Source organism: Salvelinus fontinalis, unplaced genomic scaffold (genome assembly GCF_029448725.1).
Source record: "Salvelinus fontinalis isolate EN_2023a unplaced genomic scaffold, ASM2944872v1 scaffold_0257, whole genome shotgun sequence".
Lineage (NCBI taxonomy): Eukaryota > Metazoa > Chordata > Actinopteri > Salmoniformes > Salmonidae > Salvelinus > Salvelinus fontinalis.
In genome coordinates this window covers 759-247,437 of record NW_026600466.1, presented here as the reverse complement: position 1 = coordinate 247,437, position 246,679 = coordinate 759, and the positions used below count along the sequence as shown (strand labels likewise).

General features: G+C 45.9%; 2 protein-coding genes across 2 annotated transcripts; one reads left to right on the top strand and one right to left on the bottom strand.

Annotated features, from left to right (window-relative positions):
* Window positions 1–3,215: 3,215 nt before the first annotated feature.
* LOC129845255 (MICOS complex subunit Mic25-like) lies at window positions 3,216–80,423 on the bottom strand. Its single transcript, XM_055913129.1, has 7 exons — window positions 80,202–80,423; window positions 78,352–78,696; window positions 77,640–77,754; window positions 68,154–68,247; window positions 44,342–44,522; window positions 20,832–20,915; window positions 3,216–3,290 (listed from the first exon to the last, which is right to left on the bottom strand). Exons 1-7 carry the CDS (start codon window positions 80,280–80,282, stop codon window positions 3,216–3,218), a joined length of 975 nt encoding a protein of 324 aa, XP_055769104.1. The 5' UTR covers window positions 80,283–80,423.
* An 8,257-nt stretch (window positions 80,424–88,680) lies between these two features.
* LOC129845257 (exocyst complex component 4-like) lies at window positions 88,681–193,176 on the top strand. The gene is made up of 10 exons (XM_055913130.1): window positions 88,681–88,810; window positions 93,086–93,275; window positions 96,174–96,368; window positions 108,364–108,557; window positions 110,943–111,052; window positions 117,417–117,663; window positions 128,133–128,307; window positions 149,144–149,289; window positions 150,364–150,452; window positions 193,056–193,176. The coding sequence occupies exons 1-10, from the start codon at window positions 88,731–88,733 to the stop codon at window positions 193,154–193,156; spliced, it is 1,527 nt and encodes a 508-aa protein (XP_055769105.1). The 5' UTR covers window positions 88,681–88,730; the 3' UTR covers window positions 193,157–193,176.
* The last annotated feature ends 53,503 nt before the right edge of the window (window positions 193,177–246,679 follow it).

Genomic DNA, 246,679 nt, shown 5'->3' with positions numbered 1-246,679 from the left:
ATCTCAACCTGTAGATAGCAATACCCTAAAGTGTGTCATCTCAACCTGTAGATAGCAATACCCTAAAGTGTGTCATCTCAACCTGTAGATAGCAATACCCTAAAGTGTGTCATCTCAACCTGTAGATAGCAATACCCTAAAGGGTGTCATCTCAACCTGTAGATAGCAATACCCTAGTGTGTGTCATCTCAACCTGTAGATAGCAATACCCTAAAGTGTGTCATCTCAACCTGTAGATAGCAATACCCTAAAGTGTGTCATCTCAACCTGTAGATAGCAATACCCTAAAGTGTGTCATCTCAACCTGTAGATAGCAATACCCTAAAGTGTGTCATCTCAACCTGTAGATAGCAATACCCTAAAGTGTGTCATCTCAACCTGTAGATAGCAATACCCTAAAGGGTGTCATCTCAACCTGTAGATAGCAATACCCTAAAGTGTGTCATCTCAACCTGAAGATAGCAATACCCTAAAAGGGTGGTGTCTCTTCTCAACCTCTAACGGCTGTCTCAACCTCTGAATGCTAGGCTATGAAAAGCCATCTGACATTTACTCCTGAGGTACTGACCTGTTGCACCCTCTACAACCACTGTGATTATTATTTGACCCTGCTGGTAATCTATGAACGTTTGAACATCTTGAAGAACAATCTGGACTTAATGGCCATGTACTCTTATAATCTCCACCCCGCACAGCCAGATGAGGACTGGCCACCCCTCAGAGCCTGGTTCCTCTCTAGGTTTCTTCCTAGGTTCCTTCCTTTCTAGGGAGTTTTTCCTAGCCACCGTGCTTCTACATCTGCATTGCTTGCAGTTTGGGGTTTTAGGCTAGGTCTCTGTATAAGCACTTTGTGACATCTACTGATGTAAAAAAGGGATTTATAAATACATTTGATTAGATTTTTGATTCGTATGATACTTTCGCTTTCATGCAGGAGGCAACAGTGCTAGGCTATCAGTACAGTATCTACAGGGAAATATATTACTACAGTATTAGCAGGATATCAAACTACTGTTGACCAGAGCCTCAAATGTTATCAAACATTCTATTAATAAAGTCTGTGGGACCAGCGGGGAAATTAAGACGTTGGGCAGAAAGACATTTCTAACTTCATAAGCCCGATTATCATATCAAACCCATGTTAATTCAATCAATTATGTATATTCCTACTCTTTCCCATTTATCTCCAGGGCAGTTTCAACTTTCAGGAAATCAAAAGGCTCTGAGACTAAACATCTTGCCTTATTATTCCACTGAACGCCAGATACCATCTTATCTCTCTCGTTCATGCACTCTCTGTCGTATCGCAATAACGTCCATAGGGACAACTCATAGAGACCTCTGTACGCTGCGCAATACTAAACAAGGTCTTTTCACACTAATACAGATCATGTACACACACACACACACACACACACACACACACACACACACACACACACACACACACACACACACACACGTGCGCGATGGCACCAAACACACCCAATGAAACCTGATTAGTGTCTACTAGCAGTAACCCTGTCCTCTCTCCCTGTCCTCCTGTAACACCAGACCCTCCCGCCATTTCATTAACCCACACACGCTCTCACATTCTCCCTCCCCAGCCCCTCTAATCCAATCACAGCCCTAGTAATGCACCTCCCGTAATCCAATCAACCAATCAGGGCGCTTGCCACTGAGACTCCACCATCACGTGACTTCGCTAGACATGTGTTAGCAGTTAGCGCGTTGTGTCGCTCTAATGATATTCCAGCAATGCATTTCCTTAATGCGATTTGGGAAGCCTCAACCCCAGCTCTACCCTAAGCTAAAGCTAACCCCAGCGGATGGCTAATCAGTTTCTAGCATTTTGCAGGGAGACAATGATCCTGGCGTTAGCGCCGGCTAATGACAGGCTAACACGATTAGCGCCCCCTTCCCAGACAGAGCCATGGGCTCTGGGCCCCGTTCACCCCACCTCCTGTGGACTCCTCATCCAATTTGTTACATTACTATGGAGCCTAATGGTCCCTTATTAGGAGTTATGGAACAGCGATGGACTGGAAATGAGATGTTCTTTAGTTACATGTACGTGATGGTTAATAGGGTCTCTGTGAATCTCACGGACAACCTAACATAAAGGAATGGCAAATTACAAAAAGCACTGATGGACAAAGTTGTCTGACACATACAAAGGCATGTTTGTTGAAATATTTTAAAGGATTAGATGCTAGCAAAAAGCATAAGCTGACGCACACCCAAAATATGTTGTAGAGGTGCTGACTAACAAACTATAAGAAGACAGTCGCACACTAATTATACTCCCAAACATTTAATAGGTATAGCAACCAACGTTTCAGCATGCAGCGCCTTCCTCAGGGTGCTGAAAGCACCTTTGTTGTTGGAATGACTGTAAGCTGGTTATAGTCTGATAAAGCAGGTAAACTACAAATGATTGGTTCACAGGGACAACACATACTCTGTAACAGACACATGCGCACACACAGACACACACCATGGCAATCACTGCAGCCATTACACATCAGTGTACACCAGAGAGGGCTCCATTTGACCTGTAGCTATCAGTGAGCCACATCATCAACATGAGCTAATAGGGTAGGCTAATCTGGAGCTGATTGAAAGACATGGGTTAGTTAGCATGTGGCTAATGGCAGTACTCTCAGTGGACTGACGGGGCTTTTAAATGGTCACTAACAACACTGAAGGGTCGTGTACGCACCAAACGGAGAAAAAAACAAAAACAAGGAGGGACAACCTGGACTTATCCAATTGGAACGGCTCATTGTAATTTTCTGATGCAAAATGTTCCGTTACGGTATGCTCTAATGAACAGGCCCCTAATATCCAAACCGGACACAAAGACGACCAACATCCTCTGGACACATCACAAATACAATTCTTAGAATTCTGTGGTGTTCTTTGGACCCCTTTGGAAGTTGGTTAGATGTGCTTGCAGTGTGGCCTACTTTTAGACTGACAGAGTAACCTTGGAGATCTTGGAAGAAAAGCGGTACACTGTTTAAACCTTAATAGTCAACATCAGGTATTGAGCTCTTCATTGCCAACATTGGCCTTGAGGAGGAAGCATTTGAGATGAAAGCCTGTTCATTCTGCAGTGAATGGAGATATTGTCGATGGGGGGTCTACATTCATTTATCCAGGATAACTTGATACACTTCTGGTAATTAAACACAATGACATGTGATTTTAACTTACTTGAACTTTGCGTTGATTCCGTCCGCAGCCTTGTGGTAGTTCTCTGTGGTCATCTTGTAGAACTGAGCACTCTGGAGGTGGGGAGAAAGATAGAAAGAGAAACGTGAGGAAGAAAGAATGAGAGAGAGAAATAAATGCCAAGTTAGAATCAGATTGGGCCTCTTACATAAAACAGTTTATTCCCATCATCCCTGGGCCTTTATTTGGCAAAAGGAAACACTCCAACTGAGACAAGCCGTTTCCCCCTCACACACGCTTCCCAAATGGCACCCTATTCCACATATAGTGCCCCCGATACGCCCTGGTAAAATTTAGCGCACTATATAGGAAATAGGGTGGTATTTGTGACACACATTTGATAGGCATGTACCCTCCACTACTACACTAGCCCATTAAAACTTGATGGATGGGGATATTGAGGGAGCAACACCATTAAGTAGTTGTGCAGGGGTTTATTTTTATAATCTGGCTGTATTGTTGAGGGAGTGAACTGTGTGATCGTTCAGTTTGACGTGTGTGTTCAAGAGTGTGTCTGTACAGTACCAGTCAAAAGTTGACACATCTACTCATTTGAGAGTTTCTTTATTTTTTACTATTTTCTACATTGTAAAATGTGTTAAACAAATCCAAATATTTTTTTATTTGAGATTCTTCAAAAGTAGCCACCCTTTGCCTTGATGACAGCTTTGCACATTCTTGGCATTCTCTCAACCAGCTTCATGAGGTAGTCACCTAAAATGCATTTTAATTAACAGGTATGCCTTGTTACAAGTTAATTTGTGGAATTTCTGTCTTAATGCGTTATAGCCAATCAGTTGTGTTGTGACAAGGTGGGGTTGGTATACAGAAGATAGCCCTATTTGATAAAAGACCAAGTCCATATTATGGCAAGAACAGCTCAAATAAGCAAAGAGAAATGTCCATCATTACTTTAAGACATGAAGGTCAGTCAATACGGAACATTTTAAGAATTTTGAAAGTTTCTTCAAGTGTAGTCGCAAAAACCATCAAGCGCTATGATGAAACTGGCTCTCATGAGGACCGCCACAGGAAAGGAAGACCCAGAGTTATCTTTGCTGCAGAGGATAAGTTCATTATTTACCAGCCTCAGAAACTGCAGCCCAAATAAACGCTTCAGAGTTCAAGTAACAGACATCTCAACAACAACTGTTCAGAGGAAACCTACATGGTCGAATTTCGGCAAAGAAACCATTACTAAAGGAAACCAATAAGAGAAGAGACATGCTTGGTCCAAGAAACACAAGCAATGGATATTAGACTAGTGGAAACCACCGTGTCTTTGTGAGACGCAGAGTAGGTGAACGGATGATCTCTGCATGTGGGGTTCCAACCGTGAAGCATGGAGATGGTGTTTTGCTGGTGACACTGTCAGTAATTTATTTAGAATTTAAGGCACACTTAACTAGCATGGCTACCACAGCATTCTGCAGCAATACGCCATCCCATCTGGTTTGCGCTTAGTGGGACTATCATTAATTTTTCAACAGGACAATGACACAACACACCTCCAGGCTGTATAAGGGCTATTTGACCAAGAAGGAGAGTGATGGAGTGCTGCATCAGATCACCCAACCTCATCCCAATTGAGATGGTTTGGGATGAGTTGGACCGCAGAGTGAAGGAAAAGCAGCCAACAAGTGCTCAGCATATGTGGGAAGTCCTTCAAAACAGTTAGAAAAGCATTTCTGGCTGAAGCTGGTTGAGAGAATACCAAGAGTGCGTAAAGCTGTCATCAAGGCAAAGGGTGGCTACTTTGAAGAATCTAAAATATATATTTTGAATTGTTAAACCCATATTTTTGGTTACTACATAATTCCCAATATTGTTATTTCATAGTTTTGATGTGTTCACTATTATTCTACAATAGTAAACACAAAGAAAACCCTTGAATTAGGTGTGTGCAAACTTTTGACTGGTACTGTATGTGTAAAGTGCTCTCCACTAATATTGGCAAACTTGGTAAATATGAGCAAAACTGCTGTGAAAAAATGTATTTGTTTATTCTCTTGGTCTTTTATTCGAAATATTCACAAAAATATAACCTTTAATTAAAGTAAAATAAATGAAAGAAAAAATGTATTCTTATCATAAAACAAATATTTTTCTCAAATAAACACTACCGTTCAAAAGTTTGGGGCCACTTAGAGTTGTCCTTGTTTTCCATGAAAACATACATGAAATGAGTTGCAAAATGAATAGGAAATATAGTCAAGACGTTGATAAGGATATAAATAATGATTTTTAATTGATTTTTAATTGAAATAATAATTGTGTCCTTCAAATTTTGCTTCCAGCAATTACAGCCTTGCAGACCTTTGGCATGCTAGTTGTCAATTTGTTGAAGTAATCTGAAGAGATTTCACCCCATGCTTCCTGAAGCACCTCCCAAAGGTTGATAAGCTCTTCTTACGTACCATATTTTTTACTTAACAAGGCAAGTCAGTTAAGAACAAATTCTTATTTACAATGATGGCTTTGGAACAGTGGGTTAACTGCCTTGTTCAGGGGCAGAACGACAGATTTTTTACTTTGTAAGCTTGGGGATTCGATCTAGAAATCTTTCGGTTACTGGCCCAACACTAACCACTAGGCCACCTGCCGCCCCATATGGTCAAGCTGCTCCCACAACAGCTCAATAGGGTTGAGATCCGGTGACTGTGCTGGCCACTCCATTATAGACAGAATACCAGCTGACTGCTTCTTCCCTAAATAGTTCTTGCATAGTTTGGAGCTGTGCTTTGGGTCATTGTCTTGTTGTAGGAGGAAATTGGCTCCAATTAAGCGCCGTCCACAGGGTATGGCATGGCGTTGCAAAATGGAGTGATAGCCTTCCTTCTTCAAAATCCCTTTTACTCTGTACAAATCTCCTACTTTACCACCACCAAAGCACTCCCAGACCACCACATTGCATCCACCATGCTTGAGATGGCATCAAGCACTCCTCCAGCATCTTTTCACTTTTTCTGTGTCCCATGAATGTTATTCTTTGCGATCAGAACACCTCAAACTTAGATTAGTCTGTCCATAACACTTTTTTTCCCAATCTTCCTCTGTCCAGTGTCTGTTCTTTTGCCCATTTTAATCTTTTATTTTTATTGGCCAGTCAGAGATATGTCTCTTTCTTTGAAACTCTGCCTAGAAGGCCAGCATCCCAGAGTCGCCTCTTCACTGTTGAAGTTGAGACTGGTGTTTTGCGGATACTATTTAATGAAGCTGCCAGTTGAGGACATGTGAGGCATCTGTTTCTCAAACTAGACACGTCCAACCACCTCTCCATTTACTGACGCCCCGTCCAATCACCTTTCCCTTTACTGACGCCCCGTCCAACCACCTCTCCCTTTACTGACGCCCCGTCCAACCACCTCTCCCTTTACTGACGCCCCGTCCAACCACCTCTCCCTTTACTGACGCCCCGTCCAATCACCTTTCCCTTTACTGACGCCCCGTCCAACCACCTCTCCCTTTACTGACGCCCCGTCCAACCACCTCTCGCTTTACTGACGCCCCGTCCAACCACCTCTCCCTTTACTGACGCCCCGTCCAACCACCTCTCCCTTTAATGACGCCCCGTCCAACCACCTCTCCCTTTAATGACGCCCCGTCCAACCACCTCTCCCTTTACTGACGCCCCGTCCAACCACCTCTCGCTTTACTGACGCCCCGTCCAACCACCTCTCCCTTTACTGACGCCCCGTCCAACCACCTCTCCCTTTACTGACGCCCCGTCCAACCACCTCTCCCTTTAATGACGCCCCGTCCAACCACCTCTCCCTTTAATGACGCCCCGTCCAACCACCTCTCCCTTTAATGACGCCCCGTCCAACCACCTCTCCCTTTAATGACGCCCCGTCCAATCACCTTTCCCTTTACTGACGCCCCGTCCAACCACCTCTCCCTTTACTGAAGCCCCGTCCAATCACCTCTCACCAATAATCTCTCACTTTACTAGCAAATCTTCCAATTAAAAGTAACCAACTGAGTTGTGTCAGACCGGCTAAGAGTTCTACGTGAATGGCATGACTAGAACTTTACCAGTATGTTTGAGATTTAACCAACGTTAGTGCAGACTATCCAGTCAGGGAACCATCAGTGGCAGTATCCTCAATGTCACTGACATTAAGACTAGGATTTAACCAGTGTGTTTGTCTGTGTGTGTGTGTAACAGCGGTTGCTAGAATGTGGTGCTGGTCTCTGTGTTGAATACTAAGTGACTAATAATAATAATAATAATACCTGGATAAATCGCAGCGCTGCCACTAATCAGAACCCTAATCCATCAGGAAGCACAAACAGCCAGTGATTGCAGGGCCAGCGGGTGCACACACACACACACACACACACACACACACACACACACACACACACACACACACACACACACACACACACACACACACAGAAAGACAGAAAAAAAGCAGACACAAACGCCTACAGCCTGTGCAGGGAGGCAGAGTGGGAGACAGAGTAGCAGACAGTGTAATTTGTGAGGCTGTTGTGTGTGATTAACGAGTGGGGCTCAAATTGTGATTTCCTGCTGTCCTCCTAACTGATTTAGAGTGCAGCAGAGGCCCTCAATCAGTAGGAACGATAGGACCTGACCACCCTCGGGTTGATTTGGGTGTAACACTTCACCAACCCCAAAATCTACTATGTTGGGAGAAAAATACCTCTATTATGATTCAGGACCAATTGGGCTTGATTGGTGTAACACTAAACAGAAATAAGCAGTCTATTTTAGAATAGCCTGCTTCTCGTGGTTTCTAAGCTATAATTCAGTCCTTTTTGGCCTGCAAAACAGACTTCCTGGACTGTTCACAGAGCACCCTCATCCTTTTGATTTCTATTTACATGCACGGGAGAGCTTTACCTTGTCTGGTGGTAAATAATGCCGGTGGGGGTGTCATAGACAAATGAAGTCATTATGGCTAATGCACTCAGGTGATACAGAGAGGAGAGAGAAGAGTAAGGAACAGAACCGGTGTGTCCAATTAAAAAGCCCTCTCCACCATTTTTAATGAGCAAAACAAAAGAGCTTCGTTAATGGTTATCGGGTCCCTGGAGGGAGGCAAGGGGAGGACCCCGCTGCGTTGGACGGCCCAGCGGCTTGTTACTAACGGAATGACTAGAGGGAGCGCCACCATATAAAACTCTGAGACTGGCAAACATGGGGACTGACATGGGGAAGCAGGGGGATGGCGGCCTGTTGAGTCCATCCCTCTAACATCCTAGGGACGGCGGGAGGCACCGCGGAGACATGATAGACGGCTAGCTCTGCTATGGTGAATTAAGGACTCAGAGAGAATACTTCACGAGTTGATGAGCTTGTTACACCGTCAGCCGCTGTAACACCGGCAGCCGCTGTAACACCGTCAGCCGCTGGAACTTTTCTTAGCCACGTGCTTCTACATCTGCATTGCTTGCTGTTTGGAGTTTTGCCTGGGTTTTTGTATAAGCACTTTATTACATCGGCTGATATAAAAAGGGCTTTATAAATACGTTTGATTGATTGACTTATTGTTACACTGTCAGCCATTGTTACACTGTGTCATGACGTTGCCTGCTTGGGTATAGCAAACCCCATCCCCCTCTCCCTGTCTCTCCCTTTCCTCCTTCAACCCATGCTGTGATCACAGAGACGTCGTAAATTCCTGAGAATCTCCTCATGGCCAAACAGTTTTAGAAGAGAGGGTAAACTTTCAGGACAAATGAATTTTCTTCCACCTCACAGAATTTGAGGTATGAACATATTTCATGTTCCTGCAAAAGTATAAAAGCTCGGTGAAGATCCCAGCTATTAACATGTCGTTTCTCCCCATGTGGGAAACTCATGAGAGACTGTGGGATTACATTACCATACCGCTGTTTATATAATAACCTCATATATGAGGTTTACATCTGTTTGTTGTATAAAATGAATGAGTGAGTATGATACTGTTTGTATAATTGTGTAATATGATTTTGGACTGTTTAATGAAGAAAAATACAAATCCCTTTTGTATTTGAACTAAATCCAAGGACCGCCCCTGAGCCCAGTTAGGGTCAGACATCCAAGGACAGCCCCTTCCTGCTATCTGAATAAAAGCCAACTCTGAGAAATTATCATTAGACCATGTTTTTCTCCATATGGGGAGAACGAAGGTTAAGTACCATTGCTGAATCTTTAACCATACCACGTGGTTAAACTCTTAGACGAATAAGAACAAGTCTTTGATGTTGACTACTAGTCTGCAGCTAAGAATTCGGTATCATTGAACGCGAAGAAAGACAACCGCCGAAACATCCATTCTATAACGAATGTCACTCTGAACTATCCACAATAACCGAGACAGAAGGAACTCCAACCAAAACTAACTTCTCTCCAACGATCAAGACGACACACAATGAGCGTAAATATATATATATTGATTGCAATTGTTCCCGAATGAGTGAGCGTTCATGTGTAAAGGATTAGCATGTCAATTGTTATAATTATGAACTCTGTAGTGACTTCTTGGTCGAACGCCAATTTTTCTTTGTCTAACAAGCCGCCATGCCGGTTCAGCCCACTAGGGCATATTTCTCCCATCATTTCATGTAACCATTTTTAAGTTTGTTTGTTTGTTTATGCATTTCTGTGAATTAATTAGTAATAAATAAATGATTTAAGACAATTGATGTATGGATGACTCATAGTGAAGAATGGGTTCGTGCAGATAACCAACAATTTACGACGTTTGGAATGAGACTAACGTGAGGTAAAATAAATAAATCATTAATCAGAAGACTATTGATCAGATATGAAAATATCTGAAAGTTTATATTGGGAAATTATAACTTTGTAATCTGACTACTTTCTCTGGTGCTCCCAAATTCATAGTTAATTAGTTATGTTACAACTCAGTTGATCACGTAATCCCTAATTACAGGAATCTTTGATAAAAACTATAAGTCTTCAATTTAATGATAGCAAAGACACGACAACTGTTAGCCATTTCACATCAAAAGGGATACATCAGGGACATGTGTATGGAAGTTGGCTCCTAGGTTGATCTGAATGCAGAACTTCTCTTTATGTCAGGTTAAGCCCTATGCATGTGTGTGTAGGCATGCATGTGTTAGACTACAGTACTTGTATCTCTCACAGTCTTTGAGGGTCAGTGTGTGTGTGTGTGTGTGTGTGTGTGTGTGTGTGTGTGTGTGTGTGTGTGTGTGTGTGTGGACAGCTCCTGCTGCATCGTCCTATCTGCTGATAATGCTACAGTAATTAAATGAGAAAGGAGAGAGCGAGAGAGAGAAACACACACACGCCTGGCTCCCGCTGCTACACACCGTGACTGAAGGACCTGACTGATAATGTCCCCACTATACTTCTACTGCAGAGTCCTAATAATGTCACTTCACTCACTGTGACTTATGGCTGCCAACAACCCATCAACTGGAGCTGGCCTACTGAGTGATCTTGTTGACTCGACCGGTTAAGGGAACGTCCTGGCCTACTGAGTGATCTTGTTGACTTGACCGGTTAAGGGAACGTCCTGGCCTACTGAATGATCTTGTTGACTTGACCGGTTAAGGGAACGTCCTGGCCTACTGTGTGATCTTGTTGACTCGACCGGTTAAGGGAACGTCCTGGCCCACTGTGTGATCTTGTTGACTCGACCGGTTAAGGGAACGTCCTGGCCCACTGTGTGATCTTGTTGACTCGACCGGTTAAGGGAACGTCCTGGCCCACTGTGTGATCTTGTTGACTTGACCGGTTAAGGGAACGTCCTGGCCTACTGAGTGATCTTGTTGACTTGACCGGTTAAGGGAACGTCCTGGCCTACTGAGTGATCTTGTTGACTTGACCGGTTAAGGGAACGTCCTGGCCTACTGAGTGATCTTGTTGACTTGACCGGTTAAGGGAACGTCCTGGCCTACTGAGTGATCTTGTTGACTTGACCGGTTAAGGGAACGTCCTGGCCTACTGTGTGATCTTGTTGACTTGACCGGTTAAGGGAACGTCCTGGCCTACTGAGTGATCTTGTTGACTTGACCGGTTAAGGGAACGTCCTGGCCTACTGAGTGATCTTGTTGACTTGACCGGTTAAGGGAACGTCCTGGCCTACTGAGTGATCTTGTTGACTTGACCGGTTAAGGGAACGTCCTGGCCTACTGAGTGATCTTGTTGACTTGACCGGTTAAGGGAACGTCCTGGCCTACTGAGTGATCTTGTTGACTTGACCGGTTAAGGGAACGTCCTGGCCCACTGTGTGATCTTGTTGACTTGACCGGTTAAGGGAACGTCCTGGCCCACTGTGTGATCTTGTTGACTTGACCTGGTTAAGGGAACGTCCTGGCCTACTGAGTGATCTTGTTGACTTGACCGGTTAAGGGAACGTCCTGGCCTACTGTGTGATCTTGTTGACTTGACCGGTTAAGGGAACGTCCTGGCCTACTGTGTGATCTTGTTGACTCGACCGGTTAAGGGAACGTCCTGGCCTACTGTGTGATCTTGTTGACTCGACCGGTTAAGGGAACGTCCTGGCCTACTGAGTGATCTTGTTGACTTGACCGGTTAAGGGAACGTCCTGGCCTACTGAGTGATCTTGTTGACTTGACCGGTTAAGGGAACGTCCTGGCCTACTGAGTGATCTTGTTGACTTGACCGGTTAAGGGAACGTCCTGGCCTACTGTGTGATCTTGTTGACTTGGCCGGTTAAGGGAACGTCCTGGCCTACTGTGTGATCTTGTTGACTTACATTTACATTTACATTTAAGTCATTTAGCAGACGCTCTTATCCAGAGCGACTTGACCGGTTAAGGGAACGTCCTGGCCTACTGTGTGATCTTGTTGACTTGACCGGTTAAGTGAACTGGGATTGATACAAACTTGTTTTGAAGAAGTTCCTATTATGTGATGTTTTAGACAAGTTATTCAGATCCACTTGTGTTTTGGATCAGAGTGGCTGCTATTTAACTAATATGCAATGTGTTCACATCTAAAATGGTTTAGTTAGGGGAGTGGAGGGTAAAAAGTAACTAGAGCTCCTGTTGCTGAGAAGGACCAGCCAACGGACCAGACCAGGCAATGTTTAAGACCACACCACCGATTCCAGCAGGTAACACACCTTGTTTCTCTGTTGTCATTTGTTCCACATACATTTTAAAAGTCCTTTAAATCCTTTGGTCTAGTCTCTACACTGCCTGAGTCTCAGTATGATGCAGACTCAAAGAAGGCTGCGCGTCAGTGAAAAGTAAAGACACATTGTCATGCCACGACTACAGATACTTCTGCTCCCAGAAAAAGTATTGATCAGGCGGTGAATAGGAGCCATTACTGAGACTAAACACCACATCTCTGTATCTCTTTCATACAGGAGTTTTACTTTACTTGAAGGACTGTGAGGTGGCAATTGTAACGGTGATTGTCCCCCCAACGCGGGGCGAGAGGAAAATCCAATTCCATCAATAGAGATGGACTAGAGCGAGCAAAAGAGATGAACATGAAGAAGAAAAACGTGAGAAGAGAGAGAGACAAAGAAAAACGAATGAGAGGCTCATTCTCAACACGGGGAACAAAACTGAAAAACAGGGAAAGAAAAAGAAAAGAAAAAACATGAAGTGCAGATTGTTAAATATGAGATTGTTTTACAGCAGATATTGAGTGAAAATGTAATCTATATATATATTGTTTTCAGAGTCAATTTGGCCGCTGTGGCCAATGAGCACAGCCATGGTGCGCTGAGCTGTCCAGGCCCTGGTGATGGCCTGTCACTAGGAACCCTCTGATGAATGGCTGTGTTGAATTGAAAGAGACATGTAATATATATCAGACTTTTATTCTCTCTGTGTGTGTTTGGTTCGGAGGGTGTGTGTGTGTGTGTGTGTGTGTGTGTGTGTGTGTGTGTGTGTGTGTGTGTGTGTGTGTGTGTGTGTGTGTGTGTGTGTGTGTGTGTGTGTGTGTGTACGGGAGAGAGAAAGAGAGATGCTGTGAGCAGCCAGGAGAGAGAGAAAGAGAGAAAGAAAGAGAGAGCGAGAGAGAGAGAGAGAAGGGTATAGTGAGAGAGGGCTAAAGGTTATGACAGAAGAATATGAGCGAGTGACAGAGACAGCAGGAGAGAGGGAGATGAAAGAGGTAGGAGACCAAGACAGAGAAAAGGACCGAGCTGGACAGAGGTGGGAAAGGAAGAATAGAGAGGCTGTTTAGAAGATTCTAACCAACAGCAACTCCAGCAGTTTCCCTGAGCGATTCACAGCAAGACAACATGCAATACACTTGCATTGATCCACAAGTCACACACAGAATAACACAAACTCTCATAACAACACACACAAACACACACACAGAATAACAAACTCTCATAACGGCACACACAAATACACACACAGATAATACACTCCTTTGTTTTTCTGACAGTTCTAGTCTAATGTGCCACCATTTCAATGACCTTGAAATAAAAAGACCCCCAATGAAGCTATCCAATAAATGAACCACAACCAGCATGTATGCTGCTTGTGCAGTGCCTTCAGGAAGTATTCACACCCCTCGACCTCTCCCACATTCTGTTGTGTTACTGCCAGAATTTTAAATTGATTCAATTGAGATTTTTTCCTCACAGTACCCTATAATGTCAAAGCAGAAATATGCTTTTTGATTTTTTTTAATAAATTAATAAATAAGGTCTTGAGTCAATAAGTATTCAACTCCTTTGTTATGGCAAACCTAAATAAGCTCAGGAGTAAAAATTTACTTAACAAGTCACATAATAAGTTGCATGGAATCACTCTGTGTGTAAAAATAGTTTAACAATTTTTGAATGACTTCCTCATCTTTATACCCCACACATACAATTATCTGTAAGGTCCCTCAGTTGAACTATGAATTTCAAACACAGATTCAACCACAACACCAGGGAGGTTTTCCAATGCCTCGCAAATAAGGGCACTTATTGGTAGATGGGTAAAATAAAATCTAATAATAATCAGACATGGAATATCCCTTTAAGAATGGTGAAGTTATTAATTACACTTTGGATGGTGTATCAATACACCCTTCCGGAAAGGAAGGAAACCGCTCAGGGATTTCACCATGAGGCTAATGGTGACTTTAAAACAGTTACAGAATTTAAAGACTGTGATAGGAGAAAACTATGGATGGATCAACAACATTGTAGTTACTCCACAATACTAACCAAATGACAGAGTGAAAAGAAAGCCTGTACAGATTTTTTTTAAATCACTGAGTAACACTTCATATTTTCAAGCATGGTGGTGACGGCATCATATTATGGGTGTGCTCGTCATCGACAAGGACTAGGGAGTTTCAAATTCACCTTTCAGCAAGACAATAACCTAAAACACAAGGCCAAATATGCACTGGAGTTGATTACGAAGATGACATTGAATGTTCCTGAATGGCCTAGTTACAGTTTTAGCTTAAATCAGCTTGAAAATGTCTCAGCTGGTAGAGCATGGCACTTCCAACGCCAGGTGTGGGTTTGATTCCCACGGGGCACCAGTATGAACAAGGAAGGACATGTCTGCCCTCACTACCGTCTCTCTGGGACAGACTGTCTGCTACAATGACTCAAATCAACAACCAACTTGACAGAGCTTCAACAATCTGTAAATATGGTACAATCCAGGTGTGCAAAGCTCCTCGACATACCCAGCAAGACACAGCTGTAATCACTGCCAAAGGTGATTCTAACATGCATTGATTCAGTGGGTTGAATACTGATCTAATGAAGATGGGGTTTAATTTATCATAAATGTTTTACAAATGTTAGAATTATTCTTCCTTGGACAATGCAGAGTATTTTTTGTAAAATGTTGAATAGAAAATGACATTTAAATCCCAATTTGTAACAACAAAACATAGTAAAAGTCAAGGGGTGTGAATACTTTCTGAAGGCTCTGTTTGTGACAGGTACGTTAAATGGAAGCACGCATTTGGGGCCGGTGGCATTGATCATATCTATCACATTAATACTGTTCTATAAATGTATAGGACCGAAGCTAGGTGGTGTTCAGCACATGCACTCCCCTGTCCCCTCTTCTCACACCAGCCCCCTTTCACTCCCTATCCATCCCTCCCTCTCGCTCAACCCTCTATCCACCCTCTCCCTACCTCTCTTTTACCCTCTCTCCCCCTCCTCCCTCTCCCCGTCTCCCTCTCCTCATGACGTGTAAAGGTGATTTGTTGTCACAGTGTGGGGATATTGAGCTGGGACCATATAGCTGATGGATGACCACCTGTCAGGTCAATAAGAGCTTACGTTAGTAGTAGCACTAGTCTCAGATCAGTTCTATGATCACAGCTCCCACTGGATCCTACACACAGCAGCATGGCACCAACTGTTCTCCAGTCAACTGGATTTCTCATGACTTTCATCAACTCATCTCTGCTCATGTCTTCGTGCCATCAGCATTGCAGTCTTTACTGTGTGATAGTCTTACAGTAATCTAACAACCAATCTAACCAAACATTATTCCAATGTTTTCAATCAAACATTGTACCAGATAAGGAGTCCACAATCGCCTTAAAATAAAGCTAAAACCATTTCTTCTGTCGTCACTGTGAAAATGTCTTCCTCCCAAACAGGTTAATTCTGTTTTCTCCTATTCCTACATCACATGGACATGGGCCTATAGTATATCTAACTACAGGTTTATTATGTTGTTGCTATAGTATATCTAACTACAGGTTTATTATGTTGTTGCTATAGTATATCTAACTACAGGTTTATTATGTTGTTGCTATAGTATATCTAACTACAGGTTGATTATGTTGTTGCTATAGTATATCTAACTGCAGGTTTATTATGTTGTTGCTATAGTATATCTAACTACAGGTTTATTATGTTGTTGCTATAGTATTTCTAACTACAGGTTTATTATGTTGTTACTATAGTATATCTAACTGCAGGTTTATTATGTTGTTGCTATAGTATATCTAACTACAGGTTTATTATGTTGTTGCTATAGTATATCTAACTGCAGGTTTATTATGTTGTTGCTATAGTATATCTAACTACAGGTTTATTATGTTGTTGCTATAGTATTTCTAACTACAGGTTTATTATGTTGTTACTATAGTATTTGTAACTAGTGGTTTATTATGTTGTTGCTATAGTATTTCTAACTACAGGTTTATTATGTTGTTGCTATAGTATTTCTATAGTGGTTTATTATGTTGTTGCTATAGTATATCTAACTACAGGTTTATTATGTTGTTGCTATAGTATATCTAACTACAGGTTTATTATGTTGTTGCTATAGTATATCTAACTGCAGGTTTATTATGTTGTTGCTATAGTATATCTAACTACAGGTTTATTATGTTGTTGCTATAGTATTTCTAACTACAGGTTTATTATGTTGTTACTATAGTATTTGTAACTAGTGGTTTATTATGTTGTTGCTATAGTATTTCTAACTACAGGTTTATTATGTTGTTGCTATAGTATTTCTATAGTGGTTTATTATGTTGTTGCTATAGTATATCTAACTACAGGTTTATTATGTTGTTACTATAGTATTTCTATAGTGGTTTATTATGTTGTTGCTATAGTATATCTAACTACAGGTTTATTATGTTGTTGCTATAGTATATCTAACTACAGGTTTATTATGTTGTTGCTATAGTATATCTAACTACAGGTTTATTATGTTGTTGCTATAGTATATCTAACTACAGGTTTATTATGTTGTTACTATAGTATTTCTATAGTGGTTTATTATGTTGTTGCTATAGTATATCTAACTACAGGTTTATTATGTTGTTGCTATAGTATATCTAACTACAGGTTTATTATGTTGTTGCTATAGTATATCTAACTACAGGTTTATTATGTTGTTGCTATAGTATATCTAACTACAGGTTTATTATGTTGTTGCTATAGTATTTCTAACTACAGGTTTATTATGTTGTTGCTATAGTATATCTAACTACAGGTTTATTATGTTGTTGCTATAGTATATCTAACTACAGGTTTATTATGTTGTTGCTATAGTATATCTAACTACAGGTTTATTATGTTGTTGCTATAGTGTATCTATAGTGGTTTATTATGTTGTTACTATAGTATTTGTAACTACTGGTTTATTATGTTGTTGCTATAGTATATCTAACTACAGGTTTATTATGTTGTTGCTATAGTATTTCTATAGTGGTTTATTATGTTGTTGCTATAGTATATCTAACTATAGGTTTATTATGTTGTTGCTATAGTATTTGTAACTACTGGTTTATTATGTTGTTGCTATAGTATTTCTAACTACATGTGTATTATGTTGTTACTATAGTATTTGTAACTAGTGGTTTATTATGTTGTTGCTATAGTATATCTAACTACAGGTTTATTATGTTGTTGCTATAGTATATCTAACTAGTGGTTTATTATGTTGTTGCTATAGTATTTCTAACTACATGTGTATTATGTTGTTGCTATAGTATTTCTATAGTGGTTTATTATGTTGTTACTATAGTATTTGTAACTACTGGTTTATTATGTTGTTGCTATAGTATATCTAACTACAGGTTTATTATGTTGTTGCTATAGTATTTCTAACTACATGTGTATTATGTTGTTACTATAGTATTTGTAACTACTGGTTTATTATGTTGTTGCTATAGTATATCTAACTAGTGGTTTATTATGTTGTTGCTATAGTATTTCTAACTAGTGGTTTATTATGTTGTTGCTATAGTATTTCTAACTAGTGGTTTATTATGTTGTTGCTATAGTATTTCTATAGTGGTTTATTATGTTGTTACTATAGTATTTGTAACTACTGGTTTATTATGTTGTTGCTATAGTATTTCTAACTACAGGTTTAATATTCTGTTACTATAGTATATCTAACTACAGGTTTATTATGTTGTTACTATAGTATTTCTAACTACAGGTTTAATATTCTGTTACTATAGTATATCTAACTACAGGTTTATTATGTTGTTACTATAGTATTTCTAACTACAGGTTTAATATTCTGTTACTATAGTATATCTAACTACAGGTTTATTATGTTGTTGCTATAGTATATCTAACTACAGGTTTATTATGTTGTTGCTATAGTATATCTAACTACAGGTTTATTATGTTGTTGCTATAGTATTTCTAACTAGTGGTTTATTATGTTGTTGCTACAGTGTTTCCAAGGGTTGTTGATATTGATCTGCTATTCTTTGTTAATGATTTATTGATGGCCAGACTTGTCAAGCATCATTAAATAAGACCTCCTCTCCACTCTACTACTTCACAGAGATACTCCAAGTAACTGTCAACTGTCCCAACTCTCCATAGGACCAGGACTTTTCATATGTACGTGATCTGCCCAGGAACAACACCTGGCCCTAGCATTTGGTAAACAAATAGTTTGACCACCAACTCCTTTAGGGTTGTCTTTGGGTGCTGTGAGGGTGTTGGTACATTCAAATTGTTGCTCTATTCTTTCCCAGCTTGAAGAGATGTCTTATGGAGTTGAGTGAGCTTGTCGGTAGGGAGGCAAATCTTTTAGCAGACAAAGTGTTTGACCCCTGTCCCCACCACTACGATGCGGATTGTGTGTGTGCGTGCATGTGTGGGCTTTCTTATTCATTAGAGTGCATATCTGACTTAAATCAGTATGACATTGTACATAAGGAGACAAACCGTTTGGACCCCTATTCCCTTCATTAGGACACTAACCCAACTGGGAACAGCATGAAGACTAATAGATTTTAGGGGACAAACTTATACAAAGCAAAGTATTAGACCTCTCGTCCCTATCTAGAGGGGACAACACATTGGAAAACAGCTTGGGGGTGTCAGTTTAAGTGGACAAAACAAGGTATTTGACCCCTCATACCCTCCCTAAAGGACATATCTGACTGAGAACAGCAGCATGGTCTGTCTGTACGGGCCACATCTCACACTGTGTGTAAGGTGTGTCTCTCTCTCTGTGTGTGATTTGACCTCTCATCTTTAGCTGGAGGGGGAGAAAAGAGGGAGAGATCACACTGGCAGCAGCGTGAGGTTTCCACTTTGAGGACGGACACCAAGGCCAGTTGGACAGCAGCGGCAGAGCAAAAGGGAGAGAAAGTGTTAAGATGTTTCCCCTCATCTTTAGTCTGATAACACCGTAGAGGCTTATGGTGTAGAGCGAGAGGAGGGAGGGAGGGAGGGAGGGAGGGAGGGAGGGAGGACGCAGAGCTGCAGAGAAAACTGTTTCTCTATCAAACATTCCCTCAGGCAGCAGAGATGGTGTGAGGTGTGATGCAGACTCGGTATGGTGTAGTGTGTTACAGTGTAATGCTGAGTGGAGTGAAACAAGCTGTTTTAAGTAGGGTGTATGCTGATGAGATATAATGTGCTGTATAGAGCACTACTGGATAACGTGCTGTGTAGTGGGCTGTATAGAGCACTACTGGATAACGTGCTGTGTAGTGGGCTGTATAGAGCACTACTGTATAACGTGCTGTGTAGTGGGCTGTAAGTCGCTCTGGATAAGAGCGTCTGCTAAATGACTTAAATGTAAATGTAATGTGCTGTGTAGTGGGCTGTATAGAGCACTACTGGATAACGTGCTGTGTAGTGGGCTGTATAAAGCACTACTGGATAACGTGCTGTGTAGTGGGCTGTATAAAGCACTACTGGATAACGTGCTGTGTAGTGGGCTGTATAAAGCACTACTGGATAACGTGCTGTGTAGTGGGCTGTATAAAGCACTACTGGATAACGTGCTGTGTAGTGGGCTGTATAGAGCACTACTGGATAACGTGCTGCGTAGTGGGCTGTATAGAGCACTACTGGATAACGTGCTGTGTAGTGGGCTGTATAGAGCACTACTGGATAACGTGCTGTGTAGTGGGCTGTATAAAGCACTACTGTATAACGTGCTGTGTAGTGGGCTGTATAGAGCACTACTGGATAACGTGCTGTGTAGTGGGCTGTATAGAGCACTACTGTATAACGTGCTGTGTAGTGGGCTGTATAGAGCACTACTGGATAACGTGCTGTGTAGTGGGCTGTATAGAGCACTACTGGATAACGTGCTGTGTAGTGGGCTGTATAAAGCACTACTGGATAATGTGCTGTGTAATGGGCTGTATAGAGCACTACTGGATAACGTGCTGTGTAGTGGGCTGTATAAAGCACTACTGGATAACGTGCTGCGTAGTGGGCTGTATAAAGCACTACTGTATAACGTGCTGTGTAGTGGGCTGTATAAAGCACTACTGTATAACGTGCTGTGTAGTGGGCTGTATAAAGCACTACTGTATAACGTGCTGTGTAGTGGGCTGTATAGAGCACTACTGGATAACGTGCTGTGTAGTGGGCTGTATAGAGCACTACTGTATAACGTGCTGCATAGTGGGCTGTATAGAGCACTACTGTATAACGTGCTGTGTAGTGGGCTGTATAGAGCACTACTGGATAATGTGCTGTGTAGTGGGCTGTATAAAGCACTACTGGAAAACGTGCTGTGTAGTGGGCTGTATAGAGCACTACTGGATAACGTGCTGTGTAGTGGGCTGTATAGAGCACTACTGTATAACGTGCTGCGTAGTGGGCTGTATAGAACACTACTGTATAATGCGCTGTGTAGTGTACTAAGTAGTATGCTGGGTGATAGTATTCGCTTACCCTGTCCTCCAGCCTGGCAACCTGTTCCCTGTAGAAGGCATCCTGTTTCTTCAGTTCCTGGTCTCTGAGCTCCAGCTGCTTGGCCTACACACACGAAAGAGAGAGGAGAGAAGAGAGAGGAGAGAGGAGAGAGATGGGAGAGAAGAGAGATCAGAGGAGAGAGAGAAGAGGAGAGAGGGGACAGGAGAGAGATCAGAGGAGAGAGGAGGAGAGAAAAGAGAGAGAGGGGAGAGAAGAGAGATCAGAGGAGAGAGGAGAGATCAGAGAGAGGAGATCAGAGAGAGGAGATCAGAGGAGAGAGGAGATCAGAGGAGAGAGGAGAGAGGGGAGAGAGGGGGAGAGAAAGGAGAGAGAGGGGAGAGAAGAGAGATCAGAGGAGAGAAGAGAGATCAGAGAGAGGAGATCAGAGGAGAGAGGAGATCAGAGGAGAGAGGAGAGAGGGGAGAGAGAAGAGGAGAGAGGAGGAGAGAGGAGACATTACAAGAGCATTCAGTCAACCATGGACACAGAAGAGACACAGGACACACTCGGGATAACTCAGTCAACAGCAGTTACAGGGGATACAGAACAGAAAAAATGGACAACACACTTTCCATTACCAGAGCCATGAGTGGATGTGGACGTGGGTTATTGGGGCATGGGTTATTGGGAAGTGATGGGGGATGCCAAGAGACAGCCTTCTCACTCATTGCCTTCTGCTACTTTCAAGGACACCGGTGTGTGTGTGTGTGTGTGTGTGTGTGTGTGTGTGTGTGTGTGTGTGTGTGTAGCCACACTGCAGTCTGACAGGGGAGATAGCATCAGACCAGGACAATGGAAGGCCTGCTCTCTTTATTTATGACCCTGTGATACCAGTACTGCTCTTTTCTACAGTGACCTTCAATAAACACCCATCTGACTCCAGCTGATCTCCCCTATGATACAAGACTGTCAGCTCTGAGGAAATCAACCTCAAAGCCTACACAAGACCCTATACAGAGGGAGAGAGAGAGAAAGATGGGGTGCGAGAGAGAGAGAGAGAGAGAAAGATGGGGTGCGAGCGAGAGAGAGAACGAGATGGCGAGCGAGAGAGAGAGCGAGATGGCGAGCGAGATGGCGAGCGAGATGGCGAGCGAGAGAGAGAGCGAGATGGCGAGCGAGAGAGAGAGCGAGATGGCGAGCGAGAGAGAGAGCGAGATGGGGAGCGAGAGAGAGAGCGAGATGGGGAGCGAGAGAGAGAGCGAGATGGGGAGCGAGAGAGAGAGCGAGATGGGGAGCGAGAGAGAGAGCGAGATGGGGAGCGAGAGAGAGAGCGAGATGGGGAGCGAGAGAGAGAGCGAGATGGGGAGCGAGAGAGAGAGCGAGATGGGGAGCGAGAGAGAGAGCGAGATGGGGAGCGAGAGAGAGAGCGAGATGGGGAACGAGAGAGAGAGCGAGATGGGGAACGAGAGAGAGAGCGAGATGGGGAGCGAGAGAGAGAGAGAGATGGGGAGCGAGAGAGAGAGAGATGGGGAGCGAGAGAGAGCGAGATGGGGAGCGAGAGAGAGAGCGAGATGGGGAGCGAGAGAGAGAGCGAGATGGGGAGCGAGAGAGAGAGCGAGATGGGGAGCGAGAGAGAGAGCGAGATGGGGAGCGAGAGAGAGAGCGAGATGGGGAGCGAGAGAGCGATATGGGGAGCGAGAGAGAGAGCGAGATGGGGAGCGAGAGAGAGAGCGAGATGGGAGGCGAGAGAGAGAGTGAGAGAGAGCGAGAGATGGGGAGCTCCGAGCTCCAGTCTTACCTTCCGTGTAATCTCCTGAAGACAGGAAGCATTTAAAGAGAACGAGAGGAAGAAAGGCAGAGAGCAGAGTGCTGATAAAACGTTGAACATCTTCAAAATGAAATTTCAACTTATTTAGTATTCAAAAACTGGGAGTGACTGACCGCCACAACGCTTTATGCTTGAGCAAACACAAACTCATGTTTACTCACTTGCTCTCCATCTTTCACACATAGATGTAGGATCTTAATTTGATCTATAGTCTCAGCTAAAATAATCCTTATGAACGTTTAGTCCATAATGTTGCTTGATTGGTGGTTAGGCTATTAGCTGGACAAAAGTAGGCTCCATGAAAAGTGCAATACTGTTAATATAACTGTGTGTTAGTGTGGGTTTTCAGTTAAAGCTGCAATAAGTAACTTTTCCTGTCTACACCAGGGTATTCAACACTTACCCTATGAGGGTTGGAGCCTGCTGCTTTTCTATTCTATCTGGTCATTCATTCCACACTACTGGTATCCCAGCTCTAAAATCAGTCCCTGATTAGAGGGAAACAATTAAAAGATGCAATGGAACTGACTTCTAAAGTTGAGTTTGAGAGCTCTACACTATACTTGCTCGTTTTGTCACAAACTGAACTTAGGCTTACTATGACAATTTTGGCAACCAGGAAATGGCGGAGCAATTTCTGCATAGAGCACCTTTAATTTATGGAAATCACGAAACTCATCTGCATTTCCTGCAAATTCTCAGCAACAAAAGAGTGATTCAATTAAGATCCTACATCTATATACACATTCAAATCCACATTGAACACACACACACACACACACACACACATTCCTCCTTCACAATTCTCCACTGTAACCATCACCAGCCCTGAGGTCAAGTCAAAGCCATTATAACCACTGTACCTATTGAGTCCTGTTGTAAAGGCGACAGCCACTATTCTACTGAGGGCCGTTGTAAAGGCGACAGCTACTATTCTACTGAGGGCCGTTGTGAAGGCGACAGCTACTATTCTACTGAGGGCCGTTGTGAAGGCGACAGCTACTATTCTACTGAGGGCCGTTGTAAAGGCGACAGCCACTATTCTACTGAGGGCCGTTGTGAAGGCGACAGCTACTATTCTACTACGGGCCGTTGTAAAGGCGACAGCTACTATTCTACTGAGGGCCGTTGTGAAGGCGACAGCTACTATTCTACTGAGGGCCGTTGTGAAGGCGACAGCTACTATTCTACTGAGGGCCGTTGTGAAGGCGACAGCTACTATTCTACTGAGGGCCGTTGTGAAGGCAACAGCTACTATTCTACTGAGGGCCGTTGTGAAGGCGACAGCTACTATTCTACTGAGGGCCGTTGTGAAGGCGACAGCTACTATTCTACTGAGGGCCGTTGTGAAGGCGACAAATACTATTCTACTGAGGGCCGTTGTGAAGGCGACAGCTACTATTCTACTGAGGGCCGTTGTAAAGGCGACAGCCACTATTCTACTGAGGGCCGTTGTGAAGGCGACAGCTACTATTCTACTGAGGGCCGTTGTGAAGGCGACAGCTACTACTCTACTGAGGGCCGTTGTAAAGGCGACAGCTACTATTCTACTGAGGGCCGTTGTGAAGGCGACAGCTACTATTCTACTGAGGGCCGTTGTGAAGGCGACAGCTACTATTCTACTGAGGGCCGTTGTGAAGGCGACAGCTACTATTCTACTGAGGGCCGTTGTGAAGGCGACAGCTACTATTCTACTGAGGGCCGTTGTGAAGGCGACAGCTACTATTCTACTGAGGGCCGTTGTAAAGGCGACAGCTACTATTCTACTGAGGGCCGTTGTGAAGGCGACAGCTACTATCCTACTGAGGGCCGTTGTGAAGGCGACAGCTACTATTCTACTGAGGGCCGTTGTGAAGGCGACAGCTACTATTCTACTGAGGGCCGTTGTAAAGGCGACAGCTACTATTCTACTGAGGGCCGTTGTGAAGGCGACAGCTACTATTCTACTGAGGGCCGTTGTGAAGGCGACAGCTACTATTCTACTGAGGGCCGTTGTGAAGGCGACAGCTACTATTCTACTACGGGCCGTTGTAAAGGCGACAGCTACTATTCTACTGAGGGCCGTTGTGAAGGCGACAGCTACTATTCTACTGAGGGCCGTTGTGAAGGCGACAGCTACTATTCTACTGAGGGCCGTTGTAAAGGCGACAGCTACTATTCTACTGAGGGCCGTTGTAAAGGCGACAGCTACTATTCTACTGAGGGCCGTTGTGAAGGCGACAGCTACTATTCTACTGAGGGCCGTTGTGAAGGCGACAAATACTATTCTACTGAGGGCCGTTGTGAAGGCGACAGCTACTATTCTACTGAGGGCCGTTGTGAAGGCGACAGCTACTATTCTACTGAGGGCCGTTGTGAAGGCGACAGCTACTATTCTACTGAGGGCCGTTGTGAGGCTCAGGGTCAGTCAGAATTCCATTGCATATTATTATTATTTTTTTTTTTTAATTTAACCTTTATTTAACCAGGTAGGCAAGTTGAGAACACATTCTCATTTACAATTACGACCTGGCCAAGATAAAGCAAAGCAGTTCGACACATACAACAACACAGAGTTACACGAAGTAAAACAAACATACAGTCAATAATACAGTAGAAAAATAAGTCTACACGCAAGTGAGGTGAGATAAGGGAGGTAAAGGCAAAAAAAGGCCATGGTGGCGAAGTAAATACAATATAGCAAGTAAAACACTGGAATGGTTGATTTGCAGTGGAAGAATGTGCAAAGTAGAAATAATGGGGTGCAAAGGAGCAAAATAAATAAATACAGTAGGGAAAGAGGTAGTTGTTTGGGCTAAATTATAGATGGGCTATGTACAGGTGCAGTAATCTATGAGCTGCTCTGACAGCTGGTGCTTAAAGCTAGTGAGGGAGATAAGTGTTTCCAGTTTCAGAGATTTTTGTAGTTCGTTCCAGTCATTGGCAGCAGAGAACTGGAAGGAGAGGCGGCCAAAGGATGAATTGGTTTTGGGGGTGACCAGAGATATACCTGCTGAGGCGCGTGTTGGGTACAGGTGGGTGCTGCTATGGTGACCAGCGAGCTGAGATAAGGGGGGACTTTACCTAGCAGGGTCTTGTAGATGACCTGGAGCCAGTGGGTTTGGCGACGAGTATGAAGCGAGGGCAGTGGTGGGTAGATATTAGATATTATTATAGTGAAGCCACAGTCTCAATAGCCTATATGGGACCTATTCTGACTGACTAAAATACAGAGTGACTTTACTGACTAACGGACTTGACTGACAGACTAGCAGACACGACTGACTAACTGACTTGAAAGACATACAGACTAACTGAACTAAATTGACTGACAGAAAGACTGACCTAAGTTGACTGACAGAAAGATTGAACTAAATTGACTGACTGACTGAGCTGTGCAATGCGTGACTGTCAGAAGACGTGCTCCATGAAATGTAATAGCGTACTGGGCAGCCCAAACCTGTGTGCCAAAACACTGTCTCCCTTCCACAGCTCAATCAAGCTTGAGACATCTGAGAGGGGCGGGTAGGACTTTGTATCACCATGATTACAGATGGAGAAAGACAAAAGAAACACACACGCCCAGACACAAACATGGCTCAGACACGTCAACACACAAACTGATCCCAAACACACACACAGCACACACCCAGCAGAGCAGCTGTGCTCACAGAGTGGGTAGAGAGAAATGCGTAGTAAAAGGGACATTAAAAAAGGGAAGCAGTGACAGAAATGTGTCCAGGGACTTTGTTTTTCTTCTCTGTGTGTGTGATCGTGTAGCAGGTGTTAAGAGTGTCTCTTTGGACTACAGTAGTTCATATGGCCTAATTCAGACGACACACACAGTCAGGATTACTTCCCACTGATTAACCCCATTCAGTGGCCCTAAAGATAATCTAATCATACTAAAGCCCAAACAATGGGACAGACTTCCATGACCACCGATCCCCTTTTGTTCCTCTAATGAAAAGGCTGTAGGGGGGAGAGAGAAGGGGGTGAAGTGGAGAAAGAAAGAAAATGGAAGCAAACTTGAAAAAGGGAAGAGTGAGGGAGAATGAAAAGGTTGGATAAAAGGTGATTTATCATAGTGAGCCGTCAGGCTGGCCACCGCTCCTCTGACATGTGGCCCTCATAGTGAGCTGTCAGGCTGGCCACCGCTCCTCTGACATGTGGCCCGGCCCTCATAGTGAGCTGTCAGGCTGGCCACCGCTCCTCTGACATATGGCCCTCATAGTGAGCCGTCAGGCTGGCCACCGCTCCTCTGACATGTGGCCCTCATAGTGAGCTGTCAGGCTGGCCACCGCTCCTCAGACATGTGGCCCTCATAGTGAGCTGTCAGGCTGGCCACCGGTCCTCTGACATGTGGCGCGGCCCTCATAGTGAGCAATCAGGCTGGCCACCGCTCCTCTGACATGTGGCCCTCATAGTGAGCCATCAGGCTGGCCACCGTTCCTCTGACATGTGGCCCTCATAGTGAGCCGTCAGGCTGGCCACCGCTCCTCTGACATGTGGCCCTCATAGTGAGCCGTCAGGCTGGCCACCGCTCCTCTGACATGTGGCCCTCATAGTGAGCCGTCAGGCTGGCCACCGCTCCTCTGACATGTGGCCCTCATAGTGAGCCGTCAGGCTGGCCACCGCTCCTCTGACATGTGGCCCTCCAATTGAGCCGTCAGGCTGGCCACCGCTCCTCTGACATGTGGCCCTCATAGTGAGCCGTCAGGCTGGCCACCGCTCCTCTGACATGTGGCCCGGCCCTCATAGTGAGCCGTCAGGCTGGCCACCGTTCCTCTGACATGTGGCACTCAGGAGGGACAGAGAAAGAGAGGAAGTTGTGAGAACCAAGAGAGCAAGAGAGAGAAAGAAATAAAGAGAGAGAAAAGTAAAGACCAAGAGGAACTAAAATAGACATATCCTCTCATGTTGTTTGGGACCATGTCCAGGGTTGATTTCCCAAAAGCATCGTAGCACTAAGATCCTCTTAATTACTAAACTAAATGGATGAAACGTGATCTAGGTGCTACAATGCGTTTGGGAAACCATCCCTGGACATGACACCAAAGTGAAGGTACAGTAGTTACACAAACTGTTCTCATACTGTATCCATACTGTCTGCATCTGGCTGACAGAGCAGGCCTTAGAGACCCTATGGTCAGATTAAACATCGTTTAGGGGGCTCAACGTCTCGCTGAATATCAATTAGCTGCCGGCGAATAAATAAGAGGCAGCCATGTTTTTTAATTAGCAGAGTGCTGCAGTTTGGCTGCTGTGTGAAGGGGGCAAAAATGCAAACAGTGTGTGTGTGTGTGTGTGTGTGTGTGTGTGTGTGTGTGTGTGTGTGTGTGTGTGTGTGTGTGTGTGTGTGTGTGTGTGTGTGTCACAAGCACAATGTGCTGTGTCAGGAGCCGACTTTCATTCCAACTCCCTCACTCTTTAAAGACTTCTAAAGGAAGGTAAAGAGCGGAAATAAAAATAACTGCCGCATTGAGAGCTGAGAGCGTTAGGGAACGTGATGGAGACCTGCATTACCTCATAAGCATGTACACACCATTTCTAGTCAGTATTCATACGCTCTCCCAACTTTTGCACACGCTGAAAGATAACTCCCTCGGTTTAGCTACAATTACAGAACTAATTAACATAACGCTTTGATGACAGCCTTGTATATGATGGCATTGCAAACAAAGCACACTAAATTGGAACCACTTCTTCCACAACCTTCTCTCAGTCTTTGACCACTGCTGAGTCTGTCTATGACTGGCCCCATCCCTCACTACATCATAATCAATGCTCTCTCACTCAGGCAGCCCATCTAAATGACCGGTACAACACACAGGTCAGAGTTGCACGGTGGGGCCCATACATCACGGAGCTGCTTGACAGGGCCCGGTGACAAACTAATTCTGATGCAGTGCCCTGTCCACTCCAGCAGGCAAAGGGGCAGGGGTCAGGCCAATGTGACCGCTGGCTGGTGTCAATCGGCTGAGGAACAGAGGTGGTGTGAGGGAAGTGAGAGATGAAGGGAGGAGAGGGACAGAGAGAGATTGAGAGAGAGAGAGAGGGGGAGAGAAAAAGAGGGTGTCCAGTGCAGGTCAATGAATATGGATGAACATGGCAGAAAGAGAGGTGAATTTGGGTTGTCAAATTTGGACGAGGTGAATATTTGAAGACTAGTCAATCAATAACAAACGAGCAGTGCCGACAAACAACTTCACTACCACACACACACTTCATTCACCATGCACAGATATGCACACACACACACACTTCATTCACCATGCACAGATATGCGCACACACACACACACACTTCATTCACCATGCACAGATATGCACACAAACACTTTCCCACACTCCATTCACTAGACATCCACCCACCCACCCACCCACACACACACACAAACCACCTCCTAAACCCAATACACCACATCACCCACCACCACCTTTAATGGCATCATCCACAGATCAAATCAACATGATGGCAGAGGATACGATGTCTCTCTTACTGGCAGCATTACAGCAACATATTACACTGAGTGGCTCTTAAACATCAGGAGAGAGCAGCCCTTCTGTTAGGAGTCCATTGACTCTCCCCACTAAAGTCATTCTACCACCTTGCTAATTAGACTTAAGAGGCAGAGTTCTACAGAGGAGCGGTGAAGTTCATCACCAGCTATTACTCTCTCTAGGACAGGTTATATAGGACACCTATAATGATGGCAGATATACGATGGCCAGTAATCAACGGAAACTCCCTTTGCCCCTCACACACAAAGGAGAGTTACATTTAATTCATTCAACTTTCCCGACATATGCAAGCACGCCACGGATGCCGCACACACACACACACACGAACGTCATCGAGGTGTGGCTGAGACCCACAGGCCTAAGTGTCTGTCCCACCGTGTGTGTCAGTCTGGAGCAGTGAGTAATGGATAAGGATGCCTCTGGAGGTCAAAGGGCAGACCTGGGCAGGACAGAGGGCGTGTGTGCTTTGTGTGTGTGCTTGTTTAAGGACAGTGAATAAAAATGAACTTTCGCTCCTCAGTCACTAGCTCAATGGCTGTGAGTAGAGCTCACATTAGGCCTGGTCTACAGCAGCTGTCCTTAAATCACTGATGGGGGCTGATAGAAAGATGTTACCCCCCGGCCCTGCCCCCTGGTGTCTCACCTAGACCCTGCTGCCCCTAGTGTCTCACTATGTGACATTAAGATCAATACAGACCACAGGAGGCTGCGGAGGGGAGAACGGCTCATAATAAAAGATAGCAAAGCACATTCAAGCACATTGAAATGGAATGTGTTTCATATACAGTACCAGTCAAAAGTTTGGACACGCCTACTCTTTCAAGGGTTTTTCTTTATTTTTACTGTTTTCTACATTGGAGAATATTAGTGAAGACAAAGCTGTCAAGGCAAAGGGTGGCTACTTTGAAGTAGTAAAATATATTTGGATTTGTTTAACACTTTTTTTGGTTACTACATGATTCTAAGTGTTATTTGATAGTGTTGATGTCTTCACTATTATTCTATAATGCAGAAAATAGTAAGAATAAAGACATTTTTAAAGAGAAATATGTGCCTTGGTATTGATAGAGGACTACTTTAGGGTGCTTTTCAGCAAGATGCCATGTTCCTAATGAACACCATAACTAAAACGTCTAGGCTAGTTAGGAACATAACTCAATTAATTTCCATCCATTTGGAACACTTTAAGGAATATCACTGAACTGCTCATGCTTGGTAAAATGATCAATATTACATTGAGTCATTAGCTGATCAGCCACTCGTGTTGTAAACCGACTGATTGATAATCCTGACTGATAATCCTGACTGATAATCCTGACTGATAATCCTGCGTTTGAGTTGCCTTCATCTCCGTCTCGGCTCCCCAGGGGCTTGTGGAAAGGGGGGGACTTCAGGAGGATCCCACCAATCTGTCACTTTCAACAGGCGCTAGTGTCTGAGGAGGCCCTGGTTGTTCATTACCTCCGTGGTCCTGATGTGTGGACAACAACCACACAAAGACCAAACTAGGGCCAGGGCTATAAGGAGCCATCCACAACAATGGGGAGAAAAAGACACTAGGGATACAGAGTGGTGGGGAGGCAGAGAACTCCCCGGTTGTGTCTCAAATGGCAGCTCATCCATGAAAAAGTACACTACTTTGGACCTGAGCTCTAGTGCAAAATGTAGGGAATAGGGTGCCATTTGGGACGCAGGCCTTGACCTGAGTGTAGAGGACACACTGTATGACGTGAAGGAACAGGTTTACTGCCTTCAGGAGGAGAGATTCCCCAGGGGGACTGGGAACAACAGAAAGAAAGAGGGGGGAAACAATCTGCAGAGGGTCAAAGTGATGCAGTGAGGGAAGACAATGGAGGGGTTGACAGAGAAAGAAAAAAAAGAGAGAGAGAAAAACAAATGGATGCCCTCAGGATGTGCTGGTGACATTGGGACCTCACGCTGGTGCTGCCGACGCAGCGGCTGGCTGACCGCTACAATAGACCTCCGCTGGCTGACCGCTACAATAGATCTCCGCTGGCTGGCTGACCGCTACAATAGACCTCCGCTGGCTGACCGCTACAATAGACCTCCGCTGGCTGACTGACCACTACAATAGACCTCCGCTGGCTGGCTGACCGCTACAATAGACCTCCGCTGGCTGGCTGACCGCTACAATAGACCTCCGCTGGCTGACTGACTGGACGCTACAATAGACCTCCGCTGGCTGACTGACTGGACGCTACAATAGACCTCCGCTGGCTGGCTGGCTGACCGCTACAATAGACCTCCGCTGGCTGACCGCTACAATAGACTTCCGCTGGCTGACTGGACGCTACAATAGACCTCCGCTGGCTGACTGGACGCTACAATAGACCTCCGCTGGCTGGCTGACTGGACGCTACAATAGACCTCCGCTGGCTGACTGGACGCTACAATAGACCTCCGCTGGCTGGCTGACCGCTACAATAGACCTCCGCTGGCTGGCTGACCGCTACAATAGACCTCCGCTGGCTGGCTGACTGGACGCTACAATAGACCTCCGCTGGCTGGCTGACTGGACGCTACAATAGACCTCCGCTGGCTGACTGGACGCTACAATAGACCTCCGCTGGCTGACTGACTGGACGCTACAATAGACCTCCGCTGGCTGACTGACTGGACGCTACAATAGACCTCCGCTGGCTGACTGACTGGACGCTACAATAGACCTCCGCTGGCTGACTGACTGGACGCTACAATAGACCTCCGCTGGCTGACTGACTGGACGCTACAATAGACCTCCGCTGGCTGACTGACTGGATGCTACAATAGACCTCCGCTGGCTGGCTGACTGGACGCTACAATAGACCTCCGCTGGCTGGCTGACTGGACGCTACAATAGACCTCCGCTGGCTGGCTGACTGGACGCTACAATAGACCTCCGCTGGCTGACTGACTGGACGCTACAATAGACCTCCGCTGGCTGACTGACTGGACGCTACAATAGACCTCCGCTGGCTGGCTGACTGGACACTACAATAGACCTCCGCTGGCTGGCTGACTGGACGCTACAATAGACCTCCGCTGACTGGACGCTACAATAGACCTCCGCTGGCTGGCTGACTGGACGCTACAATAGACCTCCGCTGGCTGACTGGCCGCTACAATAGACGTCCGCTGGCTGGCTGACTGGACGCTACAATAGACCTCTGTTGGCTGGCTGACTGCTACAATAGACCTCCGCTGGCTGGCTGACTGGACGCTACAATAGACCTCCGCTGCCCGGCCGTTACAATAGACCTCCGCTGGCTGGCTGGCTGGCAGGCCGCTACAATAGATCTCCGCTGGCTGGCTGCCCGGCCGTTACAATAGACCTCCCCTGGCTGACTGGGCGCTACAATAGACCTCCGCTGGCTGACTGCTACAATAGACCTCCGCTGGCTGGCTGGCAGGCCGCTACAATAGACCTCCGCTGGCTGGCTGACTGGACGCTACAATAGACCTCCGCTGCCCGGCCGTTACAATAGACCTCCGCTGGCTGGCTGGCAGGCCGCTACAATAGACCTACGCTGGCTGGCTGGCCGCTTCAATAGCCCTCCACTGGCTGCTTCAATAGACCTCCACTGCCTGATGTCGTAGAAATATTGGTCCAATAATATTTCTCAGATACTGGAACTTGTGAATTCAAGGTAGACTTTATTACAAAGTAACAAGCCGAGCTGGTCCATGGATCAACTGTCTTCCCAGCCTCGGCACACTCCTTTTATACAGTTTCCATCCTTACAACACATACAGTTACTCCTCCTTATGTTAATGATCAATTATATTTGGCTTCGCGCCACTATTGTTTTCACACCCGTAGTTCTTCTTTGAGGCAGGCTTTTTCCCCGCCTCTATAAATCACTGAACCGATTATATTTGTGGCGCAACTGACAGTTTGGTTAAAAAAATTATAGGGGCCTCTACCAGGCTGCAGTCACAAGTAAATTCATTATATAGATTATATCAGCACCCACCAGGCTATAGTCATAAGTACATTAATTTTTATGACATTTGTTATCCAGGCATGCATCTGGATTACAATGTGTGTCTATTTCTTTTGTATATTGGCTTTTGTTATGCTATACAGGTGTGGTTACAGGTTCCTTTAAAGCTTTTAATGATTCTGTTTCATTACATTATTACTTCACAATATGCTACTGAAAAATCACCATACTGACCGCTTCTATAGACCTCCACTGTCTGGCTGACTGCTTCAATAGACCTCCACTGGCTGGCTGACTGCTTCAATAGACCTCCACTGGCTGGCTGACTGCTTCAATAGACCTCCACTGGGTAGCTGACTGACCGCTACAATAGACCTCCACTGGGTGGCTGACTGCTTCAATACACCTCCACTGGCTGGCTGACTGCTTCAATAGACCTCCACTGGCTGGCTGACTGCTTCTATAGACCTCCACTGACTGGCTAACTGCTTCTATAGACCTCCACTGGCTGGCTAACTGCTTCTATAGACCTCCACTGGCTGGTTGACTGCTTCAATAGACCTCCACTGGCTGGTTGACTGCTTCAATAGACCTCCACTGGCTGGCTAACTGCTTCTATAGACCTCCACTGGCTGGCTAACTGCTTCTATAGACCTCCACTGACTGGCTGACTGCTTCTATAGACCTCCACTGACTGGCTGACTGCTTCTATAGACCTCCACTGGCTGGTTGACTGCTTCAATAGACCTCCACTGGCTGGCTGACTGCTTCAATAGACCTCCACTGGCTGGCTGACTGCTTCAATAGACCTCCACTTTCACTTTCTTACTCGCTTGCTGTGTGTTCATCCACGTTACTTATTCACCTCTGGTTTCCCTCCCTTCTACATCTGTCCATTCTTCTCCCATCCATCACTCAATACCTCAGCACTTCCTCACCCTCTCCATATGGTTCCAATACCTCTGGTGTACACCCTGCAACCTCCACATAACTCTCTCCCCTTAAAAAGATCTAGTGTCATTAGCTAGGCCAACTGTTCACTTCCAAACAGACTCATTAATATGATTTATCCTGCAGTTAAACCATGAGGGAGAAGCGAGAAGGAAAAAACAAGCTAACAAACAAGCCCGGAGAGTGCGGAGCGAACGCTGGTCGCCTGGGTGTACGAGGGAGTTCACTGCGCAACACACACACTTAACACTAACAGAACAGTGACCCATCTGGCCCACTAGACTTCTCACTCCTGCTCGCTTCCCTAACGTTCGGACACTCAACAGCTAGACAATTAAGGAGCGGCGGGCAATGTCTCATGGGGCTTGCAGCAATTATCAGAGCAGTTTAATAACCACGCTGTTACTCTGTGCCATTAATCTGCCAAGAGAATTTTAGATTCTTCTAATGTAAAACGCCAAAAAAGACAACGCATAACAAAACAAAAAGGTGAGGAAAAATATTCATACACCATCTGTTTCCAGATCCCTCTTGAGCAAGGCTGATTCTGATTCCATCTCAGCTTCAGACACTTCTACAATAACTAGCGTTTCAAAAATACTTCAACATCACCCGCACTGCAGCCGCCCGTTGCTTCCGAGGCTGTAAATTGACTTTACAAGCGCTCTGTCAGAAAGCAGCTTTCCTGACACCTGCATTCATCCATCAATCCCAGCCAGCCATAGATCAGCTGCCCGCTTTCTGGCAGCCAGCCATGCCAATTAGCTGCTGGGGTGAGGCAGCCGCAGCCGCCACTGCCCGTGCCAGCCACAGGTCCTGCCAATTAGGTCTGACCTCTGTCTGACCAAATACTGGCGCTGACACATTGGCACCGCGTGTGGGCATCACAGTCTGGATGTCTGGATGGACCAGGGCACAGTGGGCAGTAAGTCATGGCTAGTCAACAGGCACTCCCAGAGAGAAAATGTGGCATACGCACGCACGCACACACACACACACACACAGCAGGGATTCATATCCTTTGATTGGATGTCAGGTGCCTAATAGCGCTGACACACACACACACACACACTTTTGGACTCCAACACATAAAGCCCTTGTGAGTCCCCCAGATAAAGAGAGGCAGGTTAGCAGAAAGAGCAGCACCTCCAGTGGCAGAGGAATGAGACAGACTGACTGGCTTCTGAAGGACACACTGCTAACATGACTGACCGCTAAAACCAAGGACACACTGCTAACATGACTGACAGCTAAAACCAAGGACACACTGCTAACATGACTGACAGCTAAAACCAAGGACACACTGCTAACATGACTGACAGCTAAAACCAAGGACACACTGCTAACATGACTGACCGCTAAAACCAAGGACACACTGCTAACATGACTGACAGCTAAAACCAAGGACACACTGCTAACATGACTGACAGCTAAAACCAGGGACACACTGCTAACATGACTGACCGCTAAAACCAAGGACACACTGCTAACATGACTGACAGCTAAAACCAAGGACACACTGATAACATGACTGACAGCTAAAACCAAGGACACACTGCTAACATGACTGACTAAACCTAACTCCAGATGTTACATATGCGCAACCATAGCGCACAAGGTTAAGGAATATACAGTTGAAGAGGTTTCTGAAAGAGACATATATTCTCATCTGGGAACGCAGAACTAACTAGCATAGAACCAAATCTAGCATACCCCTTTCCATTATTGTGACAGTCTGTCTGTCACAAGACAGACTATATTCTATTGGATGCAAGCGGAGCAGATTTGCCTCTCGTATTAAACCATGTAGTAGTAGTCTTCTTCCCCTGTTTATCTGACTCCAAACTAAAGACCTGGAGCTGGATTCTTCCCCTGTTTATCTGACTCCAAACTAAAGACATGGAGCTGGATTCTTCCCCTGTTTATCTGACTCCAAACTAAAGACCTGGAGCTGGATTCTTCCCCTGTTCATCTGACTCCAAACTAAAGACATGGAGCTGGATTCTTCCCCTGTTTATCTGACTCCAAACTAAAGACATGGAGCTGGATTCTTCCTGTTTATCTGACTCCAAACTAAAGACATGGAGCTGGATTCTTCCTGTTTATCTGACTCCAAACTAAAGACATGGAGCTGGATTCTTCCCCTGTTTATCTGACTCCAAACTAAAGACATGGAGCTGGATTCTTCCCCTGTTTATCTGACTCCAAACTAAAGACATGGAGCTGGATTCTTCCCCTGTTTATCTGACTCCAAACTAAAGACATGGAGCTGGATTCTCCCCCTGTTTATCTGACTCCAAACTAAAGACATGGAGCGGGATTCTTCCCCTGTTTATCTGACTCCAAACTAAAGACATGGAGCTGGATTCTTCCCCTGTTTATCTGACTCCAAACTAAAGACCTGGAGCTGGATTCTTCCCCTGTTTATCTGACTCCAAACTAAAGACCTGGAGCTGGATTCTTCCTGTTTATCTGACTCCAAACTAAAGACCTGGAGCTGGATTCTTCCTGTTTATCTGACTCCAAACTAAAGACATGGAGCTGGATTCTTCCCCTGTTTATCTGACTCCAAACTAAAGACATGGAGCTGGATTCTTCCCCTGTTTATCTGACTCCAAACTAAAGACATGGAGCTGGATTCTTCCCCTGTTTATCTGACTCCAAACTAAAGACATGGAGCTGGATTCTTCCTGTTTATCTGACTCCAAACTAAAGACATGGAGCTGGATTCTTCCCCTGTTTATCTGACTCCAAACTAAAGACATGGAGCTGGATTCTTCCCCTGTTTATCTGACTCCAAACTAAAGACATGGAGCTGGATTCTTCCCCTGTTTATCTGACTCCAAACTAAAGACATGGAGCTGGATTCTTCCTGTTTATCTGACTCCAAACTAAAGACCTGGAGCTGGATTCTTCCCCTGTTCATCTGACTCCAAACTAAAGACATGGAGCTGGATTCTTCCCCTGTTTATCTGACTCCAAACTAAAGACATGGAGCTGGATTCTTCCCCTGTTTATCTGACTCCAAACTAAAGACATGGAGCTGGATTCTTCCCCTCTTTATCTGACTCCAAACTAAAGACATGGAACTGGATTTGCTCCATGGATTTCTCTTGCTCCCTGGTGGGAACGCTGTTTTTCAAATGCCACCTACAAGTCCATCCAATTCAAAACCCAGCAAGTCTCCTCTAATACCTGGGAAATTAAATGGTGGTCCATTATCAGCAGGGCCCAGTAGGCTGTATGTAAAACGCAACAGCATTTGAAGTACACGTTTTTGCAAAAGGGGACATTTGCTGGAGACGGCACTTTTATTAAGGAAGAGAGGGAAGGAGAGAAAGAGAAAGGGGAAGAGAGAAGAGTGGGAGAGGGGTGGTGGTTGTGTAAGCTTAACAGAAGTCATTTTCAGGCCAGCCGAGCATCAAATGAAGACAGTTTAACTGGAGCATAGGTAGATTTTACGCTGGCAGGGAGAGAAGATGGGCTTGAGGGAGACCGAGGGAGAGCAGTCGTCACGCGTTACATTAAACCCCACTGTTAGCTAGAGAAGAAAGGACTTCATGCCAACTCACATTAAAGCCTGGTTATATTGATAGGGCAGACAAAGACAGAGATATAACCTGGCTAGCGCTTCAGACTGCCATTATATCACCAGACTGCCATCATCAAGATAATAAGATACTGACAACTATGACAACAGTAATCGTGATCCATTCAGTTATAGTGGGAGGATAAACAACAGGAGTGTATAATTGGATGCAACATATGAGATGGGATAACAATCCACAGGCTTGGAGGTCCATTCTATATTTCTGTTCAGAGGAGCCTTCAAATAACTGTCTCGAAATCAACCACCGTTTGTTCTTCACGTCACATAAAAGCAATGCGACTGGTGACGGCGTTATGAAAAAAGCAAACACCTGCTGCTATTCCACCGACTTCTTAACGGAAGTGAAGAAAGGGCGGCCATTTTACACTTTCTTAAGCGTATATTTTAAAAGGAGGGCTTTTTTGAGGGGGACTCTTTGACAAATCACAAATGTGTGGACCCGTGGAGCTCAAGATGGATGACTCTGGGTTTGATTGAAATGTCTGCCTTAGGGTTGAGCCTGTGTCTGGACTGGAATGGTGTGGCTCGTGATTGATTGGCTGTTCTGAGAGTTTTCGACTCCGGAGGGCAAGAATCGTTGAAAAGCAAAAAGGGATGGCGAAGTCTGAGATTTCATTGAGGAGCAGACACATGGACGGACATGCAGACTGTGAACCTGTTTTGTCTGGTGGCGTATGTCATATGTCAATGTCCTTTTCTCTTCCTCATTGGTTACCATTCACAGCATGATTAGACTACACTGAAGTGGATTAGCCTAATATTCATACTGCTACTGGTCAAGTACTGTGCTGGTTTGCTTAAAACTTACACAGGCATCACACATATTCATATCAGCAAGATTAATAATTATGTGTTTTTTGTGTGGAACTTAACCCATCATTCCTTCAGGACTGAGATACTAACCATCAAATGGCTGCAAAATACTCCACTTGAATAACATACTGTTTACTCATCAACAACAACAAACGGGACTGTTTGACGTGCTTTTGTTATGAAATATTCATTTCTACGAGAGTGAAAACTCCCATCAAAAAACGCACGTCCTTTCAACCACTCCATGGCATCCGGTTATAGAAGACTGTACTACAGTTGAAGACTTTTTTCTATAATGAAACCCATTCTATCCATGTTGCCTCCAACTTTAACACACACATCCGCCTGAGTGGCAGAACACACGTGAGCCTTCACACAGTGGCATGTTCCCCAGCTATAGGCTGCTGCCTGCTGAGAGAACAATAAACAATGCCTGGCGCTTCCTAGTTTAAAATTACCGTGGCGGCAGTACACCTTAGGGCAGGGGTGTCAAACTCCTTCCATGGGGGAGTATCTGCTGCTTTTAGTTTTTTCCTTTAAATTTGTGTCCAATTAAAGACTTAGACAACCAGGCGAGAGGGCTTCCTAACTAATCAGTGACCTTAACAGATCAATCAAAGACAAGAGAGGAGTAAAAACCTGCAGACACTCGGCTCTCCGTGGAATGAGTTTGACGCCTGTGCCTTAGGGGAATACAGTTACACAAGGGAAGCAGAGAGAAGTGGGAAGTCAGGGGGAAACGTCTTATTAATGTCTAGGAGCAGGGGGAATGGGTTTTATTAACGTCGCAGGGGGAATGGGTTTTATTAACGTCGCAGGGGGAATGGGTTTTATTAACGTCGCAGGGGGAATGGGTTTTATTAACGTCGCAGGGGGAATGGGTTTTATTAACGTCGCAGGGGGAATGGGTTTTATTAACGTCGCGGGGGGAATGGGTTTTATTAACGTCATAGGAGCGGGGGGGTGGTAATTGAAATGTTCTGAAGAGACTAGTGGGACTAGTATAGGTGTGTGAGAATGAGCTGGCGCAGATCCTCAAGTCTGTGTACTGGACTACGTAGAGATACTGTGGGTTGAACACATGATACAGGCAGCACAAAGGTCTAAAGAAAAACACAACACATGCTTTGAGTTTGGAAGTCAACCTCCAGTCAACCTCCAAATCACAGAACTCTATAGTCAGAAATTATTCTTAGTCACAAGGCATATGGCTATCAATGTTAGAAATAAAACAGGAACCTCCAGGCTACTAGCCTATACAGCCTTGTGTGTGTGTGTGTGTGTGTGTGTCCACTCAGGCTTAAATGGCCATCGAGGCAATTCTCCTGGAAGGCCGCATAATTGGTGGCTAATGGCATGGCGGTGTGGCCATTACAGGATGGCGTGGGGAGCATTCGAGCACAGTACACCTCTACCGCTGTGTGTGATATACCGGGGGCTCTATAGGGCCCTGCTGCCGTGGCGACGTGACATGCATCCTGATGAGAAGACCAATCAATACCTCGTAAGATCAGGAGACTGAGGAGAGAAAACACAACTAGCGCCTTCCTCTACCGCTCCAGCCTGATTTATGTAGAGCTTATGTAGGCTAGCCTCTATACCCTGTCTTTACTTCTTCACCTGCACTCCTCTTCCTCCACTCTGTTTCTCTTCATCCTCTATATTATTCACCTGCTCTCCTCTTCCTCCACTCTGTTTCTCTTCATCCTCTATATTATTCACCTGCACTCCTCTTCCTCCACTCTGTTTCTCTTCATCCTCTATATTATTCACCTGCACTCCTCTTCCTCCACTCTGTTTCTCTTCATCCTCTATCTTATTCACCTGCACTCCTCTTCCTCCACTCTGTTTCTCTTCATCCTCTATCTTATTCACCTGCACTCCTCTTCCTCCACTCTGTTTCTCTTCATCCTCTATCTTATTCACCTGCACTCCTCTTCCTCCACTCTGTTTCTCTTCATCCTCTATCTTCTTCACCTGCTCTCCTCTTCCTCCACTCTGTTTCTCTTCATCCTCTATATTATTCACCTGCTCTCCTCTTCCCATCCCCTCTTCATCCTCTATCACCTAGTATTCCAATCACTCCCCTTACAACCAGTTTCACTGACATTCCTCCATGGAATACATCCAGCCTCTCTCTCTGGTTATATGCTGTAACAGTGTAGCACAGTATTTTCTTCCCAAGATTTAACAATAAAACCAAGGTGCTTCTTTATAATTGGGGAAAAAATACACTTGCTATAATAGCAAAGCAGCACTTTTTGTAGATCCAGAGACAGGCTTGCTAAGAACCAAATCCCACAATAGCGTAAGGGTTGCGTCCTTGCAGTGGTGTGGGCTTATAGAGAAGACATTTAAAGCTTCGCTAACTGGTAATGTAGCACAGTTTCCTCTAGCTCAGTGGTTCCCAACCTTTTCCTTTCTAGGAACCACCAAATCACCATCAAAAGCTTGAGGACCACCATTCACATAGTGTCAAAATTGTTTTACATTAAATATCTTAGCGGTCAAATTTAGACTTCATGTTATCAGTGAATGTAGCAGATTAAATATATTACAGATGGATGTTTGTTTAAATAATTTGTATTATAAACAGTTTTACATTACTTTTCACAACAAGTTGAAAACCACTGCTCTAGCTGAATGTAAAATGTTGGTTCCATAGGAACACCATTAATGATCAAGCTGGGCTTTATCAATGACCAGAGAGCATTGATTTGATAAATGTGCTCTGCTAAGTGCAGGGCGGTGGTACGCAAATTATTTCACAAATCATCTCTGAAAGCACCATCTAGGCCATAACGTGTGCTTAGTACAGCAACCATGCTGCTCCCAAGGGCCCGTTTTCAAATAATTTGCGACAATTTTACATTTCCCATTACATACGCGTTATGTTGTGTCCGTGTCGTGCGATGTAAAGGTAACACACTGATTGACCCATGTTGGAACGGTACATATACACAGTTAGGGGTCATCACCAAAGCATTTCACATGCGCCATGTTATCTATACCAACATCATATTTAAAAAGTCTACAGGGAAATACATTATTCAGAGTGTCTGTACATTATTCTGAATATCAATCATGAAGTCAGAGTGAACATACTTCTGTAATGAAACTGCTTATTTTTTCCCCATTTTAAAGCACTGTGCTACTTCAAAGACAGTTGGGGAAGAGTCTTGGCGGCTGAAGAGAGACTGGTAGAATCCCAAATGACACCCTATTCCCTTTATACTGCACTACTTGTGACAAAAGCAGTGCACTAGAAAGGGAATATGGTGCCAATTGGGACGTGCCACTGAGGAGAGAGAGACAGCCGTCCCAGAGTTAACACCGAAAAATGACAATGAGGGAAGAAGGCGGGCGACTAGGCTGTCTTTTAAAGGGAAAAGTCCATTTCCAGCTGAAAAGAACAGCGGGCATATGAGAGGACTGACAGCCTTGACAATTACGTGAGTAAAATAGGCGCAGACTCGGTGATAACCCCTCGGATTCTATTAAACTCCAGAACTCTAAATGAATTCTCAAACAGGGAAATAATCACACACACTTTCTGCTAAAAGAACAGACTTTCTCTCCTCTTCTGCTCTTTACTCCAGTGTGAGAGAGACAGAAACAGAAGTGTAAAAAAGAATGTTGTCTGTGTGCAAATATCTGTGAGAGAGTGTGTGTGCTCAATTTGCACGTACCCACTCATTTTAACACCCAGCTCCAGTCTCTTGGGACACCCAGCTCCAGGCACACCCAGCTCCAGGCTCTTGGGACACCCAGCTCCAGTCTCTTGGGGAGGGCGTGTTAAAAGATGGTAAAGGCCCAGGGTTAACCTCTCTATTACTGCCGCTGCTGTGACCTGTACTACAACGACTGCCGAAGCTGTGACCTGTACAACAACGACTGCCGCTGCTGGGACCTGTACAACAACGACTGCCGCTGCTGTGACCTGTACTACGAGGACTACCGAAGCTGTGACCTGTACTACGAGGACTGCCGAAGCTGTGACCTGTACAACAACGACTGCCGCTGCTGTGACCTGTACTACAAGGACTGCCGAAGCTGTGACCTGTACTACGAGGACTGCCGAAGCTGTGACCTGTACTACGAGGACTGCCGAAGCTGTGACCTGTACTACAACGACTGCCGAAGCTGTGACCTGTACTACGAGGACTGCCGAAGCTGTGAACTGTACTACAAGGACTGCCGAAGCTGTGAACTGTACTACAAGGACTGCCGAAGCTGTGACCTGTACTACGAGGACTGCCGAAGCTGTGACCTGTACTACAGTACAGTAATATTACTGCTGTATACTGATAGTTCTCTCTGGTGGACAGAAGCATGTAACAGTACTGGTAACTTAACGTCTGTCAGACGTGATGTCTCACCTTGAACCTTATCCCAGAGCGCAGGTTCTTCCTCACTGATCATCTGGACAAATCACCATTTCACAGGTGTTCACATCTTGCGAATTTCAGAAGGGGAGGGGACATTTGGCCCACAGACTTGCTCAGAACTCTCAAAGAGAGGGAGGTGGAGCTACCGCCCTGCTTCCGTTCCCCATTGTAGTATCTTTTGGAACACGATGGCCCACAGAACTGGAGCCCTGACAACTTGTTGTTGTAAACACATACCAACTTGTTGTTGGCAGGACTACAGTCCATATGACTGAACTGAGCTATCCGGACATTATTTTAACAGCACCAAGAGAGGACAGAGACTCACATGGAGATACATGGCTGGTCCTTTCCCTCGCTCCCTCCCCCAAAAAATCATTAAATTAAAGATGACAAAGAAGAAAACAGCTCTCTTCACAGATGCTGAAGGCGTATAGAGTCCCCGCTCTTCCTCCCCACCTCCCTCACTTTTTTAATGTTCGATTGGATCGTCGTTCCGAGCGAGGGATCCCTGATACACTCATCCCGCGGCGTGGTGGAATCGTGGCACGCCATGGCGTCTCGGCCCCCAAAATGATTCATTTTTCTATTACGGCGATGAGCGTGTGAAATGAGCTATATAATCAATAGCGTAGGTTTGTAAACAGGGTCCGTTCTCCGGGGAGCGTGATGTTCTTGTGTGTGTGTGTGTGTGTGTGTGTGTGTGTGTGTGTGTGTGTGTGTGTGTGTGTGTGTGTGTGTGTGTGTGTGTGTGTGTGCCTGTTGTGAGAGAATCTGTTGGCTGTCAAGGCAATGCAGGGATGACGTTGGTCTTGCTATATGTTTACAAGGGCTATTTACAGCAAATAAAAGCCATAACTCTCTAAAATGAGGGTGGCTTTCTCAGACACAACATCATAAGGGAAATAAGGGGACAGTGAAATACAAGAGGGCCCTGCAGGAAGATCAATTTCAGTTTAACCTAATAATATAGTGGTAATCATCACAATGATATGGTAGAAGTGAAACCCTTCATTTCTCAGGTCTCTGAGGGGCTAGCGCGTGTGTGTATGTTCATTCGTGTGTGTGTGTGTGTGTGTAAGAATAATCAATAATTTGGTGGGTGCTTATATTTGTCCTGTTACACATTTGTATTAGTGTGTAATGCAAATGCTTTTATTGCTTGTGTGTGTGTGTGTAAGGGATCACACAGGTCAGACGGCTCTATAGACTTCAGTTCACGGCTATGCTCACACACCCGACATGTGTCACCGCTCCAGTCGTGACCTGTCAATTACCACATATGGCTGTGTGTGTGTGTGTGTGTGTGTGTGTGTGTGTGTGTGTGTGTGTGTGTTTAACCAACGATGGAAGGGAGCAATATTTAATATGAAATAAGTGTCATTTCTATGCATTCAAGCTAGAATACAAAAACACATGACTGGTTCCTGCTGAACTGCACTAATAACAGTGCAGCCATTTAATTCTAACCTCCTGGGGTTGAGAAACGGTTGGAGGGGGTTAGGGACTTACATAAAGCTGGGTGCGTAGCCTCTCGTCCTCAGCGCTGACCTTCTCCCTCATGACAGCCTGCGTCAGGGTATTATGGGTCGTGGCTCTCTCCAGCTCCAGGATACGACCCACCTCATCCTTCACACTGGCCTGGGCCTCAGCCTCAGCAAAGGATGCAGCATGGACCTTCTCCTCCTCCAGCCTGACAGAGACAGAGAGTTAACATTTACAATACTAGACGGACAAAGGACACACAAGCAGACACGCACACAGACACACATGATGTACACAAACATACACAGCTCAAGTTTATGAAATCTGAAAAGTAGTGTGTGTAATTATTAATTATAATTTTGGTGAGTTTGATAGTCACATTGTTTCTTGTAAGTGAATATCTCAGGAATAGTTAAATGAGTTGTCAGGCCTATAAACATTTTTATCACATTAAATAAGAGCTTATCAAGAAATGTCCTCTGTAGTGGTCACCCGGATGCCATAACTATGTTTTTCACCTACTGTACCCATTGACAGTAATGTACATGTTTTCATATGTAAATCCTAACGACCATTACAGATGACAATTTTGCACATACAAAAAAAAAAAAAAAAAAAAAAGTTTTCCCCCCACCCCAAACAATGAGCAACACTGCAGCTGTTGATTGCACCGGTCATCAGTCATCAAGTATGCTATACATAATCAATACGTGACATTCAAGGAGTAGGGTATTTGATGCAAACATAGGCTTTATTTTATAACATTTGTCTACATTATCTTGCTGACTGGAGGAAGGCAATTTGGCATTGGCTTGCAAATGAAAGCCGATGCATCATCTTTCAAATGATTGTCACTATTCTACCGATTAAAAAAAAAAAACGTACTAATGTAGGCTAATAATACAATGTAATAATTGCATATTTGATCTAGCTCAATGAAAACTCGGACAGTGAGCATAAATCGCATTTCGATAGATGCATGCGTCAGTACCTAGGCTATCTAGTAACGGAAATTAATTTACAAGGATGTGTGTACTGGCTACTATAGGAAAGTTACAAATCTAAATTAAACATTAGTTCCATAAATGAGCCTTTAAGTCCATACATGTCATCCTATGACTTGGACGTTATGGTGAACACTCACTAGTCTTTCCCTCTCATTTTAGTAGCTGTACTTTGCCGTAATGATCTGATCACACCATGCAACGAGGGATGTAGCCTACAGTCAGAGAAGGGAGATGGACAGTGTTGATAGGCAGGTGAACTGTCCAAAAGGGTTTCAAGGTAAAAGTGGGAGGCGGGATTAGGTTGTCTCCTGTCCTCCTTGCTTGGCAGAGATATCAGAAAAAAGGGCAACTTCATAACATAAAATGTACCATATATGGCATATCAAATAATCGATTGGACTTCCCGAATTTAGTATTTCCGCTGTGACAGAACGTAATTTATTTTGTAGATATGCGTTATTCCACAAAGTTCTATCTAGCGCTGCAGTGAGTGGGAGGGGGCTGTATAACCATGTGACGTAGCTTTACCTCACTCTCCCTGAGTGAAAGAGGTGAGCACTTTGACAGACAGTCCAACGAGTCAGAGGGGTTTAGGAACAGACACATTTTGCTGTTATTCCCCTTTAAATCCACAGGCTGGTCTTGTGGTTCGCCAGAGGGCAACATTGAGGGCAACATTGAAGACTTTACAGTTGAAAATGACAAAGGAAGATCATTTGAAGTTTGAAAGCTATGACACAGTTGGTTTTTCTAGTTAAAACAGATAAACCAAGTCTGGCTTTGCTTTGAAATGCCTCAAAGCCCTAAGTTTGGAGATTCATTTAGACATGACACTTTCCTGCGAAAACCCCTCCAGAAATAATTACATAGTAAGAGTGCAGTGTTATTTTGAGCTGGTAAACTTGCACACTTCCCACCAGGCAGTTCGAACGATGCAACTTTTTGAAGCGTCACTAGGCATTAGATTCGTATAGTTGCCTAGCAACACGTTCATCGCTACACTGCGCTGGTGTGATTGGTGAAGTAAAGGAAGATCCCTGAACAGTGAGATCCAAACTGTTCCTCTGTTTAGAATCAAACACACCAGCCTAATATACAGTGCATTCATAAAGTATTCATACCACTTGACTTTTCCCGCAATTTGTTATGTAACAGCCTTATTCTAAAATTGATTACATAGATGTTTCCCCCTCATCAATCTACACACAATACCCCATAATGACAAAGTAAAACCTTTTGGGGGGACATTTATACAAATGTATTCAAAAATAAACTATTTACACAAGTATTCAGACCCTTTACTCAGTACTTTGTTGAAGCACCTTTGGAAGCAATTACAGCATCGAGTCTTCTTGGGTATGACGCTACAAACCTGTATTTGGGGAGTTTCTCCCCAGTTTCTCTACAGATCCTCTCAAGCTCTGTCAGGCTGGATGGGGTGCGTTGCTGCACAGCTATTTTCAGGTCGCTCCAGAGATGTTCGATCGTGTTCAAGTCCGGTCTTTGGCTGGAACAGTCAAGAATATTCAGAGACTTGTCCTGAAGCCACTCCTGAGTTGTATTGGCTGTGTGCTTAAGGTCATTGTCCGGTTGGAAGGTGAACCTTTGCCCAAGTCTAAGGTCTTGAGCGCTCTGGAGCGGGCTGTCATGTGACTTTTACTGAGGAGTGGCTTTACGTCTGGCAACTCTACCATAAAGGCCCAATTGATGGAGTGCTGCAGAGATGGTTGTCTTTCTGGAAGGTTCTGCCATCTCCACAGAGGAACTCTAGAGCTCTGTCAGAGTGACCATTGGGTTGTTGGTCTCCTCCAAGGCCCTTATCCCCTGATTGCTCAGTTTGGCCGGGCGGCCAGCTCTAGGACAAGTCTAGGTTGTTACAAACTTCTTCCGTTTAAGAATGATTGAGGCCACTGTGTTCTTGGCGACCTTCAATAATGCAGAAATGTTTTGGTACCCTGCACCAGATCTGTGCCTTGACACAATCCTGTCTCGTAGCTCTACGGACAATTCCTTTGACCTCATGGATTGGTTTTTGCTCTGACATGCACTATCAACTGTGGGACCTTATATAGACAGGTGTGTGCCTTTCCAAATCATGTCAAATCAAGTTAATTTACCACAGGTGGACTCCAATCAAGTTGTAGAAACATCAAGGATGCACTTGAGCTCAATTTTAAGTCTCATAGCAAAGGGTCTGAATACTTATGTAAATAAGGTGTTTCAATACATTTGCAAACATTTTTTAAGACTGTTTTCACTTTGTCATTGTAGGGTATTGTATGTAGATTGGTTACATAATTTCTCTCATCAATTTTAGAATAAGGCTGTAACGTAACAAAATGTGGAACAAGTCGGGGGCCTCCCGGGTGGCGCATTGGTCTAGGGCACTGCATCGCAGCGCTAGCTGTGCCACCAGAGTCTCTGGGTTTGCGCCCAGGCTCTGTCGCAGCCGGCCGCGACCGGGAGGTCCGTGGGGCGACGCACAATTGGCCTAGCATCGTCCGGGTTAGGGAGGGTTCGGCCGGTAGGGATATCCTTGTCTCATCGCGCTCCTGCGACTCCTGTGGCGGGAGGTCCGTGGGGCGACGCACAATTGGCCTAGCGTCGTCCGGGTTAGGGAGGGTTTGGCCGGTAGGGATATCCGGTGTTTCCTCCGACACATTGGTGCGGCTGGCTTCCGGGTTGGAGGCGCGCTGTGTTAAGAAGCAGTGCGGCTTGGATGGGTTGTGCTTCGGGGGACGCATGGCTTTCGACCTGTCTCTCCCGAGCCCGTACGGGAGTTGTAGCGATGAGACAAGATAGTAATTACTAGCGATTGGATACCACAAAAATTGGGGAGAAAAGGGGTAAAAAAAAAAATTGTGGAACAAGTCAAGGGGTCTGAATACTTTCCGAAGGCACTGGAATGGAAGTAAAGACACACTGAACCACTGAGGAGAAATTTGGGTGTAATTTGCCTACAATACTGAATGAGGAAATAAATCAAATCAACAACGTTGACCTACACTCTAAAATATAACTTAAATTATTCTATGGCTGAAACAGTAACAGGAAGGCTAGAAATCACAGATAGATGGGTTGTCCGATAGTGATCAAACAAAGTTAAAATAACATTCCTATGACCACCAGCCCACAACAACCCACCATTAAACTAATAGACGAATCAAACAGTCAATCATCCAGCACAAAGACTTTCTATAGGTTGACTGGCCCTGGGTGAAATGGTCCAATATACAGCTGATGTTTGGTCTGCTACCTCTGATGTCAGAGAGGAGGTGACGTGCAATTTTTTTGAGGAGGAAGAGGGGGAAGGAGAGAGAGTCTAGCCATGTCCAGTCTCGCAGTCCACTGAGCTGCACATGTCAGCACTCTCCATCCGTCATGGGCTCACACACACACAGCAGAATAACATTCCTTTTCAAAAGACAAAACCATTCTGTTATCCATCTCTCCAGTGTAATAGTGAGTGAGCTTGCGGATCTTCTGTGTGTGTTTACATGCCTGCCTGCCCGCGTGTTAATGTCAGGTGTGTGTGTGCTCTGAGATCATCTTTAATGGCTCCTTCCCTCCACCAGGTCCTACAGACCTTTAAAGACACTGAAGGAGCCCAGGGAGTCAGAGGAGATCGGGTTGAAGGCAGCTAAAGGAGCGGCCATTAGCCCTGGCCAACAACAGAGCAACTCAGACAATAGACGAAAAGTCAACACCGCAACAATGAGAAGTAATGGGAGTGCCTTGCTGATAAACAACAGCAAAGCAGAACCTGTAAAACCCATACACACCCTTAACAAGTGCAAACCCAAGCAAAACGGCTATCGGAGGGCAAGGTGCTATCTATCCACCTACCTCACCTCTATTGCTTTCTGATCATTATTGCCCGTCTAGGGATATTGGACACATTTCTCATTCGCTGTGGAAGACTGGCAAGATAGAAAGTGTGTGTGCGTGTGTGTGTGTGTACCTACCAGGGGGAAGGAATCATCTTCCTGGGAATAGGTGGATGCTTTCCCCCCTCCACATGTGGAGATAGAGACTATAATCTTTGGTTAAAGAACTGGGAGATTGGCTGTTTGGGGCTGGGTGTTTTTAGATGGCTCAGTGGTTTGAGACTTGAAAATAGGGCGAGGGTGTGTAAAAGAAGGTTTTTGAGGGGTATCATCACTTTGGAGAGGACTGCATGTGCTCCTCTCCCCAGCCACTCCAGAGCGGCACCCAAAACACAACACTCTGCTTTCATCACGTTGAAAGTGACCTTGAACAAGTAGCACTTGAAAGTGCTTCACTTTTGGTGACACAGAGTGAAATGTAGGAAAAATAAACTGCTGTGTCACAAATGTTATGACGAGTCCTTAACGAGGCCTTAAAAAAACAATTGACTGGGATGTTCAGTCAGTCTCAAGGTTGAGGGCATGTACATACAGTAGGTGTTGAGGTTAAGGCCAGGCAAACAGTGATCCTGTTAGGTCAACTTGTACTAAGGTCACCACTATGTGGTAAGGTCAATTAACACGCTCTAATTTTGTAGACGTTCCAACCCGTTCTCTACTGCCTCTTGCTTCTCCAACTACCAAAATACGCTGACAGATCTTTAATGAGCAGGTTTAAACACACTTATGGACTTGGCACCGATTTACCTTCCATTCATTATTATGTGTTATGTTGTGTCTCATGTGTAACTATGAATGCTGCCAGCTTGGTCAGAGCTCACTGGAAAAACAATGTCCACACACACACACCTCTATCAAATAGGATCTGGATCAACAAACTGTTGAATTCCAAAATACTGTACCTCAGATCTACTCAAAAGACCCCTCCTCCTCCTCTCCTACACCCCTCCCCCTTAAAATCTCAAAGTCTCAGATATGGATTGTGGCAGTCTTGTGTAACGGTGCTGAGGTGTGCCCAGGGCCCGAATCAAACACCTCTGAACAAAGAGGTTTAACGGCACCATGCAATTTTAATGTGGGAATAATGTTGTTGAATGCTGGGGATGAATCATTGATGGGTTAGCCCCCTCCAAGCCCCCCAACCCGACTCCTAGGGGGGGGGGGGTAGAAGAGGCTGGTATAACCAGAGGATGGAGGGTGGCTCCAGATACATTTCAGTCACTCAGTGAAGTAGTACCACCTTTCTATAGGAGTTGAGCCCTTCTCACACCTGGCCAATGAGGACGCCTGGTATGACCTGTAATAAAGCTAATCTGCTTCTCTCACTATGGAGACAGAAAAAGCAAATGTGAATTCTAATTATTATTATAGCTTTGTTTTCCACTAAAGAATCAAACGCAAGATCAGGTTGTGGAGAACATCATTTATGGCAGAAAATGCTATTAATGGACTGCGTTAGCAGGAAGAGGACATCTTAACTAATTTATTTTGTTGTTTACAGAAATGACAATTAACTAGAGGGGAAAAACACACTCCTCCCCAGAGGCAGGCAGACAACATGAGGAAATGTATCAGGTGTGAAATGATCTCCAGTGCTGGAGCCTGAGGGAATATAGGACCTGTGCTGCGTCATCCTAATGGTGAGCTGCTCTAGAGATTATGTGTAGGCAAAGAATTATAGTTACTAGAATGGACACACCCATTCAAAGTCAACATTCTGTGATGAGTGGATTCCATTTCTATGGTGACAGAAGGGAGGGACACACTCCATAAGTGCAACACATTCAATCACACAACCAGCCATGTGTTAAGTCATCTACATGTTGATAAGGCTACTAAGTTAATGGTGTGAATGCATCTCACCTCTGATAAAAGGGTAGTAGTATTGAAAAAAAAGGAGAGAAGAGGCCTAGACAGCTGCCAGTGGGTGATACATCTTCACTTTCGTCTAGGCGTAATGTACCCAGCCGGTAAAACACTGGTATCCCTCTGGGACCGGTTCGTACATAAAACATCCTCCATTCAGGCTGCAAAGACATCCGTTTCCTCCTTAAGTAGTTTTAATAGCGTGCTGCTGGATTTTTTTTTTGGGGGGGGGGGATATGCGTACTGTCTTCTGCCTTAATAAAACTAGATTTTCCACAACCGTTTTCAGATATATTCCGGAAGATGCACACTGCAGCAGGCTGTTGTTTACCCCTGGCTGAGCACGAGCACAACATCAGGAAGTAGCAGTAACCACTCTAGCATGGTGGTGGAAAATTAGGTTTATTTTCCCATTTTTGGGGGAGGGAGCAAAAATGTATAGAAGGAGGTGTGAGAGTGAGTGAGCGAGAGGCTCAGTTGGTAGAACATGGCGTTTGCCATGCCAGGGTTGTGGGTTCGATTCCCACAGGGGAACAGTATGAAAAATGTAGTCGCTCTGGATAAGAGCGTAAGCTAAATGACTAAAATGTAAATGGAGAGAGAGAGGAGTAAGCGAACAAAACAGATATGACCTCAATCATTAAGAGTGATCTAAAATAGAGAAAGAAGTCCAAATGTCAGGCAGAGGAGAGACAGATGCTGGGAGAAGGTTAATGCTATCACTATATTATCAAGCAACAGTGGGAATATAAACCTCTGCCTTAGCAACACGTACCAATTACTAGCCAAACAAGGAGAGGGAGCCTAGCCAACAGGGTCATGGTACAATAATTATTTGTATTTATTATGGATCCCCATTAGCTGCTGCCAGCAGCTACTCTTCCTGGAGTCCAGCAAAATTAATGCAGTTTATACAATTTGAAAACAATACATTCACAGATTTCAGGCCTCTCAGGCCGCTTCACCACTACCACATATCTACAGTACAAAACGTGTACATAGTGCGGCAGGTAGCCTAGCGGTTGGAGTGCTGAACCTTTCGGTTCCTGGATCGAATCCCCGAGCTGACAAGGTAAAAATCTGTCAATCTGCCCCAAGGCAGTTAACCCACTGTTCCCCGGTAGGCCGTCATTGTAAATAATAATTTGCTCTTAACTGACTTGCCTCATTAAATAAAGGTTAAATCTATATTTTTTTATGTTATTGTGTGTGTGTGTGTCTGTGTGTGTATACGCATGCATGTGTCTGTGCCTATGTTTGTGTTGCTTCACAGTCTCCGCTGTTCCATAAGGTGTGTTTTTATTTGAAGGGAAATTCTGCTTTCTGAAGTTCCTCATCTCTAGTTGGAACTTTGAAGTGCCATTGTGGGACAAATGTGACGTCTGTGATAGTACATACATTCTTCACTTAACACACTTCACTTAACACTGGAACCGCTGGGCCTCCAAGGACCCCTCTTCAAGCTAGTGAGTAGTCATTCTGACTGCAACATTCTAACACTGTAATTAATACATTTCATATAGGCGATTACAAAAATGTTCATTTGGTTGTGTTTATGATGGTCTCAGGTAACATGAAAACAATAGCATTTTCATTAGTTTATGTTAATGTAAAACATGTTAATAATAAAACAAAACAATTATGAATCAAGTTTTCAATCAACTGTATTTTTGGAGGCTGTGTTACAACTATTAAACAGAAAGCATGTGTGCTGGACAGGGTTGCACATTTTGGGGAATATTCAGAGGTGGAAACTTTCCGTGGGAATTAATGTGAATATATGCTAATTAATATCATTCAAATTTAGATGTTTTTTGCATTGTATATATTTGAAATTCCAAGATGGCTTAGCAGTTCAGACGTCATTTTTGTCCTCGTACTGTCTTGTCCTGTATATATATATTTACACCTTCTTCGCATATCTTTTATATTTTTTTATTATCCAAGAACTCAACTACAAAAGCTTTCCTGCAACCCGCCTCACCAATTACAACAAAAAAGTATTATTTACCTCAAATCTGAAAATCCACAGTGAAGCTAACCAGGGGCTAATCAGAAGTTAGCCAGAAAGCTAACCAGAAGTTAGCCGAAAGCTAGCCGAAAGCTAATTTGAAGCTGCCCAGAAGTTAGCCGGCTTGCTGGCTAGCGTTGGTGTTTCAGCTGCCCACGTTTTGTGGTCATCAGCTATTCCTTTAGCTCGATAATCTACCGGCACTTTTGTGCAACGCGACTCGGACCGGAGCATACCGGGCCTTTTTTTTCTCTCAGTTTCCCCGGATTTCAGCCGCAGGCTCTGGACATTTGCACCTTGATTTCGCAGCTAGCTAGCTGCAAACCGTGTGACTATTGGCTTACGTCGATCCCGGAGCAAACTTAAATTATTCCGGAGCTAGCCAGCTGAGGAGTTCCATCAGCCATTCCTGGGCTACAGTCACCTATCCGGACCCGGGTTTTTTTTTTGCTGCAGATACGGAGCCCCACCGGGCCTTCACGATTGACTGCCGACGTTATCTGCCCGAGGGAGTTATCCAACTGGCACCTCCGTCGCAACGTTACCTGAACGCTCACCTGGGGCCCGCTAATCGTTAGCTGTCTTATCGGCTGCTATCTTAATAAGTATTTCGGACAATTTTTTTTTTCTTTTTTTTTCTTGGGTCACTATATCTATTTTGCCAATTGGATTGATCCCCTCTACAAGACACGGAACCCCACTAATCTACCGACGGAAACGCACGAGGTGTCTAAAAATAGACCTCCATCCTATGCTATCTTGCTACCGATAGCCATCTACCCGGCCAGCTGTCTGGATCGCCGTGACCCCAACCAACCTCTACTCACTGGACCCTTATTGATCACTTAATTAAGCATGCCTCTCCTTAATGTAAATATGCCTTGTCCACTGCTGTTCTGGTTAGTGTTTATTGTCTTATTTCACTGTAGGGCCTCTAGCCCTGCTCACTATACCATATCCAACCTTTCATTTCCACCACCCACATATGCGATGACATCACCTGGTTTCAATGATGTTTCTAGAGACAATATCTCTCTCATCATCACTAAATACCTAGGTTTACCTCCACTGTATTCACATCCTACCATACCTTTGTCTGTACATTATTTCTTGAAGCTATTTTATCGCCCCCAGAAACGTCCTTTTACTCTCTGTTCTAGATGCTCTAGACGACCAATTCTCATAGCTTTTAGCCGTACCCTTATCCTACTTCTCCTCTGTTCCTCTGGTGATGTAGAGGTGAATCCAGGCCCTGCAGTACCTGGCTCCACTCCTATTCCCCAGGCGCTCTCTTTTGATGACTTCTGTAACCGTAATAGCCTTGGTTTCATGCATGTTATCATTAGAAGCCTCCTCCCTAAGTCTGTTTTGTTCACTGCTTTAGCTCACTCTGCCAACCCGGATGTTTTAGCCGTGTCTGAATCCTGGCTTAGAAAGACCACCAAAAATTCTGACATTTTCATCCCCAACTACAAGATTTTCAGACAAGATAGAACGGCCAAAGGGGGCGGTGTTGCAATCTACTGCAAAGATTGCCTGCAGAGTTCTGTTTTACTATCCAGGTCTGTTCCCAAACAATTTGAACTTCTACTTTTAAAAATCCACCTCTCTAAAAACAAGTCTCTCACCGTTGCCGCCTGCTATAGACCACCCTCTGCCCCCAGCTGTGCTCTGGACACCATATGTGAACTGATTGCCCCCCATCTATCTTCAGAGCTCGTGCTGCTAGGCGACCTAAATTGGAACATGCTTAACACCCCAGCCATCCTACAATCTAAGCTTGATGCCCTCAATCTCACAAAAATTAGCAATGAACCTACCAGGTACCACCCCAATTCCGTAAACACGGGCACCCTCATTGATATCATCCTAACCAACTTGCCCTCCAAATACACCTCTGCTGTTTTCAACCAAGATCTCAGCGATCACTGCCTCATTGCCTGCATCCGTAATGGGTCAGCGGTCAAACGACCTCCACTCATCACTATCAAACGCTCCCTGAAACACTTCAGCGAGCAGGCCTTTCTGATCGACCTGGCCGATGTATCCTGGAAGGATATTGATCTCATCCCGTCAGTAGAGGATGCCTGGATATTTTTAAAAAAATGCCTTCCTCACCATCTTGAATAAGCATGCCCCATTCAAGAAATTTAGAACCAGGAACAGATATAGCCCTTGGTTCTCTCCTGACCTAACTGCCCTTAACCAACAGAAAAACATCCTATGGCGTTCTGCATTAGCATCGAACAGCCCCCGTGATATGCAACTTTTCAGGGAAGCTAGAAACCAATATACACAGGCAGTTAGAAAAGCCAAGGCTAGCTTTTTCAAGCAGAAATTTGCTTCCTGCAACACAAATTCAAAAAAGTTCTGGGACACTGTAAAGTCCATGGAGAATAAGAACACCTCCTCCCAGCTTCCAACTGCACTTAAGATAGGAAATACTGTCACCACCGACAAATCCACTATAATTGAGAATTTCAATAAGCATTTTTCTACGGCTGGCCATGCTTTCCACCTGGCTGCCCCTACCCCGGTCAACAGCACTGCCCTCCCCTCTGCTACTCGCCCAAGCCTTCCCCATTTCTCTTTCTCCCAAATACAGTCAGCTGATGTTCTGAAAGAGCTGCAAAATCTGGACCCTTACAAATCAGCCGGGCTAGATAATCTGGACCCTTTCTTTCTAAAACTATCTGCTGAAATTGTTGCCACCCCTATTACTAGCCTTTTCAACCTCTCTTTCGTGTCGTCTGAGATTCCCAAAGATTGGAAAGCAGCTGCGGTTATCCCCCTCTTCAAAGGGGGGGACACTCTTGACCCTAACAGCTACAGACCTATATCTCCTACACTGCCTTTCTAAGGTCTTCGAAAGCCAAGTCAACAAACAGATTACCGACCATTTCGAATCCCACCATACCTTCTCCACTATGCAATCTGGTTTCAGAGCTGGCCATGGGTGCACCTCAGCCACGCTCAAGGTCATAAACGATATCTTAACCGCCATCGATAGGAAACAATACTGTGCAGCCGTATTCATTGACCTGGCCAAGGCTTTTGACTCTGTCAATCACCACATCCTCATCGGCAGACTCGACAGCCTTGGTTTCTCTAATGATTGCCTCGCAGGGTTCAATTCTTGGACCGACTCTCTTCTCTGTATACATCAATGATGTCGCTCTTGCTGCTGGTGATTCTCTGATCCATCTCTACGCAGACGACACTATTCTGTATACTTCTGGCCCTTCTTTTGACACTGTGTTAACAACCCTCCAGGCGAGCTTCAATGCCATACAACTCTCCTTCCGTGGCCTCCATTTGCTCTTAAATACAAGTAAAACTAAATGCATGCTCTTCAACCGATCGCTGCCTGCACCTGCCCGCCTGTCCAACATCACTACTCTGGACGGCTCTGACTTAGAATATGTGGACAACTACAAATACCTAGGTGTCTGGTTAGACTGTAAACTCTCCTTCCAGACTCACATCAAACATCTCCAATCCAAAGTTAAATCTAGAATTGGCTTCCTATTCCGCAACAAAGCATCCTTCACTCATGCTGCCAAACATACCCTTGTAAAACTGACCATCCTACCAATCCTCGACTTCGGTGATGTCATTTACAAAATAGCCTCCAAAACCCTACTCAATAAATTGGATGCAGTCTATCACAGTGCCATCCGTTTTGTCACCAAAGCCCCATATACTACCCACCACTGCGACTTGTACACTCTCGTTGGCTGGCCCTCGCTTCATACTCGTCGTCAAACCCACTGGCTCCAGGTCATCTACAAGACCCTGCTAGGTAAAGTCCCCCCTTATCTCAGCTCGCTGGTCACCATAGCAGCACCTACCTGTAGCACGCGCTCCAGCAGGTATATCTCTCTGGTCACCCCCAAAACCAATTCTTCCTTTGGCCGCCTCTCCTTCCAGTTCTCTGCTGCCAATGACTGGAACGAACTACAAAAATCTCTGAAACTGGAAACACCTATCTCCCTCACTAGCTTTAAGCACCAGCTGTCAGAGCAGCTCATAGATTACTGCACCTGTACATAGCCCATCTATAATTTAGCCCAAACAACTACCTCTTTACCTACTGTATTTATTTATTTTGCTCCTTTGCACCCCATTATTTCTATCTCTACTTTTTTCTCTCTACTATCTCTACTTTTTTTACTTGCTATATTGTATTTACTTCGCCACCATGGCCTTTTTATATTTTTATTTATTTATATATATATTTTGTTTGCCCTCACCTCCCTTATCTCACCTCACTTGCTCATATTGTATATAGACTTATTTTCACTGTATTATTGACTGTATGTTTGTTTTACTCCATGTGTAACTATGTGTTGTTGTATGTGTCGAACTGCTTTGCTTTATCTTGGCCAGGTCGCAATTGTAAATGAGAACGTGTTCTCAATTTGCCTACCTGGTTAAATAAAGGTGAAATAAAAAAAAGAATTTTTTTTACCATATCATATGGAGACAGAAAGCCCTTGCTTGGAAGTGTACTTCGACAGACTGCCAAGAACCTTGCCCTCGTCGAGACACAGTAGTGACAATTCCATAGGGCTTGTTGATCTCCGCACCAGACAGGATGGGGGCGTCCAACATGTATGCTGCAACGTGTATGGGCTTCAGGCAGAAGTCTTCACGCTTTTTGAAGCATTTCAGAACTGCAGTTTCCTCTGCTTGGAGCAACATTGAAGTGGGCAGGGCAGTACGGATTTATTCTCTTACATCTGCAAGCAGAGTCTGAACATCAGACAGGATGGCATTGTCTCCCTCAATCAGTGCAATGGCTACTGCAATAGGTTTCAGGCTGCTTACCACTCTCTCCCAAAATACATTATCTAGGAATATCCTCTTGATGGGGCTGTCCATATCGGCAGACTGTGATATGGCCATTTCTTGAAGAGACGCCTTCCCCTCCAGGAGACTGTCCAACATGATGACAACACCACCCCAACGGGTGTTGCTGGGCAGCTTCAATGTGGTGCTCTTATTCTTCTCACTTTGCTTGGTGAGGTAGATTACTGCTATAACTTGATGACCATTCACATACCTAACCATTTCCTTGGCTCTCTTGCAGAATGCATCCATTGTTTTCAGTGCCATGATGTCCTTGAGGAGCAGATTCAATGCATGAGCAGCACAAGCAATGGATGAAGGCCTCCTCCGCTTTAGACCAAGCAGCCTTCATGTTCATAGCGTTGTCTATCACCAGTGCAAATACCTTCTGTTGTCCAAGGTCATTGCCTGTGAACATCAGAGGTGAACCAGTTGCATTCACAGCTCGAGCAAGACATTCATCAGCATTTCTCTGACTACGTTCCTCCATTGAGTCAAAAAAACATCTGATTCCAGGAGGACCATGAGCTGTTGCTATCGATAAGGTGTCTGGGTCATAATTTTCACCTCGAATAGAAGTAGAGGGACTTTTGTCAGAGGTTGCTTATTGTGAGCGCTGAGGGAACTTTATGCACTTGGCCAGATGATTCTGCATCTTTGTTGCATTCTTCACATATGATTTGGCACAGTACTTGCAAATGTACACAGCTTTTCCTTCTACATTAGCTGCAGTGAAATGTCTCCACACATCAGATAGTGCCCGGGGCTTACCAGAAAGCATGTAGTCATTGGCTCAGACAGTGTAGTAGTGTGGGCTCAATAGCATCTCATTAGTGTGCAAGTTCTTGAGAAACAGCTGTACATGTGATGGAAGAGTGCACTGTGCATGCAGAGGGTTTCAATTCCATTGAATTGGGGATAATTTAACCAAAATATGCCACAATACCTCGAATTGCCTTGTGTATCCCACAAAAAAAGTTCACTGTTTTAAGCTAACTCTTTTGATGAATTTAAGCAAAATTCCAAAATTCCCGGGCTGAACTTCCCATGGAAAATGTTCGGAAAAATTCCAGAAATTTACCGGAAAGTTTCCGACCCTTTGCAACCCTAGTGCTGGAACACCCTAACATATCATTTTTACAAGGGCAAAATTAAAATACCAACTACCAAGATGCACAGTCAACAAGACCAACGGTCAAATTATGAAAACATCAGTAGCCACATTATAAAGCACAAAGTGGCCTTGATAAATAGTGAAAATCTGCACAAATTCAACAATGGTATTACAATGAACAGAAATGTCGATTTGACAGCAGTCAAAAATAGTAAATTATTGTCAGCTTGTGCTTACATGGTGTGCATCTTCACGTAACGGCATCAGTTGGAGCGTGTCCATGTCACAAACAAGGAAAGCCGGTGAGTGTGCGTTGCTGAGATGTAGGGCCTGCTCTCTCAGTGATGACATTTTGTGCTGCTAATCGGCCCGTAGCATTGTCACCAGCTTGTTCTATCATTTCCTCTCTCCTGTCTCAGCGTTTCACTTGGTGGAGGCGCAGGCACCTGCTCAGTGCGTACCGTTACGGCTGAGGATCAGAACAATCAGCAGAGATGCCAGGACATGCATTTCTTCCCCAACATCCGAGTCATTTTCATTCAGATCTCGTAGCAGAGCTAACGCAGCATGTACATCCCATTCGTCTTGGTCTTCTTGCCATTGTAAATTACGGACGCTCACACTGTGTATTACAAGTAGACCAGAGTAGACTGATAAAACTGCTTGGATTCAGTGGACTGATAGAGTACATACCATATAGAGATTCTAATTAGAATAGATCAATAGAATAGAATGACCCGCCCTGTTCTTCATTCACAACTGGTGATGACCTAGGCCTAATTACGCATCCTCTTCCCCTCACTCATCAACTCATCCTTTCTCCCTCATCATACTTTTACTTCATTTCATTCATCTGTTGTTGTATCTGTGAAATTAGTGTCGGTATAGTTTAACCGGTTCAGTTTCGTGGAAATTATCAGCGTGATTATCAACAGACCACGGCACCTTCAATTCAACTGTCGGGAGGGGCAACGGAGGAAAACCTTTAAAAAAGACATTCCCTCCTAAAACTGATTAATATTAAGATTCTAAGAATGACAGTGTGTGATAGACTTATTTAGGAAAAGTCAAGACGGGGGGGGGGGGTCAGGACATTAAAAATGGCAGAGTAATAAACTCAGCAAAAAAAGAAACGTCCTCTCACGGTCAACTGCATTTATTTCCAGCAAACTTAACATGTGTAAATATTTGTATGAACATAAGATTCAACAACTGAGACATAAACTGAACAAGTTCCACAGACATGTGACTAACAGAAGTGGAATAATGTGTCCCTGAACAAAGGGGGGGGGTTCAACATCAAAAGTAACAGTCAGTATCTGGTGTGGCCACCAGCTGCATCAAGTACTGCAGTGCCTTTCCTCCTCATGGACTGCACCAGATTTGCCCATTATTGTTGTGAAATGTTACCCCACTCTTCCACCAAGGCACCTGCAAGTTCTAGCCCTCACCCTCCAATCCAACAGGTCCCAGACATGCTCTGAGATCCGAGCTCTTCGCTGGCCATTGCAGAACACTGACATTCCTGTCTTGCAGGAAAACACGCACAGAACGAGCAGTATGGCTGGTGCCATTGTCATACTGGAAGGTCATGTCAGGATGAGCCTCCAGGAAGGGTACCACATGAGGGAGGAGGATGTCTTCCCTGTAACGCACAGGGTTGATTTCCTGCAATGACAACAAGCTCAGTCCGATGATGCTGTGACACACCGCCCCAGACCATGACGGACCCTCCACCTCCAAAATCGATCCTGCTCCAGAGTACAGGCCTTGGTGTAACGCTCATTCCTTCAACGATAAACGCAAATCCGACCATCACCCCTGGTGAGACAAAACCGCAACTCGTCAGTGAAGAGCACTTTTTGCCAGTCCTGTCTGGTCCAGTGACGGTAGGTTTGTGCCCATAGGTGACGTTGTTGCCGGTGATGTCTGGTGAGGACCTGCCTTACAACAGGCCTACAAGCTCACAGTCCAGCCTCTCTCAGCCTATTGCGGACAGTCTGAGCACTGATGGAGGGGTTGTGCGTTCCTGGTGTAACTCGGGCAGTTGTTGTTGCCATCCTGTACCCGTCCCACAGGTGTGATGTTTGGATGTACCGATCCTGTGCAGGTTTTGTTACAGCTGCCCGTCCTGTCTCCCGGTAGTGCGGTCTTAGGTGTCTCACAGTACGGACATTGCAATTTATTGCCCTGGACACATCTGCAGTCCTCATGCCTCCTTGCAGCATGCCTAAGGCACATTCACGCAGATGAGCAGGGACCCTGGGCATCTTTCTTTTGGTGTTTTTCAGAGTCAGTAGAAAGGCCTCTTTGTGTCCTAAGTTTTCATAACTGTGACCTTAATTGCCTACAGTCTGTAAGCTGTTAGTGTCTTAAGGACTGTTCCACAGCTGCATGTTCATTAATTGTTTATGGTTCATTGAACAAGCATGGGAAACAATGTTTAAACCCTTTACAATGAAGATCTGTGAAGTTTTGGATTTTCACGAATTATCTTTGAAAGACAGGGTCCTGAAAAACGGACGTTTCTTTTATTGCTGATCATACATCTCAAGCAAAAAACACCTGTAACCCACTCACCAGCTTTCATTGTTTATGTGACATGGACATGCCCCAACTGATGCCAATGCCTGAAGACTCATACCATGTAAGCACGGGCTGACAAAAATTGACTATTTGATTGCTGCCATATCGACACTTATATTCACTATAATGCCATTGTTTAAGCAGTCCAAATGACTGCTCTAGTGGTTCTGGTGTTAAACACAGTGGCACTCAGAGACACCTACTGCCACATTCACCACAGTGACACCTGGACTCACCACTGTGTCCCACTTAATTCAACGTAGCCATGCCCGGTGGTGACAAGAACAACCTGAGAAGTGAGACCTGTGTCTGTCTGTCCCTGTCTGAGTATCAGTCTGAGTGGCATCCTCACTGAGCCTCTTTTTTCTCCCACAGCGCTTAGGGGCCACCACAGGTCAACCCCAATCAGAGGGCACAGCAGTGAGTGCTGACAAAGCAGAGGAGAAGAGGGACAGAGAGGAGAAAGAGATAAGAGCTGTGTGGTATTTGAGAGGAAGAGGAGAGTAGAGGTAAATATAGAGGCTAGGAGGTCGAGAGAGAGAAGTGGTAAATAGAGGATAGAGGTCGAGAAGAGGTAAATATAGAGGAGAGGTCAAGAGAGAGAATAGAAGAGGTAAATATAGAGGATAGAAGTCAGAGCGATAGAGAGAATATGAGGTTGAGAGCGAGAAGAGTACTGCATATTTCTTTCACTCTGCAGCCTTTCTGCTCTGACGCCTCTCAGAGGAGTCTTCAGAAAATCTGCTCCCTGCAGCCACCCCGCCTTAAATGAGATAGGGCCGCCCGCAAATGAACACTCCACACATATTCTGTGTGTGAATGAGAGAGGGACTGAAAGTGTGTGTATGAGATATTCCTGAAGCCCATTTTGGGAGTTCTTCTGTATTGGTTGTGTGTTCTAACAGAGGTAGTAAGCAGTAGTAGCAGTTTCACTGCAGATATCTACATTTAATGAAGCATGGCACCATCTGGCCAGCTCAGTGGTGACACCAAACACACACACACTAGGTTGGGCGATATACCGTATAGTGGTATTCTTTTCGAAATAATGACGGCATGATCTTCAATACAGTATAGTTTTTTATTTATTGAGGCAACTCACAGGGGCTGTGGGGGTGCGTGCTACGCCACTGCTTATTTAAATAAAGAATGAACTAGACAAGTCAGTTAAGAACAACTTCTTATGACGGCCTACCCCGGCCAAACCCAAACAACGCTGGGCCAATTGTGCGCCGCCCTATGGGACTCCCAATCACTGACTGATGTAATACAGCCTGGACTCGAACCAGGGACTGTAGTGACGCCTCTTGCACTGAGCCGCAGTGCCTTATACTTAACTTATAGTGGTGCAGCGGTCTAACTATAAGAAATCTTAGAGGTGTCAAAAACATGTTGTCCGGCTCAGGACTCCAGCTATGGATTTAGTTTGCTAACTTGCTAGCTAAGTGGCTAGATGTCAACATCAAGCTTATGGTTACAGCAGAGACATTCAATCCCCTTCTGGATCAAGATCCCTGTTGCCTAAATAGTTTTGTGCCCTTCCGGTAATACTGTATACCCTGGTATGGTATGAACATCTGGATACAACACACACACAACAGGAATGATAGAGGAGGGAATGAGTGAACTACTGCAAAGATGAGACCCAGGTAAGTTCACAGGTCACTAATTGCCTGTGACAGCTTCACACTATGGGTTTGACCAACGGTCAATTCATTCATAACTCCACACCTTGACACAGTCAGTTTTTACTACAGTCAACACTACCAGTTAAGTTTAAAACAATCCAATCTTAGGCTAGCTGGTCATGACACCTCTATTCCAGCACAGGTTCCTGATCACAAGTAGTCTGCTAAACACCATCGCAGTTCAATTACCTTTGATGGAGAAGCTGTGAAAGAGCCTTCTGTGCCAACATCTCTTTCAATTAAAAGATAATGGTGGACCTTTTCCCCAATAAATTCAAATGAATAGAAAACTCAAAGTTAGAAGATTCTTTTTTTTAAAAACAGACATGACATAATAAGGATGACAAATTAGCAGAGAAGGAAGATTTGATATCCTGGAGAGGAGAGAAGGCCAATGCCTCAGAGTAGAGAGTCAGCCTACTGTACCATTCACCTTCCAACTCAAAGACCTTACAGAGTAGAGTTAGCCTACCATTCACCTACCAACTTAAAGACCTTAAATGCAGACCAAACCAGCTCTGCACGTGCGGATTCTTCTATGGTGGTTGACAACCAACTTTAAGGTGCATTACCACCGCCACAAGGACTGAGTGTGGACCTCCATCTTTCAAATCACCCACGTGTGTATATGCTCCTAAAAACCAATGAGGAGATGGGAGAGGCGGGACTTGCAGCGTGTCACACGTCCAAAATAGAACCAAGTTCTATTTTAGTGCCTGGCTAAGCAGACGCTCGTTGGCGCTCGCGTGCAATTAGGAAGAAATTATTGAATAACGTGTAAATGTATTTTGCAACGCAGGCGGTGTGGTCAGCATGTTTGGCCCTTCTGTTAACAGCTACAGTTGCTGAAAATCCACATCCAACATCCTGGAGACTCTGTTCCAAACTGTATGCTGGCCATTTGCATCAACCACCTCTTCCCCCTTCACCATTTCGAAAAGTGAACATTCACACAATGTCTTCAGGCCTAAACATGAGTGAGTCACACAGCAAAGGGAATTAAACATCTTATAGGTCGAAAGTAGTGCGCTATATAGGGAATAGGGTGCCAATGGGACTCAGCCCTGGGAGATGCGACAGGCCTAAACATGAATGAGTCACACAGCAAAGGGAGTTAAACATCTTATAGTGCATTATCTTCTCCAAGTCTCACTCCCAAGACTTGTTGGCTCTACTAAAGCCAAATGAAAACACAAACATCATAAAAAAAGTCAGAGAGGAGAGAACTTGGTGGGGACACGACATTAAGGGAAATATTGATTCTGTCCATCCAAGCAGCACAGCATCATGGTCAATAAAGCCCCGTACTTTCCTTTAATGGTGCTGCTTCCCCAATGGCACCCTATTCCCTATATAGTGCACTAAATGTTACCAGAACCCTATGGGCCCTGGTCAAAAGTAGTGCGCTATATAAGGAATAGGGTGCCATTTGGGACTCAGCCCTGGGAGATGCGACAGGCACTACCTCTTCCCATCCCTGTTGCTTCAGCCAACAATGCCATATAAACCAAGACAGATGCTCGTTCTAAATTCTATTTTATTATGGCTGACAGGAAATACATTTCTTTATCAATAGCAATTTGTCCAGGTTAGTGCCTGGGCCCGACTGGAAAGACCAGCCAGATCAACAAAGATGACCCATAAAGCTGTTTTACTAATGTTTACTCCATGGTATTAAGAGGGACACACACGCACACACACACACACACACACATCGTTGGAGGGCATGCGTGCTGGCAAACAGGTTACAGATGATTGCTTTTAAATTTTGAATGACCGTTGTTCATAAAAAGTAACAAAAGCACCTAAAACAGTGAAGAGGTAAACCAAATAAGTCGAGGACAGTCTGAGCGAGCACACAGCGACATCACCATCATAATGAACAGAATTAATTGCAGGCCACAATTTACACTCAAATTGGTACAGTACGTTTACTTCTCTGAATAGAGGTCCATACACAACACACATTTACGTCAATAAAAGACAAAACAACTCAACAACTAAACAATGATCTTTGTTCCTGTGAATAGCCCCCCCTTAAACACACCTCAAAAAACCTTAATAGCCATAGCCTAATGCTAGCGCCTCCCATTCACTCTATAGGGGCATTTCCCATCCATACTGTAATAGCAGCTACATTAAGCGCTAGGCTAAACGACTTAGTCATTCACTGGTAAGTCTTTGGAGCCCATCCAGTACCATTAGAGGGGAAGGATGTGTTTATCAGACTTGATGGGACATGCACCTGCTCTATTGTGGCGAAGAGGGGAGGAAAAGGGAGTTTTGCAACCCAAATGGCACCCTATTTCCAACATAGCACACTACTTTTGACCAGAGTGCAATGGCTACACCTATGGGCCCTGGTCAAAAGTAGTGCACTATATAGTGAATAGGGAGCCATTTGGGATGCAGCTGAGAAGTGGGGAAGGCGCTGGGAAGGAAGCCACGATGCCTCATCAAGGCTGGCTAATAGATCACCCACTCAGCGCCCAGGAAATTACATCTCGATGGCGCCCTCTCGCAGGCATGATTAATTGAGCCCCAAAAATAGTATAGGAGGTAAGGGGGACGAAATAAACGCTGATGTGCTTCGGAAGATAAATAGATTGAACACATGTGGGAGAAGGGATGAATCTGACCTTTTTTACTATTAATGGAACACAGAATTGGCAGGGGGTTTCTGCAAAAGTGTGCTTTCTCTCCCTTTCTTTTGGAATCAGGAAACTATACAGTACATTCAGAAAGTATTCACACCCAATGACTTGTTCCAGTTTGTTGTGTTCCAAAGTGAGATTAAAATGGATTTAATTGCCATTTGTCATCTATGATCTAGACCAAATACTCTAAAGTCAAAGAAAAATTCTCACATTTGTAAATAATAATAATTATATGAAAAGTAAAACACTAATATACTGCATCTTTATTATACAAGAACTCAACCATGTTAGAATCACCTTTGGCAGCAATTACAGCTGTGAGTCTTTCTGGGTAAGTTAAGAGCTTTGCACACATGGAATGTGCATAATTTTCCCATTACCATTTTCAAAATTCTTCAAGCTCTGTCAAATTGGTCAAAAAAAGTTAAAACTAACTCAGCCAATCAGGAACATTCACTGTCTTCTTGGTAAGCAACGTCAGCGCAGATTTGGCCTTGTGTTTCAAGTTATTGTTCTGCTGAAAGGTGAATTAATCTCCCAGTGTCTGGTGGAAAACAGACTGAACTATGTTATGTTTCTTTTTTATCCTGAAAAACTCTCCAGTCCAAAAAGATTTAAAGAATACCCATAGCATGATGCAGCCACCACTATGCTTGAAAATATGGAGAGTGGTACTCAGTAATGTGTTATATTAGATTTGCCTCAAACATAACACTTTGTATTCAGGAAAACAATTGAATTGCTTTGCCACATTTTTTGCAGTATTACTTCAGATGCATGTTTTGGAATATTTTTATTCTGTACAAGTTTCCTTCTTTTCACTCTGTCAATAAGGTTAGTCTTGTGGAGTAACTACAATGTTGTTGATCCAACCCCAGTTTTTAATCACAGCCATTAAACTATGCAAATGTTTTAAAGTCACCATTGGCGTCATGGTGAAATCCCGGAGCGGTTTCCTTTCCGAGTTAGGAAGGAGTCTGTATCTTTTTAGTGACTGGGTGTATTGATACACCATCCAAAGTGTAATTAATAACTTCACCATGCTCAAAGGGATATTCAATGTCTAATTTGCTTATTTTTACCCATCGACCAACAGGTGCCCTTCTTTGCAAGTCATTGGAAAACCTCCCTGGTCTTTGTGACTGAATGTGTGTTTGAAATTCACTGCTCGACTGAAGGACCTTACAGATAATTGTATGTGTGTGGTACAGAGATGAGTCATTCAAAAATCATGTTAAACAATATTATTACACACAGAGTGAGTCCATGCAACTTATTAGGTGAATAGTTAAGCAAATGTTTGCTACTGAACGTATTCAGGCCTGCCATAACAAAGGTGTTGAACACTTATTGACTCAAGACATGTCAGCTTTTCATTTCTTATTAAATTTGTAAAATTCTCAAAAAACATAATTCCAATTTGAAATGGGGTACTGTGTGAAGGCCAGTGACAACAAATCTCAATTTAATCCATTTTAAATTCAGGCTGTAACAACAAAATGTGGAAAAAGTCAAGGGGTGTGAATACTTTCTGAAGACTCTGTACATACAGCATGAAATGCATTATTTTACTAAGTCAATAATATGTATTTATTGACAATGTTTTGCCGTCAAACTGGTGGCAGTTGTGAAAAACGTCAATAGTTGGAAGAGTTGCAGTTGTAATTTAAAATAATGTCATTGGGGGTTAGATGCTTTTTTCATTAATTAGGCTATTTTCTCATGAACCATACTGGGAAAACACTGGTTTAATCAACGCTGTTTCCACATAGAAATTCATGGACAATAGACAAAAAAATGAATACATTTTTTAAATATTCAAGTATAAATTACCAAAAAGACGATGCGATTGCCATAGATTTTCTGTTAATGACCAAAATTACTGAAGATTCCAGTAACTTTGGTAAATTACCATTGGCTTCACAACCCTTCAAAGAACGAAACAAACCAAAGGACCAATCAGAGAAGTAGAGGGTGTGGCTCAGTCCCATAGAGGTTAATGGAAGGGCTAAGGTCAGGGGTGGGGCTTAGACAGGATACATTCTAACACCTACTGCATTGCTTTGTATGAGGCTGTTCGAGGACAGTTACTGTACTACAGTGGACAGGTAAGGCTGATGTGGTGGTGTTTAACCATGGTGGTTCATAGGGATATGTGTGTGTGTGTCTCACCATGCTTGCAGCTCCTGCTCAGCCTTCGCCCTCTCCTTCAACAGGCCTTTCTGCAGATCCTCTGTGATCTTCTTCCTCAGCTCCTCTTCATCAACTATAGGAGAGAGACAGACAGATAGGCCAGGGTGAGGCACTGTGGACCAGTGTGTGTGTGTGTGTGAAATGTACTGTATGATGTGCCTGTTTACCATGCGTATGTTGACTAGCTGTGGGCAATAAAACATGGTGTGTGTACTGTGAGGGTAGTGAGGTGGGACTGGCCTCTAGCCTCTCTAGCCTTATGAGCTATACAGCCAGAAGAGAGGAGGGCTATACAGCCAGAAGAGAGGAGGGCTATACAGCCAGGAGAGGAGGTCTATACAGCCAGAAGAGAGGAGGGTTAGATCTGCCACGCACCACCAATCACCTCCGCTATTAAAACCTCATCACATTCTCACACACAACCTCCCCACACATTATTTTTTATAGCTTTACTTTCCCCCCAATCTCCCAAACTCCTTGTATTTATGTTACTGGCGTCATGACGTGTTTGACCGTGTGTCTTCTTGGTCCTATCTTGGCAGGTAATTAAGCATGAAAGTAAGACGTGGGGCGAGCTAAGAGGCCAAGACGTGCTCTGAAGGCAGAAGTGCCATGCGGTGTGTTGGTGCAGCAGCAACACTGCAGTGCTGGGAGAGAGAGAGAGGGGTGTGTGCTTACAGATGACTCAAGTGAGACTGGCGCATTACAGAGAGATGGGATAATCGCCATTGTCAGAGAGCCTGTTATTACCAGGTAGACCCGGTCGCAGTGTAACGGTGAAGGACACACACACACCGAAATTGGCTGTCTGGCTAACTCTCATTTGCTGAACAAGTGGAACACCTATAATCTCTAACACACTGTAGAGCAGAGCAGGAAATCCCTTGGAGACTGTTTGTGACTGGAGCTTGTTACAGCCCAGCTTCTAGTCTGCTGGGTACCCCCCCTTTGGTCCTGAGAAGGATAGGACCTAAAATAAAAATCCCCTCTAATGGAGGGATAGAGGAAAGAGAGAGGGAGGGGAACAGACAGGGATAGAGGGATGAGTGAAGGAGGGAGGAAAATGAGGCATGAAGCCTCTCTCTTCAATTCCCTGGATCTGTGGTTAAGTCAGCTTCACTTGAGAGATGTCCTTGGCATGGCGCTTCCGTGTGTGTGTGTGTGCGCGCGAGCATGCGGAGCACCCCCCTAGGAGTGCAGTAGTCTCAGTCTCTACTGAGTTAATTAAACTCAGGCTAACAGAGCCCAGGCACAAGCAGGTGTCCTTCCCTGTGTTAGCTAAATAGTGCATAATAGTCAACCTGACTCATTACTAAGACCACTCCTTGCTTCAGGTGAGTCATTATCTCAGACCGGATTGACACATTAAAATAGACGAGCATGCTATTGCAGCTCTGTTACAATAATTCTAAATGGGGCCTTAAGTCAATGGGAACTTATGTTCCCTTTGAGTATCAACGAAGGTGTCTACAGCCTCCCCTCTTGTCTTTCCTGTGCCCTCTACTGACTGTCACATAAATAAAAAGAGAGGCTAGAATCCTTCCAAAAGTAAGTGTCAAAAGGAGGGTCTAAGTACCTTATACTGCCACTTCTCATCAAGGCCAAGAATAGATAGCTTCTTGTTACCGTGACGATGCCCGGCTCAATACCATATTTCTCTGCGGGCAAGGCATTAATCAAACAGTGGGTTGAGGGTAATGGATGCCGGGGTTAGGAGCCCCTCCATGTATCATCTCTCCGGGACGCTGATATTTGATAAGTGAATTAAAGATACGGTTCTTAAAACAGAAAAGAGCTCCACAGGTAGTCCTCTGGAGTCCCCGCCTGCTGCAAGTAAGGTCAATCCTGTTTCTCCCGCTCTCTCATTTTCTCCTTCTCTCTGTCTAACCACCTGACTCTCTTTGTCTCTCCTTCCATCTCTTTTCCTTCCTCTCCCTCCTGTTCTCCCCCTCTCTCCAACCTAATTTCAGAGAACAGAATGAGAGTGTAAAGGCAGGTGGACAGAGCCGTCTGTAGAAACTTGGAGAGAGAATGCAAAGGGAATGTTGTCATGTTGTGCAAAAAACATGCGGCAAATAGTGTATTCCTCCGCGTACACATCACTGACCATCTGAAATGGTGTATTCCTCAGCGTACACATCACTGACCATCTGAAATAGTGTATTCCTCCGCGTACACATCACTGACCATCTGAAATGGTGTATTCCTCAGCGTACACATCACTGACCATCTGAAATAGTGTATTCCTCCGCGTACACATCACTGACCATCTGAAATAGTGTATTCCTCAGCGTACACATCACTGACCATCTGAAATAGTGTATTCCTCCGCGTACACATCACTGACCATCTGAAATAGTGTATTCCTCCGCGTACACATCACTGACCATCTGAAATGGTGTATTCCTCAGCGTACACATCACTGACCATCTGAAATAGTGTATTCCTCAGCGTACACATCACTGACCATCTGAAATAGTGTATTCCTCAGCGTACACATCACTGACCATCTGAAATAGTGTATTCCTCCACGTACACATCACTGACCATCTGAAATGGTGTATTCCTCAGCGTACACATCACTGACCATCTGAAATAGTGTATTCCTCAGCGTACACATCACTGACCATCTGAAATAGTGTATTCCTCAGCGTACACATCACTGACCATCTGAAATAGTGTATTCCTCCACGTACACATCACTGACCATCTGAAATAGTGTATTCCTCCGCGTACACATCACTGACCATCTGAAATAGTGTATTCCTCCGCGTACACATCACTGACCATCTGAAATAGTGTATTCCTCCGCGTACACATCACTGACCATCTGAAATAGTGTATTCCTCCGCGTACACATCACTGACCATCTGAAATAGTGTATTCCTCCGCGTACAGATCACTGACCATCTGAAATAGTGTATTCCTCCGCGTACACATCACTGACCATCTGAAATAGTGTATTCCTCCGCGTACACATCACTGACCATCTGAAATAGTGTATTCCTCCGCGTACACATCACTGACCATCTGAAATAGTGTATTCCTCCGCGTACACATCACTGACCATCTGAAATAGTGTATTCCTCCGCGTACACATCACTGACCATCTGAAATTGTTTATTCCTCAGCGTACACATCACTGACCATCTGAAATAGTGTATTCCTCAGCGTACACATCACTGACCATCTGAAATAGTGTATTCCTCCGCGTACACATCACTGACCATCTGAAATAGTGTATTCCTCAGCGTACACATCACTGACCATCTGAAATTGTTTATTCCTCAGCGTACACATCACTGACCATCTGAAATAGTGTATTCCTCAGCGTACACATCACTGACCATCTGAAATAGTGTATTCCTCCGCGTACACATCACTGACCATCTGAAATAGTGTATTCCTCCGCGTACACATCACTGACCATCTGAAATAGTGTATTCCTCAGCGTACACATCACTGACCATCTGAAATAGTGTATTCCTCCACGTACACATCACTGACCATCTGAAATTGTTTATTCCTCCGCGTACACATCACTGACCATCTGAAATAGTGTATTCCTCAGCGTACACGTCACTGACCATCTGAAATAGTGTATTCCTCAGCGTACACATCACTGACCATCTGAAATAGTGTATTCCTCCGCGTACAGATCACTGACCATCTGAAATAGTGTATTCCTCAGCGTACACATCACTGACCATCTGAAATAGTGTATTCCTCCGCGTACACATCACTGACCATCTGAAATAGTGTATTCCTCCGCGTACACATCACTGACCATCTGAAATAGTGTATTCCTCCGCGTACACATCACTGACCATCTGAAATAGTGTATTCCTCCGCGTACACATCACTGACCATCTGAAATAGTGTATTCCTCCGCGTACACATCACTGACCATCTGAAATAGTGTATTCCTCAGCGTACACATCACTGACCATCTGAAATAGTGTATTCCTCAGCGTACACATCACTGACCATCTGAAATAGTGTATTCCTCAGCGTACACATCACTGACCATCTGAAATAGTGTATTCCTCCGCGTACACATCACTGACCATCTGAAATAGTGTATTCCTCAGCGTACACATCACTGACCATCTGAAATAGTGTATTCCTCCGCGTACACATCACTGACCATCTGAAATAGTGGTCTTCCCAACACATCACCGGGGGCAAACTACCTGCCCTCCAGGACACCTACAGCACCCAATGTCACAGGAAGGCAAAAAAAATCATCAAGGACATCAAATCACCCGAGCCAGGGCCTCACCTCATCCAGAAGGCGAGGTCAGTACAGGTGCATCAAAGTTGGGACTGGGAGACAGAAGCTGTTTTTCTATCTCAAGGCAATCAGACTGTTACTCAACCCTGCACCTTAGAGGCTACTGCCCTATATAGATAGAATCACTGGTCACTTAATAAATGGAACAATAGTCTCTTGTTTACATACTGTTTTAATCATCTCATATGTATATACTCTATTCTTTTCTACTGTATGTAAGTCAATGCCACTCCGACATTTCGCAATCTGATATTCATATATTTCTTAATTCCATTCTATCATATGTGTGTATTGTTAGGTAATACTGCATTGTTGTAGCTTGGAACACAAGCATTTCACTAGACCAGCAATAACATCTGCTAAATATGTTATTGACCAATAAAATATAATTTGATTGTGATGACGCTAATCAGTCGAGAAAGTTTGAAAACATGGTAAACAAATGACTGCAATCACTTCAATTGATCCTGAAAGAGAGTCGGCCCAGCACAACTGTCACCCAGAATCCATCAGAAACACTACCTGTAGAGCAAACTGCTGACAGCAAACACATTATCTGAAGCAGGCTGAGAGAGTGTTGGAAGACTACAGAGAAATAAACCTGTGTAAATCGGCCTTGACTGGAATCCATTTTACAGCCTCTCCAGACTACACTTACATTATCATTGGATGTTATGTAGCGTTTGGCCTGACTCAACAATTCTGGTGGTCTTACAACATTCTGTGAAGACTATGGACCAAACTGCGTAGGTCTGCAATTACAGCCCTCCTCATCATCATCATCATCATTATACTCCATGTTCTCCCCACACTTCCCTACTCTAAGGAAAAGGGAGTCAGCCGTAGAATGGGTTCTGATAGGATAAACATGTCAAGGGTCCTTTGGGCACTCCATCGGCTAGGCAGGGGTCATAAACAATTCCAGATCAACAGAGCCCCCGTGTCAATCCTGAGTAGAACATGGAAATGTTAAAGAGATTAAAAACTCATCTTTGAGATTTTTCTTCCCCCTCACCCCCTAAACCCCAGTGAGAAAAAACATCTAGAAAGGAGCTCTTTCTTGACAGAGGGAGATAGACGGGAGGCAAATTGCATTTCTCATCAGACATTTCATTAACCCCGTGACCCGCATAGAGGGCATAATCTGCAACATTACCACTTCTGCACGCCTCACACTCACCACCACGCTGCAGACGCACTGTTTCCAACACCTTCAAAAAAAGAAAAACTACCCTCGTAGCCGCTGTCTCGTGCAAAAACGTCCATCTTTTCATTTCACCGATTCGCTCCCCCACCTTAGTCTGTAATTTAATCACAAGAATAACTGATCACTTCCCATTTGATGATGAAGACCAGGGAAGCCATTTTAGAGGGATAATTATGCGTTGGCAGGTGTTTTATACCGCTCCACTCATCTTACACCTCTCTCTCCCTAGTCATCTTTAAGCAGGCTATTAAGCCGGGCTAGCCAGTGTGTGGGCGCAGGAGTATGAATATTTATAGCCTGCATAGAGCGGTGTAGGAGGCTCAACCTTGACCATACTGTAATCAGCACACACGCGTGTGTATTGTGGTATTGGGCTCGAGCCTTGGTGACTGTTTAATTAACAAGACTTGCAGAATTGCAAGACAGCAGAGGTTTTCCAAGAAGATAAGACGCGATCGATACAACTTTTTCCTGTTGAGTGCATTTAAACAGTGTATAAAACATTCGGAACACCTCTTTCCATGACAGACCAGTTGAAAGCTATGATACCTTATTGATGTCACCTGTTAAATCCACTTCAATCAGTGTAGATGAAGGGGAGGAGACAAGTTAAAGAACATGGATTGTGTGCCATTCAGAGGGTGAATGGTCAAGACCAGAGATTTAAGTGGTCTTGGAACGGGGTATGGTAGTAGGTGCCAGGCGCACTGGTTTGAATGTGTCAACAACCGCAACGCAGCTGGGTTCGTCATGGCCAACAGTTTCCCTTGTGTATCAAGAATGGCCCACCACCCAAAGGACATCCAGACAATCTCACACAACTGTAGGAAGCATTGGAGTCAAGATGGGCCAGCATCCCTGTGGAACGCTTTCGACACCTTGTAGTCTATGCCCGACAAATTGAGGTTGTTCTGAGGGCAAATGGGGGTGGAACTCAATATTAGGAAGGTGTTCCTAGTGTTTTGTGCACTAAGTGTATAATGAACATGGGACAACCTTGAAAACATGTAGCCTTTCTTCCAATGTCGACTTACATCACTGTGCTTATAGGCCACCCATGTTGAGAGAATAATTTGAAGCCGTCACAAGAACACAACGAATGAAGGTTATAGCACTAGAAAAGCTCCACCTGTGTACTGCAGTCATCTAGTAACCAAACCACCATGCACCTGACGAACCGCTGACGTAAAAAAGATATAGTACTTTCTACCACACATACTGAGGGAAGGAAGAGGAGAGAGAAAAATCTTTATCCTCCAACTCAAAGCTCATTAGTCAGATGTGAGTATTATTACTGTCTGGTGACGTGGGCAGGAACGAACACAAAAAGACACGTGGTCCAACCATGACCCGTATCGAAAGATGTGGAGCTCAATCAACGGTTAAAAACAAAACTACACTGCCAAAAACACTAGCTGCAATTAGGCTAGCTTCGCTAGAGCTCCCTGGTGACCTTTGCCTCATCTCAACTGTCAAGTCTGGACATACTGTATACATACTGTACTGGGGCGGCAGGTAGTCTAGTGGTTAGGGTGGCGAGCCAGCAACCAAAAGTTTGAAAGTTAGAATCCCGGGTCCAACTGGAAAAATCTGTCGGGAACTGAGCTGGCAACCAGAGGGTTGATGGTATCAAATTCTACATGCAATTTCCTGCCATTGTGCAGGACCCCCCATAACAACCCCCCATAACAAGAGCTCCCTGCGTGTCCAGGGTGGAATCCTACCGCACCTCTCCAAAACCTGTATTGGTATGTATGCATATGTGTGTCTTAAAAAGCAGAAGTCAGACCTTGGACCTTCTGTGCAATTAACCAATAAAGTGATCTTAATATGATGATGAATAGGTGGAAAATGACACGCAAGGCATAATAGATCTCTCATCTATTAGTACTATAAACAAGGGTCCTTTACTGAACGAAAAGGAGCAAAAATTTAAATTGAAAAAATACGAGTATTACCTTTTGCAAAGACACTAAAGAAAATTCTTAAAAAGTAGCTTTTTAAGTGGAACTAGCTGACACTTTTTTTTCAATAATACACAATCCCCCAAAAAACAGTTCATACAAATCCCTGATAAAAAATGTAGTGAGACATTGCCGTGTTTATCTTTTAATCTGCAAAGCAATTAACGTGGACAAGAGGGAGAAATTTTTGACAGACAGAAAACGGAGAGCGATTGCGTGAATAGCCAGGCGCTAATGAAAACAGATTTATACAAAAGTGTTTTTGTTAAGAACGTGTGAATAGCATGCCGTTACAAGACCAATTGTATTAACAATGTCTTCAAGTAGACAGCCCAAACAGCATATTAAGAAAGACCTGATAGCGTTAACTTACAGTACAGCATGACTGACAGTTGATAAGTGGCTTGGGAGTTTTTCTAGGGAGATTTCTATTCCAGATGAACACTTAAGCAGCGAACGCACACCCACAGCCTTTTCATAATGATGCCCGGCTGGATTGTTGTGTGAAACTGAGGAGGTGTCGTTTTAATCACCAGAGGCAGTGCAGCGTGCCTTTAAGATGGCCACTTTTTAATTATCACACCCATTGTGTGCCGTCAAGGATGGGGAAACCTCTTCGCCCACCGTTGTCATCATCTGTAATGGAACCGCCCACGTCCCTATCGTTTCCTGCCTTACCTTCAACAGTCCTTTCCCTATGGCGAAGACCTGATACACTCCGATACCAGAGTAAGGTGACCCTTAACACGCAAGATGCAAAGCAGCCCTAAGCAAATGGGCTAGTGGAGGGAAAGAATGCATCACATTTAACAGTGGAAAACAGTAAAAAAAGATTCAACGATTTCCACAAAACAGAGGAGGAAAAAGGGGCAATGGTTTCAGCTGCCTAGTGGGCTAAAATATAGGAAATGGGCTTAAGTGCGGCATCAATTCATTAACTTTATTACAAGTAAGAATTATTCGTTTCATTAGCGCTTTGGCGATGCCAATGAATCATAATACCAGAGGCCACTGTGAGAGGAATCCTGAGAACGAAGACTAATTACAATCAGAGGGGAGAGAACATTTGTGCTGTATGCGTGGGCTGACTTAAAAGTAAGGTCAAGATTCCCAAATGATCACTGAGTACAGATCCCAAAAGCTGGACTTCTAACCCACTGAACAGTGTGATGCCTGGGGTCATGACTGTGACCTGCTGTGTGAACATGTCAATTTAAGCCAAATTGCTTTAGCTCATTTCAGAGGAAGAGGAGGCAGCAGTACGATTGACCACCTCTGAATTAGTTACGAGGTGGTCAAATACCAGCACACAGTGCAGTAATCCAACTGAACCAGTAAATTAACTGACAGTCTCATTGACAGTTTGAGTGGTGTGAATGAATGCATGCATGTCATGTAAGCATGGTGCCACCGAGACCCTTATGGCTGTACACTATAGACCCTTTTTCAGTACACGACACACTGACGTCACGCAAAGATACGCGCAACTCTTGGCAGCAGTAAGAAAGCCATCGACATCTGCGCACATTCAACATAGCCTAGATTTACATTTTAATTACTTCTAAACCAAAAAAAATTGAAAAGATGTTTTGATTATTGCTTGAACTGTCACTAAGATTATATTTGGTTGTGATCTTTACAAAATAATTATTTTGGATGCAGCAGTTGTTAGCTAGAATGTTAACACTTATTGATATAGGATGTAGCAAAAGCTAGCCAAATAGCCATTTTACTGGTTGAAGTTGAAGTGTTTTTTAAGTATAATGCAGTTGATTTGCGATGATGACAAACATAGTAAGCAGGACATTCATACAAGCCTTAAAATCCAATTATAATCCAAAAGTAGTGTGAAATGCACTCAAGCAATATGTAAAGAGTTATTTTGCAGCCGTTCTATAACAACTTGTTCTGCCACCAACTTGCGCGCGTCGCCCTTGTGCGGCAATGTTTGTAAACACATTAAGGAGACCCTTATGTCTGTACGCTATAGTAGAACTCACCTGCATGTGCTGCTGCAGCCACTGGTTCTGGCTCTAGGGTGGGAGGAGGAAGAGGGGGGCCAACAACTTCCACTGGTTCTGGGGCAGGAGGAGGAGCAAAAGCTTCCACTGGGGGCTGAGGAGGAGGGGCAATAGGTTCACAAGGGGGAGGAGCAATGAATTCAGCTGGGGGAGGAGGCGGAGCGATGGGTTTGACTGCAGGCTGCAGGGAGAAAGCTTCCATTGGAAGAGCAGCAGACTCAACAGCAGGGGAGGAAGAAATGGATGCCAATGAAGAGGAAAGGGGAGGTGGAGCAATGGGCTCAATTACGGGAGGGGGAGGAGGTGCAATAAGCTCAATTACGGAAGGGGGAGGAGGTGCAATAAGCTCACTTACGGGAGGAGCAGGAGCAGCAGGTTTGATTACAGAAGGATCAGCAATGGGTTCGATTACAGGAGAACAAGCAACAGGTTCGACTACAGGAGGAGAAGCAAAAGGTTCGATTACAGGAGGAGAAGCAAAAGGTTTGATTACGGGAGGAGAAGCAAAAGGTTCGATTACAGGAGGAGAAGCAACAGGTTTGATTATAGGAGAAGCTACAGGTTTGATTACAGGAGGATCAGCAACGGGTTCGATTACAAGAGGAGGTGCAGGGATGGTATTGAGTTCCACAGCAACAGGAGCAGGAACAGGGAGGGGAGCCAGGGGTTCAACCTGCGGTGGGAGGGTTACCTGCTCAACAGATGCAGGTGGTTGAGGGGACGCCACAGGCTTTAAAGCAGCTAGGGTAGGAGGCGGGATCACCATGTCAATGATGGTCGGAGCTGTTACCTGTTCCGTGGGGGGTGGAAGTGGAGGAGGGGCCACTACTTCAGTGACAGGTGCAGGAGGTTGAGGTGGTAGTGCGATGGGTTCTATGGGTGGAAGCGAGGTGATGGGATCGAAGGGGGGTCTGAGGGGAGGCACTGGAATGAGGAGAGGGGAGGGAGCAGCAACAGGGGGTGGGACCTGTGGAAGGGAGGGGGGAAGAAGGGGAGCTATGGGCTCCCTCATTCTGTTGATGACATTCTCAGAGAGCTGCAGAAGAGAGAAGAGCAATATGTAAGAGAAAACCAACAGGAGAGAAAAAAGCACAACTAACAAGGATACCAGATCTGAGCAACACTAAACACTTCAACTGCACCACACACCAAAGTCTAAAAGGCGAGTTCTCACAATTTACTTGCCAAGCCAACTTAATCACACAAGAGTACAACTCTAGGTGCACTAGCTCTATTACAACAGCCTGAGCAGTGTTATCCCAAATTGCATTTAACAGTGGCACACACCGCTGCTAAAATGTGTCCACCCCCCCAATTAGTTAGGCCTAGGCTAGCCTTGATCATGACCCCGTTCCATTACATAACACATGAGTGATTGGACGAAGGCATCGGTGTGAACATTAACAGGCGTTGCTTGCGGTATGGTTTTGGAAGAATAAAGACCTTGTCTTTCATATCAGCGAGAAATCATTTCAAAAAACAAAAAAAGGTTAAATAGATACACACCTTGATAGGGTTAGTGTTCCCACATGGCCATATCTCCATGTTACAGCACTTGTTTACGGAAGACTAGAGGTAACCGACGACCTGTGTTAATTAGCTATCTAGCAACTCTGGAAGTGTAGTGTAGTTTAGTCGAATGGCGGCACCCATAGCTGTATGGATCTGTGCAAACCTGCTACAGTAAGTGTATATTTTACATTTAAAGGACACTTCCTTGCTGATAAAAGGGCCATGTGTTTCAAAAGCCGTATGACAAGCAATGATTATTGACATTTCTAAATGTTAAAACACAGAGTCTTGATTGTGGTTGGCTGAAAACTTTAGAACGAAGGCAGAATGATGCCATTGTATAACACTGGTTGTGATATGTGGGTGTACAATCTACAACCGTAAGGTATATTTTGTTTATTTTTGTGTACAAGCACGCGTGGCAAGAATGCAGAAGGAAAACACCCCCACACACCAGCAGGTTATTCCATGTAAACAATAAACATTGTCTTGAGTCTTCTAGCAACAAGGTGCTTCACATTAGGCATTTTCGTGCCAACTAGTCTTAACTTGAAACTAAAGCCTCTCAACCTATATTTAACTTCAATAGGCACGCAGGGTCCATTGCAACAGTTAAACACTTATCAGCTTACACGTCAGACAGAAAGTACACGACACGTGTTTTGCATGACATGGATTTAATGGTGCAACATGGACTAAACTAATGTTAATAACAAGGTCATAAAATAAAAGTAGTATCTATTATAAACTAAAATGTCGTCATTACTAAGAACTTGGCCTAGCTGTATCCAGTCATTCATAATTTAGACAACGCGAGGCCATTGCATAAACCCCAGTGTCAAACTGACAGCAAGTTAGCTAGCCTAGCTACCATAACAAACGTTACTCTGGCATAACAGTGCCTATTTGTTTGCTAATAAGGATACAATAATGCAGTCAGTCGTTCCTATCGTTTTTAACGCGCTTCAATACTTCCGAGCAGCATTTGGTTATGCAGTAATTCATTGTTGTTATCCTTTCAGCACTCACCCTTATGCCCTTCACAACTGTGATGTTGTCATTTTCATCCGACTCAAAGGAGACGCGGCGCGTGCTATTGTTCGCTCCCATCTCTGACTACAATCAGCGAAAGTGATACCTAACTGCACGCAATGGAAATTGTTGTCATCCACCTGTTTTTAGCTAAAATGTTCAAGTCGTACACCGGGGACAGGGATCTATAGGGCCGCACACACGGACACACTTCCGTAGCATGCCAGCTGTCCAATAAAGGCTGCGTTTATTGGAGGTGCGAATACGTCTTCTGCAACAGAGATGTCCATTGGTTGGGGAATATTTTAAGAGCCAAAAGGTAAATACAGTGCACTTTCAATTGTGTGTGCATACACATTAACCAACAAATACATAGATAATTGGTGGGGAGAAGAAGACATGATGTTACCCACTCAAAATAAATACAACACGTTATAGTTAGCTATATATAAATATATATTAGGTCTTTAAAACCATACAATTGTTAATCTGTTTGGATTATACCTTCAAAAGACAGAGGAGTTTGGACTATCTGTCATATTCACTGCTGTTCAATGGTCAAAAGACAGAGGAGTTTGGACTATCTGTCATATTCACTGCTGTTCAATGGTCAAAAGACAGAGGAGTTTGGACTATCTGTCATATTCACTGCTGTTCAATGGTCAAAAGACAGAGGAGTTTGGACTATCTGTCATATTCACTGCTGTTCAATGGTCAAAAGACAGAGGAGTTTGGACTATCTGTCATATTCACTGCTGTTCAATGGTCAAAAGACAGAGGAGTTTGGACTATCTGTCATATTCACTGCTGTTCAATGGTCAAAAGACAGAGGAGTTTGGACTATCTGTCATATTCACTGCTGTTCAATGGTCATTTCAATTGGCCTAATGATTTTGGGAAAAATAAACGCATAAATAGCTTTATCAGCTAAAACTCCCTCAAACCCAAGCTAAGGTTATTTTATTAAATTGTCTATGTTTTTGTGGTCATTTGAATCTTTGTAAACAAACAATGTACAAATTCAAAATATGTTGAAATCTGTCAATGATGCATGGACAATCAGTCATTGCCCCTATAATCTAGGTCCAACTTTGAATTTGACAGTGGTAACATTTCACCAGCCCCAAACCCCATCCCTCAGCTTTATAGCAAAACACAGAGGTGAATTCCATATGGACTACTAGGCCTACGCATATAACTTTCAATGAGAGCGCAGCAAGGCAATCGGTGCATATGTGGGTTCGTAGTAATGTTTTTACAATATTTGGAGCATATGGTTTTGTCGGGTATTAAACCAGGGATAATGAAAAAATAGGGGATAACATTTTCGCAGACCTTTTTGTTTACTAAATCGTTTTTTACTTTTGTTAAGCAGACAGCAGCAAAGCACAACCTTTCACAGCTGTGTGATCTAGAGGCAGACACACACACACACACATTTGTTTTACTGTCCCTGTGGGGACCAAACAATTGATTCCCATTCAAAATCCTATTTTCCCTAACCCCTAACCCTAACCCTTCACACCTAACCCTAAACCTAACCCCTAACTCTGATTCTAAACCAAACCCATCACCCCTAACTCTAAACCTAACCCCTAACCCCTAACTGCCGCGGGCAGGTAGCCTAGTGGTTAGAGTGTTGGACGAGTAACCGAAAGATTGCAAGATCGAATCCCCGAGCTGACAAGGTACAAATCTGTCGTTCTGCCCCTGAACAAGGCAGTTTAACCCAGTGTTCCTAGGCCGTCATTGAAAATAAGAATTTGTTCTTAACTTGACTTGCCTAGTTAAATAAAGGTAAAATATATATATTTTTTAAACTAAACCTAACGCCTAACTCTAATTCTAACCCTAACCCTAATTGGAAGCCTACCCCCTAAAATAGTATTTTTCCTTGTGGGGACCAGCAAAATATCCCCACTTGTCTGAATTTCCCTTGTTTTTACTATCCTTGTGAGGAGTTCTGGTCCCCACAAAGATAGTAAAACTAAACACACACATACACACACAGACAATCCCCATGTGTTTCTATTTCTCTGGATAATAGGTTTTTAAATGTTTTAAATGAAGCCAACAGTGAGAGAAACATTTCCCCTGTTGATATTATCTTATCTCCAGACAGTGGCTTTGTGTGAACATATTACATAATAAACATTTACCCTGGGCAGCAATGCCCTCGGGAGCACATGGTTAGACATCCAAGAGACATATTGTATACATATTGGATTGAACAACTGACTGCAACCATGATCCGATAGGTAGCCTTGTGAGAACGTCATTATAAAGAGGCTGAACAGTATAGTTATCTGTATTGCTGATGCTATGATATACATGGTTGGGTTACTTACAGTCCTTGTGGTGAAAGTGGGGGTTTTCTTCTGGAATGTTGTACAGTTGGGGGGTTGGTGCACAGCAAATTCTCCAGTGTTAAATTAACACTCTTCTTAGTGTAAAGCCGTATTTGCATATTTCCCAGTGTGCCTTGCCTTTCGAGTGAATTGTAGAGTTACCACCCAAGACGGAATTTGTAAGTGACAGAGACATGGTTGTGGCATTCATTCATTTTCAGTCCTATGGCATTTACCAAGTGAGATCCTAAGCGAATATGTTATCATTGAAATAAAATTGTTAAAGACAATACAATATGCTTTATTTTGAGGGCCTAGTTTTACCCGAATACAGTGGCCTGAAACTCATGGTTTTACAGGCCACATCAGGCCTGCAAGTGTAACGGCTGTCGTCCTCCTCTTCTGACAAGGAGAAGCGAGAAGGATCGGAGGACCAATATGCAGCGTGGTAAGTGTCCATAATGTTTATTTAAAGACATAAACTGAACACTACAAAATACAAAAACAATAAACGTGAAACGAACGAAACCAAAACAGTACCGTGTGGCGACAAACACTAACACGGAAAACAAACACCCACCAACCAAAAGTGAAACCCAGGCTACCTAAGTATGATTCTCAATCAGGGACAACGATTGACAGCTGCCTCTGATTGAGAACCATACCAGGCCGAACTCAAAACCCCAACATAGAAAACACACATAGACTGCCCACCCCAACTCACGCCCTGACCATACTAAATAAAAACAAAACAAAGGAAATAAAGGTCAGAACGTGACAGTACCCTCCCCCAAAGGTGCGGACTCCGGCCGAAAAACCTGAACCTATAGGGGAGGGTCTGGGTGGGCGTCTGTCCGCGGTGGCGGCTCTGGCGCGGGACGTGGACTCCACTTCACCACAGTTTTTGTCTGCCTCCTTAACTGCCCCCGTGGCCTCTTACGAGCGGCGATCCTCGCCGCCGACCTTGGCCTGGGAACCCCAATAAATGGGCTCACAGGACTGAGGGACACCTCTGGACTGAGGGGCAGCTCCAGACTGAGGGGCAGCCCCGGACCGAGGGGCAGCCCCGGACCGAGGGGCAACTCAGGACCGAGGGGCAGCTCCGGACCGAAGGGCAGCTCTTGACCGAAGGGCAGCTCCGGACCGAAGGGCAGCTGGCAGCTCCTGACTGGCGGGCGGCTCTGGCGGCTCCTGACTGGCGGACGGCTCTGGCGGCTCCTGATTGACAGACAGCTCTGGCGGCTCAGGACAGACGGGCAGCCCAGGCGGCGCTGGACAGACGGGCAGCTCTGGCGGCTCAGGACAGACGGGCAGCCCAGGCAGCGCTGGACAGACGGGCAGCTCAGGCGGCGCTGGACAGACGGGCAGCTCAGGCGGCGCTGGACAGACGGGCAGCTCAGGCGGCGCTGGACAGACGGGCAGCTCAGGCGGCGCTGGACAGACGGGCAGCTCAGGCGGCGCTGGACAGACGGGCAGCTCTGGCGGCTCAGGACAGACGGGAGATTCTGGCGGCTCAGGACAGACGGGAGATTCTGGCAGCTCAGGGCAGACGGGAGACTCTGACAGCGCTGGAGAGAAGGAAGGCACTGGCAGCATTGGACAGGTGGAAGCACCTGTAGGGAGAAGACGGAGAGACAGCCTGGTGCGGGGGGCTGCCACCGGAGGGCTGGTGCGGGGAGGTGGTACCGGACAGACCGGACCATGGAGGCGCACTGCAGGTCTTGAGCACCGAACCTGTCCAACCCTACCTGGCTGAATGCTCCCCGTAGCCAAGCCAGTGCGGCGAGATGGAATAGGCCGCACTGGGCTGTGTTGGCGAACCGGGGACACCATACGTAGGGCTGGTGCCATGTACCCCGGCTCGAGGAGACGCACTGGAGACCAGATGCGTTGAGCCGGCTTCATGGCACCTCGCTCGATGCCCACTCTAGCCCGGTCGATACGAGGCGCTGCTATGTACCGCATCGGGCTATGCCTGCTCACCGGGGACACCGTGCGCCTCACGGCATAACATGGTGCCTGCCCGGTCCCTCTCTCTCCAAGGTAAGCACGGGGAGTTGGCTCAGTCACATTTTGCTGGCTTGCAAAGTGATGTGTAATTCCTATTGGAATCCTGCCAGAGTTTGCGATATCCAACCATTTTTATTCACCCGCAACTTGCATTTAGATTGACTGCCAGGGTTTGGAAGACTAAAATATAAGACTACCTAAAGCATTGAAACTGGAACAACCATTTCAAAAACTGATGCAATAAGTCCAAGTAACAGATTGGATTAGTTTAGAAAAACACATGTCAATCAATGTACATGCAAAAACATAAATATTGAAACAAACAATTATAAAAATCAACCTGCAATAGAGTATGCTGGGAAATATTACATTGATGGGCGTGGTTTTGGTTCAACTCAAGTCCACGTTCAGTTTCCAAACATTGTTGAACGTTGCAGATAGAAATGCCTTGAATAGAGCTGACGTGATTCCCTATCCTTCATGTCAAGAGAGGCATGTTTGTTCTACATAGCATATTTCTATCTAAAAGTTCTAAAATTTTGCATCCTGTTGAACGTGCTAGCGGTTATTAACACCAATAATAGTGTTCTTTATTTACACCAATGAGTGTTAATTGAACACTTACAGAGCTAATTTAACTCCTGAATCAACACTAGAAATGGTACACTGAAAAATCTACACTACTGTAGGTATCACTGGCCAATTGCTGTGTGTGTGGAGGATTAAACCTAATTTAAAAAAATTACATTACCAGGTTTACATTGAAATGATGTGACAGAAAGAAAAAAAGTCACATTGTCTATTCTACAGTAGGCTATGTAATACACACACATATGTCGTTACCTTGGAAACAACATTTTACTCCTCTATACAAACAGATACAGATGTAGGATCTTCATTTGAGCCAGTTTGCTACAGCAGGAAAATAATCCTGCAGGAACAGGAAATGTGAATTATTATGTGGATTATAATTAATGAAAAACAAAAGGAGACCACACACTCTTGGAGTTCAGATGCAATAATTTAATACTAACGTTTTGACAGCCAAGCTGTCTTCATCAGTGTATAGACTATACTCCGCTAGCCAGCACCTCGCCTAACCAGATTATAATTAACTGACATTTTCCATTAGGGAAAATCAAGACAGAAATTTCAAAGTGGAAATTAGAAACTTCAGAAGCCTTTTAAATACAGTACAAGTTATCCTGCAACAGGGTGATCCTACACCTGTATCACATCTCACATATTGTCTCCAGATGTGAGATTTGTAGATGGTGTGGGAAAACATTGAATTTAGATATTACAACAACAACAAAAATCACGCCTTTCTCCTGTTTCACCTGTACTGTATTAGTGAGTTTAAATAGAAGTTGCAGCTACTGTGCTTCCTCCTTAATCTGAAATAATGGTCTCAGACCTAAAAACTGGTTTAAAATATTAAATGCAATATCACACAAAATTATCATTCTTAAACCCTGGTGTGAACTGTCCAAAAATGCTCCAGTTTTAACAGCAGTGAGACGTTAATATACAGAAATGACAGGAGCCAGGCTGACTGCTGTTGTCCTTTACACCTACAGATGTCAGTCACACAGCAATCATTTAGTGTACATCTACAGAATCTGCTGACAAATGACCTTGGTGCCATGTCATTGGAGAGAGAGCAGTAGATTAGCCCGAGACACGTAAAATGGGACATTGGCTGCAGGGAGGGGAGGGTGATAAGAACTTGAAATTGAACTTGGCCCAAGGAAGTTAGAAGCACGCGCCCATCAAAGAGAAAGTGTCCCTGCATGACACAGTGATTGTTTCTATTTTGGAGGGAACGCAAAGATCTCCCACAATGTTATCTCTGCTGTCCACACGCACATCAATCAGCACTGGGCCTGTTGGATCGACCCCTTCCCCACCAAAATCAATGCCTTCTCCCATTCGGTTTGTTTCGAGATTGTCAGAGATACAGAGGAGCAGTTCCGGAAAACGTGGAGCTATATGTCCTAAAAACAGAATGCCATTAACACACACTCACACACTCTCTCTCTCACATGCTCATGCATGCATGCGCACACTATCTCTCTTTTCCTTTTTCGTTCCCCCTGGCTCTCTTTTCCACTGTAGCCTACCGTGAGGGCTAGACTGTAAATCAAAGGGTGTGCATCAGTACTTTTACTGTAATTGCGTTTAGATTTTCTTCAATACATTTTGCAAGATATCAGTAGTGTTCTTGCTGAAGCAAGCACAATAAGAAGCATGCAATACAACATAAGAGTTCTTGTGGGATATCAGAAGTGTTCTTGCAGAAACAAGCACACCAATGAAAGACATTTGCAATAGATCAGTAGTATGATAAATGCCCCTTGGGTGCTGCCATAGAGTTACATTAGAAGTGTCCATCCAAGAAGCCTCAAGGTCATTGGCCACAGATAAAATTAAGTCAAATCACATTATATCTACCGTAGCTTTGATTGGACTGATCATGTCAACATCATAACTTTCAAAATCTTAGCTAGAAAGCTAGACAAGCAGTCATCATGAATCACGTTGACAATGAACTGGCAAATCCTTTTTAATCCTTGTCATATGAAGAGAAATGACAGATAAAATGTATCGGTGATCCTCGGCCATTGGACATAAACATTACACAACAAGTTGGAAATCAATAATTCGACAATGAGTGATTTGGAAGGAATCAGTGACTAACTGCAAGTGTTGCGAAGCCATAACTAACCTGCTATTGAGTGGAGTGGGTATGTGGTCCAAGTCTGGGTTTAAGGGTCTCTTTTCCAAGCTTTTCCAAGCTTAAAAGGATTAACATTCAACACCATGGGCCAGAAAAGGTTGACTACATTGGCCATGCTGTCAATCCAGCATGTCTTCTGCCACGTTCAAAACAACTGGTAACTCGGAACTGGGAAATCTCAGACTTCAGTGATATCAAGACAACTGGGAACTGGGAAGAAAACGATCTCCGACTGGGAAAATACGATTTGAACAATCATCAAACTCAGAATTCCATGTCGGGAACTCGGCCTCTTTCTAGATCTCCAACCTGAAGATCACTCACGTCATGATTCGACCTTGTTCCCAGTTGTCTTGAAAGCACCAAAAAATCCAGAGAATGCCATACTTTGATGACAAAGCTTGATGACAAGCTTTGACAAGAAAGACCACCGCACCACCTTCCTGTTCAAGTGAGTACAGCGGAACAAGGTGAGTCCAAAAATGTATTGTATGTTGCTGCATAAATGATGTAATATGCCAGGGAGATATGTATACTGTAGCTAAGAAAGTAAGCTCATTTGCCTCACCCTAATAATTTGGTCCCTTTGCCCCTCATAACTGAGCCTACTGTTCTGACTTGCTGGTGCACATGCAGCCTATAGCCTGTTTTAGAGAAAAATAATCACTGAATATTGTAAGAGCCTTCATTGTCTGCTAATATGCCCTGTTTATTTATCCCACGGTTTTGTCTTGGTGTACAGGGAGAACACTGTAAGAAAGGCCCATGTTCTGGATTCTGTCACTGTACATTTCAATTTCAAAAGTGCTAAACAAATTGTTATATTGACTACATCCATCCTAGCTCTCTCATTAATGTCTTAATCAAAATGACGGATTGTCTCTTATCCGCTTGTCATCCCCTTATGCCATAGTTTGTACATCTCAATTGTCATTAGAAACCACATTTGTTTAAGCAAGTCAGCCATATCAGCAACGTTTTTTTAAAGGCAGTAAATGAGGCTGAATTCATTTTTTCGCTGCCAGACAAGGCTCCGCTGATAGCCAGCTGTATCAGTGGTCAGGATTCACTCCATGGTGCTGAAAAGAACGCTCTGCCGTTGGGACAGCTTTATGTAGGCCCTAACAGTTTGTCACAGTTATAGTGCAATTAATGCAGTGTTGTGTTGTAATGTGGCTTCGATGGCATGCATCGAACATTTTTGTTTTTTGTTTGCCCCACCAAGATTTACATGCTAAAATCGCCAATGGGCGTTTTGTAAGGACAGGGGATTTGTATAAAAAAAACTACAAAGAACAACATCAACAAATCTAGACAGATTTTGGACTACAACTCCCAGCTTTCTCAGCCACACTACCAAAGTTGGAACAATTTTCCTCGTCTCTCATTGGTAGGTTGGCATTCTGTTTGGGTGCAGTAGCTGGAAAAATGGCAGCTGATACAGGAAGATACCGGAGTGCTGTTAGCAAAAGCAAAGATCCTTCAGGCTTACTTATCTCCGTTATAAGGTAAGCTCACTCAAATTGACGGTTGAATTATCCTGTCGACATAAGACACCAGTGGGCACTACTGTTTTCATTAACTAGGCCTGTCATTTCAGGCCGTGGACAAGGAGAAACATCCTGTTGTTAGCTTCCTATCTGTTAGCTAGCTAGTTTTATGTCAAGTGAGTTTTGAGGAAATGTTAGTCAGCTACGCTAGCTAATGTTTGTCATCGCGACCTGTTCGCATAATTTAGCAGTGTTTATCATCATTGTGAGTCAAATAACACTCTTCTTCAATAGTCACAAGGAAGGCGTGAGGAATAAGCCACTTGCTAGCTAACGTTAGCTGACTCTTAGCTAGCTAACTGTCACGCTTTTGACAGCTGACCTCCCCTGCTCATACAACAAGCTCGCGACTTGGTTCAGACACTGAGTTATGAACAGAGACAAGATAACGTATTAGCTAGCTAAGACCAAATATGCAATGCGTACTTGTTATTCAGCATCAGCACCCATTTATAGCCTGCTTTGCTGCCCTTCGCTGACAGGGTGCCATGATCATCATGGGTTGGTCTTGGCTTGAACAGTGTTGTTTATGTCATGACATGCCGTTTACTGTGTGTTTCCACGCAATTCCACGGCTAGTGTAAATCTAGTGTTTGAATTAGTCAAGGGTGATGGTGCATGTCAGAGCTAAGAAGTCAGGATCGCTAAGTTTAGATGAGGTTATATGAAGTATGTTAACTAGTTAGGTTGGACATGACGGCATGGTAAATAACTAGTTATAGTACATTAACAGAGAATGGACGAGAACTTGCTTTGTGTTTCAGCTCTGACTTGTGTCAAGTAGGCATCTCAAGCCACTCTAGGGGGAGGCCGTTGAGAATCTTCTCCCCCTTCCGGCTTTCAGCTGTGTGTGAAGAGCGAGGAGGCTTTAATGAGCTCTTGAGGGAGATTTTTACCTCTCCCCTTATTTTATGTGTGGTTTGGAGTTTGATGAAATACAGGGCTAAAACAAAGTGTTGTCAAGTCTGTTACTCAACATTGTCCCATCCCCTGGGTCTATGACATACAAGACTGGCATGGTTTTCAGGATATAAAACCTGGCACTTTTATGTTACGCCAATTTTGTTTGATTATTCTTTACTGTAGGACAGGGCTATTCAACTGGTCGCCTGTCAGCCAGATCCAGCCCGTTTATTATTTAAGACTGGACCTTTCATCAATTCCTAAACATTAATCAAATATCTGCAACAAAATCTCTGCCAAAATCCAACATTCAGAGCCAAAATGACCAACACTATTGTGGTTGTCTAGTGTGGTTTCTAGAGCCTGTTTGGCATGTTGATTTTATTACATTTGTTTCTTCATATGAATTTGACTCCAGCGTTTGAGTGGTTTAAGCTACAAAATATTATGAACCCATTGCTGAAAGCTACGACTCTCAGGAACACGTACGCTACGACTCAGGAACACGTACGCTACGACTCAGGAACACGTACGCTACGACTCTCAGGAACACGTACGCTACTACTCTCAGGAACACGTACGCTACTACTCTCAGGAACGCGTACGCTACTACTCTCAGGAACACGTACGCTACGACTCTCAGGAACACGTACGCTACGACTCTCAGGAACACGTACGCTACGACTCTCAGGAACACGTACGCTACTACTCTCAGGAACACGTACGCTACTACTCTCAGGAACACGTACGCTACGACTCTCAGGAACGCGTACGCTACGACTCTCAGGAACGCGTACGCTACGACTCTCAGGAACACGTACGCTACGACTCTCAGGAACACGTACGCTACGACTCTCAGGAACACGTACGCTACTACTCTCAGGAACACGTACGCTACGACTCTCAGGAACACGTACGCTACGACTCTCAGGAACGCGTACGCTACGACTCTCAGGAACACGTACGCTACGACTCTCAGGAACACGTACGCTACTACTCTCAGGAACACGTACGCTACGACTCTCAGGAACACGTACGCTACGACTCTCAGGAACACGTACGCTACGACTCTCAGGAACACGTACGCTACGACTCTCAGGAACACGTACGCTACGACTCTCAGGAACACGTACGCTACTACTCTCAGGAACACGTACGCTACTACTCTCAGGAACACGTACGCTACGACTCTCAGGAACACGTACGCTACGACTCTCAGGAACGCGTACGCTACGACTCTCAGGAACCCATACGCTACGACTCTCAGGAACGCGTACGCTACGACTCTCAGGAACGCGTACGCTACGACTCTCAGGAACACGTACGCTACGACTCTCAGGAACACGTACGCTACGACTCTCAGGAACACGTACGCTACGACTCTCAGGAACGCGTACGCTACGACTCTCAGGAACGCGTACGCTACGACTCTCAGGAACGCGTACGCTACGACTCTCAGGAACGCGTACGCTACTTATCTCAGGAACGCGTACGCTACTACTCCCAGGAACACGTACGCTACGACTCTCAGGAACACATACACCTTTCCCTTTCTGATGCTCACAATGACTCGTTACATGTAATCATTGAATATTGTAAGAGAGCTTTCATTGTCTGCTAATATGCCCTGTTTATTTATCCTACGGGTTTGTCTTGGTGTACAGGGAGAACACTGTAAGAAAGGCCCATGTTCTGGATTCTGTCACTGTACATTTCAATTTCAAAGTGCTAAACAAATTGTTATATTGACTACATCCGTCCTAGCTCTCTCATTAATGTCTTAATCGAAATTACGGATTGCCTCTTATCCGCTTGTCATCCCCTTATGCCGTAGTTTGTACATCTCAATTGACATTAGAAACCACATTTGTTTAAGCAAGTCAGCCATATCAGCAACATTTTTTTAAAGGCAGTAAATGAGGCTGAATGAATTTTTTCGCTGCCAGACAAGGCTCCGCTGATAGCCAGCTGTATCAGTGGTAAGGATTCACTCCATGGTGCTGAAAAGAAAGCTCTGCTGTTGGGACAGCTTTATGTAGGCCCTAACAGTTTGTCACAGTTATGGTGCAATTAATGCAGTGTTGTGTTGTAATGTGGCTTTGATGGCATGCATCTAACATTTTTGTTTTTTGTTTGCCCAACCAAGATTTACATGCTAAAATCGCCAATGGGCGTTTTGTAAGCACAGAGGATTTGTATAAAAAAAACTACTAAGAACAAGGCAGTGTGACAAAAAAAACAACTAATTACTGAGGGAAATGTATTCACAGCATACTTCCTACAGACTGGAATTTGGCATTACTTGATTTGACATATCTTTGTGTTGCTTAGTTTTCAGATTCTAAAATACCCGAGTTACTTCTAAGAACCTTTTATTAGGTGAGCGAGTGTTGTGCCTTTTTTCCTTTTCAATAATTATATGTTTTTTGGGTTGCACCTTGATTCACATTGGTTGAGCACCATCCACTTCTTTTCTAATTACTTTTAGCAACATTTAATTTGAAGAGAAGTGATTTATTCGTGTGTGTGCATTGCTTTTTTATACAGTTCTTCTGAAGAATAATCGCATGTGGAAAATGTCCGGTACCCCTGTAATTAACAGTTTATTTTTATTTTTACATCTGGCCCCTGTAAGAATATAGTTGAATAGCCTGCAGTAGGGTAATGACTGACTTCTGGAAGATCGCAACATATTGTAAAACGGATGCTTATATTTACTAGAGGTGCCTGGGTCAAATGTGTTTGAAGTATTTGAAGTGCACACTTGATTTAGGTCAGAGTTTGCTCTTCTAGGACTACTCCATCGGTTGCATTTTGTACCAGAAAAATGAAATCAAGCTCAGCCCAATTAGGCCCCTAACTGGAAATATTTGACATAGCCTATGTAATAGTAATAATTTGGTGGGTGCTTATATTTGTCCTATTTCACACATGTACAATTGTGTATTAATACTCATGTGCGAATTGGAAATGTTTTTTTGGGTTGTATTTCCCAACTCCCCAAGACATCCTCGGAGAGTGGGGACACGGCCATGGTCTGTCATTATCAACGGAGACCCTGGAGCAATTAGGATTAAGTGCTTTGCTCAAGGGCACATCAACATATTTTTCATCTTGTCAACTCAGGAATTTGAACTAGTGACCTCTCGCTTACTGGCCCAACACTCTAACCACTAGGCTACTTGCTGCCTGTATTTTACCCAGATCTAGTGACGAGAAAAAATGGTTAACTAGAAGTTAGGCCAACACAAGATTACGAAAAGGACCACAAGGTAACACCTTGACAGACAATTGATGGGCCTTGGCCTGCTGCCCCCTGTGTCTGTGTAGGACCCTGTCCAGCAGCGATGACAAGCAGGACAGAGAGACGGAGAAGGGCCGCCTGGAGGAGGCGTTTGAGAAGTGTGACCGGGACCTGGATGAGCAGATCGTCCAACACTACGCTGAGCTGACCACCGCCATCCGCACCTACCAGAGCATCACCGAGAGAATCACCAGCTCCCGTAACAAGATCAAAGGGGTGAGAGGGAACGCACACACAATGTTTCAAATCTAATTTAATTTGTCACATGATGTGCCAAATACATCAAGTGTAGACTTTACTGTGAAATGCTTACTTACGAGCCCTTTCCCACAATGCAGAGTTAAAAAGTAAAAACATTTGCAATAAAACATTCAGAACATGTGCATGGCCAGTGAATAACAGTGTGAAGGCAAAGTGATGGTCCCAGGGAGTTGTACATCAAGGACATTAGCAGCAGGCAGTGTGAGGGCTTGGCTGATTTCTTTAGAGTTCTTCTGTGTGTGGCTCTGACACCTGCGTCACTGTTAGAGCCTCTGGGATAGCCCGCCAGTGTTCCACAACAGCGTGATGTCATTCCCATCTCTCCAGTCTGTGTCTCTGGATGTACAGTTGAAGTCGGAAGTTCTTATTTTTAATTTCACCTTTATTTAACCAGGTAGGCTAGTTGAGAACAAGGTCTCATTTACAACTGCGACCTGGCCAAGATAAAGCAAAGCAGCGTGACACAAACAACGAGTTACACATGGAATTAACAAGCGTACAGTCAATAACACAATATAAAAAAATAAAGTCTATATACATTGTGTTCAAATGGCGTGAGGAGGTAAGGCAATAAATGGGCCATAGTAGCGAAGTAATTACAGTTTAGCAAATTAACACTGGTGATAGATGAGCAGATGATGATGTGCAAGTAGAGATACTGGTGTGCAAAAGAGCAGAAAAGTAAATAAAAACAATATGGGAATGAGGTAGGTAGATTGGGTGGACTATTTACGGATGGAATATGTACAGCTGCAGCGTTCGGTTAGCTGCTCAGATAGCTGATGTTTAAAGTTAGTGATGGAAATATAAGTCTCCAGCTTCAGCGATTTTTGTAATTCGTTCCAGTCATTGGCAGCAGAGAACTGTAAGGAAAGGCGGCTAACGCAGGTGTTGGCTTTGGGGACGACCAGTGAGATATACCTGCTGGAGCGCGTGCTACGGGTGGGTGTTGCTATTGTGACCAGTGAGCTGAGATAAGGCCTTGTAGATGACCTGGAGCCAGTGAGTCTGGCGACGAATATGTAGCGAGGGCCAGCCGACTAGAACATACAGGTCGCAGTGGTGGCTGGTATAAGGGGCTTTGGTGACAAAACGGATGGCACTGTGATAGACTGCATCCAGTTTTCTGAGTAGAGTGTTGGAGGCTATTTTGTAAATGACATCGCCGAAGTCAAGGATCAGTAGGATAGTCAGTTTTACGAGGGTATGTTTGGCAGCATGAGTGAAGGATACTTTGTTGCGAAATAGGAAGCCGATTCTAGATTTAATTTTGGATTGGAGATGCTTAATATGAGTCTGGAAGGAGAGTTTACAGTCTAGCCAGACACCTAGGTATTTGTAGTTGTCCACATATTCTAAGTCAGAATCGTCCAGTAGTGATGCTAGTCGGGCGGGCGGGTGCGGGCAGCGAACGGTTGAAAAGCATGCATTTTTGTTTTTACAAGCGTTTAAGAGCAGTTGGAGGCCACGGAAGGAGTGTTGTATGGCATTGCAGCTCGTTTGGAGGTTAGTTAACACAGTGTCCAAAGAAAGGCCAGATGTATACAGAATGGTGTCATCTGCGTAGAACACCATCCCAACCGTGAAGCACGGGGGTGGCAGCATCATGTTGTGGGGGGTGCTTTGCTGCAGGAGGGATTGGTGCACTTCACAAAATAGATGGCATCATGAGGCTGGAAAATTATGTGGATATATTGAGGCAACATCTCAAGACATCAGTCAGGAAGTTAAAGCTTGGTCGCAAATGGGTCTTCCAAATGGACAATGACCCCAAGCATACTTCCAAAGTTGTGGCACAATGGCTTAAGGACAACAACGTCAAGGTATTAGAGTGGCCATCACAAAGCCCTGACCTCAATCCTATAGACAATTTGTGGGCGGAACTGAAAATACCTGACTTAGTTACACCTGCTCTGTCAGGAGGAATGGGCCAAAATTCACCCAACTTGTTGTGGAAGGCCTCCAAAAACGTTTGACCCAAGTTAAACAATTTAAAGGCAATGCTACCAAATACTAATTGAGTGTATGTAAAGTTCTGACCCACTGGGAATGTGATGAAAGAAATAGAAGCTGAAAAAATAATTTTCTCTACTATTATTCTGACATTTCACATTCTTAAAATAAAGTGGTGATCTTAACTGACCTAAGGCACGGATTTTTGACTAGGATTAAATGTCAGGAATTGTGAAAAACTGAGTTTTTAAATGTATTTGGCTAAGCTGTATGTAAACTTCTGACTTCAACTGTATGTGATACTGTTACAAAGAGAACCTAGAAAGGTTTCTTAAGACTTGTGTGTAATGGTGCTTTTGTGCCACATTAAGTGCCCAATGATTCAGGCAGGATACTGAGCTTTGAAACTGAAAAGAGAGTGTTCATGTGTCCCTGAAACTATTCAGAACGTTCCAGATAGAAATGTCATGAATAGAGCTGACATAACTCCCTATTCTACCTGACAAATTATCACGTCTGTTCTGCGCAGTACATTTCTATCTGAACATTAAAAAAGCTTGCCTCTCTTGTCTCTGAACGAACCCATGGGTCGTATTCATTAGGGCACACAACAGAAAACGTTTAAAAACTCTTTGCAGCAGAGATGAAACAGAGTGTTTCTTATTGAATACTAGTCCCTCCCTGCTTCAGTCAACTTTATTTAGTTTGGTGCCTAATGAACACAACCCTGGTGCCTCACCTGTCTGACCCTGGGAGTGGGGTTGATTCATTAGCGCACACCGAAGCAAAACGTTTTACAACAGTCCAAGTACACTGTCCCTGTTTCAGTCCATTTTTTTCAGTGTTTCGCCTGATGAACACCCTGGTGTCTGACCTGTGTGATGGCCCATTGTATCCCAGGTGAAGGAGAACCTGCTGTCCTGTAAGATGCTGCTCCACTGCAAGAGGGATGAACTGAGGAAGCTGTGGATCGAAGGCATCGAGCACAAACACGTCCTCAACCTGCTGGACGAGATTGAGAGTATCAAGCAGGTCCCACAGAGACTGGAGGCCTGCATGGCCAGCAAGCACTACTTGCATGCCACCGACATGCTGGTAAGAGTGAGTGAGTACGTATGCATGTGGAGGTGGGGTGGGGTGGTAGGTGAGGATGTGGTAAGGTTTGTATGAAAGTGTGTTAAGTTTGATGTTTGGGGCCATGGTGGGGCGTGCGTGCGAGAGAATGGGATTCGTATGATTAACACCGGGATATGGCAATCCAGACATCCAGCTAGATTTTGAATTCCCGACGTTGACCTGACACTTGACTATCATATTACATGATTGCTGTCCTCCTTGGCTACAGAAATGGACTGGCATTTCAGCTAATTGGCTGGACTCTCAGTTTTCTTCCATTTGGTGCCTAATGAACACGACCCAATTGTTCATCTCCCTTCCAGCCGGTAAGCTTCATCAAAGCGGCCCAGGGGCCACCACAGGCGTGTGGGTTGACTTTGATGTGTGTTTTGTGGCGCGCTCTGCGGGGGCCAAAGCACTAAATGGCTGGTACAACTCTGTGGTCTCTCCTTTCCCTTCTTCCTCCGCTCACTCCTACACTCTTCTTTCAAAGTCAGGTAATTAAGGCCTAGTCAGTTCATCTCTACTCCAGAACGGGCAGATTTGAGAGGGAGGACGAGGGATGTCTGGCCCCCTGAGGCCCCTGAAGACCTTCTGTCTCTTTGTCTCCCAGTTTCGGTCCTTTGTGGGGGCCGCAAACCTAAAATCTACATTAAAGCACTTTTTACATGGTGTGGTGAAGTTGGTGACACTATTTAGGAAAATCACTCACATCTGAGCTAAATATATGAACTGTTATGTATGTAGTGGTTCTTCCTTTAAACGTTCTGATCTTTATGCCACGACCGTTTGTGCTAGATGGTGGCAGATTGTGGTAAACTGCGTCATTCTGTCATTGCACCACACTATCACAAGAGTTAGAACGCTGATCTATCGCTCGTCTAAACTGTGGCACAAATTGACTGTCTTTTCCTAAATTAATGGAGGTGTGAATGTTTCAGTCCGAGAGGTTCTGGCTCTAGAGTCCTGCATCAGGCGGGTGGTCCTGGAGTTGAGAGAGAACTTGGGTAAATACAATGGCGCAATCACACTTGACATGTAGACTGACGATTTAAAAAAAATTGGCACAGTGGGCTTTTGGTTTCTTTCCCTCTAAAAACAGAAATAAATCATTCTAAATAACAAATGGTCTTTTACCACAGTGTGAAAGAGTGATAGTCCCTCTATAGAATGTGAGTTTGTGAAACACGGAGTCCGTCTTTGCTAATGTGAAGAAGAAACTGAATGAAAGAGAGTCCAGCGAAGATTTGTATTTTTTATTTTTTTATTTATCTGTTATTTTACCAGGTAAGTTGACTGAGGACATGTTCTCATTTACAGCAACGAACTGGGGAATAGTTACAAGGGAGAGGAGTGGGATGAAATAGGGAGTTGCCCATATTTTCAAGACCTGAGCTACTTCATTTATTTATGAAATATACTTGTTTATTTAGGCAATTGAATATATTAGTTTAGACTTGGCCTATTTAGTAGGATTTCTTCAAATTGCTGTGCAGGAAAAAGATGTCACCCACCGTGCCTGGTCGCAGGCTAACAGCTGGCTTCTCTCTGAAACCACACATCCATCTGAAGGTGACACTGTATCCATCTGAAGGTGACACTGTATCCACCGTGCCTGGTCTCAGGCTAACAGCTGGCTTCTCTCTGAAACCACACATCCATCTGAAGGTGACACTGTATCCACCGTGCCTGGTCTCAGGCTAACAGCTGGCTTCTCTCTGAAACCACACGTCCATCTGAAGGTGACACTGTATCCACCGTGCCTGGTCGCAGGCTAACAGCTGGCTTCTCTCTGAAACCACACGTCCATCTGAAGGTGACACTGTATCCACCGTGCCTGGTCGCAGGCTAACAGCTGGCTTCTCTCTGAAACCACACATCCATCTGAAGGTGACACTGTATCCATCTGAAGGTGACACTGTATCCACCGTGCCTGGTCTCAGGCTAACAGCTGGCTTCTCTCTGAAACCACACGTCCATCTGAAGGTGACACTGTATCCGCCGTGCCTGGTCGCAGGCTAACAGCTGGCTTCTCTCTGAAACCACACGTCCATCTGAAGGTGACACTGTATCCACCGTGCCTGGTCGCTGGCTAACAGCTGGCTTCTCTCTGAAACCACACGTCCATCTGAAGGTGACACTGTATCCACCGTGCCTGGTCGCAGGCTAACAGCTGGCTTCTCTCTGAAACCACACGTCCATCTGAAGGTGACACTGTATCCACCGTGCCTGGTCGCAGGCTAACAGCTGGCTTCTCTCTGAAACCACACATCCATCTGAAGGTGACACTGTATCCATCTGAAGGTGACACTGTATCCACCGTGCCTGGTCTCAGGCTAACAGCTGGCTTCTCTCTGAAACCACACATCCATCTGAAGGTGACACTGTATCCACCGTGCCTGGTCGCAGGCTAACAGCTGGCTTCTCTCTGAAACCAGACATCCATCTGAAGGTGACACCGTATCCACCGTGCCTGGTCGCAGGCTAACAGCTGGCTTCTCTCTGAAACCACACATCCATCTGAAGGTGACACTGTATCCACCGTGCCTGGTCGCAGGCTAACAGCTGGCTTCTCTCTGAAACCACACGTCCATCTGAAGGTGACACTGTATCCACCGTGCCTGGTCGCAGGCTAACAGCTGGCTTCTCTCTGAAACCACACATCCATCTGAAGGTGACACTGTATCCACCGTGCCTGGTCGCAGGCTAACAGCTGGCTTCTCTCTGAAACCACACATCCATCTGAAGGTGACACTGTATCCACCGTGCCAGGTCGCAGGATAACAGCTGGCTTCTCTCTGAAACCACACGTCCATCTGAAGGTGACGCTTTATCCTTTGGAACCACACAATTACCAGGTGGACAGTAGGCCTCTTGAAGCGATAGAAGAAATCAACAAGATCCGCAAGTATTCTTTCACAATAGCTGCCAGCTGATTTTTGTTTTTGTTGCCTGATGCAGGACTCTAGTCCCGGAGAGAGACTGACTGAAACATTCACACCTTCATTCATTTACAAAAGGATAGTCTAATTGCTCGGCTATGTGTGAAAAATCCCCCAATTTGTGCCACAGTTTTAATTACTGATAGTTGCTGTAGTCATTCAGAGTTGAGTCCTATTGTAAAGTGTAGCCTAATGGCCAAAAAGGGGCAAACTTGCAATGTATTCCATGTTTAAGTACTCTTAAGTTTTACATTTCTAACGCCATTTCAAAGAATAAGAAATAATGTGTCTTATAATATAACTTATTTTGAACGAAAGCCAGGAATGAGTGAGTCACTCAGCCCAATGCTGTTCCTGCTTCTGTTGCCTATTTGAGTATTTATTTAATATCCTACGGATTCTGTGAACACCAAACCTCATGCAACCGCAAAATGCCGGATAAAACAATTTCACAAATCTTTGCTGTGGGAGTGACAAAATGTATTACAATTGCATTTAAATGAACTGAATGATGAGGATGAAGAAGAAGAGAGTGATTGAATTTAAAACAATAGTGTAAGAATTGCTCTTCCTCTGTCTCGTGCGCACACTAAAAAAAGACGCCATTTTGTTTCTAGTTTGTTAGAAGAAGACCATGTAACACGCACATAGACACATATTATTTGTTCATCAACATCTTTATTATGCTTTTGTGAATAAAATAATGATAAAAAGACTCTTTCAAAATACAGATGTTTATTTCAACTACATCTCAGCTACATTTTAGTTGCACTTCCCCCCAGCTCCATAACCATGGGTAAACCTTGCTGAGAAGATCAATGTATTGTTGTATCGTCAGTTTCTTAACAAAAAAAGGTTTAACATATTTTGAATGAATTCCTGAATTCAATTGCTTTAGCCGACATTTTGCAGTTTATTTATTGTTTAATTATTCAAGTCTCTTTTTTTGTTGGAATAGAAACACACTTCTCTGTGCTGGAGATCTTTTTAAGAATACAAAAGAAGCCAGCCACCCTTGATGGGCTATCAGACAGGACAATAGACTCTTGCCGAGTTTAGAGACTTTAAATGTTTGCGAGGCATGTCACTACTCCCATCTCTTTGCATAGCCCACCAAATGCACTGTTTTCTAACCACTTCTGGATGGACCCATAACGAATTACTATGAGAATAAGTATCACTGAATTACATAAATATTAGAATAAAGTAGGCTAATGAAGGTGACAAATTGTTGCTTACTGAAACACCCAAAGTCATCCAATTGTTATAATAGTATTTGAAGCAATTGCCTACCTGCGTGTGGTCAACTATTTCAGCAAGTATGGGGACTGGTCTTGATAAATCAATCAGATTTTTATTTTCACTTAATCTCCGTTTGGATATTGGTCAGCCTACAATTAGGGTGTGGAAATGTTAGAATTATTTTGCTCTCAACTCGCAATCACTTAGTAGCCTAGGCCTACTCCCGACCTGTCACGTTGTACAGCGCCATATTTTCCTAACAGAAACGTTAGAACCTAAGGCCTACATAGGCTACTAATAATACATTTTTAATACAATTTCTAAAAGTATAAACTGCACAATAAGTACTATAATTTAAAATTAAATTATAGTACTTATTGTGCAGTTTATACTTTTAGAAGTTTTATAAAAAATTTATTATTAGTAGCCTATCAATCCCATATAGTCTGTTCTAACAAAAAAAACGTTAAAGTCTCTAGTACAGCTATATTAAAAACAGTCAGATGCATAGGGGCAGCAGGTGGTTAGAGCGTTGGACCGGTAACCGAAAGGAGCTGACGAGGTAAAAATCTGTCATTCTGCCTCTGAGCAAGGCAGTTAACCCACTGTTCCCCGGGTGCCGAAGACGTTGTTTGAGTATGGCAGCCCCCCACACGTTTCTGATTCTGAGGGGTTGGGTTAAATGCAGAAGACACATTTCAGTTGAATACATTCAATTGGACAACTGACTAGGTATCCCCCTTTCCCATTCGTGAATTCAATCACATTAGCCGACATGTTGCGGTTTATTCATTGTTTCATTATTCAAGGCACCCTTTATTTCGTTTTATATCTAAAATGCTTGACTGTATTTAAAGACATGGACGACTTGAATGATTGATTGATATACTGTATCCTTTATGCCAAAAAGTAAGTTACGCTAAACCAGCTACAGTAAACAGGACTATTAGGCCTACAGCGCCATGTCATTTCAATAACTTACCTTCTCAAAGACGCCCTCTGGTGGTCAAACTAGTGTTATTGGCAACAAAATAACATTATGTCATGCACTCTAATGTGCCATACAATTACGCAGCACACTGCAAGCTGTGCTGCAGTATGATGCAACTTTTAAAGGAAGAACCACTGCAGTGGGAGGCTTGGCGGTATACTCGGGTATTTGGAAAAAGCCACAGGTGGTTTTTCAATACCGTCAAAACAAGTTTTTTAAAAGTTTATTCTTTTACATTATGAAGCTTACCGTAGTTCCCCAGAACAGTTGAGCCAGTCTCTTGTTTGTAACAGCACAACAGGAGAAAACAGGAGCTGGTCAGTCCATAGCAGCACATCAGGAGCTGGTCAGTCCATAGCAGCACATCAGGAGCTGGTCAGTCCATAGCAGCACAACAGGAGCTGTCCCTGTGCTTCAGACTAGTGTTTTTTGCTCTCCCCTCTGCTCCGTGTTCACATGCTGCTCTCCCCTCTGCTCCGTGTTCACATGCTGCTCTTCCCTCTGCTCCATGTTCACATGCTGCTCTCCCCTCTGCTCCGTGTTCACATGCTGCTCTCCCCTCTGCTCCGTGTTCACATGCTGCTCTTCCCTCTGCTCCGTGTTCACATGCTGCTCTCCCCTCTGCTCCGTGTTCACATGCTGCTCTCCCCTCTGCTCCGTGTTCACATGCTGCTCTCCCCTCTGCTCCGTGTTCACATGCTGCTCTCCCCTCTGCTCCGTGTTCACATGCTGCTCTCCCCTCTGCTCCGTGTTCACATGCTGCTCTCCCCTCTGCTCCGTGTTCACATGCTGCTCTCCCCTCTGCTCCGTGTTCACATGCTGCTCTCCCCTCTGCTCCGTGTTCACATGCTGCTCTTCCCTCTGCTCCGTGTTCACATGCTGCTCTCCCCTCTGCTCCGTGTTCACATGCTGCTCTTCCCTCTGCTCCGTGTTCACATGCTGCTCTTCCCTCTGCTCCGTGTTCACATGCTGCTCTTCCCTCTGCTCCGTGTTCACATGCTGCTCTTCCCTCTGCTCCGTGTTCACATGCTGCTCTTCCCTCTGCTCCGTGTTCACATGCTGCTCTCCCCTCTGCTCCGTGTTCACATGCTGCTCTTCCCTCTGCTCCGTGTTCACATGCTGCTCTTCCCTCTGCTCCGTATTCACATGCTGCTCTCCCCTCTGAAAAACATGCATCACTACTTTGTTTATTTGCACTTGCTCTCATTCACTTTCGCCTGTAAATGTCCACACTCACTGAAAGGACATTCGGTAGCAACTAGCTATGCTTGTATAACTTCATGCGCTGGATTTGCCTGTCTGCAATTAGTTTATGTACATTTTCGCTTGTTAGCATTTAGCTAACATCTTCTATACGAGTTCGCTATTACTTGTGCAATTTTTATTTGTATTCTGGGAAAGCAATGTTTTTGTGTGTTTTTAGCGCCCCCTTGTGTGCTATTCCAGTTTCCCCCGGAAATCCCTGCATGAACAAATAGGCTGGTGGGTGGAGCTATAGAAGGACAGGCTCATTGTAATGGCTAGAATGGAATAAAAATGGAACGTATCAAACATATGGAAACCACATGTTTGACTCCATTCTAGCCATTACAATGAGCCGGCCTTCTACAGCTCCTCCCACCAGCCTCCACTGGCCCAAGCCTCTGTAATGGTGTGGAGTCCTTGCTCTCACATATCCAACTGTGTTAGATCAGTGACCTCCAGGAAAGAAGGATGGATTTATAACAGTATTGGAACTGGGCCACTGTACTCTATGCAAGAAGGATCCTATCTTGTTTGATAGGTGCTAGACTAGAGCTGATGTTGACCCTAACTCAAGTTGAAGCTGTCCCTGGAACAGTCTGGAGGCTAATCTAAGGAAACTCAGTGAGTCAGGTCTGTGCCTCATTACATTGCTTTCACAGAAGACTGTCAGTGTCCATTTCAAGCTAGGTGTTTCAATTTGCCTCTCAGTAGGAGAGAGGCTGCAACAGTTATCTCTCTGTCTGTCTCTCTCCTTTTTATTGGTTAACTCTTTGTTTTGCTCTCCCTTTCCACCGTCTCAGATCTCCCTCTCTTCCTATCACTCCCCCCTCTCTCAGCTCTCTCCTCTCTCTGTCAGCTCTCTCAGCTCTCTCCTCTCTCTCTCTCAGCTCTCTCCCCCCTCTCTCAGCTCTCTCCCCCCTCTCTCAGCTCTCTCCTCTCTCTCTCAGCTCTCTCCTCTCTCTGTCAGCTCTCTCAGCTCTCTCCTCTCTCTCTCTCAGCTCTCTCCCCCCTCTCTCAGCTCTCTCCCCCCTCTCTCAGCTCTCTCCTCTCTCTCTCAGCTCTCTCCTCTCTCTCTCAGCTCTCTCAGCTCTCTCCTCTCTCTCTCTCTCAGCTCTCTCCTCTCTCTCTCTCAGCTCTCCCCCCTCTCTCAGCTCTCCCCCCTTTCTCAGCTCTCTCCCCCCCCTCTCAGCTCTCTCCCCCCCTCTCTCAGCTCTCTCCCCCCTCTCTCAGCTCTCTCCCCCCTCTCTCAGCTCCCCCCCCCCTCTCTCAGCTCTCTCCCCCCTCTCTCAGCTCTCCCCCCCTCTCAGCTCTCTCCCCCCTCTCTCAGCTCTCTCCTCTCACTCTCAGCTCTCTCAGCTCTCTCCTCTCTCTCAGCTCTCCTCTCACTCTCCTCTCTCTCTCAGCTCTCTCCTCTCTCTCTCAGCTCTCTCCTCTCACTCTCCTCTCACTCTCAGCTCTCTCAGCTCTCTCCTCTCTCTCTCAGCTCTCTCCTCTCACTCTCCTCTCTCTCTCAGCTCTCTCCTCGCTCTCTCCTCGCTCTCTCAGCTCTCTCTCAGCTCTCTCCTCTCTCGTCTCTCTCAGCTCTCCTCTCTCTCTCAGCTCTCTCCTCTCTCTCCGGTCTGTTGTAAATCCATCCTTTCTCTGTCAATCCTGTGAGACTCCCTGATGTGTTCATTCCAGACATGCTGTCACTCATTACCCTGCTCATCTGTCAGATTAGCGTCTCCCTCACTTTCACACTCTCCTTCCATCCCCTCCTCCTCTAGCCCTCCCTCAGCTCTCTCTCTGTCTTCTCTCTCTCTCTCTGCTTGACTATTAGTATTCCCACTGCTCTCTTTCTGCCTCAGCTGAATGGCAGTGTTACAAGACCCCATGGGGTTAGTGAGGGACAGGACTGGTTCACTTTCCAAAAAAAGTCTCTCTTCTCCACTCCTGTCCTACACACACACACACACACACACACACACACACACACACACCGTCTGAGCCCAGTGTGCACCAGAGAGGCCAGTGACGGGCTGTCACATGTTCCCCATCTATCCACCCCCTCCTGTGTGTCCCCCTCTTCTCCCTCTTCCCTCTCTCCCCATCCTGCTAACTCTCAGGAAGCCTCGTATAGTTGATTAGCTTGACAGCCCGGGCTCCCTAACGATGTTAACCAGCCTTCTTCTGTCATCCCGGCCCACTGGTAATGAGTCACACACACGCACACTCAAGGACACACACACAAGGCATACACACATGCACGCACTTGTGGACTGTTGACACACACGTACTTATAGACATACACTCAGACGCATACACATTGGTCACACCCACTCAGTTAGTTACAGTATATGCACACACACACACACACGCACACACACACGTACACCTACACCACACAGTGAGGAACACAGAGGCATGCAGCGTTATTCTATTAAGCTGACGGGGGCTGATCATGCACAGCATTAGCACATCTTTTGGCTAATGCTGCACTGATTTGCATCAACACATACTTGACCTATGTCCCTCCCTTCCTTTCCTCCTGTCCGTCCCGCCCGGTGATACACACACAGTCTGTGATGGCTCTCTGGAGCGCTATCATCCAGCCATTAACCCACTCTAATAAAAAACACTCATTTACCACCATGAAGATTTATTAAATATAAACACGCCATAACCACAATGCTAATGAAAACTGAGACGGGAGGAGGGAGGGAGAGATCGAGAGAGGGACAGACGGACAGAGAGAGAGAGGGACGGACGGACGGACAGAGAGAGAGAGAGGGACGGACGGACAGAGAGAGGGACGGACGGACGGACAGAGAGAGGGACGGACGGACAGAGAGAGGGACGGACGGACGGACGGACAGAGAGAGGGACGGACGGACGGACGGACAGAGAGAGGGACGGACGGACGGACGGACAGAGAGAGGGACGGACGGACAGAGAGAGGGACGGACGGACGGACGGACAGAGAGAGGGACGGACGGACGGACGGACAGAGAGAGGGACGGACGGACAGAGAGAGGGACGGACGGACGGACAGAGAGAGGGAGGGACGGACGGACGGACAGAGAGAGGGACGGACGGACGGACAGAGAGAGGGACGGACGGACGGACAGAGAGAGGGACGGACGGACGGACAGAGAGAGAGAGGGACGGACGGACAGAGAGAGAGAGGGACGGACGGACGGACAGAGAGAGGGACGGACGGACGGACAGAGAGAGGGACGGACGGACGGACGGACAGAGAGAGGGACGGACGGACAGAGAGAGGGACGGACGGACGGACGGACAGAGAGAGGGACGGCCGGACAGAGAGAGGGACGGACGGCCGGACAGAGAGAGGGATGGACGGCCGGACAGAGAGAGGGACGGACAGAGAGAGGGACGGACAGAGAGAGGGACGGACAGAGAGAGGGACGGACAGAGAGAGGGACGGACAGAGAGAGGGACGGACAGAGAGAGGGACGGACAGAGAGAGGGACGGACAGAGAGAGGGACGGACAGAGAGAGGGACGGACAGAGAGAGGGACGGACAGAGAGAGGGACGGACAGAGAGAGGGACGGACAGAGAGAGGGACGGACAGAGAGAGGGACGGATAAAGAGAGGGACGGACGGACGGACGGACAGAGAGAGAGAGGGACGGACGGACGGACGGACAGAGAGAGAGAGGGACGGACGGACGGACAGAGAGAGAGAGAGAGAGAGAGGGACGGACGGACGGACAGAGAGAGAGAGGGACGGACGGACGGACGGACAGAGAGAGGGACGGACGGACGGACGGACAGAGAGAGGGACGGACGGACGGACGGACAGAGAGAGGGACGGACGGACGGACGGACAGAGAGAGGGACGGACGGACAGAGAGAGGGACGGACGGACAGAGAGAGGGACGGACGGACAGAGAGAGGGACGGACGGACAGAGAGAGGGACGGACGGACAGAGAGAGGGACGGACGGACAGAGAGAGGGACGGACGGACAGAGAGAGGGACGGACGGACAGAGAGAGGGACGGACGGACAGAGAGAGGGACGGACGGACAGAGAGAGGGACGGACGGACAGAGAGAGGGACGGACGGACAGAGAGAGGGACGGACGGACAGAGAGAGGGACGGACGGACAGAGAGAGGGACGGACGGACAGAGAGAGGGACGGACGGACAGAGAGAGGGACGGACAGAGAGAGACGGACGGAGGGACGGACAGAGAGAGGGACGGACGGACGGAGGGACGGACGGAGAGAGGGACGGACGGACGGAGGGACGGACGGAGAGAGGGACGGACGGAGGGACGGACGGAGAGAGGGACGGACGGACGGACGGACGGAGAGAGGGACGGACGGACGGACGGAGAGAGGGACGGACGGACGGACGGAGAGAGGGACGGACGGACGGACGGAGAGAGGGACGGACGGACGGACGGAGAGAGGGACGGACGGACGGACGGAGAGAGGGACGGACGGACGGACGGAGGGACGGACGGACGGCCGGACGGAGAGAGGGACGGACGGACGGCCGGACGGAGAGAGGGACGGACGGACGGCCGGACGGAGAGAGGGACGGACGGACGGCCGGACGGAGAGAGGGACGGACGGACGGCCGGACGGAGAGAGGGACGGACGGACGGCCGGACGGAGAGAGGGACGGACGGACGGCCGGACGGAGAGAGGGACGGACGGACGGCCGGACGGAGAGAGGGACGGACGGACGGCCGGACGGAGAGAGGGACGGACGGACGGACGGAGAGAGGGACGGACGGACGGAGAGAGGGACGGACGGACGGACGGAGAGAGGGACGGACGGACGGCCGGAGAGAGGGACGGACGGACGGCCGGACGGAGAGAGGGACGGACGGCCGGACGGAGAGAGGGACGGACGGACGGCCGGACGGAGAGAGGGACGGACGGACGGCCGGACGGAGAGAGGGACGGACGGACGGCCGGACGGAGAGAGGGACGGACGGACGGCCGGACGGAGAGAAGGACGGACAGAGGGATGGACGGACGGAGAGAGAGGGACGGACGGAGAGAGGGAGGGAGGGAGAGAAAGCCAAATGACTACAATGTAAAACATGTAGAACGTTCTACATACAGCAGCAGTGTTAACACAGAGGATTCACTGTAGTTACATTGGTGGTGTTGGTGGTGTATTATTTGTCTGTCTAGTAACCGGTCTAACAACCCGTCTGACAACCTGTGAGGTGTAATGTGTGAACAGACATGGTTCAGATTTACAGTTCAAATAAACTTTCTCTAAATACTCCATTATTAAGTCCATTAGGTGCCAATTAAACTAGCCAATTATATCCACATCTTGTTTATAACTGTGAAGATTTAGATTCATTATTGATTACGTTTGAAACAGTTTTCCATGGCGTGCCCTAATAAACATGTCCCTGTGGTCCTCATCAAAGTACTGTATTCTGAAGTGTTGCCAGGTGTATTCAGATACACAGTGAGTACTAGTGGATAATATACCAGGTACCTGGAGCTGTGTTCAGGTCTCCCCTACATTCCAAGGTGTATAGATCTATTCAGGTGTGTCTCCTGTGGTCCCCCTCGTGCAGGTGTCAGCGGTGGAGTCTCTGGAGGGCCCCCTGCTGCAGGTGGAGGGTCTGGGGGACCTGCGTCTGGAGCTCCACAGTAAGAAGCTCAACATCCACGTGGTCCTCATCGACGAGCTGCACCGGCACCTCTACATCAAGTCTACCAGCCGCCTGGGGACCAAGAACAAGGACAAGAACCAGGGACGCCATGGCGGGTGAGTGGCCTGGGGGCGGGGAGAGAGGGTGGGAGGGGGGCGGAGGTGTGAGTTGTTAGGAACACGCTGTGAGGTCAGGGAGATCAGAGTGGGGGTCAATCCCACTTCAAGTGCAGTCAACAGAGGGAATGTCATGTTCATCATTTGCAGTATTCTAGAATAGTAGGGCAAGAACTCAAACACCAGATCTCAGTAGAGATTGGAAGTAGTCTTTCACTTCAAAATAAAAGCTTTGGGAGTCTGAAGTGTGTGGGTGTTCACTCTGCGTTGGAAGTAAATGTATAATTGGGGGAAAACTAGTTGAAATCATTAAATGAAATACCATAACATGAGACAAGTCAGTGTTGAACCTCCACTCCTCTAATCCCACACAGCACAGTTCCACGCTACACATGTTGTCTCTCAGTGTTTACATTAGCTAGTCTAAACTTCTAGTGACACCGTCCCCGTCTCACCACTTAGTGCAAACACATCTGATTCATTCATGAGGGACCAGAGATGACGCGCTGTAGAATGATAATGTGGGTTTTGGTTTGTCGACGACCGCGTCATAACCCACATTAGCATCGGGAGGATTATCATACCAACACCACCGGGGTGTCCCAAATGGCACCCTATTCCCTACTTAGTGCACTACTTTAAAAAGTAATACACTGTGTAGTGCACTATGCAGGTGCCATTTGGGACATGTTAGAACGCTGTGTGGAGAGACGGCTGCCACCTGCATGCTGATTCTAAACCAAGATGCAGCATCACAACACATTAGGCTGATGCAGGTCACCCACCTCTCCAGCAATGAAGCCTGTTGTTTTGATGGTTGTTAATTCATGCTAGGTGTGTGTGTGTGTGTGTGTGTGTGTGTGTGTGTAGTGTCTTTATTGGCGTGTGTGTGATTGGTGTCTTTTTCTCTGTGTGTGTGATTGTTGTGTGTACAGCAGTGTGGTGTCTGTGCTGTGACGTACTGTAGAGTGATGTATTAGTTGGGGTTTTAGAGTGACAGGTTAAAGCTCCTGTATAATGGAGGTTTGGTAAGAACAACCCACCTCCACTCAACACTCACTAAGCAGGGCTCCACTCAACACTGTGTGGAGGTACAGGTCAGGGCTCCACTCAACACTGTGTGGAGGTACAGGTCAGGGCTCCACTCAACACTGTGTGAAGGTACAGGTCAGGGCTCCACTCAACACTGTGTGGAGGTACAGGTCAGGGCTACACTCAACACTGTGTGGAGGTACAGGTCAGGGCTCCACTCAACACTGTGTGAAGGTAGAGGTCAGGGCTACACTCAACACTGTGTGGAGGTAGAGGTCAGGGCTACACTCAACACTGTGTGGAGGTAGAGGTCAGGGCTACACTCAACACTGTGTGGAGGTACAGGTCAGGGCTACACTCAACACTATGTGGAGGTAGAGGTCAGGGCTACACTCAACACTGTGTGGAGGTACAGGTCAGGGCTCCACTCAACACTGTGTGGAGGTACAGGTCAGGGCTACACTCAACACTGTGTGGAGGTACAGGTCAGGGCTCCACTCAACACTGTGTGGAGGTACAGGTCAGGGCTCCACTCAACACTGTGTGGAGGTACAGGTCAGGGCTACACTCAACACTGTGTGGGGGTACAGGGCTCCACTCAACACTGTGTGGAGGTACAGGGCTACACTCAACACTGTGTGGAGGTACAGGTCAGGGCTCCACTCAACACTATGTGGAGGTAGAGGTCAGGGCTCCACTCAACACTGTGTGGAGGTACAGGTCAGGGCTCCACTCAACACTGTGTGGAGGTAGAGGTCAGGGCTCCACTCAACACTGTGTGGAGGTACAGGTCAGGGCTCCACTCAACACTGTGTGGAGGTACAGGTCAGGGCTCCACTCAACACTGTGTGGAGGTAAAGGGCTCCACTCAACACTGTGTGGAGGTACAGGTCAGGGCTACACTCAACACTGTGTGGAGGTACAGGTCAGGGCTCCACTCAACACTGTGTGGAGGTACAGGTCAGGGCTCCACTCAACACTGTGTGGAGGTACAGGTCAGGGCTCCACTCAACACTGTGTGGAGGTACAGGTCAGGGCTCCACTCAACACTGTGTGGAGGTAGGTACATGTCTGACTCTGTTCATCCAGGTTGTTAACAGGTTCATTATAAAGTTCTGCTTGTCTCTCAGGTGAATATAGTCATTGTGGGTAGCAGGGTTGGGCTCAGTTTAAATTGAAGCCAGACAATTCAGGAAGTGATTTTAATTTAACATTTTGAAATAAGTAGCTTTTACTTTTCAGTTTAGTGAGAAGTCATTGAAAATAAATGCAATTTTTTTTTGATTTATTGAATTTGTAACGAGGATGATGGTGATGACGGTGACTGATGATGCTCTTCTCAACTCTCCCCAGCTCTACAACCAAAGACACGTCCCCTCTGCCCCAGCTGGACGTCAGCAGCCTGTCCACCCCTCGCAAGCTGATGGACTCCTCCCAGTTCAGCACCCCAGGGACCACCAGCAGTAAGTAGCCTTGGTAGTCCAACACACATCCATTATGCACGGCTGCTTGGCTGAATACAGCAGTACTAAATGAGGGTATGCACACTATACCAACCTAATAAAGGAATGTTTTGGTGCAATTGATTGTGCTGGCCTTACTTCATTACCACCAGTAGAATGGCTTTAGGAATACTACTGGATGAGAGAGGAAGAGGGGGGTCATGGAGGGGGTGGGAGACGAGGAAGAGACGGGGACAGAGAGAGGAAGGGACGGGGACAGAGAGAGGAAGGGATGGGGACAGAGAGAGGAAGGGACGGGGACAGAGAGAGGAAGGGACGGGGACAGCGAGAGGAAGGGACGGGGACAGCGAGAGGAAGGGACGGGGACAGCGAGAGGAAGGGACGGGGACAGAGAGAGGAAGGGACGGGGACAGCGAGAGGAAGGGACGGGGACAGAGAGAGGAAGGGACGGGGACAGAGAGAGGAAGGGACGGGGACAGAGAGAGGAAGGGACGGGGACAGCGAGAGGAAGGGACGGGGACAGCGAGAGGAAGGGACGGGGACAGAGAGAGGAAGGGACGGGGACAGAGAGAGGAAGGGACGGGGACAGCGAGAGGAAGGGACGGGGACAGCGAGAGGAAGGGACGGGGACAGCGAGAGGAAGGGACGGGGACAGCGAGAGGAAGGGACGGGGGCAGCGAGAGGAAGGGACGGGGACAGCGAGAGGAAGGGACGGGGACAGCGAGAGGAAGGGACGGGGACAGCGAGAGGAAGGGACGGGGACAGCGAGAGGAAGGGACGGGGACAGCGAGAGGAAGGGACGGGGACAGCGAGAGGAAGGGACGGGGACAGCGAGAGGAAGGGACGGGGACAGCGAGAGGAAGGGACGGGGACAGCGAGAGGAAGGGACGGGGACAGCGAGAGGAAGGGACGGGGACAGCGAGAGGAAGGGACGGGGACAGCGAGAGGAAGGGACGGGGACAGCGAGAGGAAGGGACGGGGACAGCGAGAGGAAGGGACGGGGACAGCGAGAGAAAGGGACGGGGACAGCGAGAGAAAGGGACGGGGACAGCGAGAGAAAGGGACAGCGAGAGAAAGGGACGGGGACAGCGAGAGAAAGGGACGGGGACAGCGAGAGAAAGGGACGGGGACAGCGAGAGAGGAAGGGACGGGGACAGCGAGAGAGGAAGGGACGGGGACAGCGAGAGAGGAAGGGACGGGGACAGCGAGAGAGGAAGGGACGGGGACAGCGAGAGAGGAAGGGACGGGGACAGCGAGAGAGGAAGGGACGGGGACAGCGAGAGAGGAAGGGACGGGGACAGCGAGAGAGGAAGGGACGGGGACAGCGAGAGAGGAAGGGACGGGGACAGCGAGAGAGGAAGGGACGGGGACAGCGAGAGAGGAAGGGACGGGGACAGAGAGAGGAAGGGACGGGGACAGAGAGAGGAAGGGACGGGGACAGAGAGAGGAAGGGACGGGGACAGAGAGAGGAAGGGACGGGGACAGAGAGAGGAAGGGACGGGGACAGCGAGAGGTGGGAAAGGATAGAGAGCCAGTGAGATAATGTGGGGAAGAAACTGGAGAGAACTGGATATTGAGTGGAAAAGAGAAAGGGAGAGGAGATGGATAGATAGAAAAGAGAACATGGTGTAGATGGAGAGAGAGACTGTGGAGACTTGATGAGAACTATTGGAACATAGTTGTCTCCTGGATAGCACAGTGGTAGAGTTGTCAGGTTAGTGTTCTACCGTAGTTCCACTGCCGATGCTCCTAGTGATAATGAAATCATTAGCAGGGATCTGTACTGCTGCAGTTACTACATCCATTAGCATGTCATTAGGGGTGTGTACCAGAGAACGCTACAGGCGCAACACACCTCAAACATAACACTGTCTCTGACACACACTCCACTGATGGCATTTACATGCCAGCGAGCACTTGCACACACACACACAGAAGCACTAAAGCACGCACGCTGACACACACACACCTTCTCCCTGCTTCCATCTATGCCTCGTATTTCCTCCCCCTTGCAGCACAGTACATACATCACGGGATTATTAGGCCATTATCATAATAGTACATACTGTACATCACAACATTATTAGTCCATTATCATAATAGTACATACATCACAACATTAGAGCATTATCATACTAGTGCATACATCACAACATTATTAGGGCATTATCAAACTAGTACGTGCACCACAGCATTATCAGGGCCTTATCATACTAGTATGTGCATCACAGCATTATCAGGGTATTATCATACTAGTACGTGCACCACAGCATTATCGGGGTATTATCATACTCTTGCATATATCACAGCATTATCGGGGTATTATCATACTCTTGCATATATCACAGCATTATCAGTCCATACTGGTGCATACGTCACAGCGTTATTAGGGCATTATCATAACAGTACATGAATCACATCATTATTAGGGCATTATCATACTCGTTCATACGTTTTCATAACATCATAATCAGCTGCCACCCCATATCTCCCATTAGTCACCATGTATTCCTGTCAGCACAGTGGGGTGGATAACATTCATTATGCTCATAAGCCACAGAGGAACAGTTACCTCTGGTAATACAGCGTCTACAAGGGAGTTTGTTATAGTGTGTTGATGACATTCCCTGGTTGTGGAGTTTGTTATAGTGTGTTGATAACATTCCCTGGTTGTGGAGTTTGTTATAGTGTGTTGATGACATTCCCTGGTTGTGGAGTTTGTTATAGTGTGTTGATGACATTCCCAGGTTGTGGAGTTTGTTATAGTGTGTTGATGACATTCCCTGGTTGTGGAGTTTGTTATAGTGTGTTGATAACATTCCCTGGTTGTGGAGTTTGTTATAGTGTGTTGATAACATTCCCTGGTTGTGGAGTTTGTTATAGTGTGTTGATAACATTCCCTGGTTGTGGAGTTTGTTATAGTGTGTTGATAACATTCCCTGGTTGTGGAGTTTGTTATAGTGTGTTGATGACATTCCCTGGTTGTGGAGTTTGTTATAGTGTGTTGATAACATTCCCTGGTTGTGGAGTTTGTTATAGTGTGTTGATGACATTCCCTGGTTGTGGAGTTTGTTATAGTGTGTTGATGACATTCCCTGGTTGTGGAGTTTGTTATAGTGTGTTGATGACATTCCCTGGTTGTGGAGTTTGTTATAGTGTGTTGATGACATTCCCTGGTTGTGGAGTTTGTTATAGTGTGTTGATCTAGGTAATCTAGGTAATCTAGGTAATCTAGGTAATCTCTCTCTCTCTTTCTCTCTCTCTCTCTAACTTTCTCCCACTTTCTCCCAGCCCTACCCTACCTACCCACTCAACCCATCCTAACACGTTTGTTTGAATGCAAGCCTGAACCCTCCTTCCCTGTCAGGTCAGGTGTGCCCCGGTACCTGGTCAGTTAGACACCCTACTGCTAGCTACAGGTGTACTGTGTCTGTTACAGCTCCATAGCCCCTCCTCCGTACCTATGCCATTACCAGACCCCCACTCTTCCTCGCCCCTCTAACCTCTGTCCCTATGCCATTACCAGTCCCCCACTCTTCCTCTCCCCACTAACCTCTGTCCCTATGCCATTACCAGACCCCCACTCTTCCTCGCCCCTCTAACCTCTGTCCCTATGCCATTACCAGACCCCCACTCTTCCTCTCCCCACTAACCTCTATCCCTATGCCATTACCATGCCATTACCAGACCCCCACTCTTCCTCACCCCACTAACCTCTGTCCCTATGCCAATTACCAGACCCCCACTCTTCTTTGCCCCGCTAACCTCTGTCCCTATGCCATTACCAGACCCCCACTCTTCCTCGCCCCGCTAACCTCTGTCCCTATGCCATTACCAGACCCCCACTCTTCTTCGCCCCGCTAACCTCTGTCCCTATGCCATTAGCAGACCCCCACTCTTCTTCGCCCCACTAACCTCTATCCTTTTCCAGCCACACCCCCAATACAGTCGCAATGCCAGCCTTAGAAACGCCTAACCCCTCCCCATACCCCTGTCCTTCTGCCAATCTTCCCTCTACCAACCCCCTCTCTCTTCCTCTGAGCCTACCATCCCACTGATGACTCTCTCCCCTATAATTGCTGCTGTTTGTTCATGGAGTCAGTTGACTAACTCAGGTAGAGAGAGAAGCCGCTTAATTCACACCCAGGGCCTAAGTCATTTCCCTGCGCTAACTGCACTTTCCTCTCGCATTATTACGGCAAAACGCAAGCAATTAGCCGCCGCCGTGTGCTAAGTGCCATGTGCCGTGATGACGACAGCATAACTCTCCAGCTTTTGTCGACAACGCTGCTTCGTCTAATGGCCTCAGCGCACATCATTTAGTAGCTGGTAATTGTAGTGATTATGACGTGAAAAAACTACAGTCGCTGGCAGGAGAAATAAAGTCTATTAACGTCACATAAACATTAACTCTCTTAACGTACCCCACTTACAACGCTTTGAAGGGAAAACGGAGGCTGTATCATCAGACTAGAATTAAAATGTAGCCGTGCTGTTACTCTCAATTTAGCAAGCTAATGCAGCGAGGTCTGAGGGAGGGAGGGAGGGAGGGGGGGGTTGAGGTGCTGAACAGGGAGGTAAAGGTGAAGAAGTGTTGTGGGAAGGTTTTCATTTGATCCAAACACTCATAAGTTTGTGATGACGAGGAAGAGCTGAAAGCCTAGTGGTGAGATGTACGGGGTTGTTATGGTGATGATAATACTACTGTACAGTCGTGGACAAACGTTTTGAGAATGACACAAATATTAATTTCCACAAAGTTTGCTGCTTCAGTGTCTTTAGATATTTTTGTCAGATGTTACTATGGAATACTGAAGTATAATTACAAGCATTTGACAAGTGTCAAAGGCTTTTATTTACAATTACATTAAATTCTTTTTCAAGACCTCTGCAATCCACCCTGGCATGCTGTCAATTAACTTCTGGGCCACATCCTGACTAATGGCAGCCCATTCTTGCATAATCAATGCTTGAAGTTTGTCAGAATTTGTGTTTGTCCACCCGCCTCTTGAGGATTGACCACAGGTTCTCAATGGGATTAAGGTCTGGGGAGTTTCCTGGCCATGGACCCAAAATATCGATGTTTTGTTCCCCGAGCCACTTAGTTATCACTTTTGCCTGATGGCAAGGTGCTCCATCATGCTGGAAAAGGCATTGTTCGTCACCAAACTGTTCCTGGATGGTTGGGAGAAGTTGCTCTCGGAGGATGTGTTGGTACCATTCTTTATTCATGGCTGTGGTCTTAGGCAAAATTGTGAGCGAGCTCACTCCCTTGGCTGAGAAGCAACCCCACACATGAATGTTCTCAGGATGCTTTACTGTTGCCATGACACAGGACTGATGGTAGCGCTCACCTTGTCTTCTCCGGACAAGCTTTTTTCCGTATGCCCCAAACAATCGGAAATGTGATTCATCAGAGAAAATCTTGTCTCTATCTTGTCTCATCGCTACAACTCCCGTATGGGCTCGGGAGAGACTAAGGTCGAAAGCCATGCGTCCTCCGAAACACAACCCAACCAAGCCGCACTGCTTCTTAACACAGTGTGCATCCAACCCAGAAGCCAGCCGCAACTATGTGTCGGAGGAAACACCGTGCGTGCACTGCGCCCGGCCCGCCACAGGAATCGCTGGTGCGCGATGAGACAAGGATATCCCTACCGGCCAAACCCTCCCTAACCCGGACGACGCTAGGCCAATTGTGCGTCGCCCCACGGACCTCCCGGTCGCGGCCGGCTGCGACAGAGCCTGGGCGCGAACCCAGAGTCTCTGGTGGCACAGCTAGCACTGCGATGCAGTGCCCTAGACCACTGCGCCACCCGGGAGGCCCTCTCCAGTCTGTTATTCGAACTCAATAAGCATGACAGGGTGATCTCCAGCCTTGTCCTCGTCAACACTCACACCTGTGTTAATGAGAGAATCACTGACATGATGTCAGCTGGTCCTTTTGTGGCAGGGCTGAAATGCAGTGGAAATATTTTTGGGGGATTCAGTTCATTTGCATGGCAAAGAGGGACTTTGCAATTCTTCTGATCACTCTTCATAACATTCTGGAGTATATGCAAATTGACATCATACAAACTGAGGCAGCAGACTTTGAACATTTTATATTTGTGTCATTCTCAAAACTTGTGGCCACGACTGTATAGCATTGAGAGGAAAGAGATGACAGTGGGGACTAGGATGATGTTGGTTACAACTATAACAACTCATTCTTTCATGTTTCATGAGTATGATGGCTTTCAAATAGTACCACATCCTGTAGCTCTACTATCTCTCTCTCCCTCTGTCACTTCCCATGTTTTCTATCTATCCATCTCTACTTCTCTCTCACTTCTCTCTCACTCCGTGTCACTCCCTCTTTCAGTGCGTGAGCTTCAGGCGCACCACGAGGCCCGCGAGGACCCTGACGTGCACCCGGAGGAGAACACCCAAGAGTTCATGGGCGTCCTCATCAAAGGCCTGGCCAAGCTCAAGAAGATCCCGGAGGCTATCAAGGCCATCATGGAGCGCCTGGAGCCTGAGCTGAAGCAGATACTGAAGAGATCCACTACCCAGATAGCTGATCACGCCTACCAGAGAGGAGAGAACCTAGCCACAGAGAGCCAGCCCAGGTAGGGAGGGCTGGAGGGAAGGCTGGAAGGTGGGATGGAGGGGTGCAGGTAGGGGTGGAGGGGGAGGGAAGGCGGGGTGCAGGTAGGGGTGGAGGTAGGGATAGAGGTAGGGGTGGGGGTGGAGGGAAGACGGGATGCAGGTAGGGGTGGAGGTGGAGGTAGGGATGGGGGTGGAGGGAAGGCGGGATGCAGGTAGGGGTGGAGGTAGGGATAGAGGTAGGGATGGGGGTGGAGGGAAGGCGGGATGCAGGTAGGGGTGGAGGTGTAGGGGTGGATGATGGGATAGCAGACCATGCCTACCAGAGAGGAGAGCCTGGCCACAGAGTGACAGCTCAGGTGAGGAAAGAGGGAGGGGGGGAAATGGGTTTGGTTATTCAGTGAGAAAAGGTGTAGGTGGAGCAGAAGAAATGATAAGGGGACGGGGTTTGGGGACATTGGCTCTGTTTGAAAATGTGAAAATGAAATGCATCTTTCCTTCCTTGAAGTGACCACTAATCTCACATGACTGGATAGGTGAGAGCTATGACGTGAAACCATAGATTTTTACCCATCCAATCATGTGGAATTTGTGATTTCTTCAAGGAGGGAAGGAAGGATATATTGTGGGTTTTCAAACAGGGCCTTTGGGTGTATAGTTTTGTCCAACTCACTGGCTAAGGTGAGGTAGGAACAGTGGAGGAGAGGTAAGAACAGTGGAGGAGAGTTACTGTATGTGTCTGAGGTGAGGTAGGCATGGGTTAGGTGAGGTACTGTATGTGTCTGAGGTGAGGTAGGAACAGGGGAGGTGTGGTACTGTATGTGTCTGAGGTAAGGTAGGAACAGGGGAGGTGAGGTACTGTATGTGTCTGAGGTGAGGTAGGAACAGTGGAGGTGAGGTACTGTATGTGTCTGAGGTGAGGTAGGAACAGTGGAGGTGAGGTACTGTATGTGTCTGAGGTGAGGTAGGAACAGGGGAGGTGAGGTACTGTATGTGTCTGAGGTGAGGTAGGAACAGTGGAGGAGAGGTACTGTATGTGTCTGAGGTGAGGTAAGAACAGTGGAGGTGAGGTACTGTATGTGTCTGAGGTGAGGTAGGAACAGTGGAGGAGAGGTACTGTATGTCTCTGAGGTAAGGTAGGAACAGGGGAGGAGAGGTACTGTATGTGTCTGAGGTGAGGTAGGAACAGTGGAGGAGAGGTACTGTATGTGTCTGAGGTGAGGTAGGAACAGTGGAGGAGAGGTACTGTATGTGTCTGAGGTGAGGTAGGAACAGTGGAGGAGAGGTACTGTATGTGTCTGAGGTGAGGTAGGAACAGGGGAGGTGAGGTACTGTATGTGTCTGAGGTGAGGTAAGAACAGGGGAGGTGAGGTACTGTATGTGTCTGAGGTGAGGTAGGAACAGTGGAGGAGAGGTACTGTATGTGTCTGAGGTGAGGTAGGAACAGTGGAGGTGAGGTACTGTATGTGTCTGAGGTGAGGTAGGAACAGTGGAGGAGAGGTACTGTATGTGTCTGAGGTGAGGTAGGAACATTGGAGGAGAGGTACTGTATGTGTCTGAGGTGAGGTAGGAACAGGGGAGGTGAGGTACTGTATGTGTCTGAGGTGAGGTAAGAACAGGGGAGGTGAGGTACTGTATGTGTCTGAGGTGAGGTAGGAACAGTGGAGGAGAGGTACTGTATGTGTCTGAGGTGAGGTAGGAACAGTGGAGGTGAGGTACTGTATGTGTCTGAGGTGAGGTAGGAACAGTGGAGGTGAGGTACTGTATGTGTCTGAGGTGAGGTAGGAACAGGGGAGGTGAGGTACTGTATGTGTCTGAGGTGAGGTAGGAACAGTGGAGGTGAGGTACTGTATGTCTGAGGTGAGGTAGGAACAGGGGAGGTGAGGTACTGTATGTCTCTGAGGTGAGGTAGGAACAGTGGAGGTGAGGTACTGTATGTGTCTGAGGTGAGGTAGGAACAGTGGAGGAGAGGTACTGTATGTGTCTGAGGTGAGGTAGGAACAGGGGAGGTGAGGTACTGTATGTGTCTGAGGTGAGGTAGGAACAGTGGAGGAGAGGTACTGTATGTGTCTGAGGTGAGGTAAGAACAGTGGAGGTGAGGTACTGTATGTGTCTGAGGTGAGGTAGGAACAGTGGAGGAGAGGTACTGTATGTCTCTGAGGTAAGGTAGGAACAGGGGAGGAGAGGTACTGTATGTGACTGAGGTGAGGTAGGAACAGGGGAGGTGAGGTACTGTATGTCTCTGAGGTGAGGTAGGAACAGGGGAGGTGAGGTACTGTATGTGTCTGAGGTGAGGTAGGAACAGGGGAGGTGAGGTACTGTATGTGTCTGAGGTGAGGTAAGAACAGGGGAGGTGAGGTACATCTCCTCAGCCTCCTCTCTTCTCCATCTCCTCAGCCTCCTCTGTTCTCCATCTCCTCAGCCTCCTCTGTTCTCCATCTCCTCAGCCTCTTCTGTTCTCCCTCTCCTCAGCCTCCTCTGTTCTCCCTCTCCTCAGTCTCCTCTGTTCTCCCTCTCCTCAGCCTCCTCTGTTCTCCCTCTCCTCAGCCTCCTCTGTTCTCCCTCTCCTCAGCCTCCTCTGTTCTCCCTCTCCTCAGCCTCCTCTGTTCTCCCTCTCCTCAGTCTCCTCTGTTCTCCCTCTCCTCAGTCTCCTCTGTTCTCCCTCTCTTCAGCCTCCTCTGTTCTCCCTCTCCTCAGTCTCCTCTGTTCTCAGCCTCCTCTGTTCTCCATCTCCTCAGCCTCCTCTGTTCTTCCTCTCCTCTCTTCTCCCTCTCCTCAGTCTCCTCAGCCTCCGCTGTTCTCCCTCTCCTCAGCCTCCTCTGTTCTCCCTCTCCTCAGTCTCTTCTGTTCTCCCTCTCCTCAGTCTCTTCTGTTCTCCCTCTCCTCAGTCTCTTCTGTTCTCCCTCTCCTCAGCCTCCTCTGTTCTCCCTCTCCTCAGTCTCTTCTGTTCTCCCTCTCCTCAGTCTCTTCTATTCTCCATCTCCTCAGTCTCTTCTGTTCTCCATCTCCTCAGTCTCTTCTGTTCTCCATCTCCTCAGTCTCTTCTGTTCTCCATCTCCTCAGTCTCTTCTGTTCTCTATCTCCTCAGTCTCTTCTGTTCTCCATCTCCTCAGTCTCTTCTGTTCTCCATCTCCTCAGTCTCTTCTGTTCTCCATCTCCTCAGTCTCTTCTGTTCTCCATCTCCTCAGTCTCTTCTGTTCTCCATCTCCTCAGCCTCCTCTGTTTTCCCTCTCCTCAGTCTCTTCTGTTCTCCATCTCCTCAGCCTCCTCTGTTCTCCATCTCCTCAGCCTCCTCTGTTCTCCATCTCCTCAGCCTCTTCTGTTCTCCCTCTCCTCAGCCTCCTCTGTTCTCCCTCTCCTCAGTCTCCTCTGTTCTCCATCTCCTCAGCCTCCTCTGTTCTCCCTCTCCTCAGCCTCCTCTGTTCTCAGTCTCCTCTGTTCTCCCTCTCTTCAGCCTCCTCTGTTCTCCCTCTCCTCAGTCTCCTCTGTTCTCAGCCTCCTCTGTTCTCCATCTCCTCAGCCTCCTCTGTTCTTCCTCTCCTCTCTTCTTCCGCTCCTCAGTCTCCTCAGCCTCCTCTGTTCTCCATCTCCTCAGCCTCCGCTGTTCTCCCTCTCCTCAGCCTCCTCTGTTCTCCCTCTCCTCAGCCTCCTCTGTTCTCCCTCTCCTCAGTCTCTTCTGTTCTCCCTCTCCTCAGCCTCCTCTGTTCTCCCTCTCCTCAGTCTCTTCTGTTCTCCCTCTCCTCAGTCTCTTCTGTTCTCCATCTCCTCAGTCTCTTCTGTTCTCCATCTCCTCAGTCTCTTCTGTTCTCCATCTCCTCAGTCTCTTCTGTTCTCCATCTCCTCAGTCTCTTCTGTTCTCCATCTCCTCAGTCTCTTCTGTTCTCCATCTCCTCAGTCTCTTCTGTTCTCCATCTCCTCAGTCTCTTCTGTTCTCCATCTCCTCAGCCTCTTCTGTTCTCCATCTCCTCAGCCTCATCTGTTCTCCATCTCCTCAGCCTCCTCTGTTCTCCATCTCCTCAGCCTCCGCTGTTCTCCCTCTCCTCAGCCTCCTCTGTTCTCCCTCTCCTCAGCCTCCTCTGTTCTCCCTCTCCTCAGCCTCCTCTGTTCTCCCTCTCCTCAGTCTCTTCTGTTCTCCCTCTCCTCAGCCTCCTCTGTTCTCCCTCTCCTCATTCTCTTCTGTTCTCCATCTCCTCAGTCTCTTCTGTTCTCCATCTCCTCAGTCTCTTCTGTTCTCCATCTCCTCAGCCTCTTCTGTTCTCCATCTCCTCAGCCTCTTCTGTTCTCCATCTCCTCAGCCTCTTCTGTTCTCCATCTCCTCAGCCTCTTCTGTTCTCCCTCTCCTCAGTCTCTTCTGTTCTCCCTCTCCTCAGCCTCCTCTGTTCTCCCTCTCCTCATTCTCTTCTGTTCTCCATCTCCTCAGTCTCTTCTGTTCTCCATCTCCTCAGTCTCTTCTGTTCTCCATCTCCTCAGCCTCTTCTGTTCTCCATCTCCTCAGCCTCTTCTGTTCTCCATCTCCTCAGCCTCCTCTGTTCTCCATCTCCTCAGCCTCCGCTGTTCTCCCTCTCCTCAGCCTCCTCTGTTCTCCCTCTCCTCAGCCTCCTCTGTTCTCCCTCTCCTCAGCCTCTTCTGTTCTCCATCTCCTCAGCCTCTTCTGTTCTCCATCTCCTCAGCCTCCTCTGTTCTCCATCTCCTCAGCCTCCTCTGTTCTCCATCTCCTCAGCCTCCTCTGTTCTCCATCTCCTCAGCCTCCTCTGTTCTCCATCTCCCAGTCCGTTCATTGCAAGCTGTTTCACTGTTTTCTCCTCCACTTCTATTGTACCCCATTGGATCAATTCCAGCTGTTTCCCCGCACGTTATTCATAACTCCCTCATTTAAGGAAATGGAGTAATCCAAAAAGCCAAGACCCAGCCTCTGCTTTTTCCCTCAGCATTCATTCACTCCGCAGAAAATAAACAGGAAAGCAAAAGATACTGGAAGAGAAGGGATATAATGACGGCACTTAAGAAAGCACTTACCTTCAGCTGAGATGAACACTTGGTTTTTTTGGCCCCCATTTCTCTAGTTTTCTCTCCGTCTGTTTTCACAGTGTCTGTGTGTGTAACTTGTGCCCTCTAAACCTAGCCGTTCTCCACGTTTCAAGAGGTGGTCGTTGTTTGCATTGTGGCTACTGGGTTTAGGTTAGTGCTGAGGCCTTGGCTGCGTTTCATTCCAGAATGGTTATCTCCCTCTCCTCTTTCCTAGTTGTTTACTCCCCTTCACGGATCTGACACGACTGGATAGGGGAAGGCAATATGGAGGAAACTAGGTAGAGTTTTAACACCTACCCAGTTAGTCAATATGGAGGAAACTAGGTAGAGTTTTAACACCTACCCAGTTAGTCAATATGGAGGAAACTAGGTAGAGTTTTAACACCTACCCAGTTAGTCAATATGGAGGAAACTAGGTAGAGTTTTAACACCTACCCAGTTAGTCAATATGGAGGAAACTAGGTAGAGTTTTAACAACTACCCAGTTAGTCAATATGGAGGAAACTAGGTAGAGTTTTAACACCTACCCAGTTAGTCAATATGGAGGAAACTAGGTAGAGTTTTAACACCTACCCAGTTAGTCAATATGGAGGAAACTAGGTAGAGTTTTAGCTAGCACCTACCCAGTTAGTCAATATGGAGGAAACTAGGTAGAGTTTTAACTAGCACTTACCCAGTTAGTCAATATGGAGGAAACTAGGTAGAGTTTTAACTAGCACCTACCCAGGTAGTCAATATGGAGGAAACTAGGTAGTTTTAACACCTACCCAGTTAGTCAATATGGAGGAAACTAGGTAGAGTTTTAACACCTACCCAGTTAGTCAATATGGAGGAAACTAGGTAGAGTTTTAACACCTACCCAGTTAGTCAATATGGAGGAAACTAGGTAGAGTTTTAACACCTACCCAGTTAGTCAATATGGAGGAAACTAGGTAGAGTTTTAACTAGCACCTACCCAGTTAGTCAATATGGAGGAAACTAGGTAGAGTTTTAACTAGCACCTACCCAGTTAGTCAATATGGAGGAAACTAGGTAGAGTTTTAACTAGCACCTACCCAGTTAGTCAATATGGAGGAAACTAGGTAGAGTTTTAACTAGCACCTACCCAGTTAGTCAATATGGAGGAAACTAGGTAGAGTTTTAACTAGCACCTACCCAGTTAGTCAATATGGAGGAAACTAGGTAGAGTTTTAACTGACACCTACCCAGTTAGTCAATATGGAGGATACTAGGTAGAGTTTTAACTAGCACCTACCCAGTTAGTCAATATGGAGGAAACTAGGTAGAGTTTTAACTGACACCTACCCAGTTAGTCAATATGGAGGAAACTAGGTAGAGTTTTAACACCTACCCAGTTAGTCAATATGGAGGAAACTAGGTAGAGTTTTAACACCTACCCAGTTAGTCTCTGATCTGTTAAGGGGAGTGAACAAGGGCAAAAGGGAGTGGACACATTTTTGGGACGCTATGCAACACCAGGGATAGTCAGACAGCCAATCAGGTGTTAAACACAGAGGCAGGACATTTGGGACAACACCTGCCATAGACCATGAAAAAACAGACACACTGCTGCTTTAAACATAAACATGCCAAGATGCTTGCGTAGGCACACACACAGACACACACACAGACACACACACAGACACAGACACAGACACAGACACAGACACAGACACAGACATACACAGACATACACAGACATACACAGACATACACAGACACACGTGTCAGGCCTTGGCTCCCATTGTGTGCTGAATCTCATCTGACTCCAGTATAGGACAACGCAGAGCAGCTTGTTTTCAACCCCACCTTCTCCATATCCTTTTTACTTTAGTGTGTGTATGTACGTGTGTTTGTGCACAGACGCAAGTTCAAGCCGTGGCCCGTTGCTATGGAAACCCCTATAGAAGTAGTGTAGCAAGGTGTTCTTTCTTGCATAATGAGCAACACATAGATGGTGCTGTTCAGTAGACAATGCCCAGCGTATTGCACAGCATCTCTAAAGAGTTCCTGTAAAACATCCTCAGTGTGCAGTCCTGTGATTTGAATACAGAATACAGATCTCCTGTGCTTTGTCTCTTCTTCTAATCTAATAGTAGAGGAATTTGGTTGGCATGGTGATATGGCGACAGTAAGATAGCTACCCAGATGATGTCACAGACATATTGGATTGTCATATTGAAGATCTGTTGGTGTTTATCCTGGTTAGACTTTCAACATTCTGATAACTTTCCCCAAATCCCAGGTTGTCTAGACATCCGGGTTGGAAGCCTGGGAATGTTGCTACCCTGGTACATACCATGATGATGCAACTAGCCATGTTTTGGACTTTGGCTGATCATATAGCCAGTTTATTTCATATAGCCAGTGTTGTGTGTGTGTGATGACCTGGCACAGTCACTTATCGTAATGGTTCCCGTGAAGACACTACAGGCGACAATAAATAACATTCTCCTGGGTGAGTTAGGGTCCCAGCTAGCCCACCTCACACTGCATGCTAAACACACACACACACACATGCACGCGCGCACACACACACACACACACACACACACACACACACACACACACACACACACACACACACACACACACACACACACACACACACACACACACACACACACACACACACACACACACATTCTCTTTCACTCAACACACACATATGTATTAACACACAGACTCATTCACACTTAAACACATACACACACACACCCTGAATGACCGCTTGACCGCAGTGCGTGATCCCTCCTCGCTCCGGAGCCCCTCTCTCTGCCGTCCATCACCTGGGTGTCCGTGTGTTCCATCCTTCTGGGAATTAAGGAGCAGGATTTCAGGGAATTGAGAAGATCTATCTGAATGGCCTGCTGTGTGAGATAATGAGGGGAATGGGGCTCTCTCTCTCTCCTTCTCTGCTCTGTAAAACAGGGGGGGTGCGTGTGCGTGTGCGTGTGCGTGTGCGTGTGTGTGTGTGTGTGTAAGAGATCTCATTGTATTTCCTCACCACGTAAGATGGACATGCTCACTGAGGTATGTCTCATTGTGATTTGTACCTGTCCCTAACCATTCATAACATACACCCTCCCTGTCTGCTTGTCCCTAATCATTCGTAGCATACACCCTCCCTGTCTGCCTGTCCCTAACCATTCATAACATACACTCTCCCTGTCTGCCTGTCCCTAACCATTCATAACATACACCCACCCTGTCTGCCTGTCCCTAACCATTCATAACATACACCCACCCTGTCTGCCTGTCCCTAACCATTCATAACATACACCCACCCTGTCTGTCTGTCTCTAACCATTCATAACATACACCCTCCCTGTCTGCCTGTCCCTAACCATTCATAACATACACCCTCCCTGTCTGCCTGTCCCTAACCATTCATAACATACACTCTCCCTGTCTGCCTGTCCCTAACCATTCATAACATACACCCTCCCTGTCTGCCTGTCCCTAACCATTCATAACATACACCCTCCCTGTCTGCCTGTCCCTGACCATTCATAACATACACCCTCCCTGTCTGTCTGTCCCTAACCATTCATAACATACACCCTCCCTGTCTGCCTGTCCCTAACCATTCATAACATACTCCCTCCCTCCCTGTCTGTCCCTAACATACTCCCTCCCTCCCTGTCTGTCCCTAACATACTCCCTCCCTCCCTGTCTGCCTGTCCCTAACATACTCCCTTCCTGTCTGCCTGTCCCTAACCATTCATAACATACACCCACCCACCCACCCACCCACCCACCCTGTCTGTCTGTCTGTCTGTCTGTCTGTCTGTCTGTCTGTCTGTCTGTCTGTCTGTCTGTCTGTCTGTCTGTCTGTCTGTCTGTCTCTGTCTGTCTGTCTCTGTCTGTCTGTCTGTCTGTCTGTCTGTCTGTCTGTCTGTCTGTCTGTCTGTCTGTCTGTCTGTCTGTCTCTAAACGTTCATAACATCCTCCCTCCCTGTCTACCAGTCTAGTGATGGACTACCAACCAAACACCCTCCATCCATCTCTCTTTCTCACATCCTTCATTTCCCCCACCCAATATTTTTTTATTTAACATTTGTCTAAAGTTTGAAAAGGTAGGCGAAGATCCCATGTCTCTCCCGAACTCACTCAGTTATTCACTCACTCTTCATTCCACACAGTACCTCCTCTGGTGTATACGTACCGTTCAGATCCGGCACGGGGTTTAACCCAACCTTCCTCAGTAAATAAAGTCAGAAGTGTCCCCACATCCCTGAAAACAAAAGACCACCAGATGTGTGTGAGTCCTAGTGGAACCAGAGACTTTGACAGATGCTGCTAATTGTAGTCAGAGCCAGCTGCCTCTGTGCGACTGGGGAAGCACTCTGCCAGTACCTCCACTGTTCTTTTCAACCGCTCAGCCCAAACCAGCTACCCGGATGAGGCTCCTTTTGCCTGCCGATTGAAGTAGATTTATGAATGTTTATTAAGGTAATGAATTCTAATTGTTGCTGAGGCAGGTTGGTTAACGCCACATGTACAAAGCCTTATCTGGCCTGAGGAGACTCTAAACTGAAAGCTAATGCCTGGCTCGGTGGGCTGACGGCTTCACTTCAGGACCTGTTGGGTCACTTTTCCTCTCTAGGCTCTAGTGTTGTATACTTCAGGTCAGAATACAGTATGCTCAGAGAGAATGCTTACATTGTTAAATACTTCTCGTCAGATATGTAGGACCTTACTACAATGAACTGCTTCACTCCTGTTCCAACAGATATATGCACTTAACCAACCACAATTAAAAGAACACTTATTGAATTTTCCCTCTTTACATTGAAAGATTGGTCCTTGTGTGGACTGGTGGAGGCTGAAGTACTCTACTAACGAGCAGGTTTGAATCAGAAATATAAACTCATAATTTAGCTTTAGCATTGAGCTGAGGTCAGAATGGTTTTGACTACTATGCATTAGCTTGTCCGTTAGTAGTCAATTATTGAATGCGAGTCAATGAGAGTAGAGAGGAGCTTTTAGACCTGGAGGGTGACAGGAGTGGTGCTGCCTTGGAGAGACCTCCTGATGGTCCACCATCAGTGGTCCAAGATCAGTTGTCTGTTCTAACTCTAAACCTGTGTGAACCTCACAATACAACTGACATGGGATGAACGGATAAGAACAGTTTGAATTGCTGTTCCAATATCAACCGTCTTCCATTCCTTAACATAATCACTCTAACACTGAGGTCAAACCCTAGGAAGGAAGAAAGGATGCATTTGAAAGGAATTCAAACTGGGCCTTAGTACCTGCTGCATCTTAGGGCCCTGTTCCAATACTCTTCAAATGTATCATTCCTTTCCTCCCTTGAAGTAATTTCAGAAGGAAGGAAGGAAGGAGGCATTATGAGTATTCTAACGGGGCCAATGTATGGGCTGTGTATCACAGCTTCTTCACCTGTTGTCCCACCAGCCGTCCTCACCACATCCTCTATCTCTGCTGCCCTCTGCAGGCTGCTGCTGGAACTGCTGGAGCTGCTGTTTGACAAGTTCAACGCGGTGGCTGCGGCCCACAGTGTGGTGCTGGCCCACCTGCAGCAGATCGTGGTGTCCCCCAACGGAGCCCAGGAGGGCATCAAGCTCTATGAGCAAGCCGACGTCTCTGCTAAGATCCAGACCGTGCTCCAGGTCAGTTCAAGTTTAAAATGTAAAGTTTTGAATTCATCACAGTCCCGAATCCCTGCACCACACACACACACACACACACACACACACACACACACACACACACACACACACACACACACACACACACACACACACACACACACACACACACACACACACAAATAAAAAATAGCAACAAAGATCCATCTGCCGTTCTGTGTATCCATAAAATTCACGGATGATTTGGCAGCAGATGATTTGCACACATGTGGTTAAACCTTTAGACTGTGAAAGCATAGATTAGGCTTCCATGAGCAAGAATGATCACACATGATGCTAACTAGGAGAGACAAGACTCACTGTTCTGACATCAACTACAATGACAAGAACAGATACAGCTTTACCTTTAGTGAGAAATCTTTACTAATGCAGATTGACTATTTACTGTACACGTTCATTGTAGAAATCAATCTGGTTCTTCATATGCGGGCCGGGGGGTGTGTGACTGTGAAAGCATGTCGTATCCATAGCAGGAGGGATGTAGGCTAATTCCTTGAGAGAATGCTGTACACTCTGTGTGTGTTGTGCATCCATCTATGAATCCTGGCAGTGTTTCACCCTACACTCGTTTGTGCAGCCAGTCAATGTCTATACACAAACGTGTGCACGGACCACGCCGACACGCGCAAGTACACACAGTACATTGAAACACACATACACACACAAATATTCAAACACACACAAGCACACACAAAAACTATCTCCCATAGTCTAGTCAGTGAGTGCTGGGGGTGCCTGACTTACATGGGCATTCCTCAGGGATCTGTCATAGGTTACTTCCAAACAGCTGCTCATCTCCTCAGCCAATCAGACGGGAGCAGAGAGCAAACACAGTGCAGTCGACACGCACCAATTAAAGGACTGCAATTAAACCAGGCAATCAGGGGAAGTGTCTGTTCCTGTGTGTGTCACAACTAAAATCAACCCCACTGTATTATTAGTCTGTCTTTCTATTCCTAATCTGACACGATGATGAAATCCATAGCGCTGGATTTCTTCCGTCGCGTTCTAAGACATAAGCCTGTGTGTAGGTGGACACATTTCACAGTGTAGTGAAGTATTGAAAAGAGGGGAAGGATGAGAACGGAACACAGGTCTGATGATGAAACGGAGGAGCCAGAGGGTACGTTGGCTTGGGAACAGCCAGTTACGCTGGGGAAGCGTTCCAGTAACGTGTAGCTAGCTATCCCCTGTGGAGAGAGTCATTGTGAGGTGTAGCTCCAGGGTATTATCCCGTCACACATGTGAGTGATGGCTGGGCTCCAGCTTGAGCTCTGAGCATTAAAGAGCCTACAGTCAAACTACAGATGGAGGAGTGAGGATCCACATCATGGTTCTAGGACTGGTTTTCTAGATAGGGTCTCTGACTGCTCACTCCAGACCAGTCTGCTGCCATGTAGCTTGGTCTGTATGGATTAGGTTTCCAATGACACAAACCCATATAGCCTTACTTTTAGTGACCACAATCTTTACTAATGTGGATTGACTATTTACTGTACACGTTTATTGTAAACATCAATCGGGTTTCTTTATATGCAGCCCAGAGCTGTGTGTAGGACTGTGAAAGCAGACACACACACACACACACACACGCACACAGAATGTCAGTGAGTCTTGCCTTAAGTATAGGTATACCCTCATAGGTAGCATAATTTTTTTTTAAATAATGTTTCTTTTTTTACATTTGTTTTTTGTACAGCAGATACAAACATACACATACGAACAACAACTTAGAGACACACACAAAGCGACTACATCTCATCTGTCCAGACCCACATGCTCCCACCCCCATCCCTAGTGCCTGGTCCCACCCCCATCCCTAGTGCCTGGTCCCACCCCCATCCCTAGTGCCTGGTCCCACCCCCATCCCTAGTGCCTGGTCACACCCCCATCCCTAGTGCCTGGTCACACCCCCATCCCTAGTGCCTGGTCACACCCCCATCCCTAGTGCCTGGTCACACCCCCATCCCTAGTGCCTGGTCACACCCCCATCCCTAGTGCCTGGTCACACCCCCATCCCTAGTGCCTGGTCACACCCCCATCCCTAGTGCCTGGTCACACCCCCATCCCTAGTGCCTGGTCACACCCCCATCCCTAGTGCCTGGTCACACCCCCATCCCTAGTGCCTGGTCACACCCCCATCCCTAGTGCCTGGTCACACCCCCATCCCTAGTGCCTGGTCACACCCCCATCCCTAGTGCCTGGTCACACCCCCATCCCTAGTGCCTGGTCACACCCCCATCCCTAGTGCCTGCTCCCACCCCCATCCCTAGTGCCTGGTCACACCCCCATTCCTAGTGCCTGGTCACATCCCCATTCCTAGTGCCTGGTCACACCCCCATCCCTAGTGCCTGGTCACACCCCCATCCCTAGTGCCTGCGTTATTGTTTGCCACATGGCCTTAAATTGTACCCATTAATTTTTCTCGGTTGCTCATGCTATTTCATTATTTCAATAATAAATCATGTTTCCATTGTGTTAATGATGGAGATCGATTTCCAGGTTTTTTCTCTAAGTTTATTCCAGAAGAGTAATGAGAAGAGAATCGTCCAGGCCGTTGGGTGTCTGACTACACCCCATATGCCAGGTCTTGAAATACGCAGACAGACGGATTAACAGTGTGTTTACATTGTAACACTTCTGACAGACAACTGTCTAGCTCCGCCCATAACTTCTGATCTTCATAGTGTTCCCAGAAGTCATGGATTATTGAGTCATTGTTAGTTTTACACTTAAGACATGACTCTGCCGTTGTGCTGTAGAATTTGTGAATTTTGTCTCTGGTATAAGTTCTATACCTTCGTTTATACTGGATTAAGCGTACATTTTCATTAACTGTTTCGTTAGTTTTGCTCCAACATTCCCTCCATCTTGTGCCAACATCACTCTCCTACTCAGCATCGTGGGTGTGTTTGAATGTGTGTGTGTTTGTTTGTGTGTGTATTTTTCAATGTGTTTTTTTTTGCTCGTGCAGCGTGATCCATTTCAACTGACGTACTTTCATGTTCTCAGCACTCGTTCCACAAGAATAATCTCTTCTTTGAAAAGAAAGACAACATTGACTGGCTGCACAAACGAGTGTAGGGTGAAACACTGCCAGTATTCATCGCTGGATGCACAACACACACAGAGTGTACAGCATTCTCTCAAGGAATTAGCCTACATCCCTCCTGCTATGGATACGACATGCTTTCACAGTCACACACCCCCCGGCCCGCATATGAAGAACCAGATTGATTTCTACAATGAACGTGTACAGGAAATAGTCAATCTGCATTAGTAAAGATGTGAAAGATTTTCGTCACTAAAGGTGAGGCTACATGGGTGTGTGTCATTGTAGTTGATGTCAGAACAGTGAGTCTCCTAGTTCGCATCATGTGAGGTAGACCTCCTGAGGGACACAGTGAAGAGTTGACAGCAGAGTTTGTTCCTCTTTTCTATTTTACACTCTGCTCTTTTCTTATCTCTTATTTTCTCCCTCACATCTTTTCTCTTCCTTGTTTTCGTCTCGTTCCAAGTCTCTGAGGGCTAGCGTTCTCTCCCTTTGCTTTTGAGAGGAAAGGGAGGGAGAGAGGGAGCGAGCGGGAGAGAGGGAGCGAGCGGGAATGAAGTGGGAGGGAGGGAGCGAGCGAGAGGGAGAGTGAGCGCGGGGGTGGGGGACGTGAGCGAGCGGGGTTGGGGGTGCAAGCGGGAGGGAGGGAGGGAGGGAGAGGGAGGGAGAGAGCTAGAGAGAGATGGGCACAGACCGGTGGAGAGGGGTGACTGAGAGGGAGGAAAGTAAAGGGAGAGAGGTGCACACTGGGATTGAGTATATGGGCTTATCACTCCATCAGACCAGGAGTCAGACGGTGACCTTGAGCACATTTTTTCATCATATTTTCTTTTCTCTTGCGTTTTCTCTCTCTCTCTCTCTCTCAATCATTCTCTCTCTCATTCTCTCGCTTTTTTTCACCCCTCAAAACCACTCAGAATAAAAAACAGTGACTCCGCCATGCCAACTGTTGCTAAGGCGGCCCTGAGCTAACTGCGGACGGTCGGGCAGGCAGGCCTTAGGGCTCGAAGACGCAGCTAGACTTGAATCACATTTTGTCCAAAGCCTACTTTAGTGGAACTGAGGATAAATGCTCTGTCTTATTGAACATTGATTATCTAAGACCCAGGCCCCTTGATTGGCTCAAAATTGGTCCTTACACTAAGCTGTGATTTGGTTAGTACTGGATAAACAGAGTCGTGATTTGGCTGGGCCAACTGATTGCCTGCCAGTTTAGTCACCGGTGTTTCAGCTCTGTTTGGAGGAGAATATGAAGAGATGGGCATAGACAGATAGAGGGGTGGGAACTGTAGGGTTGGCGTTGTATACTCTCAAAGCCAGTCAGATGGTTGGATGGAGTTTTATAAAATAGGGGGGGGGGGGTACCCTATACCTGCACCCAGAGGGGAGTAGTTCAAAGTCTGGGTACAGGGGGTGGCTTGGGTCAAAAATATTTAGTGTGCCTTGCTGATGGCCCTGACCTTAAAGATCTCATCCAGGCCTGTCTGTTTGACTCCTAGTACTTTGCTTGACGTGGTGATAATCCTTCTCAGCATATTTCTCTGGTTGACAGTGGTCTTGCTAAACCAACAAACAATAGGAAAAGTTGAAATAGTCTCAATGAAAGATCTGTAAAACAGAGTCAGTATAGTCCAGTCAACATTAAAAGATTCCAGCTTGTTGAGAAAGTACAGTCTCTGACTCTTTTTGTAGATCATTTCTGCACATTTACTACACTGAAGCTTATTGTCCAAGAGGACAGCCAGATATGTGTATTTCTCTATGTTCTGACCTGTTACAGAGGTAGGTGGTGTTCTCTTCCTGAAGTCTATGCACATCTCTTTGGTCTTGTTGGTATTGAGGACCAAGTGTGATTCCTCACACCACTCTACAAAGCCATCTAGGACCGGGCCATGGGGTTCCTCATCATCATGCAACAGGCTGATCAAGGCAGTGTCATCAGCAAACTAAACTAGGTGTCTGTCAGGATGGGAACTAGTACAACTATTAGTGTACAGTCGGTTGTCCTAAATACAATAGTAAAATAAAGGCACATGAAAGAGATCAGGGAAGATGGATAGAGAGTTAAAGCGAGTTGGAGGGAGTGGAGGTATTGCGCGGCTGTGCTGTGCCTTTGTGTTAATGGAAGGCATTAAGCCGTTCGCTCTCCAGCGGCGCGGGCACTAGAGCTGCTACCGCTGCCTCCGCTCTGCCAACCCCAGGTTGCCAGGGGCTCCTCACTCCCCCGCCGCCGCGATGTGCGATAATGTCATCTCTTGATTAGAATACTCATTATGTGAAATGAGGTTTTCTTATTCAGTCATTCGTGTTATTATTTTCTGGACGATTGTATCTTTGTGAGTCTCTCCTTCTCTCCCACTCCCTCTCTCAATCCTTCTTATCCCAATTTCTTTCCATCCCTCTCTCTTTCTCTCCCTCAATCACCATTTCGCTCTATCTCTTTCCCCCTCCCTTCCTCTATCCCTCTCTCTCTCTCTCTACCCTCTCCCCCCTCCTTCCTGCTCCCTTCAAGAGACTAACTCAGTCTGACAGCAGCACATGTTAATGTGTGATAGTCTGGCAGCACATGTTGATGCCTGATAGTCTGGCAGCAGCACATGTTAATGCCTGATAGTCTGGCAGCAGCACATGTTAATGCCTGATAGTCTGGCAGCAGCACATGTTAATGCCTGATAGTCTAGCAGCAGCACATGTTAATGCCTGATAGTCTGGCAGCACATGTTAATGCCTGATAGTCTGGCAGCAGCACATGTTAATGCCTGATAGTCTGGCAGCAGCACATGTTAATGTCTGATAGTCTAGCAGCAGCACATGTTAATGCCTGATAGTCTGGCAGCACATGTTAATGCCTGATAGTCTGGCAGCAGCACATGTTAATGCCTGATAGTCTGGCAGCAGCACATGTTAATGTCTGATAGTCTAGCAGCACATGTTAATGCCTGATAGTCTAGCAGCACATGTTAATGCCTGATAGTCTAGCAGCACATGTTAATGTCTGATAGTCTGGCAGCAGCACATGTTAATGTCTGATAGTCTGGCAGCAGCACATGTTAATGCCTGATAGTCTAGCAGCACATGTTAATGCCTGATAGTCTGGCAGCAGCACATGTTAATGCCTGATAGTCTGACAGCAGCACATGTTAATGCCTGATAGTCTGGCAGCAGCACATGTTAATGCCTGATAGTCTAGCAGCACATGTTCATGCCTGATAGTCTGGCAGCAGCACATGTTAATGTCTGATAGTCTGGCAGCAGCACATGTTAATGTCTGATAGTCTGGCAGCAGCACATGTTAATGTCTGATAGTCTAGCAGCACATGTTAATGCCTGACAGTCTGGCAGCAGCACATGTTAATGCCTGATAGTCTGACAGCAGCACATGTCAATGTCTGATAGTCTGGCAGCAGCACATGTTAATGTCTGATAGTCTGGCAGCAGCACATGTTAATGCCTGATAGTCTGACAGCAGCACATGTTAATGTCTGATAGTCTGGCAGCAGCACATGTTAATGCCTGATAGTCTGGCAGCAGCACATGTTAATGCCTGATAGTCTAGTAGCAGCACATGTTAATGCCTGATAGTCTGACAGCAGCACATGTTAATGTCTGATAGTCTGGCAGCAGCACATGTTAATGTCTGATAGTCTAGCAGCACATGTTAATGCCTGATAGTCTGACAGCAGAACATGTTAATGCCTGATAGTCTGGCAGCAGCACATGTTAATGCCTGATAGTCTGGCAGCAGCACATGTTAATGCCTGATAGTCTGGCAGCAGCACATGTTAATGCCTGATAGTCTGGCAGCAGCACATGTTCATGCCTGATAGTCTGGCAGCAGCACATGTTAATGCCTGATAGTCTGGCAGCAGCACATGTTAATGCCTGATAGTCTGGCAGCAGCACATGTTAATGCCTGATAGTCTGGCAGCAGCACATGTTAATGCCTGATAGTCTGGCAGCAGCACATGTTAATGTCTGATAGTCTGGCAGCAGCACATGTTAATGCCTGATAGTCTGGCAGCAGCACATGTTAATGCCTGATAGTCTGGCAGCAGCACATGTTAATGCCTGATAGTCTGGCAGCAGCACATGTTAATGCCTGATAGTCTGGCAGCAGCACATGTTAATGCCTGATAGTCTGGCAGCAGCACATGTTAATGCCTGATAGTCTGGCAGCAGCACATGTTCATGCCTGATAGTCTGGCAGCGGCACATGTTCATGCCTGACAGTCTGGCAGCAGTGTAGATTCCTGAGGGAGGCTGTATGGCAGGCTACTCTTTGCCCTGCCTCTACTCTGACAGTGGGGTGCTATAGTTCCCATATTCCACCCTGCAGCGGCCTGGTGTGTGTGCACGTGTGTGTGTGTGTGCTTGTGTGTCCTTGCAGTCTGCAGGTGTGAAACGTACCCACTATCATGAAACATCTCTACTAGCTAGTATCTATGCTCAGGTGTGTGTGGTGAGATGTTGTTGGCCCTTGTCTAGGTGTAGATTCGATATTTTTGGCAGTTGTCTATGTTGTCTCTTGTTATTTCAGGTGTGTTCTGAAGACTAGCAGTTGTGCACTAGCATCTATATATTAGCTAGTGGCTCAGGTGTGTGTTGAGATACTGCTGGGTCTTGTCTAGGTGTAAATTAGTGGCGGCCATCTTTTCGACAGTTGTTGTCTCTTGTTCACGTCTGTGCTGTAGTGCTGAGTTATTAGTGCTTTTTGAGGTTGGTTCGATTATGAAAAAAATGTATCATGGTTTTCGATAACTTTTTAAAATAATGACATTACTTTGATTTTAGAGCTTTTTCATGGAAATTCCAAAGGCCAAAATAGTGAACATTCAATATCCAAACATTGAAAATATTCCATTTGTGTCTGTCAGGTCCACATTGGGTGAAGAAAAATAGAAAATTACTATTAAATAATTAAATATTTCAGTTGTGTATATTACTTCATTTTTATTTGATAACTTTATTATTTAGTCATCTATAAAAATAAAAATAAATCCTCATCAAGCTGCACACAATACCCCACAATGACAAAGCAAAAACAGGTTTTTAAAAATGTTTACAAAAAAAACATAATTACATGATTTACATAAGTATTCAGAGTTTTTGCTATGAGACTTGAAATTGAGCTCAGGTGCATCCTGTTTCCTTTGATCATCCTTGAGATGTTTCTACAACTTGATTGGAGTCCACCTGTGATAATTTCAATTGATTGGACATGATTTGGAAAGGCACACAACTGTCTATATAAGATCCAACAGTTGATAGTGCATGTTAGAGCAAAACCAAGCCACGAGGTCGAAGGAATTGTCTGTAGAGCTCCGAGACGGGATTGTCTCGATGCACAGATCTGGAGAAGGGAGAAGAATGTCCCCAAGAACACAGTGGCCTCCATCATTCTTAAGTATAAGTTTGGAACCACCAATTTAATCCATTTTAGAATAAGGCTATAACGTAACAAAATGTGGAAAAAGTCAAGGCGTCAAAATACTTCCCGAATACGCTGTATGTTCTCCCCATACTGTGTTTAGCCATCCTATTGAGCTAGGCTGCCTAAGCACGCTGCAGAGCTGTCTGACTAAATCATTGTATTAGTTCTGCGAAGTAGATAATGCATACTTTCACAAACCCTCTCTGTCCCTCTCATCGTTGTGTTCTTTCCTCTCTCATGCGGTCTGTGTGTATCTAACCTACGTATTAGGCGTAAAAGTGAATCTGTCCAGAGATCTGTATATAAAGATGAGATGCTCATGTCTCCATCCTAACAAATGGGAGTCGTTGTCCCAAAGACAGGAAGGCAGGCGGCAAGCTTAGGTCCAAGATAAGCCTATAGAAACACATTGGGATTATTTTGGACAGATCTTGGCGCTAGTGAAATCTCTTGCTTTGCCTCTTCCTCTCTGATCAGTCTTTGTCTGAGATGGAAAAAACAGGTGCAATGGATTATGTTCATTGTAGTTAATTTCCACGTTTCTGAGCTGAACTAGGTTGAATATTTGCTAAATGAGAACTACAACTGTCTTCAGCCCAGTGTTCCACATAGTTATTGGAATTTAAGTAATTGAACCGACGTCAATTAGTTGTTTAATAACACCTCCCCCCCGTGATGTTTGTTAATCGCTCAGCATTAGTTTGCTGAAGTTAAGCATCTGCCCTCAAACATCTTTATCTAGCTACAGTACCTGCAGAAAGTATTGACACCCCTTGACTTTTTCCACATTTTTGTTTGTGCTACAGACTGAATTTAAAATGGATAAATTGTAGGATTTGTGTCACTGGCCTACACACAATACCCCATAATGTCTAAGTATATACAAATGAATTCAAAATGAAAAGCTGAAATGTCTTGAGTGAATATTAAAGTGAAGTATTCATCCTCTTTGTTATGGCAAGCCTAAATAAGTCCAGGAGTAAACAAGTCACATAATAAGTTGCATGGACTCACTCACTCTGTGTGCAATAATAGTGTTTAACATGATTTTTGAATGACTTCCTCATCTCTGTACCAAACACATACAATTATCCGTATGGTACCTCAGTTGAGCAGTGAAGTTCAAACACACATTCAACGACAAATACCAGGGAGGTTTTTCCAATGACTCCCAACAGAAGAGGACCTATTGGTAGATTGGTAAAAACAAAAAAAAGCAGACATTGAATATCCGTTTGAGTGTGGTGAAGTTATTAATTTCAATACACCCAGTCACTACAAAGATACAGGCATCGTTCCTAACTCATTTCGCGGAGAGGAAGGAAACCGCTCAGGGATTTCACCATGAGGCCCATGGTGACTTTAAAACAGTTATAGAGTTTAATGGCTGTGATAGAATTGAGGATATCAACAACATTGTAGTCCACAATACTAACCTAAATGATAGTGAAAAGAAGGAAGCCTGTACAGAATACAAATATTCCATAACATGCATCCTGTTTGCAATAAAGCGCTAAAGTAAAACTTAAAAAAATGTGGCAAAGAAATGACCTTCATTTCTGAATACGAAGTGTTATGTTTGTGGCAAATCCAACACATCACTGAGTACCACTTCATATTTTTAAACATGTTGGTGGCTGCATCATGTTATGAGTATGCTTTTCATCGGCAAGGAGTAGGGAGATTTTTTTAGGACAAAAAGAAACGGAATGGAGCTAAACACAGGCAATATCCTAGAGGAAAATCTGGTTGTCTGTTTTTCTACAGACGATGGGAAACAAATTCACCTTTCAGCAGGACGATAACCTAAAACACAAGACCAGGTTATTGTCCGACTTAAATCGGCTTGAAAATCTATGGCAAGACGTGAAAAAGGCAGTCTAGCAATGATCAACAACCAACTTGACAGAGTTTAGAGAATTTAAAAAATAATAATGTGCAGATATTGTGCAATCCTGGTGTGCAAAGCTCTTAGAGACTTACCAAGCAAGACTCACAGCTGTAATTGCTGCCAAAGGTGATTCTAACATGTATTGACTCAGGGGTGTGAATAATTATGTAAATGAGATGTTTCTGTATTTCATTTTCAATAAATTAGCAAACAATTCTAAAAACATGTTTTCACTTTGTCATTATGGAGTACGGTGTTAGATGAGAAGAATAAAACATATTTAATCCATTTTGAATTCAGGCTCTAACACAACACTGTGGAATAAGTCAAGGGTTATGAACCCTTTCTGAAGGCTCTGTAGTATCTCTCACAGGGGATAAGGTGTGCTTGGAGAGATGGTGGTAAGTTGTTGGCTCTTGGTAAGGTGTATATTAGCCCAGCGGAAGCCATCTTGTTGGCAGTTTCTCCAGCGTATCTTGTTATTCCCCCTCTCTTCTCTCCACCTTGTAGCTACACACTCATTTGATAGACTAGCCTATAAATGGAAGCCTCTAGATGATTCATTTTTTCCCTCCACTTTGAGAAGTGTGGAATCGTGTTGACCTTTCCACTTGGCATGCTCTGAGACGGACACCGGATCTGACAGAGACACGAGAGGGCACGCAGTTACACGGCCTGAGCTGAGACTTCTCTTATTCCACCGAGCGACTGGCTCCAGGAAGGCACAGTATGGAGTAGGTTAACATGGGCTTTTTGAAAGCCAAGAGCCATGTAGCAATGGTCTTGATCCCTGTTTGGAAATGCCGACTGTGCTTCCCCAGCGTGCTTTAAGTGTGGATGAGATATTGATTGGGGCTTTAAAGAGCGGCTGGTAATTCTCAGTATTGGTGTCAGTTAGGGAGTGGAACCGTGTTGTCTGTGCTGTCACTTTTCCATCAAGATACAGTGTGTGAATAAATGTATTGATTTTTCACGCCAATGAGCCCACGTTATTAGGCTTCTATATTCCAAGCTTGCACCACTTCACTTGATGCCTCCCTCTGTGAACATCAGTGTTTTTTAAAAATCCATCACACTGTGTCTCAAGGTCTTCTGAAGTTCTCTTATGAAATTAGAGGCACTCAGAATCTTTCAATGTATCATACATACACTATAATCCCACTAGATCCAGTCACATTGGATACGGTTGTCTCTGCCACCAAATCATCAAGCGTGCCAAGAATCATACTTATCTAAACCAAATCATCAAGCATGCCAAGAATCATACTTATCTAAACCAAATCATCAAGGGTGCCAAGAATCATACTTATCTAAACCAAATCATCAAGCATGCCAAGAATCATACTTATTTAAACCAAATCATCAAGCGTGCCAAGAATCATACTTATCTAAACCAAATCATCAAGCGTGCCAAGAATCATACTTATCTAAACCAAATCATCAAGCGTGCCAAGAATCATACTTATCTAAACCAAATCATCAAGCGTGCCAAGAATCATACTTATCTAAACCAAATCATCAAGCGTGCCAAGAATCATACTTATCTAAACCAAATCATCAAGCGTGCCAAGAATCATACTTATCTAAACCAAATCATCAAGCGTGCCAAGAATCATACTTATTTAAACCAAATCATCAAGCGTGCCAAGAATCATACTTATCTAAACCAAATCATCAAGCGTGCCAAGAATCATACTTATCTAAACCAAATCATCAAGCGTGCCAAGAATCATACTTATCTAAACCAAATCATCAAGCGTGCCAAGAATCATACTTATCTAAACCAAATCATCAAGCGTGCCAAGAATCATACTTATCTAAACCAAATCATCAAGCGTGCCAAGAATCATACTTATCTAAACCAAATCATCAAGCGTGCCAAGAATCATACTTATCTAAACCAAATCATCAAGCGTGCCAAGAATCATACTTATCTAAACCAAATCATAAAGCATGCCAAGAATCAGACTTATCTAAACTCCACTTTGACAAGTTTGGTCAGATTTTCCCTTGAACCTGAACAGCAGTTGCAAGCAACAGCATTATGTACTTAGAAAATATTTAGGTAAAAACCAAGAAATCCTTCAATAAACACGGACAAAAAACCTCCACCTGCCATCAGATGATCTAAGACCATATGGTTTGACTGAGACCAAAGACCCTATCTCACAAGAGCCTGCTGAATCCCTCACCACAATCACCCATAGGGACCATGTTTGACCTATACTTGGCATGGCTTGTTACGGTCCCCCTCTCAGCACGGCCTGACCTTTAACCTTGCGACAACATAGTCCAACGTGTCTGAGTTTTCTAATTAGCCTAGCGCTTGTGTATTCCACTATGATGCCATGGCGTCTCCATGATGGCTAGGCTACCGAGTTGATCCGCCAGCCGTCGCTGCTGTGTGCCCGGAGTGCAGATTAATGCTTTTAATGAGCAGTGGTGAGGACCTTTGGAGCTAAGGTGCGATTAGCAAATCAAGGATAGATGTCGTCTGTCTGTTCTTACAGAACACGTCTAGAAATATCTAACACTTTATTAGGCTACTTGACGATGCTATATAAAACACAGACTAGCTTGGCCCAGCTGAAAGATAATCTATGACACATGGCAGCTGTAGTAGTGAATACTCTCCTCCTTTTCTATTGACACAGTGAGAGCCTGTGGCTGGGGCAGAACCACACTGAATAAATCATAGCACAGCCAGAGATTAGCCGAGACAAAGGATAAGCGTATGTTCAAAGTATAGAAATCTATAAAGTAGTATGTGAGGGAGTTAAATATGCAGGCCTTCCTCACGGCTTGTCAGCCAAGTGAAAACAAGGCAAATTGAACTGCCAGGGAAACAACAGCCAGACGACAATGATCTGTTTTAATTAAATATGATGCGCAGAGACATTGCTGTGTTTCTTTCCTAACGTTTTAATCAACATGTCACTATTTCACTGTAGTCCTGCCCCACCCATCCACCCCCGATGTGTCATATTTACATATTACTGGGGCGCGGTGAAGCTAGTATATTGATTGTGTCGAAATTCCATCATCGCCCCTCCTTTTGTGTTTGAGAGAAGGGAGGTTTTTAAGCTAATTATTCTAATCTGACGGTATGCTTTATAGTTTCCCGTTCTCCTAGAGATGCACAGCATGTTCTCCTTTAAACATTGCTTATCTCAATTGTGTGTATGCGAGTACAGGTGTGTGTGTGTGTGTGTTTGTGTGTGGCTCTCAACGGTCAAGGCGTTGCGATACAGAAGAGTCATATTGTTCATTTGTGTAAGAGCAGGAATCCATGTAGACCCATTGCCAGGGCCATGCTTGCTTAGACTTGCTATTGATGTTTTTTGACGTTATTGACGTTCTTTCTATGTCTCTTCAGTCCAAAAAACTGTCAAACTGCTTTGGGACAGAGCAAGGACAACAAGAGGAATGAAATGCAACAGGCTGCCTGTAGCGATGTTTCTTTGTCAAAGTGTTCAGAGGGATGATGAACAGGGGTACGGTCCAGTTGGGACACCTTGAAGGTCTGCAGTGGTCCAGTCCAGAGGGGAAAGAGCTGGACAAAGCTGAACTCTCAACGTTCTGAGGTTGTTGGAAGCAAGTCAGGAAGTAAAATCTTTTTGTGCCCAAGGCAATTTTTGGGGCTTTCACCCGAAGCCACCAGCTGAGATATCAATCAATACATTTTCAACAAGAACATGTGTCTAGGGGGACTTCATTCCTAAAAGAATGGATTTCACTAGTAAAGTTCACAAAGTTCCCACAAGTCGTGAGGGAGAAGCAGAAGAGCGAAACAATCAAAGAGCTCATTGATTACCGAGATAATTCTCTGGACGACTTTGATGGACAGAAAGTTAGTCAAAGGAACCTCTTTAATGGACTCTTCAGCCATCCCACCACTGGTGTTCTCTTGGAACCTCTTTAATAGACTCTTCAGCCATCCCACCACAGGTGTTCTCCTGGAACCTCTTTAATAGACTCTTCAGCCATCCCACCACAGGTGTTCTCCTGGAATCCCTTTAATGGACTCTTCAGCCATCCCACCACAGGTGTTCTCCTGGAATCCCTTTAATAGACTCTTCAGCCATCCCACCACAGGTATTCTCCTGGAATCCCTTTAATGAACTCTTCAGCCATCCCACCACAGGTGTTCTCCTGGAATCCCTTTAATAGACTCTTCAGCCATCCCACCACAGGTATTCTCCTGGAATCCCTTTAATGAACTCTTCAGCCATCCCACCACAGGTGTACTCCTGGAACCCCTTCAGTGGGCTGCGTTGGTTAATTAGACTGATTCTTCAGGACTACTGTAATAGATCCAACAAAGCCCTGTGTATCCTGCTCATTAAGACACACACACTTCCTCTCCCAACACAAAGGAAACGCAGGTTGGCTTCGCTGCTGGTAATGAACGACAGTGGCACACGTCCATAATGCCTTTTCTCCTGAGAGAACAGGCACTAACTGCAGCCCAGCGGGCTGATTTAGTTTTGGGACCAGACCCAAGTCACTCGAGTGTATAGAGGAACAATGGCTAATATAGTGGTTGTCTTTGTGTGGGGGAGCTGAAAATGGTGGCCAACACTCGGTTATCAAAGTGTCTGTGTGTCAAACACACACACTCACCATCCATGAACTCCGGGCTCAGTTTATTATCTGGTGTGAAGAGCGATTTGCAGTTTCTCAGCGGCTTTATTCGCTACCCATTTCCCAATGATCTTTCTTGGTACACGGCCATGAATATTGATTTGCTGGGTGTTAAAACATCCCTCTCTTGAAGTGCGGCCTCACATCTCATCTCTCCTTCTTCAGATTGGGGTGGCAGCTAGCCATGGGGGTTTCAAAGAGTTTGTCAGCCAGCCAGTCACCCCTGTGAAGGTCACAGTAAAAGTCCCCAATGGTGACAATCTAATTTCTTTACTGCTGGCCCAATCTGGGGCCGTACCATGACGCCTGTTTGGTAGGGGTCAGTGCAGTCCGACCCGGCTCCCACCCTCCAATAATGGAACACTGTCATGTGTCATCCATTGGGACTTCTGTCACTAGGCTACATGCTTGGCTTTGTTTGCTTGGCTACTTCATTGGCTAATGTATGTCAGTGGCACAACTAGGATACATTAGTGCAATGCTACATCTGAGGAAAATCTATATGAGGCTCTGCATTTTTCCACTTGCCCAGAGTCAGATGAACTTGTGGATACCATTTTTATGTCTCTGCGTGCAGTATGAAGGAAGTTGAAGGTAGTGTCACGAGCCAATGCTAAATAGCGTTAGCATGATGACTGGAAGCGCAGTGATTGGAAGTCTTCCGGCACGCTAGCGTATGCTACTATACCTGTAGACTTCCAGTCACTGGCTAGTCAAAGTCAGTGGCTTAGCTTCATCAACAGCTTGGCTAATGGATACATTAGAGACTAGTGTAGCCTTTATCCCTCAACTCAAACATGAACCAGACTCAAAATCATTTTTTTATTTTTTATTTCTTTATAAATAATAATAATAAAGACAAACAGGAGAAGAAAAGATGAACAGCAGAACACAACAAAACCAAATGAAATAGCAGCAGATACAATCTGTACACAGCAACTAGTACAGAAAAGTGGTGTCATGTTGGACATCTTCATAGATATTCTGCATGAACCAGACTTTAAATCCATAGGATGTTATTAGCGAAGATTAGCGCTACGTCGGACCGAGGGAGCATAAGATCCATAGCATTATTCCATTAGCATAGCATTCAAGCCATGAAACGCATTCATTATTTTGTTGTTTTCAGAAACGCTTTCAGGGGCATTAATTGCATTCACAGTCATTACGGTTGTTTGATGTGGAGCAGAGATGTGCACTCTGCTCTGGTTTGCATGCATATGCATCTCTGTGCATCGCTGTTTGTTTTGTTGGTGTAGTTAGCAAGGCTCTGCTTTGTCTCTGTTCCACCTTGTTGCTGTTGTCTTCGATGAGCGCTGGACCTCTGGTCTGTGTGTGTGTAGGCTACATATTGACTATGCATGTTTGTGAGAGTGTGTGCGTGCATTCGTGTGTGTTTTGTATGCGTAGGCCTATGTGTTTGGGAATGTGTGAGACTAGCAAGCTCTGGCCTCTGTTATAGCGTTAGTCTTGAGGTGCGATACGGGGCGCTCATGTTTTGTCAGCTGTGATCATTTTGTTGTTCATCATCCCTTAGTCGCTTGTGACCAAGACCCTCGCAACCCCTTCTCTCTCCCTTTCTGTTCCTCTCTCCCTTTCTGTTCCTCTCTCCCTTTCTCCCTCTGGTCTCTCCTCCTCTCCCTAGCATTCTCTCCTCTCCCTAGCTTTCTCCTCTACTCTCCCGAGCATTCTCTCCTCTGCTCTCTCTAGCATTCTCTCCTCTGCTCTCTAGCATTCTCTCCTCTGCTCTCCCTAGCATTCTCTCCTCTGCTCTCCCTAGTATTCTCTCCTCTGCTCTCCCTAGCATTCTCTCTTATGCTCTCCCTAGCATTCTCTCCTCTGCTCTCTCTAGCATTCTCTCCTCTGCTCTCCCGAGCGTTCTCTCCTCTGCTCTCCCGAGCGTTCTCTCCTCTGCTCTCCTGAGCGTTCTCTCCTCTGCTCTCCCGAGCGTTCTCTCCTCTGCTCTCCCGAGCGTTCTCTCCTCTGCTCTCCTGAGCGTTCTCTCCTCTGCTCTCCCTAGTATTCTCTCCTCTGCTCTCCCTAGCATTCTCTCTTATGCTCTCCCTAGCATTCTCTCCTCTGCTCTCTCTAGCATTCTCTCCTCTGCTCTCCCGAGCGTTCTCTCCTCTGCTCTCCCGAGCGTTCTCTCCTCTGCTCTCCCGAGCGTTCTCTCCTCTGCTCTCCCGAGCGTTCTCTCCTCTGCTCTCCCGAGCGTTCTCTCCTCTGCTCTCCTGAGCGTTCTCTCCTCTGCTCTCCCGAGCGTTCTCTCCTCTGCTCTCCCGAGCGTTCTCTCCTCTGCTCTCCCGAGCGTTCTCTCCTCTGCTCTCCCGAGCGTTCTCTCCTCTGCTCTCCCGAGCGTTCTCTCCTCTGCTCTCCCGAGCGTTCTCTCCTCTGCTCTCCTGAGCGTTCTCTCCTCTGCTCTCCCGAGCGTTCTCTCCTCTGCTCTCCCGAGCGTTCTCTCCTCTCCTCTCCCGAGCGTTCTCTCCTCTCCCAAGCATTCTCTCCTCTCCCAAGCATTCTCTCCTCTCTCTCCAATTCTAATTTCCGTTTCTCTATTGAGAGCAGCAGCCAACCTTCCCATCCTTGTCTCTTTGCCTCTACGAGGTCTGTTAGGGTAATGAGGCGTCTACCTGGCCATTTAAAGATGATGGTAATAAGACCTAATATGTTTGAGGAGAAAGGTGTTTGGAATGAGATGTTGTTGTTGCTGGAATAAAGGTGATTTGAATCACATGAGCGCCCCGTGTTGCACCTCGATCCTAACGCCCAAAACACCTCTCTCCTACACACACACACACACCACAGTTACGTCAAACAATCAAAACTACCGCCCGTCTGGGCATTTATGCACACACACACACATGCACGCATGCACACACGCACTTGGGTTGGGGGTTTGAAATAATTTCACAATTAACAATTTTGTTGGATATCCGGCTATTTGAAATACATGTTACTTACATTTTGGAGGGCCAGTGAAATGGGAGAGCAGATAGAGGGAGAAAAAGTAGCAGTACCCAAGGCAACTCCACTACAGCCAAGACCAGCTAACTTGTAGCAGCCAAAGTGTTATTTATCATCCCATGTAACAGTGCCTGTCTTGACTGGAGTAACCTGGAGAAGCTGTTGGTTGCTTTTTACTCCTTCTCATTTTGCTAACTTTTATTTCCATAACTTTACAGAGTAAGTTGAAAGCCTATCTATTTAGTGAAAATGTTAAGTATTGAATATGATAGCATCACTTGTCCGTTGAGGTGTAGTTTCAGTGTAAAATAACCAAGTCATGGATGACCGACAATCCACTTGTTGCCTAGGCAACAGAGACTTTGGCAAAGTGTTGGAGGGGTTTTCCAAGGCACTGTTGTTGGGGCTCAGCTGCCAAAAACGTACATAGCTAAACTTTACATATTTCTGTCAGTACTTTGCACAATTGACACAATAATTTCTGTCACAGTAACTTTTTATTGACATTTTCAATGAGCAAGTTTATCAGGTGGAAGTAAATATTTTTAAACCCTCACAAAAACCACCCACACACCCACCTACAGACTCAGCAATATAGCATGTTCAATGCAAGGATTAATATAATAATCCCCACTCTTGCCACATAAATCGACATTTCAGGACATTTCAGAGGCATTGTCAACCACATATTTATGATATAACTGATACTGTTCTGATCCTCTGCACTTCATATCCATTGTGCTTTGAGCCGGAGTTTGCAGCAGGCTGTTTGCAGTAGTCTGTTGTCAAAAGGAAGTCTGTCCAGTCTCATACCATACATTTGATTTGATGTCGTCTTCAGAGAGGTCATTTCATTTTCTTCATAACGCACTTTGTGTGTATTACATTATTTTCTTTCTACATAACACATCTGTGTACATTACACAAATCCCAATGTATTGTCTAAAGTTAGCTTGTCATCTAATGTTAGCTAGGCTAGCTAGGTATCTAACGTTAGCTGGACTAGGGGTTAAGTTTAGGATTAAGTAACATGCTAGCTAAGTAGTTAAAGGTTTAGGGTTAACTAACATACTAGCTAAGTAGTTAAAGGGTTAGCTTTAGGGTTAACTAACAGGCTAGCTAAGTAGTTAAAGGGTTAGGTTTAGGATTAACTAACATCCTAGCTAAGTAGTTAAAAAGTAGTAAGTTGTTGCTAATTAGCTAAAATGCTAAAGTTGTTCATAACGTGAGTTGTTTGGGTTGCTAGACACTCCCGTTATACGGCCACCCATCCTCCCCGACTAACCTCCCACCTGTCCTTTCTGTCTTAAGTAACCCGCTGTTTTTATCTGTGATTGAAATGCACTTTCTATATAAAAAAAAAGGTAAACAAATGTTTGTGTGCCTGTCATGAATTTCCCAAAATAAATGTGTGTCTATTTCACAATAATCTGTGATACTCCTAGCAAGTCAGGGGAAACCACCACCATCTGATCTCCTTTGGGGATATTGCTTATTCTCATCTCCCCCTCTCTCATCTGTCCTGTTCATACCCTCTCCCTCTGTCCGTCTGCCCGTCCGGCCGTCTGTCTGTCCTATTGGTGTGGTTAATTGCTTCAAGTTTACTCCCTCTAATGCAATATATTAGTGTCGGAGCCCCTTCATCAGCCTAACGCCGGCATTTAATTAAGTCTCCCGGGTTAGGTAGTGGGCCGCGCTCCATCAGCAGATCACATGGTCATTAGTAATTAATACACTGACAGGATTAGCGCTCTCTGCTAGGCTTGCACGGTGTCGCTAGAGGGCAGGGGGGTGGCAGGGGGGCCTGAGTGATGGCTTCCAGAGGGGGAGAGAAGGGAAAAGTGTGTCTGTGTAGTGGGTCGGCGTGTGTGTTGTCGGGGGAGGGGCGGGTAGGTGTGTGTGTCTGTGTGTCCATGCCAGTTTGCTCACACTAGTGTGTGTGTCCATGCCAGTTTGCTCACACTAGTGTGTGTGCTGAAGTCTTCCCTCCGTGGTGACGGGGGTCTTTTCTCCAGCAGTAATGACATCATTAGAGGTCGACTGTATTTCCATCTGCTCCACCATTACTCTCGCCCCACTTTGGGCCGCCCCGCCACGACGCTACGCGGGTCAGAATTAGAACGACACGGGCTAAATGGCCCTGCTAAATGATGAAGCCATTAGGAATGGGAGGCTAATTTAGAACATATGTTGTCGTGGAGAGATGGGGAGATACTGGGGGAAGACAACGAGGAAAGTTAACTTCCTTACCCGACATCTTCAATATCTGTCAGTCTGGGGTTGTTATTAGATCTGTATCAGGTATTTATGAGCGTTGATGAGACATGGACGGAGGGGGTTTTAAATATGTAGACGGACTTAGAAATGGGGGATGTGATATTTTGATGACTCGCCGGAACTTTTTGGTGGATTGCTGTGTTAACCTCGATGACACAATCAGTTATAGATCATTGTGCTGCTGACAACATACTTCCTTATGTTCAATGTATTATATGACATAAGGCTATTACATACATGAACTGACATCATAATATGTACATTAGTTGTGTGTTGTTCTTGGGAGGATCGTAGATTAGGCTAGATTGTCACCACTCACAGTGATGACTGTTGCTCTATACTCCACTCCGTTGGATGAGTCCTACCTTGAAAAACAAAGAACTTGAGCCGTCTGTCAGTAAATTGTCATTGATGACATGTCATATGTATTGTTTTACTTAGTGGAATGCGTTTATTGGATGTCGCTCCCAGAGCGTCTGCTAAATCTAAGTAAGTACACAAACCTTTGCTAAATGACTGAAATGGCAATGTTCTCTAGGTTCTGTTGATGGACTACCTGGATGTGAAGAACACTAAAAGTGCTGCCGAGCCCTCTGCCCAGCTCACCTACGCCAGCACCGGCAGCGAGTTCGCAGCCTTCTTCGCCAAGAAGAAACCCCAACGTGCCAAGCAGTCGCTCTTCAAGTAAGACACAGACAGGCTAAAAAACTTGAGCATTGAGGGACAGTTTTACCGGACCTAGATTAAGCCTACTGATGTACTATAAAACATGCTTGACTTGATGGAGAATGTCCTTTGAAAGTGCGTTTTAGTCAAGGAAAAGGGGGAACACTTCAGAACCCTAACAGAACCAAGTTACTGTACAGTAGGGATGTCTATAGTATTAGTGTGCTGATTCAGGCTGTTGCATACGGACTTAGCCAAAGCCATTTTACGTTATGTACCCCAACCACAAGGCAGACCTGTAGTAGTATCTCTGGGTGTTAACTGCTGACCTCTGTAGTGTAAGGACTGGGTCTCTGAATAGGAGTGACAGTAGTCTAGTCCCTGATCGGTTTGGCTAAGGCGTGACAATGACCATAGGAGTTGGCAAGACAGCAGAAACAAATGTGGGACCAGGCTAGAGTGACGGCACAAACAGATGTGGGACCAGGCTAGAGTGACGGCACAAACAGATGTGGGACCAGGCTAGAGTGACGGCACAAACAGATGTGGGACCAGGCTAGAGTGACGGCACAAACAGATGTGGGACCAGGCTAGAGTGACGGCACAAACAGATGTGGGACCAGGCTAGAGTGACGGCACAGATGTGGGACCAGGCTAGAGTGACGGCACAAACAGATGTGGGACCAGGCTAGAGCGACGGCACAAACACATCTGGGACCAGGCTAAAGTGACGGCACAAACAGATGTGGGACCAGGCTAGAGAGACAGCCCAAACAGATGTGGGACCAGGCTAGAGAGACAGCCCAAACAGATGTGGGACCAGGCTAGAGAGACAGCCCAAACAGATGTGGGACCAGGCTAGAGAGACAGCCCAAACAGATGTGGGACCAGGCTAGAGAGACAGCCCAAACAGATGTGGGACCAGGCTAGAGAGACAGCCCAAACAGATGTGGGACCAGGCTAGAGAGACAGCCCAAACAGATGTGGGACCAGGCTAGAGTGACAGCCCAAACAGATGTGGGACCAGGCTAGAGAGACAGCCCAAACAGATGTGGGACCAGGCTAGAGTGAAAGTGTGTTTCTCTCTTCCAGGTTTGAGTCGTCGTCTCACGCCATCAGCATGAGTGCCTACCTGAGGGAACAGAGGAGAGAGCTGTACAGCAAGAGTGGAGAACTACAAGGTAAGGGAGGGCGGGAGGGAGGGGTGTGGAGAGGTACAGAGCTGGGAAGGAATAGAACAAGGGAGGTGCCAAAACAAAGAGCGCCCCGTGTTGCACCTCAAGCTCAACACTATAACAGAGTCCTGCGCTGGACAGGTACACACACAGACACACACGCACAGACAGACAGCGAGGGGGAGATTGGAGAGTGAGTCCCTGGAGAGTCTCACTGTTCCACAGCTTTTCCTCTGTTTCTCTCCCCTTACTCCCTCGCTCTGCGATGACCTTGTGGTTTCAATCAGCGGCGCCTGACAGCACTGTTTGCCTGCTTGTTTCATCGTTTTTTTCAAACCCCGTTCCTCTGAGACATTGCCTGTGTGTAAAATGGAAGTGAGAGGAATTATTTTCAGATCCTGCATAATCGGTCATATGTCACAATTTCCATGATTGCATTTCGAGCAAACTTTAAGGTGAGTCACAGCAATGCTAAGTGTCACCTGTTTAGCACTGAACAGGTGAAACATCTCAACGACCCTCCCTCGCAGGCCTCGAGGTATGATTTCATTTCTGATAGGAAACGCTAACCTAGCATACAAGCTCCATACACAAAATGATGGCCCCGTTCGACAAGTCCATATTAACATTTCCTTCAAAAAATGTGCTTCAAATAGCCGCTAACTTTTGTCCTTTCCCCTCGGTAGCTCAGATGTGAAAAAGATAATAAAACAATATTTGGGCCCGTGGTTGAATGCCTGGCAGCGTTAAACGAAGATGAGATTTCTCTGCCTTTCATTTCTGCTGTCACAATGCTTAGCTCGGGTTCCGCAGACTGCTAGGGACCTGAATGGCGGAGAGAGATTCAAGGAATCACATTATTTAGAAAAGTTAAATAAATCGACTTGGATGAAGGGGGTGGGGGGTTAAAAGTAATTGTTATCATCACACCACTGTATGTAGAAGCCATTCAGTGATTTCTGAAGGAATACGTTATAATTAGAAAAACATGTAGAGACTTTGAGACAACGGTCAATCTCTTTTTTAAATGAAGCTGACTGTAGAACAGAGAGAGATTGAGAGATGTTGAGTTAGCCTGGCCAAGGGATTATCCAACACTTAAAGAGAGCAGTCTTTTCTCTACTAGACATAAGATCTCACCTCGATATACAGTAATGCATTCACACAGTCACCCATCACCAGTACACTTTCTCTATTGGCTGATGCCAGTTTGATAGTGCAGCTGACTCAGTTTGTTGGAGTGTGATGTTTAGAGCTCCAATAATCAAATCTAACAAAATCTACACAGTTTATTAGGTACACCACCTCGTTCACGAAAATGGTTAGCTCCTACAGACACGTGGCCGTGGATTGCTACAGTTGAAGTCTGAAGTTTACATACCCTTACACGTAACCCAAACCGGCTGTGGAGCGTGCGCCATCGTGCATAAATGTATTTTGTTCCCCCACACCAAACGCGATCACGACACGACACGCAAAACAAACTCTTAACCAATTATATTAATTTGGGGACAGGTCGAAAACCATTAAACATTTATGGCAATTTAGCTAGCAGGCTTGCACTTGCTAGCTAATTTGTCATATTTAGGTAGCTTGCTGTTGCTACCTAATTTGTCCTGGAATATAAACATTGAGTTGTTATTTTACCTGAAATGCACAAGGTCCTCTACTCCACCAATTAATCCACACATAAAATTGTCAACTGAATCGTTTCTAGTCATCTCTCTCTTCTCTTCACTTTATATTGTGATTGGCAACTTCCATAAATTAACTGCACTGACCTCGTTCGTCTTTAGTCACCCACGTGGGAAAACCAATGAGAAAATGGCATGTGGGTACCTGCTTCTATAAACCAATGAGGAGATGGGAGAGGCAGGACTTGCAGCGCGATCTGCGTCACAAATAGAACTGACTTCTATCTTAGCCCTTGGCAACGCAGACACTCGTTGGCGCGCGTGCGCGAGCAGTGTGGGTGCAATAATTGAATAATAGAGATTTCTAAAATTATTTTGCAATGCTCGTGCATTGCGAGCGGTGTAGTCAGCCTGTTAGGTTGGAGTCATTAAAACTCGTTTTTCAACCACTCCACGAATTTCTTGTTAAAAACTATAGTTTTGGCTATAGTTTTCTACTTTGTGCATGACACAAGTAATTTTTACAACAATTTTTTACAGACAGATTATTTCAATTAGAATTCACTGTATCACAATTCCAGTGGGTCAGAAGTTTACATACACTAAGTTGACTGTGCCTTTAAACAGCTTGGAAAATTCCAGATAATGGTGTCATGGCTTTAGAAGCTTCCGATAGGAAAATTGACATAATTTGAGTCAATTGGAGGTGTACCTGTGGATGTATTTCAAGACCTACCTTCACCTCAGTACCTTTTTGCTTGACATTATCGGAAAATTAAAATCAATCAGCCAAGTCCTCAGAAAATAAATTGTAGACCTTCTCAAGTCTGGTTCATCCTTGGGAGCATTTTCCAAACGCCTGAAGGTGCCACATTCATTTGTACAAACAATAGTACGCAAGTATAAACACCATGGGACCACACAGCTGTCATACCGCTCAGGAAGGAGACACGTTCTGTCTCCTAGAGATGAACGTAATTTGGTGCGAAAAGTGCAAATCAATCCCAGAACAACACCAAAGGACCTTGTGAAGGTGCTGGAGGAAACAGGTACAAAAGTATCTATATCCACAGTAAAACGAGTCCTATATCAACATAACCCGAAAGGCCGCTCAGCAAGGTAGAAGCCACTGCTCCAAAACCGCCATAAAAAAGCATGTCAATGGTTTGCAACTGCACGTGGGGACAAAGATCGTACTTTTTGGAGAAATGTCCTCTGGTCTGATGAAACAAAAATATAACCTTTTGGCCATAATGACCATTGTTATGTTTGGAGGAAAAAGGGGGAGGCTTGCAAGCCGAAGAACACCATCCCAACCGTGAAGCAAGGGGATGGCAGCATCATGTTGTGGGGGTGCTTTGCTGCAGGAGGGACTGGTGCACTTCACAAAATAGATGGCATCATGAGGATGGAAAATTATATGGATATATTGAAGCAACATCTCAAGACCTCAGTCAGGAAGTTAAAGCTTGGTCGCAAATGGGTCTTTCAAATGGACAGTGAGCCCAAGCATACTTCCAAAAGTGTGGCAAAATGGCTTAAGGACAACAAAGTCAAGGTATTGGAGTGGCCATCACAAAGCCCTGACCTCAATCCCATAGAAAATTTGTGGGCGAACTGAAAAAACGTGTGCGAGCAAGTAGGCCAAGAAACCTGACTCAGTTACACCTGCTCTGTCAGGAGGAATGGGCCAAAATTCACCCAACTTATTGTGGGAAGCTTGTGGAAGGCTACCTGAAACATTTGACCCAAGTTAAACATTTTTAAAGGCAATGCTACCAAATACTAATTGAGTGTATGTAAACTTCTGACCCACTGGGAATGTGATGAAAGAAATTAAAGCTGACATAAATCATTCTCTCTACTAATATTCTGACATTTCACATTCTTAAAATAAAGTGGTTAACCTAACTGACCTAAGACAGGGAATTTTTACTAGGATTAAATGTCAGGAATTGTGAAAAACTGAGTTTAAATGTATTTGGCGAAGGTGTATGTAAACAGTATGACTTCAACTGTATATTGACTGCAGGCAGACAGGCATCGAGGCATTCAGGTACTGTACGACTGAACGTTAGAATGGGCAAAACGAGTGACCTAAGCGACTTAGAGCGTGGTATGATCGTCGATGCATCCTGTACTTTTCACACACGACAGTGTCTAGGGTTTACTGAAATTGGTGTGACAAACAAAAATCATCTAGTCAGCCGCAGTCCTGTGGGCAAAAAACAGTTCATTGATGAGAGGTGGAAGGAGAATGACAAGTTTCGCGTTAGCAAACAGGCGGGCCACAAACAGGCTAATAACGATACAGTACAAAAGGGGTGTGCAGAATAGCATCTTGTCGTTCCTTGTCACAGATGGGCTATTGCAGCAGACGACCACACCATGTTCCACTCCTATCAGCTAAAAACAAGAAGAAGCTGCTCCAGTGGGCACGCGATCACCAACACTGGACAATTGAGGGGTGGCAAAACATCGCCTGGTCCAACGAGTCCTGTTGTGTCATGCTGATGGCAGAGTCAGGACTTGGCGTAAGCAGCATGAGTTCATCGCCCCATCCTAGTGTCAACGGTGCAAGCTGGTTGCGTTGGTGTAATGGGGTGGGGAATGTTTTCCTCTCACACATTAGGTCCCTTGATACCGACTGAGAAACATTTCCATGCCCCGAAGAATTCAGGCTGTTCTGGAGGCAAAGTGAAGGCCAACCCGGTACTAGATGGGTGTACCTAATAAACTGATGTACATTACTAATGTAATTAAAGGGCACTGTGTTTCCCATGATAAATAAGGGCTGTACATCTCTGCAGTGACAGGAGTGTAGTACTACTAGCTGTGTTTCCCATGATAAATAAAGGCTGTACTTCTCTGCAGTGACAGGAGTGTAGTACTACTTGCTGTGGATGGTGGACTGTTTGTTCTTTGTCTCTTTACCTGAGGGAGATGGTACATTCTGTTACATATCCTTAACAAACAGTATCTTTCAGGGTTGTTCGTGCGTGCGTGCGTGCGTGTGAGTGAGTGAAGGGGCCCTTCCGTCTCCCTCATTACAAACACACGCCCAGAGCTTAGGAAGCTTAATTACATCGGCTCTCCAGTGAAGCACACCGCGTATGCTTCCATTAATCCACAGCTTCATCTAAAGGCTTCATTATAGCTACATATGGACCCACAGCTGAGTGGGTGTGGGTTTGTATAGATGGGTATAGGTGTGTGTGTGAGACACAGAGGGAAGGCAGGAGACATGTCCCTGTATGTTTAATCTTCCTCTAGCTAGCTCTTTGAACAGAGAGGCTCTCTCTTTCTGGTCTAGAATCAATATACAGAGACTCTCTCTCTCTGGTCTAGAATCATAATATAGAGGCTCTCGCTTTCTGGTCTAGAATCATAATATAGAGAGGTTCTCTCTGGTCTAGAATCATAATATAGAGAGGCTCTCACTTTCTGGTCTAGAATCATAATATAGAGGTTCTTTCTGGTCTAGAATCATAATATAGAGAGGCTCTCGCTTTCTGGTCTAGAATCATAATATAGAGGTTCTTTCTAGTCTAGAATCATAATATAGAGAGGCTCTCTTTATAGTCTAGAATCATAATATAGAGAGACTCTCTCTTTCTAGTCTAGAATCATAATATAGAGAGGTTCTCTCTGGTCTAGAATCATAATATAGAGAGGCCCTCGCTTTCTGGTCTAGAATCATAATATAGAGAGGTTCTCTCTGGTCTAAAATCATAATAGAGAGAAGCTCTCTTTCTAGTCTAGAATCATAATATAGAGAGGCTCTCTTTCTGGTCTAGAATCATAATATAGAGAGGCTCTCTTTCTAGTCTAGAATCATAATATAGAGAGGCTCTCTTTCTAGTCTAGAATCATAATATAGAGAGGCTCTCTTTCTAGTCTAGAATCATAATATAGAGAGGCTCTCTTTCTGGTCTAGAATCATAATATAGAGAGGCTCTCTTTCTAGTCTAGAATCATAATATAGAGAGGCTCTCTTTCTAGTCTAGAATCATAATATAGCGAGGCTCTCTTTCTGGTCTAGAATCATAATATAGAGAGGCTCTCTCTTTCTGGACTAGAATCATAGTACAGAGACCTTTTCCTTCCATCCAGTCCCGACTCCATGAATAAATGATGGAAACAGGGAAACCACTTCCAAGGTACAGATTTGTTATCATGGGCCTGAATGCAGGCAATTGCTATATCCTTTCCTCTCTTTATTTTCTCCTCCAAAGTGCCGGTTGGGAGAGAGCGAGCGGGGTGGTCATCATTGCCATTTCCAAGATATTTCTCAATAACCACATTTTTTTTAAGACTACCCCTTTTTGAGTTGTTTTTGTCAGCGCAGCAACAGAACAGAGCTGTATTACCTCACCCCGGGGCAGGCAGTGTTGAAATGACAGCTACACCATGATCCAAACACAGAGGTTTGTCTCTCAGCCTCCGCTCCTGCCCCGTAGGACCTCCCACCCAGGCACGCTCATAATAGGCCCTCTGTTCCACGCGTTTCTATCCCCCAGTCTGCCATATTCCCCTTTTTGAATTTCAAAATGGCTTGTCAAACAAAATATTTGACTCTCCGCAGTAGTCCACCTTGAATTGAGTTACAAAATGAGGTTCTTTCTCCCTTAATTTATATTGTGTGTGTGTGTGTGTGTCCTTCTACAGTATGTCTGCCTGCATGTGTGTTTGTGTATCTGTCTATCTCGAGGAGAAAAGGCAATCTGTGTATTAGTGGTCTTGTTTCTGCGTAACAGCGTGCTACCCTGGGGACGAGGAGTGGAGAGGCGCACAGTGACTGACTGCTCCGAGGGAGCGGGACCTGTGTTTCCCGTCAAACTGATTTGTGCCACACAATGGGGAGGGAGAGAGATGCAAATGGCAACACTGACTGAAAGAGGGGAAGTAGCGAGAGAGGTGTGTGTGTGGGGGGGTGGGGGGGGGGGTTGCCCTAATGCATTTGTGTGTGTGTTACTATGTATGCATGTCTGCCTGTGTGTTTGTATCTGTGTACTGCATAAGCTCCATGCAGCTGCACCGATTGAGACTCCTGTATGTCTCTTATGTCAGGCCTGTCAGGTCGAGGGGTGAGGAAGAGGGCTGTGGCAGACAATGAGGATTAGGTCCGTTCTGACTGCTCTGTAAGTCCACAGCAAAGAACACTTCTCATCTTAGTCTGATAATATCTCTCCAACAGCTTCTAGGGAACCAATACCTTATAGCTCAATCACACACAGGCTTGAAACATTTTGTGAACTTTCAATATGTTTCCTGGTTTTCTAGAAATCCCAGTTGGAGGGTTTCTGGAATCAGGAGGGAATAAGCAGGAAATCCAGAATCCTCCAACCATCCTCTTCCTCTTCATACCCTCATGTTCCCAGATCACACATGAAAAGGTCATAATCCCCTCAATCTAGCTGTTATCTTTTAATAGAAAGATCACTCATCTAATCTGTACTCCTCCAGTGCCCTGTGTTCAAGGGGAACCACGCCATTGACTGATTTGAGCGATCGATTCTTGACTTCCGCCGACCTTCCAATTATGATTTATCATATTCATAAATGGAACCTGAAATGGAATTGAACTTCCCCGGGAGAAAAGTCAATAATTATTAGAGGATTAAATTGATGGAAGGTGTTAGGTACATGCTCACCCTCTCTCTCGTTGAGTCTGCTGATCTCTCTCTTTCTCTCGTTAATTCTTCTTTCTCTTCATTTGACCTTACTAAGGCGCTGATTGATCCTCATGGTCTGAATGTACGATAGCGTGACTCTGTCCTTTGTGATTGTGTGCCTGACTAATTATCTAAGGACAGATGGGAGGGTGTTGCACGGTATACTTAAACTTCTGTACTTGTTAGATACTAGAACATGAAAAAAGTTTTGGTGCTGTCAAATGTGTTTCACGTCTTCTACTGATTGAGAGAGGATCAAGTCTATCAGCCCAGCAGATGTCTCCTTATAGCTAGAGTACCGTGCCTGTCAAGTCTGTCTATCAGTAGATGTCTCCTTATAGCTCTTGAGTACCGTGCCTGTCAAGTCTGTCTATCAGCCCAGCAGATGTCTCCTTATAGCTCTAGAGTACCGTGCCTGTCAAGTCAGTCTATCAGCCCAGCAGATATCTGTTGGTAAGCACAATAAAACAAGTCCCAAATGGAAAGGAAGTAGATTGTTTTTCCTCTGCAGCCCGGTGAAATCAGCCAAAACAAGCTCAATAACTCAATGCATGCACACACTTCTATTGAATATGCATTCACCTGTATTGTGAACAGGCCTAGGCTACATCTTGATTACCCAGATTATCAATAGGGATTTAACATTCAAATAAATGACCATTATGTTGTTATGTAAAAACGAATTGACGAATTGATTGTGTGATTGAATAATTGATTCATTAATGCATACATGGCTGTCTTAGACAAATATAATGATATTGAACTCAAAATATCTGTCTGGATCAAGTGCCTTTCTGTGACTTTGGCTAATATGCCATCTTTTTTCCCCGTGGAATCGTTTTGGTATCGCGTATCATGATGCTATCAAGTTTCGTGATGCTAAACCTGGTATTCAAGTTAAAATGATGGTCTTACAACACTAGTGCCTGTCTGTCTCTTTCTGCCTGTTTCTGCCTGTGTATTCACACTTATTTTGTGTACTTTGCACACGCCAATGGCTGTGTGTCTCCTAGACTAGATCTCCCTTCCTATAATAACAATGAATGACCTGCTACTGAAGTCGAGCCACACAGCCCGTGTTTGGACTATCACAGGCAGTTGGCAGTCAAGCCGGTCTCTGAAAGGCCACAGAGATCCATGTTGTTGTGTCAAATTATTTTTAAGGACCCCTCTAAAATGGCCATTTATAAACAGTTTGTGTTACAGTATTTGTTTTTTAAAGAGATACTGTACAATACTTTATGTGACAGAGAAATCCTCTGACTTCACAGATACAGAGAGTAGTACTCAGTTCTACACAAGACGTACATTTAAGAAGCTATGATGGTTGATATTACTTGTGCAGCTTTCAGTTTGGAGCCTTGGGTATGTTAAAACAGGCAGTTCATTGCTGGAAATGATAAGAGTCTCTGATTAGCTGCGTGGCTGTACATATCTATTCATTTCAACACTGCTACTCTGAAACAATTTGGAAATACGGGCCCTGATCAGTGATCCCGACTTATTGGTATAGCTTATAAAATACTTCACCTCAGTGAGAGATTTTTAGATTTTTTTTAATGGTTAAAATGTAATGTAGTTACCAGATTAATTGCGTTTATAAACCAGGTAGTTTAGCTCCTGGGTGCTGATTGGCTGAAAGCTGTGGTATATCAGACCATATTCCACAGGTATGACCAAAAAATACTTTTTACTGTTTGTATTACGTTGGTAACCAGTTTATAATAGCAATAAGGCACCTTGGGGGTTTGTGGTACATGGCCAAGGGCTGTATCCAGGCTTTCTGCGTTGTGTTGTGCATAAGAACAGCCCTTAGCCGTGGTACACAGTTGACAAAATAGTTATTAGAAATATCAAACTAGAGACTACAACAAACATACAAAACTAGACTATAAAACAGCTTTGTCAGACTCATTTTCATCAGCACCCCCCCCCCCCCCCCCCCCCGCCCCACACACAAACATCCGTTTACATTCAGCGGATCTCCTCCCGCAGAGCTTCCATTTGGAGAGAAACATGTGAAATTGAATTCCGCTGCTGTTTCCCCACTCCTCCAACTCATTTAGACACTCTGTGTTCCTCGCATTCCCCCTCAACAAATTAAATCACTGCAAAACAGAAAGCATCTGAATAGTGCATAGATACTTTGGGTAAGAGCTTGCTATCCACTCAATTGACAAAATTGTTTACTTTTCCCCTTAGCCTGGTCCCAGATCTGTTTTTGCTGAATAGCCAACTCCTGTGAATGTTTAGCATAACAATGACCATAGGAATTGGCGATACAGCACAATCAGATCTGGGAGCAGACTACCTGATGTCCAGTGTAGACCACTGACTTGATAGAAGATGGTCCGTATAGACCCATTAACAGCTTGTTCTCAATAGACACATGGCTTTATGCCATGTAATGCACTAATATGTCACCGTTCACTAATCAGTCACCAGTACTGAGCTGTATGGCTTATATGACTAGTTAAGTAGTTTCTCTACGGGGGCTGGTTGAACCATAGTTGAGGGAGGGAGAGGGTTACTCATTACTCAATGTGTGACAACATCAGCAGTTTGAACTGCAGAGTATTTTGACGGTAGGTTTTTGTAGCACAGGTATGCGTAGTGAGGCATTAGCCTGTGAAGCCATGATCCATTGTGGATTGAAAAGGAGCATGTGGAAGGTATTGGAACAATGTGAAAATACAAGATGGAGGGGTGCAATCCTGGTTTGATGTGTTGTATGACATGTCATAAACGAGTCACAGGAATGGTGTAGGCTTCACGCTCCAGTCCCTGATACTGAAATGCACGTCTTGGAGTAAATGACACGTTTTCCCTTCACCTTTTCATTCGCCCTTTGAATTGCTACACCACCTCAGTGATATCGTTGTTTTGAAAGATGAAATGGAAGGTTCTTTGGATCCTTGGCAGGCTATTACAGTAGAAAGGTTGCATTTTTTTGTTCATTTTTTAAAACTGAACGTAGAGCACAACATAAAGCCATAGAGAAACACACACACACACACACACACACAACTGCATTCCACTTCCCCCTAACCTCCAGTCTTAATACCGGTGTTAGTAGCGCTTCATACTCTATTGACTCAGCCATGGTTCCTGTGTGCAGATGATAATGGTTAAAACAACATTAGTCTTTGATTGTTTTTCTGCCTCTCTCTAGTCTCCTCACCTTCTGGGCACTGGGAGATCAAAGCTCTCCCCAGTCTCCTCACCTGGGCTCTGGGAGATCAAAGCTCTCTCCAGTCTCCTCACCTTCTGGGCTCTGGGAGATCAAAGCTCTCTCCAGTCTCCTCACCTTCTGGGCCCTGGGAGATCAAAGCTCTCCCCAGTCTCCTCACCTTCTGGGCTCTGGGAGATCAAAGCTCTCTCCAGTCTCCTCACCTTCTGGGCCCTGGGAGATCAAAGCTCTCTCCAGTCTCCTCACCTTCTGGGGACTGGGAGATCAAAGCTCTCTCCAGTCTCCCAACCCTCTGGGCACTGGGAGATCAAAACTCTCTCCAGTCTCCCAACCCTCTGGGCACTGGGAGATCAAATCTCTCCCCACCCTCTGGGCTCTGGGAGATCAAGCCCAGTGGAGGCTGTAGGATCTCATCAGTGGGAGGTGATTGAATTAGTTCAGTGTTGAAATGAGATTGGGAGCTCGTGATTTTCCGGGAAATGCAGTGCGCTTGTTGTAATAATGACATCAGTGTTCCCCTCTCCTCTGTAACGGGGCTTCAGCAGGCTGCTTGGGAGATGATGGGGCATTTAGATGCTGGGGACAGACACCGATTAGCTTGTGGATGTTTTGAGGAAGTTAGTGCTGAAGAATTTGAAAAATATGAGATTGTTACAGTTATACTGTATAAGAGACTGAACTAATTCATAATTGAGTCAGGCATCAGAATGTTCATAGTCAGGCATCAGAACGTTCATAACGTCAGGCATCAGAACGTTCATAACGTCAGGCATCAGAATGTTCATAGTCAGGCATCAGAACGTTCATAACGTCAGGCATCAGATCGTTCATAGCGTCAGGCATCAGAGCGTTCATAGCGTCAGGCATCAGAGCGTTCATAGCGTCAGGCATCAGAGCGTTCATAGCGTCAGGCATCAGAGCGTTCATAGCGTCAGGCATCAGAGCGTTCATAGCGTCAGGCATCAGAACGTTCATAGTGTCAGGCATCAGAACGTTTGTAACAATGAAATTACACGATGTGACATCCGTGAATAGGCTAGTAGATATAGAGTATGATCTAGATAGTGTATGAATAGGGTTGTAGATATAGAGTATGATCTAGATAGATAGTGGATGAATAGGGTTGTAGTTATAGAGTATGATCTAGATAGTGGATGAATAGGGTTGTAGTTATAGAGTATGATCTAGATAGTGGATGAATAGGGTTGTAGATATAGAGTATGATCTAGATAGTGGATGAATAGGGTTGTAGATATAGAGTATGATCTAGATAGTGTATGAATAGGGTTGTAGATATAGAGTATGATCTAGATAGTGGATGAATAGGGTTGTAGTTATAGAGTATGATCTAGATAGTGGATGAATAGGGTTGTGGATATAGAGTATGATCTAGATAGTGGATGAATAGGGTTGTAGATATAGAGTATGATCTAGATAGTGGATGAATAGGGTTGTAGATATAGAGTATGATCTAGATAGTGGATGAATAGGGTTGTAGATATAGAGTATGATCTAGATAGTGGATGAATAGGGTTGTAGATATAGAGTATGATCTAGATAGTGGATGAATAGGGTTGTGGATATAGAGTATGATCTAGATAGTGGATGAATAGGGTTGTGGATATAGAGTATGATCTAGATAGTGGATGAATAGGGTTGTGGATATAGAGTATGATCTAGATAGTGGATGAATAGGGTTGTAGATATAGAGTATGATCTAGATAGTGGATGAATAGGGTTGTGGATATAGAGTATGATCTAGATAGTGGATGAATAGGGTTGTGGATATAGAGTATGATCTAGATAGTGGATGAATAGGGTTGTGGATATAGAGTATGATCTAGATAGTGGATGAATAGGGTTGTAGATATAGAGTATGATCTAGATAGTGGATGAATAGGGTTGTAGATATAGAGTATGATCTAGATAGTGGATGAATAGGGTTGTAGATATAGAGTATGATCTAGATAGTGGATGAATAGGGTTGTAGATATAGAGTATGATCTAGATAGTGGATGAATAGGGTTGTGGATATAGAGTATGATCTAGATAGTGGATGAATAGGGTTGTGGATATAGAGTATGATCTAGATAGTGGATGAATAGGGTTGTGGATATAGAGTATGATCTAGATAGTGGATGAATAGGGTTGTAGATATAGAGTATGATCTAGATAGTGGATGAATAGGGTTGTAGATATAGAGTATGATCTAGATAGTGGATGAATAGGGTTGTAGATATAGAGTATGATCTAGATAGTGGATGAATAGGGTTGTAGATATAGAGTATGATCTAGATAGTGGATGAATAGGGTTGTAGTTATAGAGTATGATCTAGATAGTGGATGAATAGGGTTGTAGTTATAGAGTATGATCTAGGTAGTGGATGAATAGGGTTGTTGTTATAGAGTATGATCTAGATAGTGGATGAATAGGGTTGTAGTTATAGAGTATGATCTAGATAGTGGATGAATAGGGTTGTGGATATAGAGTATGATCTAGATAGTGGATGAATAGGGTTGTAGATATAGAGTATGATCTAGATAGTGGATCAGTAGAGTTGTAGATATAGAGTATGATCTAGATAGTGGATGAATAGGGTTGTAGTTATAGAGTATGATCTAGGTAGTGGATGAATAGGGTTGTTGTTATAGAGTATGATCTAGATAGTGGATGAATAGGCTAGTAGATATAGAGTATGATCTAGATAGTGGATGAATAGGGTTGTAGTTATAGAGTATGATCTAGGTAGTGGATGAATAGGGTTGTGGATATAGAGTATGATCTAGGTAGTGGATGAATAGGGTTGTTGTTATAGAGTATGATCTAGATAGTGGATGAATAGGCTAGTAGATATAGAGTATGATCTAGATAGTGGATGAATAGGGTTGTAGTTATAGAGTATGATCTAGGTAGTGGATGAATAGGGTTGTAGTTATAGAGTATGATCTAGGTAGTGGATGAATAGGGTTGTTGTTATAGAGTATGATCTAGATAGTGGATGAATAGGGTTGTAGATATAGAGTATGATCTAGATAGATAGTGGATGAATAGGGTTGTGGATATAGAGTATGATCTAGATAGTGGATGAATAGGGTTGTAGATATAGAGTATGATCTAGATAGTGGATGAATAGGGTTGTAGATATAGAGTATGATCTAGATAGTGGATGAATAGGGTTGTGGATATAGAGTATGATCTAGATAGTGTATGAATAGGGTTGTAGATATAGAGTATGATCTAGATAGTGGATGAATAGGGTTGTAGATATAGAGTATGATCTAGATAGTGGATGAATAGGGTTGTGGATATAGAGTATGATCTAGATAGTGTATGAATAGGGTTGTAGATATAGAGTATGATCTAGATAGTGGATGAATAGGGTTGTAGTTATAGAGTATGATCTAGGTAGTGGATGAATAGGGTTGTTGTTATAGAGTATTAACCTAGATAGTGGATGAGTAGGGTTGTGGATATAGAGTATGATCTAGATAGATAGTGGATGAATAGGGTTGTGGATATAGAGTATGATCTAGATAGTGGATGAATAGGGTTGTAGATATAGAGTATGATCTAGATAGTGGATGAATAGGGTTGTGGATATAGAGTATGATCTAGATAGATAGTGGATGAATAGGGTTGTAGTTATAGAGTATGATCTAGATAGTGTATGAATAGGGTTGTAGTTATAGAGTATGATCTAGATAGATAGTGGATGAATAGGGTTGTAGTTATAGAGTATGATCTAGATAGTGTATGAATAGGGTTGTAGTTATAGAGTATGATCTAGGTAGTGGATCAGTAGAGTTGTAGATATAGTGGATGAATAGGGTTGTAGATATAGAGTATGATCTAGATAGTGGATGAATAGGGTTGTAGATATAGAGTATGATCTAGATAGTGGATGAATAGGGTTGTGGATATAGAGTATGATCTAGATAGTGGATGAATAGGGTTGTAGATATAGAGTATGATCTAGATAGTGGATGAATAGGGTTGTGGATATAGAGTATGATCTAGATAGTGGATGAATAGGGTTGTAGATATAGAGTATGATCTAGATAGTGGATGAATAGGGTTGTAGATATAGAGTATGATCTAGATAGTGGATGAATAGGGTTGTAGTTATAGAGTATGATCTAGGTAGTGTATGAATAGGGTTGTAGATATAGAGTATGATCTAGATAGTGGATGAATAGGGTTGTAGTTATAGAGTATGATCTAGGTAGTGGATGAATAGGGTTGTTGTTATAGAGTATGATCTAGATAGTGGATGAATAGGCTAGTAGATATAGAGTATGATCTAGATAGTGGATGAATAGGGTTGTAGATATAGAGTATGATCTAGATAGTGGATGAATAGGGTTGTAGATATAGAGTATGATCTAGATAGTGGATGAATAGGGTTGTAGTTATAGAGTATGATCTAGATAGATAGTGGATGAATAGGGTTGTAGATATAGAGTATGATCTAGATAGTGGATGAATAGGGTTGTAGATATAGAGTATGATCTAGATAGATAGTGGATGAATAGGGTTGTAGTTATAGAGTATGATCTAGATAGTGGATGAATAGGGTTGTAGTTATAGAGTATGATCTAGGTAGTGGATGAATAGGGTTGTTGTTATAGAGTATGATCCAGATAGTGGATGAATAGGCTAGTAGATATAGAGTATGATCTAGATAGTGGATGAATAGGGTTGTAGATATAGAGTATGATCTAGATAGTGGATGAATAGGGTTGTGGATATAGAGTATGATCTAGATAGTGGATGAATAGGGTTGTGGATATAGAGTATGATCTAGATAGTGTATGAATAGGGTTGTAGATATAGAGTATGATCTAGATAGTGGATGAATAGGGTTGTAGTTATAGAGTATGATCTAGGTAGTGGATGAATAGGGTTGTTGTTATAGAGTATTAACCTAGATAGTGGATGAGTAGGGTTGTGGATATAGAGTATGATCTAGATAGTGGATGAATAGGGTTGTGGATATAGAGTATGATCTAGATAGATAGTGGATGAATAGGGTTGTGGATATAGAGTATGATCTAGATAGTGGATGAATAGGGTTGTAGATATAGAGTATGATCTAGATAGATAGTGGATGAATAGGGTTGTAGTTATAGAGTATGATCTAGGTAGTGGATCAGTAGAGTTGTAGATATAGTGGATGAATAGGGTTGTAGATATAGAGTATGATCTAGATAGTGGATGAATAGGGTTGTAGATATAGAGTATGATCTAGATAGTGGATGAATAGGGTTGTGGATATAGAGTATGATCTAGATAGTGGATGAATAGGGTTGTAGATATAGAGTATGATCTAGATAGTGGATGAATAGGGTTGTAGTTATAGAGTATGATCTAGATAGTGGATGAATAGGGTTGTAGATATAGAGTATGATCTAGATAGTGGATGAATAGGGTTGTAGTTATAGAGTATGATCTAGATAGTGGATGAATAGGGTTGTAGATATAGAGTATGATCTAGATAGTGGATGAATAGGGTTGTAGATATAGAGTATGATCTAGATAGTGGATGAGTAGGGTTGTGGATATAGAGTGTGATCTAGATAGATAGTGGATGAATAGGGTTGTGGATATAGAGTATGATCTAGATAGTGGATGAATAGGGTTGTAGATATAGAGTATGATCTAGATAGTGGATGAATAGGGTTGTAGTTATAGAGTATGATCTAGATAGTGGATGAGTAGGGTTGTGGATATAGAGTATGATCTAGATAGATAGTGGATGAATAGGGTTGTGGATATAGAGTATGATCTAGATAGTGGATGAATAGGGTTGTAGATATAGAGTATGATCTAGATAGTGGATGAATAGGGTTGTAGTTATAGAGTATGATCTAGATAGTGGATGAATAGGGTTGTAGTTATAGAGTATGATCTAGATAGTGGATGAATAGGGTTGTAGTTATAGAGTATGATCTAGGTAGTGGATGAATAGGGTTGTAGATATAGAGTATGATCTAGATAGTGGATGAATAGGGTTGTGGATATAGAGTATGATCTAGATAGTGGATGAATAGGGTTGTGGATATAGAGTATGATCTAGATAGTGGATGAATAGGGTTGTAGTTATAGAGTATGATCTAGGTAGTGGATGAATAGGGTTGTTGTTATAGAGTATTAACCTAGATAGTGGATGAGTAGGGTTGTGGATATAGAGTATGATCTAGATAGTGGATGAATAGGGTTGTGGATATAGAGTATGATCTAGATAGATAGTGGATGAATAGGGTTGTGGATATAGAGTATGATCTAGATAGTGGATGAATAGGGTTGTAGATATAGAGTATGATCTAGATAGATAGTGGATGAATAGGGTTGTAGTTATAGAGTATGATCTAGGTAGTGGATCAGTAGAGTTGTAGATATAGTGGATGAATAGGGTTGTAGATATAGAGTATGATCTAGATAGTGGATGAATAGGGTTGTAGATATAGAGTATGATCTAGATAGTGGATGAATAGGGTTGTGGATATAGAGTATGATCTAGATAGTGGATGAATAGGGTTGTAGATATAGAGTATGATCTAGATAGTGGATGAATAGGGTTGTAGTTATAGAGTATGATCTAGATAGTGGATGAATAGGGTTGTAGATATAGAGTATGATCTAGATAGTGGATGAATAGGGTTGTAGTTATAGAGTATGATCTAGATAGTGGATGAATAGGGTTGTAGATATAGAGTATGATCTAGATAGTGGATGAGTAGGGTTGTGGATATAGAGTGTGATCTAGATAGATAGTGGATGAATAGGGTTGTGGATATAGAGTATGATCTAGATAGTGGATGAATAGGGTTGTAGATATAGAGTATGATCTAGATAGTGGATGAATAGAGTTGTAGATATAGAGTATGAACTAGATAGTGGATGAATAGGGTTGTAGATATAGAGTATGATCTAGATAGTGGATGAATAGGGTTGTAGATATAGAGTATGATCTAGATAGTGGATGAATAGGGTTGTAGTTATAGAGTATGATCTAGATAGTGGATGAATAGGGTTGTAGATATAGAGTATGATCTAGATAGTGGATGAATAGGGTTGTGGATATAGAGTATGATCTAGATAGTGGATGAATAGGGTTGTAGATATAGAGTATGATCTAGATAGTGGATGAATAGGGTTGTGGATATAGAGTATGATCTAGATAGTGGATGAATAGGGTTGTAGATATAGAGTATGATCTAGATAGTGGATGAATAGGGTTGTGGATATAGAGTATGATCTAGATAGTGGATGAATAGGGTTGTAGATATAGAGTATGATCTAGATAGTGGATGAATAGGGTTGTGGATATAGAGTATGATCTAGATAGTGGATGAATAGGGTTGTAGATATAGAGTATGATCTAGATAGTGGATCAGTAGAGTTGTAGATATAGTGGATGAATAGGGTTGTAGATATAGAGTAAGTTCTAGATAGTGGATGAGTAGGGATGTAGATGTAGCATATGTTGTAGATGTTAGATGTTCATGTTTATTATTGTCTGGATGTAGGGTCTCCAGTTGATCCATCTTCAGGTTCATCCAGATGTCAGGGAATAATATCGAGATGAAGTGATGAGGAGAAAGAGACAGAAATGTTCCTCCTGTATTTTGTCAGACACACAGACACAGGGGATGATGTGTTGGTGGGAGGGAGGGGATAGGGCAGCAGGCAGGAGGGGGTGTGATGGCTGACAGAGAGCAGAGGCTTAATCACAGATGGGTATAAAGAGAGGCGGAGAGAAGGGAGGGGTGTTTTCCCAACTCTGGGCTAATTTCAATCAGCGTGGGCCCTGTCATCATAGGGAGGCTGTCACCGCCACAGCCGTGTTTACCTTTAATCTAGCCCAAGCTGATTGGAGAAAAGGAGAGAGAGGAGGGATGAGAGAACCTCCCGTCCTCTGAAACCTCCAACTCCCCTCAACCCTCTGCCCCTCAACCATCGACTCCGGCCAGTACACAGGAGGTGCTTCATCTGAGAGAAAATAGAAAGCAATGTCCTTTCTAACCCCCACCCACACCTCTATCCTGCAGCGTTCAATTAATAGTGTGGTGAAGTCGGCTGTGCCCCCTCATCAGCCTCCCTGTGACAACCTGAGTCAGGAGGCCACAGAGTGAAGATAGCTGTTTGATATAGAACCTTGATTAGAAGTTGGAGCACTGTTGTTTTTATTTCCTCCTCAGAATGCAGTGAGATTGGGATGTTGCTCTAGGGAAGTATGACCAGGTTGGGCTGCAGTGTTTCCTCCTCAGAATGCAGTGAGATTGGGATGTTGCTCTAGGGAAGTATGACCAGGTTGGGCTGCAGTGTTTCCTCCTCAGAATGCAGTGAGATTGGGATGTTGCTCTAGGGAAGTATGACCAGGTTGGGCTGCAGTGTTTCCTCCTCAGAATGCAGTGAGATTGGGATGTTGTTCTAGGGAAGTATGACTAGGTTGGGCTGCAGTGTTTCCTCCTCAGAATGCAGTGAGATTGGGATGTTGCTCTAGGGAAGTATGACTAGGTTGGGCTGCAGTGTTTCCTCCTCAGAATGCAGTGAGATTGGGATGTTGCTCTAGGGAAGTATGACCAGGTTGGGCTGCAGTGTTTCCTCCTCAGAATGCAGTGAGATTGGGATGTTGCTCTAGGGAAGTATGACCAGGTTGGGCTGCAGTGTTTCCTCCTCAGAATGCAGTGAGATTGGGATGTTGTTCTAGGGAAGTATGACCAGGTTGGGCTGCAGTGTTTCCACCTCAGAATGCAGTGAGATTGGGATGTTGCTCTAGGGAAGTATGACTAGGTTGGGCTGCAGTGTTTCCTCCTCAGAATGCAGTGAGATTGGGATGTTGCTCTAGGGAAGTATGACCAGGTTGGGCTGCAGTGTTTCCACCTCAGAATGCAGTGAGATTGGGATGTTGCTCTAGGGAAGTATGACTAGGTTGGGCTGCAGTGTTTCCACCTCAGAATGCAGTGAGATTGGGATGTTGCTCTAGGGAAGTATGACTAGGTTGGGCTGCAGTGTTTCCTCCTCAGAATGCAGTGAGATTGGGATGTTGTTCTAGGGAAGTATGACTAGGTTGGGCTGCAGTGTTTCCTCCTCAGAATGCAGTGAGATTGGGATGTTGCTCTAAGGAAGTATGACTAGGTTGGGCTGCGGTGTTTCTCGTCTTAGCTTCAATGCTAAGCTAACCATTGTATCAGATTTTACGGCATTTCTCATAAGTAGATGCCGGGAATATCCATGCGTATGGTGATAGGGTAGCTTAATGACCCCTCTTGCTATGTGTACACTGGTTCAGTAGGCTAATGTAATGGAATTGGTGTTAAGGTATTTCTCGCCACCTTACTCAGCTAAGTGAAGGGCTCTTTTCTACACATTACAGCCCTGATATAATGGGATTGCTCTTCACCCTAGGAGCTTTAGTCAATTATAACTCCTTCCTTCCATCACTCTTTACTTAGATTGAAGACCTCACCTCTGCCTGTTTGTCTGTGTAAGGCTGGTCAAAAGTCTGTCCCATTGGGATCAGTACAGCCTTTTCTCCAACTGAGCTAAGAACACACTCATACTAAATGACTACTGCCCCGTAGCACTCATTTCTGTCATTATGAAGTACTTTGAGAGGCTAGTCAAGGATCACATCACCGCCACCTTACCGGCCACCCTAGACCCACTTCAGTTTGCTGTCCCCACCGGCTCCACAGATGGCGCAATCGCCATCACACTGCACACTGCCCTACCTATGTAAGAATGCTGTTCATTGTCTACAGCTCTGCATTCAACACCATAGTACCCTCCAAGCTCATCATCAAGCTGGAGGCCCTGGGTCTCAACCCCTCCCTGTGCAACTGGGTCCTGGACTTTCTGATGGGCCCCCCCCTGGTGGTGAAGGTAAGAAACAACATCTCCACTTCACTGATCCTCAACACTGGGGCCCCACAAGGGTGTGTGCTCAGCCCTCTCCTGCACTCCCTGTTCACCCATGACTGCGTGGCCATGCACGCCTCCAACTCGATCATCAAGTTTGCAGACGACACTACAGTAGTGGGCTTGATTACCAACAACGATGAAACAGCTTACAGGGAGGAGGTGAGGGCACTCGGAGTGTGGTGTCAGGAAAACAACCTCTCACGCAACGTCAACAAAACAAAGGATATGATTATCGACTTCAGCCGAGGGGGCACTCCCCCTATCCACATCGAAGGGTCAGCAGTGAAGAAAGTGGAACATTTTAAGTTCCTGGGCGTACACATCACAGACAAACTGAAATGGTCCACCCACACAGACAGTGTGGTGAAAAAGGCGCAACAGCGCCTCTTCAACCTTAAGAGGCTGAAGAAATGTCGCTTGTCACCCAAAACCCTGACAAACCTTTACAGATGCACAATCGAGAGCCTCCTGTCGGGCTGTATCACAGCCTGGTACGGCAACTGGTACGGTATGTGACCAATAAAATTTGATTTGATTCTTATGCGTCAGAGCAAATGTCTGGATAGAAACAACGCTGTCCCTCCAGTACCCCACACTTGTAAAAGCTGAAGTTCTCTATATGAAGTTGATGTGACTGCACTAGCCATCCTGTAATGCAACCATCTGACTGTCATGTTGGTGCCACTCCTTGTACCGTCACAGTGCATGTCTACTGTCTCTCCTGAATTAGCCTGCAGAATATTCTCTCAATTTTGAGCACTGCAGACTAAGAGGCCAGTGCTTTCCTGGTATGAAACCTTGCCGTCTTTCCAACACTCACAACTGTACCGGCCGGAGTCTGACTGAGATTATTGATCTGGAGAAATAAACTCCTCTGACCCAGTCGATCCCTAAATCCAGGCAGTGCGACATTCTCAAGATAAGGGTTGGAAGTGTTCCACAGCAGTGGGCTCTCTTCAGCAGTGGATCTGAAGAACAAACAGTACTCTCTTTTAACATTAGAAACGGAAAAGTCAGAATATTCCCCTTCTGACTTGATTGCCTCATATGTACACTACCTGTCAAAAGTTTTAGAACACCTACTCATTCAAGGGTTTTTCTTTATTTTTACTATTTTCTACATTGTTGAATAATAGTGAAGACGTCCAAACTATAAAATAACACATATGGAATCATGTAGTAACCAAAAAAGTGTTAAACAAATGAAAATATATTTTATATTTGAGATTCTTCAAATAGCCACCCTTTGCCTTGATGACAGCTTTGCACACCAAGGTCATTCTACTGTGAGATGTCCGTCTGCTGTCTGTGTGCTGGTAACACACTGCTGTCTCTGACTCTGTGAGTTGATTATTTGAATCATACGCTGTGGCCGCATTTTAGGTCACACGTCAGTCATTCCATTGTACTGATGCTGAAAAACCGAACAGTGCCACCCTCTGGCAGGAGGATAGAACTGCAGGGGTTCTCAACTGATGACGACATTCACTTCATCCAGCTGTTGAAAGTTGCCTCTCCAAATACCCTTTGTTTGTAATAGTCCCCCATGTCTCCAAGTGAATATAATCCACATTAATTAATAACCATCTGGTACCTCAACTTATTATCTTAGTCTGCACTTGACAGCTGTGTATTTTTTATATATATATATATATTTTTTTTTTAGGGCAGCTGTGTATTCATTATAAAAACTGGGGGTCAACCGAGCCACTAGGCACGCTACAACACTCAATAATTAATTAATCTCAATTTACAGATATTGTCCCTTCAAATTAATTTTAATAATAGAAGCGTCTCATTAGGAGCCAATCAAACATGAGGACTTGGTGGAATGGGGAGTCTGGTGCCGACCGGGAGGTCCATGCATTATTGAACTGGCCTGATCTTATAAGAGCTAGATGGGGAGGGAGACCTTATACACCAGCCAACTGACTGGGTTGGGTGGGTTCCTGGATTGGGTTTTGCCCCTACTCTTGCACTCATACTATACACACACGGGCATTGCAAGCACATATACACACACAGGCACTGGCAGATGAACAGATGCACACTAAACAGTCGCACGGAAGCTCGCACGCTTCCGTCCGTAAGAAAGAAGGAGACGCCCTCTAACCCTGTTCCCTGAGGGGTTACCAGTGGGCTCGCACTGTTTGGAGGGCTATCTGTGTGTTATGTCTGGGACAACTAAAACAGATGAACACTTTCAATCATGCACAGACACACCACGGCGTACACACACTTTTTAAATGAGGCATTATGAATGTTTGGACATCCGTCTGTGTATTTGGTAGATTCCAACACAAACACGTTCACACACATGCGTACACACACTTGGTAAAGTAATGATTTTGAGTGTTTGGCCTTTACGCTGCAGTATCAGTACATTCAAACTTGTATAGACACACACACGCTGTGCTACACACACACCGACTCTCTCACACACACACACACACACGCTGTGCTACACACACCAACACACACACTGCTTGTAAATGAGGGATTAGGACTGTTTTTCCTGCACACTTCTGGTCCCTGTGTATTATGAAACACACACACACACGCACACACTCTGGCCTTCAGAGACGTGGAGTGTGTTAGAGAAGGCATTGCACGTCCTCCCTTTCCCCCCTAGATCCGGGCACGGACGGAATACATCACAGGATCAAACCATTTCTAATCAAACCCAGGAAAGTGTGGCTAATGCAATTTCACTAAGTCACTGACTGGCTTGATTGCATGTGGGCTGCGGAGTGTGTGGAGGGCGCCGTGGGAGTGTGTGGAGGGCGCCGTGGGAGGGAGGTTGTCGAGGTGGTGTATATCTGTGGAGGTGTGTGCGTGGACGTGTGTATGTTAGAAGCAAGTGCACCATGGCGTTGATATGATGTTGAGGTGGGTGTATTTAATCTCCAGGTGTCGGTCTGGAGGTGTTGGGTGCAGTGACTGTAGATGTGTAAGGTGTAGTGGTGGGAGGGGTACTGGATGGACTGGCCTGTATAATGTGGTGATAGTGTTATAGTGGTGTGTGGGGCACTGGAGGGACTGGCCTGTATAATGTGGTGATAGTGGTGTGAGGGGTACTGGAGGGACTGGCCTGTATAATGTGGTGATAGTGTTATAGTGGTGTGAGGGGTATTGGAGGGACTGGCCTGTATAATGTGGTTATAGTGGTGTGAGGGGTACTGGAGGGACTGGCCTATATAATGTGGTGATAGTGTTATAGTGGTGTGAGGGGTACTGGAGGGACTGGCCTGTATAATGTAGTGATAGTGTTATAGTGGTGTGAGGGGTACTGGAGGGACTGGCCTGTATAATGTGGTGATAGTGTTATAGTGGTGTGAGGGGTACTGGAGGGACTGGCCTGTATAATGTGGTGATAGTGGTGTGAGGGGTACTGGAGGAACTGGCCTGTATAATGTGGTGATAGTGTTATAGTGGTGTGAGGGGTACTGGAGGGACTGGCCTGTATAATGTGGTGATAGTGTTATAGTGGTGTGAGGGGGTTCTGGAGGGACTGGCCTATATAATGTGGTGATAGTGTTATAGTGGTGTGAGGGGTACTGGAGGGACTGGCCTGTATAATGTGGTGATAGTGTTATAGTGGTGTGAGGGGTATTGGAGGGACTGGCCTGTATAATGTGGTTATAGTGGTGTGAGGGGTACTGGAGGGACTGGCCTATATAATGTGGTGATAGTGTTATAGTGGTGTGAGGGGTACTGGAGGGACTGGCCTGTATAATGTAGTGATAGTGTTATAGTGGTGTGAGGGGTACTGGAGGGACTGGCCTGTATAATGTGGTGATGTGAGGGGTACTGGAGGGACTGGTCTGTATAATGTGGTGATAGTGTTATAGTGGTGTGAGGGGTACTGGAGGGACTGGCCTGTATAATGTAGTGATAGTGTTATAGTGGTGTGAGGGGTACTGGAGGGACTGGTCGTATAATGTGGTGATAGTGTTATTGTGGTGTGAGGGGTACTGGAGGGACTGGCCTGTATAATGTGGTGATAGTGTTATAGTGGTGTGAGGGGTACTGGAGGGACTGGCCTATATAATGTGGTGATAGTGTTATAGTGGTGTGAGGGGTACTGGAGGGACTGGCCTGTATAATGTAGTGATAGTGTTATAGTGGTGTGAGGGGTACTGGAGGGACTGGCCTGTATAATGTGGTGATAGTGTTATAGTGGTGTGAGGGGTACTGGAGGGACTGGCCTGTATAATGTGGTGATAGTGGTGTGAGGGGTACTGGAGGAACTGGCCTGTATAATGTGGTGATAGTGTTATAGTGGTGTGAGGGGTACTGGAGGGACTGGCCTGTATAATGTGGTGATAGTGTTATAGTGGTGTGAGGGGGTTCTGGAGGGACTGGCCTATATAATGTGGTGATAGTGTTATAGTGGTGTGAGGGGTACTGGAGGGACTGGCCTGTATAATGTGGTGATAGTGTTATAGTGGTGTGAGGGGTATTGGAGGGACTGGCCTGTATAATGTGGTTATAGTGGTGTGAGGGGTACTGGAGGGACTGGCCTATATAATGTGGTGATAGTGTTATAGTGGTGTGAGGGGTACTGGAGGGACTGGCCTGTATAATGTAGTGATAGTGTTATAGTGGTGTGAGGGGTACTGGAGGGACTGGCCTGTATAATGTGGTGATGTGAGGGGTACTGGAGGGACTGGTCTGTATAATGTGGTGATAGTGTTATAGTGGTGTGAGGGGTACTGGAGGGACTGGCCTGTATAATGTGGTGATGTGAGGGGTACTGGAGGGACTGGTCGTATAATGTGGTGATAGTGTTATTGTGGTGTGAGGGGTACTGGAGGGACTGGCCTATATAATGTGGTGATAGTGTTATAGTGGTGTGAGGGGTACTGGAGGGACTGGCCTGTATAATGTGGTGATAGTGTTATAGTGGTGTGAGGGGTATTGGAGGGACTGGCCTGTATAATGTGGTTATAGTGGTGTGAGGGGTACTGGAGGGACTGGCCTATATAATGTGGTGATAGTGTTATAGTGGTGTGAGGGGTACTGGAGGGACTGGCCTGTATAATGTAGTGATAGTGTTATAGTGGTGTGAGGGGTACTGGAGGGACTGGCCTGTATAATGTGGTGATAGTGTTATAGTGGTGTGAGGGGTACTGGAGGGACTGGCCTGTATAATGTAGTGATAGTGTTATAGTGGTGTGAGGGGTACTGGAGGGACTGGCCTGTATAATGTGGTGATAGTGTTATAGTGGTGTGAGGGGTACTGGAGGGACTGGCCTGTATAATGTGGTGATAGTGTTATAGTGGTGTGTGGGGCACTGGAGGGACTGGCTTATATAATGTGGTGATAGTGTTATAGTGGTGTGAGGGGTACTGGAGGGACTGGCCTGTATAATGTGGTGATAGTGGTGTGAGGGGTACTGGAGGGACTGGCCTGTATAATGTGGTGATAGTGTTATAGTGGTGTGAGGGGTACTGGAGGGACTGGCCTGTATAATGTAGTGATAGTGGTGTGAGGGGTTCTGGAGGGACTGGCCTGTATAATGTGGTGATAGTGTTATAGTGGTGTGAGGGGTATTGGAGGGACTGGCCTGTATAATGTGGTTATAGTGGTGTGAGGGGTACTGGAGGGACTGGCCTATATAATGTGGTGATAGTGTTATAGTGGTGTGAGGGGTACTGGAGGGACTGGCCTGTATAATGTAGTGATAGTGGTGTGAGGGGTACTGGAGGGACTGGCCTGTATAATGTGGTGATGTGAGGGGTACTGGAGGGACTGGTCTGTATAATGTGGTGATATTGTTATATTGGTGTGAGGGGTACTGGAGGGACTGGCCTGTATAATGTGGTGATGTGAGGGGTACTGGAGGGACTGGTCGTATAATGTGGTGATAGTGTTATTGTGGTGTGAGGGGTACTGGAGGGACTGGCCTATATAATGTGGTGATAGTGTTATAGTGGTGTGAGGGGTACTGGAGGGACTGGCCTGTATAATGTAGTGATAGTGTTATAGTGGTGTGAGGGGTACTGGAGGGACTGGCCTGTATAATGTAGTGATAGTGTTATAGTGGTGTGAGGGGTACTGGAGGGACTGGCCTGTATAATGTGGTGATAGTGTTATAGTGGTGTGAGGGGGTTCTGGAGGGACTGGCCTATATAATGTGGTGATAGTGTTATAGTGGTGTGAGGGGTACTGGAGGGACTGGCCTGTATAATGTGGTGTGAGGGGTAATGGAAGAACTGGCCTGTATAATGTGGTGATAGTGTTATAGTGGTGTGAGGGGTTTTGGAGGGACTGGCCTGTATAATGTGGTGTGAGGGGTAATGGAGGAACTGGCCTGTATAATGTGGTGATAGTGTTATAGTGGTGTGTGGGGTTCTGGAGGGACTGGCCTGTATAATGTGGTGATAGTGTTATAGTGGTGTGAGGGGTACTGGAGGGACTGGCCTGTATAATGTGGTGATAGTGTTATAGTGGTGTGAGGGGTACTGGAGGGACTGGTCTGTATAATGTGGTGATAGTGGTGTGAGGGGTACTGGAGGGACTGGCCTGTATAATGTAGTGATAGTGTTATAGTGGTGTGAGGGGTTCTGGATGGACTGGCCTGTATAATGTAGTGATAGTGTTATAGTGGTGTGAGGGGTTCTGGAGGGACTGGCCTGTATAATGTAGTGATTGTGTTATAGTGGTGTGAGGGGTACTGGAGGGACTGGCCTATATAATGTAGTGATAGTGTTATAGTGGTGTGAGGGGTACTGGAGGGACTGGCATGTATAATGTGGTGATAGTGTTATAGTGGTGTGAGGGGTACTGGAGGGACTGGCCTGTATAATGTGGTGATAGTGGTGTGAGGGGTACTGGAGGAACTGGCCTGTATAATGTGGTGATAGTGTTATAGTGGTGTGAGGGGTACTGGAGGGACTGGCCTGTATAATGTGGTTATAGTGTTATAGTGGTGTGAGGGGTACTGGAGGGACTGGCCTATATAATGTGGTGATAGTGTTATAGTGGTGTGAGGGGTACTGGAGGGACTGGCCTGTATAATGTGGTGATAGTGTTATAGTGGTGTGAGGGGTACTGGAGAGACTGGCCTGTATAATGTGGTGATAGTGGTGTGAGGGGTTCTGGAGGGACTGGCCTATATAATGTGGTTATAGTGGTGTGAGGGGTACTGGGGGGACTGGCCTGTATAATGTGGTGATAGTGTTATAGTGGTGTGAGGGGTACTGGAGGGACTGGCCTGTATAATGTAGTGATAGTGGTGTGAGGGGTACTGGAGGGACTGGCCTGTATAATGGTGTGATAGTGTTATAGTGGTGTGAGGGGTACTGGAGGGACTGGCCTGTATAATGTAGTGATAGTGGTGTGAGGGGTACTGGAGGGACTGGCCTGTATAATGTGGTGATAGTGTTATAGTGGTGTGAGGGGTACTGGAGGGACTGGCCTGTATAATGTGGTGATAGTGTTATAGTGGTGTGAGGGGTACTGGAGGGACTGGCCTGTATAATGTGGTGATAGTGTTATAGTGGTGTGAGGGGTTCTGGAGGGACTAGCCTGTATAATGTAGTGATAGTGTTATAGTGGTGTGAGGGGTTCTGGATGGACTGGCCTGTATAATGTAGTGATAGTGTTATAGTGGTGTGAGGGGTTCTGGAGGGACTGGCCTGTATAATGTAGTGATAGTGTTATAGTGGTGTGAGGGGTTCTGGAGGGACTGGCCTGTATAATGTAGTGATAGTGTTATAGTGGTGTGAGGGGTTCTGGAGGGACTGGCCTGTATAATGTAGTGATAGTGTTATAGTGGTGTGAGGGGTTCTGGAGGGACTGGCCTTTATAATGTGGTGATAGTGTTATAGTGGTGTGAGGGGTTCTGGAGGGACTGGCCTTTATAATGTGGTGATAGTGTTATAGTGGTGTGAGGGGTTCTGGAGGGACTGGCCTGTATAATGTGGTGATAGTGTTATAGTGGTGTGAGGGGTACTGGAGGGACTGGCCTGTATAATGTAGTGATAGTGGTGTGAGGGGTACTGGAGGGACTGGCCTGTATAATGTGGTGATAGTGTTATAGTGGTGTGAGGGGTTCTGGAGGGACTGGCCTGTATAATGTAGTGATAGTGGTGTGAGGGGTACTGGAGGGACTGGCCTGTATAATGTAGTGATAGTGTTATAGTGGTGTGAGGGGTACTGGAGGGACTGGCCTGTATAATGTAGTGATAGTGTTATAGTGGTGTGAGGGGTTCTGGAGGGACTGGCCTGTATAATGTGGTGATAGTGTTATAGTGGTGTGAGGGGTTCTGGATGGACTGGCCTGTATAATGTAGTGATAGTGTTATAGTGGTGTGAGGGGTTCTGGAGGGACTGGCCTGTATAATGTAGTGATTGTGTTATAGTGGTGTGAGGGGTACTGGAGGGACTGGCCTATATAATGTAGTGATAGTGTTATAGTGGTGTGAGGGGTACTGGAGGGACTGGCATGTATAATGTGGTGATAGTGTTATAGTGGTGTGAGGGGTACTGGAGGGACTGGCCTGTATAATGTGGTGATAGTGGTGTGAGGGGTACTGGAGGAACTGGCCTGTATAATGTGGTGATAGTGTTATAGTGGTGTGAGGGGTACTGGAGGGACTGGCCTGTATAATGTGGTTATAGTGTTATAGTGGTGTGAGGGGTACTGGAGGGACTGGCCTATATAATGTGGTGATAGTGTTATAGTGGTGTGAGGGGTACTGGAGGGACTGGCCTGTATACTGTGGTGATAGTGTTATAGTGGTGTGAGGGGTACTGGAGAGACTGGCCTGTATAATGTGGTGATAGTGGTGTGAGGGGTTCTGGAGGGACTGGCCTATATAATGTGGTTATAGTGGTGTGAGGGGTACTGGGGGGACTGGCCTGTATAATGTGGTGATAGTGTTATAGTGGTGTGAGGGGTACTGGAGGGACTGGCCTGTATAATGTAGTGATAGTGGTGTGAGGGGTACTGGAGGGACTGGCCTGTATAATGTGGTGATAGTGTTATAGTGGTGTGAGGGGTACTGGAGGGACTGGCCTGTATAATGTAGTGATAGTGGTGTGAGGGGTACTGGAGGGACTGGCCTGTATAATGTGGTGATAGTGTTATAGTGGTGTGAGGGGTACTGGAGGGACTGGCCTGTATAATGTAGTGATAGTGGTGTGAGGGGTACTGGAGGGACTGGCCTGTATAATGTGGTGATAGTGTTATAGTGGTGTGAGGGGTTCTGGAGGGACTGGCCTGTATAATGTAGTGATAGTGGTGTGAGGGGTACTGGAGGGACTGGCCTGTATAATGTAGTGATAGTGTTATAGTGGTGTGAGGGGTACTGGAGGGACTGGCCTGTATAATGTGGTGATAGTGTTATAGTGGTGTGAGGGGTTCTGGATGGACTGGCCTGTATAATGTAGTGATAGTGTTATAGTGGTGTGAGGGGTTCTGGAGGGACTGGCCTGTATAATGTAGTGATTGTGTTATAGTGGTGTGAGGGGTACTGGAGGGACTGGCCTATATAATGTAGTGATAGTGTTATAGTGGTGTGAGGGGTACTGGAGGGACTGGCATGTATAATGTGGTGATAGTGTTATAGTGGTGTGAGGGGTACTGGAGGGACTGGCCTGTATAATGTGGTGATAGTGGTGTGAGGGGTACTGGAGGAACTGGCCTGTATAATGTGGTGATAGTGTTATAGTGGTGTGAGGGGTACTGGAGGGACTGGCCTGTATAATGTGGTTATAGTGTTATAGTGGTGTGAGGGGTACTGGAGGGACTGGCCTATATAATGTGGTGATAGTGTTATAGTGGTGTGAGGGGTACTGGAGGGACTGGCCTGTATAATGTGGTGATAGCGTTATAGTGGTGTGAGGGGTACTGGAGAGACTGGCCTGTATAATGTGGTGATAGTGGTGTGAGGGGTTCTGGAGGGACTGGCCTATATAATGTGGTTATAGTGGTGTGAGGGGTACTGGGGGGACTGGCCTGTATAATGTGGTGATAGTGTTATAGTGGTGTGAGGGGTACTGGAGGGACTGGCCTGTATAATGTAGTGATAGTGGTGTGAGGGGTACTGGAGGGACTGGCCTGTATAATGTGGTGATAGTGTTATAGTGGTGTGAGGGGTACTGGAGGGACTGGCCTGTATAATGTAGTGATAGTGGTGTGAGGGGTACTGGAGGGACTGGCCTGTATAATGTGGTGATAGTGTTATAGTGGTGTGAGGGGTACTGGAGGTACTGGCCTGTATAATGTAGTGATAGTGGTGTGAGGGGTACTGGAGGGACTGGCCTGTATAATGTGGTGATAGTGTTATAGTGGTGTGAGGGGTTCTGGAGGGACTGGCCTGTATAATGTAGTGATAGTGGTGTGAGGGGTACTGGAGGGACTGGCCTGTATAATGTAGTGATAGTGTTATAGGGGTGTGAGGGGTACTGGAGGGACTGGCCTGTATAATGTGGTGATAGTGTTATAGTGGTGTGAGGGGTTCTGGATGGACTGGCCTGTATAATGTAGTGATTGTGTTATAGTGGTGTGAGGGGTTCTGGAGGGACTGGCCTGTATAATGTAGTGATTGTGTTATAGTGGTGTGAGGGGTACTGGAGGGACTGGCCTATATAATGTAGTGATAGTGTTATAGTGGTGTGAGGGGTACTGGAGGGACTGGCATGTATAATGTGGTGATAGTGTTATAGTGGTGTGAGGGGTACTGGAGGGACTGGCCTGTATAATGTGGTGATAGTGGTGTGAGGGGTACTGGAGGAACTGGCCTGTATAATGTGGTGATAGTGTTATAGTGGTGTGAGGGGTACTAGAGGGACTGGCCTGTATAATGTGGTTATAGTGTTATAGTGGTGTGAGGGGTACTGGAGGGACTGGCCTATATAATGTGGTGATAGTGTTATAGTGGTGTGAGGGGTACTGGAGGGACTGGCCTGTATAATGTGGTGATAGTGTTATAGTGGTGTGAGGGGTACTGGAGAGACTGGCCTGTATAATGTGGTGATAGTGGTGTGAGGGGTTCTGGAGGGACTGGTCTATATAATGTGGTTATAGTGGTGTGAGGGGTACTGGGGGGACTGGCCTGTATAATGTGGTGATAGTGTTATAGTGGTGTGAGGGGTACTGGAGGGACTGGCCTGTATAATGTAGTGATAGTGGTGTGAGGGGTACTGGAGGGACTGGCCTGTATAATGTGGTGATAGTGTTATAGTGGTGTGAGGGGTACTGGAGGGACTGGCCTGTATAATGTAGTGATAGTGGTGTGAGGGGTACTGGAGGGACTGGCCTGTATAATGTGGTGATAGTGTTATAGTGGTGTGAGGGGTACTGGAGGTACTGGCCTGTATAATGTGGTGATAGTGTTATAGTGGTGTGAGGGGTACTGGAGGGACTGGCCTGTATAATGTGGTGATAGTGTTATAGTGGTGTGAGGGGTACTGGAGGGACTGGCCTGTATAATGTGGTGATAGTGTTATAGTGGTGTGAGGGGTACTGGAGGGACTGGCCTGTATAATGTGGTGATAGTGTTATAGTGGTGTGAGGGGTTCTGGAGGGACTGGCCTGTATAATGTAGTGATAGTGTTATAGTGGTGTGAGGGGTTCTGGATGGACTGGCCTGTATAATGTAGTGATAGTGTTATAGTGGTGTGAGGGGTTCTGGAGGGACTGGCCTGTATAATGTAGTGATAGTGTTATAGTGGTGTGAGGGGTTCTGGAGGGACTGGCCTGTATAATGTAGTGATAGTGTTATAGTGGTGTGAGGGGTTCTGGAGGGACTGGCCTGTATAATGTAGTGATAGTGGTGTGAGGGGTACTGGAGGGACTGGCCTGTATAATGTAGTGATAGTGGTGTGAGGGGTACTGGAGGGACTGGCCTGTATAATGTGGTGATAGTGTTATAGTGGTGTGAGGGGTTCTGGAGGGACTGGCCTGTATAATGTAGTGATAGTGGTGTGAGGGGTACTGGAGGGACTGGCCTGTATAATGTAGTGATAGTGTTATAGTGGTGTGAGGGGTACTGGAGGGACTGGCCTGTATAATGTGGTGATAGTGTTATAGTGGTGTGAGGGGTACTGGAGGGACTGGCCTGTATAATGTGGTTATAGTGTTATAGTGGTGTGAGGGGTTCTGGAGGGACTGGCCTATATAATGTGGTGATAGTGTTATAGTGGTGTGAGGGGTACTGGAGGGACTGGCCTGTATAATGTAGTGATAGTGGTGTGAGGGGTTCTGGAGGGACTGGCCTGTATAATGTAGTGATAGTGATGTGAGGGGTACTGGAGGGACTGGCCTGTATAATGTGGTGATAGTGTTATAGTGGTGTGAGGGGTACTGGAGGGACTGGCCTGTATAATGTGGTGATAGTGTTATAGTGGTGTGAGGGGTACTGGAGGGACTGGCCTGTATAATGTGGTGATAGTGTTATAGTGGTGTGAGGGGTACTGGAGGGACTGGCCTGTATAATGTAGTGATAGTGGTGTGAGGGGTACTGGAGGGACTGGCCTGTATAATGTGGTGATAGTGTTATAGTGGTGTGAGGGGTACTGGAGGGACTGGCCTGTATAATGTGGTGATAGTGTTATAGTGGTGTGAGGGGTACTGGAGGGACTGGCCTATATAATGTGGTGGTAGTGTTATAGTGGTGTGAGGGGTACTGGAGGGACTGGCCTGTATAATGTAGTGATAGTGTTATAGTGGTGTGAGGGGTACTGGAGGGACTGGCCTGTATAATGTGGTGATAGTGTTATAGTGGTGTGAGGGGGTTCTGGAGGGACTGGCCTATATAATGTAGTGATAGTGTTATAGTGGTGTGAGGGGTTCTGGAGGGACTGGCCTGTATAATGTGGTGATAGTGTTATAGTGGTGTGAGGGGTACTGGAGGGACTGGCCTGTATAATGTAATGATAGTGTTATAGTGGTGTGAGGGGTTCTGGAGGGACTGGCCTGTATAATGTGGTGATAGTGGTGTGAGGGGTACTGGAGGGACTGGCCTGTATAATGTGGTGATAGTGTTATAGTGGTGTGAGGGCTACTGGAGGGACTGGCCTGTATAATGTAATGATAGTGTTATAGTGGTGTGAGGGGTACTGGAGGGACTGGCCTGTATAATGTGGTGATAGTGGTGTGAGGGGTACTGGAGGGACTGGCCTGTATAATGTGGTGATAGTGTTATAGTGGTGTGAGGGGTACTGGATGGACTGGCCTGTATAATGTAGTGATAGTGGTGTGAGGGGTACTGGAGGGACTGGCCTGTATAATGTGGTGATAGTGTTATAGTGGTGTGAGGGGTACTGGAGGGACTGGCCTATATAATGTGGTGATAGTGTTATAGTGGTGTGAGGGGTACTGGAGGGACTGGCCTGTATAATGTGGTGATAGTGTTATAGTGGTGTGAGGGGTACTGGAGGGACTGGCCTGTATAATGTGGTGATAGTGTTATAGTGGTGTGAGGGGTACTGGAGGGACTGGCCTGTATAATGTGGTGATAGTGTTATAGTGGTGTGAGGGGTACTGGAGGGACTGGCCTGTATAATGTGGTGATAGTGTTATAGTGGTGTGAGGGGTTCTGGAGGGACTGGCCTGTATAATGTGGTGATAGTGTTATAGTGGTGTGAGGGGTACTGGAGGGACTGGCCTGTATAATGTGGTGATAGTGGTGTGAGGGGTACTGGAGGGACTGGCCTGTATAATGTGGTGATAGTGTTATAGTGGTGTGAGGGGTTCTGGAGGGACTGGCCTGTATAATGTAGTGATAGTGGTGTGAGGGGTACTGGAGGGACTGGCCTGTATAATGTAGTGATAGTGTTATAGTGGTGTGAGGGGTTCTGGAGGGACTGGCCTGTATAATGTGGTGATAGTGTTATAGTGGTGTGAGGGGTTCTGGATGGACTGGCCTGTATAATGTAGTGATAGTGTTATAGTGGTGTGAGGGGTTCTGGAGGGACTGGCCTGTATAATGTAGTGATTGTGTTATAGTGGTGTGAGGGGTACTGGAGGGACTGGCCTATATAATGTAGTGATAGTGTTATAGTGGTGTGAGGGGTACTGGAGGGACTGGCATGTATAATGTGGTGATAGTGTTATAGTGGTGTGAGGGGTACTGGAGGGACTGGCCTGTATAATGTGGTGATAGTGGTGTGAGGGGTACTGGAGGGACTGGCCTATATAATGTGGTGATAGTGTTATAGTGGTGTGAGGGGTACTGGAGGGACTGGCCTGTATACTGTGGTGATAGTGTTATAGTGGTGTGAGTGGTACTGGAGAGACTGGCCTGTATAATGTGGTGATAGTGGTGTGAGGGGTTCTGGAGGGACTGGCCTATATAATGTGGTTATAGTGGTGTGAGGGGTACTGGGGGGACTGGCCTGTATAATGTGGTGATAGTGTTATAGTGGTGTGAGGGGTACTGGAGGGACTGGCCTGTATAATGTAGTGATAGTGGTGTGAGGGGTACTGGAGGGACTGGCCTGTATAATGTGGTGATAGTGTTATAATGGTGTGAGGGGTACTGGAGGGACTGGCCTGTATAATGTAGTGATAGTGGTGTGAGGGGTACTGGAGGGACTGGCCTGTATAATGTGGTGATAGTGTTATAGTGGTGTGAGGGGTACTGGAGGGACTGGCCTGTATAATGTAGTGATAGTGGTGTGAGGGGTACTGGAGGGACTGGCCTGTATAATGTGGTGATAGTGTTATAGTGGTGTGAGGGGTTCTGGAGGGACTGGCCTGTATAATGTAGTGATAGTGGTGTGAGGGGTACTGGAGGGACTGGCCTGTATAATGTAGTGATAGTGTTATAGTGGTGTGAGGGGTACTGGAGGGACTGGCCTGTATAATGTGGTGATAGTGTTATAGTGGTGTGAGGGGTTCTGGATGGACTGGCCTGTATAATGTAGTGATAGTGTTATAGTGGTGTGAGGGGTTCTGGAGGGACTGGCCTGTATAATGTAGTGATTGTGTTATAGTGGTGTGAGGGGTACTGGAGGGACTGGCCTATATAATGTAGTGATAGTGTTATAGTGGTGTGAGGGGTACTGGAGGGACTGGCATGTATAATGTGGTGATAGTGTTATAGTGGTGTGAGGGGTACTGGAGGGACTGGCCTGTATAATGTGGTGATAGTGGTGTGAGGGGTACTGGAGGAACTGGCCTGTATAATGTGGTGATAGTGTTATAGTGGTGTGAGGGGTACTAGAGGGACTGGCCTGTATAATGTGGTTATAGTGTTATAGTGGTGTGAGGGGTACTGGAGGGACTGGCCTATATAATGTGGTGATAGTGTTATAGTGGTGTGAGGGGTACTGGAGGGACTGGCCTGTATAATGTGGTGATAGTGTTATAGTGGTGTGAGGGGTACTGGAGAGACTGGCCTGTATAATGTGGTGATAGTGGTGTGAGGGGTTCTGGAGGGACTGGCCTATATAATGTGGTTATAGTGGTGTGAGGGGTACTGGGGGGACTGGCCTGTATAATGTGGTGATAGTGTTATAGTGGTGTGAGGGGTACTGGAGGGACTGGCCTGTATAATGTAGTGATAGTGGTGTGAGGGGTACTGGAGGGACTGGCCTGTATAATGTGGTGATAGTGTTATAGTGGTGTGAGGGGTACTGGAGGGACTGGCCTGTATAATGTAGTGATAGTGGTGTGAGGGGTACTGGAGGGACTGGCCTGTATAATGTGGTGATAGTGTTATAGTGGTGTGAGGGGTACTGGAGGTACTGGCCTGTATAATGTGGTGATAGTGTTATAGTGGTGTGAGGGGTACTGGAGGGACTGGCCTGTATAATGTGGTGATAGTGTTATAGTGGTGTGAGGGGTACTGGAGGGACTGGCCTGTATAATGTGGTGATAGTGTTATAGTGGTGTGAGGGGTACTGGAGGGACTGGCCTGTATAATGTGGTGATCGTGTTATAGTGGTGTGAGGGGTTCTGGAGGGACTGGCCTGTATAATGTAGTGATAGTGTTATAGTGGTGTGAGGGGTTCTGGATGGACTGGCCTGTATAATGTAGTGATAGTGTTATAGTGGTGTGAGGGGTTCTGGAGGGACTGGCCTGTATAATGTAGTGATAGTGTTATAGTGGTGTGAGGGGTTCTGGAGGGACTGGCCTGTATAATGTAGTGATAGTGTTATAGTGGTGTGAGGGGTTCTGGAGGGACTGGCCTGTATAATGTAGTGATAGTGGTGTGAGGGGTACTGGAGGGACTGGCCTGTATAATGTAGTGATAGTGGTGTGAGGGGTACTGGAGGGACTGGCCTGTATAATGTGGTGATAGTGTTATAGTGGTGTGAGGGGTTCTGGAGGGACTGGCCTGTATAATGTAGTGATAGTGGTGTGAGGGGTAGTGGAGGGACTGGCCTGTATAATGTAGTGATAGTGTTATAGTGGTGTGAGGGGTACTGGAGGGACTGGCCTGTATAATGTGGTGATAGTGTTATAGTGGTGTGAGGGGTACTGGAGGGACTGGCCTGTATAATGTGGTTATAGTGTTATAGTGTTGTGAGGGGTTCTGGAGGGACTGGCCTATATAATGTGGTGATAGTGTTATAGTGGTGTGAGGGGTACTGGAGGGACTGGCCTGTATAATGTAGTGATAGTGGTGTGAGGGGTTCTGGAGGGACTGGCCTGTATAATGTAGTGATAGTGATGTGAGGGGTACTGGAGGGACTGGCCTGTATAATGTGGTGATAGTGTTATAGTGGTGTGAGGGGTACTGGAGGGACTGGCCTGTATAATGTGGTGATAGTGTTATAGTGGTGTGAGGGGTACTGGAGGGACTGGCCTGTATAATGTAGTGATAGTGGTGTGAGGGGTACTGGAGGGACTGGCCTGTATAATGTGGTGATAGTGTTATAGTGGTGTGAGGGGTACTGGAGGGACTGGCCTGTATAATGTGGTGATAGTGTTATAGTGGTGTGAGGGGTACTGGAGGGACTGGCCTATATAATGTGGTGGTAGTGTTATAGTGGTGTGAGGGGTACTGGAGGGACTGGCCTGTATAATGTAGTGATAGTGTTATAGTGGTGTGAGGGGTACTGGAGGGACTGGCCTGTATAATGTGGTGATAGTGTTATAGTGGTGTGAGGGGGTTCTGGAGGGACTGGCCTATATAATGTAGTGATAGTGTTATAGTGGTGTGAGGGGTTCTGGAGGGACTGGCCTGTATAATGTGGTGATAGTGTTATAGTGGTGTGAGGGGTACTGGAGGGACTGGCCTGTATAATGTAATGATAGTGTTATAGTGGTGTGAGGGGTACTGGAGGGACTGGCCTGTATAATGTGGTGATAGTGTTATAGTGGTGTGAGGGGTACTGGAGGGACTGGCCTGTATAATGTGGTGATAGTGTTATAGTGGTGTGAGGGGTACTGGAGGGACTGGCCTATATAATGTGGTGGTAGTGTTATAGTGGTGTGAGGGGTACTGGAGGGACTGGCCTGTATAATGTAGTGATAGTGTTATAGTGGTGTGAGGGGTACTGGAGGGACTGGCCTGTATAATGTGGTGATAGTGTTATAGTGGTGTGAGGGGGTTCTGGAGGGACTGGCCTATATAATGTAGTGATAGTGTTATAGTGGTGTGAGGGGTTCTGGAGGGACTGGCCTGTATAATGTGGTGATAGTGTTATAGTGGTGTGAGGGGTACTGGAGGGACTGGCCTGTATAATGTAATGATAGTGTTATAGTGGTGTGAGGGGTTCTGGAGGGACTGGCCTGTATAATGTGGTGATAGTGGTGTGAGGGGTACTGGAGGGACTGGCCTGTATAATGTGGTGATAGTGTTATAGTGGTGTGAGGGGTACTGGAGGGACTGGCCTGTATAATGTAATGATAGTGTTATAGTGGTGTGAGGGGTACTGGAGGGACTGGCCTGTATAATGTGGTGATAGTGGTGTGAGGGGTACTGGAGGGACTGGCCTGTATAATGTGGTGATAGTGTTATAGTGGTGTGAGGGGTACTGGATGGACTGGCCTGTATAATGTAGTGATAGTGGTGTGAGGGGTACTGGAGGGACTGGCCTGTATAATGTGGTGATAGTGTTATAGTGGTGTGAGGGGTACTGGAGGGACTGGCCTATATAATGTGGTGATAGTGTTATAGTGGTGTGAGGGGTACTGGAGGGACTGGCCTGTATAATGTGGTGATAGTGTTATAGTGGTGTGAGGGGTACTGGAGGGACTGGCCTGTATAATGTGGTGATAGTGTTATAGTGGTGTGAGGGGTACTGGAGGGACTGGCCTGTATAATGTGGTGATAGTGTTATAGTGGTGTGAGGGGTACTGGAGGGACTGGCCTGTATAATGTAGTGATAGTGGTGTGAGGGGTACTGGAGGGACTTGCCTGTATAATGTGGTGATAGTGTTATAGTGGTGTGAGGGGTACTGGAGGGACTGGCCTGTATAATGTAATGATAGTGTTATAGTGGTGTGAGGGGTACTGGAGGGACTGGCCTGTATAATGTGGTGATAGTGGTGTGAGGGGTACTGGAGGGACTGGCCTGTATAATGTGGTGATAGTGTTATAGTGGTGTGAGGGGTACTGGATGGACTGGCCTGTATAATGTAGTGATAGTGGTGTGAGGGGTACTGGAGGGACTGGCCTGTATAATGTGGTGATAGTGTTATAGTGGTGTGAGGGGTACTGGAGGGACTGGCCTATATAATGTGGTGATAGTGTTATAGTGGTGTGAGGGGTACTGGAGGGACTGGCCTGTATAATGTGGTGATAGTGTTATAGTGGTGTGAGGGGTACTGGAGGGACTGGCCTGTATAATGTGGTGATAGTGTTATAGTGGTGTGAGGGGTACTGGAGGGACTGGCCTGTATAATGTGGTGATAGTGTTATAGTGGTGTGAGGGGTACTGGAGGGACTGGCCTGTATAATGTAGTGATAGTGGTGTGAGGGGTACTGGAGGGACTTGCCTGTATAATGTGGTGATAGTGTTATAGTGGTGTGAGGGGTACTGGAGGGACTGGCCTGTATAATGTAGTGATAATGCTACTTCATTACCTCCCGCATCTGCTCTCCCATGGGGTATGGACACGCCCTTCTGGCTAATCCTGGATCAGCCTCTACCACTGGGGATAGACACAGGGACACACACACACACACACACACACACACACACACACACACACACACACACACACACACACACACACACACACACACACACACACATACACATACACACACACACTGACGCACACACACTGACGCACACACACACACACACACACTGACGCACACACACACACACTGACGCACACACACACACTCAGATACACTCCCTCACACACTCAGGATGGATGTTGTGTTGTTTATATGAGTTGCCAGGAGTCTGACCTCTGACCTGCTATCAGAACCATACTGTTCTGTCCAGATGACTCTGAAAAGAAACATCATGAATATTAACACTCCTAATAAAATATTCATGTGGTCCATGCCCATTTGGCAGCCACACCTGGGACTCTAAGGACCATTGGGTTCGCTCTATGCCTCTTTTGTCTGACACTGATGCAGATGTTTAGAGCAGGAAATTACATTTGTCACCATAATCGGAAAGTACACACGTTGTTGCATATTTAGGCGGGCATTCTGATGGAAACCATACTTGGGAGTGAATTCAGTGTAGGCAAACAATACTAGATCCTCTATGACTGTGATACTCGGAGGAGTTATCATGTGTGTGTAAGTTTGCGTTACATGTCTGTTTGTTAGAAAGTTTATGATTACAGAACAGAGGTTGACTTTCTCTCTCTCACTCTCTCTCTCTCACTCTTTTGCTGTGCCTGGTGTGAGTGTGTGGCAGCAGCTTTGTCTTGGGGGCGTATTTGAGTCTTAATTGAATCGGCAGAAAAGTATGGATGGAGGGAGAGAGAGAGAATTAGAACCTGGGCACTCTTTCCACTTAGCAACAAGAAGCCGTTCCCACACAAATGAATTTTCATGGAAACAGCAGAGAAAATGTAGTCTAAAAGCTTTTGAATGGAATGAAAGCATCTCTTCTTTGTAATGAGAAAAGGGGATGGATGGATGGGGATGAGAGAGTAGTTGTCTCCGTTCTTTACAATGGAGCGGGTTTCATTACAACTATCAGAGAGTCAGGAGGCTGAGGGAACAATGTTATGATGGACATTTGAATGCAGGGTTATACAGGTAAAGCTGACTGGAGACTGGCTTCAACACCATCAGTGCAGGTAAAGCTGACTGGAGACTGGCTTCAACACCATCAATGCAGGTAAAACTGACTGGAGACTGGCTTCAACACCATCAATGCAGGTAAAGCTGACTGGAGACTGGCTTCAACACCATCAATGCAGGTAAAACTGACTGGAGACTGGCTTCAACACCATCAATGCAGGTAAAGCTGACTGGAGACTGGCTTCAACACCATCAATGCAGGTAAAGCTGACTGGAGACTGGCTTCAACACCATCAATGCAGGTAAAACTGACTGGAGACTGGCTTCAACACCATCAATACAGGTAAAACTGACTGGAGACTGGCTTCAACACCATCAATGCAGGTAAAACTGACTGGAGGCTGGCTTCAACACCATCAATGCAGGTAAAACTGACTGGAGACTGGCTTCAACACCATCAATACAGGTAAAGCTGACTGGAGACTGGCTTCAACACCATCAGTGGGCGTTGTCTGTCTGTTGTAATATAGACTCAGAGGTCTAGTTTAGATTGAAATACCAATTGAAACTGATATCACCCTCCATTGTAAGACACAGATACACAGACCACACAAGCACACACGCAAAACACACACACACACGCCAACAAACTCCCAGACCCCATATCCATGATTATATCAGCCCAATGAACCTCTGGAATGTGCAGCACCACACCAAGTACAGTGTTTATGCTAAAGCACATCCCAGTTAGAAGCAATGGGAGAAACTGTTCAGAATGCTAGCCACGAGAATCCACTATTAACCAGTGTCCTCTAGACTCCAAGCCACTGCGCTGCGAGGGACAGATAAAATACTGTCAAGCCAAAGCTGAAAGACAACTGACAACCCTCTCCAGTGGTTAAAAAGCGATGTGTGAAATTTTAATGAATAACAGTGTCCCTGTGCACTGTGGGGGAGGGGGAGCAACGCCACTGTCGATCCTCACCTCTCCGTTATTTATATTCATCGATCCACCGGGGCCTGCACGGGACACCGTTCGCCGACTTCGTTTTTTTATCGACAACGGTCCGCAATTCCTTCTATGTCAATTATATTGACTACTTCAGGTTGACTGGACGAAATGAGGAACTGTGGTGTAGTTGATGCTTGATCGGCCGCCTTTAACCCCCCCTCGCCCAACCTCTCTCGCCCCCCATCTCACCCACCATATCTCGCCCCCCATCTCACCCACCCACCCTCTCTCGCCCTCTCCCTCTCACCCACCCCATCTCGCCCAACCTCTCTCGCCCCCCATCTCACCCACCATATCTCGCCCCCCATCTCACCCACCCACCCTCTCTCGCCCTCTCCCTCTCACCCACCCCATCTCGCCCACCCTCTCTCGCCCCCCATCTCACCCACCCTCTCTCGCCCCCCCTCTCACCCACCCTCTCTCGCCCTCCCCCTCTCACCCAACCTCTCTCGCCCCCCCCCCTCACCCACTCCCCCCTCTCGCCCCCCCCTCTCACCCACTCCCCCCTCTCACCCACTCTCTCTCGCCGTCCCCCTCTCACCCATCCTCTCTCGCCCACCCTCTCTCGCCAACCCTCTCACGCCACCCCCAGGTCGGAGTGAGTTACACACCAATGATTTTCTGATTAACCCTGTTAGCCGAGGGGTTCACGGAGGGGTTCACCCATGCCCCCACTAGCGCAGGGGCATGGATGTGGGAGTCGTTGGAAGGGTCCAGTGAGTGTCTGAGTCTGGCTGTGCTGACTGCTGATAGGATGATGTCTTAATAATGGAAGATGATGGCTTTATTCTTTGCCTGATAACCCCACACGGGGACCTGTGGAAACATTGTATTTTAGCAACATGTGGCGGCCATTTTGAATAGATTTTAACTCGGTCTAATATACTCTCAATGGGGATGCTTTGGGTGAATCTGACGATTGATCACGTCTGTGTTGACCTTGATGGAGGACTCTGTTTACTCACCACGTTAAAGGACTGTGTTACTCTTTCTGTCTGTCTCTTTGTCTCAGTCTTTCTCTGTTTCCCTCCTCTCATTCCAGGGGGTGCAGATGATAACCTGATCGAAGGAGGAGAGATGAAGTTTGTGTGTAAACCTGGAGCCAGGAACATCACAGTGATCTTCCAGCCTCTCCTCAGGTAGGACTTACTAACCACACACACACACACACACACACACACACACACACACACACACACACACACACACACACTGATTTAATAATATGTGGCCATGGTCAATATGCACTGAAGGGCACTAGAGCGGAGACAATGGCCTTCCATCATACCAGTCACAGACAACAAGACACATCTTCCCTCAGACAGCAACTACTTCCTTACGCTGTTCATTCATGTTGATTCATTTTGACGTAATTTTCCCTAAAAGCCTTTAGTTTAGTCCAATCCACATGACATTTTCCCTTTCAACGTCTTATAAGATCATTGGTCTGGTCCACTATGTATAGTCAATGTGAGGGGACATCCATGATCCAAACCATGGGCAGCACTCAGACTGGAGCATGACTCTAAACCAGTAGAATGGCTACCAATTAGATTATATCCATTACATCCTTTTAGTAATCCTCCCATTGATTATACTCTACCGCTTTCATAGATGGATAGTCCATCCTCCCCCAAACCCCCACAATAAGGGAGATGATAGCCTACATTTTGAGTGTGCTTCCTATCTGATATTTACGTTTTTTTAAATGGTCATAATCCAAATGATAGGCCTACATTTTCGCTGTGCTTCTTTTCTGATATTTGTGTTTTTTAATATTTATGCTTAGCAATATTCCAGAATGTAATGTAATCTACCGCAGTGATTAGTATTGCCTACAGTGACAGTGTACTCTACTGTATATAACACAGTGTCCCCAAAGACTTGTGGAAATCCAATTTTCAAACAGCCTAATTAGATTGACCTTCCTTGCAGTGATGAATCACCAGGGCTTCCATTAAACTGTAATATTTCCCCTTACTTAGACTTGGAGCCAGTTGGTACTGTACTGTAGGGCTACTGTGTGTGTGTGTGTGTGTGTGTGTGTGTGTGTGTGTGTGTGTGCCCCATTGTTGAACGCAAATGTCCTTTCCTCGTACAGAAGTGAACTACACCCTATCTCATTGAGAGACTCCCCGGGTAGGGTCTGTGGTATGGTTTGTGGAAGGTCTGGGTAGGGGCTGTGGAAGGGCTGTGGAAGGGCTGTGGAAGGTCTGGGTAGGGGCTGTGGAAGGTCTTGGTAGGGGCTATGGAAGGGCTGGGTAGGGGCTGTGAAAGGGCTGGGTAGGGGCTGTGGAAGGTCTTGGTAGGGGCTATGGAAGGGCTGGGTAGGGGCTGTGGAAGGTCTGGGTAGGGGCTATGGAAGGGCTGGGTAGGGGCTGTGAAATGTCTGGGTAGGGGCTGTGGAAGGTCTGGGTAGGGGCTGTGGAAGGGCTGGGTAGGGGCTGTGGAAGGGCTGGGTAGGGGCTGTGGAAGGGCTGGGTAGGGGCTGTGGAAGGTCTGGGTAGGGGCTGTGGAAGGGCTGGGTAGGGGCTGTGGAAGGTCTGGGTAGGGGCTGTGGAAGGGCTGGGTAGGGGCTGTTGAAGGGCTGGGTAGGGGCTGTGGAAGGGCTGGGTAGGGGCTGTGGAAGGTCTGGGTAGGGGCTGTGGAAGGTCTGGGTAGGGGCTGTGGAAGGGCTGGGTAGGGGCTGTGGAAGGGCTGGGTAGGGGCTGTGGAAGGGCTGGGTAGGGGCTGTGGAAGGGCTGGGTAGGGGCTGTGGAAGGGCTGGGTAGGGGCTGGGTAGGGGCTGTGGAAGGTCTGGGTAGGGGCTGTGGAAGGTCTGGGTAGGGGCTGTGGAAGGGCTGGGTAGGGGCTGTGGAAGGTCTGGGTAGGGGCTGTGGAAGGTCTGGGTAGGGGCTGTGGAAGGGCTGGGTAGGGGCTGTGGAAGGGCTGGGTAGGGGCTGTGGAAGGTCTGGGTAGAGATACTTAACAGTGAGTGGCTGCTGCCGTTCCCTTGTTGTCAGTAATGGATCAAATCAATCACACTAAATCATCTCTCTCTCGCTTTCTCTCTCTCTCTCGCTCCCTCTCTCTCCCCCTGTGCGTGAGTGCACGTGTGTGTGTGTGCCCCTCTGAGCTGGCAGTGGCAACAGAGCTGTGTCACTACTCACTGGCAGATGGCTTTCTAATGTCTGTGTAGAGACCCAGCCCTGGCACCTTTGATAGAAGCCACTTTAATACCCCCTGATACAGCTTATGGCTGTTTTTAATAGCAACTCCCATAACAGGTAAGTGAGTAATACTGCATAGGAAATAAATGGAGTGTAGTGGTGAGGGGGGTGGGGGGGTAGTGTGTGTGTGTGTGTGTGTGGAATACATGTCTTCACGGAACCACTTACAGTTGAAGTCGGAAGTTTACATACACTTAGGTTGGAGTTATTAACTCGTTTTTCAACCACTCAACAAATTTCTTGTTTACAAACTATAGTTTTGGCAAGTCGGTTAAGACCTCTACTTTGTGCATGACACACGTAATTGGTAATGCTACCAAATGCTAATTGAGTGTATGTAAACTTCTGACCCACTGGGAATGTGATGAAATAAATAAAAGCTGAAATAAATCATTCTCTCTACTATTATTCTGACATTTCACATTCTTAAAATAAAGTGGTGATCCTAACTGACCTAAGACAAGGAATTTTTACTAGGATTAAATGTCAGGAATTGTGAAAAACTGAGTCTAAATGTTTTTGGCTAAGGTGTATGTAAACTTCCGACTTCAACTGTACAGTCGTGGCCAAAAGTTTTGAGAATGACACAAATATTAATTTTCACAAAGTCTGCTGCCTCAGTTTGTATGATGGCAATTTGCATATACTCCATGTAATAAATGTTATATATGAATGTTATATATGAATGTTATAAAGAGTGATCAGATGAATTGCAATGAATTGCAAAGTCCCTCTTTGCCATGCAAATGAACTGAATCCCCCAAAAACATTTCCACTGCATTTCAGCCCTGCCACAAAAGGACCAGCTGACATCATGTCAGGGATTCTCTCGTTAACACAGGTGTGAGTGTTGACGAGGACAAGGCTGGAGATCACTCTGTCATGCTGATTGAGTTCGAATAACAGACTGGAAGCTTCAAAAGAAGGGTGGTGCTTAGAATCATTGTTCTTCCTCTGTCAACCATGGTTGACGTGCCGTCATCATTGCTTTCCACAAAAAGGGCTTCACAGGCAAGGATATTGCTGCCAGTAAGGTTGCACCTAAATCAACCATTTATCAGATCATCAAGAACGTCAAGGAGAGCGGTTCAATTGTTGTGAAGATGGCTTCAGGGCCGCCAAGAAAGTCCAGCATGCGCCAGGACCGTCTCCTAAAGTTGATTCAGCTGCGGGATCGGGGCACCACCAGTACAGAGCTTGCTCAGGAATGGCAGCAGGCAGGTGTGAGTGCATCTGCACGCACAGTGAGACGAATACTTTTGCAGGATGGCCTGGTGTCAAGAAGGGCAGCAAAGAAGCCACTTCTCTCCGGGAAAAACATCAGGGACAGACTGATATTCTGCAAAAGGTACAGGGATTGGACTGCTGAGGACTGGGGTAAAGTCATTTTCTCTGATGTTTGTTTGGGACATCCGGAAAAAAGCTTGTCCGGAGAAGACAAGGTGAGCGCTACCATCAGTCCTGTGTCATGCCAACAGTAAAGCATCCTGAAACCATTCATGTGTGGGGTTGCTTCTCAGCCAAGGGAGTGGGCTCACTCACAATTTTGCCTAAGAACACAGCTATGAATAAAGAATGGTACCAACACATCCTCCGAGAGCAACTTCTCCCAACCATCCAGGAACAGTTTGGTGACGAACAATGCCTTTTCCAGCATGATGGAGCACCTTGCCATAAGGCAAAACTAAGTGGCTCGGGGAACAAAACATCGATATTTGACACTTATAAAATGCTTGTAATTATACTTCAGTATTCTATAGTAACATCTGACAAAAATATCTAAAGACACTGAAGCAGCAAACTTTGTGGAAATGAATATTTGTGTCATTCTCAAAACTTTTGGCCACGACTGTATACCCGAGACCCGATACAGGACTCGAGCGGGTCCGGATCCAGAATCCTAAATAATGTCACGTCTCTGATATGATTGTCATTTAAACTGACTTGTGTCCAGAAGGACCCGTACAGATCCGAAAGCAACTGCTGCAGGAGAGAGACATTTTATCATTTATGCTGCTGCTCTTGCTTTTCACGAGAGTGGAGCGTGGCGCTTGTTGTTGTTGGCCAATCAGGAGTCATCAAAGCGTCAGGAGGCTGGAATTAAAATGACAGAATTAAAAGTTAAAGGGGGAGGATAGGTTAGCACGACCAAGAGCCAACAGGTAGGCTGCTACTTAATATTCTGCAGGGTGGTGGTGTTATTTGTAACAGTAGGATTAGAAAGCGCTTTCGCTGCAGCTTCAGTTAGCCTAGCTAGCTAGCTTAACTAGCTTTTCCCATTTTGATGTAGTCAAGACAGGTACTATGTAATCATATTTGATGATAAATAACCTAGCTATGGCAGCTATTTGTCCACTATAGCACGAGTCGGCTTGGTTGGTTCCCTCCTCCCCGTGTCACTCACTCACAGTACGGCTCCTCCCCCGCCTTCTAGAGCAGCACCTCTCTCCCCCCTCTTGCACTTTATCAGCTCCGGTTAATAAAGTAGCTTAAAACGTTTTATTTTCTGCTGCTTCCCTCACTCAGATTGGACCGACTCTAGATCTGACCAGATTTATACGGAATGGGTCTGGTTGTCATCGGGTCCATTTGGAACAGGTGTCTACTTAACAGGTGTCTACTTGTTTTATGCAAATCGGGTCTGGGTGGGAAAGCACCAGGTCCATTTCGGAACGGGTCCAAAAAGTTGGTGTGTGTGTGTGTGTGTTGATCAATACTGTAGCGTAGGTGTAATTTGTGGTTGATAGCAGGGCTGGGCATTGTAAAAGAGTGACTGGAGAATTGGTTGTGTGAATTGATTGTGCTATAGTATATGTCCAGGCCTCTGTGACTGTGATATGTATATGGATACTGTTATAGGGTGGTCTAGCCCTTAAGGCTATATGGATCAATACACTGTATAGCTCTCTGCTTTTCTATACAAACAACTTGTATATCACTGGTATACACTAGCTAAATATACTGACTCCTGTTCCTATCTACTGTGTATTGGTGCAGGGGGGATAGAAAGTGTTTTTCTAAGTATCAATTGTCAGCGGAAGGATCGATGGGGAAGTTTTATAAAGGGCTGTGTGTTTTCATTTAATGGGGGGTGTTTGGAGCTCCATAGTAAATGGCTGTGTGTGAGCTACAGAACATCGATCAGGCTGAAAGAGGAGCTACACTGCAGCAGCAGTCATAGTGTGTGTTGTTTTGTTTGTTCTGTGCCAACATGCAGGCAATTCTTACACACACACACACACACACACACACACACACACACACACACACACACACACACACACACACACACACACACACACACACACACACACACACACACACACCGAGTGCATCGGGTGCAGAAGGGGAGTTGGTGCAGGTAGGAGGTAATTTAGTTTGACTTGTGGGGGTTTCCAGCTGACATTTGAGTGGTATTTAAACCCTGTGCCCTGACCGACATTGGCATTTTGAAAAGGGACGACTCGGCGCCCGCTCTCTAATCTCTCCCTCTCCACCATCCTCTCTGCCCGCGGATGATGAGCCCTGGCACTGGTGTGTCTGTCTGTGTGTCCTGTGTTTGAGCAGCTGCCCGTCTTCAGTGGATAAGGGTTGGTTGTAGGGCTGCTGTGTAAATGTGAAGATGACAGAGCAGTGTAGAGGAATTATCACTGAGGCATCCAAACTGTGTCTGTCTCTTTTGGCCCACCAACAGTCAGTCTTTCCCCTATCTCATCTTCTACCCACTTCCCCTATCTGTATCGGTATCAGACCAGTCCCTAACCCACCTCTGTGCTGCATCAGTCCCTAGCCCACCTCTGTGCTGCATCAGTCCCTAGCCCACCTCTGTGCTGCATCAGTCCCTAGCCCACCTCTGTGCTGCATCAGTCCCTAGCCCACCTCTGTGCTGCATCAGTCCCTAGCCCACCTCTGTGCTGCATCAGTCCCTAGCCCACCTCTGTGCTGCATCAGTCCCTAGCCCACCTCTGTGCTACATCAGTCAGTCCCTAACACATCTCTATGCTGCATTAGTCCCGTCCCTAACCCACCTCTATGCTGCATCAATCTAGTCCCTAACCCACCTCTATGCTGCATCAATCCAGTCCCTAACCCACCTCTATGCTACATCAATCTAGTCCCTAACCACCTCTATGCTGCATCAATCTAGTCCCTAACCCACCTCTATGCTGCATCAGTCCCTAACCCACCTCTATGCTGCATCAATCCAGTCCCTAACCCACCTCTATGCTGCATCAATCTAGTCCCTAACCCACCTCTATGCTGCATCAATCCAGTCCCTAACCACCTCTATGCTGCATCAGTCCAGTCCCTAACCACCTCTATAGTGCATCAGTCCCCAACCCACCTCTATGGTGCATCAGTCTCAATCTAGTCCCTAACCCACCTCTATGATGCATCAGTCCCTAATCCACCTCTATGCTGCATCAATCTAGTCCCTAACCCACCGCTATGCTGCATCAATCTAGTCCCTAACCCACCTCTATGCCGCATCAATCTAGTCCCTGACCCACCTCTATGCTACATCAATCTAGTCCCTAACCCACCTCTATGCTGCATCAATCTAGTCCCTAACCCACCTCTATGCTACATCAATCTAGTCCCTAACCCACCTCTATGCTGCATCAATCTAGTCCCTAACCCACCTCTATGATACATCAGTCCCTGACCCACCTCTATGCTGCATCAATCTAGTCCCTAACCCACCTCTATGCTGCATCAATCTAGTCCCTAACCCACCTCTATGCTGCATCAATCTAGTCCCTGACCCACCTCTATGCCGCATCAATCTAGTCCCTGACCCACCTCTATGCTACATCAGTCCCTGACCCACCTCTATGCTGCATCCATCTAGTCCCTGACCCACCTCTATGCCGCATCAATCTAGTCCCTGACCCACCTCTATGCTACATCAGTCCCTAACCCACCTCTATGCTGCATCCATCTAGTCCCTGACCCACCTCTATGCCGCATCAATCTAGTCCCTAACCCACATTTCTATGCTACATCAATCTAGTCCCTAACCACCTCTATGCTGCATCAATCTAGTCCCTAACCCACCTCTATGCTGCATCAATCCAGTCCCTAACCCACCTCTATGCTGCATCAATTTGGTCCCTAACCCACCTCTATGCTACATCAATCTAGTCCCTAACCACCTCTATGCTGCATCAGTCCCCAACCCACCTCTATGCTGCATCAATCTAGTCCCTAACCCACCTCTATGCTGCATCAATCTAGTCCCTAACCCACCTCTATGATGCATCAGTCCCTAACCCACCTCTATGCTACATCAATCCAGTCCCTAACCCACCTCTATGCTGCATCAATCTAGTCCCTAACCCACCTCTATGCTGCATCAATCTAGTCCCTAACCCACCTCTATGCTGCATCAATCTAGTCCCTAACCCACCTCTATGCTGCAGCAGTCCCCAACCCACCTCTATACTGCATCAGTCTCTAACCCACCTCTATACTGCATCAGTCCCCAACCCACCTCTATGCTGCATCAGTCCCCAACCCACCTCTATACTGCATCAGTCTCTAACCCACCTCTATACTGCATCAGTCCCTAACCCACCTCTATGGTGCATCAGTCTCAATCTAGTCCCTAACCCACCTCTATGCTGCATCAGTCCAGTCCCTAACCACCTCTATGCTGCATCAGTCCAGTCCCTAACCACCTCTATGCTGCATCAGTTCCCAACCCACCTCTATGGTGCATCAGTCTCAATCTAGTCCCTAACCCACCTCTATGATGCATCAGTCCCTAATCCACCTCTATGCTGCATCAATCTAGTCCCTAACCCACCTCTATGCTGCATCAATCTAGTCCCTAACCCACCTCTATGCTGCATCAGTCCAGTCCCTAACCACCTCTATGCTGCATCAGTCCCCAACCCACCTCTATGGTGCATCAGTCTCAATCTAGTCCCTAACCCACCTCTATGATGCATCAGTCCCTAATCCACCTCTATGCTGCATCAATCTAGTCCCTAACCCACCTCTATGCTGCATCAATCTAGTCCCTAACCCACCTCTATGCTACATCAGTCCCTGACCCACCTCTATGCTGCATCAATCTAGTCCCTAACCCACCTCTATGCTGCATCAATCTAGTCCCTGACCCACCTCTATGCCGCATCAATCTAGTCCCTAACCCACCTCTATGCTACATCAGTCCCTGACCCACCTCTATGCTGCATCAATCTAGTCCCTAACCCACCTCTATGATGCATCAGTCCCTAACCCACCTCTATGCTGCATCAATCTTGTCCCTAACCCACCTCTATGCTGCATCAGTCCCTAACCCACCTCTATGCTGCATCAATCTAGTCCCTAACCACCTCTATGCTGCATCAATCTTGTCCCTAACCCACCTCTATGCTGCATCAGTCCCTAACCCACCTCTATGCTGCATCAATCTAATCCCTAACCCACCTCTATGCTGCATCAGTCCCTAACCCACCTCTATGCTGCATCAGTCCCTAACCCACCTCTATGCTGCATCAATCTAGTCCCTAACCCACCTCTATGAAATTGGAGGTTCGTAGTTACACAATACATATTGATTTCTAGTTGCCGGGCGGAGTTACACAACAGACACTATTTACATTTTTGTTCCCTCTTGTCTCGCTCCCCTTTTGCTTCCAAACACAAGGTATCAATTTCTTGCTTTATTACAAAGCAGTTGAGCCGGTACACTGGGTCAACCCTGGACAGGTACCATGCTGCGTTGAGCCGGTACACTGGGTCGACCCTGGACAGTTACCATGCTGCGTTGAGCCGGTACACTGGGTCGACCCTGGACAGGTACCATGCTGCGTTGAGCCGGTACACTGGGTCGACCCTGGACAGGTATCATGCTGCGTTGAGCCGGTACACTGGGTCGACCCTGGACAGTTACCATGCTGCGTTGAGCCGGTACACTGGGTCGACCCTGGATAGGTACCATGCTGCGTTGAGCCGGTACACTGGGTCGACCCTGGACAGGTACCATGCTGCGTTGAGCCGGTACACTGGGTCGCCCCTGGACAGTTACCATGCTGCGTTGAGCCGGTACACTGGGTCGACCCTGGACACTTACCATGCTGCGTTGAGCCGGTACACTGGGTCGACCCTGGACAGGGACCATGCTGCGTTGAGCCGGTACCCCGGGTCGACCCTGGACAGGTACCATGCTGCGTTGAGCCGGTACACTGGGTCGACCCTGGACAGGTACCATGCTGCGTTGAGCCGGTACACCGGGTCGACCCTGGACAGGTACCATGCTGCGTTGAGCCGGTACACTGGGTTGACCCTGGACAGGTACCATGCTGCGTTGAGCCGGTACACTGGGTCGACCCTGGACAGTTACCATGCTGCGTTGAGCCGGTACACTGGGTCGACCCTGGACAGGTACCATGCTGCGTTGAGCCGGTACACTGGGTCGACCCTGGACAGGTACCATGCTGCGTTGAGCCGGTACACTGGGTCGACCCTGGACAGGTACCATGCTGCGTTGAGCCGGTACACTGGGTCGACCCTGGACAGTTACCATGCTGCGTTGAGCCGGTACACTGGGTCGACCCTGGACAGGTACCATGCTGCGTTGAGCCGGTACACTGGGTCGACCCTGGACAGGTACCATGCTGCGTTGAGCCGGTACACTGGGTCGTCCCTGAACAGGTACCATGCTGCGTTGAGCCGGTACACTGGGTCGACCCTGGACAGGTACTATGCTACGTTGAGCCGGTACACTGGGTCGACCCTGGACAGTTACCATGCTGCGTTGAGCCGGTACACTGGGTCGACCCTGGCTAAAATAACTTTCTGGAAAAGTGAAAAAACTCTTTCAACTCTGGAATTTTTAAGTCAATTCTTGCTCGTGTTGAGTTTTCTTCAAGTAAAGAATTCTCTTTTGTCTCATTTAAATACATCTGAGTCACACAGTGTGCTATTCTCTCCAGTGACCATCTATTCAGTTGAATTTAAACGCGTTGAGCCGGTACACTGGGTCGACCCTGGACAGGTACCATGCTGCGTTGAGCCGGTACACTGGACAGTTACCAGAACTCCTACTCTCTGGATCTCTAACCTGATATTTGGTCCAAAAACTCCCAGATGAAAGTCTAAAAGTTTGAAAGAGAAACAAGTTCTGAACTTTTATATTTTGCTTCCAACAATAGTTCTCCTTAAGAAATGTTTTGGTGACCTTAGAAATCTCACCGTGACTCTGAAAGAGGGTGACACCGGTGGCCAGGGGGGAATTGTCTGTGTACTCTGTACTGTAGGTATTTTTGGATGGGTCATGATAACAAGGTCAGTTACTGTACACTTCAATCAGCTTCACACCCTAGACCTTAAGATATGACATGGCAAGCTACCTCACAATGTAACCTCCCAATGAATGGCTGGGCTGTTTGGAATGAGGTCCTCAGGTTGTGACCCTAGATCCTCAGGAGGTTTAAAATCTCATATAACCATGTTTGAGATCAAGAGAGAGAGCGTCAGGGGAAAGCCTAGTGGTAGAAGACCTACTAGATTGAACTGTGTCCTCTGTCAGGGGTAACTGGTCAATCAGTCAGTCAGTTAGTTGTTCAGTCACTTACACTGTCACTTACCCTCAGCCCTGGGATAGACAGCTCTCTCTGCTGCCACAACGACAACAACAGGTAGAAGAGATGAAACAGAGGGAAGAGGGAGGATAAAGAGACTAGGAGAGAGACAGTAACAGAGGGAGGATAAAGAGACTAGGAGAGAGACAGTACCAGAGGGAGGATAAAGAGACTAGGAGAGAGACAGTAACAGAGGGAAGAGAAAGAGACTAGGAGAGAGACAGTAACAGAGGGAGGAGGAGGAAGAGACTAGGAGAGAGACAGTAACAGAGGGAAGAGAAAGAGATTAGGAGAGAGACAGTAACAGAGGGAAGAGAAAGAGATTAGGAGAGAGACAGTAACAGAGGGAAGAGAAAGAGATTAGGAGAGAGACAGTAACAGAGGGAAGAGAAAGAGATTAGGAGAGAGACAGTAACAGGGGGAAGAGAAAGAGATTAGGAGAGAGACAGTAACAGAGGGAAGAGAAAGAGACTAGGAGAGAGACAGTAACAGAGGGAAGAGAAAGAGATTAGGAGAGAGACAGTAACAGAGGGAAGAGAAAGAGACTAGGAGAGAGACAGTAACAGAGGGAAGAGAAAGAGACTAGGAGAGAGACAGTACCAGAGGGAGGAGGAGGAACAGACTAGGAGAGAGACAGTAACAGAGGGAAGAGAAAGAGACTAGGAGAGAGACAGTACCAGAGGGAAGAGGAGGAAGAGATTAGGAGAGAGACAGTACCAGAGGGAAGAGGAGGAAGAGACTAGGAGAGAGACAGTACCAGAGGGATGAGGATGAAGAGACTAGGAGAGAGACAGTAACAGAGGGAGGAGGAGGAAGAGACTAGGAGAGAGACAGTAACAGAGGGAGGAGGAGGAAGAGACTAGGAGAGAGACAGTAACAGAGGGAGGAGGAGGAAAAGACTAGGAGAGAGACAGTAACAGAGGGACGAGGTGGAAGAGACTAGGAGAGAGACAGTAACAGAGGGAAGAGGAGGAAGAGACTAGGAGAGAGACAGTACCAGAGGGAAGAGGAGGAAGAGACTAGGAGAGAGACAGTAACAGAGTGAAGACGAAAAGACTAGGAGAGAGACAATAACAGCAGGAGGAGAAGAGACTAGGAGAGAGACAGTAACAGAGGGAGTAGGAGGTAGAGACTTGGAGAGAGACAGTAACAGAGGGAGGAGGAGGAAGAGACTAGGAGAGAGACAGTAACAGGGAGGAGGAAGAGACTTGGAGAGAGACAGTAACAGAGGGAGGAGGAGGAAGAGACTTGGAGAGAGACATTAACAGAGGGAAGAGGAGGAAGAGACTAGGAGAGAGACGGAGGGAGGAGGAAGAGACTAGGAGAGAGACAGTAACAGAGGGAGGAGGAGGAAGAGACTAGGAGAGAGACAGTAACAGGGGGAAGAGGAAGAGACTAGGAGAGAGACAGTAACAGAGGGAGGAGGAAGAGACTAGGAGGGAGACAGTAACAAAGTGAGGAGGAAGAGACTAGGAGGGAGACAGTAACAGAGTGAGGAGGAAGAGACTAGGAGAGAGACAATAACAGCAGGATGAGAAGAGACTAGGAGAGAGACAGTAACAGAGTGAGGAAGAAGAGACTAGGAGAGAGACAGTAACAGAGGGAAGAGGAGGAAGAGACTAGGAGAGAGACAATAACAGCAGGATGAGAAGAGACTAGGAGAGAGACAGTAACAGAGTGAGGAAGAAGAGACTAGGAGAGAGACAGTAACAGAGGGAAGAGGAGGAAGAGACTAGGAGAGAGACAGTAACAGAGGGAAGAGGAGGAAAAGACTAGGAGAGAGACAGTAGCAGGGTGAGGAGGAAGAGACTAGGAGGGAGACAGTAGCAGGGTGAGGAGGAAGAGACTAGGAGAGAGACAGTAGCAGGGTGAGGAGGAAGAGACTAGGAGGGAGACAGTACCAGAGTGAGGAGGTACAGCAGCTACTTCAGCAAGGAGAATAAGAGAGATGAATAGAGAGAGAAGAGGAGAAATGAAGAGAGATACATTGAGGGAACAAGAGATATGAATAGAGGGAGAAGAGGAGAGATGAAGAGAGATACATTGAAGGAACAAGAGATATGAATAAAGGGAGAAGAGGAGAGATGAAGAGAGATACAGTTAGGGAACAAGAGAGATGAATAGAGATATATTGAGGGAACAAGAGAAATGAATAGAGGGAGAAGAGGAGAGATGAAGAGATACATTGAGGGAACAAGAGAGATGAAGAGGAGAGATGAAGAGAGATACATTGAGGGAACAAGAGAGCGGAAGAGAGAGAGAAAAGAGTGAGATGAATAGAGCAGGAAGAAGAGAGAGATGAGGGGATAGGGAGAAGTCGACAGTGGGCAGACACTGAGGTATGACGGTAGGGGTGAAGAGGAGGAGAGGGTTCAGAGGAAGGTCTATGAAAGATGGGGCCAGTGGCCCCCCTACTGATGTGCCTGGAGGTGTACAGGTCTGTGTCCTGGTCATTTACTCTGTCTCATTACCAGTCCCGTTACACACATTCTGTTGGAGGCTAAAATAACTTTCTGGAAAAGTGAAAAAACTCTTTCAACTCTGGATTTTTTAAGTCAATTCTTGCTCGTGTTGTGTTTTCTTCAAGTAAAAAATTATCTTTTGTCTCGTTTAAATACATCTGAGTCACACAGTGTGCTATTCTCTCCAGTGACCATCTATTCAGTTGAATTTAAACTTTGTCCCTACAGGGATATTCATTGTGCAGCAAGGGACACACAACACACAGTCAATGTACAGTGTACATGTATACTGAGATATGTGTTGCTTTGCTTTTACTTGTCAAATCATGTTAGATCAGGACTTACTGATCTCCCTCCCCTCCCAGAGGACCTGAGGCATGGTCCCAGGGCTCAGGTCCTCTGGGAGGGGAGGGAGATCAGTAAGATGACTCCTTGCTGTCCCCAGTCCCAACTGTTCTGCCTGCAGCTATGGAATCCTGACCTGTTCACCTGTCGTGCTACCTTGTCCCGGACCTGCTGTTTATGACTCTCTCTCTTTACCGCACGTGCTGTCTCTAACTCTGAATGCTCGGCTGTGAAAAGCCAACTGACAATTACTCCTGAGGTGCTGACCTGTTACACCCTCGACAACCACTGTGATGATTATTATTTGACCCTGCTGGTCATCTATGAACGTTTGAACATCTTGGACATGTACTGTTATAATCTCCACCCGGCACAGCCAGAAGAGGACTAGCCACCCCTCATAGCCTGGTTCCTCTCTAGGTTTCTTCCTAGATTCCTGCCTTTCTAGGTAGTTTTTCCTAGTCACCGTGCTTCTACACCTGCATTGCTTGCTGTTTGGAGTTTTGGCTGGTTTCTGTATAAGCACTTTGTGACATCGGCTGATGTAAAAAGGGCTTTATAATTACATTTGATTGATTAAAGTATCAAAACAGTGTGTGCATCCCAAATGGCACCCTATGGACCCTGGTCAAATCTAGTGCACTATATAGGGAACGAGGTGCCATTTGAGACACATCCAGGTCCTGTGAATCCGGAGTCTGACTCTAATGCTACCTGCCTTTTTGTTTTAGTTCAATTCTTCTCTATCAGTTTGTTTCTGAATCCTGCTCTGTATGTCCACTCAACGTTGCTACCATACTGTAGAAATCCTCCATCTGCCTTGTGTGGAGCTCTGCAGCTCCACAATGATGCTGTTTTAATCTAGCCTTGTCATAGTGTATAAAAAAAAATATTTTACCCCCTTTTCTCCCCAATTTTCGTGGTATCCAATCGCTAGTAATTACTATCTTGTCTCATCGCTACAACTCCCCTACCTGCTCGGGAGAGACGAAGGTCGAAAGCCATGCGTCCTCCGAAGCACAACCCAACCAAGCCGCACTGCTTCTTAACACAGCGCGCCTCTAACCCGGAAGCCAGCCGAACCAATGTGTCGGAGGAAACACCGTGTACCTGGCCCCCTTGGTTAGTGCGCACTGCGCCCGGCCCGCCACAGGAGTCGCTGGAGCGCGATGAGACAAGGATATCCCTACCGGCCAAACCCTCCCTAACCCGGACGACACTATGCCAATTGTGCGTCGCCCCACGGAACTCCCGGTCGCGGCCGGCTGCGACAGAGCCTGGGCGCGAACCCAGAGACTCTGGTGGCGCAGCTGGCATTGCGATGCAGTGCCCTAGACCACTGCGCCACCCGGGAGGCCCCTAGACAGAGTGTATTAACGTTCAGCTTTGGTCTTTAACCCAGTAAGTTACAGGCAGCGCACACCATCATGCACCCAGACACCTCTCCACCACCCAGACACCTCTCCACCACCCAGACACGTCTCCACCACCCAGACACGTCTCCACCACCCAGACACCTCTCCACCACCCAGACACCTCTCCACCACCCAGACACCTCTCCACCACCCAGACACCTCTCCACCACCCAGACACCTCTCCACCACCCAGACACCTCTCCACCACCCAGACACCTCTCCACCACCCAGACACCTCTCCACCACCCAGACACCTCTCCACCACCCAGACACCTCTCCACCACCCAGACACCTCTCCACCACCCAGACACCTCTCCACCACCCAGACACCTCTCCACCACCCAGACACCTCTCCACCACCCACAGACACCTCTCCACCACCCAGACACCTCTTCACCACCCAGACACCTCTCCACCACCCAGACACCTCTCCACCACCCAGACACCTCTCCACCACCCAGGCACCTCTCCACCACCCAGGCACCTCTCCACCACCCAGACACGTCTCCACCACCCAGACACCTCTCCACCACCCAGACACCTCTGCACCACCCAGACACCTCTCCACCACCCAGACAGGTCTCGACCACCCAGACAGGTCTCCACCACCCAGACACCTCTCCACCACCCAGACACCTCTCCACCACCCAGACACCTCTCCACCACCCAGACACCTCTCCACCACCCAGACACCTCTCCACCACCCAGACACCTCTGCACCACCCAGATACGTCTCGACCACCCAGACAGGTCTCGACCACCCAGACACCTCTCCACCACCCAGACACCTCTCCACCACCCAGACACCTCTCCACCACCCAGGCACCTCTCCACCACCCAGACACGTCTCCACCACCCAGACACCTCTCCACCACCCAGACACCTCTGCACCACCCAGACACCTCTCCACCACCCAGATACGTCTCGACCACCCAGACAGGTCTCCACCACCCAGACACCTCTCCACCACCCAGACACCTCTCCACCACCCAGACACCTCTCCACCACCCAGACACCTCTCCACCACCCAGACACCTCTCCACCACCCAGACACCTCTCCACCACCCAGACACCTCTGCACCACCCAGATACGTCTCGACCACCCAGACAGGTCTCGACCACCCAGACACCTCTCCACCACCCAGACACCTCTCCACCACCCAGACACCTCTCCACCACCCAGACACCTCTCCACCACCCAGACACCTCTCCACCACCCAGATACGTCTCGACCACCCAGGCACCTCTCCACCACCCAGACACGTCTCCACCACCCAGACACCTCTCCACCACCCAGACACCTCTGCACCACCCAGACACCTCTCCACCACCCAGATACGTCTCGACCACCCAGACAGGTCTCCACCACCCAGACACCTCTCCACCACCCAGACACCTCTCCACCACCCAGACACCTCTCCACCACCCAGACACCTCTCCACCACCCAGACACTTCTCCACCACCCAGACACCTCTGCACCACCCAGATACGTCTCGACCACCCAGACAGGTCTCGACCACCCAGACACCTCTCCACCACCCAGACACCTCTCCACCACCCAGGCACCTCTCCACCACCCAGACACGTCTCCACCACCCAGACACCTCTCCACCACCCAGACACCTCTGCACCACCCAGACACCTCTCCACCACCCAGATACGTCTCGACCACCCAGACAGGTCTCCACCACCCAGACACCTCTCCACCACCCAGACACCTCTCCACCACCCAGACACCTCTCCACCACCCAGACACCTCTCCACCACCCAGACACCTCTCCACCACCCAGACACCTCTGCACCACCCAGATACGTCTCGACCACCCAGACAGGTCTCGACCACCCAGACACCTCTCCACCACCCAGACACCTCTCCACCACCCAGACACCTCTCCACCACCCAGACACCTCTCCACCACCCAGACACCTCTCCACCACCCAGATACGTCTCGACCACCCAGACACCTCTCCACCACCCAGACACCTCTCCACCACCCAGACACCTCTCCACCACCCAGACACCTCTCCACCACCCAGATACGTCTCCACCACCCAGATACGTCTCGACCACCCAGACAGGTCTCCACCACCCAGGCACCTCTCCACCACCCAGACACCTCTCCACCACCCAGACACCTCTCCACCACAGTTCAGACACAGTCTTTCTCTCTCCTAATCTTTCCTTAGAGATCCATATGATGTAGCTCTATAAATATTCCCTCCCTTTTTTTCCTCCCTCCTTTCTTCCCCCAATAAATCCAGGGAGCATAGCTGTGAATTATGGATCCGGAGAGAAGAGAGGAGGATTTTCCACAGAAAAGGTTGGAGAGGAGACTGAACGAGGGAGAGGGGGGGGGGGGGGGGGTTTGGGGAGAGGCCGTTTGTTTTGGGTGTTAGCATCTCTGCAGCGCAGGGCGTTAGCGCGGTATGAATGAATGTTAGGGGAATCTACCTGTCCCCCGTGCTTAAGTGGTCTATACATCTTCTCTCATCTCTTACATGCCCTCTGTGTGACGCGTTCAACATGACTGACTGGAACTGTTTGTTGCCGAGCTGCAAAAGTGTCACTTTTTTCTTTCAGTGTGGGTTTGAGAAACTGTTAATGTCACATAGTGTTGGCAGAGTGGTCTCTAGTGTGCATGCACGCGCTCACACACACACACACACACACACACACACACACACACACACACACACACACACACACACACACACACACACACACACTTTCAAGCTGCAGGGATTGTGTTCGTTTTAGAGTTCAGATGAATCAACTGTACTCTTTGTCTTTTTTCTTTAGAAGCTGTAGGAATTCACCTTGTTTTCATCCATCCCATAATTGTGACAAACCCCGTTGCCCGGCCAACCGACAGTCCTACAGACACAGTAATCACCTGAACAATAGTCACTGTGGGCTTTGAGGTTCTGTTTTGTTGGACTGCTGGGAAGCTCAGCAGTCAGTCTCTTCTGAAGTCTGTTTCTAAAGTCCGTAAGGTTGTACCCTGGTTTGGGTCACGTGGGGAACAGCTTGAGCAGATTAGTGTGTGTCATTGTGCCAACAGAACACACAACCACACACACATCCCTTTGAAGCATGGCCAGGTGACTGGGTCAGGATTACACAGATGTTCACACTGAAACTCTAATGCCCCCCCATCCCCGTCCCTGTCTCTGTTTGGGTGTATTTGAATGGGATTTAATTTGGCGTGATGTGTGTTTGATTGGCACTGTGTGATCCGCTTTGTCTGTGTGTGTATATTCTCCTTTGTCTGCGGATCCACCGAGTCATTTTTTTATCACAGGGAGAATAAGATGGGAGTTGAATTAAGCCCAATATCTTCTAAAGCCAACGTGTTGCTATGAGGATACTAAAGAAACCCATCAACTAGCTTGTTACCAGCATTATTATAGAGCCCCGCTAGGAATGAATGGAAGAGGCCAATTCACATAGAAGTAGAGAAATACAATGTTTCACTTTCTTTCTCCTCCCCCTCCCTCCCTACATCCCTCCCTACTTCCCTACCTACCTTACCCTGTAGACCTGGGCTGTAGCCCTATATATATATATATATATATATATATATATATATATATATATATATACACACACACACACACACACACACACACACACACACACACACACACACACACACACACACACACACACACACACACACACACACACACACACACACTTTTGTATTTCTATCCTTATGGGGACAAAATAAAAGATTCCCATCCAAAATCCTATTTTCCCTAACCTTAACCCCTAACCCTAAAACTATACCTATACCTAACCATAACCCCTAATCCTAACCTTCATTTTTAACCCAAATTGTAACCCTAAACCTAACCCCATGCATTTTTCCTTGTGGGGACTGGCAAAATGTCCCCAATTGTTTAAATGTTCCTTGTTTTACTGTCCTTGTGAGGACTTCTGGTCCCCACAAAGATAGATAAACAAAAACACACACAAAATTCCCCTCGAAGCAATTTAGGTAATTCAGTACCTTAATGCAGCATTAAACAACAGTGTCATCGAGCTAATAGCGATGCCATCCTAATACGTGTGTTATAAGAGTCACCAATGCCAGAGACAGTATAATAAGGCTTCAACCATATCAGATAGGCCTCGTCTGCCCTCTCATAACAACACTCATCATTTCCCCTGACCTCTAACCTCCCTCCTTGACTGCTCTCTACCCCAGTCAGCAGGCTGAGGCAACACTCCCCATTATTAACACAGACCGAGAGTCGAAGGAAGAGTGGGAGGGTAGAGGGGAGGCAGTGTGAGGGAGAAGAGGTAGATTAAAGAGGAAGAGGGAGAGAGAGATAAATAAGAGGAGGAGAGTGAAAGAAGACCGAGATAGTGATGAGAGTGTGAACCAAATGACCATCCATTACGCCTTCCACTATAATGACCACTAGACCTCTCTCCTCCTCCTCTTCCTCTCTCCTCCCTGCATCTCATCTCTTATCTTGTCTGCAGTGCAGTATGAGTCCAGTGACTAATGGCTACAGACCTATTATCTGGCCATAGACTCTCCCTCACTGAGACTCAGCTGAATGCATAATGCAGCTCTTTCTAGATGAGCACCAGTGGTATGCCAGCTGCCTATAGAGTGGGGATATCTAGACGCTGCCTATAGAGGGGGGATATCTAGACGCTGCCTATAGAGGGGGGATATCTAGACGCTGCCTATAGAGGGGGATATCTAGACGCTGCCTATAGAGGGGGATATCTAGACGCTGCCTATAGAGGGGGATATCTAGACGCTGCCTATAGAGTGGGGATATCTAGACGCTGCCTATAGAGTGGGGATATCTAGACGCTGCCTATAGAGGGGGATATCTAGACGCTGCCTATAGAGGGGGATATCTAGACGCTGCCTATAGAGGGGGATATCTAGACGCTGCCTATAGAGTGGGGATATCTAGACGCTGCCTATAGAGGGGGATATCTAGACGCTGCCTATAGAGTGGGGATATCTAGACGCTGCCTATAGAGGGGGATATCTAGACGCTGCCTATAGAGTGGGGATATCTAGACGCTGCCTATAGAGTGGGGATATCTAGACGCTGCCTATAGAGGGGGGATATCTAGACGCTGCCTATAGAGTGGGGATATCTAGACGCTGCCTATAGAGTGGGGATATCTAGACGCTGCCTATAGAGTGGGGATATCTAGACGCTGCCTATAGAGTGGGGATATCTAGACGCTGCCTATAGAGTGGGGATATCTAGACGCTGCCTATAGAGTGGGGATATCTAGACGCTGCCTATAGAGGGGGATATCTAGACGCTGCCTATAGAGGGGGGATATCTAGACGCTGCCTATAGAGTGGGGATATCTAGACGCTGCCTATAGAGTGGGGATATCTAGACGCTGCCTATAGAGTGGGGATATCTAGACGCTGCCTATAGAGTGGGGATATCTAGACGCTGCCTATAGAGTGGGGATATCTAGACGCTGCCTATAGAGGGGGATATCTAGACGCTGCCTATAGAGGGGGGATATCTAGACGCTGCCTATAGAGGGGGGATATCTAGACGCTGCCTATAGAGGGGGATATCTAGACGCTGCCTATAGAGGGGGATATCTAGACGCTGCCTATAGAGTGGGGATATCTAGACGCTGCCTATAGAGGGGGATATCTAGACGCTGCCTATAGAGGGGGGATATCTAGACGCTGCCTATAGAGGGGGATATCTAGACGCTGCCTATAGAGGGGGATATCTAGACGCTGCCTATAGAGTGGGGATATCTAGACGCTGCCTATAGAGGGGGATATCTAGACGCTGCCTATAGAGTGGGATATCTAGACGCTGCCTATAGAGGGGGATATCTAGACGCTGCCTATAGAGGGGGATATCTAGACGCTGCCTATAGAGTGGGGATATCTAGACGCTGCCTATAGAGGGGGATATCTAGACGCTGCCTATAGAGTGGGGATATCTAGACGCTGCCTATAGAGTGGGGATATCTAGACGCTGCCTATAGAGTGGGATATCTAGACGCTGCCTATAGAGGGGGATATCTAGACGCTGCCTATAGAGTGGGGATATCTAGACGCTGCCTATAGAGTGGGGATATCTAGACGCTGCCTATAGAGGGGGATATCTAGACGCTGCCTATAGAGGGGGATATCTAGACGCTGCCTATAGAGGGGGATATCTAGACGCTGCCTATAGAGGGGGATATCTAGACGCTGCCTATAGAGTGGGGATATCTAGACGCTGCCTATAGAGTGGGGATATCTAGACGCTGCCTATAGAGTGGGGATATCTAGACGCTGCCTATAGAGTGGGGATATCTAGACGCTGCCTATAGAGGGGGATATCTAGACGCTGCCTATAGAGGGGGATATCTAGACGCTGCCTATAGAGGGGGATATCTAGACGCTGCCTATAGAGCGGGGATATCTAGACGCTGCCTATAGAGCGGGGATATCTAGACGCTGCCTATAGAGCGGGGATATCTAGACGCTGCCTATAGGGCGGGGATGGGATTTCTAGCTGTAATATCTCTATGCTAGTGACCCCAAGTCCTCTCTCGTCTTCGCTAGTCTTCCAGAGTCTTATCTCAAGGTGTTGTAGTTCTTTTTAAAGGAGAGAAGAGGAGACTTGTTCATGTGCTCTCGCTCTTTCTCGGTGTAATCTGCTGAGTAGGTGTGATTTATACAGAGCTCTAAAGGGGTGAATGGAGAGGCCATGGTCACATTCACCTCAGTATGCAGGGAGGGAGCGAGCGAGAGAGAGAGAGACTTACCTACCTGTCAGGTTATTATACTGTACAAGTTGGGTTGAAAATCCTAAAAAGCAGGCAACAACCTGGACACCTCAGGGCCTTTCCAGAGGGAAAGATGGCAGGAAGACAGAAGGACTCCTTGTTAGTGTTATAAGCACAAGTCCTTTTTATGTATGTAAGTCTCAATACTGTCAACCTCTTTGCTTTTGTCATCCTTCGTGCCTTTTCTGAAAGTTAAGTTGACGTGAATGGTGGCAGCCACATTGATGTTTCATTGATTTCTTCTGCCTCAGTTATTCAGGTGAAGGTGTCTTCCCCTCATCTCCTAGAGAGAAACAGGCCATGGAACAAAGAGAGCTAGAGTGCGTTAGTGACTGCGGCCATTTTGGCTCTGCTCTGTGTTTCCTCTCACTCAGATGCCTGCTTTCTAGTTGTTGGATTGGATGTGGTGCACTCAGGGGTTTCAGACTGTTTACTTTTCTCTCTAACCTTTAGACGTATGCTTATTTGTTTTGCTGTTTTTTCCCCTCTTTGTGTGCTGTCAAAAGTGAGGCTATTCTTAGGTTGTCCCTCAGTTCCTCCCTCTCTCCTTCTCTCTCTCACTCCCTCTTTTTCTCCTCCTCCTGCTCTGCCTTCTCGCTCCAAAATGGCCCTCAGTTGGCATTGAGCTGCCACTCCCGGTTACTGCCACATGAGTCGGCGCTGGCAATCACATCACAGCAGCCTTTGATTGTGCTGACCTTTCCAGGTCGACGAGCCGATGCCTGATAATAACATTGTTTGATTGGTGGAGTGGAGATGTAATTGATTGATCCGCTCGCTATGTCTGGGGTCAAGGTCTACAGAAGAAGAGCGAGGAAAGCAGACGCAGGCGTGGATCCTGTGGGGACCCTCTCTCCCTCCTTCTCCCTCCTTCTTCCCTTCTCCTTCCCCCCTCTCTTTGTGTCCAATATCTGTAACTACACAGTATTAACTGTAACTCCTATATCTATGTTACTACACAGTATTAACTGTAACCCCTATATCTATGTAACTACACACTAACTGTTACCTCTGTCTATGTAACTACAAAGTATTACCTGTAATCCCTGTCTATGTAACTACACAGTGTTAACTGTAACACCTATATCTATGTAATTACACAGTATTAACTGTAACCCCTATATCTATGTAACTACACAGTATTAACTGTAACCCCTATATCTATGTAACTACACAGTATTAACTGTAACTCCTATATATATATATATATATGTACCTACACAGTATTTACTGTAACCCCTATATCTATGTAACTACACAGTATTAACTGTAACCCCTATATATATATGTAACTACGCAGTATTAACTGTAACCCCTATATCTATTTAACTACGCAGTATTAACTGTAACCCCTATATCTATGTAACTACACAGTATTAACTGTAACCCCTATATATATATGTAACTACGCAGTATTAACTGTAACCCCTATATCTATGTAACTACACAGTATTAACTGTAACCCCTATATCTATGTAACTACACAGTATTAACTGTAACCCCTATATCTATGTTACTACACAGTATTAACTGTAACCCCTATATATATGTAACTACGCAGTATTAACTGTAACCCCTATATATATATGTAACTACGCAGTATTAACTGTAACCCCTATATCTATGTAACTACACAGTATTAACTGTAACCCCTATATCTATGTTACTACACAGTATTAACTGTAACCCCTATATCTATGTTACTACACAGTATTAACTGTAACCCCTATATCTATGTTACTACACAGTATTAACTGTAACCCCTATATCTATAACTACACACTAACTGTTACCCCTGTCTATGTTACTACACAGTATTAACTGTAACCCCTATATCTATGTTACTACACAGTATTAACTGTTACCCCTGTCTATGTTACTACACAGTATTACCTGTAATCCCTGTCTATGCAATTACTCAGTATTAACTGTAACTCCTATATCTATGTTACTACACAGTATTAACTGTAACCCCTATATCTATGTAACTACACATTAACAGTTACCTCTGTCTATGTTACTACACAGTATTACCTGTAATCCCTGTCTATGTAACTACACACTAACTGTTACCTCTGTCTATGTAACTACACAGTATTACCTGTAATTCCTGTCTATGTAACTACACACTAACTGTTACCCCTGTCTATGTAACTACACAGTATTACCTGTAATCCCTGTCTATGCAATTACACAGTATTAACTGTAACCCCTATATCTATGTAATTGCACAGTATTAACTGTAATCCCTGTCTATGTAATTACACCGTATTAACTGTAACCCCTATATCTATGTAACTACACAGTATTACCTGTAATCCCTGTCTATGCAATTACACAGTATTAACTGTAACCCCTACATCTATGTAACTACACAGTATTACCTGTAATCCCTGTCTATGTAATTACACAGTATTAACTGTAATCCCTGTCTATGTAATTACACAGTATTACCTGTAATCCCTGTCTATGCAATTACACAGTATTAACTGTAACCCCTATATCTATGTAACTACACAGTATTACCTGTAATCCCTGTCTATGTAATTACACAGTATTAACTGTAATCCCTGTCTATGTAATTACACAGTATTAACTATAATCCCTGTCTATGTAATTACACAGTATTAACTGTAATCCCTGTCTATGTAATTACACAGTATTAACTGTAATCCCTGTCTATGTAATTACACAGTATTAACTGTAATCCCTGTCTATGTAATTACACAGTATTACCTGTAATCCCTGTCTATGCAATTACACAGTATTAACTGTAACCCCTATATCTATGTAACTACACAGTATTACCTGTAATCCCTGTCTATGTAATTACACAGTATTAACTGTAATCCCTGTCTATGTAATTACACAGTATTAACTATAATCCCTGTCTATGTAATTACACAGTATTAACTGTAATCCCTGTCTATGTAATTACACAGTATTAACTGTAATCCCTGTCTATGTAATTACACAGTATTAACTGTAACCTCTATGTAACTACACATTGTTAACTATACAAACTATACAAGCTTCTACGAAGAGGTTTCTTTTTAAACCAGTCATGATGTAAATGAACAAACACAACAGGCTAATTATAATGTTAGACATCAGCGAGAGGCGATTGTTAATGATCCTAATTGGTCGTTGCATAAAATAATCCATCTCTTCCCGGCCTGATGGTGGTTAATTAAGGTCCGATCCAGATCGTCTCCACTAACAGTTGTATTTAATCCAATAGCAGCTAAACAGCAACCAGAGACAAACGGGAGATAAATAGAAATCAAAGTGTGTAATTGGCTGTTGTTGGAGTTGGATAAAGGGATGTTTGTTTGTGAGGGATAATTCTAAAAACACAGTGGAGATGAATATGGGTCTGTTTGTGAGGGAAGACTTTTGATCATTCAACCAACACTTCTACACATTGTCAGAGAATAACAAGAGAGAAACTACACACACACACACACCACACACGCACACACACACTTTCATAAGTGAGGTGCTGCTGACTAAAGGAAAAGAGTCTTTGGAGAAGGAATGAAAGCCACACCCTGGTGAAGGCACTAAAGCTGAAATGAAGAGACATCACTCAAAGAAATTACACTGAAATGAAGACTAGATGGGTAACTTCCTGTTCTGCAATGAAGAGTAGAGGGGTAACTTCCTGTTCTGCAATGAAGAGTAGAGGGGTAACTTTCTGTTCTGCTATGAGGAGTAGAGCTGTAACTTCCTGTTCTGCAATGAAGAATAGAAAATGTAATTTTTATTATTTTCCAAAGGTCGTGTCAGGGTAGGAGTAATATGCTTCTCCATGTACACAAATGAATGTTTATTTTCTTTCTCTATTTGAATAGAGGGAAATGTAATGACTGCAGAGGCCATTGAGTTTGAGGTAAGCTGAAAGGAAACACTGAGATTTAGACAGAGAGAGAGGGGAGAGAGACAGAGGGTGTGTGAAGGAAAGCCAGTTTCACCAGCAGGTGAAAGAGCAGCATCTGTTGTTGTGCTGGGCCTGACCAAGCTGTGCTGTAATCACATCACACACACACCAATGTGCTGATCAATATGATATAGTGAAGGACATTGTTCATTTCAAGGAATCAAGTCATTATCTCTCAAGTAGGTGACTGATATGGAGAATACATAAAGTGTTGAGTTTTGCACTGAATGAATAGTGTGTGTGTGTGTGTGTGTGTGTGTGTGTGTGTGTGTGTGTGTGTGCACGCACTGTCATAAGCTGAGGTGAGTGTGTCTCTGTGTGTGGATGCAGGATTGGGGTTAATTCCACAAATTCAAATCTAATTCAATTCCCTCTCCCTGTAAATTCCATGTAATTCAATTAAAATTCCAGGTTAGTCTTTGAATTCAGAGATAACTCAATTCCTCTCAATTCCAATGTTAGGTCAATTCCAATAATTATATTCCCAAATCTATATTATCCCTAACAATTCCACAAATTAAATTTCCTCAGTCTGATCATGTCCAGACAGCTTAGCTATACTGGAAATATAGAAATGTAAGTAAAAAAATATTTAAAACAAGTCTTGCAGTAACATTTTTATACTAAGTTCATTAATTCCATGAACTGGGAAATGTACAAGTATTGAATTCCAATTGAATTAAATTCCAAAGATTACATGCTTTTACAATTTCTATTTAATTCTAATTTTTAAACAGTCTAATTCTAATTCAATTTCAAAACTTGAAAACAAAATTCTAATTGAATTTAATGTCAATTCTCAATTTCATGAGTGATTTCAAGAATTTAATTGCAATTAACCTCAACCTTGTGCGCCCTCATCTGCGCATGTGTTGTGTTTGCGTGAGCTTGTGTGTGTGTGTGTGTGTGTGTGTCTGTGTGTGTGTGTGGTTGTGTAGCTATGAATCAGGTGAGGTTAGACTGCTCCACACACCTAGTGTTTTATTAACGGAGCCCAGTCACTGAATTACATGGTGGAGGATGGAAGATGTGTTCTATGTAACTCTTCGTTCTACTCTTGCTGCTGCTTCAGTTTCCACCCCAGTTGTGTGAACCATCGTTCATTTAAATAGGCTTGGTTTAAGCCTATTTGGATTCAGGGGGTGTGTTCAAAATCGCACCATATTCCCTATTACAACATGGTGGGAATCATCAGAAGAAGTGAGGAACTACTGGGGCTACTGTGAATACACATTTAGTTGATTGCCAGGGTTATTTACATTCACTAAGTGTAAAATGAGGTACTTGTGTACATACAGGTAGTTACTTTCATGTAGTTCAATGCCGTGTTCCTCTGCTGGCTACGGGCTTCTCTGGTTGAACCAATCAATTAGTATTTTGTCTCAGGGTTGGTTTTCTGGAAATGCAGTAGTGTTTTATTGGAATACACATGGTCTTGTGACGTCGGGGTTGGAGATGGGTTCTTACTGAGAAGATGCTGTCTATTTTTAACAAGCCTCATTTCTCGCTCTTCTCTCTCTCTATGGATCTCCTTCCTCCCTTCTCTCTCTTCTCTCTATCTCTATGGCTCTCCTTCCTTCTCTTTCTCTCTCTTCTCTCTATCTCTATGGCTCTCCTTCCTTCTCTTTCTCTCTCTTCTCTCTATCTCTATGGCTCTCCTTCCTTCCTTCTCTTTCTCTCTCTTCTCTCGCTCTCTACGGCTCTCCTTCCTTCTTTCACTAATTTTCCCTTCCCTTTACTTCACTCCTTCCCCCTCTCTATCCTTCACTTTATCCTCTTTATATTCTCTCTCTCTCTCTCTCTCTCTCTCTCTCTCTCTCTCTCTCTCTCTCTCTCTCTCTCTCTCTCTCTCTCTCTCTCTATCCTGCTCACTCTATCCTCTTTATATTCTCTCTCCTCTCTCTCTCTCTCTCTCTCTCTCTCTCTCTCTCTCTCTCTCTCTCTCTCTCTCTCTCTCTCTCTCAATTTAAGGGGCTTTTATTGGCATGGGAAGCATATGTTAGCATTGCCAAGCAAGTGAAATAGATATTATGCAAAAGTGAAATAAACAATAAATTAACAGTAAACATTACACTTACAAAAGTTCCAAATTAATAAAGACATTTCAAATGTCATATTATGTCTATATGCAGTGTTGTAATGATGTGCAAATAAATATGGGTTGTATTTACAGTGGTGTTTGTTCTTCACTGGTTGCCCTTTTCTTGTGGCAACAGGTCACAAATCTTTCCTCTGTGATTGCACACTTTGGTATTTCACCCAATAGACATGAGAGTTTATCAAAATTAGTTTTGTTTTCAAATTCTTTGTGGATCTGTGTAATCTGAGGGAAATATGTGTCTCTAATATGGTCATACATTTAGCAGGAGGTTAGGAAGTTCAGCTCAGTTTCCACCTCATTTTGTGGGCAGTGTGCACATAGCCTGTCTTCTCTTGAGAGCCAGGTCTGCCTTTGGCAGCATTTCTCAATAGCAAGGCTATGCTCACTGAGTCTGTACATAGTCAAAGATTTCCTTAATTTTGGCTCAGGTATTCTGCCACTGTGTACTCTCTGTTTAGAGCAAATAGCATTCTAGTTTGCTCTGTTTTTTTGTAAGTTCTTTCGAATGTGTCAAGTAATTATCTTTTTGTTTTCTCATAATTTGGTTGGGTCTAATTGTGGTGCTGTATCTGAGGCTCTGTGGGGTCTGTTTGTGTTTGTGAACAGAGCCCCAGGACCAGTTTGCTTAGGGGGCTCTTCACCAGGTTCATTTCTCTGTAGGTGATGGCTTTCTTATCTCTCTCTCTCTCTCTTGGTCTCTCTCTGTCTCTTTCATTCTCCCTCTATCCTCCCTCTATCCTCCTTCTGCCCCTCTTCCCTCCCCGTTGTAGCTCTTCTGTCTGATTAAAGCCCAGTCATGTTGCAGTAGTGGCCTTCCTGTTCTGATGTGCAGAATGTGGAAAACCCAAGCTGGCAGTTTGTGATTGAGTCAGAACAAAGAAACAGCCCCTCCCCTCCTCGGGTTTCTTTGTCTAATATCCCCTGGCTTGTGGAACTTTGGAAACCTTTTTCAAAGTCCAGAAGTCTGAAGCAGTGTGTTTATGGCAGAAAGCTGAATAGCGAAGCTCTGACACATTCACAAAAACCCTCCAGCCTCCCTCTCCAGACTTCCCTGGCTAAATTCATTACCTCCCCAAGAAAGACTACCCCTGAATGTAATATCCTAACGGAATAGAACGAGAGAAAGAAAGAGAGAGAGGAGAAAAAAAGAGGTGAAAATCCATTATGTTTGATGTTACTGTCTCACCCTCGCAGCGACGCGCAGTCAAAAACCAGAGAAATGACATTAGCCGTCTTGTAATGTGATTTCTCTGATGTGTGAATAGGAGATTTCTAATGGATTTCAGGCACATTAGAGCTTGGATTTATCTCCTGTATTTATTCCCTTCTGGTTTCAAATGCAATTTGCTAAGTACAACGCATCGTTTCTCCCCTCATTCTCACCTTCTCACCCTGCTACGGTCTGCTGTGAGGATGTAGGGTGTGATGTGGAGGTGGGGAGAAGGGGAATCCAGACATAGACAAAAATACAATGGCTGATATTTCAGGCACACAGACACTTTTGACATATTTATACAGTATTGGATTCTGAGTTCCCTGGTGGTGTTTTTTGACAGAGTTCAGCGTCGTTATGGGTGAGTGTCTGATCCCAGGTCTGATCCTAGGTGGACCCACGTCTGGTCTGATCCTAGGTGGACCCACGTCTGGTCTGATCCTAGGTGGACCCACGTCTGGTCTGATCCTAGGTGGACCCACGTCTGGTCTGATCCTAGGTGGACCCACGTCTGGTCTGATCCTAGGTGGACCCACGTCTGGTCTGATCCTAGGTGGACCCAGGTGCATTTTACAGACATGTTATTTAGTCATGACGTAATAGTGGAGTGGTATTCATTAAGCATCAGGTATTTAACTCCAGTCTGATTAGGGCTGTTGTGTTCCTGATTAGCTTGTCTGTTTACGTGCTCCCAACGACATTCCCACAAATTGTCCCAAATCAGCCGACGAGGCACGCTCCACCCCGAGCAGCCCCACCCAAACAGACATATACACACCAGCCCCATCTAAAGACATGAGAGAGAGGGAAGGAAGGAACATATTATGGAAATGATGGGTGTCAAGTGCAAATTAGATTGTAACTTTGTGAAACAGCAGTATTGAATATTGCCACCAGCTCCCTTGACAACTGCACTGAAACACGCAGCGTGGCCTAATGAAAAAATTCCAAAGTGGCTCTTGAAAGTGTCTGTGACACTGGAGAATGGAGTGGCATCTTTCTTTAATACTGACCTGCTTGGAGTCCGTTGGGTGTCATTGAGAAATGAATGTCGATCAGCCATATTATAGCAAAACAATACTGTTATTCAACCAAAGCCTATATCCAAGAGAGTGTTGTGATGAAACGACGTGTCTTTTAACGTGCACTGCTTCTCTCAGAACTATTTCACTAGTCAAAACAAAAAGAAACACATTTACTTTACAATCCAAGTTTATTGAATACTTCTGTTTTTCCCTGGGAAACACCCTCACCCAACGGCACCCTCACCCAACGGTCACCCTCACCCATCGGCACCCTCACCCAACGGCACCCTCACCCAACGGCACCCTCACCCATCGGCACCCTCACCCAACGGCACCCTCACCCAACGGCACCCTCACCCATCGGCACCCTCACCCATCGGCACCCTCACCCATCGGCACCCTCACCCATCGGCACCCTCACCCAACGGCACCCTCACCTAACGGCACCCTCACCCATCGGCACCCTCACCCATCGGCACCCTCACCCATCGGCACCCTCACCCATCGGCACCCTCACCCAACGGCACCCTCACCTAACGGCACCCTCACCCATCGGCACCCTCACCCATCGGCACCCTCACCCATCGGCACCCTCACCCATCGGCACCCTCACCCAATGGCACCCTCACCCATCGGCACCCTCACCCATCGGCACCCTCACCCAACGGCACCCTCACCCAACGGCACCCTCACAGACTGAGACAGGCCACCCAAGCAGCATAGATCTGTTGCAATGCTATGGTTACGTGGAGGTTGCTGCAGTGTTGTCCCAGCGTCCTCTTAAGGTTACTATGACTCTGCCTGCCAATGACCTAAACACACTGTAACCTCTATGGAAGGGTCTGTCCTGGTTTACCCTCATCTCTTTCTTAACGCTCGACTGCCCTCTCCCTCATTTACCCCCATCCTCCCCTCAGGTGAGGGCGTCCTTCTCTCCTTTCCTCTGTTCTTTCTTTTCCTCCCCCCATCGCCCGTTTCCTGTGCTCACTCAGAAATCAGAGGACTTAATGACAGCAGGCATGTCCAGTCAGCTGACCCCAACTAACCTCCCTAAACAGTGCAGGCACAACCATACTTATGTGTGCGCTCACACACACACACAATGCACAAAAAGAACACACACACACACATACTGTCACTTCTCAGCAGAAGAACACAAGCAAAAGGTCAGAGGTCAAGGTTGTCTGTTCCTTCCCCCTCAGGGCATCTTCAGTTAGCTGCAACACAAACACACAGCGACAGACAGACAGACAGCTCTGTATGTGATATGAAGAGATCTATAAATAATTGAACCCCCACATCATATTCATATCAGACAGTACTGCACACAGTAGCCGTATGATATGGTAATGGCTGTGTGTGAGTGTGCCTTTGCCTTCTGAAGGGTAGCCATTCCATTCCAACCTGTGTTGTGTATTGTGATGTGTAGGTAATATCCTTGCTGTAGATATGACAGCCACAAGCACAGGGGTGACGCCCGCTGCTGGAATTGCATCTCATCGTCGACACGACTGTCCCCAAATACAGAGCCATGTCATTTTATTTGATTGATCCATTTCAGCAAGGTGTCACTATGGAGAAAATGAACGGTGGGGGGGGGCACGGGGTCTGTGGGGACGGGGTGGCATAATAGGTTACTTTTCATACTCAGGTTAACAAATGTTCAATCATCCTCCTATTTTCTGTTCCTCTCTCTTCTTTTTCACACCCCTCCTCTCTTTCCTTCCTCCCTCCTTCCCTGCTAGTCTTCATCAGGGGGGTCGTCCCTCGCTCCACCGTCCAGTCTTTCTGTATGGCAGTTTTTCTTTTCACCTTCAATCTGGCTGTGACTACCTGGTCCGGAGGATGGGGAGGCCCTGCAGTGAAATAAAGGTCCAAATGTAATGCTGGGGGGAGGGAGGCAGAGGGAGGCAGAGGGAGGGGGAGAGGGAGCGAGCTCGAGTGCATCCAGTCTACACATTTTGTCCAGAGCAATATGCAGGGAAGAGGGTGTCATTTTGAGGACAGTCTTTGACCTTAATGTATCAAATCAAATGTATTTATTCAAATCAAATCACATTTTATTGGTCGCACATATTTAGCAGATGTTATTGCGGGTGTCGCAAAATGCTTGAGCATCCCCCCCAGAGGAAGTGTCAATATGTTGATGTTCAACCTCTGTGCTATGTAAAGCAGAGAAAACACTTCTCTGACTTGCACATACACTGAGTGCACACAACATTAGGAACACTTTCCAAATAGTGAGTTGCCCTCAGAACAGCTTCAATTTGTCGGGACATAGATTCTACAAGCTGTCGACAGCGTTCCACAGGTAGGATGGCCCACGTTGACTCCAATGCTTCCCACAGTTGTGCCAAGTTTGCTGGATGTCCTTTGGGTGGTGGACCTTTCTTGATACACACAGGAAACTGTTGAATGTGAAAAGTTACAGTTCTTGACACACTCAAACCGGTGCACCTGGCCGTTCAAATACCCCGTTCAAAGCACTTAAATCTTTTGTCTTGCCCATTCACCCTCTGAATGGCACATACACACAATCCATGTCGCAATTGTCTCCAGGCTTAAAAATCCTTCTTTAACCTGTCTCCTCCCCTTCATCTACGCTGGTTGAAGTAGATTTAACAAGTGACATCAATAAGGGATCATAGCTGCCTCCCGGGTGGCGCAGTGGTCTAAGACATTGCCTCACAGTGCTAGCTGTGCCACTAGAGATTCTGGGTTTGAGTCCAGGCGGCGCACAATTGGCCCATCGTCGTCCGGGTTAGGGGAGGGTTTGGCCGGCAGGGATGTCCTTGTCACATCGCACACTAGCGACTCCTGTGGCGGGGCGGGTGCAGTGCACACTGACACAGTCGCCAGGTGTACAGTGTTTCCTCCTATACATTGGTGCGGCTGGCTTCCGGGTTAAGTGGGCAAGAAGCAGTGCGGTCAAGAAGCAGTGCGGCTTGGTTGGGTTGTGTTTGGGAGGACGCACGGCTCTCGACCTTCGCCTCTCCCGAGTCGTCCGTACGGGAGTTGCAGTGATGAGAAAAGACTGTAACTAGACTTATACCACGAAATTGGGGAGAAAAAGGGATTAAAAAAAGGGATCATATCTTTCACCTGGATTCACCTGGTCAGTCTGTCATGAAAATGTAGTTGTGTACACTCAGTGCATATTTCAGAGCAGCAGAGGGCAAATTGACTGTCAATTTTAAGGCCCCAAGGCTTTTGTCTGAGCTTAGTCGAGGGTTAAGTGTTTTCTTGGAGGAAAGTGCAGTCTGTCTGGAGAACCTGTCAATACAGACAACATCACTGAGTCATACTCTGTGTGTGTGTGTGTGCGCACATTTGTGAGTGTGTGTGTGAGCGAGAGTGTGGTGTGTGTGAGTGAGCGAGAGTGGGGTGTGTGTGTGAGTGGTGTGTGCACACACTCGTGTTCCTAGTTCCAAGAAAGTCTGTTTTCTCTTTGGGGCGGTTTAAACCCCCTCTAGGTGGTCCAGATGGATGTGTGTTGGTACATAACTCCAGCAATCCAGCCTCATTGATTTATCCCAGGGTCTGGTGCTTTATACCCTCCTCGCTCCATCTAACTTCACCCCTCATCCTTGGTGTGCTCCTGTAAGTTTGGCTTCAGTTTGACCCTGTTGGAGCCACCTTCTACTTAATCAATCACCCACTGTGTTCATTTGACATTGAGCTTCAAGTTTGAGAGGACTTGTATTTCTATGCTGAGATAGAAGGCTTTTCTCAGACAGAAGCTTATCTGACTATCTTGTCGTGGGAGAAGGGTCTTAAGGTGAAACAATTCTCAGTCCTGTTTTCACACGTAATGTCACCTTGAATTGAGTTTCAATCTCTTTTTACATGGTTCTCGAGCCAAAAAAAGGACTAAAAGAAAAGTGTATGTCTTGTATGTATTCATATGGTCTTTGTGGTAAGTGGGATAAGCTTCAAGGTGAAAGGTTGCCAGTACGTTAGCACATGCCCTTGTATAAACAACCTGTGGTGTTGCTATTTTACTTAAGCCCCTCTGTTGTTATCAAACTGTTTCCTCTTCTCCGCTTCCTTAAACAGCACCTGCAGGAAATAGCCTGTTTATTGCAGCCTGTAAATCCCAGTCTTGTAATTGGAAAAATGTGTAAACTATAAAGTGTTCAGGAGCAGAGAGATAGTGCAACAGCATGGACGTCACCTGCCTTTGCCCAACTCATGGGGACTGATTGGGTCGTCAGCTACTGTACGAAGGAGGTGGATGGGATGTGTATTGTGGGGACGTTGGGTGCGGTACCCCTAAGTGAGGCATTTGCCAGCTCTTATTAGGAGTGTAAAGGGGAAATGGCTTCAGCCGTTTTAAGCCTGAAGGACATGATTGGGCCCTTTTCTGAAGAGCTTGAATTGCCCCAACTGTCCCAATGTCAATCACCCACATCTCTCTCTATAGCCCCCCATTGAACAACCAACAGTGCAGAACAGCCCAATCACCTGCTTTCCCCTCCATAGACCTCCATTATATGTTATTATACAGTATGCACAAAGCAGCGATTTGCCCCCATACACTCCCATTATATAGGCCGTCCTCCCTCTGCTCTCAAGGCCTAATGGGTCAATCTCCCTGGTTTTCTACGAGCTGCCTCCTCTCAGACAACACTATTCAGAGGAAAACCACTGGGCCTTGGCAAAGAGATGCATTGTGCGGGCCAGGGGATTGGTGTGTGTAAGCTAGCTTGTGCAGTTTGTGTGTGTGGTGTGTGTGTGTGCACCTGCCCATATGTTCTAGCATGGGTCATATCCACTACAGCCTGTAACTACCCTTGTTGTCATGGACATTAGCATGGGTCATATCCACTACAGCCTGTAACTACCCTTATTGTCATGGACATTAGCATGGGTCATATCCACTACAGCCTGTAACTACCCTTATTATCATGAACATTAGCATGGGTCATATCCACTACAGCCTGTAACTACCCTTGTCATGGACATTAGCATGGGTCATATCCACTACAGCCTGCAACTACCCTTGTTGTCATGGACATTAGCATGGGTCATATCCACTACAGCCTGTAACTACCCTTGTTATCATGGACATTAGCATGGATCATATCCACTACAGCCTGTAACTACCCTTGTCATGGACATTAGCATGGGTCATATCCACTACAGCCTGCAACTACCCTTGTTGTCATGGACATTAGCATGGGTCATATCCACTACAGCCTGTAACTACCCTTGTTATCATGGACATTAGCATGGATCATATCCACTACAGCCTGTAACTACCCTTATTGTCATGGGCATTAGCATAGGTCATATCCACTACAGCCTGTAACTACCCATATTGTCATGGACATTAGCATGGGTCATATCCACTACAGCCTGCAACTACCCTTGTTGTCATGGACATTAGCATGGGTCATATCCACTACAGCCTGTAACTACCCTTGTTATCATGGACATTAGCATGGATCATATCCACTACAGCCTGTAACTACCCTTATTGTCATGGGCATTAGCATAGGTCATATCCACTACAGCCTGTAACTACCCTTGTTGTCATGGACATTAGCATGGGTCATATCCACTACAGCCTGTAACTACCCATATTGTCATGGACATTAGCATGGGTCATATCCACTACAGCCTGTAACTACCCTTATTGTCATGGACATTAGCATGGGTCATATCCACTACAGCCTGTAACTACCCTTGTTGTCATGGACATTAGCATGGGTCATATCCACTACAGCCTGTAACTACCCTTATTATCATGAACATTAGCATGGGTCATATCCACTACAGCCTGTAACTACCCTTGTTGTCATGGACATTAGCATGGGTCATATCCACTACAGCCTGTAACTACCCTTATTGTCATGGACATTAGCATGGGTCATATCCACTACAGCCTGTAACTACCCTTGTTGTCATGGACATTAGCATGGGTCATATCCACTACAGCCTGTAACTACCCTTATTGTCATGGACATTAGCATAGGTCATATCCACTACAGCCTGTAACTACCCTTGTTGTCATGGACATTAGCATGGGTCATATCCACTACAGCCTGTAACTACCCTTGTTGTCATGGGCATTAGCATAGGTCATATCCACTACAGCCTGTAACTACCCTTGTTGTCATGGACATTAGCATGGGTCATATCCACTACAGCCTGTAACTACCCTTGTTGTCATGGACATTAGCATGGGTCATATCCACTACAGCCTGTAACTACCCATATTGTCATGGACATTAGCATGGGTCATATCCACTACAGCCTGTAACTACCCATATTGTCATGGACATTAGCATGGGTCATATCCACTACAGCCTGTAACTACCCTTATTGTCATGGACATTAGCATGGGTCATATCCACTACAGCCTGTAACTACCCTTGTTGTCATGGACATTAGCATGGGTCATATCCACTACAGCCTGTAACTACCCTTATTATCATGAACATTAGCATGGGTCATATCCACTACAGCCTGTAACTACCCTTGTTGTCATGGACATTAGCATGGGTCATATCCACTACAGCCTGTAACTACCCTTATTGTCATGAACATTAGCATGGGTCATATCCACTACAGCCTGTAACTACCCTTGTTATCATTAATATTAGCCTGGGTCATATCCACTACAGCCTGCAACTACCCTTGTTGTCATGGACATTAGCATGGGTCATATCCACTACAGCCTGTAACTACCCTTATTGTCATGGACATTAGCACAGTTCTTTTATTTGCGGTCCTCCTGCAGTTTAAACGCTTGCAGTTAAATGAATACACACATACATTGTATTTTCTCCACACTGGAGGAAGAGAGATGGGAGAAACCAAGAGAGAGGAGAGCAGATAAAGGGGAGGAGAAATAGGCATTTTCTCCACAGACGAGGAAGAGAGGTTGGAGACAGAAAGAGTAGGAGAAACGTGAGAAGAGAACTTTGAGAACTTGGAGACATAAAGGGGACAAAGGAAATGAGGAATGGGGGAAGAGAGGTTGGAGAAACAAAGAGCAGTAGAAAAGACAAGAGAGGAGAAGAAAGAAGAGAGAGGAGGCCACAGGACCTGCATGGCTTCTGTGCGGGTGATTTGTCATGGTGGCACGACGTCAGCTAAACGAGGCCATCTCATTTCCTGTTGACTGCAGGAAGCCCAGACGGTGGGGAGAGCCTGAGGTGATCAATCTCACCTGCTTTAATTGGTCTACACACCCACAGACAGGACCGTGCTCAAACACACACATGTATACACACACGGATACAGATACACACACACAGAGGCATGGACACACAATCACACACACTCCTACAAACTCTCAGACAGGTCTAGTACAGACACTGAGATTCACACAAACAAGGTCTTGTCCTTTGTCAGACGAGGGACCAGCATGACGTAGGAGTGACGCCACCTGTTGGAAACGATACCTTACTGTAACAACCAGATCGTGTTTTGCCTGTCGTGGTGTACAGATTTAAAGTAACAGCATTACAACAGTAGCATCATGATAACTTACACAATGGAGACAGTAACAGAGACCGTTCCTTGAACATGTAACTCACTGAGGTGCCTATAGGAAGACCATTCCTTCTGGGTTAGAATGAGGACAGTAGAACTCCCATAGCCCTCTTAGGAGAAAGACAGGGTTAGAATGAGGACAGTAGAACTCCCATAGAGACAGGGTTAGAATGAGGACAGTAGAACTCCCATAGAGACAGGGTTAGAATGAGGACAGTAGAACTCCCATAGAGACAGGGTTAGAATGAGGACAGTAGAACTCCCATAGAGACAGGGTTAGAATGAGGACAGTAGAACTCCCATAGAGACAGGGTTAGAATGAGGACAGTAGAACTCCCATAGAGACAGGGTTAGAATGAGGACAGTAGAACTCCCATAGAGACAGGGTTAGAATGAGGACAGTAGAACTCCCATAGAGACAGGGTTAGAATGAGGACAGTAGAACTCCCATAGAGACAGGGTTAGAATGAGGACAGTAGAACTCCCATAGAGACAGGGTTAGAATGAGGACAGTAGAACTCCCATAGAGACAGGGTTAGAATGAGGACAGTAGAACTCCCATAGAGACAGGGTTAGAATGAGGACAGTAGAACTCCCATAGAGACAGGGTTAGAATGAGGACAGTAGAACTCCCATAGAGACAGGGTTAGAATGAGGACAGTAGAACTCCCATAGAGACAGGGTTAGAATGAGGACAGTAGAACTCCCATAGAGACAGGGTTAGAATGAGGACAGTAGAACTCCCATAGAGACAGGGTTAGAATGAGGACAGTAGAACTCCCATAGAGACAGGGTTAGAATGAGGACAGTAGAACACCCATAGAGACAGGGTTAGAATGAGGACAGTAGAACTCCCATAGAGACAGGGTTAGAATGAGGACAGTAGAACACCCATAGAGACAGGGTTAGAATGAGGACAGTAGAACTCCCATAGAGACAGGGTTAGAATGAGGACAGTAGAACTCCCATAGAGACAGGGTTAGAATGAGGACAGTAGAACTCCCATAGAGACAGGGCTAGAATGAGGACAGTAGAACTCCCATAGAGACAGGGTTAGAATGAGGACAGTAGAACTCCCATAGAGACAGGGTTAGAATGAGGACAGTAGAACTCCCATAGGGACAGGGTTAGAATGAGGACAGTAGAACTCCCATAGAGACAGGGTTAGAATGAGGACAGTAGAACACCCATAGAGACAGGGTTAGAATGAGGACAGTAGAACTCCCATAGAGACAGGGTTAGAATGAGGACAGTAGAACTCCCATAGAGACAGGGTTAGAATGAGGACAGTAGAACTCCCATAGAGACAGGGTTAGAATGAGGACAGTAGAACTCCCATAGAGACAGGGTTAGAATGAGGACAGTAGAACACCCATAGAGACAGGGTTAGAATGAGGACAGTAGAACACCCATAGAGACAGGGTTAGAATGAGGACAGTAGAACTCCCATAGAGACAGGGTTAGAATGAGGACAGTAGAACTCCCATAGAGACAGGGTTAGAATGAGGACAGTAGAACTCCCATAGAGACAGGGTTAGAATGAGGACAGTAGAACTCCCATAGAGACAGGGTTAGAATGAGGACAGTAGAACTCCCATAGAGACAGGGTTAGAATGAGGACAGTAGAACTCCCATAGAGACAGGGTTAGAATGAGGACAGTAGAACTCCCATAGAGACAGGGTTAGAATGAGGACAGTAGAACTCCCATAGAGACAGGGTTAGAATGAGGACAGTAGAACTCCCATAGAGACAGGGTTAGAATGAGGACAGTAGAACTCCCATAGAGACAGGGTTAGAATGAGGACAGTAGAACTCCCATAGAGACAGGGTTAGAATGAGGACAGTAGAACACCCATAGAGACAGGGTTAGAATGAGGACAGTAGAACTCCCATAGAGACAGGGTTAGAATGAGGACAGTAGAACACCCATAGAGACAGGGTTAGAATGAGGACAGTAGAACTCCCATAGAGACAGGGTTAGAATGAGGACAGTAGAACTCCCATAGAGACAGGGTTAGAATGAGGACAGTAGAACTCCCATAGAGACAGGGCTAGAATGAGGACAGTAGAACTCCCATAGAGACAGGGTTAGAATGAGGACAGTAGAACTCCCATAGAGACAGGGTTAGAATGAGGACAGTAGAACTCCCATAGGGACAGGGTTAGAATGAGGACAGTAGAACTCCCATAGAGACAGGGTTAGAATGAGGACAGTAGAACACCCATAGAGACAGGGTTAGAATGAGGACAGTAGAACTCCCATAGAGACAGGGTTAGAATGAGGACAGTAGAACTCCCATAGAGACAGGGTTAGAATGAGGACAGTAGACTCCCATAGAGACAGGGTTAGAATGAGGACAGTAGAACTCCCATAGAGACAGGGTTAGAATGAGGACAGTAGAACACCCATAGAGACAGGGTTAGAATGAGGACAGTAGAACACCCATAGAGACAGGGTTAGAATGAGGACAGTAGAACTCCCATAGAGACAGGGTTAGAATGAGGACAGTAGAACTCCCATAGAGACAGGGTTAGAATGAGGACAGTAGAACTCCCATAGAGACAGGGTTAGAATGAGGACAGTAGAACTCCCATAGAGACAGGGTTAGAATGAGGACAGTAGAACTCCCATAGAGACAGGGTTAGAATGAGGACAGTAGAACTCCCATAGAGACAGGGTTAGAATGAGGACAGTAGAACTCCCATAGAGACAGGGTTAGAATGAGGACAGTAGAACTCCCATAGAGACAGGGTTAGAATGAGGACAGTAGAACTCCCATAGAGACAGGGTTAGAATGAGGACAGTAGAACTCCCATAGAGACAGGGTTAGAATGAGGACAGTAGAACTCCCATAGAGACAGGGTTAGAATGAGGACAGTAGAACTCCCATAGGGACAGGGTTAGTTGGCTACTGTAGCTCTTCCTTCCTCACGTTCCTCCTCCTCCCTGTTATTTTTAGTAGAAAAGCTGTGTTCCAACCTGCCAATATGGCATAACACACACACACACACACACACACACGATTGCCGTTAACTGGTGTAATAATTGTGTAGGGGTGAGAGAGGGCTGCAGACAGCGGGGAGTCTGGGAGAGAGGTGGGCGTGTGTGTGGGACGACCATATGCATTTCACTCTGCCTCTCTTTGTCTGAGCGGGAGAAAACGATAAACACAACACACAGCGAGCAGGCTTTAGACGGTAACCTAGCGAGTAGAATCTTAATGCTCTCTCAATGCCATTTCTATCAGGGGATTCGAGTCAGACACTGGTGTTGTGAGGGATTTGTGGAGGAAGCTGTCATATTGCCATCTAGCGGTGATATGGGGCTCTACTGGTGCCTTGGGCATATTGTACAGCAACCTCGTCCTTAGGGTTGCAAAATTCCAGTGACTTCTCCAAAATTCCCAGGTTTTTCAGAAATCCTGGTTGGAAGATTTCCGGAATCATGGGGGGAATAAGCAGGAAATACGGTTTCCTCCAACCAGGACTTCTGGAAAAAAGTTGAATTCTGTGGAAGTCACCATCATTTTTCAACCCTACTCGTTCCTGAATTTGGTTACTAGAGAGAAAGTTGACTGGAGGACTAGATTCCTTGTCCAGTAAGAAGGCATTTATAGTCATAGGAGTAAAATACTATATGGTGGGTATTACTACCGCATGGACCAGTTAGTTACCAATTGGGTTGAATTCTTTGAAATGCCTAGCTGAAAGTACCTGTTGATACCTAGTAAATGCCAGGCAAGTCTAAAGTGCGACAGTACATCCGACCGTGGTTCTGGATGATGTTTGTGGTCTGTGTGTTTTAATATGCCGTAGTGACTCATTCATATCGTTTTATTTTACTCCACTGGGATGCAGTTGAAGAACAATTAAAAAACCTGCAGTTTTAGCACTAATTGTTTAATTCCTTTGAATAAAAGTAATGTCTGATGCGTCGTGAATCCCATAAAATGTCCCAGTCAAAGTCTTTTTATTACACTGGGATCATTGAGGTGAATGTGTACAGCAGAGCTGACTGGGCTGATGTCACAATGTCATCAGTTGGCTAAGCACGGTCAAGCCTGGAGTTATGTGTTTTATTGGGTGATTGTAAGTATTGACACACACACCACACACACACACACTTGTGCACAGACTTCGGCGCACACACACACAAACTCATCTCCAACAGTGTGTGTCGGGTCTCAGCAAGGTATGGCCTCCTTGGTGGCCAGAGTAATGGGAATTGGCCACGGCTGATAGGCCGGAGCCCAGGGGGAATTCTGGGAGATTTTAAATAGTTTATAATCTGTCTTGGTACGCTCTCTCTCCAGCATCCCACTCCAAATAGAAGTTTCCCTTAGGCACAGATCGAGGATCAGCTGAGCCTCTCCAAGTCCTAAACTTACTCATTTGGGAAGACAAACAAAACAGACCTCAGATCATCGTCCTTCTACCTCTGAAAACAAGCATTTAGAGTACTGTTGGTGTAAGTGAGTTCTGAACAAGATGGGAGTTATATTAGATTTAGAGGACTGTGGTGTAAGTGAGTTGTGAATGTTATTTTTATATCAACATATACAGGGAGGGTACTGCGCAGACAATTATCCAGCACTAAGCCTCGGGCTCCGACATCTGTTTCCTAAAGATAGTCAATTAGATGCTGTCTAGCACAATCAACGGCAGTCTCTGCTAATAAACTGGGGTTTTAGTGCGACTGGAAGAGCCGTTGGATCCAGAAGAGCCCTGCCCTGGGAGAGGAAGTGCTGCTGCTCTCTGTCTCTTCACTAGTGGGTGTGTGGACTGATCAGTGATGGAGTCAGATCATTGTGTGTGTGTGTGTGTGTGTGTCTGTGTGTGTGTGTGTCTGTGTGTGTGTGTGTGGCCTGGGTGTCAGACTCATTAGCACATGGACTAATGAAGATGTCCTGTTGATGAACCATTAAACCACTGACTGACTGTCCATCCCACTAGTCATTCTATTTCTGCTGCTGGACTAGCAAGACCATGGAACAGCTCTCCAATTCGGGGACCTAATCTCCTTATTAAGAGTGAGCAATGCCTGCTGGCTGCCTCGGTGTGTGTGAAGGGGGGATGTCTGTGGAGTCTGTACAGGGTCGAGATGACTTCAGGACAGTGTGTGTGTGTGTTAGAGGGATGAGTCGAGTGTGTGTGTGTTAGAGGGATGAGTCAATGTGTGTGTGTTAGAGGGATGAGTCAATGTGTGTGCGGAGGATGAAGACTGCTAATCAGATTTGCACGGTTATTCATTTGTATTTCCCAGACCGGAGCACCGGCGTCCAACCACCATCACCACACTGTTGCCGTGGTGTTTCCGTGGTGATGAGACTCATGCTGTGCCCTGTGACATCATCTTCCCTGGGTGTTCTGCTGTCTCTGTTTGTGTCCCAAATGACACCCGATTCCCTTTATAGTGCACTACTGTTGACCAGGGTCTGTAAGGAATAGGGTGGCATTTAGGAATTACTCACTGTCATTACCCAAACAACCTTTTTCAACAAATGTCATATTGGATTCCACCATAGTAAACATATTATCTCAAACAGACCTCATTATTGAATTCTTATCCGTTGAATAGGAAAGTTTCTAGGTTTAAAGAATAATTTTAATAGTGATTTAGTTGTAGACATAATAGAGATGTATATGACCTGGGCCGGTCACAGCTCCAGAAGTAGCCAAGACACTGGCTTACAATAGTATTATTATGATGATGTGGGCAACTTGGCATTGTCAGAAGAACTGAGGTACACCATTATGTGTTGTCAAATTATTAGCTGAGAGTTACTGTAACTCTTGTACCTTACTGCTACTGTGGAGGTGGCTTCCAACTTCTGACAGTTACTGTAGCTCTTGTACCCTACTGCTACTGTGGAGGTGGCTTCCAACTTCTGACAGTTACTGTAGCTCTTGTACCCTACTGCTACTGTGGAGGCGGCTTCCAACTTCTGACAGTTACTGTAACTCTTGTACGCTACTGTGGAGGTGGCTTCCAACTTCTGACAGCTACTGTAGCTCTTGTACCCTACTGCTACTGTGGAGGTGGCTTCCAACTTCTGACAGTTACTGTAGCTCTTGTACCCTACTGCTACTGTGGAGGTGGCTTCCAACTTCTGACAGTTACTGTAGCTCTTGTACCGTACTGCTACTGTGGAGGTGGCTTCCAACTTCTGACAGTTATTGTAACTCTTGTACTGCTACTGTGGAGGTGGCTTCAAACTTCTGACAGTTACTGTAGCTCTTGTACCCTACTGCTACTGTGGAGGCGGCTTCCAACTTCTGACAGTTACTATAACTCTTGTACGCTACTGCTACTGTGGAGGTGGCTTCCAACTTCTGACAGTTACTGTAACTCTTGTACTCTACTGCTACTGTGGAGGTGGCTTCCAACTTCTGACAGTTACTGTAACTCTTGTACTCTACTGCTACTGTGGAGGTGGCTTCCAACTTCTGACAGTTACTGTAACTCTTGTACGCTACTGTGGAGGTGGCTTCCAACTTCTGACAGTTACTGTAACTCTTGTACCGTACTGCTACTGTGGAGGTGGCTTCCAACTTCTGACAGTTACTGTAGCTCTTGTACCGTACTGCTACTGTGGAGGTGGCTTCCAACTTCTGACAGTTACTGTAACTCTTGTACCGTACTGCTACTGTGGAGGTGGCTTCCAACTTCTGACAGTTACTGTAGCTCTTGTACCCTACTGCTACTGTGGAGGTGGCTTCCAACTTCTGACAGTTACTGTAACTCTTGTACCGTACTGCTACTGTGGAGGTGGCTTCCAACTTCTGACAGTTACTGTAGCTCTTGTACCGTACTGCTACTGTGGAGGTGGCTTCCAACTTCTGACAGTTACTGTAACTCTTGTACTCTACTGCTACTGTGGAGGTGGCTTCCAACTTCTGACAGTTACTGTAACTCTTGTACGCTACTGTGGAGGTGGCTTCCAACTTCTGACAGCTACTGTAGCTCTTGTACCCTACTGCTACTGTGGAGGTGGCTTCCAACTTCTGACAGTTACTGTAGCTCTTGTACCCTACTGCTACTGTGGAGGTGGCTTCCAACTTCTGACAGTTACTGTAGCTCTTGTACCGTACTGCTACTGTGGAGGTGGCTTCCAACTTCTGACAGTTATTGTAACTCTTGTACTGCTACTGTGGAGGTGGCTTCAAACTTCTGACAGTTACTGTAGCTCTTGTACCCTACTGCTACTGTGGAGGCGGCTTCCAACTTCTGACAGTTACTATAACTCTTGTACGCTACTGCTACTGTGGAGGTGGCTTCCAACTTCTGACAGTTACTGTAACTCTTGTACTCTACTGCTACTGTGGAGGTGGCTTCCAACTTCTGACAGTTACTGTAACTCTTGTACTCTACTGCTACTGTGGAGGTGGCTTCCAACTTCTGACAGTTACTGTAACTCTTGTACGCTACTGTGGAGGTGGCTTCCAACTTCTGACAGTTACTGTAACTCTTGTACCGTACTGCTACTGTGGAGGTGGCTTCCAACTTCTGACAGTTACTGTAGCTCTTGTACCGTACTGCTACTGTGGAGGTGGCTTCCAACTTCTGACAGTTACTGTAACTCTTGTACCGTACTGCTACTGTGGAGGTGGCTTCCAACTTCTGACAGTTACTGTAGCTCTTGTACCCTACTGCTACTGTGGAGGTGGCTTCCAACTTCTGACAGTTACTGTAGCTCTTGTACCCTACTGCTACTGTGGAGGTGGCTTCCAACTTCTGACAGTTACTGTAGCTCTTGTACCGTACTGCTTCTGTGGAGGTGGCTTCCAACTTCTGACAGTTACTGTAGCTCTTGTACCCTACTGCTACTGTGGAGGTGGCTTCCAACTTCTGACAGTTACTGTAGCTCTTGTACCGTACTGCTTCTGTGGAGGTGGCTTCCAACTTCTGACAGTTACTGTAGCTCTTGTACCCTACTGCTACTGTGGAGGCGGCTTCCAACTTCTGACAGTTACTGTAACTCTTGTACGCTACTGTGGAGGTGGCTTCCAACTTCTGACAGCTACTGTAGCTCTTGTACCCTACTGCTACTGTGGAGGTGGCTTCCAACTTCTGACAGTTACTGTAGCTCTTGTACCCTACTGCTACTGTGGAGGTGGCTTCCAACTTCTGACAGTTACTGTAGCTCTTGTACCGTACTGCTACTGTGGAGGTGGCTTCCAACTTCTGACAGTTATTGTAACTCTTGTACTGCTACTGTGGAGGTGGCTTCAAACTTCTGACAGTTACTGTAGCTCTTGTACCCTACTGCTACTGTGGAGGCGGCTTCCAACTTCTGACAGTTACTATAACTCTTGTACGCTACTGCTACTGTGGAGGTGGCTTCCAACTTCTGACAGTTACTGTAACTCTTGTACTCTACTGCTACTGTGGAGGTGGCTTCCAACTTCTGACAGTTACTGTAACTCTTGTACTCTACTGCTACTGTGGAGGTGGCTTCCAACTTCTGACAGTTACTGTAACTCTTGTACGCTACTGTGGAGGTGGCTTCCAACTTCTGACAGTTACTGTAACTCTTGTACCGTACTGCTACTGTGGAGGTGGCTTCCAACTTCTGACAGTTACTGTAGCTCTTGTACCGTACTGCTACTGTGGAGGTGGCTTCCAACTTCTGACAGTTACTGTAACTCTTGTACCGTACTGCTACTGTGGAGGTGGCTTCCAACTTCTGACAGTTACTGTAGCTCTTGTACCCTACTGCTACTGTGGAGGTGGCTTCCAACTTCTGACAGTTACTGTAACTCTTGTACCGTACTGCTACTGTGGAGGTGGCTTCCAACTTCTGACAGTTACTGTAGCTCTTGTACCGTACTGCTACTGTGGAGGTGGCTTCCAACTTCTGACAGTTACTGTAACTCTTGTACTCTACTGCTACTGTGGAGGTGGCTTCCAACTTCTGACAGTTACTGTAACTCTTGTACGCTACTGTGGAGGTGGCTTCCAACTTCTGACAGCTACTGTAGCTCTTGTACCCTACTGCTACTGTGGAGGTGGCTTCCAACTTCTGACAGTTACTGTAGCTCTTGTACCGTACTGCTACTGTGGAGGTGGCTTCCAACTTCTGACAGTTATTGTAACTCTTGTACTGCTACTGTGGAGGTGGCTTCCAACTTCTGACAGTTACTGTAGCTCTTGTACCCTACTGCTACTGTGGAGGTGGCTTCCAACTTCTGACAGTTACTGTAGCTCTTGTACCGTACTGCTACTGTGGAGGTGGCTTCCAACTTCTGACAGTTATTGTAACTCTTGTACTGCTACTGTGGAGGTGGCTTCAAACTTCTGACAGTTACTGTAGCTCTTGTACCCTACTGCTACTGTGGAGGCGGCTTCCAACTTCTGACAGTTACTATAACTCTTGTACGCTACTGCTACTGTGGAGGTGGCTTCCAACTTCTGACAGTTACTGTAACTCTTGTACTCTACTGCTACTGTGGAGGTGGCTTCCAACTTCTGACAGTTACTGTAACTCTTGTACTCTACTGCTACTGTGGAGGTGGCTTCCAACTTCTGACAGTTACTGTAACTCTTGTACCGTACTGCTACTGTGGAGGTGGCTTCCAACTTCTGACAGTTACTGTAGCTCTTGTACCGTACTGCTACTGTGGAGGTGGCTTCCAACTTCTGACAGTTACTGTAACTCTTGTACCGTACTGCTACTGTGGAGGTGGCTTCCAACTTCTGACAGTTACTGTAGCTCTTGTACCCTACTGCTACTGTGGAGGTGGCTTCCAACTTCTGACAGTTGTTGTAACTCTTGTACCGTACTGCTACTGTGGAGGTGGCTTCCAACTTCTGACAGTTACTGTAGCTCTTGTACCGTACTGCTACTGTGGAGGTGGCTTCCAACTTCTGACAGTTACTGTAACTCTTGTACTCTACTGCTACTGTGGAGGTGGCTTCCAACTTCTGACAGTTACTGTAACTCTTGTACGCTACTGTGGAGGTGGCTTCCAACTTCTGACAGTTACTGTAGCTATTTTACTCTACTGCTGCTATAGTTTTTTCTAATTTATGGGCAATTCACAACATATATCTATCAAGGTTGACAGTTGAATTGTTATGAACACATCCTTCTGTCTGTCTCAATCTGTCTGAACAACATGCTATTCTGTCCACTTTGTTCCCTTCTGTCTGTCTCCATCTGTCTGAACAACATGCTATTCTGTCCACTTTGTTCCCTTCTGTCTGTCTCCATCTGTCTGAACAACATGCTATTCTGTCCACTTTGTTCCCTTCTGTCTGTCTCCATCTGTCTGAACAACATGCTATTCTGTCCACTTTGTTCCCTTCTGTCTGTCTCCATCTGTCTGAACAACATGCTATTCTGTCCACTTTGTTCCCTTCTGTCTGTCTCCATCTGTCTGAACAACATGCTATTCTGTCCACTTTGTTCCCTTCTGTCTGTCTCCATCTGTCTGAACAACATGCTATTCTGTCCACTTTGTTCCCTTCTGTCTGTCTCCATCTGTCTGAACAACATGCTATTCTGTCCACTTTGTTCCCTTCTGTCTGTCTCCATCTGTCTGAACAGTATGCTATTCTGTCCACTTTGTTCCCTTCTGTCTGTCTCCATCTGTCTGAACAGCCTGCTATTCTGTCCACTTTGTTCCCTTCTGTCTGTCTCCATCTGTCTGAACAACATGCTATTCTGTCCACTTTGTTCCCTTCTGTCTGTCTCCATCTGTCTGAACAACATGCTATTCTGTCCACTTTGTTCCCTTCTGTCTGTCTCCATCTGTCTGAACAGCCTGCTATTCTGTCCACTTTGTTCCCTTCTGTCTGTCTCCATCTGTCTGAACAACATGCTATTCTGTCCACTTTGTTCCCTTCTGTCTGTCTCCATCTGTCTGAACAACATGCTATTCTGTCCACTTTGTTCCCTTCTGTCTGTCTCCATCTGTCTGAACAACATGCTATTCTGTCCACTTTGTTCCCTTCTGTCTGTCTCCATCTGTCTGAACAACATGCTATTCTGTCCACTTTGTTCCCTTCTGTCTGTCTCCATCTGTCTGAACAGCCTGCTATTCTGTCCACTTTGTTCCCTTCTGTCTGTCTCCATCTGTCTGAACAACATGCTATTCTGTCCACTTTGTTCCCTTCTGTCTGTCTCCATCTGTCTGAACAGCATGCTATTCTGTCCACTTTGTTCCCTTCTGTCTGTCTCCATCTGTCTGAACAGCCTGCTATTCTGTCCACTTTGTTCCCTTCTGTCTGTCTCCATCTGTCTGAACAACATGCTATTCTGTCCACTTTGTTCCCTTCTGTCTGTCTCCATCTGTCTGAACAACATGCTATTCTGTCCACTTTGTTCCCTTCTGTCTGTCTCCATCTGTCTGAACAACATGCTATTCTGTCCACTTTGTTCCCTTCTGTCTGTCTCCATCTGTCTGAACAACATGCTATTCTGTCCACTTTGTTCCCTTCTGTCTGTCTCCATCTGTCTGAACAACATGCTATTCTGTCCACTTTGTTCCCTTCTGTCTGTCTCCATCTGTCTGAACAACATGCTATTCTGTCCACTTTGTTCCCTTCTGTCTGTCTCCATCTGTCTGAACAGCCTGCTATTCTGTCCACTTTGTTCCCTTCTGTCTGTCTCCATCTGTCTGAACAACATGCTATTCTGTCCACTTTGTTCCCTTCTGTCTGTCTCCATCTGTCTGAACAACATGCTATTCTGTCCACTTTGTTCCCTTCTGTCTGTCTCCATCTGTCTGAACAACATGCTATTCTGTCCACTTTGTTCCCTTCTGTCTGTCTCCATCTGTCTGAACAACATGCTATTCTGTCCACTTTGTTCCCTTCTGTCTGTCTCCATCTGTCTGAACAGCCTGCTATTCTGTCCACTTTGTTCCCTTCTGTCTGTCTCCATCTGTCTGAACAGCCTGCTATTCTGTCCACTTTGTTCCCTTCTGTCTGTCTCCATCTGTCTGAACAACATGCTATTCTGTCCACTTTGTTCCCTTCTGTCTGTCTCCATCTGTCTGAACAGCATGCTATTCTGTCCACTTTGTTCCCTTCTGTCTGTCTCCATCTGTCTGAACAGCCTGCTATTCTGTCCACTTTGTTCCCTTCTGTCTGTCTCCATCTGTCTGAACAGCCTGCTATTCTGTCCACTTTGTTCCCTTCTGTCTGTCTCCATCTGTCTGAACAACATGCTATTCTGTCCACTTTGTTCCCTTCTGTCTGTCTCCATCTGTCTGAACAACATGCTATTCTGTCCACTTTGTTCCCTTCTGTCTGTCTCCATCTGTCTGAACAACATGCTATTCTGTCCACTTTGTTCCCTTCTGTCTGTCTCCATCTGTCTGAACAACATGCTATTCTGTCCACTTTGTTCCCTTCTGTCTGTCTCCATCTGTCTGAACAACCTGCTATTCTGTCCACTTTGTTCCCTTCTGTCTGTCTCCATCTGTCTGAACAACATGCTATTCTGTCCACTTTGTTCCCTTCTGTCTGTCTCCATCTGTCTGAACAACATGCTATTCTGTCCACTTTGTTCCCTTCTGTCTGTCTCCATCTGTCTGAACAACATGCTATTCTGTCCACTTTGTTCCCTTCTGTCTGTCTCCATCTGTCTGAACAACATGCTATTCTGTCCACTTTGTTCCCTTCTGTCTGTCTCCATCTGTCTGAACAACATGCTATTCTGTCCACTTTGTTCCCTTCTGTCTGTCTCCATCTGTCTGAACAACATGCTATTCTGTCCACTTTGTTCCCTTCTGTCTGTCTCCATCTGTCTGAACAACATGCTATTCTGTCCACTTTGTTCCCTTCTGTCTGTCTCCATCTGTCTGAACAACATGCTATTCTGTCCACTTTGTTCCCTTCTGTCTGTCTCCATCTGTCTGAACAACATGCTATTCTGTCCACTTTGTTCCCTTCTGTCTGTCTCCATCTGTCTGAACAACATGCTATTCTGTCCACTTTGTTCCCTTCTGTCTGTCTCCATCTGTCTGAACAACATGCTATTCTGTCCACTTTGTTCCCTTCTGTCTGTCTCCATCTGTCTGAACAACATGCTATTCTGTCCACTTTGTTCCCTTCTGTCTGTCTCCATCTGTCTGAACAACATGCTATTCTGTCCACTTTGTTCCCTTCTGTCTGTCTCCATCTGTCTGAACAACATGCTATTCTGTCCACTTTGTTCCCTTCTGTCTGTCTCCATCTGTCTGAACAGCCTGCTATTCTGTCCACTTTGTTCCCTTCTGTCTGTCTCCATCTGTCTGAACAGCCTGCTATTCTGTCCACTTTGTTCCCTTCTGTCTGTCTCCATCTGTCTGAACAACATGCTATTCTGTCCACTTTGTTCCCTTCTGTCTGTCTCCATCTGTCTGAACAACATGCTATTCTGTCCACTTTGTTCCCTTCTGTCTGTCTCCATCTGTCTGAACAACATGCTATTCTGTCCACTTTGTTCCCTTCTGTCTGTCTCCATCTGTCTGAACAACATGCTATTCTGTCCACTTTGTTCCCTTCTGTCTGTCTCCATCTGTCTGAACAACATGCTATTCTGTCCACTTTGTTCCCTTCTGTCTGTCTCCATCTGTCTGAACAGCATGCTATTCTGTCCACTTTGTTCCCTTCTGTCTGTCTCCATCTGTCTGAACAACATGCTATTCTGTCCACTTTGTTCCCTTCTGTCTGTCTCCATCTGTCTGAACAACATGCTATTCTGTCCACTTTGTTCCCTTCTGTCTGTCTCCATCTGTCTGAACAACATGCTATTCTGTCCACTTTGTTCCCTTCTGTCTGTCTCCATCTGTCTGAACAGCCTGCTATTCTGTCCACTTTGTTCCCTTCTGTCTGTCTCCATCTGTCTGAACAGCCTGCTATTCTGTCCACTTTGTTCCCTTCTGTCTGTCTCCATCTGTCTGAACAGCCTGCTATTCTGTCCACTTTGTTCCCTTCTGTCTGTCTCCATCTGTCTGAACAACATGCTATTCTGTCCACTTTGTTCCCTTCTGTCTGTCTCCATCTGTCTGAACAGCATGCTATTCTGTCCACTTTGTTCCCTTCTGTCTGTCTCCATCTGTCTGAACAACATGCTATTCTGTCCACTTTGTTCCCTTCTGTCTGTCTCCATCTGTCTGAACAACATGCTATTCTGTCCACTTTGTTCCCTTCTGTCTGTCTCCATCTGTCTGAACAACATGCTATTCTGTCCACTTTGTTCCCTTCTGTCTGTCTCCATCTGTCTGAACAGCATGCTATTCTGTCCACTTTGTTCCCTTCTGTCTGTCTCCATCTGTCTGAACAACATGCTATTCTGTCCACTTTGTTCCCTTCTGTCTGTCTCCATCTGTCTGAACAACATGCTATTCTGTCCACTTTGTTCCCTTCTGTCTGTCTCCATCTGTCTGAACAGCCTGCTATTCTGTCCACTTTGTTCCCTTCTGTCTGTCTCCATCTGTCTGAACAACATGCTATTCTGTCCACTTTGTTCCCTTCTGTCTGTCTCCATCTGTCTGAACAGCCTGCTATTCTGTCCACTTTGTTCCCTTCTGTCTGTCTCCATCTGTCTGAACAACATGCTATTCTGTCCACTTTGTTCCCTTCTGTCTGTCTCCATCTGTCTGAACAACATGCTATTCTGTCCACTTTGTTCCCTTCTGTCTGTCTCCATCTGTCTGAACAACATGCTATTCTGTCCACTTTGTTCCCTTCTGTCTGTCTCCATCTGTCTGAACAACATGCTATTCTGTCCACTTTGTTCCCTTCTGTCTGTCTCCATCTGTCTGAACAACATGCTATTCTGTCCACTTTGTTCCCTTCTGTCTGTCTCCATCTGTCTGAACAACATGCTATTCTGTCCACTTTGTTCCCTTCTGTCTGTCTCCATCTGTCTGAACAGCATGCTATTCTGTCCACTTTGTTCCCTTCTGTCTGTCTCCATCTGTCTGAACAACATGCTATTCTGTCCACTTTGTTCCCTTCTGTCTGTCTCCATCTGTCTGAACAACATGCTATTCTGTCCACTTTGTTCCCTTCTGTCTGTCTCCATCTGTCTGAACAGCCTGCTATTCTGTCCACTTTGTTCCCTTCTGTCTGTCTCCATCTGTCTGAACAACATGCTATTCTGTCCACTTTGTTCCCTTCTGTCTGTCTCCATCTGTCTGAACAGCATGCTATTCTGTCCACTTTGTTCCCTTCTGTCTGTCTCCATCTGTCTGAACAACATGCTATTCTGTCCACTTTGTTCCCTTCTGTCTGTCTCCATCTGTCTGAACAACATGCTATTCTGTCCACTTTGTTCCCTTCTGTCTGTCTCCATCTGTCTGAACAACATGCTATTCTGTCCACTTTGTTCCCTTCTGTCTGTCTCCATCTGTCTGAACAACATGCTATTCTGTCCACTTTGTTCCCTTCTGTCTGTCTCCATCTGTCTGAACAACATGCTATTCTGTCCACTTTGTTCCCTTCTGTCTGTCTCCATCTGTCTGAACAACATGCTATTCTGTCCACTTTGTTCCCTTCTGTCTGTCTCCATCTGTCTGAACAACATGCTATTCTGTCCACTTTGTTCCCTTCTGTCTGTCTCCATCTGTCTGAACAACATGCTATTCTGTCCACTTTGTTCCCTTCTGTCTGTCTCCATCTGTCTGAACAGCCTGCTATTCTGTCCACTTTGTTCCCTTCTGTCTGTCTCCATCTGTCTGAACAGCCTGCTATTCTGTCCACTTTGTTCCCTTCTGTCTGTCTCCATCTGTCTGAACAGCCTGCTATTCTGTCCACTTTGTTCCCTTCTGTCTGTCTCCATCTGTCTGAACAGCCTGCTATTCTGTCCACTTTGTTCCCTTCTGTCTGTCTCCATCTGTCTGAACAACATGCTATTCTGTCCACTTTGTTCCCTTCTGTCTGTCTCCATCTGTCTGAACAGCCTGCTATTCTGTCCACTTTGTTCCCTTCTGTCTGTCTCCATCTGTCTGAACAACATGCTATTCTGTCCACTTTGTTCCCTTCTGTCTGTCTCCATCTGTCTGAACAACATGCTATTCTGTCCACTTTGTTCACATGTTGAAATCAAGTGGCCTACCTTATTTCTCAG

Excerpts from the sequence above, each read along its gene's own strand:
- LOC129845257 (XM_055913130.1), top strand. The coding sequence starts at position 88,731 with ATGGCAGCTGATACAGGAAGATACCGGAGTGCTGTTAGCAAAAGCAAA. Across the intron at positions 96,369-108,363 it reads TGCATGCCACCGACATGCTG|GTGTCAGCGGTGGAGTCTCT; the intron begins GTAAGAGTGAGT and ends CCCCTCGTGCAG. Across the intron at positions 150,453-193,055 it reads CAAGAGTGGAGAACTACAAG|GGGGTGCAGATGATAACCTG; the intron begins GTAAGGGAGGGC and ends CTCTCATTCCAG.
- LOC129845255 (XM_055913129.1), bottom strand. The coding sequence starts at position 80,282 with ATGGGAGCGAACAATAGCACGCGCCGCGTCTCCTTTGAGTCGGATGAA. Across the intron at positions 77,755-78,351 it reads CACCTGCATCTGTTGAGCAG|CCCCCAGTGGAAGCTTTTGC; the intron begins GTAACCCTCCCA and ends CCTCCTCCTCAG. Across the intron at positions 20,916-44,341 it reads GGCTACGCACCCAGCTTTAT|GCCAAGCAGCTGGAGCTCAG; the intron begins GTAAGTCCCTAA and ends TCGTGTGTGTAG.